The 288,358-nt window shown below is 46.4% G+C and overlaps 2 protein-coding genes across 2 annotated transcripts; one reads left to right on the forward strand and one right to left on the reverse strand.

Annotated features, from left to right (window-relative positions):
* Positions 1-15,866: 15,866 nt before the first annotated feature.
* Grhl2 (grainyhead like transcription factor 2) lies at positions 15,867-131,984 on the forward strand. The gene is made up of 16 exons (XM_038343081.1): positions 15,867-15,935; positions 46,090-46,285; positions 50,647-50,714; positions 54,785-55,178; positions 64,901-64,956; positions 66,454-66,610; positions 69,490-69,601; positions 88,585-88,679; positions 107,601-107,759; positions 110,108-110,195; positions 110,638-110,777; positions 114,566-114,597; positions 120,984-121,078; positions 124,080-124,165; positions 129,776-129,840; positions 131,664-131,984. The coding sequence occupies exons 1-16, from the start codon at positions 15,916-15,918 to the stop codon at positions 131,776-131,778; spliced, it is 1,878 nt and encodes a 625-aa protein (XP_038199009.1). The 5' UTR covers positions 15,867-15,915; the 3' UTR covers positions 131,779-131,984.
* Positions 131,985-139,299: 7,315 nt separating this feature from the next.
* On the reverse strand, positions 139,300-220,029 carry Ncald (neurocalcin delta). The gene is made up of 4 exons (XM_038342720.1): positions 219,905-220,029; positions 157,383-157,779; positions 142,153-142,258; positions 139,300-139,461 (listed from the first exon to the last, which is right to left on the reverse strand). The coding sequence occupies exons 2-4, from the start codon at positions 157,758-157,760 to the stop codon at positions 139,364-139,366; spliced, it is 582 nt and encodes a 193-aa protein (XP_038198648.1). The 5' UTR covers positions 157,761-157,779; positions 219,905-220,029; the 3' UTR covers positions 139,300-139,363.
* Between the last annotated feature and the right edge of the window lie 68,329 nt (positions 220,030-288,358).

Raw genomic sequence — 288,358 nt, forward strand, 5'->3', positions numbered from 1 at the left:
AAAACAAATGCACGTTAAATAAGTAAATAAGAAATAAAAGGAAGAAAAATAAAGGGGAAACAAGATTCAATCCTTAGTCCAAACAAACAAAAAATTGAGCACATGCAGTGTGAATATAATGGATTATTATATTACTTAACTTTAAACAGTAGTCAGTGTGTGAAGGACAGAGCCAAGTGGGGTTGTCAGGGCTGAGGTGGAAGGAGAAACGAGCCGTCATTTAATGGTACAAAACGTTTATTTTAAAAGTAGAAAAGCGTCTCAGAGCTGGAATGGAGATAACTACATGAATAAGCATAACACAACAGAGCTATGTGCCCTTAAAGCATACTGAGATGAGTTATTATGGTACAATTTTTTTGCCACAATAAAAATATTTTTAGGAGAAATATGTCAACAGTATTTTCATATGCCCATTACAATGCGGGTAGAAGGTCCTCTCTGAACGTGGAGCCAGCAATCTGCCAGGTGTAGCTTGACTCATCCATTTTTCTCTGGCCTTTCTAGGCAGGGGACCCCACCTTGGGCTTTGTTAGTTCTGTCAAACCTGGCCCCCTGAAAGCAAGGCCTCAGCACAGAATGCTGAATGCTCACTGGGGTAGAAAACCAGAGCCGCCTGGCTGAACCTGCATCAGCAGCAAAGGTGACAGCAGGGGCAAGCTGGAATGGAGGCAGAGACTGGCCCACTGAGCCCAGCCTCCAGCCTCAGCCTTCTGGGCTGCTGTCTCCCTGAGGACACCCGAGGGTCCTGTACCTGCCTGCTCAGCCAGGGCAGGATCAAAAATATCCAAGAGGGAAAATGCTGCCTCCTGACTGGGTGAGTGTGTAGATATTTTTCTGCCATTTCCTAAACAATACGGCTATTTGCATATTTACATCATAGACTATTAAGTCCCTAGAGTGGACATCACATGAAGTGTACAGGAAGATGTGTGCTGGCTACGTGCAAATACTAGAGTATTTTACCCAAGGGACTGAAGCATCCACGGTCTGCGAACTAGCATGTGTGGGTTGAGGAGTTCTGGAATCATCCTCAGGAGGCTGCAGAGGAATGACCCCAGGTGATTGAATGACCCCATCGCTGATCCCAGCAGAACCTACTCTGCCCAAAAGTAATTTCAATACAATGAGCAGCTCCCAAAACCTGCTCTCTCAGCCCATCCAGTTGATTAGCCAACTTCACAAAGAGCTGTCTCCTAGCACAATTATCTGTCATTATCCGTATATTTCCTTACCCCTTTAATTAGATGATAATGCCCGGCGTAAACAAAGCCTGCCCCCTGACTCCAGATGTGCACAAAGCAAACCCCCCCTTTCTTCTCCTTCCCCTTGGGGGTCTTTGCACCAAATTTACACCACTTCCCAAGGTGCAGAAAAAGTAAACAGTCTTGTTTGGGGTCTATTCTGCAAATAATTTTTTTTTTTTTGGGGAAGAAGCACAACAAAGTGCCAGAGAGTGAACCCCAAAAGTCCTTGTCCCAGGCTACAACAATCTGAGGGAACAAGAATGCTAACAAGCACGAGAAACAATAACCAAGAAAAAGGCCCCCCAGGCTTTTAACTAGAGAGATAAGAAGAGGACAAGTTGGCCCGTTTTCCATTGCTTTCTGTGTCCTTGTGAAGGTAAGGAATTTTAAAATCCATGTTAAATTTTACCTAAGTAGGTATTCAGGTCATCACAAACAGGGTCCCCATGGCAGAGTCAGTTTCCGCAGTTACACTGAATTCCGATGCAGGGACTTTACACCAAATTAAATTCTGAAGTCAAGATGAGATGACACACACACATCAGCGACTAGAAACGCAATTAACAAACAAGCCGGGCAGTGGTGGCGCACGCCTTTAATCCCAGCACTTGGGAGGCAGAGGAAGGTTGATTGTGAGTTCGAGGCCAACCTGGTTTATAAAGTGAGTTCCAGGACAGCCAGCCAAGGCTACACAGAGAAACTGTTTCCACAACCAAAAATAAATAAATAAATAAAAAACAAAACAACAACAACAAAACCCCCCAAAAAACCGCACACCTAAGTGATGCTTAGTGGTGTGTTTGCGATGTGTGTGTTCCTTAGTGAATCATATACAGCCGTCTAGTGAGAGACCACGCATCTCAGCGAAATGTCAATCACTCCTAGGGCACAGTCCCTCACTGGACCTTGCCAGCCTGTCTCTGAACTACCTCTTAGCACACAGGAATTAGAGCGTAAGCATATCCACCTGGGTCTCCAACCCCACTTATTGGAACAAACCCTACCTCCCGTTGATTCCAAATGTTGCTTCAAGGTTAGAATGAGCAGGATTTATTAAGTGGTAATTTAAAGATGGAGAACAGGAAATAATTTGAAATGGAAGTGAGTCAGGAGTAGTTACTGTATTTTTCAACAGTGGTTACTGAAAAGATTCTGTTATTTTTCTTTTTAGTAAGAAAAATTAGGAAATAAGACTTTTTTTTGCAGCATAGATAGCTTCAAAGCATCTACCCCACGGGCCTCCACACACCTGCTGTGGCAAACCTCCACCACCTGAAAATAAGAAACAATAGTAAATGCACACATATTTGAGCTGATTGATAAATATCGCACACATAGATCTCTTAACATTCACGTTTTCATCTGATCCACAGGAAGTTCAGGCTGGGATGAGATTCCTGGGTGGAAGGACCTGGTCACTTCTGATGTGGCAAGAGGGCTGCGGTCAGGCTCTTAGAGGGGACGGAAATTTATTTCAGCCCATGGTTTCAGATGCACAGAGTATCATGGCAGGAACACACACACATTCATAGCATGTAACGAGTCCTTTTCTGTTCCCCCCAGCCAGCTCCGAGATAATGACACAGAGACTTCTCACTAATTATGAATGCTGGGCATACAGCTTAGGCTCGTTCCTAACCAGCTCTTATAACTTAGCTCATTTATAGTAATCCACGCTCTATCGTGCGCATTACCTCTCTTCTATCTTGCACTTCCTGTTTCCTCTCTGTATCTCCTTGTTTCTTCTGCATCCCTCAATCCATCCTCCTCTTTCTATTTCCTGAAATCTTGCGTATCTATTCAGCTTTTTATTACACCAATCAGCAATACATCTTCACACAATGTACAAATATCCCACCACAAGCGCACCTGTGCTAGCTGGCTTTTTGTTGTATTACTCAGTGTTCTCTAGGGAACAAAAACAACAGAATGAATGTATCACAGAGATGACTGGATTGCTTTACACAGCCCAGGCTGTGTTGTTCAACAACGGCCCTCCGTATACCAGAGAGACTGAGCATCAGTAGCCACTCAGTCCCAGAGGCCGAATCCTTCAGCAGTCCCAGTCTGAGACCTGGAGGATTCCTGGAAAGAGGCTGAAGTAGCTGAAGCCCAGGGGGAGTAGCAACAATGGGATAGTAAAAGCAGGCAGGCAAAAGCAGAAACACTTTCCTTCTGGGCAAGTTTTTGTCTGGGCTGCTGCCCACTGTGAGGGTGGGTCTGTCCACCTCAAGAAATCAATCCCTGTAGGAAATAACCCATTAACCCTCCCTGGGGTGTGTCTCTTAGTTGATCCAGATTCAGTCAAGATGACCTGTTGTTGAAGGAGGCCGCTTGTTCTTCCCTGCCGCCCAGAACCGAAATAGTCACACAGAGACCATATTAAAACACTGCTTGGCCCACTAGCTCTAGCTTCTTATTGGCTAACTCTTTTTTTTAGATTTATTTATTTATTATGTATACAACATTCTGCCTCGATGTATGCTCGCACACCAGAGGAGGGCGCCAGATCTCAGTGCAGATGGTTGTGAGCCATCATGTGGTTGCTGGGAATTGAACTCAGGACCTCTGCAAGAGCAGCCAGTGCTCTTAACCTCTGAGCCATCTCTCCAGCCCTTGGCTAACTCTTACATATTAATTTAACCCATTTCTATTAATCTGTGTATCACTATGAGATTGTGGTCTACCAGCAAAGTTTCAGTACGTCTGCCTCTGGCAGCAGCTCCATGGCTTCTCCCTGATTCTGCCTTCTTCCTCCCAGCATTCAGTTTAGCTCTCCCTTCCCCCCCCAGCTAAGTTCTGCCCTTCTACAGGCCTAAAGCAGTTCCTTTTATTAACCAATGGTATTCACAGCACATGGGGGAGGGGGGTCCCATATCAATGACCATCACAATTAACCCTCAAGTCACAAGGTCCGTTTCCAGACACACACTGGGGAAGTTGATTTAAGCGCTGAACAGTAGGCTTCTCTGTATGACAAGGATCTCGTGTCCTTTATTTCTGCAAAGAAATGGGCATTCTTACAGCATACCCAGTTTCCCCTCATTAAGGATTAAAGACACTGAGTAGAAAAAAGATGTTAGAAAACCAACAGATGAGAGCTTAGGGACGGTTTTTTAAGTCTAGCTCGAGGGCTGAGGAGGCACAGTGTGAGCAGAGGTTGACAGGCAAGAACAATTCATCTTTGCTTAGGACCGTTATTGCCCTGTCATTTTGGTATTCATATTCATTATGATTTTGCTTTTGTTTTTACTCAACTCAGGTCTCACTACGTAGCTCTGACTGACCTGGAGCTCACTATGGAGACCAGGCTGGTCTTGCCTCCCACTGCTGGGATTAACAACTTCCATCCCGCCTTTTTTTTTCCAGCTGAAATTTAACTTAAAATACTTGTTTTAACCTTTAAGAAGTCATTAAGTGTGTCCATAACACACACTCCCAGCCACACTCCCCATCTCTGCCTTCCAGCCCCCAAGGACAGCCTATTCGCTACTGGAGAGACAGGGAGTCTGTCACTAGGTTGCAAGGCTGGGCTGCCGGACCGTTCACTTCTCTTCCAAAGGCTGCAGGCAGAGGAGTGTGTTGGGGGCGGGGATGGCTGTCCCTGCTGAAGACAAAATTTGCATATTGCTTGGGGCAATCCAGGTAGCTGGTGACTCACCAATGCTCTCCCAGATTCCCAGCAAAATTCCACTCAAAGACATTTCTTTCATTCCCTTGAATTGTCTTTGATTACTGACCACGCTTCTAGCTCTGTTTGTTTACACACACACACACACCAGTCAGAGCTGGGGCTCAGACTGCCTATGTCAGGGGGTGTCCTCCCACTGGGCTGCAATCCCCCCACTCATTCTAGTCAGGTTTTTAGGTTGATGGGTAAATTCCTAGCCACTGAAGGACACAGTAGAGAGTTGAGACAGAAAATGATGGATAGCTCAGTTAGAAGAGAGGTGAGACACAGAAGAAAGAGAATTTTTATAATAAGATAATTTCCGGGGCTGGAGAGATGGCTCAGAGGTTGAGAGCACAGCTTGCTCATCCAGAGGTCCTGAGTTCAATTCCCAGCAACCACGTGGTGGCTCACAACCATCTGTAGTAAGATCTGGCACCCTCTCCTGACCTGCAGACAGAACATTGTATACATAATAAATAAATCTAAAAAAAAAATTTCCTATAGTAAATTCATTTCTTATAATAGGTAATAAAAGTTATAATCATTAAGGAATTCAGAACAAAATCTTTTCATAAGAAACAGAAGGCCAGTCAGGCTGTGGTGGCCCACGAAAGGGATCCCTGAGTTCAAAGTCAACTTGTTTTGTGTACTGAGTTCAAGGACAGTCAGGTCTATTACACAGAGAAACACTGTCTCAAAAAACATGCAAACAAAAAAGAAAAGAAAGTTTTTAAAAATATATATTTTTCTGGCATTTTTGATTCATCCCCATTTTATAATTTATTCATTTTTTCTTCCTTTTTTTTTTTTTTTTTTGAGACAGGGTCTCCCTATGTAGCCCTGGCTGACCTGAAATTCACTGTGTAGACCAGGTTAACCTGGAACTCGCAGAGATTCACCTGTCTCTGCCTGCTCTAAAGGTGTCCCTCACCGTCCGTTATTTAATTTAAGATTTCTGGCAGCTCACTCATACTTGTGATTTAAAGGTCCCAAACTTGGCCGGGCAGTGGTGGCACACGCCTTTAATCCCAGAACTCAGGAGGCAGAGGCAGGCAGATCTCTGTGAGTTGGAGGCTCAGCCTGGTGGACAAGAGCTTGCTCCAGAACAGGCTCCAAAACCACAGAGAAAGAAAAAGTCCCAAACTTTTCTCTTCGCCTGTGGTCTCCAGACCTCACCCAGACCACACTGGGCCTCTGAAGAGCACGGATGAAATTAGGCAGGGAGGGCTGGGGAAGCAGGCAGGTTGCTGTATCTGTTGGGCATTGCTGAAGGTTCTCAAACAGAGAAGGGCGGTCTTCTACTATCTGGTTGTTTTTCCAGGTTGCGATGTTTTCAAGATTTTGAGACATTAACAAAGCAAAGGGAACATTCTGTTCTATAGCAGCCGCCGTGGTCTCTGGGTCCTTGTGTTGGTATTTTATCTTGGGCAAGTCATCTTTCTTCTGTTTCTTCAAAGCTGATTAGACCATCAAAGCAATGGTGATAATAATAACCTCCCCAGAGACTGGAGAGGTGGCTTAGTGGTTAAGAACACTGACTGCTCTTCCGAAGGACTTGCGTTTAATTCCCAGCAACCGCATGGCAGCCCACAACTGTAACTCTTCTTCCAGGGGACCCAATTCTCCCATACAGACAAACCTGAAGGCAAAACACCAGTGTATATAAAATGAAATTAATTAAAAAATTAATAACCTCCCCGATGGAGAGAGTCACTCTGACCAGCAGGACAAGGACGAGCCTTCACATCAAGGTGGCAGCGAAGAGGGTGAACACGACCTGCCCCTCCCAGGCTGAACTTCTTCCAAGGCCTTACTTAAATTGTGGTTACTCTGAAACTAATTTTTAAAAAGATTTATTTATTATGCATTTCATGTGTATAGGGGTTTTTGTCTGCATGCATGCATGCATGCACACCAGAAGAGGGCATTGGAAACTGCTGGACTATAGTTATAGAAGATTGTGAACCTCTGTGTGAGTGCTGGGAATTGAACTCAGGATGTCTGAAGAGCAGCCACTGCTTTTAACTAATGAACCGTCCCTCCAGCCAACCTCCATGAAACCATCATTTATTTATTTATTTGTTTGTTTGTTTATTTATTTATTTATCTATTTTGAGACAGGGTTTTGCTGTATGTAGCCCTGGCTGTCATGGAATTTTCTGTGTAGATCAGGCTGGCCTCAAGCTCAGATTTGCCTGTTTTTGCCTCCTGAGCTATGGGAGTAAAAGCCTGTGCCACTCACTACACCTGGCCTCAACACATTAATTATGTAATCATTTTGTTGTTGTTTATTTTTTGAGACAGTGTTTCTCTGTGTAGCTCCGGCTGTCCTGGCCCCCTTGCTCTGTAGACCAGGCTGGCCTTGAATGCATAGAGATCAGCCTGCCTCTGCCTCCTGCGTGCTGGCATTAAAGGTGTGCGCCACCACCGCCTAATTATGCAATATTTATCCCTTATCTGCACTGTTTTCCTCAAAGTCTTCTCTCTCTCTTCCCTTCCTCCCTCCTTCCCCCCCCCCCCCCCTCTCTCTCTCTCTCTCTCTCTCTCTCTCTCTCTCTCTCTCTCTCTCTCTCTCTCTCTCTCTCTTTCTCTCTCTCTTTTTCATGCTGGCCTCTATTTACCTAGGCTTAGCACGCAGTGAGGAGGACCCTAAACCTGATCCTCCTGCCTTTGTGTACCCAAGCACTGAAATTACATACTTTTGAAGGCATATTTCTTGCACTAATCTGTAAGATGCTACTCAGGGGTAGGAAGGGGGAGAAAAAGAAAAGGTTCTGATTTGTAATGCTTTTTGTTTCCTTTGGGATAAGAATGCCTTTTCCCTTAGTCCCTCCCCCTCTCTCTCCCTTCTTCCTTCTTCCTCTCTCTCCTTCCTTCAGTCTCTTTCTCTCTGCCTGGGGAACACCCACATGCTAATATTTGCATGTAGATCTTTGTTCTGAGATTTTTAATTTAAGCAAGGAAAAAAAAAATCCTCTGATGTCTTGCCTGGGGGGGGTGAGGCATGGGTGGTTGCAGTATAAACTTGGCTCCAGGCTCTAAAGCTAGGAGGAGGAAGCTAGGAGATGGTATCACCTCCGTGAGCAGGTGACCTTTCCCTTACTCTCCTTGTTATAGATCCAGTGTTTCAGTCCCTGATGTACGCGATCTGGAAGACTTCCTCCTTCAATATGCTTAAAATACACCAGTATCCTGCTGTTGCCACTGAGTGGAGGTGTGCTGAGCTGTACTGAAGGCCGCTCCACTCCTTCCGACTGTGACAGTCTAGAGAATTGAAAACATGTTATGAAGGCGCTGTTGGGAGGGTTCTAGTAGTAAAGACACTAGATGGAAAACCTGGGACAGAGGGAGGGAGGAAGGGAGGGAGGGAGGGAGAGAGAGAAAGAGAGAGAGAGAGAGAGAGAGAGAGAGAGAGAGAGAGAGAGAGAGAGAGAGAGAGAGAGAGAGAGAGGAAGTTAACCTGGATGAGAACAAACCCATAATAGCACAGGATAGATAGATGTCCCTGTGAGAAGCAATTAGGCCACAGCCATGTGCTCACAATGGAAAGACCTCATCAGGTCATAAAGATGGCTCCCTACAAGCCTAGAAAAGAGGCTTTAGAAGACACTCACTCCTCCTGCTGGCACCATGACCAGACACCCACCCTCCGGCCCTGTGAGAAAGTGCATTTCTGCTGTGAGGCTTCTGTGTGGGGTGCCTTGCTGTGGCACCCCTAGAAAACTCATCCAGACAGGAGCCTTCCTGGGACGGAACCTAGAGTCTCATACATGGCAAAGATGGAACTCTGCTGCCATGACTTACACACTTCCAACCAAGCTCTGAAATGGATGTCCCTGGTACCAGTCCTTCCGGTCACTCTGAATGACCCTCAGTGACACAGCTTCTCAGCCCTTCTGAGGTTGTATAGAATAAACAGCCTGGGTCCTCAGTGAGAGTCACACTCATCTTTCTGATGTACAGAATCAATGCCTCTTCCTTTAGTCACCTTCCAGCTTCCAAATTCTGTCATCTTTACTCCCACCCTTCCTGTCTAGTATCAGCAGGTAGTTAAGAAGTAGCAGAGGGGGCTGGAGAGATGGCTCAGCAGTTAAGAGCAGTTGTTGCTCTTGCAGAGGATCTGGGTTCAATTCCCAGCATCCACAAGGTGACTCACAACCATGTAACTCCAGTTCTAGGGCCCCAACACCCTCTTCTTAACTCTGTAGGCACCAGGCACATGTGTGGTGCACATACAGAAATGCAGGCAAAATACCCATACACATAAAATAAAATCTTAAAAAAGACAGAAACAACAAAGAAAAATATATGTGTTTAAAAATATTTTGCTGCTATTCTGTGGGGTGCTGGGGATTAAACCACCCTTGTACATTCTAGACAAATGCACACCTGTGAACGACACCCTTAGCTACACCCTTTCTTTAGGATGAAGGGGTACCAATGGCCAGCTCTAGCAGTTGAAATACTTGTCATCCTGAGAGTAAAACGCAAAACTTATTTCCCTTTTGGCTGAAGAAGTGGCTTCAGATTGCAAGAGACATGCATTTAATATCCATTGGATTGTTGTAAGTCCCGAGGTTAATTTCAAATTCTCGTCTTCCAGGTACATCTTATTCTTTACAATGTTTGTTCTTGCAGATAATAACTGATGGAACAAGTTAATGTTTTGTTTTGTTTAGTTTTTAATTTTACGTTTGTTTATTTAGTGTGTGGGTGTATGTGAGCATGCGTGCATGCATGTGTGTGCTCTATAACATGCAGTGAAGGTCAGAAAACAGCTTTTTCTCTTCTTCTGTGTTGAGGTCCAGTGGCAGTCGCCTTTGCAAGTTGGTGTTTTTAGTGCCAAATGGCTGATACCGCCGTCTCTTGGTGATGCACTGTCAGCATAGATAATAACATACAGCAGGCAGACTTCTTTTTTTTTTTTTTTCAGACTTCTTGATGCAATCTTCAGCCTTTAAAAACTGGACTTTTCTACTGTAACATCTGTTTCTCCAACTTCCCAGTAAGAGATTCACCATTATAAAAGAAAAGGTTGGGCAGGGCAGCGGTGGTGCACGCCTTTGGTACCAGCATTCTGGAGGCAGAGGCAGACAGATGTCTGTGAGTTTGAGACAAGCCTGGTCTACATAGTTTCAGGATAGTCAGGGCTATGTAGATAGAGAGGTCCTATCTCAAAAAAAAAAAAAAAAAAAAAAAAAAAAAAAAAAAAAAAAAAAAAAAAAGAAAGAAAGAGAAAAAAAATACTAAATAATACTAAACTTTTATCTTTACCGGTATTTGCCATTTTAGTAGGTGCTAAAATCATTATTTAAATTATAGTAGTAATCAATGTAATTGCTTCTGTGGGAGATTTACAAAAAACACTTTAATTCTTTTTTCCTCCCCTTTGGTCTGTGCAGTTCTGGTTGTCCTCGTCCTACAACTCACTCTGCAGATCAGGTTGGCCTCGCCTGCCTTGCCTTCAGAATGCTGTGATTAAGGGCACATGCCACCACAGCCTGGCTAGTGTAGGTTTTTTAAGCGACCAAATTCTATGCTGTGCTGAAAATTCTAAAGTAATGACACTGGCAAGTTACAGGTTCACTTTCTATTCATCTGGTTATCTATTCATTCATTCAGTTTTGAGCTAACTATTCTACTCAAGGACAGTGACCTTTTATCAAATAAGCAAGCCTAGGGGCAGGACTGGATTCATCCACACAGGTACAGTGCACACTAACACAAGGCCCCTACTCAGTGGCCTGATGTGGCTCCATTGTCTGAATGCTGCACTTCTGTGCTTCTCAAGACCTGACCCCGGTGAGGGTGAGCATGGCAGGGGCTTTTGAGAAGCATCCTGCTGCTCGCCTACTTGAATTTGGGTGAGTTGGACACTTTACAATCCCAGTATGTACCTTGTGATCCGATTTGATGGTCTACACAGGGACCACATTTGGGAGCCACCGTGTTAATGGAAGCATTTCTGGATAAAGACATATGCAGGAAAGGATTGTTTCATAATCTGTGAGGCAGAAACTTTTAGATTTACTTAACTCACGTGTCAAAGGAATCAAAACAATTGGGTAAAAAGCTAGTCTCAAGCCGGGCGGTGGTGGCGCACGCCTTTAATCCCAGCACTCGGGAGGCAGAGGCAGGCGGATCTCTGAGTTTGAGGCCAGCCTGGTCTACAAGAGCTAGTTCCAGGACAGGCTCTAGAAACTACAGGGAAACCCTGTCTCGAAAAACCAAAAAAAAAAAAAAAAAAAAAAAAAAAAAGCTAGTCTCATGGTTGACAACTTCGATTATTTATTATTATTATTTTTTTCTGTGTATAGGTGTTATGTTTGCATGTGGGTCTGCCCCTTCAGAGGGCACTGGATCCCCTGAAGCTGTGATAGATTGCTGAGAGCCTCCATGGGTGCTGGAAATTGAACCTGGGTCTTCTGCAAGAGCAGCAAGTGCTCTTAAAGGCTGATCCACTGCTCTGGCCCCATGGGGGACCATTTAAAATGATCCAGCTGTGAAACCTCTTGCCTGAGCCTCCTGAATGCTGGGATTGCAGATATGGATCCAACACCAGCCTCAGAGGACCACATCAGGCTCCAACAGTGACTTTGCATAAACCCTTTTGGTGGGATAATGTTGGAAACAGACATGTTTAAAGCTGACATATTGACCCATGCCAATTCTTTGTCATTTCCCCCTGCTCCCACCAAAAAAAAAAAAAAAAAAAAAAAAAAAAAAAAGCAGAGTAAGGGTCATAAAAAGGAACCAAGAATATGAAGGAGGGGCTGGAGAAATAGCTCAGTGGTTAAGAGCACTGCCTGCTCTTCCAAAGGTCCTGAGTTCAATTCCCAGCAACCACATGGTGGCTCACAACCATCTATAATGAGATCTGGTACCCTCTTCTGCCTGCAGACATACATGCAGGTATAACACTATACATAATAAATAAATAAATAATCTTTTAAAAAAGAATATGAAAGAAAGACCATCACCAAAAGAGAGATTTCAACACAATTCTGTCTGTCTGACATGACAGGGCAGGGGTAGGGTGGGGTGGAGTGGCACACTTCTTCATGGCTTCCTCTTCAATTCCTGCCCTGACTCCATCAGTGGTGGCCCGGGGTGTGGAAATGTAAGACACAATCAACTCTTTCCTCTGAAGTTACTTTGGTCACAGTGTTTCTCACAGAAATAGACACCCCAGCTAAGAGTGGTGGAGTACAAAGTGGCTCGAGGGGACAACAGAAGTCACACACGGATGCTCATAGAGGTCAGTGCAGAAAAGGCTCAGTTGTTCTAAAAACACAGGATGATCTGATCTTGGAGACGCCTGAGTTGCCCATGGGGGACACTGGCAAGTAGACTCAGGGCCTTTGTGGGTATGGGAGAGGCAAGCAGCTAAAATCAGGGGTCCAGGTAATGGCAGCTGGAGGTGTTGGATCCTTGTGACCTCTCCCCACTTGTCTGCAGATTGTTTATTCTCCATTCAGAGATGAGAGCAAGGACGTGGAAGCCCAAAGGGGTGGCAGTGGATTTGCCCTGGGTGACCGACCTTGCTGTGCAGTACTTTGGTGGGAGTCATCTCTTCATGGGACTGTACCCCAGAGGTCAGACACTGCACATCTCTTCTTTGGGCGTTTTAGCTTCTTACAAGAAGTATTTTCCGATTCCCTGTCCTGTCTCTGGCCGTCAGCAGGAGAAACACTTGCCCACCATCTATACAAGGACAGGAATCAGAGCCCCGAGAAAAGGAAAGACTGGGAAAGGCTGCAGGGTGGCTCACCCAGGCCCTCCCTAGAATGGCGTCCAGACATCACTTGCTGGTGAATGCTCCAGAGTGCAAGACAGGGTAGACGCCTAATAAGTGAAGAGCTCTGAGGGGAAGACAACAGGTCCACAGGGAGCAAGCCCACTCCCCACCCCCACAGGGTTGCTGAAGAGGTTCTTATGACCTCATCCTTACCTGGGAGCAAGGAGTGAAAGGCCTGCAGACAGCTGTAGGAGGCTCTGCCACAGGGAGCCTCCTCAGAAAAGCAAACTCAGAGGAAGCCAAGGACAGGCAGGAAACTCTCAATAAACTATAGCCTCAAAAGGCGGGAAAAATATTGTAGCCATGGCAATCATAGGATTGTATTTAAAAAGTAACAAGAACTATTGTATTTAAACTGTATTTTAAGAGTAACAATAGTAAAAACTATTTTACTAATTTGAAGGGATCTTAAAATAGCCAAGGGGTGGCCGGACAACCGTAGTGCACCTTTAATCCCAGTACTCAGGAGGCAGAGGCAGGCCAATGTCTGTGAGTTCTAGGCCAGCCTGGTCTACAGAGTGAGTTCCAGGCCAGCCAAAACTACACATGGAAACGTCTCGAAAAACAAAAAGGTCAAGGTGCAGCAATGGACGCCTGGGCCCTGAGCAGGAGGGCAAACACAAATTTGAAACAAGTCTCATATACAGAGCTAGATTCAGGCAGCAAGGACTACATGGAGACTCTCCCTCAAAACAAAAATAAACCAGCCAGGCGGTGGTGGCGCACGCCTTTCATCCCAGCACTCGGGGGACAGAGGCAGGCGGATCTGTATGAGTTCGAGGTCAGCCTGCTCTACAAGAGCTAGTTCCAGGACAGTCTCCAAAGCTACAGAGAAACCTGGTCTTGAAAAACCAAAAAACAGGGGGCTGGAGAGATGGCTCAGTGGTTAAGAGCATTGCCTGCTCTTCCAAAGGTCCTGATTCAATTCCCAGCAACCACATGGTGGCTCACAACCATCTGTAATGAGGCCTGCAGCAAGAATACTGTATACATAATAAAAAAATAAATATTAAAGAAAGAAAAACCAAAAAACAAATATACAAAATAAATAAACCAAAACAAAAAAATACCATGTGCTATGGGAATTGAAAAATAAACCCTCAAAGAAGGCGCATGGTGTAGAGCTTGGTATCCTAGAATGACACCTGAGCTGCAGGTCCATAAAACAGCCCACCTCCCTAGGACTGGGAGGGCAGGAGTTCTGTGGGCACATTTCCTAGGGAGGATGGAATTGGTTGTTTGATTGACCATTTGGAAAATAAATTTTACAGTCACTTGATCGATCCATTATAGAAACATATTAGGATAGGTTCATAATAAGTTAAATAAAAGGTAAAAGAAGTTTATAAGAGAAGAGTCAGAAAACACCAGTGGGTTCTGTTGTCTCTGGTACGCGCACAGACACTCGGCTCTTAATCTCTAAACTGAGAGGGACCAATGCTGAAGATCCAGAACTGGAAGGTGACCAGGCAAAAGGAGCAGTGGTCAGATTGTTTTGTTATTGAAATGCACAGTGCATTTTTGGGAAATAAGAAGGCAACCACAGAACGACCAGCTGACAGTGGACAGTGGTTGTCTCTAAGGGGGACATGGGTACCGTGTTAAAATATATTACTTTTTAAAGTACACGTATGCGTGCTTATAGTATTATTTTTAAAAAGAATACAATTGTGGAAGTCATTTATTAAGAGTGGAAACAAGGAACAACGAAACCTAGTCTTGTGATTTAATTCCCAGGAAATCGGTGGCGGCAAAGTTTAATACAGAAGTAGTATCAAGTCTGTCAGCTCCAGCGTTAACCTGAAAGAACACGTGGCAAAGGTTCCTGCATTTCCACGGTCCGCATGTACGGGCTAGATCCCTACCAGAACTCCCACAAATACTTTCCTCTGGTAGCAGCGGTTATAAATGACACCTGGGCTAATTCGAGTTGTTCCCAACCAGGAGGAGAGAAACCACAGAAAAGTCAGTTTCGCCCAGCTTTGTTCCCCTGGCAACCATGTTAAACTGCAAGGATAAAGCGCCTTTGTAGTAGCTGCTTCTATTGAATTACAATGTAAATGTTGATGCTTGCCTAGAAATGTCAACCGGCGACAGGCTTATGACACAGATGGAGGAGTTCTTCCGCAGCGCAGGAATCCCAGGCTGCAGGGAGATGGAAGAGGTGCGCCGGGCCATCTCAAGAGTCTATCCAAGCAAATCTCTGTTCTCCATCAAAGCCTCGCCGCGCTTCGTAGGTCCAGCTCAGGCAAGGTGGCTCGGCTACTTGAGAACCGAAACGACCTGCTATCTTCTATGCATCAGAGCGCGAGAAGAGTTTCTTGTGGATAAGAATGCTAAAAATGCAATTACGCAACAGGCCCGGCAAGCAAGCCGTTTCTTTTCCACTCTTAGCATAACGTAACTCTCGTCCCTGACTCTTCGGCCCGTCACCCAGGCCGTCCAGCGGGTGTCAAGAGGCAGCTGGTGCACTGCCCATTTGGTTCCGGGTGCCTTGTTGATCTCTGAGTTCAGCCCTCGATCGTCCTTCGGTTTGACCCCCAGCCCGTCTGCAGGTGGTGCTCCCCGCTGCTCCTCTCCCATCACCTCCTCTCCGGCCCCTAGTTAGGGAAGGAAGGCAAAAAAAAAAAAAAAAAAAAAAAAAGTAGGGAGAAGCACTCTCGGCAGCGTTTCCAGCGTGCCACCACCGCTGCACTCCGGGAAACTTCGCAGTGAGTTAGTTACCTGCGCTTGGAGAAGGGCCTTACCTGAGCGTGCCTCTGCCAATGGCAGCTCACCTGAGCGAGCTGCGCAGCCAATCACCGCGCAGCTCGGCCCTCGGGCTTGTACCCTTTAGTGAAAGAATTCAGCGCCGTGCGAGAAAGTTACCTGTGGCCGCCCAAGTCCGCCACTTTCCGCTCTGTGTCTGCCCATTGCCACGATCCGGGAGGACTCCGCGCCGCCGGGCCGCCTCCGAGCGCGGGCCCCATGTGAGGGCCGCCCCCCCCCCATCCCACCTTTCCGGCTAGGTGAGGGCGCGAGCGAGCGAGCGAGCGGGCGAGCGAGAGTGGTGAGGGGGGACGAAAGCAGAATTACCTGTAGCTCTTGTTCTGCCATCTCGGGCGCTCTCACACACCTTCACCTGCACAGACTTGAAAGTCCAGTTTCACCAGAGGCTGAGGCGCCAGGAAAAGGGGAGCGAGTTCATTGGATCAAACATGTCACAAGAGTCGGACAAGTAAGTGGATCGCACGCGCCGGCGGCTGCAGCTGCTGCCACTTTGGGCTGATGGCAACTGGTTTGTTGTGTTTTTTTTTAAGTTGCTATTGTTGGTTTTTGGTTTTTTTTATTTTTTTCTTTTTGCTTTTTTTCCCTTTTTGGTGGATCCAGACCCTCTCGGATTTTATTTCTACCCCGGTTTAGGGGAGAAAACCCTACATGAACGTGAACGTTTAATACCCTTTTTGGGCCTTGCTAGGAAACATGGGTTTTTCTCTGCTTCCTCCCCGACGAACGACCTCAGCTCCCACTGCCCTGACCTGACCAACCCTTGGGCACGGATTGAGATTTTGGTAGATGGTGGCGGGAGGCCTGTAGTTGCCCCCTTGCCTGGAGCTGCTCCCCAGTTTGACTTCCTGGGCCCTTTGGAAGTTCAGTCGACCTCCTTCGTTTAGGCCAAAGGGCCTGCTTTGGAAAAGCGGTCTGGGCCGCTTTTGTGTGCGCTCAACAAAGGGCTTTTATGCGGCTGCAGACACGGCCATCTTCCCCATGGGGCGGCCAGGGGTGCGTGTGTGCTGCGGCGTGGGCCCCCGACGGGAGCGAGGCGCGGGCAGGCCGCAATGGAGGGGCCCGTGGGTGTGCCGCTCCTCGCTCCCTCCCGCCGCCCACGCATTGCTCGGTCACCTCATGCAGGTGCGGGACAGGACCTCTGGGAAATGGGGGAACTGATTTTGAGGCCCGCAACGAAGGGGCACCCACACTTGGACCAGTCTCCTGCGCCCCGACGTCGCAGGCTCGTACGCGTCCTGTGACCGCGCGGCCCACCGCTCGGAGGCCGCCAACTCGGGCTTGGGGCTCGATCGGCCTTCACCGAGGCTTTCGATGGAAATGGGGAGATCGTGGGGCGCAGGGACTCCCGACACTCCGCGTCCTGGATCGTAGCTCTCGACAGGCGGGGAGCTGCGGCGCGAGCCTCGGGGAGCTGGGCCTGGTCCGTCGCGGTCCCCGCCTTGGGGACGGCTTTGTGAGAGCCGGGGGAGGTGGGGCCGAGGGCGGGCGCGGGAGGGGGCCGGAGGTGGGTCCCGCTGTCCTCCTTCCATTTGGTGGCGACACTTCCGTCCCCCTCCTCCCCGGGCGTCCCAGGCCGGGAACTGGCTGCGTCCTATTGGAAGTCCTCAGAGGCCGCCCTTTTGCTGTCCCTGGTAACTTTACCCTGCTCTCGTGGCCCTGCCAAGGGGACCTTTCCGAGAGTCTCCACCGAGAAGTGCACAGGACCAGCCGCATTTTGAGGGACCCGGAAGGGAGGAGGGCGGAGTGGGAAACCTGATTGACCCGCCCTGGGATGGAGAGGAAGGGCCAGCTTCCCTAGGAAAGTCGCGGGTCCGGCCTACGCAGGACGCCTGCTGTCACACTTAGGAACCTACTACGGTCGCCACCCTTTAAGGTTTAACTGCTCAGTCCCTACGGGGATCGAAGAACGAAAGTTTGAAACTCGGCCAGGAACTAGACAGTGGCCTACGGATGGGAAAGAGGTCAGTTGTAGGAGCCAACCCACCCACGTCTCCACCGCCACTTTAGCTTCTTAATGGAAGGAGTCAAACTTACGTAACTCAAATCCAAGGCAATCACAGCGTTTTGGTTTTCGTGTGTGTGTGTGTGTGTTGTTTTGAGTTTAGTGTTTGGGGGAAAAAGGCGGCAGCACGATTCACTTTAATCGCACGATTAACATTTAGCTTGACTGCTTAGTTTCGCGGCACTACATGAGTCAAACGAATTACGAATGAAAGTGCATGGGTATTTATTCTCCCCAGGTTATACTTAGCACCAATAGGGATAATTTATTCACTATTGAGTCTAAGTACCGAGTACTAACAATCTGGTTTGACGAGTACATATTACCTAGTTTTTATGGCTAATGCCTATCTAGGATTACACAAGCATTTAGTGGAAGTAGCTTTTACCTAGTGGTTCACAGGATTTCATTTTGCATCCTGGGAAAACTAACTAACGATGCGGTAAGAAGACCACAGTCAAACTTCCTTTGCTTTCTCTGCTCAAACGGTGGAGAAATGTTTGAGGTCATCTGTGACTTCCGGGTCACTTTTGGGAATCTGAGATATTCTCTCTCTCTCTCTCCCTCTCCCTCTCCCTCTCCTTTTTCTTTCCTTCCTGTCGTCCCCTCCCCCCTTTTTAAGTCAGGGATTTCTTTGTAGCTCTGGTTGTCCTGGAACAACTAACTTTGGAGACCAGGCAGTTTTTGAACTCAAAAACGGCCGTGTCTGCCTCTCAAATGCTGGGATTAAAGGTGGGTCCCACCAGGCCCTGCACACTTCACTTTTTTAATGTTCATATTCTACCGGGCCTCTGCAGGGATGCATTGCCGCTGATGAGGCATTTTATGGGGTTGAGACTCCAAGAGAAAGTGCCTGAATAGGCCATTGAGGCTGCCAGTCACCTGAACAAGGGAGAGGCCCTGAGCAGGAGCTTGCAGTGTTTCCTGGTAAATTGCACCTAGGAGGCCAGCCTGTGTTTTCTGGAAACACTCCCCCAGAGCAAACCTTTAGAGATTAAATTCCAAATCCAAGCGAGATGCAGGTAATCTTTTTACGTTGCCTTAGGAAGGGGTTTCTAAGTTAGAAAGTTTGCCCTGAAGATGGATCATCTTGTTATGATTTATATAAATAATACTGTTTACTTATATATGTATTTTGTGTGTGTGTGTGTGTGTGTGTGTGCGCAGCTATTGAAGCTTGTACACAGCAGTCAGAGGACAACTTGAAAACATTGGTTCTTTTCTTCCATGTGGTTTCTGGGTATCAGACGGGCAGCAAGCGCCTCTACCCGTGAGCCTCGTACAGACAGGCCCACTGTTGTCTTTTCTTTGCTGGTGACTTTTCAGGGTGAAAGGCTCAGTCTTGTGTGACCCTCCTTAAAGAAGAGGGGGAGGGGGCAGACATTTCGTCTCTGTGCGCACTTTAGAACGTCTGCTCGCCCACCTTAAACTTCTATGAGAGTTGATGATCTTTGTCAACAAGGCTGTTGGTAAGGGAGGCTCTTCAGAGAAGAAACTCTTCCCAGAGGGGGTAGCAGGTGTGTCTTTGTGCGTTCAAGGCCAGCCTGGTGTACAAAAAAGAAACTCTTGTTTATTTTACTGTCAAATTACATAAAGGATATCAAGAGGACACACACATGTGCATATGTAATAATCAACTCTATACAGATATTTTAATAAGAGTAAAACATGCTTTCTGTACTGCTTGCAGTGTGTTCTGATAAGCATTATAAGAAGAAACAAAGATCTATGAAGCAGGCCATATCCTTAGGGGAGACACTGCAGTGGAGGGCAAGCCAAAAAAATGGACATGGATTTATGCCAGTACCTGACGAGAGCCTAAAAGTTAAAATAATTTAAAAAACAGTTAAAAATACATTACGACTAATTATTATTATTGTTGTTTTGTGTGTTTTAGCTTAAGGAGTTTTCTAAATACATTTAGTTAAGATTTTATTTTTTATTCATTTGGCTATATTACATATCTTTAACAGTAAAAATGCCAATAATTTATCATATCTCCATGATACCAGTACAAATACATATTCATTTTTTTCACCTCAACTATATCTTGAGGTCCTGTATATTGAACACTGTGATCCAGATGTTGAGATTCACTAGTGCTTACAGGTTTAGCATGTGTCAGGAGAACAAGGTCCACCGATTGAGAAATAAACATAAGAAATTAGGTTAGCACAGACGCTTGCTGAAAAACTGAGCTTCTTATGATTTAGGAGGACATGTTTCACATAGAGCCAGTACGAGAGGAAAGACCAGAAGAGGGCTCAAGTCCTGAAGATAGCTGGAGTAGAAGTTTCCCAGGCAAAGGCCTTGAGGTGTGACTAGGAAGTGAGTGAGTTAAGGGAGATAAGGCAACTAGTAAATCAACAGGGAATCCGTTCCCTATTGATCCAGACGCCCGCCCGCCGCGCACTCAGTCACAGGTTGTGCTTGGATAGAGCACTCAGGAAGCCACAGTCAGTTAGTAAATGGTAAGTCCCAGCTGAGCCCGACAGTCCAGTGTCCTTCCCTGGCCCTCCTGGGATACTACAGAGGGCTAAACCGTGCAGGCTTGCGGCCACAGGGTAAATAAATGTACTCCCAGCAGAGAGGCCCTGGGTTAGAGCTGGAGCAGAGGAAACCAGTGCAGGCGAGGTTTACTAGACACTCCCACCTCTCCCAGCTCTGGATTTAGCCTACCGGGCTCTTGGCACAGCTCAGATCTACCATCTCAGCCGGTGCCCTAGACGGCCTTATCGTACCTTTGCTCTCAGTCAGCTTCTGCAAACCGCACCCATTAGAGCGCTTGGATTTGTCAAATGCCTCTAAAAGAAACTACCACACACTGCTTTGATTGGTGTCCCAGCACCCACCGAATTGACCTACAGGCAAGATTGATTTACCTAAAAAAACAACAAAATGTCGAGTAACACTACCAAAATATAGTCTAAAAAAATCTGGGAATAAATTATGTTTATGCTTAATAACAAATTCCACCCAGGAATTCTTGCTATCCTTCCGTCTGATTGCTCAAACAAACAACAAACAAACCACCCACCTGAGGCAAGCGACAAACCACAGATAGCCCTCAGCCCTTAGAGGTGTGCTATTGTTTTCTCCAGATGGCCCAGGAGTCTGCACAGAAGCTCTGACCCAGGCTTTAACTTGATTTTTGGGTTAATTTTGGAGCTAGCTAATCCTTTCAATGTCCACTTTACACAATAAATGCAAAATCGGGGACTTCAGGTGCTTGCCCGTGCCTCGGTGAAAGAGGCCGCCTCCTACTCTCCCTCGGTTGACGCCGCCGCTGATGTGATTCCAACCGGAAGCAAGAATTCCTAGACCTCCTCCCGAGGTTGTTTGCTCTCATTGTTTTGCTAAACTGTGGCTTAGGGAAGAGTGTGTGTGTGTTGGGGGTCATTTTGACAGCTCACCTGTTTACCGAGCTGCTAAAGACCTGTTTGAAGTCTTTCACGACCTCCTGTCCTGGTCCTCAGTCGACTTGGGTACGAAGCCTGTCTCTAGCTTCACATTGTGGCACTTCCCGAGGGTTCCCCGGTCTTTGAATTGATATTCAGTGTTTCCAGCTCAGAGGTAAAGGTAAAGAGCTCTAGTGAGATGTTGGTCCCTGCTGAAACAACTGGGCCAGGAAAGATCCTACAGGTTTTCTTTCCGGGCTCTTGGGAGTTGTAAGTATATGACCGTGATTAGATAGTGCTGCCTAAACGGGCCCAGGGCCTTTTTAAGGAGGACTGAAATCAAGTCTAAGATGACTAAGCCTCGCTATGTAAATCAGGTTAGTCATGAATCTCGGGTCTCCCTGCTTCAACCTCTACTGTGGCGGTGGGATTAGCAGTGGGTCTCACTACACTGGAGTGAGACTCACCAGTTTCTGCAAAGTAGAAAGGACAGTTTGGGAAAGTAACCAGGAAAGCCAGACGTAAAAGAAACGTTTACACCCCAATAACTGAGCCCAAGAACCCCGAGATGGGCGATGGAAGGTGTGTATTGACAAGGCTGACTTTAGGGTGAGCTGTTAAATTTACTTTTAAAGAATTCTTTGAGCCAGGCAGTCGCTTCGATTCTTTTTTTTGACTCTGGTCTAGCCAGGCACTTATTATTTTTCTCTCTCTCATTCCCTCCTTCCTTCCCTTTCCTTCCATCTCTTCCTCTTCTGTCTTTTTTTTTTTTTTTTTTTTTTTTTTTTGAAGCAAAAGTCTCCCATAGCTCAGGCTAGCGTCAAACTCGCTAGCCAAGGATAAACTTAAGCTCCTGATCCTTCCGCCTGTGGAGTGTTGGGATATCAAGTGAGCATTTCTGATTTGTTTCGCTTCATTTGTTTCTGTTTTTCTTCGAGCTGGGGTTTCTCTCTGTAACCCTGGCTATCCTGGAACTCGCTCTGTAGGCCAGGCTGGCCTCAAACTCTGAGATCTACCTGCCTCTGCCTCTCAAATGCTAGGATTAAAGGCATGTGCCATCATGCCAGGCAAGCAGTTCTGATTTTTTAAATGAATGCTTCGGCTGAATAGTACATTTTCTCTTTTCTTTGCCTCCCCGCTCGCCTGAACCAACATGTTTTTATTCCTCGCTCCTTTTTGATCTGTCTCCCTGATAACTCTCTACTTGTTAGTCCTATAATATCTGGTGAGAACTGAGCGTTGCCCATGAAGATGACTTGAGTCTTACTGTCGGTGTTGCCCGTTCATGGTTTTAAACTTTGCTGCCTGGCTTTAGGCTTCACAGCCCAGCAGCCCATCTTTGTCACCTTGGTCCAAGGGTCAGATAATGACACCAGGTGCTGCCCTGTCTAATTTAATCCCTGGCACCCATATTGGGGGGTCCTCACATCTCTGTCTCCCCAGGTGGTGGTACCCAGGGACTGCTGTTAATGAAACAGCCTATCTAGGCCTGCCCTGAGACCAGAGCCATCAGCTTGGCAAACCTTCCTAGGAAGAATTCCTCAGCGAGCAGCGACAGGCTGAAGTAGGAATTCGCTTTGGCCCAAGAGGACTAGTTGGCAGTGGGTTAGTCACAGGACTAGTTGGCAGTTGGTTAGCCACATCAGCTCATACCTGGGAGTCTACCAACAGCATTCCCTTGGGCCCCCAGAGTCCCACTGAGCTCCCATCTGTACGGCCTGTGTAGTGTTATCTCCTAGACAAATCCAGCTTTCTTGGTATCAGTTTTATTTGTTTATCCATTGCTAGCAAGGTATAATTTATGCTGTTACATTTCCTTTCCTTGGCAATCTAGGGGTCAAAGCCAGCACCTCCCATATGCCAGGCAAACACGGTGGCGGTGGCGTTCCCAGTTCCACCATAAGTTTTGTTTGTTTGTTTTTTGAGACAGGATTTCTCTGGTAGCTCCAGCTGTCAGAACCCAAGATTCACCTGCCTCTGCTTCCTTGAGTACTGGGCTTGATCAAAGACTTGCCGCATAGCAGCCTGCTGTTTATAAATCATCAGCAACACACACACACACACACACACATGTTCATGTTTATGGTTGTTATGCTGTTTTCCTGGGTATATGTCTGTCCACCCTTTGCTTGTCTGGTGCCTGCAGAGGCCAGCTCGGGATTCCCTGGAACTGGAGTCACAGATGGTTGTGAGCCACCTTGTGGTTAATGGGAATTGAACCTAGTTCCTTTGGAAGCAGTCAGAGCTCTTAACTGTTGAGCTTCCCTGCAGCTACTGCTATAGGCTTCTTACCAGTAAATGGCAGGCAGACAGTGCAGGGCTATAACGGCTAAGTGTAACAGAAACAAAGTATCTGCGTGGATCTTAACCCTCCCCCATCCCAACTCTATTGGGAAAAGAGAAATATTTTAACTGGGTGTGCTGGTGAGGAGTAACAATATTACTTATTAAAGACTACACATTCTGAATTGCTACTAGAATAGCCACCAGGTCTCGGTGAGGTTCTGAGGATTTCAGAGTATATTGTTATGAAAATAAGTCTGGGCTGTAGAGACGGAGGGCGCATTTGAATGGGCGGGCGGTCTGTGTAAGCCGGAGCTGCCCCAGGCCTGTGAAGCAGCGAATTTTACTTTGTAATGAATTTGGGTGGCAGTGAACTTGGAGGCAGCGCTTTGCGGTGGTGGTCTGATTTCACTTGGGCTCAGGGCAGGGAAGGAAAGCAACAGTTATCGCCTCTATAAACACCGAAGGGCCCACTTCTCCGTAAAAGGCCTGTGCTCTTGGCTTTTCAGTTTTTGTTTTTTGGTTTCCTTTATTTATTTATTTGTTTGCTCGCTCATTCATTCACTCGTTCATTCAAATCGTTTGTATTTTGCAGCTCGGGAATGGAACCCAGGGCATCCCATGTGCTAGGCTAGCAGTTGGGCAAACACTCTGACCTTGACCCCCTCCCCCCAATCAGGCAGGGATGGGGCTTCCGAGGTGTGGAAAGACTTGGGGAGAGGAAAGGAAGGGGTAAAGCAAGCATGGACAGGACAAAGCTGCTTTAGCAAGGGTGGAGTGGCCCGTGTTTGCTCAGCAGACAGGCAAGAGCAAAGTGGCTAGATTGGATTTCAGATGGGAGATGGGTGGATGGCGTGAAATTAATTATTCCTGGGGAATTGGGTTGGTTTTAATCTGAAGCCTAGGATCCTAAGATGGAACAAATCTTAGGGCCCACGTTGGTCATGTGAGTAACTAAGTGGTCTGGGAAAACTCGCTTCTTTTTCTTTGAAGGAAGTAGGCATAGTAGTATCGTGGTGACAGTCTGTGAATGCTCGCTCTGGCTCTGAGTGCCCTCCCGTGGGTTCCCAGGGGCCTTCCTTCCCACACTCACCCCACACTGTTGCCTGCCTTCTCAGTTCAGTGAGCCCCATAAAATCAGTGCTTTCTGCACTTCTCTGATCTATCTTTTCAAAGAAGCCAGGAACAAAGTAGCATTTACCGCCTTCCTGTATTGCCAATAAGATAATTAACACAAGATGAGAGTATTCATTATTTCTTCCTTTTCCATCTGCAAAATGGAGTTGAGGGAAGTGATCCCCGAGGAGAATCGCCTCCACAATGTCTGGAGAGTCTGCATCTTCCCTTCAAAGGGGTCTGGGCTGGTGGAGGTTCCTAGGGTCCAGAGATAGCAGGCTCTTCATGAGCCCCTCCTGGTGCTCCAGAATCAAAGGTGTTCTGATTAAGATCCAGAATGAGTTGAGGCCTCCAGCAGGGGGCATGGCGAGGGCCGAGAATCCCGAAGGGCAGCTAGGTGGCTTCACTAGAGGGTTCCTGCCCCGCACAGCCTCCCAGGGCTGACGGGTAGATAAGGGGTCCAGGAAATCAGATACGAGCTGGCAGGGACTCTGAGAACTTCACTGACAGGGCCCTGGAATGGTTCTACTAGAAGAGTGAGGTAATCGGGAACCAACCAAACATTCACTAAAACCTTAAGAAGGTTTCCCCTCCCCCTCCCATCTTTTCCTCCTCCCTTCTTCTTGTCTCCTCCCCTCTGCCTCACTCCTGTCCTTCCTTTTCTGCTCCTCCCCTTTCCCTCTCCTCTTGCCTTTTCTCCTCCCCTCCTCCTCTTCTCCCCCCCCCTCCCTGGGGCTCCTTCTTCCTTCCCCCTTCTCCTTTTTCCTATGCCCCCTTTAATAAAACGTAATTCAGGGAACACATTGTCAGGAAGTACTGCCAAGACCACAGCTTAGAGTTCAGAGGAAGTATATACATATAAAATATAAACAATAAGAGTAAGAATAGCAGCTGCTGGGGCTTGGGATGACTCAGCAATTTAGACCAATGCTGATCTTCCCTAGGACCCGGGTTCAATTCCCAGCACCCGCACGCCAGCTCATAACCAATGCTGCTCTTCCCTAGGACCCGGGTTCAATTCCCAGCACCCGCACGCCAGCTCATAAAACTGTCTGTAACTCCATTTCCAGTGCTTCTGATACCCTCACCCAGAGAGATACATGCAGACAAAACAGGCAAATGTACATAGAATAAAATAAAAAAAATAGAAATTATTAAAGAAACAAAGGATAGCAGCTGTAGTCTTACACCAAGTATAGAGTCATATGTTATTGCACATCGGGGTGCACTCATTTAGTCTGGGAATAAAAATCTCCATCTTATGAACTGAGGGATTAAACCCTCTGAAGTGGACACTCTTTGGTCAGTAGCCCTTTGGAAGTTGTGTTGGAAGAATCTTGTTTAAGACACAAAAGCCCTGATAGAGACTACGGTCTCTCTCTCTCCAGGATTTTTCTGTGTACCCCTGGCTGTCCTGGTGCTAGGTCTGTCAACCAGGCTGGCTTTGAACTCACAGAGCTCTGTTTGCCTCTGCCTGAACTACTACCCCCAGCTAGATACTCTTAAAGTATGTAAGCCAGAGACTTGAGGGGCGGTTAAGTGATGAAGAGCTTTTTTTCTCTTCCAACAGACTAGAGTTTGATTCCCAGCACTCATACTGGGTGACTCAACCACTCCAGTAGGGGATCCAACCCTACTGGCTTCCATGGGCACCAACCAGCACACATTTGCATGTATATACATAACATACCCACATGTATATATAGTTAAAAATAATAAAAATAAATCTTAAATATGTATATCACTCATATTGAATAAAAGACAAACATCAGATGCAGATGTAGTTAAATACAAATGGAGAGTTCTCCAGGCGGTGGCGGCACACACCTTTAATTCCAGCACTGAGGAGGCAGAGGCAGGCAGATATAAATAAAACGGTAACACTTGGTCCCCTAGTGCACCAGTAAATAAAACCTCCACTTCCCCTTTCTGGCCCAGGATGCCTGGTTGCTCCATGACTGTGCCCACTGGCCTGCTCTGTTCCTTCACACACCTGGGGACAGCAGGTTTTGTGGCTCAATGACCCTGTCTTTGGGAGTTTTGTGAAGCTCAATTACTGAATACAACTTGAAAAGTAGTTACTTTTCAAAGGAGCAAGAGCAGTGCAGGAACTTCCAATCTTGGTGCAATTTGAAGCTGGAGAATGAGAACACAGAAATCTTTTTACCACCCTCCCCCGCCCCATAACTGCTTGTGTGCCTGTTTGCACATGTTGGAGTTTCTCCTGAAGAAAGCTCTTGGTAGCAGTGGCTTCTGCAAAGTCCCAGACTGCTCTGGAGTGACCTTGGAGAGAGGGGTGGTGTTAGCTCCAAATGTGCTGATTCCTGCGAGGAAGTCCTGGGAGAGTCTGAAATTGGCCCTCTAAAGTTGAGAACCGTGCAGGACTGAGCTAATGGTCCTTTCTCCATCTTGCGGACTGACTTCTGCCCAGGAGATGATCCGCTCAGCTAACTGCTTCTGTAAGACTACTCTGCAGTCTGGTTCTTGAGCAACACGCTCATGGGCTTTACCGAAGCTTCCTCACAAACACTAAGTTACCTGCTTCTTAACGGACCTAGAGAGCATTTACAGCAGAGAACAAAGAGTATGTGACTCGAACTTGGAGAAGCCAACTTTGGGGAATCAGAGATCTTGCCAAAGTTATGTGAGCAAGGATGAAAGCAGCCATTGGCTGTAGAACTCAAGTATGAAAAGGCAGAGTAGGTATGTGCTGGCGTGGTGTGTTCAGAAGTGGGATTTGTCTGGCTCTCTTCTCCCACTCCCCTGCCTCTCCCCTCCTCTGTCCGTTAAGTTTTCAGGCTTGAAACATTATAGTTAAAAAATCATTCGTGGGTACTGGAAGTCTAACCAAAGCTAGGTGTCCTTACAGAGGAGGGTGTAGAAGGAAAGGGTTTGTCTTGGATTGCAGCAAACTGCTTAGGGTAAATTCTCTGCATAGTATCCAGTAACCTGGCCCTGGGTGTGGTGGCACACACCCTTAATCCCAGCCCTTGGAAGGCAGAGGCAGGCGAAACTCTGTGAGTTCAAGGTCAGCCTGGTTACACAGAGAAACCCTGTTTTGAAAACAAATAAACAACAAAAAAAAACCCAAACAAAACAGCAAAACACACAAACCTGCTTATTTTATTTGCCTATGAACTAGGAGACACAATTCATTGATTGACCACTGAAGTTGAAATGAACTAGGCAGAACAGCATATACGCTCTTTCCTTTCCTTCACTAGACAGGCTGACGTGTTCTCCCTCTGTTCCTCCCAAAGAACAAGACACCTCTGCTCAAGCCTGGAACACGTCAAGATCCAAGTGCCCCCACTGCCTCACACCCACTTACTCCTGGCCAGTGAACTAAACTTGCTCTTCAGAGCCTACATGGCCAAAGATTGGATTAGGTGTACAGAATATTCCTGGGGCACGGAAGATGTGTAATAATGTTTCTCTAGGGCTGGAGAGTTGGCACGGTGGTAAAGAGCATTTGATGCTCTTTCTGAGGACCCTTGCTCACTTCCCAGCACCCATGTCAGACTGCTCACCTGTAACTCCAGCTCCAGGGGCCTGACACTCTCTTCTGTCCTCCATGACACCTGCACACGTGTGGCAAACACTCAACCTAGGCATACATATACACACAAATAAAAACAATTCTAGAGAAAGTTTTCTCAATTTTTAGATTTTTTTATTATATGATATCAGTTAGATTTTGATATTTCTGAGGCAGACAGGGTCTGATTAGCTAATAAGTGTACGTACCACCACACCCAGTACCACCACTCCCGACTTAGATTTTATTTATGTGTGATATATGTGTATGTATATGTATATATTGTTGTATGTATATGTATGCGTGTATGTATATATATGTGTGTATGTATGCGTTCGTGTATGTGTACATATGTATATGTGCAAGGCCAAAGGCAGATATTATGTAGCCTCCTCTTCTCTGGCTGTTTCCTCTGAGGCAAGGTACCCCACTGAGTACTGAGCTCACCTGTTTTCAGCTAGGCGGCTTCAGCAAGCTCCAGTGGTCCTCCTGTCTCTACCACCTTCTCCCAGTTCAGGGCTTCTCAAGCTGCTCAGCAAGCATTCTTAGCCACTGAATCGTTTCCACAGCCCCTGGGTTATTTTATAATGCACACTTGTACTTCTGGATGATCTACCTCATGCCTTCCCCCATTGCTATCATAGTGCAGTCTTCTGGTACCCAGGCTGCACTTCATGAAGGATGACCCTTGAGCTTCTAATCCTCCTGCCTCCACATCCCAAGTGCTGGAATTACAGATGTGCAACCACATCTGGCTTCAGGCTGCCCTTAAGTGAAGGTGTTTTATGGTACAGGTTCTCATTTGCACATAATGGGTTTTTGTTTTTGCTTTTTTGAGGCAGGATCTCACTATGTAGCTTTAACCAGCCTGGAACTTGCTATGTAGTTGGCCTCCAACTCACAGAGATCCCCCTGCCTCTGCTGAGGTTAGAGCTGTGCACCATTACATCTGGCAGTTGCTTTTTATCTTTTGATTTTTCACAAGACAGGGTTTCTTTGTGTAACAGTTCTGGCTGTCCTGGAACTCGCTCTGTAGACCAGGCTGGCCTTAAATAAACCAGAGACCCTCCTGCCTCTGCCAGCCTGGCCAGTAACTTATTTTTTAAATTGTTATTTAATTTAGGTTGCTTTCTGTGGTGATAAACACTTTAAAGGCTTCTCAGTTTTACATGGAATGGGGCTCTCCAAGCTAATTCAACCATTTCTCCTTTACTTTTCCTACTGAAGTCAGTACTTTATCCGTCATCCTTACAGCTAAGGTTTTGTGCAGGATTTAAACACATCCCAAGAAAATAGAATTCAAACATTTGGTTCTTATTTCCAAATTGCCGTCCAGGTATTTCATCCTAATTAAAACTCCTGCCCATGGTGGGTGGGTCTGAGCCAGCAGTGACACACTCTTCTGATAAGGCATGCTGATCTCTTCCTAATCTTTGCTAACGAGATTTGTATGCTCATTTCTTTTGATCCGCATTTCTTTGTTTTTTTTTTCCTCCAACTTCCCTTCCTTCCTTCTCTTCCTCTCTCCTTCTCTGCCCCTCCCTCTTCCTTCCTTCCAGCCAGGGCCTTAACCCTGCTAAGGATCCACTCTACCATGGAGCTGTACCCTCAGACCAGCTTCTCACAACCTTCTCCCACTTCACAGAGCAGTGCTTCTGAACCTGTGGGTCTCGACCCATTTGGAAACCCTCTATCTCCAAAAATAGTTACCTTAAGATTCTTTTTTGATTTTTTGAGACAGGGTTTCTCTGTAGCTTTGGAGCCTGCCCTGGACTAGCTCTTGTAGATCAGCTTGGCCTTGAACTCATAGAGATCCTCCTGCCTCTGTCTCCCAAGTGCTGGAATTAAAGGCATGTGCCATACATTAAGATTCTTTTTTTTTCTTTTTCAAAAAAGATATGCATACAGTGTTCTCTCTGCATGCATGAATGCAGGCCAGAAGAGGGCACCAGACCCCATTACAGATGGTTGTGAGCCACTATGTGATTGCTGGGAATTGAACTCAGGACCTCTGGAAGAAGAGTCCGTGCTCTTAACCTCTGAGCCATCTCTCCAGTCCCACATTAAGATTCTTAACAGTAATAAAATTACAGTTATGAAGTAGCAACAAAATAATTTTATGATTGGAGGTCATCACGTTATGAGGAACTGTATTAAAGGGGTACAGCATCAGGAAGATTGAGAGCCGCTGTTGTTGAGCTTTGTATTTGTTTATGTTGTGGTTTGGAATCCAGAGTTCACTCTATAGACTTTCCAGCTAGTAAACACAGTTTATGATAGGCGTTGAGCCACCACCCCTGAGTCTAAGAACGGGTCCTAGTTCTTTGTCATTAAACAACATGACTCAGATCAGCACTTCCGCTGAAGGAAAGGATGGGACCTTCTGCAAGTAGAGTGCCCGTGAACGAGCTCAGGATAAACACCGGCAACACTGAGGACTCGCCCTGATACACATCTCATGGGTGCGCTGAGTGAGGAGAAGCCGGACTCACAGCCGGCACCTGCTGGTTGCCGAGTGAAGGCTTAAGGATGTCATTAGAAGGAAAACAAGCCGTCTTAGAGAAACAGCCATTTCATGTTTGGCTTCCATTCTTCAGATAATCAGCCGAAAGAGGAAGGTGGAGATAGGTGCAGACTGAGGAATGAGCCAGAGTCCTCGGGGCTGGCGCTCTCTCCCGTGAACACGGGACACCACTGTGTTGTCCTTCCACCCCCACCCCACCCTCTGCCTCCCGGGCATATTAACGGTCAGGAAATGATTCAGTGGTTTGTCTAAAAAGTAGGGGTGCAGGTCGGTGAGATGGCTCAGTGGTTAAGGGTGCTTGTCATCAATCCCGGCCGGCCAAGTGCAGTCTCAGAAGCCCATCCGGTACAGAGGCTTGTCTCATAGATCGTCCTCTGACCGCCACACAGACACACTGTGTAATACACCCGTGCCTGGTCTAGTGTTCACACACACCGAGTAAAGGGAAAAGTAACAATCTTAAAAAAATGACGCTGTTTCAAATTGAGGTCAAAGATAAATTTCTGGGACCCTGTGATTAAAGTAAAACGTAACATTAAAATTTGTTGTTGTTGTTATTGCTAGTGGTGGTATTTTTATTTTTTGGTTTTGTTTTTCAAGACAAGGTTTCTCTGTAGCTTTGAAGCCTGTCCTGGAGCTCACAGAGATCCACCTGCTTCTGTGTTGGGATTAAAGGTGTGTGCCACCACCACCCAGCTTAGAACTCATTTTAAAAAATTCTTAGGTTATCTAGGATTTTTGGCTTTCTCTGCCATGAAACCTGTAAAGCAAGGGTCACACTGTGTGGGCCCAGCTTTTGCAAACTATCTAATATCCCAGAAGTCGATTTTTTTCATCAATTTATTTTTTATTTTTATTTGTGTGTGTATGTGTGTGTGTGTGTGAGAGAGAGAGAGAGAGAGAGAGGAAGTTAATGTACTTTATCACTTTTTATTATTGGTCTTTTCTTGTTTTTTAGAAGCTGTTTATATAATGAGGTAGTCATCATTGCTTACCATTGTTGTAGGAGGCCACTTGTTTGTTCCCAGCTTCCCAGACCAGAAATAATCACTCAGAAACTATATTAATTAAATCACTACTTGGCCTATTAGCTCTAGCTTCTTATTGGCTAGGTCTTACATCTTAATTTAACCCATTTCTATTAATCTGTATATCACCATATGGCTGTGGCTTACTGGCAAGGTACTGGCTTGTCTGTCCTTGGTGGTGGCTGCATGGCATCTCCAGACTCTGTCTTTCTCCCTGCATTCAGTTTAGTTTACCCGCCTAGCTCTGTGTTGCCCTGCTATAGGCCCTAGCTAGCTTCTTTATTCATTAACCAATAAAAGCAACACATAGACAGAAGGACCTCCCACACCATTTTCCCTTTTTTGTTTAAATAAAAGGAAGGTTTTAACTTTAACATAGTAAAATTACATATAACAAAACAGGTATCAAGCAAGAATTATAGTTATAACATTTATATCTACTTCATCTTTTATCTAAGGAAAACTATAATTATAACTAATTTTTAATTCCATCAAAGACTCTAGGATATAATGTTACCCAAGTAAACAGAAAGTACGTTTTAAGCAACTTTTAAAACTCTAGAATTGACAGAGACATCTCACTGCCTACACCATGTGTGTGTCTTTGGGCTGTGCTGTGACTTAGTTCCTTAGAGATTTCAAATTCTTACAAATTCATCCTTTTTCATTTTGTTCTCTCTCTCTCTCTCTCTCTCTCTCTCTCTCTCTCTCTCTCTCTCTCTCTCTCTCTCTCCAGGGTTTCTCTGTATCTTTGGAGCCTGTCCTGGAACTAACTCTTATAGACCAGGCTGGTCTTGAACTAACAAAGATCCACCAGCCTATGCCTTCCAAGTGCTGGGATTAAAGGAGTGTGCCACCACTGCCTGGCTGTTTCTCATTTTTAAGATTTGTTTTTTATTATTTTAATTATGTGTGTGGGAGGAGAGGAGTATGTATATCTGAATGCAAATGTCCTCGGACATCAGAGGTGTGAGATCCCCCTGGTACTGGGGTTGCAGCAGTTGTAAGCCACCTTGTATAGGTGCTAGAAACTAAACTTAGGTCCTCAGAAAGAGCAATATGTGCTGTTAACTGCTCATTCTTGTCTTCAGTCCCTTTATCTTTCTCCCTCCTTCCTTTCCTTCCTTCCTCCCTCCCTCTCTCCTTTTCTTCCTTCCTTTTTTTTGTTGCATTTCTCAAGCTGTGGTTTTTCTTAATAAGGTTTCTCTGCCCTAAAATTAAATAGGGACAAACAAAAAGATGGCTTCAAGGTTCTGTTGGAAGCTTTGATCCATGTGGAGGTGATCGATGAAGAATGAGGTTATTTTCATACGTGTTTTCCTAGGTGGCCTACCTGTTGGTAAATAATTCATAGTTCTACCTATTTGAAATTCAATTTTTATCATATATTAAATTTCTGTGGGGATTGGGGACATTTTCATGCCTTTATTTCTGTCCCACTGATGTGTGTTTCAGGGGTAGCCACAGAGAGAGCTTCGCATATGCTGCAGTGTCTGGAATTGTTAGGCTGGTGGGCTGCTCTTTGGAAATTTTGCTGAATTTTGCATTTTTTTTCCATATGAACTTTAGGATCCAATTCTACTTTCATGAAATTCTCTTTTAGAGATGAGGGGGAATGGGGAATACATTATACACTTTCTACAACTTTAATATTCAATTGCTATCTTTTTTGTTGTTGTCTATTGTCCCCAAGAGAAAGATATTCATAACTTACTTTTTTTTTGGTTTTTTGAGACAGGGTTTCTCTGTAGTTTTGGAGCCTGTCCTGGAACTTTCTCTTGTAGACCAGGCTGGCCTTGAACTCACAATGATCCTCCTGCCTCTGCCTCCCAAGTGCTGGCATTAAAGGCATGCGCCACCACTGACCGGCCTTCATAACTTACTTTTGCTTTTAGACAGTTCCTTCAGAGGTCTATCTAAATTTTCACAGGGCAAGCCAAAGTTTAACTCCTTATGTCTGTCACTTCCTTTTGGGCTTACCTTTGTTTATTTTTGCTGTATTAAGAAATGTGCCAAGGCCCAAGAATTATTGTAGGCACGCCCTGTACTCCAAACTATACCTGTACCCCTCTCTCTCGGTCACATTCGCTATGCAATACAGTCAAGTTATTTGTCTTATTTTACAGAAAGGACACTTATATAATCTGTGTTCTGGGATGATCTCTGTGTGAACTTCCCTGCCCCTTCCTGTGTGGCACTGTTAAAGATGGAGGCTGCTTCCAACTGCTGGTCAGAGTATCTGTTATGAATACTATTTTTCCATTTTTTTTTTTTCCGAGATAGGGTTTCTCTGTGTAACGGCCCTAGCTGTCTAGGCACTAGCTCTGTAGACCAGGCTGGCTTTGAATGACAAACGCTTGTGTAACCTGCTGTTCGTGTGTGTCTGCACTTGGCCAGCAGTTAGTTAGTTTCCTTCTTTTTTAAAAAAAAAATTATTATGTATATAGTATTCTGGGTACCAGATCTCATTACATATGGGTGTAAGCCATCATATGGTTGCTGGGAATTGAACTCAGGACCTCCGGAACAACAGCAGTCAGTTCCTGAGCCATCTCTCCAGCCCAGTTTCTTTCTTTTAAGGATTTTTTCTTCCTTCCTTCCTTCCTTCCTTCCTTCCTTCCTTCCTTCCTTCCTTCCTTTCTCTTCTTCTTTTTTCTTTTTTTTTTTTTTTCTTTTTGCTGGCTGGGAAGAGTCCGTCCACTCCAGTGGCATGGACTCTCTGACCTCTAGCGTTAGTGAGTTGGGTTTGGTCCCCAGGAGAGACTCCCTTCCAGGACCCTGTCCTTTTTCTTCATCTGCACTTGTCACATCTGCGATTGCGTGTTCATCTGGGAAAGCTCCATCAGGACAGAGACTGGACCCGCCTTTTGTCGTTGTTGCTTGCTTGCTCCTTGTAGATAACACACTTAAGACTTGCCATGTGAAGGGTGTCTTCACTGTCAAGGTTTTAAAGCGGTATGCTCCGCTGTATCAAAAAAAAAAAAAAATCAAAAATAAAACCAGCAACCCACGTCAGCCATGATGTTCATTATGCCTTTATACCTGGATTTGTGGACCAAGAGGTTAGAGTCTGACATGGAAAAAAGACTTCAAAGCGTGGGCACTGGGATGTCATGGTTGCCATCCAGATGAATCTCTGTGATGAGACCACATGAATGCGTGAGTGAGTGCAGTCAGTAAGATCTTCCTAGTGGTAGGCACTTCGGATGGCTACTTACCCCTCGCACCTAGACCAGCTCTGGAGAAGTTCCGTAAACCTTGTTCAGGGACCGGGTCGACTCAGGGCTGAGACTTTTCCATAAAGCTGTGCATGACCTGCTTTCCACTGTCATGGAGGAGCACTGTGGTGTTTGCTAAGGAGTCAGCCAGCTCTGCACACTGGCTTCTTCCCACAGCCTCTCTAATCATTCCCGTATCGTCAACAACAACAACAACAACAACACACACACACACACACACACACACACACACATGTCTGTGGTCCCAGGAAAATGCTATGATCTCTCCAGACCTCACTGTCTTTCTGTAAGATGAGAGATTTTTAGGCAGGAAGTGGTCACACACGCCTTTAATCCAGCACTCGGGAGGCCTCAGGTGAGTCTTGAGTTTGAGTCCAGCCTGGTCTACAAGAGCAAGTTTCAGGATGGCCAGGGCTACACAAGGAAACCCAGTCTCAAAGAACAAAACAAGCAAACAAACATATAAATTAATATTTTACATTATGCTAGGTGGGCATGGTAGTGCATGTCTTTAATCCCAGAATCTCTGAGCCTGGTTTACACAGGAGAACCCTGCCTTGAAGCCCTCCCCCACAAAGTTAAAATGTTTATTTATTTAATGTGTGCCACAGCACTTGTGTGGAGGGAGGTCTGAGAACAATTTACGGGAGTCAGTTTTCTCCACCCTGTGGGGCTGGGGCATCAAGCTCCAGCACTAGTCTTGACAGCAGTGTCTTCACCTGCAGACCCCCCCTTGCTGGTCTCTAGGAGTCAAGTGGCAGTTTTGCTCGTAGACAAGGGAGGGAGGGATTCATCCTGCCATAGGGGTGATTGTGTGATTCCCCAGGGAGAGACCAGGTTTCAGGGGGATCAAGAATGCTTCCTGCCTTATAAAGGGGTCAGCCCTTCTCTCCCAGGGTGGCCTTTTATTCTATCTATATTCCATTGCATAAGCACCATGACAGATGCTGCACACACAGATCACAGCTCCACCCCAAAGCCACTTGTTTTTATTTTTGTGTTCTTACAGACTTTCCCCTGCTTGTTCTAGCCCTGTGCCGTAGTCACCAGTCACCAGCACGGTCTCCTCACTTGACTGTTTCCCCTTTGTTTTAAGAGTTCTGCCCTCGGCACCTGGTTAAGGCAGTCATTTCGAGCTTTCTCTACTGGAAAGTGACTGTCTCTTCAGGTAAGGGAATCATGGATATTCACATTTCTTCTACAAATGCTTCCTGCTAGAGAGTTCCTCCCTGCTCTCAGTTTGCATAAAGTAACTTGGAATTCTCTTTTTATTAATGTGTGCTGTGTCTAACATTTTCTCTTCTTCTCCTGCTTGACTATTTGGTTATTTTTGTCAACTTGTTCATTTTCTTCTTCTCTCTCCATCTTCTTTTTTCCCTTTTTGTTTTTGAGATCGGGTTTCTCTGTGTAGCCCTGATTGTCCTGGAACTTGCTCTGTAGACCAGGCAGGTCTCAAACTCAGAGATTCTTCTGCCTCTGCACCTGGCTGCTTGGGTTAAAGGTGTGGCCACCACCACCAGCAGCTGGCAACATTCACGGTCTCAATGTTAGTGTTCTTTTAGGTCAGATTCCTTCTCCCTGTCAGTCTGTGTCGAAGGCTGGGTTCTCTGAAGCTGGATACTGACAGAGACTTGGGAATACAACATGCTCCTCCTTCTTTCCCTTCTCTTCCTCTTCCTCCTTCTTCTTCTTGACAAAGTCTTTCACTGTATAACAGCCCTGACTGTCCTAGAGCTCTGTAGACCTGGCTGGTCTCAAGCTCACATAGATTTGCCCGACTCTGCCTCTGGAGTGCTGGGATTATTAAAGCCATGTGGCACCAGGCTTGGCAGTTTGTTAGTTATCTTTGCTACTTCATTAGTCTTAAAACATGATACTGTGTCCTTCCTTCTCCACTGGCTCTAGAATCCTTTTAACTCACCAATGATCGAAGACTGTTGTGTTGGCATTCATGTTTATACGAATTTCATTGATAATCGTCATATTAGAAGATGGGCTGGGATATAGCCTGGCGTAGAATGTAAGCCTAGGATACTCCGCCTCAGTACCCCACAAAAGAGTAACATGTTAGAGAGAAATATAAGACTGTTATGAATGAAGGCATTAAAATAATAACTACAAATCCACTGTGTTTTAAGGGGACATTCTCTAAAATAAAAACAACTAGTTTTTCTGAAACAAATAAATATTAGTGTGGAGAGGAGTGGTTTATGTTTTTCTAATTCTTTTCAACTATGGTTCACCAGACGGCGGCTGGTCTCCTATTTGTGTTCTCATTAAGAGTACTGAAAATGTTGGTTTGCTTAGGTGTCCTGAAAAAGGAAATTTTGTGTGTGTGTGTGTGTGTGTGTGTGTGGCGTGTGTGCACGTACGCCAGCCCGAATTCAGCAGTAGTGTGTGAAAGGTTAATGAGATACAGAGGAGGAATTTCGTGAACTCTGCTCCACTGAGGCCTTCAGTCCTGACCTGTGCCTGGAGCAGCTGGCTCGCCTATCTGGGATTTTGGAGCACTCTTCTCCCGCAGCTTAAAATACCGCCTAATTCAGATCATCCACATGGGAACAGTTCTCCTGGCACAAAAGTGAGAAATCCCATCCATTCCCAGTTTCATAGATCTCACCAGAAAGTATGTGAATATTATAAAGTTTTAATAGTGGTTGAAAGCAAGTTTTAAATTTGCTCAGAAATTCAGATGTGATTGATCATTTTCAACAAACGCTGTCAGTTTGTTTCTTGACGACATGCGAGACTTACATTGGATTTCTATTTTAGAAAATGTTGCCCGAACAGGGAGCTTATCAATTTGTCGTTCTTTCACTTCAGAAATGGAGAGCGTCTGCCTCCAAACCTGACGACTAGAGCTTCGTCCCCGAGACACAGGTGGGACAAGAAACAAGGGGACTGGCTTCTGGAAGTTGTCCTCTGTCCTTCAGATGTCTGCCATGACATAAAAACACACATATACACTGTGTTTCAAAGTGCTTTTACACACACCTACAACTTTGGACGAAACTTTCCCCAAGGTTTGAAATGAACAAAATTAATATGGTATACAGTGTTACCAGGAACAATTTCAAATGCCAACAGCTTGTTTGTTTCTTTGTTTCCATTTTGTATGTGTGGCAAGAGAAACATCTCTCACAGCCAATTTGCTACTGGGCCTGGTTTGTGGGAGGGAGCAGCCTTGGTGAGGGCAGATGTGTTCTAGTGCTGTCATGAAGAGCCGCTTCCTGGATGACCCTTGGGGGGGATCTAAGGGGCTTTCCAGGAGTCTGCACTCCCTGATGTAACTGCTGCTCTACATTTTCTTCCCATTTTTTCTTAAGTATTTAATCATGTGGATGTGTGTCTGTGTAATTGAGTGCCATGTGTGTGGATGTCCATGGAGGCTAGAGGTATTGGCTTTCCTGAAACTACAGGTAGCTTCACCTCCCAGCACGGGCACTGGGAACTGCAGTACATGCTCTTAATCACTGAGTCATCGCTCCAGTCCTGCTCTAACATTTCTTCACCTTTTTTTATCCTAGTAATTGTCACTATTGGGTATTTCTCTACATCTTTATCTACGTATGTATGTATGTATGTATGATCATCATCTATCCATCCGTCTATATCTATTTATCTATCTATCTATCTATCTATCTATCTATCTATCTATCATCTGTCTGTCTATGTGTCTATGTATCTATGTATCTATGTATCTATCTATCATCTATCTATCTATCTACCTACCTACCTACCTACCTATCGTCTGTCTGTCTGTCTTTATGTGTGGGGGAAGAGCTATGTCACTGGAGGTCAGAGGACAAATGCTGGAGCTGGCCCTCTCCTGTCACGTGAGTCCTTGGAATTGAACTCACATCGGGCTTGGTGGCAGGTGCCTTTATCAAGTAAGGCATCTTGAAGGCCATAAATGTGTGGGGTTTTGTTTGTTTGTTTGCTTAGGTTTTTTATTTGTTTGTCTTTGTGGTTCTTTTAAAAAATATTTTTCTCTTCTGTTATTTTGAGACAGGGTTTCTTTTTGTAGTTCTGCCTGTCTTTGGCCTCATTATGTAGAACAAATTGGCTTCCAACTTACAGAGATCTGCCTACTTCTGCCTCCCAAGTTCTGGGACTAAAGGCATATACAACCACACCTGGCTGATTTCTTTTTTTTTCTAAATAACATATTTAAACTTATATTTTCTATCCATATTTGGAATTAATATTAGTATTTTTAAAAATACAATGTAAAAATTTCCATACCTTTAAAAATTACACTTTACTTTTGTTTGATGTTAGGTTTAAGAATCTTTTTTTCATGGCATAAATTATGTTTCCATGGTGAGAAATTAGTTAAATTAATTTCATATTGTACTGGCTCACTTGGTTGTCTCTGATAGCTATATTGACTTTGTTTTCTATACAAATGCATGTCTTTTTTTCCACTTTGAATGAAGAAATTATTCTTTCCCACCCTCTTGAGCAGGCTCTCACATGTAGCTCTGGCTGCCTCAAACTTGGTATGTAGACCAGGCTGGCCTGGAACTCACAGCAGTCCACCTCCCTCTGTCTCCCGAGTTCTAGAAATAAAGATGTGCACACTGTTGTCCTTGAATTATTCTTTCTAAAACAATAGATGGATAGAATAGCTTTTGAGTCCCTTCAAGATGACTTTGGGTCCTTGTTTTTCCATCTAGTTAGCTGGTCTTTTGCTATGTTTACTATTCCATGGCCAAATCCATGTTCTTGTCTTTTCTTTTAGAAAGGCAGCTCCCCTCTCTCCCCTCCCCTTCCTTCCTCTCCCCTCCCCTTCTTTCCTCTCCCCTCCCCTTCTTTCCTCTCCCCTATCCTCCTTTCTTTGCTTTTCTCTTCTTTTTGGGAGATGGTCAATGTCGTACAACACCTGATCTCTATTTTGCACAGAGAAACTGAAGTTTGAGGCCTGTTTTTATGTCCTCTGGACAGGGGTTTTCCCCCCCAAGTTTATGTAGCATTTTTAAATTTGAATTTTGATGTTGAAATTTCACCTAGGTATGGACAGAGGTGTTTGTTTAATGATTCTTTTGAACATGCTGTGACCTTGTTTCTCTCAAGACTTAAGTTTTTCCTTAGCTAAAGGACATTTTCTTCTGTCATTTTAAATGATTTCTTTCTCTCTATGGCTTTCTTCTCAACCTCTTTTAGGTTTGTGTGCATCTTCACATAGTTATGTTATTTGTGTGTGGGAATGGATTCCGTGCCTGTGCACCCACAGCAAGTGTATGGGTTTTAGAGGGCAACCAGTTGTGAGCCGCTTCTCTCTTCCCGCCATGTTGAACTCAGCTTCTCAGGTGTGGTGTTGTGCCTTTATCCACTGAGCCCCACACCATCCCTGTAACTATGTGTATAGAAGGTTTTACAGAAATATTCTGCATCCTTTTAACTGTGACATGATTTTTTTGTTTTGTTTTAAACTAGGAAGGGCTAGGGATGGGGCCCAGTAGTACATGCAGCATGAATGAAGCCCCAAGGTTCAATCCTCAGCAAAAGCCCGGCAAAATTCTTGGATAATTCCCTGCTTTCATCCCCAGTACATAAATTCTTCCCCCCGCCCCGATGTTTTTATTTAGCACTCTTAAAATTTTTATTTTAATTAAAAAAATGAACTTTTCCCCTTATATTTTTGGTGATTCTTCTTTGATTTTTTCCTTTTACTGTTTTTTTGAGACAGGGTTTTTCCATGTAGCCCTGGCCATCCCGGAGCTTGTTCTGTAGACCAGGCTGGCCTCGAACTCACAGAGCCCCATTCTCCTGTCTCAGCCTCCTGAGTGCTGGGATTGAAGGTGTGTGTCAGCACACCGGCCTAAGAAACTGCCTTCCAACAATAGCACTGAGCCAAGTACTGGCAGCTGAGAAAGCTGCTTCAGACGCCTTGAGCAGGCCACAATCCAGGTCCCACAGTGTCTGCTGCTAGATCTCTGGCAAACCCAGTGATTCTTCTGTATGAAGAACATGGGATCTGAGCCTGGCTTCAAGTTTTTGGGGGAGGGACATTTGGGAAATACGTACTTATGTGAAGTGGTTGGAACATTGCAACAGTTGAATAGGAATGGCCCCTATAGGCTCCTGTATTTGAATGCTTGGTCATTAGGGAGTGCAACTTTTTAATAGGATTAGAAGAACTAGGAGGTGTTGCCTTGTGGAGGAAGTGTGTCACTAGGGGGTGGGCATGGAGTTTTTAAAAGCCCAAGGCAGAAGGCTCCTTCTCTCTCTGCCTGTGGGTCAGGAAGTATCTCCCAGCTGCTGACCCAAAGGCTGCAATACCCCCTACCGTGATAATGGATTACCTTCTGAAAGTGTAAGCAATCTCCCAATGAAATGCTTTCCTTTGTAAGCCTTGCTGTGGGCCTGGTGGTCCCTTCCCAGCAGTAGAACAGTGTCTGAGACCCTGCCCTTCATGGGAGGCACTCCAGAAGTCATCTGACACCAATACCCAAACTGTTCTAAAGCTGGAAAAGTAGATAGCCATGAAAGTCCCTTATAACTGTTGTGAGCGCATTAGGTTTCGGTTCACACACACACTTCTCAGGCTAGTGTCCTCACAAATTGCTCCCATTTAAAACATCCTCTCCTGGGCTGGAGAGATGATGGCTCAGAGGTTAAGAGCATTGCCGGCTCTTCCAAAGGTCCTGAGTTCAATTCCCAGCAACCACATGGTGGCTCACAACCATCTGTAATGGGGTCTGGTGCCCTCTTCTGGCCTGCAGGCATACACACAGACAGAATATTCTATACATACTGAATAAATAAATAAATATAAAGTGTCCTCTACTTATCCCCATTGGTCTCTGCGAGGGGCATCACCTTCATTGGTCTCATTTAATCTAAGAACGCCCGCACACACACACAGGAAGCTGACGGGTGGCCAGGTGGCTGCTAGCTAGCGCTGGGGCCAGGGGCTGGATTCACCACCGTCTCCTGCTTCAGTTTTTCACAAGGTCTGTATTAAATGTTTCTTGAGTCTGCCTGGATTTCTAGATATGTTCACCAGGGGGAAACCCATATGGTGGAAATTGGTGTTTCTGGAGGAAGCCAAAGGCAATCCTCCTGAGGGGGAGTTTCCAGATCTTGAAGGTGATGCCACTGAGGTAGGTCGAGGAGAATGGGAGGACCACACAGGGAAGCTGCTAGAGCTTTGTTTAGCGGAGCACCATGTTATTGCTGCCTTCGTGGATCCTCAGTGTTGTTGGCAATCTTTGCGTAATGAGAGTTTAAAAGTAGATCATGTAATAAATAATACACATGTTTTGGGAGCTCTTGGCCAAAGGAAATTCTGAGACAGTAAATAGGGAACTTCTGAAGAGAGAGAGAGGGAGGAAGGATAGGAGGGAGTGAGGGAGAGAGAGATCCAGGGAGGCTGGTAATGTACACCCAGGCCTGGAGGTTAGGATGGGTCTTCAAGGCACGACACAGGAGCTGTTTAATTATCCTTATTAAGCAAGTAGAAGGCACAAATCTTGACAAGTAAACTGGGACTAGAGAATGAGAATAAATATCAGTTGGAGGGGTTTGGGCTTGACTAGGCAATGCAGACTCATACTGCTTCTAGAAAACGGTGTTCCGTGAAGACAATTTCACCAGATTCCCACCAGTTGGAAGGGGGGGGGGGGCTTCTAGAGAGATTAAAGAGAATGACGTTAAAGGCTAAGATAAAAGCTGTCATGGTACAGTAGCTGACTTAAAATCGGCATGTGGTTTTAGAGGGGAAGGCGGCACTGGTTGAGTTTCCTGAGCCTCTCAACAAAAATCTGTTCAGGAAGCTCTCCTAATCCCTCCAAGGCACGGGGAAACCTGCCAAAGACAGGGGGGAGGCTGTCCCTGGCCTGGGGAGGCTGTCCCTAGCCTGGGGAGGCTGTCTCTAGCCTGGGGAGGCTGTCCCTGGCAGAGATCCAGAGCTGGTCGGCTAAGGTCTCCTTGAGGCTGCTCCTTTCACCTCTGCAGCCGCTCCAGCCCTGCTGCCCGCCCTGTGTACACAGAACCAAGAGCGTGCTCTGATGCTCGCCTACATTTGTTTTTTTCTCAAAGAGGAACCCAGAGGTCAAGTTCACATTTGCTCAGAGTTCTGTGCAAGGTGGCCCAGATTGTGAACCCCCGAGGCTTCACAAGACAATTAAGAACTCATTGAAGCAAGCCCAGCAGAGGCCCAGGCTTTAATCCCTGCACTCCAAGGGCAGAGGCAGGCGGCTCTCTGAATTCAAGGCCAGTTCTACCTGTTCAGGGCTACAGAGAGAAGTCCTGTAGGAATTGACTGAAACTGAATTTGAGCTGTCTTTCCTGGTGAATGGCTTTAGGTAAACCTTTAGAAAGCACCTCTTAAAACACATGCACCAAAACAAAGGACATTTCTGGCTGGCAAATGCTGCTCCGTGCCCTTTCATTTTTGTCTAGTGGTAATTAATTACACTTTTCTTCTCAGCATATCAGAGAGATGACTTTGTTTTTATCAGATCAAACTTCATTCTGCAGTGTTCTGTACCAGAAAGACCATGATCTCTGAAGAATAAAGCAAAGACATCACACAGTTAAAGGGGAGAGCACAAAAGGCCCCTGTGTTATCAAAAATAAAGTAAAAAAAAAAAAAGTGGAAAGGAATTGTGATTTCCAGGATTTCCCCCCACTCTTAGCCATGCAAGGATCCCACCAGCAGGCTCCTCCTAGGGGAGATAATGGTTAAGCCCTAAAGTCACCAACAACTGTGCCAGGAAAGAAGCTGCGAGCTAAGAAGGAAGATTCAAGAAAAATCTGTGCAGTGGTGGTGCCACCACTTCCTGCTAAGCCTTTGGGCAGAGAGCCAGTGCGAGCCACACCCTCGGCACGGCCGCCCCGCTCTCCTCAGGCGACGGCTGCGCGGTCTGTTCCTCCCTACAGCGAGCTCTTGCAAGCATGGCTCTCCTAGGATACGATGGTTAAGCCTCAGAGTTTCCAATCTTACAATGACACAATAGCAATCCACACCCGAAACCATGCTTCGAAGTTTAAATTCTGGGATTTTTTTCTAAGTCTCTCTTTCTCACTATTGTGCTGAGTGACTCTCCCGGGAACGGCTGTACTTAAGTTTTCTCTTTCACTTTCTGAGTGAGACACGGATATGGGAGGCCCAAATAAACCACCATCACAGGACCCCAGTTCTCCTGGCTTCTCCCTCAGGCCTCAGTTCTTCTGCTCACAGACACTTCCAGCCTGCACATGAACTTTCCCTTCGACATCATTCATCTTCTACAAAGTGGAAGAACTATGGAATTTTTTTTTTTCAGAAAAAAAGAGTTTTTTCTATTGGACTTTCAAAAATGAGTATAAACATACGTCATTTATAAAAATATTCATCCTGAATATGATGAAACATATTAGTTTAAAAAATATTTCCCACCTCTTCCCCCTGTCATCAAGGATCAGCAAGTGTCTCTTTATCACAGCCCTTGCAGAAAGTGGCTCTCCAGGCGTCTGCTAGGCCCTGTGGGTGACAGTGTTCTGTTCAATAGCACAGGTGCCGCCTATCGGGGCTCCCAACAGAGCCCGTGGGATAGCGAGTGTCAGATGAGCAACTCTGCTTTCCCTTTAATTAGTGATAATAGGTTTACTCTTCATAAATCAGAATCAACTTTAACAAAGCCCGAAAGGCACAGAAACGGAAAGGAACACAGAAGAGTATGACAGTGGCCATGCCATTTAGTCTCAGAGCCCTGCCTCCTCCCCAGGACCCAGTTGTCAATCATTTCCACGCTGTGAGGCAGGCAGGTGGGCATTGCTAACCCTACTTAAGACAGGCGAAGCAAACACAGGTGTTTGCTCACTTCTCGTTCGTTCACCGTGGGCCACTGGGCAAGCACTCACCTCCAGAGCTGTGTCACTCCGTGTCACCACACCGCCTAATCATCCGTAGGCGTTTGTCTCACTCCAAAGAAACAGGACAGTCCACTCTGAATTGTTGTGTGCAGTGTAGCCAGTATTCCTTCTCCCCAGTGTGTTCCATGAAATCACCACAGAGAGCCGCGAGACTGTAGCGCTGAGTCCACCTGATACGAGTTACTTCCCACCTGTGCCACCCCAGCTCAAATATTTTGTAGCAACTCAAATGTGGCTTTTGGACCCCACAGAATGTATCACAGTTGGCCGCACACAAAGGTCCTTTGATGCACTATTCTTGGGGAGTTCACACCGGTCCTCCGTCACAAAATGAGTCAGGGAACACCGACCATCAGGAGATTGTAAGGGCTGTCTTTGGAAACTTCATGACCACCAGAAGGTCTAGGTGGCTGAATTTCCATTGATTGTTGTTGTTTCCGTCACTAACATTGCCAACCACCTATCCATGTCAGGGGACCGTGTGTCAGAGAAGGTGTTGCCTGGACACAGTATCCTTGTTCCGCCTTGGTTCCCTTTCAGTGAACAAGGAGAAAGGGCCAAGAAATGAATGACTCCAGACTCTGTTACTTGACACATTGGGTCCCCCATGGGGATCTTACAGGGAAGTGTCATGGTCTTTGGGTATTTGAGTCTGTCATACTGACCATAAGACGCTGTCTTGTAGATTGCTGCTCTACACAAGGTTGACCTGGTTGGCACTAATTTACTCACGGACTCTTGGGGAAATTCCTTAGGTATGCCATTGGTTTCCTCACTCCTAACCTAATGCTTCCATGTCATTTTAACTTGACAGAATCCTGCAGCAGATGGGATTTACATGGAGAGCACATTTCTTTCGGTCCCTCCACAGCTCCGCTACAGAGCGTTATCTGTCAATGTGTAGCTATGTTATCTCTGTGCCAAGTAGCTATGTCGCTGTTCCCATGAAGACGTTTAGATTGGTCTATAGTGCCTACCAATTTCAAGCAAGATTAAATTATCTGAAAAATCAATTTGAATCATCGACCTATTGATTATTTGTGACTAATAATGTTTTAAATTAGAATTTAGTTTAAGGAAAATTATTCTCTCACAGGCTTTCATTCTAGTGCTCATTAATGAAGAATAATTAAGTTATTCAGGATGATTAGATACAGAAAACTAAGTTTTAAGGAGAGCAGCATAAACTAACTGGATATACTACCCTTAATACTTATTTACGTGTGTGCGTGTTTGTGTTTCTGTGTGTCAGAGAGAGCTTATGTGCTTACGTGTGCTACATGAGTGGAGTTTCCTGTGGAGGCCACAGAATGACTCTCTGGTACTGTAGTTCCGGATGGGTGCTGGAGCTGAACCTGGGTTCTCTGAAGAGCAGTCGGCCCTCTGCAGCCCCAAGCTGTCCCCCACAGCACCTTTGAAAAAGCTGTCACCACGCCTGCGCCCAGGGATGATGGACGCTGGGGCTAAGTGCAGCGTGGTGGTCGTTCCCATCTTAAGCTGCCTTTCTCTAGGGGAATACAAGCCCGGGTAACCCCATGACATGTACAGGGTCAGAGAGAAAATGGAAAAGTTCCCTGATAATGAGCCTTACGTCTTTCTTGTTCTTACAGTAATAAAAGACTAGTGGCCTTAGTGCCCATGCCCAGTGACCCTCCGTTCAATAGCCGAAGAGCCTACACCAGCGAGGATGAAGCCTGGAAGTCTTACCTGGAGAACCCCCTGACCGCGGCCACCAAGGCCATGATGAGCATCAATGGGGATGAGGACAGCGCTGCTGCCCTTGGCCTTCTCTACGACTATTACAAGGTAGGTCCTGGAGCGGCCGCCGCCTCCCCTGACTCCCAGGGTCACATTTTATCCACGGCAAGGTGCGACAGGTGCTTAGCTTTAGGCCAGGGACGTTGGGTGGAATTCTGCTTCTTTTTGTGTTGCCCCTCCTTCATGAAACCCAACTTTATTTCTACTCAGAAATTTAAATTAGGGATACTTACTTCTTTTAAAAAAAAAAATATTTATCTGGGAAGTAGAAAAAGACAAGATCTCCTGAGTAAATTGGGAGCATGGGGACCTTGGGAGGAGAAGGTTGAAGGGGAGGGGAGAGGCAGGAAGGGGAGCAGAGAAAAATGTAGAGCTCAGTAAAAAAAAAAAATCAATAAAAAATTATCTATATATGTATATCTGTGTGTGTGTGTGTGCATGTGTGCCTTCAGAAGTCAGAAGAGTGTGCCAGATCCCCTAGAGCTGGACTGTTACTTATTTCCCTTCTGCCACTTTTACCTTCTGGTTGGGAGCTTCGCTCTACGTGACTGTGCCATGATTAGCCATTTTTCAGCCATCAGCATTTATTTACTCGTCTCTTGGTTTTTCAGTTTTAATGAGAAACATTCAGGCCCCCTAGATGCCTCTTTTCTGGGGACCTTCAGCGAATCCTCCTCCTGACTGTGCCCATTTGTTTTCATTTTGAAAAAGTCTTTAAATCTGAATGTAACATGAGAAGAAATACTGGCCGGACATTTTTTTTTAAAGTAAGTATCGCAGGAAGTTAAACAAGAAACAAGTGGGTTTTAAGTGTGAGGAGCTGTGATCTGCCCTCTGAGAACCGTTGACGTGGAGAAGATCGACACGTGTTTTATTTAGCAAATGAGGAACATTTGTGGCTGCGCTGGCTGGGATGCTTTTAGCTAATGCAGCGTGGTGGGAGTGCCGACTTGCTGGTTGGGAAAGCTGACTGCCATCTCTCATTCACCTTCCATCATGGGGAAATCAGCTTTTGGACGAAAGCACCGAGAACAGCAATTTGACCTTGGGTCTCTGCGTCTGAGTGCTCACCTAAGACAGAGAGCAAGGTGCTGGACAGGCATGGAGGGCACAGGTAGGCCCGTCGGGGCATTTTAGTTGAGCACATCATTCCCCCAAGTAAACGCATCCTTTATTAGAAAGCGCTAGGTTGTCTCATGGGGACTTTTGCTCGTCTAGCTTGGCTTTCTCCTCCTTACCCAGGAAGGATGTGTTCACAGGCACTGATAGCTTTTTCGTGAAGCTTTAAAGATGCCAGCGTGGCTCCTGATACATCAGGAAGGGCCTTGATGCTGGGGGATGTGGGCCCTGGATGGCAGGATGCAGAGAAAGGGCAGACTTTTGTGAGATACAGGGTAGAGAAGGAGCCTGAATCCCACAATGAGTTTTGGTAGCTTTGTTTTCTCCTCTTTTCTGTTTGTGATTTCTCTTCATCTTTTCTGACTGAATAGTTCATTTGTAAAACACAAGAGTAAAGCAGGGCATGGTTGGCAAACCTTTAATCTCAGTGGTGGAGGCAGCAGCAAGCTGATCTGAGTTTAAGGCCCGGGATCCCTGGGCGTTCTTTTGGCTTGTTTTCAGTCTGTGGCTCAGAGAGAAATGGGTAGCATCTTTTCCTTATTGCAGAAAAATAGTCAACATTTGACAGTTTTAGCAATTAAAAAAAAAATCTATTGACACATAATTCAAATGTTCCTGTTTTAAGTGTCCGGGTCAAGATAATTTCTTATGACTTTTATGACCAGTATGACAATTAGTCATTTTAAAAGGCTTTAAAGAAATATATTAAGCCAGGTGGTGGTGGCGTATGCCTTTAATCCCAGCACTCAGGAGGTAGAGACAGGTCAATCTATGTGAGTTTGAGGCCAACCTGGTCTATAAGAGCTAGTTCCAGGATAGGCTCCAAAGCTACAGAGAAATCCTGTCTTGAAAAAACAAAAAAAAAAAAAAGAAATATATTAATATGTTTAATTTTTTAACTTTAGTAAGTTTATTTAGTGTGTGTTTGAGAGATGGAATGTGGGGGGCAGGTCTCTTGTTTGTGCGTCTCTGCAGCTTACTCCAGGATAGCTGGCTTAGGGCTCCTGGCTGCTTGTCCTGTCTCTACCTCTAAATTCATAGCAAGAACGCTGGCATTAGAGATGTGAGCCTTTGGTTCTGGGGGCCCAACTCAGGTCGCAAGGCCCGTGCTCCACTTCACCTTCTATGCTGTCTCCCTTGCCCTGTTCTGTCAGACAGATATAACTTCAAATACCTGTATTTGTGTATTTGTGTTAGTAAAAAAGACTGGCTAACCTTGAGACCAAGTAATTAGTCATTAATTGACAAAGGAGCACACCAGGTTTACTGCTAATCCCACTGGTAGAGAATAAGACCACTGCCCACCTTAAAGCCAAATTTGAAGCAAGCTTTAATTAAATACTTGCCAGGTGGGTGGGCTCTGGCCAGGTCCCTATCTGGTTCCCTGAAATGGCCCTGAGTCAGGATTTGCAGGGCATTTCCCACGAGGTCCAATCAGGGGCAAGTATACATCCTGATGTACTTCCTGCCTGTGCACCTCCTGCCAGCCAATCTGGCAAGCACACATCCTGACATATTTCCTGCCCATATACCTCCCTCACATGTGATCAAGCATATGCGTGCAGATGGGTCCAACAAACTTGTTTAGGGGAATGAGAATGTGGCTAGTTAATCTCCCGTAAACAACAGCCTCCAGCCTTCCAGGAGCTGTCTGTCCTGGGGCAAGGGGCTTCAGATCAGAGGCATTTTTGTTTCATGGATCTCTGAGGCACAGTAATTAAGCCTTATAATGTAACTCTGGCCCTCACAACACCACAGGATCAGGGATTCAGAGACTGAGTATGGGCAGCTGGACGTTGGGAAATGGGAGACTGGCTGTGTTATCTCCTCTTGCATGTGTGCAAACATCATGACTCAAGCTCAAATCTATCGGTGAATATTGTGAGATACAGGGTAGAGAGTTTACACAAAACTTACCAGACACCCACATCACGTCCTTTTCTTTACTGAGTGATGGCCTCCTAAGGACTCCAGTAGCAGTAGTTCCTCCAGAGTTAAGTATGACTTTTCCATGCATTTTAGACATGCCTGAAAAACATAACAGACTGAAGTAGATAAATACCTAAAAGATGGTTTAGCTTATGTCTGAGTCCATTTTCCATTTCTGAATACCCCAGATAATTCATAAAATGTTGAAGTTTGTTTTGCTTTTGATTCTGGAGGATGGAGCATCTAAGCACATAGCACTGGTGACTGGCCAGGGCCTTCTTGCTGCATGGTGACGTGTCAGAGGATGTCACAGGAAGAGATAGACAGCAAGTGTGCTGACCCCGTGTCTCCTGCAGGAAGGATAAACGGAAACCTTATAGTTGGTTTACCTGGATAAAGTACCAGCTACTCCCAAGCACTCGGACACGGAGCTCCAACCCCACCACAGACCTCTGAGTTCAGAATTGTCATGAAGTCCAGTTTACAGACGAGGAACATGGGACTGAGTCTGACCTAGACTGAGTGGTCAAACTTTAGGTTTCCAACTTCCGAATGACTTTTGCCCCTCTCTTAGTTCAGCCAACTCAGCTTGTAAATGTATTTGGCTGAGTGGAAGCCATGGGAATTCCTAGAGGAGCCTATAGTAGGATCCTTCCCATCAGTGTGTTTAATCTCACTGATACTATTGGCTAAGAAGAAACTCTTCAAAGTTACCCACAAACAAACAAGTCCCAAAACAAATGCAAAGACTCTACCAATGCAACCAAATCCAAACCATTTACTATTCATATGTCTGGATTGGGTGGCGTCTTCCTTTATTCAGAGACCTTTTCAGTATTGTGTCTGGTGATATGTTAGTGTCATGCTTAGGAATGAAATGCATTAGAAAGCCTGAAGACGGCTTCCTAGCCAGGGGTTACGTAGTGCTTCTATTAGATGCTCTTTATCTGACTTGCTCAACCGTCAGGCCCCACCCAGGATGCTCCCCACACCCTTGAGCACCTGGTGTCCAGCTCCAGAGAGAAAGCTTACTCCATGTTTCTCAATGGGTTACTTTCTTTCATGCCCGTTTTCACCCCACACACGTGACTCTGTCTCATCCATTGCCAAGACTGGGACACATAGGAGCATCTCTTGGGTCAGCTGACTCACGATTAGCATGGACGAGCACTGGTCACTCCTCTGTCTCCGCTTCCACTTAGGCTACTCATTCATCATTTCTCAACAGTAACCTTCTATTTCTTCAGAAAGTTCCATTTCGCCTCTACTTCTTCAGAAAGTTCCATTTCGCCTCTTTGCCTGCGTTGGTGTCTTCCTCTGCACATGGTCATTGAGCCTGACAGTTCTCTGTTGATTTCCAGGTTCCTCGAGACAAGAGACTTCTGTCTGTGAGCAAAGCAAGTGACAGCCAAGAAGACCAGGATAAAAGGTACGATCCACGTAAGGAAATACGTTTGCCCCTAGAAATGACTCCTTTTCTATGTTTTTGGAGAAAGATAGCCAGGCACAATGTCACACATCTTTGGTCCCAGCATTTGGGAAGCAGAGGAAGGCAGATCTGAGGATGAGGCCATATTGAGTTCCTAGACAGCCAGGAATACATAGAGGACCTTGACTCCAAAAACTGCCCACCTCCCAAATGGCCTGTAGAGAGACGCAGTGAGCAATTGTTTTTCTTGCTCAGGACCTGGGTTTGAGTCCCAGCACCCACATGGTGGTTCACAATCTTCCTAACTCCAGTTTTGGGGGCTCTGCTTCCCTCTTGTGATCTCCATGGGTCCCGGGTGTGCAAGCACAGCCCGTAGGTGCCTGTAGGCAAAACCCTTCATGCACATAAAGTTAGATCACTAGTATAACTTGAGCTGGAAGTTTGTTTTTAAAAGAGGCAGGGTCAAAGCCTCGTTTTCGTCTGTCTTTTGAGAGTCTGGACCAAAACTTGATCTCCCGCTAGGAAAAGGCACATTTTCCTGTGCATCCAGAGGGTCATCAACAAGTTCCCTCAGATGAGGCGCTCACGAGGAGCTCAGGAAGAGGCTGCTGCTGATTGCAGTCTCTGCTTAGTCTCACACTCTCCTGCAGTCCTGCTCTTAGGGAATGAGACCCTCCAAGGATTCTTCTAGGTGAGGGGAACGCAGTACTGAGCCCAGAAAGGCAACTGGTAGAACGCTGAGTGGCTGCCAGCAGCCGCCAGATGTTAGGAGATTGTATGCCATCCGGCAGAGCTAAGGAGCTGGGTGGCAGGAAGGGAAAGAGCCATCACGACTTTATTTCTGATGAAGCCAGGTGGAGGATGTCTCTTGGCATGTGTAACTTGTCACCTTTCAGTTGTGACGTAGAGGGCTTCCCCATCCTGTCTCGGCAGGATTTCATGCCTGCTCTTGCAGTCTGGAGTGACTGCAGGGTCCCTTCTCTTCTTCTGAATAGGATTATGTGAAGAAGGGGACCAGAAAGGACTAAATGCTTTGCTCAGCTGTTGCCTCACAAATCACCCGTCTCGTCTCTGCCCCTCCAGTGGGATGTAGAGGGATTCCTGTTGGAGAGTCTCACTTTGCTCTAATTGCCCCTTTGGGGGAGTTGTATTTTTGAAATTCCGTGGCATTAAGTCTTCCTGAATCTATGAATATTTTTTGAAACTAGAACATTTATGTTATGATGAATTGAATTTCTCAAGATGAGCTGGATACTTTCACGGCTGCCGTCTTGGGATCTTCATGGATCCCTTCATAGGATCCGTGTCCAAATCTTCAATAGATAATTTTTAGGTGCCTTATCTGACCAGTCCCGGAGTGCTTCATCTCTGAGCTTCGGCACTCCAGCTGTGTGTTCTCTTGCACTTGGCGATGTAGCCACATTTGCCACAGGTTGACGAGCCACACCGGCGGCACAAGGTGTGCATCTCATGGCGGTGCTTTCCAATGACACTTTTTTCCTCATTTTGCTGCTGAGGCCAAAGAGGAATCTATGAATTTTTTTATACGAACAGTTCAACTACGTTTGTATAGCTCTGTAATTTGCTTATTTACTTAATAATAAGAACACTGAAAGATATTTTGACTTGTGCCCTTTGCTTACAATTCACGTTCTTGTAATAAGCAGAGAGTGAAGAAATCTGGCCTGAAATAGACTAAAGAGAGATAAGAAGCTTTTGGCAAGCCAGTAGTACCCTGTGTGCCGGGTCTCAGGTGGCTAAGGGGCCATTGCCATGTTACAGTCTGTGTAGAAGAGCCCATTTGCAGCCAGCCTTCAGCGCGTGGTCCACAGACTGATGAGCCCGGATAAAATGGGTTAGTAAGTCCTAGACTACAGCAAAAGAGATGGCGGGATTGCCCAAGGGCGTTCATTGCGTCTTGCTTGGATCCACTAAGGTGGTCTTGTTATGGAAACAGAGTTTGTTCCTGGTTGTTTTCTAACACTGATTTTATAATGGATTCCTTTTTTCACGGAGCATCCATTAACATTCCATGCAGTATTCGGAACGGGGCTTTTATGAAATGCTGATCAAATGGGTGGCCTGAACTTTGACATCGTTTGGCTCATTGGAGTCACTTCAAACGTGTCTAGACCTTCACTGTGTCTTCCATGTGATCACTCTTGTTATTTGATCACGAGAACAGTTTAGTACTTAAAGCCATAGTCTGTAGACCTATAGAGTTTATTCTTCGGGGAGTTAATTTTTAGAGTCACCCCTGCGTATCTGTGATAGCCTCAGCTACTCCAGTGTCTTTCTGCTGGCTTGGTTTATGGAGAGTCCTTCTTTCTGAAGCTTTCCTTTGAAGTTCTCGCTGAAAATTCACAGCTAAAATCACCTCTTGCTTGGTAGGTAAGCACAGAGACTCTTGCATCTCCTTTATGGAGAGAAACCTGGAGAGCTTGATTCTTGAGAAAACCAACTTTATCTAAACAGTCATTTCTTTCAACAAAGTATGCCAATTGACCCCATGAAGGACATGCTAGATAAAAGTAACTCAGTTCACAATGAACAAAGAAGAGGGTCAATAAAACCTCGTACTTTCTCTTCTCTGTGTACTAGAAAGCCATTCCCAAATTCCCTTTTCGCAAGCTTAACTGAGCAGAGGGCCTCTGTTAACAAGACCATTTTTTAATATCCACAGCAGCCTCACATTCCTCTCTCTATCCTGTCTCTACACACATTTTTTAAAACAAATGAAAGTATCTCATTATATCCCGCCAAACCTTACCTTTCTGGACCGCTTTCTTTCTCCGTACTCAGCCGTGGTTCTTACCCTGTAAGCACTTTCTTAAACCCCTAGAGTAATAAATACTGGACTACTCATGAACTGTTATTGCTTAGCTGATGAAAGTATAATGATCATTTTTATTTTGTTTCACAAAATAGTGAAAAATATCCTTCCTGTTAACCCTTCAAATTGCCGTGTCTATCTCCCCCCCTCCACACACACACAAAGTTTCACTCGATGATAGCCCAGGTTGTCCTGGACCTCAGTAGGTAGCCCAGGCTGGCTTCAGACTTAACCTCCCAGTTGCTGGGATTGCATGCTTGAGCCTCCAGGGTGATCTTTTTCCCCTTTGGAGAGTTTGCATCCATCTACAGAGAACGGAGCCATGAGCCCCAGCCATCCCCTGTGCAGTGCAGCAACCACAGGCTTTCTATGTTTCCTGTTGGCCACCGTGCTCTCCTCAAACACCTTAAATTTCACTGTCAAGTCATTTCGTCCTTGCTTCCGATTTGTATCTCTAAAAAGGGCATTTATTATATATAAATGAAGTTTATTATAAATAAAACCTTATCAACAACTAAATTAGCAGTATTAAATATTGCCAAATCCAGTTTCAGTCACTGCCTCAAGTGTCACAATATTTCATACTTCTCCTTTAGATTTGTTTATTTGAACAAATAATATCACAGTTCTACCTATTGTTAGATGTTCAGAGTTTATATTTAATTAAGACAGTTTCACTGAAGCCCTAGCTGGCCTGGAACTTGCTATGTTGACCAGGTTACCTGCCTCTGCCTCCTGGAGTACAGGTGTTAATGGCATGAGTCATCATGCAGGGTTGCTAGTTAGGTTTTCAGAGTTAATTTTACTCTAGACTGGTACTTCCATCCTCCCTCCTCATGTGTCTGACATGTTAATAGATTTCTCTTGCCGATAAGGAAACCTGCTTTCTCGTGTCTTCCTGGCTCCTTGTGATATTCAGTCTCCCAGCTCTTCTGGTTCTGCAGAGCTGAATGTTAGCTGTCAAGCCATGGGCAGATTTAGGGTCACCATTAAACCTTTTTAAAAAGTGGGGTGTATGTTCTATAAAAGGTTGAGACTTCACTGTGTCACTCAGGGGCACACATTCTTGGCTGTCTTAGTTCTAATGACACAAAGATCCACGGCAGCCCATTATGAAGTTTCCACCAGCCCTTCCCCTCATGGTTTAGCAGGATTGCTGCCTGCAAGGGTTGCCCTATCAGGTTTTAAAAGTGGAGGTTTGTTCTAATTCTATCATGTCATGGCTCTGAACACACAGAAACTGCCTCGGCCCCAGCGAAGTCCAGAGCACTCTGAGCGGAGGCGAGAACCGTGTGCAGGTACTGAAGACGGTCCCGGTGAACCTGTGTCTCAGCCAGGACAACGTGGAGAGCTCGAAGCGCGAGCAGTACAGCGTGTCCATCAGCGAGAGCCCGGCTGTCATCCCGGTGTCTGGCATCACCGTGGTGAAAGCCGAGGACTTCACGCCGGTGTTCGTGGCACCTCCGGTGCACTATCCCCGCGCGGACGGCGAGGAGCAGCGCGTGGTCATCTTCGAACAGACGCAGTACGACCTGCCCTCCATAGCCTGCCACAGCTCCTATCTCAAGGACGACCAGCGCAGCACCCCAGACAGCACCTACAGCGAGAGCTTCAAGGACGGGGCGCCTGAGGTGAGTCCCAGAACACACAGCATTCTCTGTTCTCCATTCAAGGGGCTACATGAAACGGTAATTTGGTATGTTTATATACGTGGAGGAATATTTCTGTTTCGTCTCTTAGATTATATTTTGTTTTGGTTTAAATCTTAAAATATTTATGTGGGGTTAGGAGACGCTTATGCTGTGCAGTTCTCACCTTCAGCTCTTTGGAATTTTCCAAATGGTAGACGCTAAGAATGTTGCATGCCATTCTTTTTTTAAAACAGTGTAGCTCTTTGCGGCTTTTGTTTGCCTGAATTGTCAATAATCCAGTGTGTTTATGCGTGTGTACTTTGTAACAAATAGAGAGCTCAGAGGCTTCTGTGGCTCAAACACATCACAGCACAGCCGTTTTTGTTTATCTACATGTTTTAGATTCTCAAGTTCCAAGTGCATAAATGTAGAATTTTAGTAATTATTTACAGTTGGGTCATCAATGTCAGAGCCACGATGTAGAAAGTTTTTACCCTAAAATGAACCACTTTGACCTTGAAACATTCTTCTTTCTCCTGGCTCTTAGCAATTGCTAATCGGCCTCTGTCACTGTAGCGTTCCTTCCTGTAAAAGTCCATGGAAGTTGAATGCACTATATTCTTTTATATTGTCTTCTCGTATAGCATATTTTTGGATTTATTTTTTGCTTGTCTGTAAACAGTCTGTGTTTTTAAATCTCTGATCAGTATTCCTTGGTGAATACATATCACGGTTTATTGACCAGTCCGTTAGTAAGTGGATATTGGTTTCTTCCAGTTTGGGGTTGTCATTATGAATGCTTTGCTGAACAGACAGGTGAATGTTTTAGTGAGTGTGGTCCTTCATTTCTGGTGGGTGTCTAGGGCTGGAGTTGACTGCTGGACTGTGAGGTGGATGTGGGTTTTATCAGGCACATGGATAAAATACAGCGTTTATGAGTTATTTTCACTCCTGCTCTCCACACCACATGCCCATATGAGTAGTCTGCTTAACTGCAGCTGGTTTAGAAATTGCTTGGTGGTGTCCGTTCGTCTGCTGTTTCCAATCGTCTGCATTACTATGCTGCCCCCCGAGTCTGAGTACTGTTTCATCTAATTGTTTGCCTTTTATCTTATGTGGAGTGTGTCTGTTCAAGTCTTTGGTAATTTGTTTCTTTTATTAAACCGTAAAGAGTTCTTTAGGTAAGGGGAATGGATATAAGCCACTATCATCTGTATGCTTTAATCCCAGAGTCTTTGCATCATATCCTTAGATCAAATTTGTCTTATCAAATTTCTCTTATATTGTTTTAAATGTTAAGATGTCTTTTTTTTTTTAAACCAATGTCTTAACATGTTTCTTATGTGCAGCTAAACCAATGTCTCAACAATTTTCTTGTATGTATTTCTGGATAGCTAGTACTTTCCCCTTTTAGATGTTGGTTTCTGATTCACTTAAAAAATAATTCAATAGTTTTTTTTTTCTTCTGATTTTATTTATCTCTCTGGAAGACAGGGTCTATGTAGCGCTGACTGTCCTGGAACTCAATATTTAGACCAAACTGTCTTTAAACTCACAGAGATGTCTGCCCGTCTCTGCCTCTCAAGCGCTGGGCCTAAAAGCATGCACCAACACATCTGGCTCTAAATTTGCATTTTTTATTATTATTATTATTATTATTATTATTATTATTATTATTATTATGTTGTTGTTGTTATTTTTATTAATAGGCTTTTTTGAGACAGGGTTTCTCTGTGTAACTCTGGCCATTCTGTAACTTGCTCTGTAGACCAGGCTGGCTTCAAACCCAGAGGCTGACCTTCCTCAGCCTCCTGAGTGCTGGTATTAAAGGTGTGTGCCATCTCCACCTGGTTTAGTTATTACTAGTTATTAGTTAATTTGTGTGTGCACATGCCAATGGAGGACAGAGGACAGCTTTCCTGCGTCACATTTTCCTTCCGTCACATGGATCTTGGAGACTGAATTCAGCTTGTCAGACCCTCCCTGCTGAGCCATGTCTGGCTCGTTAGACATGGTATGAAGCAAGGCTGGGCTCCTGTGTATATATGGATACTTAGTTGTTCAGCACCGTTTATTAAGTTTGGAAAGATATTCTTGTGTTCATTCACTTGCCATGGAATCTTGGGTTATCCATTGAGGATATTACGGTGGGCGCCGTCTCCAGTTCTTGACCAAGGCTCTGCAATGAACACAGGCTTTGTCATGTCTGAGCGGTGCCTCTGGTGAGAAATGAATGGCATTGGCTTTTTAGTTTTCAGCTTTCCCGGGCCTCTAAAGCAGGGTGTGCAGGGACTTCTGGTTCCCTGAAGAGAAGCAAGTGCATTGGCAGCATGCCAAGTGTCCTCATCTGGCTTCCTGTTCAGTGTTGTTAGGACAGAGACACCTAAGAGCCATGAGCCCCATCTGATGATGATTGTTGTTACATGGCAGAAGGGTAGAAGGGCTACATGCCCGTGACAGATAACAAATTCATTTTCACTACAGCCCTGTCCTTGCCATAATGAGCTCACCCTCCGTACTGGAGGCTAGTTTATATGATCCATCTGTACTGATATTTCATCTGGATTTTAGTAAATAAAGCTTGCCTGAAGGTCAGAAAAGCAAAACAGTCAGCCACTGGCTGTCACCTCTGCCTTAGTCCAAAACGGTGATCCTGCCTCAATCCTCTGAATGAGACTGTCTGAGAGCTATTTCCTCCCGTCTTATATTCCTGTCTAGGGCTGGGATTAAAGGCATACACCACTACCATCCGGTTTCTATGGCAACTAGTGTAGCTACTGGGATTAAAGGTGTGTGTCACCACTGCCTGGCCCGTAAGGCTGACCAGTGGGGCTGTCTTACTCTCTGATCTTCAGGCAAGCTTTATTTATTTGAATACAAGTGAGATATCACTACGGCCTCTTAAGACTCCCGTGTTGGGGCTCAAGTTCTTAGACTTGAGCCTTAAGGGGCACAGCCACATCACAGCAGCAGCATTCTAAGTGACAACCATTTTGGGGCTGCCATCTGTGTTTTCTTAGTGAGGAAGAGTGGTCATTGCAGCAAGCAGGCGAACTGTCTGTTGACCTGTCTACTCAGAGAAGTGTTGCTTTAAGATTCTCATTAATTCTATTGCATAAGACAATGACCCACGCAATGTTTGTTTAAAATCTGAATGTTCCTTATCTATCCCAATAGATATTGCTTATCTTTCAGGTAGGGACCAGAGCACAACAGGTTGGCCAGCAGCAGTTGCTCTCAAAGGGACACTAGCAACCCTGTCACGGCTGGCACCGGATGCTTATGGGTTCCTGTCACAGTGTCTGAACTCGGGAGTGACCTCAGTCAGAGCTAAGCCATTCTTTGCCCTGAAGGGCTATCACATTTCCTTGAATTTGGTAGTTTTACAACTAGACTTTTAATGACCTTGTAATAAAAAGGAAAAAAAAATCTGCAATGCCAATCAGCTTTTGTGACATCACTTAAGGTCAACAACAGCCTTTTGTAGTTTTAATCTGAGTCAGGAATCTTGTAGTCTGATACTGTTGGGTTCTTGCTCCTGGGAGCCCAGGTACCCAGGTACCCAGGAGCGCTTCTGGAGAAAAGCAGGTAGCTGAGGTCATCGCTCAGTCCCCTGGGAAGCCCAGGATTTTTTGTGTGGATTACCATTGGTGTAGAGATGTGTCAGTCACAGAAGAGTGTGTGGATGTGGACCAGGGAACAGCCACACTTTCTGGGAGACATGGTCAGATTTGTGTGTGGTTCAGATGAAGACGGGTGTGAAGGAAGCTGTTGTCCTGGGGCCTCTTGGAGTCCTTGAGTTAGCATATTCCCTGGATGCAAAAGGGAAGCTAGCTCTGCTCCCTCCAGTCAGGTTTTGCTTTGTAGATGTTTTCCCACTGAGGTGAACTGAACTGAATGACCTTCAAATCCATGATCTCTGATACAGACCATAGATCTACGAGTCTGTGGTAGTTAGCCGTCTCCTTGCCAGGTGGCGTAAGCGTGACTGTGAAGTCATTCGCCAGAGAATTTGATTAAGGAAAACTTGTCTAAGACTAGAACTTCTTTCCAGCAAACTCTAGAAGTGTCTGGGGATTCTGAATGAATTAATAACATTTGTTTGCCACTGGAGAAAGTGCGAGGGAACGGAGCATTTTGGGTTGGACTTGCACAACGTAAACCTGGGCACCCCTATAGTCCTTGTTCTGGAGGTGGCGTAAGTCCAACATGGCGGGCCAAGGGTGTCTGCTCAGAAAGCCACAGCTACTCAGCTGGGGCTCACGTTGGTAGCTGTGATACTGTGAATGTGGGGTTCAGCGGAGGATGGTGCCTTCCTTGTCAGCCTTGTCTGTGTTACACTAGGAGCATTGTGGCTGGGAAGTCAGGACAGGGTATGGTTCTCCTGGGTTGTGACATGCTGTGGAACACACTGGCTCTAAATGGTGATAGCACAGTTTGTAATGGGGACTGAACTTGGCCTACAACTACAGAGCCACTACTACCACTGAGTGACATCCTAGCCTTGGATTTTTCTTTTTCTTTTTGCAAGAGTGTGATGCATGCTCTCCCCTTCTAAAAACATTCATGAAGATGGGACCTGCTCTGGTCTTGTTTAATACGGCACCTTTCCCACGTGGCTTACCAGCTGGCGTGAAGAGTCAGGCAAACGATTGAATGAACGAGAAAGTTGAAATCAGCGAGGGAAGACGTAGCTCTGTTTAACTGATGCAGATTTCCCCACAGATAATGCTTGTTTTCTTGTGGTATATATTCTTAGCATATGTCTCCTCTTTGCCTCTCATCTCAAGAACAAAACCAGAATGCTAATAGCTGTTTTAAACATGCTGGTGTGTGAGGACCTAATTTATATTCTCACACTTTTTAGTTGAAAATACATCTTTTTCATCCAGTATGTTCTGATTGTGGTTCCAATCATGGTTCCCTTCCTCATCTCTTCCCAGATCCTCTCCACCTTCCCATTCAAATGGGGAGGAGTGGAGAGACGGCTCAGAGGTTGGGGGCATCGGCTATTCTTCCAGAGGTCCTGAGTTCAGTTCCCGTAACCATGTTGAGGTTCACAACCACATGTAATGAGATGTGGTGCCCTCTTCTGGTGGGCAGGGATGCATGCAGACAGAACACTGTATACATAATAAATAGATCTTTTTAAAAAAAAAAAAAAAGAGGGAAAGAAATGGGCAAATAAAACAATCCAGAATAAAACAAATCAAATAAATAAGAGGGGAAAAAACCAAAGGAAAAGCAAGAGATGCTATCATACACACACACATACACACACACACACACACACACTCACACACACACTCTCTCTCCATAAAAATACCAAATTGGAAACTATACTATATAAGCAAAGGGCTAGTAAGGTTAAAAAAAATGCCCAGATAAACCATTATGTTTTGAGCTGGCTCGGCACGTGGCCTGCCCTTATGTACGGTTTGTATACACAGTATCATAATTTCTTGACCGAGTCCAGATGAGTAAGAAATCTGTAACTGTTTTGCATGAAACTGTGGCGGGGTGCAGCGGTCTGTGTCTGCTGGTCTTTTTATAATGCCGTACACAGTACTGAAAGGTTCTGCGTGGAGTGGAGGCCCCTGACAACCGTGGTCAGAAAGCCCTAATTAAGCATTTGGGCTCTAATTCTCAATCCTAAATCATCTAGGCCCATGCCACTTACCAAGTGAATATCTAAATGATTGTGATGTTTTCTAAGTGAACTGTCTACTTAGTTTAAAAAAGAGATTATAAAGATAATATAATAGAATTAAAGAAAAATTAACATTAAAGAAAGATGATCACATACGTGGCTTCCGCTTACTTACACACAGACATTTAAGAAATGGAGCAGAACTCTGGTTTTGGCCTGCATTTATTGACACTGTTTGAGAGAGTAAGTTCTCACAATATCGTATGTTCCCACACCACCTGGGAGAGTAAAAACATGGGTTTCACAAGTCCGGTGTGTGCAGCCTCCTGTCCCATCCTTAGGCCACCAAGCTCAGAGCGTAGAAAGATTCATACAGCCATGCTGCTTAACGCTGACGCCCTTGGTTCCCGGGATTGTTGCAGCATCCTTGAAGCTCAGACCTTGGAAATTGTCCTTCCTATCCAAAGCCACTTCCTCAAACGCCTTGGAAAGCATCAGGGTATATGCCCATATCACAATTTCCTAATTCTGAGCCATAGACCAGCCCAGCTGAACAGAACTTTTTGTAACAATGAACATTTTTTTCCCGTGCCTTCCAATAGTCTAAGTCAACAGCCAGATTTAACAACTTAGTGTTTGAAATGTGGCTAGCTGGCTGAGTAACGGAGCATTTAAGTGTTTTTTAACTTGGGTTTACACAGCAATATGTCTACTGCAGTGGACTGTGATCATCTAGACCATGACTTTTCCCCTTCTTAGTTTGTTCACAGCTGTTTCCTTGGTTCTATGTATGTTCCATGTTTATACCCCTTGCCTCACCTTGACTCAGGTGGCTCCCTTTTATCTGAATTACCTTCTTAGCTGCTTTTGTCCACCAAAGCCCACAGATGATGGATTCCCTGCAGACTCTGTTTGTCCCTGGTAAGGCTCACTCTATGCTCTTGCTCTAGAACACATGAATGAATGAGAGATTCACCATGGACTTCTTCCTCTAGGACACATGAATGAATGAGAGATTCACTATGGACTTCTTCCTCTAGGACACATGAATGAATGAGAGATTCACCATGGACTTCTTCCTCTAGGACACATGAATGAATGAGAGATTCACCATGGACTTCTTCCTCTAGGACACATGAATGAATGAGCAATTCAACATGGACTTCCATGCACAGTTGGTTGCTGTATTTTAGTTTACTTTGTGGTTGCTTTTTATGTAAATATGTTCTTCTCAACCATTTTTTTTTTCTTGAGGCCAAGATGGTATTTTATATATTTTCTATGTTTCTTCTGGCACCAAGCAGATGGTAAAGCTCTAGAAAATTCTCATGGAAGGGCTTGCAGACTGACGGATGGCAAAAGAAACACAAAGCAGTGCATTCGATTCTCGCCATGATTATTCAGTCGACCAACTCTTGTGCGGTGTGCCCGGGCTCATGTGGGTGGGGAAACTTTGAGAGAAACCCATCTTATGGGGTCTGAGGAATAAGACTAGATAAGAAGGATTATAAGTATGCCAACAGAAACTGCAGAGGAAGATGATGCTGATTCTGGACATGGTGGGTGGGGGCTCTGAAGATCGTTTGGACAAAGAGTGGAAATGAGAGGAAGTTTCCACAAACAGATGACTCACAGGGTCAGAGAGGAAGGACCGTATGTACGTATGTGTGGACAACATGTATGCATGCCCTTTCACACATATTTTATAGGTCAAGTGTGTGTGTGTGTGTGTATGTGTGTGTGTTTTATTGAACTCTACATTTTTCTCTGCTCCCTTCTCTGCCTCTCCCCTTCCCCCTTCAACCCTCCCTCAAGGTCCCCATGCTCCCAATTAACTCAGGAGATCTTGTCTTTTTCTACTTTCTACTTCCCATGTAGATTAGATCTATGTAAGTCTCTCTTAGTGTCCTCGTTGTTGTCTAAGTTCTCTGGGATTGTGGTTTGTAGGCTGGCTTTCTTTGCTTTACATTTAAAAGCCATCTATAAATGAGTACATGTGATAATTGTCTCTCTGTGTCTGGGTTACCTCACTCAAAATAATGTTTTTTAGCTCCATCCATTTTCCTGCAAAATACAAGCTGTCGTTTTTTTTCTGCTGTGTAGTACTCCATTGTGTAAATGTACCACATTTCCCGTATCCATTCTTTGGTTGAGGGGCACTTGGGTTGTTTCCAGGTTCTGGCTATGACAAACAATGCTGCTATGAACATAGTTGAGCACATGTCCTTGTGGCACGATTGAGCATCCTTTGGATATATACCTAAAAGTGGTATTGCTGGGTCTTGAGGAAGGTTGTTCCCTAATTTTCAGAGAAATTGCCACACTGACATCCAAAGGGGTTGTACCAGCTTGCGTTCCCACCAGCAATGCAGGAGTGTTCCCTTTCCCCCACAACCTCTCCAGCATAAGTTGTCATCAGTGTTTTTGATTTTGGCCATTCTTACAGGTGTAAGATGGAATCTCAGAGTTGTTTTGATTTGCATTTCTCTGATAACTAAGGATGTTGAACATTTCCTTAAGTATCTTTCAGCCATTTTAGATTCCTCTGTTAAGAATTCTGTTTAGGTCTGTACTCCATTTTTTTTTTTTTATTGGATTATGTGTTCTTTTGGTGTCCAATTTCTTGAGTTCTTTGTATATTTTGGAGATCAGACTTCTGTGTGATGTGGGGTTAGTGAAGATCTTTTCCCATTCTGTAGGCTGTCATTTTGTCTTGTTGACTGTGTCCTTTGCTTTACAGAAGCTTTTTAGTTTCAGGAGGTCCCACTTATTGTTTCTCTCAGTGTCTGTGCTGCTGGGGTTGTATTTAGGAAGTGGTTCCCTGTGCCAATGCATTCAAGTGTACTTCCCACTTTCTCTTCTATAAGGTTCAGTGTGGCTGGCTTTATGTTGAGGTCTTTGATCCATTTGGACTTGCGTTTTAGGCATGGTGATAGATATGGGTCTATTTTCATTTTTCTACATGTTGATATCCAGTTATGCCAGCACCACTTGTTAAATATGCTTTCTTTTTTCCATTTGATATTTTTTTGCTTCTTTATCAAAGATCAGGTGCTTGAAGATATGTCGATTGATATCTGGGTCTTCTATTTGGTTCCATTGGTCCTCCTGTCTGTCCTTATGCCAATACCGTGTGGGTGTTCTTGTGTGTGATCATGGGCCATGGTGTGTGGGGAGGTCAGAGGAAAACTTACCGATGTTAGTCTTCTCCTTCTGCTATGTGATCTTTGGGTATCAAACTCAGGCCCTCAGGTTTGTGGACAAGACCCTTCACATTCTGAGATGTCTCACTTCTCTTGGCATTAAAATCTGAAACTGTGTCAATGTAGCAGTGTGAATACACACACACACACACACACACACACACACACACACACACCAGGCCGCTGTTAGTATAACACTAACCTTAGAGCCGCCTCTCAAAGTCTCTGAGAACATCTGCCAGGAGAGGTGGTTAGAAGACTGGGTTCAGTCAGCATGTTATTATTTACTAGGATCTGACACACCCAAAATGTTTGTGCTTACCTAGCATGCTTCCAGTGTTTTGCCAGTCTGTTTAATGTGATCACACACCGTGAATAGACTTTTTTTGGGGGCAGGTAAGGGAGCAGGGTTTCTCTGTGTAGTCCTGGTTGTCTTGGAACTGGCTCTGTTATGAGTCACCCTTAACAGAGAAATACTACACACTTTTATATAAGTGTCAGGTAAATTAGCTAAAAATTGATCCTTGATGGTCCTACTCTCGAAACTTGCTTCTAACCACCAATTAGCCAGCCTTGGGCTGTGTCATTTTTGTTTCTGTAATTAGTTTTCCACTGATTTTGTATTTGTAGCATTTGAAATAAAATGTTAGGAAAAACAGAAAATTGAAAAAAAAATGGTTTTTATGTTTGAAAACACAGGACCCCTGCAGATATCTGGGAAACATGCTAATCTTCCCTCCCCAGGAGATGGTGAAATGGGAATAGGATATAGTTGCTTCTACATTATTGTTTACATTTGGTTTTTGTTTTTTAATGTTTACATATATTCCCAGCCTGTTTGTTTTAATTGTACAATTTAAAATTTTCAGAAATTTCGGAGTGCTTCTGTCGGAGCTGAGGATTACATGTATGACCAGGCATCAAGGTAGGACACCAGGAGGCATGTAACTGACAGCCTTTAACGTTTTATTCTATGACTTTATCTGTCAGGCGTTTCCTCGGCATGTATGTCTGCACACCACGTGTGTGCCTGGTTCCCGTAGAGGCCACCAGAGGGATTTCCCATGGCCTCGAGCCGGAGTTACAGATGGTTGTGAGCTGTCATGTGGGTGCTGGGAACCAAACCTGGGATTTCTGGAAAAGCAGTGCTTTTAACCACTGAGCCATCTCTCCAACACCAACCCTCAGATTTTTATCAAATAAGAGGAATTTTTTTAAAACAAAGTTAAATGCTTTCTTACTCTAAAAGTTAAAGTATAAATAAAACATTTCAAAAGTATTTAACACGGAAAGTAGACTTCCCCCCAATCCTGGAAGTGAGTTTGTGTTTGAGTGGCCTTTGCCTTTTGGAGACTGATGAGTGGGGCCGCATAACTGCAGAGGAGAGGGACCCGCGACTCACAAAGCAGAGTTTATTAGTAGACCCTTCTGTGTGTTATCCCACAGTGTAACCAAAACAAGCCTTTCTGGAAGGACAAATCAAACAGAAAAGATATGGTTCAAGCCTATTATATTAATTTTAAACCATTGATATAGTCTTCAGAATTAGAAAAAGTCAGTGTGTTTTGTTTTATAGACAATATCTTAAAAATCAGAAAATCTGTTTGAGCAGAGATCTGCAGCTCTTTCTGCAATGCACACTAGACAGCAAACACCAGACCCTAGTGTTACAATAAAACCTTGTTTGCAAAGGCAGCCAGTGCGCCAGTTTTCGCAAGCCATCATCTGCAAGCCCAGTTTGGCGTAGCCTCACCGTGAATCCCTCGGCAGGTCTGTAAACAAGAAACGGCCAGCTCTTGTGGCAACGTGCCTACGATGCCAGCTGCCCAGAAAGTTTGAGGTAGAAGTTCACAACCAACTTCCAGGGCAGCCTAACCTCCAGCAAGACCTCTTCTCTAAATGAGGATGTAGCGCAGTGACAGGATACTGTCCTGGAATGCGTGAGGTCGTGGGTTCACGTCCCTTTACTGCAAAGCAAACCAAACGAGATGAGAACACCCTCTGTAAGAGAGGGAGAAGAATGCTTAGTAGTGAACGTTTGAATGTGGGGTTTTCATATTCTGGGATGTTTTTGGGTAAGTTGTGGCTAGATATGAAGAAAACTGGGCAAATATAGAAACGCTGATGTCTGACTTCTTCTTAAGCTGAATGTCCCAACATCTGCCCACAGTTCTCTGGCATGAGTTTGCTCAGCACATCCTGGACTTTCTCCCCACTTAAACCATCTGGTTTATGAGCCATGGTTAAAAATGCTGTGGATATAATAGAGCACTGACCCTTGGTCTGGACTCACTTCTGCTGCTATATTGCGTGTTTCGTCTGTAACGTAGAGTAAATGTTTGCTAATATTCGTGTAAAGTTCTGTCGATGTGAAGGCCGGAACGTACATGTGCCTGTGCTGACCGCTCTTCTCTCTTCACAGCGGAACGTTTCAGTACACCCTGGAAGCCACCAAATCTCTCCGTCAGAAGCAGGGGGAGGGCCCCATGACCTACCTCAACAAAGGACAATTCTACGCCATAACCCTCAGTGAGACCGGAGACAACAAATGCTTCCGACACCCCATCAGCAAAGTCAGGGTATGGGCTGCATTTCTCAAAAGTATGGGGTGGCCGGAGGGCTGGAATTACTCCCTCATATCCTTGTGGAATGGCATGGAAAAAAAAAATTCCAAAATAAATAGCTCAGAAAGTTTGGTGCAAGAGAACCTATTGGTTCCCAGTTTATCATTTTAATCAGTAACCAATAAACCCCAGGGGAGCAACTTGGTTGAACATGCTTTTTCATTGTATCCAAGGAATTCCTCTTACCTCATTCACGGCTTGTAGGCTGTGTAGCTGCTTTCAGTTGGCCTGTAAGTCAGGATGTTTGTGGGTGCAGGGTAGCTGAGAATATTTCCTGCTGACTCCTGGACCATTTACAAGTCTCCCAAAGCCTTCTGCAGCCCTCGGCTTACCCAAAATTCACAAGATGAGGTCCCATCCCCACCAGCAGTAGCTTGGAGGGATTTCAGGTTCATGAGTATGAATCTCATTTGTGGGAACCGACACCGGAGTCCTCGCTGTCTGCTTTGGGAGCCTGCCAGTGTCTGGTATTCCCACCACTGCCAACAGGGAGGGGTTAGCTGATCCGTCTCTACTTGAAAGGAAAGTTACTACGGGCTTTAGGAAGGGCTGAAGGACTTTGCTGGTTTCCTGCAGAATAGGTTTTCCTGGTCTGTGATTTACCGCTTCTTGCTGCTGTACCCGCAGTCTCAGCCCACTGCATTCTGTCCGTCGCTAAGTCCTACTAAGCATTTCAGCTTGAGAAGTAGGGAGCCGTTGTGCGTCTAAAGCACACTACTCTGACCGCATGCCTGCTGGGTTCCCACGCACGGTGAGCCCATTGGAGGTCACAAGGTTCCCGGGACACTGGCCGTCGTGAGGAACATTGACATGTTCCAACCCTATGGCAGAGCCAGGGTGGAGGACACACTGCATGAAGAGGTCACATGGTGACAGTGTCTTCCCTGTATGAGGGACTATGTAGATACCACATATCCAATAACTTACTGAAACTAACCATGACCCTTTTTAATAGTAATGAACTCATTGTACTGCTGTAATATTACATGTAAGAAAACTTGGCTTTCAGAAGCTAATAAGTGACGGCAGTTAAGATGGGAAGGGCCTCTGGCGTAGGTGCCAGCTTCCTGACTCTAAGTCTTCTAAGCATGAGGGGGTTGCATTGTGCTGGGGTTGTCTAGCTCTAGTCTGTGGGAGGCTTTGGGCTCCACCCCCAGTGCCATCAAGAAAACCAGCTATGACTAGAAACTGTTCCTTGGAGCTTCCTGAAGGAAAGAAGAACAGAGAAATTCTCCCAGAGTTCTCCATCCAGGCATGGGCGTCTGGGAAGAATACCTGGGATGCATTTGTTTTTCCTTCAGGAAGTCTTAAGTTCCAGGCAAGAATGTAACTGTATATGCATGAGTTCCACACAGTACCGTATAAACACTCTGAAATGGTAGCAGCCATCTAAGAAAGGCACAACAGTTTCCCAGCAGGTACAGTGACCACAGCAGAGACTCATGCAGGCTACCTGTGATAATACGGTTAGTACACATGTCCTTTAATATGGAAATTTTATGCTGGGTATGATGGTGCACACCTTTAATACCAGTACTTGGGAGGCAGATGGATCTCTGAAAGTTCAAGTTTAAGGCCAGCCTGGTCTATAAAGCAAGTTCTAGGACAGACAGGGCTACACAGAAAAATTCTGTCTCAAAAAACCAAAACCAACCAATCAACCAAACACAAACAAACAAAAAAAAATCCCAAATCCAAACAAAACAAAACAAAACAAAACCAAATAAAACAAAAAATTGGTTAATATGCAAATTTTATCTCCTTTTGTTTCATTTTGATTGAAAATGATATATGAACCAGGTTTGGTAACATATAATTCCATCCCTCCGGAGGCTGAGACGGGGCATTGCCGTCTGCATTCCAGAAATGACAGCGAATATATATATATATATATATATATATATATATATATATATATTCAGTTTAATGGGGGCTGTTTGTAATTTAGAACTGAAATGAGGTTTGGATTCTTATTTCTGTGAGATAGAATTAGTTCTCTAGCTCATGTAAGGAATAGCCACATTTTAATGACGTGTATAGCTGCCCTTGTATTTCTGGGTTATAAACTATCTGAGGTTTTAAATCTGTTTATCAGTGTGAGTTGTCTCCTAGCATTTCTGTATTCCCCATGTAGCCCTTTCATTACCTGCTGCACTCCAGCCGGAGGCTCTTCTAGTCGAGAGACGGGTGTCTGCTGCTTTAGAGAGCACCAGTTCCTTCTAAGACAGAAGCTTTCAGACGAGTTGATTCCCAGGGCAAACCAAATGCCCGTTGGTGTTCTAGCGAACCACACAAAATAGCAAAGCTGCCAGATTTTGCTTCGTCTGATTGTTTGTGATGGTGTGGGAAGAATACGGGGTTCTGCTCCTCTGTGCCGTTTGTAGTTTGTATGTGTGTGGGGGGTGTGTGTACATGCGTAAGGCCCACACGGAGGATAACTGTGGGAGTTGGTTCTCTCCTTCCACACTCTGGGTCTGTGAAGTCTAACTCAGGTCGTTAGGCTTGGCAGCAAATGCATTAACTCACTGAGGTATCTCCTTGCCCTATTCTCCGGTCATTTTTGTTTTGTTTTGTTTGTTTTTTGAGACAGGGTTTCTCTTGTGTAGCCTTTGCTGTCCTTGAACTCACTCTGTAGATCAGGCTGACCTCAAACTCAGAAATCTGCCTGCTTTTGCCTCCAGAGTGCTGGGATTAAAGACCAGAGTGCCGCCGTGCCCAGCTCTCTGTACTTTCTTAAATAATAAAAGGTACATTCTAGAAACACACCCATGGTAGCACTGCCACAGTGGGGACTGTGTGACCAAGAGGGTAACGGTGGCTCTTCTCCCCTGCAGAGTGTGGTGATGGTGGTCTTCAGTGAAGACAAGAACAGAGATGAACAGCTGAAATACTGGAAATACTGGCATTCCCGGCAGCACACAGCCAAGCAGAGGGTCCTGGACATTGGTGAGTTGCCTGACTCTCTAGGCTCTGGCAAGCTAGCAGGCTGCCTGTCAGAGCCTAGTACAGTGACCACAGCAGAGACTCATGCAGGGTTTTGCCTGCATGGATCATGCAGGCTACCTGTGATAATACGGTTAGTACACACGTCGGACTGAAAATCAGTCGAGCTGAGAAGAGAACAAGGCATTTCCCTTCCATCAAATTCAACTTATATCCTAAGAGTAAATGCATTTGCAAGAACTATGACAGTTTCCAAAACATTTCCATGCCCGTGTTTGAGCCAAACAGGCAGTGAGCAGGTCAGATTAACCCTTATCCCTCTCCATGATAAAGCTCAGGCCCATAAGGATCAAGACCTCTTGGGGCGGTGTGTGTGTGTGTGTGTGTGTGTGTGTGTGTGTGTGTGTGGTGACTGTAGTGACCTATTATCTGTTCCAAGTTTTTTTCATTCCCACATAAACCCACTGCAAAGAATGGGTGGTCAGGAAAAGATCTGTCTGAGAGACCTGGCCTACCAGGCCGGAAGAAATGAGCCTGCTGAGTTTATTGTCTACTCCTAAATGCAATGTCTGCTCTCTAGAGACCAAGGAGGCTTCCGGACAGCACCATTTACCCAGGGTCCAGACAGAAAGGTAGACACCTCACCAAGTAGTCAAGTAGTTCCTTGCCAAGTTTGGAAGGATGGAGTATTGGGAGGCAGTCCAGATAGTATCTGAGGGGCTGGAGAATCAAAGGGGAGCCACCCAGTGGGAGCGGGGACCACAGAGGAAGCAGGTTTCCATTGGGAGGTGGAACCCAGAGGAACTGCTGCCAGCTGCAAGCTCGGTGCCAACCTGGAGAAGTGCCCAGAGTTTCCTGCTTCTGAGCTCCGCACCTGGGTTTCTCACTGGTGAGATCGAACCCAATGCCAGGGGGCACAGGGCCCCAAGAGATGGAATTTGTGAAGATAAGTTTCCTAGACCAAGAGGAGAGCTGGAGAAATGAAATAGATTTCAAAACAACCGGAAATTTCATGAACGTATAGGCAGTAATACATGGGTTTAGTAATATTATTCACAGAAAAAAATAAAGAAAATCACATTTTCTTGTATTTATGGTCATAACCCTTTCTTTAGACTAAGGCTATGCAGTGAAGGAAGGCAGAAGGCAGATTTTCACTGGGCATCACATAGTATTAAGCCAGTAAAAGGATGCTTGCTTTCATTTCCTAAACAACGGAACAGGGCTTTTGTATAGTTTTTTTCATTGTGGTACCTACCCTTGGTAGCGCCCTGGACCAGATGACCAGATGGTAGAGTGACTAGATTAGAGGGTCACTAGAGGGTATTTTGAAACTAATTTGCATATACCTTGTAGAATGGTTAAGCTCCTCCCATTCCTCATTTCCCTCATCCCCACACACAGAGGGCTTGGGTGGATGGAGAGAGACACACAGGAAACTGAGGCAGGGAGAAGGATCTGCCGTGTGAGGTGACTGTCCTCGAAGTCAGTACGAGTGCTGGGGTAAAAACTGTCTTTCTAATCCAGTGCTCTGGGACAAAGGACCGAGGAACCCGTCCTAACCTGTTCTGTAACTGTCTGTGCAGCGAGCGGAGGAGCAATTTTATTTTATTTGAAAAGTTAGTCTTATAATTATTGCCCAAGAAAATGAGAGAAGCAATTAAATAGAAATATGGGCTCAGTTCAAATAAGACAAGCAATCGAGGCGTCTTGCTGGCTTGCCTGCCCGTTCCACGCTGACATTGGTATAGGGTTAAGTTTTCAGGGACTGCAGTAATTTCCCGCCTCTGGGGCTCTTCAGATAAATCTCTTCTTTATTACCTCCCGTTTGCCTTCAGCCTTTCCTCCCCCAGAGAGCCTCACATGCATGTGAGTGCAGAGTACGTGTGCAAAAAGACGTGCATATGCACACTCCTGCACGTGTAAACACACACACAATCTTTAAGATGACATTTAACAAAAAGCTTCATGGGAGGCTGGGCTGCTTGTTTCCATCCTGAGATCAAGGCATCTGTTCCTGTGCTTTCAGAGCCTAATCTCCCTCCGAGTCTAACTTCAGTCTGAAAATTGCTCAGGGAGAAACTATGCAAACAAACAAACAAACCCACATTCCTGGCTGGAGATGGCTGCTAGCCTCTGCTCTCACAGAACACCTAGGTTCAATTCCTAGCACCCACACGGCAGCTCATAAGCATTTGTAATCTAGTTCCAGCACATCCAAAGCCTCTTCTGTCCTCCCTGGACACCAAGTATGCACATGGTGCACACATAGCCACGCAGGCCAAACACTCAGACACTTAGACACACAGCGTGAGATAAATCTAAAAACAACAAAAAGACAGTTCCCAACTTTCCACCAGTGTTTGTTACCGCTAGTCAGTGACCTTCAGTTACTGAAGGAGGCCTCTTTAAAGTTCACTGTACATTTAAAATAAATGTATGTGTGAATGTGTGTGAGCATGGGTGTGCCACAGCGTTTGTGTGAGGGTCAGAGGACACTGTAGGAATTGGCTTTCTTTTACCATGTGGCTTTCTGGAATTGAACCCAGGTTCTCAGACTTGGAAGTAGGGGCTTCCACTGGCCGTCTTGTTGACCTAAGCTGAGTTCTTCTTTTGATACAGGGTCTTACTATGTAGCAGTGACAGACCTGGGACTCATCTGTAGAGCAGGCTGGTTTCAGATTTACAGAGCTCTGCCTCCCAAGGGCTGGGTTTAAAGGCCTGTGCCACCATGCCCTGCAGTCTTTAGTGTTGGGCATTATAGGACTCACGGTCTCTAAGTTCTGCCTGCCACAGGTCTGAGTATGGGTACGAGTGTGTTTTCACCTCACTTTGTAGGGTGCTGACGTAGCCAGCCCCCATCCCTGTTCTCCACCTCTCTGTTTCCGCTCCTACCCCTGCAGGGAACCAAGTTCTTCCTCCTGCCACGGACTTTCCCCTCCCACCAAGCCTTTCATTTACCCAGCATGCCCCTGCATTCATGCTTAGGGATATTCACCAGCTCTTGCATCAGTTACAATGGGAGGATATTTTTGCTATTCCTTACACAAGCTTATATTTTTTTGGAGGCCGCCCCTCATCACCCATTCCTTATTCTTTGCTCTGGCAAGGTGTTGTATGCTGCCTTGTGACCAGAGGAGCCCCAGGAGTCTGTTCTGTGGCTCCACGAGAAAGAAAGGAACCCAAGCCAGGACCAGATGGAGCCTGTGTTCCCAGAGTCTGCAGTTTTTCAGCCAAGACGTCTCTTCATCAACTACCCCCACTCCCACCCAGGGTGCTCTTTGCACGAACATGCGTCTTATCAATGAGATTTCTGTTGCTGTGTGGTCCCATCACCCTCCGACTCTGTTATCTGTACCTCACATCAGCACCCTTGTCTCCGAGTCACCTGCTGTTTATTCGTGTATGCTTGTGTTTCTTGCTGTTTCCTCTCTTTCTAGGAGGCAAACTCCATGATGAGCGTCTGCTCTGTGTGTGTGTTCTATAAGCACTGAACGAGCATGAGCGGATGAGTGCATGAGGCTCCCAGACTGGCAGACGGTCGGTGTGAGGGAATGAACTGTACCCTAGCAACAGTTATTCCTTGTGCCCCACCTCCTATGCTCTGAGCTCTCTCTATCCATCATGTACTAACTTAACAAAATTCATGCTCTGGAGGGGAGGCTGTGGTCAGGTTGAATAAACAAACAAGTGAAAATTCACCCTCCAAACAATCGTTGTGTTGCCTGAAAACTGGGCGTGAGATGGCAGGGCAAGAACTCCATCCAGGTCCACCCTCCGGGAGTGCAGTGGCTGCTCCCCCTCTCTGTGGTTTCTTTGCTATGTTACAGTGCCTGGCTGGTCTTGGTTCTGGTCACAGAGTGACAGCAGACACCACAACTATCACTCTGATACCCTGCCGCTTTTGTCCTTGCCTTCCAACACTGAAGACTAACAACTAGCTAACTAACTAGCTAACTAACTGCTAACTAACTGGGATTGTTGTGTAGGTCTGGGATATCTGAAAGCTGGTTAGATGTGTGGTTCTTACGCGCTGGTTCCTAGACTGTTTGTGGGTGGGGCGAGGACTCCGAAGAAGTCAGACAAACACAAGTCACACAGCTCTTTCTTGCGAGTGCCTTGACTAATGGCAATTATTCCAGGCTGTAAATAAGTTTACGTTCTGCTCAAGAAGCATTCCCGTGTCAATTATGCCTCCCACATGGAAAAGCCATTTACCATTTAAATGATATTTGTGTTTGATTGTCTTTGCGTTTAAAGGCTCCCCATTGTATTCGGGCATTGAGTCAGCAAGGCCCATGTGTTCTTCCACACCAACTTGAGGGGATTTGCATACATCCATTCAGCTGATGTTTATTGAGCATCTTCTGCAGGCCAGGCCTTTTTCAGCCCTGGAGATTAGAATGTAGCTACGGAAAGGCCTCGCCCTCTGTTGCCACCACACAGAGGCAAGAAGATGAACAACTGGCATTTCAAAAGGATGGTTTCTTGGGGTGGATATTCCGAAGGAACATCAAAGCTCTATGAATTAAAAAGGAACTGAAAGCCAGGAAATGGCACCTGCCTACATAAAATGGTCAAGATTAAAAACATTGATAATGGAAGACTTTTATAGATCTAATAAGAAAGACAGGATGCTAGGAGGTGGTGACACACGCCTTTAATGTCAGCACTAAGGAGGCAGAGGCAGCTGGGTCTCTGAGTTCAAGGCCAGCCTGGTCTACAGAGTGAGTTCCAGGGTAGCCAGGCCTGTTGCATAGAGACAAGATAAGAAAGACTCAAGATCTCATGCATGAGAGAGAGAGAGAGAGAGAGGGAGAGGGAGAGGGAGAAGGAGAGGAAGAGGATAAGATATTGGGGGCAGGGAGCTGATGGAACTAATGCAGGGAAAAGGAATTCATGCATGACCAGTGGAACTTGCTGGTCTCTGGTTCTAAAAGGGTCCCTGGGTCAAGCTGTTTCCATACAGCACATACTGAGGTCCAATGGAATCTGTCTGAGCTGGAGAGGGTGCCCAGGGTTCCACAGACCTGCAAGGCTCCAGTGACTCTGACCAGTTAAGACCTTGTTGGCCACCCCAGAGCTTTGTTGGCTGTTGGTGGCCAGTCCTGGAGCTGTGAGCACAAGACCCACCCTGGAGCTGTGCAGAGCACCAAGGATGTTGTTTTGGTCCTTTGGCCACCTCCTTCCCCAGCATCTTCACGGAGGAGCATCACAGAGTAGATGTCAGAAGGAACTAAGCCAGGAGTCTCATTCCTTTTGCTTTGACGTTGTCTTCCTCTACAAAAGAGTGCTGCAGTTTTGTTGGAGAGTTGGGGTGTGTGCACGCGTGTGTGTGTGCTCGCGCACACACAGGAGCATACGCACACCCATGGGCTCTTTATACATGCTTACCTTGTTCTTATCTAATCTGTGCTTTTCTGTTATTAAACGAAATGGGTTTGTTGAGTCCAGGATACCTTAGAGGAATCCTAGAAACTCTCCGCATAGCATATCTTACCATTTGTCTAAGAGGTCCTGTGAGATTTGCATGTCAGCCCTTCAGAATGCATCTCAGTAGAGACAGTAGAGAATGTGTGGACATAAGAGGCAAACAGAATCTTGGGACACATGACCTTTCTCCAAGATGAGTCCACCTTCACTTTCGAGGTTTAGACAAGCATTTCTGACAACTGTCAGGATTCTAACGGGAGAGCGAATTCTGGGCCCTTTTGTGGGAAAAGGACACGGTGGGAAAGGAACCGGTAATGTGTGGATGAGGGCCATGGAAGGACAGCCAGGCAGTGACTGCCCCTGCTCCTGGGGGAGGGGGTGGCCAGGTCATGGGGGAGCAGAGGTAGGCCAGCTACTGGTGTGTGCTCACTAGGGCAGCTGCCGGCCTAAAGAGCAGCTGGGCAGCATCCTGGGGTCATTTGCATAAGAAAGTTGCTAGTTTTATAAGCATGAGAAATCCTGGAAATGGATCCCAAGTCTGGGTTATGAAGTCTACTCCGTGAATGAGATAATGGTCCACAACCCATCAGCATCATGACAATAGACCCCCAGCCAGCCTGCGGCACGTGCACCCAGAATTCCTCCTGGACACAATCCCCAGCATCTTCACGGAGGAGCATCACAGAGTAGATGTCAGAAGGAACTAAGCCAGGAGTCTCATTCCAGGAGTCTCACTGTGTTATAGCTCAGATGGTCCAAAATAATGCACATCACCATTCTTTCCACGTCCTGGTCAGGGGCGGGGTGGGGGAAGCGGGTTTCGATGCCCAAAGCAGCGCCAGCACTTTACAGTGCCAATGGACAACACTTTAGGGGTCGTGGGGCTACCTTGTGTTCTTACTCAGTCTCTGACTTGGTTTGCAGTCATTATTTCCTGCCTCGGGGTTTACTAGGTGCAGCGTTAATAGTAATCCTGTAATTATACATTTGATTTTCAGTTATTAGCAAGCCATTATAGGATTTGAGTCTGTACGCCTGTGTGTGTGTATCCAATACAAACGTATGTCTTAAAAGTCATTTTAACATTGTGTCCCATTGTAATAGTTTCATGGGAAGGGAGCCCTTTGTATGAAAGCTCAGTTGCAATGGCATGAAAATATTCCTGTAAGTTTAATTCCGTCTGAAGATCAGATGAAACCTCCCAGAAGGTTCTCAAGACCAGAGTCCTGATGCCCATTGTGAATTATTCAGGTTGTAGCTTCCTGTGCGAGGCCCATGCAAATGAGAATTGTATTCAAATGAAATCTTTTTCCTCCGGAGTTTTCTGGAGGAGCCTGGCTCCGCCCTGCTGTGTTGATAGACCTCTCTGCAGTTTTATAAGACATCTCAGGCAATCTGGTGTTCAGTTGGTCAGCGGAGGTGGATTTTGTGGCCCCAAGGAGAAGATGAGCCCCATCAGGGGATCTAGCCACTGACCACTCCTGTCAGCTTAGCTCAGATTCTCCCGCCCACTTTGTGGAAAGTCTGGGGCTTTTCTCCTTAGCAACCAGTGAAGGAAGTTCATCTCAGGACAGTTTTAGGTTGCATCTATATTTCGAAACATACTTAAAAATTAAACTTGATTGCAAAGTAAAACAAAATCTCAAGATCACCCCAGCATTTAAAACAGCCTGTGAAGGCCGCAGGGGGAGAGGCTCTGAGGCCTTTTTCTCTTCAGAACCAGGTGTGAGGGGCCCGTGGGGTGCTCGTCAGGAACCTCCCCCCAGATCCTCCTGCTGGGTAAGAGGCTCTGCTCCGGAGGGCGGTGCTGAAGCTGTGGTTGTTGAAAATTCCTTTTCATCTTCAGCTTTGGTTGGGAAACATTTATGTGATAAAAGCATCATCAGGTGTGAGGTTAGGTGTTTAAAATATCATAAAATGCAAGCACGCTATAAAGCTGAGTATTTGTCCAGGCAGAAACTAATTCGGGTAATAACAGACCCACTTGGGTTTCTGTTTATTGCTTGCATGTCTCAATTTGAAGTTCAGCAGCTCACTCGGTCTGGGTCAGCACCCCGGGAAGACTCATTTTCTCCCTGATATGAGTGGCCCTGGGTTCCCCGTTTCCCTCTATGAGAGAGTCAAGGTGAGGAGCGCTACATGGACAGAGCACCCAAAGGTTGGGGCTCATTCCCTAGCTCCAGCCCTCAACCTCTCTCTCTTCCGTGTCCCTAAGTTTCACCCCAGATCCCAATCTATTCATGTCTCGATACAGCTTGATATCGTCTGTGAAAACTGCCTAATGCTATGTCTGTAGGGATAGTTTTACCTTTTCTACCTCCCCCCCCCCCCTTTATTCTCAAATTCCTCGTTCTCCAGGGCTCTTCTTGCCGTGATATATCCTCCATATCCTCCATCCTCCTGCGAGACAGTTCACTTAAGACTCAGTCTGTTAGCAGCCCGCTCCCCCATTCAGGATTTATCACGTTGCTGTGGCTCTATTTCCTTGGCTGTCCCTTTCATCCTGTCCTTCCACCCAATGACCTGGTTATCTGAACGAACAGAGACTTTCTTTAGAACCTTTACATACCCAGCACCTGGTACAGAATATCATACGTAGTAGGTGTTTGACCAATGTTGAGTGTTTGAACAAGTCTTTTGGGTGCGCTTGAGCACCTAGGGCAGTTTTGGTAAGCATGGATGTTCTTGTCCACTTAACGAGGAAGTGTGTGCTACAGGGGACTCAACTTTGTAGGAACTCATTTTGTGTCATTTGTGTATGTGGAGAGAGAGAGAGAGACACACACACACACACACACAGAGACAGACAGAGAGAGAGAGAGAGAGAGAACATAGGAGAGCCACAGCTCCACCTTGGCTGTCAGTTCTCAGGTGTGCATCGCTCATTGGCCTGGAACTTGAACCAGCAGACTTGGTTTAGCTGACTCTGTCTGTCCTTGTCTCCCTAATGTAGGATCACAAGCATGTCATCACATTCAGATTTAAAAAACAAAACAAAACAAACAAAAAAAAAAAACCCCTGGGTTCTGGGGTTGAATTTGGGCCCCATGCTGGCAAGGCAAGCCTTTGGCTGGCTGAGTTGTCCTCTAGCCCAGCAATGGAATTTCTTGTATTAGCTGCCCTTTTATTGCACACTGGGTTTTTTTGATAAACCTAGGTAACTAAGATCTGATGACTGAGCGTAGAAGCATCGTGCACACCAATAAACTGGGCGTGGGGGGAGGGGAATTCTCCTTTTAAACCTAGTGAGAAAATGTTAGTTTTACTGGATTGAACAAATTGGAAATCGCTTACAGCAAACAAAAACAAAGAGGCAAGATTTGGGAATTCAGAGCTGCGTTTTTTTGTAGCCTTTCGCCCAGTTTTCCTTTCTGCTCTTAGGGGAAGTTTTGTCTTTCTAGGTCCAGAACATTATTGTTTAATGAGTCCTTTCTGATAACAGCTTTTCTTTTCTTGGTAATATTTGAACCTGACTGTCTAATCAGAAGGAGTTCAGGGAGGATTGAGTGTAGTGGATTCTGGAAGACACGCCCCTGTCCTGCTCTCCCCCCCCCCCCCCCCCCCCCCCGCCACATTTTAATGAGAAGGTGGAGCTGCTCCATAAACAGAGACTTTGCCAGATGGTAATGAGAGTTCAGTGTGCTTGCACACAAACACACACAGAAACACACACAGACACATGTACGCATGTGTGCACACACAGACACATACACATGCACACACAGACACACTCGTGCACATGCACGCACACAGACACAAGTGCACACACAGACACATGTATACACACGCATACACATACAGAGACACATACACACGTGCGCATGTGTGCACACAAACACACAGACACACACTGGCACACACAGGCATACACACAGACATATACACGGGTGCATGCGCACAGACACAAGCACAAGTGCGCATGCACACACACAAACACACAGACACAAACACACACAGACACCCAACCCATGTGTCGAGGGCTATAAAATGCTGTATTCCCTCCCTTTCCTTCCCCCTGTTGCCCCTGCTTTTCTGGGCACTGACAACTGCCCTGAAGGCACGTCTTCCATAGGTAGGGTGCAATCTGCTCATTGTGTAATTTATACTTCCCATTTGTTTAATTTTTGTGTTCTGCTTGAAACCTGATGCTGTCTTTATTTGGAGATGTTTTTAATGAGACCTCAAGTAGCTTTTTCCCCTTGTAAAGATGCGTGTTGGAATAAGCAAGGGCTTCTTAATAAATGAGTCTCCTGGAGCTCAGTATCTCTGCTTTGATCTTTCCCCGAGATACTAATTCTCCAGAATAAAAGTTTTGTCATGATTGGTCATAGTCACCCCCGTATGAATGGAGGACCGGCTTAGACAAGCCATCTATCTGTCCAGGCTGTGGGACTCAGATGCCCAGGTGACTGGGGTTACCACTGTTCAGTACCATAGCAATCATTTTTTCCTCTTTGGAGGACAAATCTAATCTAGCTTTACCAAAAGATACATTTAAAAGAATAGCATCTCAATCTTGAAATTTTATCAAACCCTCTAATAATGCTAGAAAATAAGTAAAAGTAAATGGAGACATCAGGAACCATCCTTGTGGTTGGTCACGTTGGTCCCCTAACCACATCCCTCCCTCCCCTCATGGGGCAGACTCATCTTTCCATGACTGCAAGCTAGTCTGATACATTTAACTGGGAGCATGCGGCACTTGGGAAGCTAGAAGGTGGAGGAATTGGGAGCCTTCAATTTAGTGACGATTCCGTGATCGTCCACGCGAGGACTGACAGTGTGTGGCACGCTGGTGATCAGAAGGTCATTTCTCTGTGTGGATCTATTCCATTTAGTGCTCTGGTCCTCTGCTGAATGCTTCCACAGTCATGTCTTGTGCCAACTGATGCTAACCACTACGATGGGTTTTTGAAATGGCCATGAATGCTTCCTAGGAGCTGACTTCTTGAGATTTTTTGCAATAGTGTAAAGTACCATCATTTGAGAAAATTGGTTCTATTTTCTTTTAATTATTTCTTTTAAAAATCAGTTGGTTTTACCACAGGCCACTATTTCTGGAGCTATCTGATGTAGGGTGGGAAAGGTCAGAGTCACCGCTGGAGGGCCTGTCCTCTGAAAGACAGTAACTTCTAGTTTAGGTTTGATAGTCTTTGGGTCCCCGTTTCTGCCCCACAAAGTACCAAGGCATCAAGTGATGAAAGAGACTGGAAAGCTGGAGCAGATAATGAGCACTCTATATTATACAGAAGTCTAAATGATCATCAAAGCACAGTTTGTATTTTTATACATTCAGAAAACTCTCTGAAGGTGCCAGGTGCTTTTGTGTGGTTAACAGATTAATGTTGTGTAGGCCAACAACAAAATAGTTCAAGTTAAAACTCTCTGAGTCACATAGACCAATTAGAAAGGTTTATGTCTAGCCCAGTTGATTAGGTGTGTAGTTTTAAGCCATGGTGTATATATAGGCTCAATATATGTGGCAGTGTTACATGCTACACACGGAATATGAACTATCATTGAGGTTGTTTCACTATTATTGTTTTGAAGTCATTTGTAGGTCAAGACACACTTGTGTGTGCTTCTCTGTCTCTCTCTCTCTCTCTCTCTCTCTCTGTGTGTGTGTGTGTGTGTGTATGTGTGTATGGTCCAAACTAAGTCTTTATGCTTTGCTTGGTAAGCACTTTCTCCACTGAGCCATCTCCCTAGCCCGAGGACAAGCCTTCTTAAAAATGAAGTCAGTGGGGCTGGAGAGGTGGCTCAGAGGTTAAGAACACTGGCTGCTCTTTGGTCCTGAGTTCAATTCCCAGCAACCACATACTAGCTCACAACCATCAATTTTAAGATCTGGTGCCCTCTTCTGGTATGGAGGGAACACTGTACACATAATAAGTAAATAATAAAAAGTGAAATAAACTTGTATAAAAAATGACGTACATGGAACATAATAATACTCTATAACGCAATGTTTTTCTTACTTTCATTTATATTGTTATTATATTGAAATATCTAACATTGCCCTATATAATTCCTTCCCTAGAAATACAATTCCTGCCCTAGAAACCAAACACACATACAAAATCATAGATTTTTAGTGCAAAGAGACTCCTAGGAAGGATGTCATTTTCAATCACACCAAGGAGGCCATTATAAGGAGCCATGGTGAATAGACGGCAAAATGCATTGACTGCTGTAGATTAAGAACATGGAAGACTCACTCAGTGTTGGTCACACATATTCATATCTCGCCTAGAAACATATTGGATTGTGTCTTTAAAAGGCCCACACTTGAAAGATTCTGTGTCACAGAAGCCAAAGGGGTTTGGTTTTGTGTGGAGACAGAGCTTTGTAGGCAATGGTCCTAGCCTAGCCCTCAATAACCAGTGTGGTTGTCGTGTGTTCCCAGAGTTCATGGCTTGGGAGCCCAGCCCTCAGTCTATGTGCTAATGTGTGAGCGGGGAATAATTAGATGGGGTCACGAGAGGAAGCTGTGCTGGTGGGGCTCCTGAGCTGGCGTGTTCCCCCTGTGTCTCCATTTGACTTCCCTACCCCATGATTTTGAAATGAGAAAGCTCTTACTATAGGCCATTTTTTGGACTTCTTATCCTGGAAAGCTACATGCTATTTTTTTTTAATAGCAACTTACTAAAGCTCATGGTTTTCAGTTGTAGTAACAGAAAACAGACTAAGACACAAGCCAAGTAAGAGCAGTGTTGGAGAGGAACTTAACGTGCTTATATGTTCTTTAGTTTTTCTTCTCCCTCCTTCCCTCCCTCCCTCATCTCTCCCTCCCTCCTCTCCCTTCCTTCCTTCCTCCCTCCTTCCCTCCCCTCCTTCCCTCCCTCCCTCCCTCCCTCTCTCCCTCCCATGACCTACTTTCCTCTGTGAGATCATCACTCAGATGGAAGACACAGATGTTTGGGGTCAGGTATGGCCATTGTCCACCATGTCAAGCAGCGGTGCCTTCTTTAGGTAGCTTTTCTGTTCTTCAGAGGTAACTCACTAAGAGTCACAGAAGAGTTCATAGGCCTAGGATTCCGCAGCTAATGCGCTTGCTAGCTGTACCCTGACTCTCACCCTCCAGATGGACCTTTGGAATCGGAGCCCCAAACATATCTATCATGCCATATTTTCAGGAGCAAGAAAAAGCTGCTCTGCAGCTGCCGTGGCTGTGCACAGACCTGGCACGGTTCCCAGACTCGTCTCCAGCATTCCACCTTCATTATTTCACTAGTCCAGGCAGAATCCACGTCTTCCAGGAGAGTGCCATCTTCTGTATTAATTATACCACCCTGTTTAATCTCCAACAATATATATAGAGTAATTAAAAGGCGGTAGTTATAATTCTCCAAGTGCATGAAACTTAATTAAGGCTCAGGAGCTAGCTTTTCCTTTGACTGCCATCCAACATCATGGTGCCCTTACCATCAGTTTGAGGTAGCCTCAGACTGAGTTAAAAGAAAACATGCAATTAACAGACCACTGATTGTATGCAAAAGATAAAAGTAAAAGATAACAGAAGGATTCACTTACCATCCTACATCCTGCGAAATTAAACGCAGTGGCATCCCATAATTTCTATGCAGGAGATAATGTGCCAGAAATGCATGTGGTAAATGTATACACAGGTGTACTCAATACCTTCCAACAGACATACTAAAAAAAATGTCAGCGTCTGTTAGCTGAGGTTTTTGTCCCACCTGGTCCCATAGTCGTTCATTCCCAAAGAAACACACAGAGGTCTACATTAGTTATAAACTGATTGGCGTAGTATCTCAGGCTTCTTATTAGCTCTTATAACTTATATTAGCCCAGAAGTCTTGTCTGTGTTAGCCACATGCATTGGTACCTTTTTCGGTGAGGCAGTCACATCTTGCTTGCTCTGTGTCTGGCTTCCTCTCTGTCTGGGTGATGACTGCAGACTGGAACTTCCCTCTTCCCAGAATTCTCATTGCCTCACCTCTACTTCCTGCCTGGTCACCCTGCCTATACTTCCTGCCTGGCTACTGGCCAATCGGAGTTTATTTAAAATACAAGTGACAGGGTACAGACCAGTGTCCCTCAGCAAGTGTCATTTTCACACCGCACTAGGGCCTTTGGTTTGCACGGATGGGCTTGCTTGAACTTCTTCCTCAGCCTTCTTGTGCTTTGGGTTCTGGAGATTTTTTCTTTTTGTTGGTCCCCTCTCTGTAGAAGTACCCCCCAATTCCCTGGGGCTGGAGAGATGATGACTGGACCTGAGTTTGATTCCCAGCAGCCACATGGTGGCTCACAACCATCTGTAATGAGATCTGGTGCCCTCCTCTGGCCTGCAGCATACACATGCAGACAGAACACTGTATACATAATAAATAAATAAAATTTTTTAAAAGTAGTGCCCTATTCCTGCCCTTCTTTGTTAAGTGACTTCCCACAGTCTCCAAATGCCCCATTTTCTGCCTTCAACATACATTCCCTCAGCACTTCATGAAGTAGTTACCAAAGCATGTGTTATCAATGTCTGCTGATGATTTATGGTTGAAATTGAAGTTGAAAGTGTGGCTGTTGATATCAGGCAGGCCTGAATGCAAACGTAGCTGGTCTGTGGTAGCTCTGTGATTTCCGCAGCTTGATTTCTCTGTAGGAGTGGGCATGCTGATACTGCAGGAGCAGTTGTAAGGACTGGAGGAGGCAAAAGACCTCAGTTTTGGCACAAGGCTTAGAGCACAGTTATCACCCCAAGAGCCTTTGGGTGTGAAGTCCAGAGGATGGCAGTCACTTTATCAGAGGAAACAGTGCTTCTGAGTCTACCCTAGGCACAAGATAGACCTCTTAGATGGGTTGTGTCTGAGTGTCCCTGAGAGATGGCTGGTCCTCCTGTATATGGTGTGTGTCCACCAACATGGAAAGTTTTTTTAGGGGGACAGATAGTCTTATGTAGTGTGTAGCTGCGGGCAGGCCTGCTTTTCATCCTGCCTGGCTCCCGGCCGCCTGACTAGCTTATGCCCCGAAATAACACACAAATTGTATTCTTTTAAATACTGCCTGGCTCATTAGTTCCAGCCTCTTACTCACATCTTGACTAACCCATATTTAATAATCTGTGTAACACCATGAGCGGTATCTTACCGGGAAAGGTTCAGCATGTCTGACCTGGCGGCTGGCTTCATCGCATCTCTCTCTGAGGAGAGGCACGGCTGTCTGCCCCAGAGAGGAGAGGCGGGGCAACTGTCTGAGCCATCTACCTCGTTTCCTATTTCCTGTTCTGTCTACTCCACCTATCTAAATTTTGCCCTATCAAAAAGCCAAGGCAGTTTATTAGCCAATGAGAATCCTCCATCAGTCTTACATGAACTTTATAAGTGAAGACTAAAGTGTTTTCTTAGACCATGTGAGACATGAACCAAAAGTGCCCAAAGGAGCCAACCATCTGCCACAGAACCACGAATCCTTGTGTGGAGAAAGTAGGCAGCAAAGGAGCCATACTGGGAGCTGGCAGAGTTGCTTTCTTGGCCACACTCCATGCTCACGGAATGAAAATCTCTGGCAGTGGCCTGCACCTCACCAAAGGCCTTCGCTGCCTCTGGTGGTCCTACCTACTGAGCAGCACTGGCCAGGAAGTCTCCAGGCCATGGGAATCCATGACTACCCACTCTGACACACCCTGGCACACCCTGACACACCCTGGCACACCCTGAAGGATGTCCATGGCCATGAACCTCCATGCCACTTGCCCTGACTTGTCCAGAACACAGCAAACTTAGCCTGAAGGTTTTGGCTTTATGGCCAGCAGCAGGGCATCACAGAGCTGGGTTTCATCACCATTGCTCCTCCCCGTGATTCCAGGTCTTTCGGAGTTCCTTGCTCAGCCATGTGATTGTCCTTTTGTGTGTCAATTACCATAATTAATAAAAACTGCCTTCATTTTCATTTTCTACTTTTGATGGGCTAGAAACATTAGTAAAAAGAAAAACCAAGACTCATTTGAAAAAGCAGGCAGATTTAGGATAATTGTCTTGTTTATTTATATTACATGTTTACTTGTGTTCTGTTTTCTCTATTGAAAAAGCTATAAGATCATAGACCTAGTGAGGACATTTCTTGGCACACAGTAAACATTTTGGTTATCATGTCTGTTGGATGAGTGCAAGATGAGAAGATTCTGTTGTGTTTGTATATTGCATTTGGTATGACAGCTTTTCCTTTTTTCAGCCTCTTTAGGGGAGAAATTAAAACTGGAAAAATAAAATCTTGTGATGTAGGAATCCATGGTGTTTTAGGTGCTTGATCCAATCCCCTTGGTTTGTCTTCATTTCTGACGTGACATTTGCTTTCTTAGTTACAGCTGACCTTCAAACTATTCTTTGCTCAAACAAATTTCTGAGATTATCTGAAGATAATCTCAGAGGTGCTTCCTGAAGAATCAAGGAATTCAATTTTCAAATTTGGCTTTCTCCTTCTCTCTCAGAAGTATGAAAGTTTGTTGGCTTGCCAAAAGTAAGGGACCAGGTTTTGAATATCAGTTTGGAAAGAGGCAGTCTGAGAAGAAAGGATACAATCACCCTGAGTGTAAATTGTTCTTCCCTAAAACAGTTTGACCAAATTGGTTAGCCTTAAGATTATAGCTGGGCCCGGTGGCACACATCCTTAATGGCCGCACTTGGAAGGCAGAAGCAGGCAGATCTCTGTGAGTTCCAGGCCAGTGAGGGCTACCCAGTGAGAACTTGTCTCAACAAAACAAAACAAAGCAAAATCTTTATTTCTGAGAATACGCTTTTTAGATTTTCTTTTGTGTTGGTGCACAGTGTTGAATCCAACCTCTCCTTTCTCTGGCCCTTGCCGTACCAGCAGGCTACACCTGCCCCTGAGAATTTACTTTAATGGAATATAATTAAATTTATATAACATTTAGCTGTAAAATGAATACTGGTGCAGTTAACTACTGTTAACTGGGTGACCAATCAGAATAAAATCACACCTGGGTGGTGGGGGCACATGTCTTTAATCCCAACACTTGGGAGACTGATACTGGGGGATCTCTGAGTTTGAGGCCAATCTGGTCTACAGAGTGAGTTCTAGGACAGCCAGGGCTATACAGAGAAACCCCGTCTCAAAACTACCTCCCCCTGAAAGAAAACCAAACCAAAATAAAAAACCTACCCCCCAAAAACCCTAAAACAAAATCAAACCAAAATAAAAAACCCCAAACTCCCCCCCCCCCAAAAAAAAACCCAAAAATTAAACAGAAAAGCAAAATCCAAAGACAGAAACAAGAATAAAGTCATGCCACAAGGTTTGACATGGTGGTATTTGGTCCCCAACAATAACCTTACAGAAGGTTTAGGTATGGGAAGATGCTAGAGATGCATCAATTAAAACAATACAGCCAGCAATGAAAAAATATTACATTACTGTGTAAAAATATTTGCATGTTTTGGAGAAAGGGAGCTAGATAAGAAAGAACACACAGATAAAGACTTTTTTATTATGTATACAATGTTCTGCCTGCATGTTCACTTGTATGCCAGAAGAGGGCACCGGATCTCATTCTAGACAGTTATGAACCACCATGTGGTTGCTGAGAATTGAACTCACGATCTCTGGAAGAGCAGCCAGTGCTCTTAACCCCTGAGCCATCTCTCCAGCCTCATAGATAGGTATAAAGGTAGTTAATTGTGGGTCAGTAGACTGTGGTTGCTTTTAAATTATTTTTTTGTCTGACTTCCCTATGTTGAATATACATACTTGCATGTTAAACGTTTCTGTGCTTTGTTTAAAACATAAAGATCTAGGATTGGGCCTAGTGGCTCAGACCTGTAAGCTCAGTATTCAGAGAAGGCATTTTGAGTTTAAGGCCAGTTTGGGTTACAAAAAAAACAAAACTATGCCAAAAAAAAATGGTATTATTTTGGATTGAGGTTTCTTCAGGCAGGAACATAAGAACAGGCACAAAGGAAATGAGCAAGAGCACTCCCTACGAACCCTGGCTGGCTAGATGCAGCAAGGAGATGCTGTCTGTAAACAGAAGAAACATAGACACAGCATCCAGTGATGCCACATTTAGCCCCTCGGGGTGGGTAGAAAGTAGAAGAGATCTGAGAAAGAGGAGGGGAAATAGAATTCAGCCTGAGGCTAGACTAGCAGCCTATCCTAAGGGAGTCTCGAGAGCCATTCTGGAGAGCACAGTCCTAGGTTTTCCTGCAGCCATTCTGATCCTAGCAGTAAGAACTCTTCCTGCAGTGCTATCCGAGGTACCAGGCATTTTAATCATCTAGGAGAGGAAATGGGAAATTATGCCTGCTGGTTACCAAGAGTTTCAGCGTGGTCATAGATGGAAATAAAGTGGTGAGGGCTGCCATATTAAATACAGTACACCCAGTTAAAGCTGAGCTCTGAAAAATAGCCAACATAGCTGTAGTATAAATATATCTTAAGTATTTATTGCACTCACAACCTTGGCTTGAGTACTACACAGCCTATAAACACCTAAGCTGTGTGAGCAGAGATGTCAGCTCACCACGCCCATGACAATACACAGCACATATCTCTTGTTGATTGCTACTGTCTTGGTGAGGGAGTCAAACAGGATGGAAGGGAGTAGATACATATTATACAGGATGGAAGGGGATGGATACATATTATGCAGGATGGAAGGGGATGGATACATAGTATACAGGATAGAAGGAAATGGATACATAGTATTCAGGATGGAGTGGAATGGATACATAGTGTTCAGGATGGAGTGGAATGGATACATAGTATGCAGGATGGAAGGGAATGGATACATAGTATGCAGGATGGAAGGGAATGGATACATAGTATCTAAGGAGTGATAATAGGCCCGAGACTGGAGTGATGACCATCAACCAAGTGTGATCCACTCAACTCTCTAGAGTACAAAAATTAGTTTTATCAATGTCTTTTTTTTGGCATGGGGGGGTACAGTTCAATGGTACAGCATGTGCTTAGTATGTACAGGCCTGTGTTTGATCCCCAACCCTATCTGCACATGAAGACCTTTACTGTCCTGTAGTTTCTTTACCAAAGTCCTAGTGACACCATCTGATTGACAGAATATTTTGTTTTCCAAAAACAAGTCCCTGTGGAGGACCTGTCAAAAAAGCCAGTAGGAAGGTGATGAGAAAAAAAAAAGCAAAATGAACTAATGACCAAATCAGATAAAGACATGGTTTGTAAAGATTTACTCCTTTAATAAAAGAACATGTGTACAGTGTTTCAGCAGTGGAGGGATAGTATCAGCAGAAATCTGTAGTTTATCACAAAAGTAGCCAGAAAAATCAGCAAATTTAAAACTTGTTCATTGACAATGTGTTATCGAGAGACTCCTATTACTGTTGGTAGGTGTGTGTTTGTGTGTGGTGTGTGTGGCATGTATGTGTGTGGTGTGTTTTGAGCTGGGGTCTCATGTATCCCAGGCTGGTCTCACTTGGTCCTAAGGATAACCCTGAACTCCAGAGCCTCGGTCTTTACCTCCCAGTGCAGGGACTATGGGTGGGAGTATGCTTCCCCACCTGGCTATTCTGCTAAGACTTTTTTCTCTTCCAATGTCATAGCCGATTACAAGGAGAGCTTCAACACCATTGGGAACATCGAAGAGATCGCGTACAATGCTGTTTCCTTCACCTGGGATGTGAACGAAGAGGCAAAGGTTAGTGAAACCTGTATTGGCTATTCCCTGAAGACTCTTCCAAAATGCTGTGTATGTAGTTTTCTAGAGTTTGAGTCAGAAAGAAGAAAATCAACTTATTTCATTTTTTAGAAGCCTCACAGCTTTGCCCTTTTGTGGGGACTCCAGGTGGGCAGGCTCTGCTCTGACAAAATAAGGTAAGCCACCACATCACTCCGCAGTGCTTCAGGTCATGTGCTCCATTTTAGAACATGCATCTGTCACTCAGAGTCTCCTTCAGCCCCTAGGCTTCTCTGTGCCACCATCAGACATCTTGTGTCCTGGACTGACAGTCACATTTCAGCACTGTGGCTTTGAAATGCTTTGTCGACTGTTTGACCCTTTCTGTTCCTCTGGGTGCAAGTGTGGTTAAGATGGGAGCTGAATAGCATCCCTGACAGACAAATGTCAAGGACAGATGTCACCACTGCCTGGGTTTGGATAAGAGAGGTTTCCACAGATAACCCTGTTTGCTCTCAGTCACAAGGTTGTGTTTTGAAGGCCCCATGGCCCATTCTCAGCTTCTTCAGGTTCTTCAGCCTCATTTTGCACTTAAAGGAGCCTTTCAGATAAAGGCTAAGCTGGTTTTCTGCTTCAGTTGTGCACCACCTGGGTGAGTGTTGGGAGGCCTTGTCTTCAGTCAGTGTAAACAAGGCTGTCAATGCCTCATTGTCCTCTGCTGGGAGGCTGGGTGAGAGAGGAAACTGGCTTGAGTTTGCAGGCAGGCTTTCCAGAAGAACATGAATTGCTCAGTGTCTCCTTCCACTCAGGGATAAAACAATGCAGGTGAAACTGGCTTTAGGCCCGAGAAAGGTGACCCAAGTGGGCACAAGGTGACAGATCAGCAGTGCAGCCTGGAGAGAAGGGGACAGGCCTTTCTTTCCACAGGATGCAAGATCAAGCTTCACACAGAACTTCAGGCAAAGCATGTCTCTGGCATGCCCGCACTCACCACATGCTCTTGGCTGCCACGACCGTTAGCTCCCTCCTCCCTCCCAACACTGTCACAGCTCACAGGGGTTTGTCTGTGCTGTCCCAAGGCTCCTGCCACCCCTCCCTCCTCACTTCAGCCAGGCCCCTTGTCTTTGTCTTTCTCTTTATGCTCCACTACTACACAAGGGGCCGGCTGTGTAAGGGCACAGCGCTGGGATGTGTTGGAATGTCTCTACCTACCAACCATCCTGCTGGGGCATGGGTGCTGGCCAGCCAGCCAGGATCCAGTAGGGGCCTACTAACCAAACAACAGTGTGACCAGGGAGAGGCTGAACCCACTTCACACTCACTGGGCTCTACCTCAGCTGTCCCACAGTGTTAAAGCTAGCTCTAACCGTGACTTGTCATCTACGTTTTCTGTGGTCGTGGCTGTCAGAGGTGAAGTGTTTCAGTAGGGACCTTTGAAAGAGAATGCAGAAATCAGAAGGGTCGGGCTCCATGGCAACCGATGGGGTAGTTGATCTGGGGCTAAGCTGACCGTCCAGCTAGTTCATTCCATACCACTCGCTTATCATATCCAATTGCTCACTTGCTTGTTTAAATGTGTATGTACACATATGTCTGGGTGTACACATGCGTGCTTGGGTGTTTGTTGGTTTGCACATATATGCGCACATGTACTTGGTGGACATGCTGATTTTCTTATACACACTGACAATATCAATTGCTTTTAGGAAGTATTTCATGCTATTTTCTGTAGCGAGTTTGTTTCATTTCTTAATGTCTGTCTTTAGTGGCTGTCATTCTGTTAACTGAAAGGTAAGTTTTAAAAGCTGCAAATGATTCTACAAACCACAGAAGAGCATTTGGAGACAGGTGCTGAAAGCCAACCCCTCGGCCTGGGGTGCTGAGCAGACTTGACGGAGCTTGCGTTCACGTCCGTAGAGTCTGAGGCCATTCTTTCTCTAAAACGTCACTGAGTTTATAGTAAGCAGACTGCAAAAGGCAACACAGCATAGCAGTTGTGGGGAAGACGTGCAGCAGAGCAGAAAGAACAGTGGCCTCATGAAGCCCGTGCTTGCTGACTTCAGGAGCTGCTCTTCCCTTCACACTGGACCATTCTCTGTAGGCTTCAAGGTGCGGGGCAGGGTCGGCCGTGAGGGGTCTCAGTCTGTAGCACAGGGTTTTTCTTTTTAATGTGGACAGAGAACAGAGACTTGTGGATCACAGAACAACCGATACGCGTGGGAATATTAAAACATTTATGAACCATTGCGAAATTTAATGTTCTTACCCATATTTAAAAATAAGGAGTTTCTGTCTGGTTGGTGTCATTTTCTGAGAGGATCTGGAATTACAGGCAGACACTATAATACCAAATTTAGAAGATTGTTTTGTTGTTACTGCAGGTCTAGGAATTATTTTGGATAATTGAGTTCTAGAAACCTCAGGCAAGGTTGTGTGTGAGTGGGTTCTCACGATGAGGGGACACCCACTACTTTTTCCTAGTTCTCCCTTTCTCTCCAGCCATGGTGTACTTTTGAATTTTTATGCCCAGTAGCATCAACCCTAGGTTCAGGTCTTCTGTGGTTCCCAGGGTCAGGGTGGCAGCCACATAATAAAATTTGAGATGGTTCTCACTCTCATGTATCAAGGACTTTACCCACTGGGCCTTCGCCTTAGCCCCTCTCCTAAAACATTTAATCATTTATTTAGTGTGTGTGCATCCTGTGTGGTACCCAGGGCCTCCCATGTGCTAGACCAGTGCTCATCCTCCGGGTGCCTTCCCTTGTCCCACTCTGTCGCCCCACTGCCTCTGTGGCTGCCTTGCATGCTGTATCTATCTGTCCTCTAGAACAAACGAATGGAGAGGCCAGCAGCACGCAATCATTCAGCTTCCTTTAGTGATGGGAGCAGCTCTCAGAGAGGTTGTTCCCAGACTCCCAGCCACAGCCTGGTGGAGGCGGATCCTGCAAGGCCAGCCCGCCTCTCAGAGCCGGTTTTTCCGGTTGTGCCAGTGTCTTTCTGCTAGGCAGCGGTGGGGTCTGTGCAGTCTGGGCTGAGCATTGTCTCTGGTCCTTGGTGTCTAGATGTCGAGCATTGCCACTGTCACAGTGTGGGAACCGTGGGGACCGGTCAGGGTGGCGTTGGGTCAGTGCAGCCCAAGGTTCCTGCAATGAGCTGCAGACTCAGGGCCTAGTCCTTACGCCAGAGTAGCCAACATATTTGTTCTTCTTTTCTTGGGGCAGGGGTGGTTTTCAAACAGGTCTCTCTGTGAAGCCTAGGCTGCCTGTGAACTCACAGTAATCCTCCTGCCTCACTCTTCCAAATGCTAGTATTACAGGCTCTGCCACAAGTCCAGCTTCCAGCATCTGGCTTCCCATTCCTCAGTTTTAGTTTGGCCAGCTGTGAAATGGTGGGGAGTAGGGGAAGAAGCGTTCCATAGATGCCTAAGGTCCCACCCAGCAGATTATGGCGGGAGAGCTGTACCACCCTCTCACTCACAGGGATAATTCTAAGTTTTGCTTTGTCACCAAATGCTGGCACTTAAAACGCAGGTTTTCCAAGCACGAGTCTCCAAGGGGCTGATTGCCCACATGAGACTATGGAGTTGTTCCCACACAAGAGTGGAGCGGAGAGCTCAGCGTGCTGTGGGGGAGCTCTGACCATCCACAGCAGTGATGTCACCCACACAGTGGCAGCCCTAACTGCAGTCCTTTCCCAGGCTCCCAGAGAGAGTCCTGAAGCCCTTCCTTCCACCTTTTCATTCAGTGCTGTCTCCCCGTTCACGCTGATTCCAAGACTGACCTGCTAGAGAGGTCTCACGGTGACGTATAGGACACGAGTGTTGGGGTGCTGCTGAGTGTCTTGTGACAATGCTGTGGATCACTGTCCTCTTTGGGTCCTTCACCCTATCAGGACACCAACCCCCGCCCCTCACCCCGTCTCTGTGTTTGCCCCTTCCTAATGCTCGGATGAAGGAGGTTCCCCACCCTTTGAATGTTTTTTTTAACAAACAAACAAACAAACAAACAAAAAACCTCGCTGGCAGATCGTGGTGCACACCTTTAATCCTGGCACTCGGTAGACAGAGGCCGGCTGATCGCTGTGAGTTCAAGGCCGCCCTGGTCTACCAGAGCTAGTTTCAGGACAACCATAGCTACAAAAAGAAACCCTTTCACCCTTTCTCAAAGAACAAAACATACACACACACACACACACACACACACACACACACACACACACACACAGAGAGAGAGAGAGAGAGAGAGAGAGAGAGAGAGAGAGAGAGAGAGAGAGAGAGAGAGAGAGAGAGAGAGAATCTCCCTGCAGCCAATGTTTTGGAAGGATCTTGACTCAGTATAAATATTTCTCCCCCACCACCATCAGAGAGATGAGTTTTAATCTCATCTTTCCTTAGAATTTTTTTGTTTATTATCACTGTGTGTCTGTGGTGCAAGCATGGTTGCACAGGAGCCAGGATTCTCTTTGTACCTTGCTTTGAGCCAGGGCCTCTTACCTCTGCCTCCCTTCATACTCTAGACCAGGAGGACTCGAGCTTCCATTCTGTCCTCCTGTCCCCGCCTCCTTTTTCCCAGGCGGCATACTGAGATCACAGATGCACCTAACTTCTTTTGTAGGTTCTGGGGATGGGTCTCAGACTGTCAAGCTCATGAGGCGAGTGCTTTTACCCCCAGGCATTTCTTTGGACAGTTTTTAAAGAAAAACCTAGACTAATTTATTACTATGAAACTGGTACAGTGAGGATTCTCTTTGTCGCATTTGAGCCCAGCATCTCTGCTCACCAGGGTAGAGCAGGACCTTGTTTTATGACGTCTGTCCTGCTTGCCAGACACTGTCCTCTGGCTGCAGTAGAGGACTTGAGGTGTCCCTCCCACCCCATTGTCATCAAGTCACTTGTGAACATTCTTCCAGCTTGCTAGAACTGGGAAAGACCCCCTCAAGAAGGAAGTCATTTTAGGGCTCTTCAAGGACACGTCTGTGTTAACAAGCATTTAGGATGACACTGGAGGCGTATGGCTAGGAGACGTCACATATGACGTGTACGTATCTCAGATTCAGATTTGCATCCCAGAACTGTAAGATTAGGTAAATGGAAGGGCAGATGCTACCCCCAGGCTCCTCTCTTCCCCAGCTTCACAGAAGGAACTAGACATTAAAACAAGAGAATCCTATGATTTCCCTACCTCACAGAATGTAGAATGTAACTTACAGGGGTCGGCTTTACTTCCTCAGGCAAAGCCATTTGAAGACCCCATCCTGCTTGGCCACTCACCTCCTCTTCATCAACGTCCTGGGCCCACACTCACCTAGCAAGGATTCTGTGCTGGTTTAACACTTCCGTGCTCAGAGCTTTCCTTATCCTTGTGCCTGGAACATTCCTTATTTGTATCATGAAAGCCGTTGACTGGAATGGCCACAACCACTGCTACTAAGCTCTTATCAACGGAGTGCTTGTGTGTGCATGTGTGTGCTTATGTTCGTGTGTGTGTATGCAGACTAACTCAATATCAGCATCTCTCTCCTGAGTAGCCTGATATTAGTGAGTTTTCTGTGTGTGTGTGTGTGTGTGTGTGTATGTATGTGTATGTGTGTGTGTATGTGTATACGTGTGTGTGGTGTGTGTGTGTATGTGTATATGTGTGTGTATGTACGTGTGTGTGTGTGAGTTCATGTGCTGACTAGCCCAACAGTGGCTCTTGCACAGCTATGAACTCGCTTGTACCCTCTAAAGGCAGTGCGCCCTAGTACTGCAGTTTCGCGATGTCAGTGGGTTCTTCTACCTTCACACGCTTATTCTCCACCTTCCCATTGCACCAACTCTTTCTCTGGCACTAATTCATCTTTATGGTTTTCTCCATGTGTTTTTCTTATGCTTTTTTTTTCAGTATCTGAATAGCACAGGAGAATTTTTTTCTTCTCTTTCCTTTATCCAAAATCACGCAAGAGGCACAGCATTTAAGAAACAAAGTCAAGGTGGAACACACTCACATGTAAACAAGCTTTAGGAAAAGCATAGAAACTGGAGGACCTGTGAGCTGGCTCAGTGGGTGACTGTTCTTACCACCAATGCTGATGAGATCAGAGTTTTGTCCCTGGAACCCACATGGTAGGAGGAAAGAACTGGTCCCTACAAGTTGTTCTCTGACCTTTATACATATGTTCATGTGTGCACTCAAGTGTATACACACACACACGTATATACACATGCATGCCTGTGTGCACACAAACACACATGCACACACATACATATACACGCATGCCTGTGCTCACACAAACACATGCATACATGTATACACATATGCATGCCTGTGCTCACACAAACACATGCATACATGTATACACATATGCATGCCTGCACGCGCACACACACACAGAACTGGATTTACAATAGAAGCTCACCTGTAAATTTAAACCTGTAGGAGCCAGTAAGGTGGGTATGGGCTCCCTGAGCCATTCCCCTCAATAGTTTAATTAATGACAAGTAACTGATTTTTGCCTTAACACTAAAAAGATGTCATTTAAGAACTGAGGCCATTTCTGAGGAGTGATTGTTGACATGACTGGCTGATGACAAGTAGGGGTAAGAGGCCTTCATGTGCCTGAAGGCCATCCGTAAGGGAGATGGGATGCCGGAGCGGGACTTTGCCTGTTCTGTAGACAAGTTGGCTCAGTCTGTGTGGAGATCTGATGAACAATGTTCTCCAGAGCGACCTCCTTTGCCCCTGTGAAGTCTTGGCATCTTTCCTTTCTCCTTGTGTGGGTGGTGTCCTCCTTCAGGAGTTGCCTTCTCGAGGGGCAGCTAGTGGTGAGCAAGCCCCACCCAACTTCCTGCACACAAGTCAGTAATCTCTCCTCTAGCTTAGGAGACAGCTTGGTGACAGAGCAGGTCTGTGATGGCAGCGACATTTCACACGAGAAAGCAGGGAATTGGGAAGAACAGACTCATGGCAATCTTCTCGTACACTCCCAGCCTTGTGGTTACTTTGAGGTTACACTGAGAGGTCAGCTTATACTCAGTACCCAATCACGGTGGATCTATCATGTCTCAGATTTGTTATTTGTTTTCACGCTTCTTTCTGCTTCTTTCTTCTTTTAATTATGTGTGTGTGTGTGTTTGTGTGTGTATGTGTTGCCCACAAATGCCAAAAGAAGATTTCAGATTTCCCTGGAACTGAAGTTATAGGCGGTTGTGAGCCACCAGATGTGGGTGCTGGAAGCTGAACTTGGGTCCTGTGGAAGAGCATCAAATGCTCTTAATTGCTGAGTTGTTACTCGGCCCCATTTGTCTGTCTCTTTCCCAGCATTTCTGTTCCTCTAAGATGTTTAGTGGATGCTGTTGTTGAGACAATGTCTCAGGTAGTGAGGCTGAGCGTGGACCCTTGATTGCCCTTCTTCCATTTTCTGTGCTGGGATTAAAGGCATGTGCTGTCTCACTGTGCTTTAATTGATGTTGGGTGCCAACCACAGGACTCTGTAAGCTACTCTTGGGGTACTGGAGATGATGCAGCAGTTAAGAGCACTAGTTACTCTTGTAGAGGACCCAGGTTCTATTCCCAGCACCCACCTGGTGTCTCACGACCACCTGGCACTCCTTTTCTGAGGAATCTGTTACCTTCTGAACTCCTAGGGCATGAGCCATACAAGTGGTACACACACACATACGTGTGTATATATATATATATATATATATATATATATATATACACACACACACACACACATATATGTGTATATATATATACACACATATATATATGTATGTATGTATGTATATATATATATGTAGGCAGAGCCCTCCTATACATAGAATAAAATACATCTGAAAAGTAATTTATAAAAAGCTAAAATTGACGGTCATGATGAGCCTTTCCCAGGGCATGCTTCTAAGTGGGCAGTGCTCTCTCCCTTGAACGGCAGAAACCACACTGTAAGAAGAGATAACTGGACCCCAGACATGTGGCAAGGTGTGCAAATATTGGTTTTCCGGATGCACAGAGCAAGAGCCAATGGGCCGTCTAAAGGAGACCATATTTCCGAGTGACCGAGGTTCTAACTTTGCTGATCCCCTAAGTTGATGTCTTTGCCTGGGGGCTTCTACGGTACTTGAGAGACGGCCATTTGCACAGACATTACATCCCAGCGTTGCTTAACTTGGGCCCGATTTTCAGCAGGTTAACTGATAGAGAGTATTATAGAGCATCCCATGGTTTCAAAAGTGGGCATTGGGAGAGGCTCCTGGGAGAGGTCTGGAAAAGATTGAGTTACACACCGCCAAGCAGGGCAAATGGCATTTTTATGTGTTTGCTGGGGTGTGGTGTGGGCGGAGGGAGCTTTAAAAGGGCAAGGCAAACATTTGCTGGAGTCTTTGGTATTGAACTTAAACAAAGCCATGCCTTTGTTCCTCCTTTATAAGGTAAGGGCTGACGGGAAAAGCAAGGAGGCTGGAGCGAGAGCTTGTGAACCGGGAATAATCTCTTCTTACAGTGTGGAGTAGCCACGGTTTCTGCCGTGCATTCTGCTTACGGCTCTTAACAGCTATGAACTATTGTGCTGTGCGGGGAATTGGATTACACACTTTGATTTCATGACCTAATGGTATGTGCTTGTGTGCACAATGACTGATATTTGCTCACCAATCACTCTATCCTAGGCGCCTTGCCATGCCAGGCTTTTTATATATATTATCCAATTATTCATGTTTCTAAGCAGGTGACATTTTTCATCTAGCCAGCAGGTGATTTAAGGTTAGCTAGCTTACCTGGTAACACAGCAGATGCATACACAATGAGGCCACGATTTCACGCCTCGGTGGTGGGTGCCTCCTGTGCTGCTCTCTGCTAGGAGAACCTTGAGGGAACGAACATCCCCACTCCACACTGACAGGGATTTCTCTGAGGAAGCACTTGAGGTACCGGTTAGGAAGATGGGGTTTGTGGCCAGTTAAGACAGGCCTGGGAGTGAGACGGACTTCTAGGACCCCCGCCTCCGTCTCCCAGCCCCGGGATTGCAGGCAGGTACCATTGTGCCTGGCTCTTGATTTTCTTTTCTCTTCTGTCATTTTTCTGTATCTTTTATTTTAAAAGTTTAGGTAAGAAATTATAACAATATGGTTAATGACACACACCCTAAGCCTAGATCAACCCACTACTAAGGCTTTTCCAGGTTTTCTCAGCCCCCAGCCCCCGCCTAACTTGTCCCGCGCTTCATCACTTCTGTACTTTGCCGTGCAGATAGAGGATGCCCTTCCTGTGGGATCAGGGAAGATTGAAGGGAGCTGAGCGATCTGCTGCATCTTAGGGTTAGAAAGATGACGTGCTGGATGGGGAAGGGGAGCTCAGACACTGGAGGCTCGAGAGCAGGGTCCATGGGGCCCAGAAGACAACAGAGTCTTTTGTAAGGATGCTCGATGTGGATCAGCTGTGGTGGACAGGAGACAAACGGGCAAGGCTTTGGAAACGCAGGGAACCAGCAGGCAGGGAAGGAATGGGTGGCAAGTAAGGAGGATGGGGAAAGAGGAGGAAGAGCGGGAGGAAGAGCCAGTCAAGAAGGCCGACCGAGTTGGGGACACTGTTAGAATGCACACTTGGGCCTCACCCCAGGCCTGCTGAGTGTGGAACTTTGGGAGTGGAGCCCCCCCCCCCACCCAAACAGGAGTTGCAATAAGACTTCCTAGCGATTGAGGGGAACTCAGATTTGAAAACTCGTGCCTATAAAGATGCGGCTGAGAAAGCCTGCTCTCAGCTGAAGAAAGCAAACTCGGTGGAGTCCATGTTCCTGTGTACATTTGTGTGCAGATTTGTGTGGTTACACAGAAATATGTAGTTTAAGCAGTGCCGCCATGTCTGAGTTTTATTAATTAAACATTATGGTGGCACTGAACTGTTTTGTGGTATTGCTTATATACTAAAAGTTGAAAACAGCCTAATGGGAGAAATTGCCATTCTATAAGTAAGTACTTTTTTTTTTTGTTTTGTTTTTTTGAGACAGGGTTTCCCTATAGTTTCTAGAGCCTGTCCTGGAACTAGCTCTTGTAGACCAGGCTGGCCTCAAACTCAGAGAAGTAAGTACTTTTTAAACAGCAGAGAATGATCAGATTTCATTGTTCAGTAGAAGTGAGAACCGGGACTGTATGTATTCTCTGCTGCCACCCCTCCCCCCCCAAGGAAAAGCCAGGAATTTGCATATCATGTCGAAATGCTTACCCAGGGAGAAAAGGAATCAGAAAGTGTGAAATTTTCCCTTTTGTACCTTTTACATTTGGATCAAGTTCAAGTACTACAAATGTGAGTTTTAAGAGCTGGGGATATGGCCAAGTTGGAAGGCTGCTTACCTAGCATGCACAAAGCCCTGATTTTGATCTCTGCATCACACAAACAAGGAGTACATGAGGTCCTTCCAGAAAGAGTGAGAGGGAGAGAGAGAGAGAGAGAGAGAGAGAGAGAGAGAGAGAGAACAAAACCACCAAGAAGTTGAATGAGCCATGCCGTGATGATGCACGCCTTTAATCCCAGCACTTGGGAAGCAGAGGACTGTTAGGCAGTGACTCCTAGGTCTTCCTTGCCCCAGTTTGCTGCTGTGCAAGACCTGCTGGGGTGGCAGAGCTCAGCAGGGCAATTTGGAGTCTAGTGGAGGCTTCTGACTTAGATATCTCTCCAGCAAATTTCTGTGGAGAAGTAGATTTGCTGTTTTAAGAATAAGTTTACCTCAGTTTAGTGTTTGTTCGTTAATGAGACTTTTAAACAGATCCATGTTGGAGTCATCTGACTTCCTGAGGAAGAACAGGTGGTGCCCCCTGGGAAAGAGCTTGCACTGGGGCCCTGGTGGTGCAGAGGGGGCTACCTGACCAGTGGACAGGAGGCCTGCTTAACTGTGCCCTTATTCTGAGGATGTGCAGTTGCAGAGATGAGCCCCACAGAGGCTGGCTTGTGGGCAGTGCTGTGTTACCCGGATGATGGGGAAACTCTGTGGATTTTACTGCATAGCCCTTTCCAGTTTAAAAATATGACCTAATTTAAATACCGTAGTACCAAGGTGGGGGTTGTTGGAGCTGCTTAAAAGATAGGGTCTGAAATCAGAAGGGTTGGCTGAGGGAGCCTTTCTTCCTTCCTCCCTCCCTAGATTTCTCCCTCCCTCTTTTCCCTTCCTTCCTTCCTTCCTTCCTTCCTTCTTTCCTTCCTTCCTTCCTCCCTCCCTCCCTCCCTCCCTCTCTCCCTCCCTCCCTCTCTCCCTCACTCTCTCTCTCCCTCCCTCTCTCCCTCCTTCCCTCCCTCCCTCCTTCCTTCCTTCCTCCTTCCCTAGACCCTTCCCTCCCTCCCTCCCTTTCTCTTTTTCTTTCTTTCTTTTTCCTGTTTGTGTTTGTGCATTGCATCTTGCTCTCGGTTATAGAGAAAGTTGGCCTCTGGAAAACCCTGCACTGTAGGTCAGTCCTGCTTTGGAGATTTTTAGCTCGGAAGCCCATTTACTCCAGGCCTCTTGAGTGAACGATTCCTGCTCTTTGCTGGCCCGTGTCTCTCACTGTTGGCTTCCCTGGGGTGTGGGCCCTCCCTTTCCTGAGCCCCATGGCTTTTCCCAGTCTCTCTCCAGGTCTCTAACTTGGTTCTGTCACCTAGATCTACTTGTCCTACGTGGCCCCAGGGCAGCTCCAGTACTGGTTGCATGAGTGCCTCTTCTCAGCCCTGTTCCACTGCAAGTCTTTCCCAAGCTAACTCTTAGGCATCCTGCACACTCCCTCCCCATTTCCCTCTATCTCTCCCTTATCCCGAAGTTCCTACAGGGACGGCTCAGTTAAGTTTCCCTTCTGAATTCTCACAGCAGGTATGGTCTGGGTTGTTGGACTTGGTGTTTCTGGTTATGCTTGTTCCACAGCACTGACTAGACCTGGGAACAAATGCTGCTTTTCTCCCGGAGCAGGGTCTGCTGTTATAGGCACTGTGTACTTCTCATCCATCCAGAGGGTGTGATCGTGCGTGGATAGGGAGGTAGTTAGGTGGATAGAGAGACGATTGTACTGTATATGTAGTTGGTGCTTAGGTGTTTGCTCATCCATAGGTTGGTAGATGGACACACAGACAAGCGGTCAGATAGCTGCAGAGAAGCCGCCAGGTCACAGTGGACCCCACGCTGTGACCTTGAAAATTTTAGTTGTTTATGTCAGCCTTGGCCTCCAGGCATTATTACTTATGAAAGACCGGGCATTAAAAGGAAAAAGCATATTTGGAAAAATAACTTATGTTCCCTTATCTCATTGAGTAAATATTTTCTGAGGAGCCCAAGCCTGGCATAATGCAGCTGATTTGAGGCCAACAAAGAGTCAGTCCTTCTTACGGGCTTTTTGCCAGTGTGGAGCACACAGGTAATTAAACACTAAACAACAAACAACGGATTAAATTGAAATACTAAGTGTATGAAGAAAACAGAAAAGAGAAACTTGGTAGAGCCTGCTTTGGCTCGGAGGGAGAATAGTGGTTCTGGGTGGGGAGGCCAGAGATGGTCTGTCTGAGGAGTGAGCCCTGAGCCAAGAGCTGAAAGAGGAGGAGGTGTCCTGTGCCACTGACAAGGACAGCAGGGGGTGGGGGCAGTGACCCTGAGGTGCTCTGTAAACAACAGCAGGTGGTAGGAAAGCCGTGGTAGAAAGTGTGTATTCAGATGTACCAATGGCACGAGTCTCAATTGTTACTGCATCTGCACTCGTATAATCTTATCAAAGTGGATGAAAAAAACGACAAAATGGACCGAAGTTCCCTAAAGGTGTGTAGTAAGAGGCAAGAATGAATTCTAGCACTTGGGAGGCAGAGGCAGGAGGATCTCTGAGTTCAGGCCAGTTTGGTCTATGTAGTGTGTTCCAGAAGAGCTAGAGCCATATAGTGAGACCCTGTGTAGGTAGGGAAGAAAAAGGGAGGGAGAGGAGGAGGAAGGAAAGGAAGAGGGGAAGGAGGAGGAGAAGGAGGAAGAGAGGTGGGAGGAGGGAGAGGAGGAGGCAGCAAAACAGAACAGAGCAAGGGAATAGGCCACAGCACTCTTGTGTGTTTACATGTCAGTTTTGAAAGAACAGTTTCTGGCCCTAAACCAGCTTCTCAGCGCACGCCTGTGCTGTGACTTTGTGGCTGACGCCTCTGCGGTTCCTTAGATGAATGCTTTAAATTTCAAGCTGCTTTCTAAGTCAATTAAAGGTAGGGTCAGTTGCTTTACTGGGAAATCCCAGAACCACAGTGGTTCTGAAGCCCACGGGAGGGCGTTTGTTTTAATAAACCTCCCCACATGCTTGGCGCATAGCCGAGTTTGAGACCCCTGCAAGTCGCTTGTTTGCTAGAGGTCACAAAGCATGAATTGTCACTCACATGTGGCAATTGTCATTCACATGTAGCAATTGTTACTCACATGTAGCAGTTGTCATTCACATGTAGCAATTGTTACTCACATGTAGCAGTTGTCACTCACATGTAGCAATTGTTACTCACATGTAGCAGTTGTCATTCACATGTAGCAATTGTCATTCACATGTAGCAATTGTCATTCACATTTTTATTTCTAAAACATCACTTTTCTAAAACATGCTTTTTCAGGGAAAGGTGTCTAAGCACATTTAGAAATGATCTAATTCACTCTGAACCTGTGAGGAAATTGGAATGCTCTCTACAATTTGCCCGAGTGCACATGATTTAATTAGTTCTCCCAAAGGCAGGAAAGCGTGCTTGTACAATTAGAACACACCTGAGGTTTGGTAAATGTGGTGTGGAAGGAGAGGCCTCACAACTGTTGCGTGTGTAACTCAAAGGCCTGCGGTTATTTACCTGGTCCCATCTGTTCTCTGCTTGGTCCGAGCTCCTGCCGAAGGTAAAAACAGCTTTCCGTGCTTGGCATCTGGATGAACATTCAGTGGGTGACCTCATCCCTTGCCCTCCTCTCAAACCTAACACGTTTACACCAGGTTCCTTGTAGGTAAATTCTCAGAAAGTTGCTCTTGTGTTTGCACGCTGCCCGTGGAGCTGGGGCATGGTTGGGTTTGCGAGATGAAAGGAACAAGTGAGCGCTCATCAGTTCCTAGCCTTCCATTCCGTGCCTCTCCCCCCTCCCTCCCCCCCACTTCGGTTAAAGTTCAACCATTTGGATTCTGAGTGTGGCACAGCCAGGCTGAGATGGATGCCATTAGGCACTGCCAGGTGCTTTCCGTGGGCTCTGTCTGCAGGAGAAGGAGCCGTGCTGAGCAGAACATTGCACCCTGCCTGCTCCATTCACCGAGGAGATGCCAGCTCAGGGCTGCACAGAAGGCAAACTCCTACGGGTTACCTTTTATGGGATCAGGATGCCTTGAATCTGCGCCACACTGGGCCTTCTGCGGAGACCCTTTCTGTTTGAAGAGCATTGAGTCTAAATGTCTCCCCATGGAACTCAATTGGCCTTTAAGGACCGTGTGTCCCGGGTGACTGACTTTTATAGCTCCTGCAAGGACGATTGAGTCTATTTATCGTGGTACATTGTCAGTGAGCATCCCATTGGCTTTCGATGACTAGGCTACTTAAGTGGTCCTTGTAAGTAGTCATGATCTATTGCTCTAGCTCTCTTAGACTTGCAGCTGAGAGATCGTAATTAGCACCTTCTTCCTACCTAGCATGTAGACCCACAGTGAATGGTGGGCATGTAAGTTAGAGAGCCCGCCATAAATAAAGCCCTGTCATGTAGGAAATGTCCACCAGAACATTAGCTTCTCTTCTACTAGGTAGACCTTTTCATGGGGTGGGAGAAACACACAAACACACACACACACACACAGTACTGAGGTGCCACCATCAGGAAGATCTCTGTGAAACACATGGCCGGAATTAGGGACAACCACATGGTTCAGCAGAGTGAACATTTAATTTGCTGATACAAAGCTGCATTCTGGCCAAGATAGCCGCATTGCCAGCAGTAAAAGAAGTCAAGTGTCCCCAGAAAAGGACACCTCTTTCTGACCTGCAAATCAATGGTCAATGAAGCCATTGTAATCTCTAAGGCACCAACCAGCACGTCGCTTCTCACCCCATCCCACCCGTCTGTTGTGGTTCATGGGCCCGTAGCTTATATGTTTATGCTAGCACAGCCTCAGGAAACTCAAGGCATTTGAAAACTTGCTCCTTTGAATGAGGGTTAAATAGAATTTCTCTGCCACTCAGGAACTGTCCAAGGCTGGAGGTAGCATTCTCCATTACCGGGACTGTTAGGGACAACCAGCTTCTACTCTGGAAGCCTCCTGACGGTCATAGTTTTTCTTAAGAGTCCCCACTACTCAGGCATTTGCATCTTCGTTGATCTCACCCCCAATTCCTTAGAATTTGTAAGCCTCCTGCTCAAGCCTGTGTTCCTGTGGTTATGTATTACTCGTCTCCTCAAGGCTAAGAACTTCGTTCTGCATGCCTGGGGCCTCTGCTCACACCTCTCCTGGGCCACTGTCTGGTGCTCATTGTTGAATACTTGCTCCATCCTCCCCTGAGCTGTTAGCTCTACGAGGTAAACTTGGCATCTGTCTCTATTTCTAATGTCCTAACACTGCTTGATACACTGTGTGCTTCCATGAATACTTTAGACTGAACAAATGAATGAAAAGAATAAATGAATGAAATGAATATATATATATTTAAAAGTATCTTTTAATTGTATATTTAAGATATACAAATGATACTACAGGGTCCACGTAAAGAATAAGGTAAGAAAATTAACATATTTATTGTCTTATACAGTTATCCTTCCCCTTCATGTGTGTGTGTGCGCGTGTCTGCATGTGTACACGTGCTTTGTGTGTAAAGGAGCTAAAATTGATTCATTCTTGCTGGGCATGGTGCCTATAATTCCAGCTCTAGAGAGGCTGAATTGAGAGGATCATATGTTTAACACCCACCAGTTGGTTCTAAAGAGCAAGTCCCAAGTTCCGGTGACCTTGGGCTACAGAGGCCGAGCCTGTCTCAAAACCAAAGAAACAGGGAAAAATTTAGTTCTTAAGCAAAAATCCAATCAACCCCTCAAAGCACCCACACACTAGATCTCTCTAGATCTTTTCTACTGATGAGACAGAAACAGTCTAGAGTAATTCGTTTTTTTAGGTGGAGGCTGGAAAGGCGGGTGCCTGTGGCACAGCAGGCAAAGTTGTGGCGATTGGCACATCATAGAAAACTTGTCAGCTGTCCTGGTGCCTTGCTAATGCACCTGTGATTACAAGGAAGAGGTCACAGAACAAATGATATGGTGTGTAAAGAGGTAAAGCATTAGAAATTAGATGCCTGGTGGTGCAAATTACCCAAGTCTGTGGGGCTTCAAACAGCAGGATGATACTTAGGAAGAAATATAAGGTCTTTGTCATACTGCAGGGCAATCCTGGGCATTCTCGCAGGGGCACAAAAGGTCTGGGTTTTGGCATCCATCAAAAGCTCAGGGGTCAAAACTTTTGAAAAGTTGTGTTATACGTAATAAATACACGCCCTGGTCTTCCCCAGTGACAGTTTTCATTGGTTTTCTGTCATTCTCACCAGAATCTTTCTTTTCCTTTTCCTTTTCTGAGGCAGGGTTTCTATGTGTAGTCCTGGTGGGAATCATCTTGAAATGGTGTATCAGTTCTTTGTGTGTCTGTGACCAGAACACCCGATGGGAACAGCTCGCTAGAAGACAGGTGTTTGGTTTTTCTCTCTTCTCTGAGTTTCAGAAGGCTTCAGTCCATTGTGGCTGGTCTGCATCATGGCAGGAGCATGTGTCAGGGGCTGTCACATCAAGGTAGCCGGGTGGCAGAGAACAAGCCAAGATGCAGGGCTGGCTGTAACCTTCAAAGGCTTAGAGACCTAGTTCCCTGGCAGCTCACCTCCTAAAGGTTACCCAGCCTCAGACAGCACTCACACACTAGTCTCTGGGGAATTACAGGTCCAAACTATGACAAATGGCATCTTTTGACTGTGACCCATCATTGTGTAGAACGAGGGTCATTTTTGCCGATTTAATAGCTCATTTACACCCGTCCCCCATCTCTACATCCTTTACAATGAAACTCGTTTGTATTCTGTTAATCTAACGGAACCTTAAAAACGGGCTAGAGTTTCCACCCTACTGGGCTCATGTCATTTCTATTATAGGGGTTTTGTTTTTTGTTTGAAGGTTTTAAAAGTTTTTATTTTGTATTTCTTGATGCCACATGCCGTGAGGATTTTGTTCTCTCCCTCTGGCAGAACCTTGCTCTATTTCCCAGGTTGCACTGGGCCTCACCATCCCCCCTGACTCAGTCCCCTGATTGCTGGGATGGCTGGTGTGCCGTCACTTCCTGCCAACAGGAGGCAGCTGATGCTGCTGTTACTTCAGCTGATCCCCTTCCCATTTCCTCCTCTTGCCAGCTCCTAATCTTTCCTACTAACATGGAGATTAGTGTTCAGGTTTCTTCTGCAGGCAGAGGCCTTCAGGTGCTTTAATGGGACTGCGGAAAGCTGAGAATGTTGAGTGACCTGTCTGAGGTCCCTTAGGGGTCCAGTGCTTGAGTAGGGGCTGCAGTTGGGGCTTTGACTCTCATCCAGTGGGCTTTCTGCAGGTTAACTCATCTACCTAGTGCTTTGTGAGTCTCTGTTCTTTGCTAGGCATTGCATTAGGTGCCAGCCAGATTAAATAATAATCAGTTATCCCAGCTCCCACACTTCTCAGTCCAGGAAAAGAATTTTATATAAATACAACCAGGTTTCAGTGCTGCTGGATTAAAAAGGAAGTTGTTTTTTCTAGTTCAATCTTCTTTCTTTCTTTCCTTCCTTCCTTCCTTCCTTCCTTCCTTCCTTCCTTCCTTCCTTCCTTCCTTCCTTCCTTTCCTTCTTTCCTTGCAGGTCAGAGGCTAAGGAAAGTCATACTATTAGAAATGAGAACTTTTGCCTGGCAGTTGTGGCGTACACCTTTAATCCCAGCACTTGGGAGGCAGAGGCAGGTGGATCTCTGTGAGTTCGAGGCCAGCCCGGTCTACAAGAGCTAGTTCCAGGACAGGCTCCAAAGCTACAGAGAAATCCTGTCTTGTAAAAATTTTAAGACAGAGAGAGGGGGAAGGGGAGAGGGAGGGAGAGAGAGAACTTCTTTAATTAATTAATTAACTAACTTATTTATGTGTGCCTGAGTGTATGTATGCATACATGCCACGTTCATGCAGAAGACTGGGACTATAGGTGTTTGCCACCACTTCTGCCTAACAAGAGGCCAGAAGATGGTGTCAGATCTCCTAGAACTGGAGTTACAACAATTGTGAGCCACCATGTGGGCCCTGGGACCTAAACCCTGTTCCTCTGAAAGAGCAGCAGGTGCTCTTGCTGCTGCGCTGTCTCTCCAGCTCCAGAAGTGATCACTTTGATATGTGGCGAAAGCAGTGTTTTAATTAACTCATTCATGGTTAAGAGAGTACAGCTTTGCTGATGTACTTTCTGTAAGGCCATTTAAATTGTCTATTTCAAGGTCAAATATGTAAGCATATTGTTCAGAAGTTTCTAGTGAATGTATTTATTTTATTTTCTAAACGAGGTTTCTCTTTGTAGCCCTGGCTGTCCTAGAACTCATTGTGTAGACCAGGCTGGCCTCAAACTCAGAGTTCTACCTGAGTGTGTGCCACCACTGGGCTTTTTTTTGTTCCTTTCTTTCCAGGATGTGGTAGGGCCCGTCTTTAATCCCAGCACTCAGGAGGCAGAGGCAGGTGGCACACTGAGTTTGAGGCCAGCCTGGTCTACAGATTGAGATCTGGGATAGCCAGGACTACACAGAAAAGCCCTGTCTTGAAAAAAAGAGAAGTTTACAGCCATATAATACATACATTTGTACGTTCAGCAGGTGTCTATGGGAAAGTATTGAACATCTGTCGTTGTCCTGAAAGGTTCACGTTGGACTTTCGCTCCACGCCTCTGCTCGCGTCACTCTGGAGATCCTCTGTATGGCACTTCGTGAACTTTCTTCTCTTTCTCCCTCCTCTAGATTTTCATCACCGTGAATTGCTTGAGTACAGATTTCTCCTCCCAAAAGGGCGTGAAAGGGCTTCCTTTGATGATTCAGATCGACACATACAGTTACAACAACCGCAGCAATAAACCCATCCACAGAGCGTACTGCCAGATCAAGGTCTTCTGCGACAAGGTGAGCAAAGACGGCAGCTTGTCAGAAAGGTCCTGTGGTTATGACTGGATGTTGTTTTAATGACATTCCTCCCTTGTCTGCTCGTGTCTAAGGAATCATTTCTCAACCACATGGAAGTGCTAGCCTTTCATTCTCAAGGCCTATTAGATAGTCAAGGCATCCCCAGTCTGCTGCCTTTTGTCTTGGCTGCTGCTATTCTCAGAATGTTTGCCATTCTAACCATTAAATTAGTGGCTGGCATTGGCCTATGGCTTAGTCCTCAGGCTGCTAAAACAAAATACTACAGGCTAGGTGGTGTAAGCAATAAGAACCTATCTTTTCTGGTCTGGGGGTTGGAGCCTAAGACCAAGGAGGGTCAGGTAGCCATAGGTCATGAAGATGGCATGAAAGGTGGCCTTGGCAAAGTTGCCTCAGGTGGCAGTGTCCCTGGCTGATGTGTAGCAGTCATCAACACCAGCCATCATAAGTAGCTTCTTGGGCACGGGACAGGGATGAGACACACCAGCACAGAGGCACTTCAGTCTGTCACCTTGCATGGAACAGTGTGGGGCTGTTCCCTCGGTAGCCTCTCCACACAGGGACAATGGAAAGCTTGGCCAAGATGACCCCTCAGATGGCAGTGACTGCTTCCTTGGACCACTTAACACCAAGGTCAGCATGACCACTGCAGTCCTCAATAGTGACCACAGCCTTGAACCTGGTCCTCATGGCAGTGTCTGTACGGGTGTGGTCTTCAGAACCCAGTCCTTCAGGGATGCATCTAGGAAAAAAGTCAGTAATGTTGGGTCCTTTAAAGGGGTGGGGAGAGCAGGTAGATCTCCAGGGACTCGAGCTTGGTGGTAGGGATCCACTCCAGGTCTTCGCTTTACCTCCACAAGCCCTGAGGCCTCTACTACCTCAGTCCCCAAACCAACCTGATCCCTGCAGAGGCCTCTGTGGCCTCCCAGCCTGCTCTCTGGGTCTTCCCACTGCATCTGCAACGTTCACCATTTGGTATTTTCCAGAAGAGAAGGAAGTCATACATATATATGTATATTTTTCTGAGACAGGATTTCTCTGTATAGCCTGGCTGTCCAGGAACTCACTCTGTAGACCAGGCTGACCTCAAACTCACAGAGATCCGCCTGCCTCTGCTTGCTGAGTGGTGGGATTAAAGGTGTGTGCCACCACTACCCTGTGGCAGGCAATAATTCTTAAAACAATTCCAGACTGCTCTCGTAGAATAGTATAAAAAATACCCTAGTTTAAAAGTAAAATTTCTTGGGCTGTATCCCTCTGTGTTACTTACTTTTCTCTTGCTGCGATAAAACACCATGACCGAAACAATTGTGGAAGAGTTTACTCTGGCTATGGGTGCAGAGGGTTGAGAGTTTATCTTTTTAGCAGTGAACAGCGTCTATCAAAGTCGGAGCAGGTTGAGAGATCATGTCCAGTGCAGACACAAAGCAAAGAGAGAACCTGGAAGTGGGTGAGGCCCTAAACTCTCAACACCCACCCCCATGATGCACTTCTTCCAGAAAACCTACTCCCTTCCCAAACATCACCACCAGCTGGGGACCAAGTCTCCAAATCCCCAAGCTGCGGGAACATTTCTCCTCAGCTCACCCCGCTGTCTGTTGAGTTAGTTTTCTCTACTGTGATAACACGGGCGACCGGAAGCAGCTTATGGAAGAAGAGGGTCATTTCATCCTACACTTCCAGGTTACACTCCGCCACAGCGTGACATCAGAGCAGGAGCAAGACCCAAATCTCTTTGAGTAGAACACTAAATTCACACCGCTAAGCGCCCTGTATGCACCTCACAATGCTCCTTTTCCCATGCCGAGCTTGCATATTTTATAGAGCCTCTTGCAGAAGGGAGGATGTGCACGATTCTTCTACGCAGTAGAATGAGCACTGTCTTTGAGCATATGGGGACATTGATGCTTCCATGTGTAGAGCAATCCTTCCCTCATCTCTTTGTGTGCCCCTTTATTCCTCCTTGATTCTTTCAAGTTCATAACCGTAAGCAGAGGAGAACTTGCAGAGAAGTTATGTTCGTCTGAAAGCTGTCATTCTAGTCATAGACTCAATGGGCTAGGGCCTCGGCCACTCTGTTAGAGCACTGAGTTACTCGGTAGGTGACACCGAGCTAGAAAAGTTAGCCAGCTCTTTCCTAGTGGATTCGAAACGCGACAGGAAGAGGCGGCAAGCTGGGTCAGTTGGCATCGATCCCAGGTCAAGAGTGCAGCCTACAGGTCTGAGGGTTGCACCACAGGGAGGGAGCCAAGGCTTCCCATCTTTGTGTGTGTGTGTGTGTGTGTGTGAATAGCCTTTCATGCTTGGTCTCTCCTTGCTTTCCCTATCAGGGAGCAGAAAGAAAAATCCGAGATGAAGAAAGAAAACAGAACAGGAAGAAAGGGAAGGGCCAGGCCTCCCAAAGCCAGTGCAACAACTGTGAGTCACTCCCGCCCTCACCCCAAGGTTGCCTGTGCTAAGGGGAGATCACAGCCAGCAGGGTTCTTTGGGAAGACAAGGAGAAGGAGGCCGGCTGCCAGGGAAGGTGCAAAGAAGTGCCCAAGAGATGGCCTGCTTTGCCCTTGTAGTAGAGGCAGGAGTTGGGAGAGGCTCGGGATGCCCTTGGTGTTGGGTGGGGGAGATGGAGTCGTTCGTATGGAAAAGTCTTATACCCAGGACTCCAGGGTGAGCAGCAGGAAGTGGAGGAACTTTCAATCCTCCTGCAGTACTTCCTAGAAGCTCGCATTCACTGAGCGCGTAGTCATGTCTAGGGCGCCGAGAAAGCTTGGGGGAGAATCACGGGCTTCGGCTGAAGCCAGCTGATAGCCGAGCGTTCTCAGCCATACGGAACCCTAATGGTGGACTCTGTGGTTGCCCGCAGCCTCTGACGGGAAGCTGGCCGCCATGCCTTTACAGAAGAAGAGTGACATCACCTACTTCAAAACCATGCCCGACCTGCACTCGCAGCCCGTGCTCTTCATCCCGGATGTTCACTTCGCAAACCTGCAGAGGACTGGACAGGTAGGACCGCTGCTCACGCCCTCCTGGAGCCCTTCTCGCGTGGCGCTCTGGCAGAGCAGACCCCAAATAAACACCCTCGTGTCTAGCCGCATAGGAAAGTCGGTATCTTTGCGGACAAAAGTAGATTTCTTTTTTTTTCCCCCAGAAAAGACTATCTTGAGAGAATACTCACATTCTAAGGCAAAGAAAGTGTGAGCTGTTATTAGAAAATTGTTGACAAAGCAACAGGAGAAGGCCGATCCTCTGCCTATAAGTTGTTCTGCTGAGTCTAGCAGCCTCTATCAGGGCACACATCGCCACCTAGTGCTGAAAAGTAAAACTGCATTTAACGCCTACATTAGCGGGGGAGGGGGGATGAAGATCTTGTCAAGAATTTTTTTCTTAACTAATTAATAGTTCTCACTGAATGGATAAATCATCTCTCATCTGAAGGATGAAGAAAGCATATAGTAGCTCTTCCACCAAATACCTAAATTCTATGGTTTCATCTCCAAATGCCATGAAGGATTTAAAACCAAATAAATGTTAGATAAGTCATGACTGCTTAGTTTTGTGGAAGTGTAGGCAGAAGCTGCAAGTTCAGTGATGAATACTATATATCCGCAGGATAACTAATTATGATATTGCTCAGTGAAAACAAAAAGTAGGGTACTAGTATGCCTGCGTCCTGTGCTCCAGGACCACTGAGCTGAGCTGCCCGCCGGCCCCAGCCTTTTCATATGCTGGTGATGGCCGAGCCTTCTGTAAGGGAAGGTTTCTCCCTTTTCTTCATTAAGGGTGCTTAACTATGTGGAGAAGAATAAAAGAGGTTCCTTAGTGTCAGCCAGAGGGGCTTTGGCCATACTAAGTGGGATTTTAATTTTGCATTGATTGGTTCTCTTTTGACTCCAGAGTCCTGCGTGAAAGGACTGTTTTGAGAAATAGAAGCGTAAGGGGAAACTCAAGGCCCCTCCCACTCTGAGTGCTGGGACAGACCTCAGTCTGACCTCAGTCTGAAAGAGAAATATTGCTGGGGTCTCCTCTTTCTGGAGAATGTTTGATGTAGTGATGGGGCAGCTATACAATGAGAGGACTTGTGTGTGTGTGTGTGTGTGTGTGTGTGTGTGCGTGTGTGCGCACGTGCACATGAGTGTCTGTGCATGTGAGTGTGTGCGTGTACCCACATGTGCATGTGTGAGCATCTTTCCCTGTTCATGATATAATGTGGTGATAACTATACCCATACTTTCTGTGTGGAGTGCGTTTCTGCTAAGAACTACTTTACATTTCTATCTTGCCTTATTCCATAGAAAGCAAAACATAGGAAAGGATTAATGCTGTCCAGAGAAGACAGCCAGCAAGAATATGTGTATGTGAGCGTGTGTATGTGTGCGTGTGTGTATGTGAGCGTGTGTATGTGTTTGGTGTGTATGTGTGTGTATGGTGTGTATGTGAGCATGTGTGTGTATGGTGTGTGTATGGTGTTTGTGTGTATGGTGTGTATGTGTGTGTGTGTGTTTTCTGTCCCCTTTTTAAAAAGTTTCCAAGCCTGTAGCTGGGAGTGAGGTCCCTACATCTTGCAGACGAGCAATAGCTAACAGAGTTAAACCCTTCTGCTTCCCGTCACGACTCTGGCTGTGGTGCCACGTCACCCTTGAAAGTCGCCTGATGTGTAGTCTCTTGGCAAGATGTCTCTGAAATACACAAATGAATCTCAAGAGGAATAGAGTCCCAGCCTGGTTGGTCTCATAGCCCCACCCACCCCTCAGTGTCACGCCCAAGGCAGACTCTGAGGAAACAGTGACCTGGAGAGTCTGTTGTCCTCACCAGGTAAAGCAGCCTGGTGGCTTGGTACTGCTTGACCTAAGCCTGCTTCACAGCACCCTGGGGTGCCTGTGACTCTGGATTGGTGGTATTACTTGACCTAAGCCTGCTTCACAGCACTGTGGGGTCCCTGTGACCCTGGATTGGTATTGTTTGACCTAAGCCTACTCCACAGCCTGTGACCCTGGGATCCAGAGTGCGCCTAACTGGAGGTCTGGGCAGCTACTCTTGGCTGTCACTTGTCTGTCCTGTGAATAGCCTGCTGTCAATCACTTTGCAAAGCAGAGGATGGAACAGAGGTTATCTGGAGCTTTTAAACATTGCTTTCTGGGAAGAGCTGGGTGCTGTAGAGGTCCTTGAGGCAGAAGGATGCTGCACTGAAGCTTGGGGTGCTGAACATGGCTTTTACATTTGTGGCTTTCTGTTTAAGAAGAAACAAAATCCAATATAACAATAGTCATAAAAAAATCTAAAAGGACAGAGTTCTTATACACATCCAAGCTGCTCTCTAGAATGACTCAGGAGAATTTCAGGTACCTTTATTCGTTATGTAACTAGGCCTGGGTTTGTTGACACCCCCAGTGCTGCTGGAAGCCCCTGAGAGGGCAAGGGAGGGAGGCTGCCAAGGTCCACGTTGGGCAGGGACAGTGCCAGCTTTAAAAGAGACTACATGAATGTTCAAAACTGATTTGGGTATTCTTGACCACCCAAACACACACACAGATGCAATTCACAAAACGCCCACTGTTAAGCTTTAGAAATAACAGGGGCAAGAGCCCACACTGCCACAAAGGACCCGCTGTACTTTTGCATCATTCGTAAGGGGGCTTCACCTTTTCCTTTCTTTCCTTTCCTTTTCCTTCTCTTTTCAGTTTGGGTTTCTCTATGTTACAGCCCTGGCTGTCCTGGAACTCCCTCTGTAGACCAGGCTGGCCTCGAACTCACAAAGTTCCACCTGCCTCTGTGCATGCCACCACTGCCCTGCAGGAGGCTTCACAGATTCTGACCGTGCTTGCCCCTGAGTTCTCCTAACAACACTCGCCCTTGGAGAGCTACTCTTTGCCACATGACCTTTACAGCCTGAAGGTAGATAATGAATGAAAAATTGAAATAAAGGAGGAGGACATGGCTACTCCTACAGTATGGAGAAGATTTTATCGTAGAGATAAGGGAGAAAGCAGGTAGAGGGAAGAGTCCAGGCCGAACATGGCTGGCAGTCTAAACCATACCATGAGAGGAGAGATGGGGAGGGAGAGCAAGAGAGGAACCACCACCCAAGAGGCTGGAAGAGCAGTGTAGCCCAATGGCTTTTATACAGGGATCAGGCTGATAGAGGGAAGTGGAAGCCCCGCCCCTGGGAGGGAGGGGTTCAGTGTGGGGGCGGGCTGATAAAATGCTGGGAGGAGCCACAGGTACTGAGGGATTCTGAGAGAACTGGCCAGCATCTGCTTTGGTATGTTAAACAGGCACCTCAGTTGGCCATTTGTTTCTTTGAGACCCTGCTTATCTGTGGCTCTGGGAAACCAGGGTAAGGCAGACCCCTTTGGGGAGCACACACAGAGGCCCTGTTACTGCTATCTGGCTATGGCTCTCTTGACTACTCAAGAGCCAGCCCACCTAGGGATCCCCCAACAGCCTGAACACAGTGTGTTTGGATCTCACCAATGGTTTTTCTTAATGTCAGTGCAGAGGGCGGGAGTAATCTGGTTAGGCCAGACTAACTTTCCCTAGAAATAGTCATGTTTCTGAATTTCTTTATAAAATCTAAACATCATTCTGAGTGAGAATACGAGGAGGTTGCATTTCCTTAGACGCATGCACACGCACACAAGTGTGCACACACACATGCAGAGAGAGAGAGAGAGAGAGAGAGAGAGAGAGAGAGAGAGAGAGAGCGCAAACATTGTTTATCAAATGTATCTTTTTCTCCTTAAGAGAAGGTTTGCTCCACTCCCGGTCTACATGTGTCTGTTTTTTCCCCACAGGTGTATTACAACACAGATGATGAACGAGAAGGGTAAGATACAGGCCATTTCGTTCTAAGCACTTAATGTTTATGTGGGTGGCAATGGACCTTCTGACCCTGGGCTACCCTGGGCAAGAGGTGGGACTTCCTGTGTGCTTGTGACTTAGAACTGCCAAGGGGCTGTTGGGTGGCGGTAGCTGGGTGGCTGCCTTTCTTCCACACACCCCTCTTTCTGTCCCCCTTCCTTCTTGTGGTCTCCCTTGAGTAAAAGTGACCCATCTCTTCTAGTGCTCCGTTTGCCAAGATCTTTCTGATAGCTTTCTGATAGCCACAGCATCTAGTTGAGAGTGTGAGAGACTTTCCTAGCTGCATTGTAGGTGAAGTCCTTGACTGGGACCTGACAGGGCAGGCTGAGAACTTCTTCACTGCCCTGTGGGCTTCAGATAAAAGGTTGTCTCTGTGTAACGGGGACAAGATGCTCTCCATCTTTGCCGAGAACATATACCGCTGGAGGTTTGTAGAGACAGCTAACTCTTCAATGTGCTTTCTATCCTTACCTCATTTTCTGCACTTAGAAGTTTGCAGTTATGGAAGGGCTATTCCAAGGCTGGCAACACGATGCTTTTGGCCGTCGTAACGTCTATAGCACATTCTTGGGAGGCAGGTGTTGAGCTGCCTTCACCTTCTACGTGTGTGTGTGTGTGTGTGTGTGTGTGTGTGTGTGTGTGTGTGCAATGCTCTCTGATACGAGGAAGTTCATTGTATTGTTTGTTTGTACGGGCTGGATGGTTTCAGCTTTTAGAATTGTAGAGTTTAGAATTAGGTTTGGGGAAAGGGTACTTTGGCGCCTGGTTTTGGAACCAGCTGTGCTGGCGCCATTACATTTGGGTATGGGGCAGAGGTAGGGGCAGATGTCAACGTTGTTCCCCTTTGTGGCCTAGAAACAAAAGAATGTCTTTGCCAGCTATAGGATGTGCCCTTCTGTGTCATTTAGGCCTCCAGCCTTTGAATGACTCCGCCATGTTTAGTACGGTCTGCTCCAGTTAACGGATTCTTTCTGGACACACCCTCTCAGACACATTCAAAAGTGTGCTTTACAAATCTCCTTGGGGTCCCTCGTTCCTCATGTGTTAACAGTTGAGATTATCATAGCGCGTTCTTTATCTGTTAAGCAGCTTTTAGCCTCTGCCCATTGGTTCTTGCTCTGCTCTCTGGATAAGCCTTTTCCCGCCTCAGCATTCAAACTGCTTTTCCTGCCTGCAACTGACCCTAGTTAAAATACGGTTTTGTCTCCTAACGTCTTAATTTCCCATGTGGGAGACCACTAAATTTAAATTAATAAACAAACAAATAATAAATGTGTATAGGTATTTTGCATGTGTCTGTGTACCAGTTGCATGCCTGGTACCCATGAAGGCCAGAAGAGGGCATCAGGTCCCTGGAACTGAAGTTACAGGTGATTGTCAGCTGCCTTGCAGATGCTGGGACTCAAACCTGGGTCTCTGGAAGAGCAGTCAGTGCCCTTAACCTCCAAGCCAGCTCTCTCCAACTCACCACTAAGTTGTTTTTTGTTTGATTGGTTTTTTTGTCTTTTGAAGCTTGATTTTTTTAGAATAAACATGTTTAGAATCACATGAATTATTATATTGGGAACTCCCTTCTTATAAGCTGAACACTATATTTTTCTCTTAAAGCAAGTTAAAGTTGTATTCATCCCTCAATATCTGTTTTATGTCCATTGCTTTCATTAGTGTGTGTCACTAACACCCCGAGATAATTTCCTCCCCGTGCACAGTCAAACCTAGGCTTCCCCATCCGTCATAAGACACTTCATAGCTGGTGATAGAAGCATAGCAGATATTGTTGACCCCATTGTTGGAGCAGAGGTTGTCACGTGACAGACAGGGCCAGATCTTTTTTGGTGTGTGTGGAGAGGGGGCAGGTGTGTGATGGGCACGGTCTCACCATGGATCTCTGGCTCTCCTGGAATACACTCTGTAGACCAGGCTGGCCTCAGACTCACAGAGATATGCTTGCATCTTCCTCCTGAGTGTTGGAATTAAAGGAGTGTGCTACCACACCCAGCCCCAGTTGCCTGGTTTTGGATAGTCTACAGTCTTATAGAATGATATCCGTGACATGTGAGATGAAGTGCCCTTGAGCCTCTGCAGGGTGTTTCCTGGGACACATCTGTATTAGTTCCCTTATGTGCCATCTTTAATGTCATTTGTAAAACAGCAGCAGGATTGAGTGGTTACAGCAGGAGGCTGAAACATCCATAGATCTATTGTTGGGCCCTCATCAGAGAAAGTTTGCCCCCTTCCATCTCAAAGGGAGGAATCTCAAAGGAACTAATTAAATGATTCTCAAGCTGCTGAGGTCTGGAACCTTGACCAGGACCAAACCTAAAATCAGTTGTAAATGCTCTGAGTATTGATTAGAAAGGCAAGCATCGTGGCACACGCCTGTGATCCCAGAAATCAGGCAGGCAGCCGAGGCACAAAAGTTTGAGGCCGTCCCAGCGTACACAGTAAAACTCCCATCTCAAAAACAAAAACAATTAAGTTTGTTCTTTTTATCTTGAGACAGAAATAATCAAATTTCAGTGGTTGGAACAAACAGAAATGATTAGAGTTCTAATCTTTAAATCACATATTTTATAAGAGACAGCATGGCGTCATGAAAAGAATGTTGGCTTTGAGCTCAGGAGGTCCGGGTCCATCCCCCGGACTGCTGTTTATCCTCATGAAGCCTGGTGCCAGCCGCTCGGGCCCGGCTTTGGTTTTCTCTAGTCTGCACTGAGGATGCTGTGGAAGGCTGTCTCTTCAATCCCTCTGCCCTTAGCATTTCACCTAGTAAAATGCCTGATATTAGCTCATGGGGAGACTCTGGGGAATGTGAGGGGACTGTGCCCGCTGTACAGACCCCTGCCTCCCATTTCTTCCCGCCCTTTGCACATGGACTATTAAGTTAAGTAGCCAGTGGCCCGCCTGTAACTCCATTGGCCCAGTCTCTCTGTGTTGGTGCTCACACATCCATTCTGAGACCCATGTCCTGCCCTTTTTTTTTTTACACATCTTCTGATTGAGCAACTTCAGGGTCAGTGCATGGCAGGAGCTTGGCCATTGCTGAATGTGGATTCCTTGGCTATGGACTGACTTCTATACACATGTTATTTTCATAATTTACCCAGATTTCCCACTGTGAGAAGGGCTGTGAGAAGCTGGGAAGCTTCTTCCAAGTCATCTAGTTGGAACATGATTGAAGCAGGGGTCAAACCAACACCTACCCATGATTCCCACCACTCACTCACCTTTAGCCATTGTGTCTCTGTTGCCCAATCTCCTCAATTCTTGACCTGTGGCTGTGGAGCACGCAGGGGTTGGGAGTGGGTGACAGATCCTACTGCATAGCTTTCTGACCTTGGCCAAGAGAGCCCTGTTTTGTCTCATGCCTGTCAGGGTCTCTGAGGCCACCATGTGTGTTCATGTAGCTCAGAGAAGGTACCATCTTCAGTGGCGTTGTCCCAGCCGCCATCAGGACTAGGATCAGGCCAAACTCCTTACTCCTCTGTGACTTAGCTCCCTGTACCACCGCGTGTGGCCCTTACGAAGCTGCCAAATACTCCAGGACTGCTGCCGAGGATCGGGCTCACCTCTCTTTGCTCTCTTGGCACCATACGTTTTCGCCGAACGTCCTGGGTTTTCCTTGTGATCGTCCTGGGTTTTCCTTGTGATCGAGCCCATGAGCCCAAGGCTAAATATGTTGCTGGCCCCGAGTTTTTCTACCCTGATGGTCAGAGGGATGGCAATGGCACCAGAGAAACACCATTCCATGGTTCCCTGATCTTTGAAAAGATTCACGTAGCGTCACGAGGTACCACAAGCCCTGCACCCTGTGTTCTTTTCATTAGAGAGTAGGCAAATCATAACTGCCTGTTTGGCCTTGCTTTGAAAATACACGAAACTGTTGAATTCAGAACAAGAAAAATTTATTGACTCCTACTGGGTTTATACATCTATAGTGTGGAGAAGCCTGTTTGGTCCCCCAAAAGAAATGTGGTTTAGGAGAGTGCTCGGAGCCTAACTCCAGTCCTCTGCACGAGCCGTATACACTCTTTACTGCTGAGCCACCTCTCCAGCCTCCTTTTAAATTTTATTAATTTTATTTTGATACATAATTTTCACATTTTGATGAAAAAGTCTGTGACTTGGAATAAGGTGTTTTCAAGGTAGCTGGACTGGAGAAATAAAGATGAATCTTGCATGGTGAAGTAGCTTGACTCTCGCAGTCTGAGACAAGGGCTGGAACAATTTCAGGCCACTTAGTGATTATGAGTTTAATGGCCCCTGGCCGCTGTTTGCTCCTCCCCCACTTCTAAAAATAATCTTCTAGCCCTAAGTTCATGGTCACTCCGGTTCCAAGACAAGAGAGTACCATGACCCGCTGTTATGGCAAAGCAGCCGGGACAAGCCAGAGGGGGCAGTACCCTAAACATGGTCCCCAGCTAGGACTTGAGTTTTAGAGTTTTTTTTTTTTTTTTTTTCCTTTGCTGTTTTCATCGTTTGAAGTAGAGGGGAATAAAATAAGACTGCTGGCTCTTGACTTCATTCCCTGTCCTCATCTTATCTCAGGTTCTTGTAACTTTCATGAGGTGGTCCCCTCGAAGGTGGCATCTGCTATCGGCTGGATCACCAGTGTAAGGACATGGACACGTTTGAGCCTTCTGTCTCTGTGGTCAGAAGCTGGCCCACAGAGGGCTCCTGAGACTTAAGAGGGCAAGGGCAATGGAGTGTGCTTTGTGAAGGCTGAACTTGTGTGAAGGAATATGATTGGCCGATACACCCTTTGGCATAGGAGAAGGGAAGTTAAGTACCATTGGTTTTATGATGTAAGTTACTAGCGTGAACAGAAATGGTTTGGGACCAGAACCGTCCACGGGTAGTGTGCCATGACCTCTGCGTTTCCACTAACCTGCTCGGGAAGTGATGGATGGCTCTCTGATGGCAGGAAAGCCACTCAGGAGTTGCATGATTTTGTGCTATCTGTAAGATTGGACTTACTATGTATCTATCGCCCATGAAAAACCAAGTGGTAGTTGAACTGTTGGCTCTGGATAGAAAATCTGGTCTTCTCCATACTTTTTACCCAGAAGCCTCTGCAGTCTGTGATCATTAGCATCTTCTGTCTTTGTCTGGCTCTTCACTGATACTAACCCTGAGTCCAGGGCCTTGTGAGTCCCCAACACTCATTAGATCCCTTCTTGACCTGCCTCTAAAATTTTTAATTTTTCTTCTTTTAAATTATGTGTGTAAGTTGCATGTGGGTATGTGCACATATGTGCAGACATTCACAGAGGCAGATGGGTTGGATCCTTTGGACCTGGAGTTACAGAAGCCTGATCCACCTGACATGGGTGCTCGAAACCTAAGTCCAGTCCTCTGCATGAGTGGCATGCAATCCTTACTGATGAGCCCCCTCTCCAGCCTCCTTTAAATTTTTAATAAGTTAATTAATTTTTATTTGATACCTAATATTTGTACTCATTTACAGGGCATGGGATGATCATTTGACATGTACATAGCGTGTAATGATCAACTCAGTGTAATTAATATTTCCAGTTCCTCAAATATTGTCATTTCTGCATCAACAGTCTCCTTTCAAAGATAAGGAGACTGAGGCCCAAGGAAGTTGGGAAACATGTCCGAATCTGTACAGTAATAAACTGTGAAGCAGGGATTTTATATCAGTCAAGATGGCCTGACCTCAGAGCTTCTGTCCTAAGAATTCTAAGTGATGGGCCAGATAATCCCCCAGAGAAGTTAATGTTTTCCACAGACCCGCATCTGTGGGCCTGAGACTAATAGCTAATCTTACTTCTCTAATGTCTTTTCCTCTCACGCGGTCTTTCCCTTTCCTTCGTGTGCCTGCAATGCTCAGGGACTTGGGAAGCAAATGCACAGCTCTCAGACAAGGCTCAGGGCTCAGCCCCACCTCCTCCTGTGGCAACTAGGGAAGGGAGAACTGTGGGTAGTCAGGACAATCCCCAGCAGAGCTCTGCTGAGGTGGCCTGTCTTGTCCCCTACTGTGCTCCAAGGGACCGTCAGGAGTCCCAGGAAGCCAGGCCTCGGATGGATGTGAGGGGCTGCTGTGACGTGGGTGTCACGTAGCCACTGGTATTAACCAGCTTCTCTGTGGCCCTGATCTTGTGAACAGAAGAGGGGAGATGGGCCCAGCACCCCCACATTGTGGGTCCATTTTCAGCATGGAGCCTTAGGTCTTCCCTCTAAAGATGGTGTGTGATTTATCCCTCGGTGGGGATGACTAGGGACCTGCAGGGGGAAGAGAGGTGTGAACGGAGAAAGGACAGGCGCTCGCAGAGCCCAGAGCGTGTGACACTCTTCTCTGTATTTACCGTTTCTGCCTGTCTTCTCCAGCAGCAGCGTCCTCGTTAAACGGATGTTCCGGCCCATGGAAGAGGAGTTTGGTCCGACGCCATCCAAGCATATTAAGGAGGAAAACATAAAACGAGGTATCTCTCCATGGCACGCCACACCGGCAGGGCCGAGGGCACAGCCGTCCCTGTGTAAAGGCTGGGTTGTGTCTTGTCAGGAAGAACTCACCCCGAGACAGAATCAGTGCCACCCATGGTGGGTCTTCCTCACACGGGAGTAACAGGCCTCTCCTTTGGCTTGGGAGAATGGTAGTGTCTCCCGAGTCATTCAGCAGTGATGTACAGTTCAGAAGAGGCGGCACGTGTGCGTGTGTGTATGTGCATGTGTGTATGTATGTGCGTGTGTGATGTGTGCATGTGTGTGCGCTGTGTGCATATGTGTATGTATGTGCGTGTGTGTGTGTGTCAGTGCCCCATCTCCATGAACCAATAGGTGGAAATGGTCAACAACAGGCTGGACATGCCCACAAAGCCTCTGGCTCCCAGCTCTCTGTCACATAGTCTCGCCTCCATTCCTTAGTATCCTTTCCTCCATAACTTTACTGGGTTAGGGAAGAGTCACAGGGAAACCAAGAGTCACTCTGGTATGTGGAATTGTACCTCAGCTCCACATTTACAATCTGGTAGCTGGCCCAGCTACTGTTTTTCAGAGCTTGTGAAACTGGCACCAGGATTACCACCAGAAAGTGTACTGGACGTTAATTCAAAGTTAAGGCATGCTTTCTGATGCTTCCAAGTCAGAGAGACATAGAGGATACCCTAACCTACCAGTGGAAAGAAAACCGCACCCATCCCACACCCCCACCCCCCCACCCCCGCTTTGGGGAAGGATGGAGAAGTCCCTGGGCTTCTTGCCTTGGCTCAGGGATTCAGGGTCAATGGCGGCTCCTACCGGTTATCTGTAGGAAGTTTCCCAAGAAGGAGGTGGTCACAGTTAGCACCAAAGCCGTCGCTATTGGTTGTTATTTATTTATTTATTTTGTGGGGTGCCTGGGTCAGAATCTGGCTCCATAAGAGGTTGGCTGTCTGCCTTTGGCTATACAATGTCTGAGGTGTACAGTGATCGCTACGGTGGAATGATCCCTACCATAGCCACACCACAGAGTGCAGCTATGAGAACTCCCTGGGCAAGCCCTCTAGTGGTCTGTAGCCCAGTATACACTCTGGCCGCTGCCCCTCCCTGGCACAGATGGAGAACACTGGCACCTTCCAGCCACCTCCGAGCAACAAGGACAATCATGCTTGAAAGGCAATGGTTTGAGTAGAGGTTATTTGTATGCTCATTTTAATAGAATGTAATTCCAGGTTTCCCTAGGGTCAGCCTGGTGGAAATGCCCCCACCCACCCCCCTTTTTGGTGTTGAGAGCTTCAGGATTTCCATCAAGTAAATAATAGCCACCAGTTGGGGCTTCCCCTTGAATTTAACTTTCCTTATCTGGATACAATTAGGGTCTGTGTTCTAGGTGTTTTTCTGTGTTTTTCTCACATTGCCTCCTCTTTTGATAACCTTCTGGTTACTAGGCAGTTTTAGCCGGCATGTAAGCTATATAGTATCGCTTCAAGGGACTAAATTTGTAAATTTTTGGTGACATAGTCAGTCTGCTTATTTAATTGGAACTCCATTTTTATGTCTGATGAAGAGAAGGCACTGTAGTGCCTAAGTCTCTCCTCCTCCCTCTCTTCCCTATCTTCCCTTCATCCTATTCTGACCAAACGTTCCCTGGCCACGGAAGGGGCCTTGGGCAGAGTCCCTGGCCACGGAAGGGGCCTTTATAAGCAGCAGCTTCAAGGAACCTTTGAGACGGAGGATTGGGGGTGCGGAGGTTTGGATTTACCACATTTCGTGTTCCAGATCTTGTTCTTCTGCGGGCGGTGATGGCAGCTAGGAGGATTTTCGACTGTAGTTGAGATCTAGGCTCACTGGGTTTTTTTTTTTTTTTTTTTTTTTTTGAGCTGGGCTGTGGACAGATGCAGGGTTCAGCTTTGGCCCCTTGGAAGAGCAGTTATGCTTCTGCAGGACAAAGAGAACAGTCAGCCTTCTGGGGTGCGGGATCGCACCCAAGAGATGGTGGCCAGCTTTTGTTTTTCCTGAGAACTGATCTGCAGCATGGTTGCCAGAGCGGTGGGCACAGTTGGAGGGCATGGAGATGAGGAGAAGCAGCAGCAAGGGTGGCCGTGTCTGTGCAGGTGCATTAGCCTCTCTGAGGGCCATTTCCAGTGCTAAGGATCTGCAGTCCCTGCCCCTTCTATCTTAGTCAGTAGTCTCTAATTCAGAAGTTCTACAGAGGAGTGAGAAGAACCACAACAGCTGCCCGACAGCTTCTGTAGCTTGAGCACTAGACTAAGCTCACCACATGGCCTTACTTCACAGAACCTGCAGGTGACCCTACGTGGTAGATCCTAGTGTTCTGTCCAGGTGATGCAGGCGTGGGGAGATCGAGCCGTTATGGCCACGGCAGGGCCCGAGCTGAACTTATATTCACCTCTGTGATTCTCCTGGACTGTCCCAGGCAGTACTCCATCGCCCTTGCAGCCCTGTGCACCCGTAGGTTGTCTGCCCATCCCCCTCATCCTTCCCATGTCACCCCTTCCTAGACTTGATGCTCCCGTGATCTCCACAACTCGGAGATCCTTGAACCCCCACTTCCTGGCTCTCACCCTCACCATGGCAAGAGCTGCCTGGAAAGCACTGACTCATGGTTTTCCCTTCATGATTCTCACAGTGGTGTCTGAATTGTCTGAAGCTTTTCCTCTCCAAGTGGACAGCAAACTCCCTAAAGGCAGGGCTGGATGAACTAACTCTCTGCTATAACCCCAACTCTTGGTGTAGACAGCCTGTGGTACCCAGAAGCCTTCAGTGGTGTTGACTAAGTGAGCAAAGATGCAAATGGAAGTAGTCATAGAAACCTCGTGCCTGCCCAACTTGAGAAACTCAAGCATGGGTACAGGCAGCAGAGCAGAGCGCTTACATCCAATAGGAGTTAGCCTGCTGTCGGAGCAGGTGATGTCTTGAGATGCCCATGTGACAGAAAGCAGTCCCCTGGGTTGCCAGTCACACTGGTCTTCCCTTCTCTTGCAGTGCTTTTGTACGTGAGGAAGGAGAATGATGACGTGTTCGACGCGCTGATGCTGAAGTCACCCACGGTGAAGGGCCTGATGGAAGCGGTAAGCCACGAGCCCCTTCAGCCCCCAGGAGCCCTGCCCAGCTATCAGGGTGGCTCCAGAAGGAGCTTTAGAAAGAAAACAAAGTGCTGAGATGTATGGAAATGTCTGTGTCATCAGCATGTTAGGACTGACTCTTAAGAATAACTGCCCAGTTCCTGTTGGTGTCCGACGAATCATCCCCGGTCAGATGCTGAGGAGGAGGGATAACATGGGTTTTCATCATCTTGTTAGCACGAAACTGAATTAGGCGCACACGGCTTCCAAGTATATTTCCAAGCCGAAATCTCTGTGGTGCCTTGCTGGCTACAGGAGCATATTCCAAAGCGGAGCGAGGACGGGTTGGTGCAGGGGAAAGATGAGGAGTGATTCTCTCCTCACTGCTGACCCGCGCAGGCTCAGTCAACACGGCCGAGGGAAAACTCAAGTTTCTGCCCGAGTCGCATGCACAGACGCACACATGCCTCACCCAGGTTCGCCGGTGCCATGAGCATGTGCTGTGTGCTCACGCTCTCCTCTTCTATAGTGTGGTAGAAGATCAGGGGTGTTAGGGTCATGGGGGCACCAACAGTGAGTGTCTCTTGTCTCTCCTGGTTGCCTGGTGGCCTGAGCAGCTGTTCTGGTGGACAATAGTTGGGGGCTTATGGCCGAACGTTGCCATGTGTGAGGAAGTTCCTATGCGTAAGACCACGCAATGCGGTTGCCTGCCCGTCCCTTTTGTTTCTGTTTCCCCTTGGTGTCCAGCATGGTAGAATGTGTTACAGACCAGTATCTCATTCTGTTTTGCGGCTAGCAGAGTCATCGTCTGTATGGACAACAGAGTTCATTTCCTCATTTATTCAGCCGACAGACCAACGTCTCTCCTTTTGGGGTGCGATTGCATATGCGCTGCCGGGAATGTTCATGGGCTCGTTTCTGTTTTAGACATCTGTTTCCGATTCTTTGGGAGTATATGTAGAGTAAAGTTGGTCAGGGAGACACAAAAATACCTTCCATTGCATGTTTTGATTCATCGGTAATATCCAGAATCAATGACTTCTTGAAGAGAGAAAGCAGACGCGTGGCTGCTGGGGACTTAGGAGCAGGAGGTGGCACGGTGCTTGATGTACAATGTACTTTAGAAATGATGGGGGTGTTTTAGAATTCAGACAAACCATTGTGTAATATTGTGAAGGTGTGATGATTGTCCTTCATATTTTGTTTTGAAATACCCCCCTCATTATACATTATGGGGCGCCAAATCCCTACAAATATATATTTAAGTCAAGGAATGGCCCCATAAGCTATATCCTAGTGTGTCCCCCTGTGATGTAGAATTGGCCTGGCCTGGGGCACCTCCTCTCTTGGTCACTGACAGTTTGGGAAGACCAGCTACATCCTGTTGACAAAGGAGCCCAGTCTTCCAGAACCAGCAGACTCACAACTACGAGAGCATGCCCTCTTCAGGTCCCTGTGTGTCCTGCAGGGCCATCTGCCTGACGGAGTTCCCACTGCTTATCACATTAAGGATGGCCTTGGCATCACCTATAAAGTGGAGCCACCAAAGGCATTAAAATGGCAGCACAAACATTCCTCGGGAGCAGGTGGTGGACGCTGTCGGCGATGTGGCTTCTCCACAGCTGAAGACCGGGCTGCCCTCCCTAGAGAGTGCGCTCCCATTTCCCTGTCCAGAGCCCCTGTCTTCAGCCGTAAATTACTTGGATGTATGTTTAGAAAGAATGTATACTGGAGTACAAAGGGCCTTGAAAGTGCCTTCCACTTACTTTACTGCGGTTTTTGGCCTTAGAATACAAGGCTTTAGATGTCACTGTAACGATTTTGAACAAAGCAAATTTTAGCAGACTTTCCTCCCTCATCCTCTCCCCCCACTTCCTGTCCCCATCCTCCCTGGCAACCTCCATAGTCTTTGCCTCTTTCATGTCATGTGCCCCCCCCCCCTTTGCAGTCTTTTTAAGATTTCCTTTTCTTTAAAATACCAATTATTGACAGTGCTGAGGTGTGCTCTTGTCATCTAGATAGAACAGTGTTCCCATCCTTCCCTCAGGTGTGTCTTGACATTTGAGTCAGAAGGCGCCGGTACCCGTCAGGTTTATGGACAGTTTGGGGTGGTGGCTGTTTGTATAGCCCGTGAGCCAGGCCACGTGACAGGGTGGGGTAGCTCTGTTATCTAGAAAATGGTTTGCTCGTTCAAAAAAAAAAAATCTGTGTGTTTGTATGTGCACAAGAGTGTATTTTCAGGTGTGAGCATGGCTGTAGCAGGTGTGGAGGTCAGGACCTTGAGGTCACTTCCTGCCCACCCCCCTTGAGAACCTGTAAACCTCAGGGTAGAAAGCTGCGGCCTTGGCCACTCATGCTAAGGAAATAGCTTACTCATGTGGCAGCAGGCTGCCCTCAAGCAGTTCCTGTGGGCGCTGTTCGCTGAGTCGTTCTAGAAGCCCAGGGAATGAGTAAGGAAGTTAAGTCACACGAGGATGTCATTGCTTCAGCAAAAGCTCAATTCAGATCAGAGCCCAAGGGACAGAACAAGTTCACCTTTCTGGGTTCCTTCCTCCCTCCTTCCCTGGGTCTCCTGGCTTCAAAACTTGCTGTATAGAAAGAATGACCTAGAGCCCTGAGATTACAAGTGTGGCCACCACACCCAGTCTGTGGGCCTAGGTTGCTGGCAAGCACTTTTCCAACTTAGCCAAAACCAGAGAGGCTCCCTTTTGATTTGCATATGTGAATATGGACACCAGGAGGACTGACTGACAGTAGGGGCCTCCATGGGAGGCAGAGAGAAAAGGGTGGAAGCCATGTAAGAGAATACTTCTGAAAGGCAAAACATTTTTGATGAATTTCTCAGGCTTTCTTTTTCACTGTATTGAGTATGGCCCACCGTGGCCTGCTTTTTTTCACCCACTACATGACAGCATCTCTTTGAGAGATGTAGTACACAGGTGTGTGCGTGCATTTTATCATATAAACTGGATCAGTCAAATCGTTCTGACTTATCTGCCAGATTTCTCCAATCCTGAAATAAGTCAGTCTCCCACGGTACTTGCACGCTTCCTGGTGTCTGATATTTACCCCGGTGCTGCTGGGGATGCGGTTTTGTGACTGTTCCCTTCCCCTTAACTTTGGCTTCTTATGACGCCACGCTCCTGCTCATCCTCTTTGCCTTTTATCTGCGCATCCATCCGTCTACATTCTCTTCAAAGGGGACCTTCCGGCACAGGCTCTGCAGTCTGCATTGCCGCCTCTATGCTCCTGACAGAAAGGTTTCTCTTTCTGTCCATTGTCACGGTGTGCGTGGGAGTCAGTGAACACCTGGCTAGAGTCAGAGTTCTTGCCTTCCATCTTGCAGTTTCTGGGGGTTGGACTCGGGTTGTCAGGCTTGGTAGCAAGAGCCTTTTGCCCATGAGCTATCTCACTGGCCAAGAAGTACGCTGCTTTTGTTCTTTTTCAAAGCATTTGTTCATTGGGGCTTATTGTGGCTGTGGGGAGCCTCATCAGGACCACGGGTGGCCTGTCCCACGTGGCAGGTGGCTGCTTGTCCAGTCTCTTTGCCACCCTCCCTCTCTGTCCTCAGCCCAGATGTCTTGCCTTCTGGGTATGGAGGGGGAAGAGTTCTTTCTGTCCTGTGGTGGGAATGGGAGGGTAGGAACCTAGAGTTCTCTGGAACAGACTCTTCCTGGGATGTCTGCTCTCCCCTGGGGCTCTTCAGACCCCTTTCTAGCCTCTGAGAGCCACCAATGATTTCGTGGAAAGGGCGTGGCACTTATTTGGAAGCAGGTCTTTCCAGAGTGTATCTGTTAGCTCTTGCCACTTCGTTCTTAAAAAATGACACAATCATAAAATGAAGGGCTGGAGAATTACACAAAATAAAGGAAGCTTGGCTTGGACTATTTATCAACCGGAGCCACCATTCATAGATTGACATGCCATTTCAATATTTTCTGTCCATTTAAACATACGTAAAGGTTAAAAATGAAGAAAATATTATACTATATAGACAGATTTTCACTTATTTGCCCCCACCTAATATGCTAAGAATCTAAAACAAATGTAAACAATATAAGCTTCTGATATTTTTAAATGAGGTCTGTGAAGAAAGTATTAAGATGAATATTTGTTAAGTTTTCTCTATAATGAAGAGTGATCTTCAGAACATCTCTGAGTGTGAGAGTGCCCTGTAAGATCACTAGACAAGGGGTCTGTGGCCCAGACACTTAGGCTTTTAGAAACTTTGCCTCTGCCCAACTTGTTTCCCGGAAGGCTGTGCTTCGTCGTCTCATCTCCAGAGCCCGAGCCCTGCTGACCTCATGCTGCGACCAATGCTAGATTGTCACTTCACTTTGGCTGTTTTAGATGTGTCTGCCCTGTGTGCGCAGGTCCTCGTGGACGCCAGCAGAGGGCACCAGACCGTCAGAAATGCTTTTCCCTGCCAAGCTGCCTCTCTGGCTCCTTGTTCGCCCGCTTTGATAGTTTGAAAAACTGAAAGTGTTATCCCACTCTTCATTTGGAAGGTTTAAACAAGAGTGCAGGGCAGTTCCCAGAGGCTCATTACGCAATATTTTATTCTATGAAATGCTGTTTGTTGTGTCTGTCTTCTCCCTCCCCGAGCCTGCTCCCCATCCAGCCCTTGTCAACTTACCGCAGTTTGCGCCACGTCTGTTGTTTGCATTTTAAAAATGCTTTTTGGCATGTTATTTTTTTTTTTTTTTGCGGCCGGTTTTGATCTACTGATATTTTGACATTCTACACTGTTACTAATTTTTAACCTTGTTTTGCAGGTTTCATGTCTCCCTAGGAAACTGTACTTTAAGATGATAGTTATAGGAACAGTTAGCTCATGTTTACTTCTTCCTGTACTTTCAGGGTCTCTTCTTTCAGATTAAAAAAAAAATCATATAAATTTTATATAAAAAATTCATATAAATCTTTTATCTACCCGAACTTTTCTTCTCACTCCCTATTGAGGCTGGTCCGGAGCGCACTGTGCGGCTCACTTGACCTCAGACGCTCACGTCTCTGGCCTTAGTGCTGGGGTCACAGATGTGTGTGTGCGCTACTGCACCTGACTCACCTGAAGCCTGTTCTGAGGTATGGCTACCTGTTTAATCCAACACTGTGATTAGACATTTTTTTTTAAATAAACCAGTCGGAAATTTCACTTTTATCAAGATTGTTTTGCTGATTGCTTTAAGAAAGTCAAAATCGGGGTGGTACTAGGTCAAAATCGGGGTGGTACTAGATACAAACCCTGAGCCTGCACAGGAGAGGTGCTCATATCGGGAACTGCAGTTTGTGTTTCTTTTTCTCTTCACTAAGGGCAGAGGAAAGGCAGCGTGATGAGAACAGCTGGGGGCATAGTTAGGTTGAGACCCTACCAGTTGCTAACTGGGATTTGTTCACTTCTCAGAACCTTATTTTACTGATCTACAGAGCCAGAGACTTGGGTAGTTCAGGGAAACTGAGGTTTTTCGTTCCTTATAAATGAGGTTTTCCAGCTTGTCTTGTTAGGGGAGCCCGTGCTGTGCTCAGTGCAATGTGAGCTGAGTTGGAATGTTCTACGTTGCTTTCTCCTGTGCCCCTGTCCCCTGCTGACCAGCTTGCCTGTTATTCATGTTTCAGCTGTCTGAGAAGTATGGACTACCCGTGGAGAAAATTACAAAACTTTATAAGAAGAGCAAAAAGGGGTAAGAGAGATGCTAACCTCACTAGCTTCCATGTCTAGAAGGTGCATTTTTAAAATGGTACCCTTTTTTTTTTTTTTTTTTAAAAAAATCTCTTGTTCTATCTGTGGCCCATGACGCCGTTTAAAGATCTTTAGTGACTGAGGCAGGGAGACCCACAGTGCACTGCCAAGGTGTCCCCTGAGATGCTTTCCTCTACAGACAGCGTTAAAAGGGTCGAGGGATAGACAGGCGGAGGGACAGAGAGGTGGTGGGGGACATTGGGAAAAATGAAGAGGTCAGCACTCTTGGTGTTGGCTCCTGAGCAACACGGTAGGAACAAATTTGTTGAGGATGTAGGGGATCCTTCCCAGGTAATCATTAATGAAGCCTTCTTGAATGGCCCTCGGACCTGCTTGCCCATGCTGTTAAGAACAATTTGTCCTTCCTGGCTGGGTGGTCAGGAGTGCTGTTGGAGTGCTTCCTTGGTATTCCTGTTTTCTCATCGCTAATGTATGAGCTTACCCATGAGGAAAGGAAGCCCAGGGCTGGTTTAATCATTTTGCTCCAGGTCTCACAGATTGGGGATGGAGGTGTCTGTGGCCTTAGGGCTCAGGACCTCCACTCACCTCTGCCCCTTTTGAGGCCCTCCTAGGGCTTCCTCTGAGAGTAGTATTTGAACTCTTCTCTGAGCCCTCTTCATGAAGGAAACATGACCTGGGATTTCTGGGCTCTGAAATCGGATCCTTGGCTGACTGTGAGCATCCTACTTAAGCTCTTGTTGGAAACTCAGTTCCAACTGAGTGGATGCTGTGGGCTGGGGGCAACTCCTCAAGTCCCGCTGGCCACAGAGCCTCCATGTCTGTGTGAAGTCTCGTGCACGGGCCTGCATTCTTCCAGCGACCCACAAAGCATGGGTAGCTCTGCCTGTAAAGGAGCATGCTGACCCTGTCACAGGCCAGCATCAAATGATCCAGCCAGTCATTCCCTCTCAGACTTTGACGAACAGGAATGAGATCATCTCGGGTACCTCTCAGTCACAGGTAGAGGTGCCGGAGGGATGGCTTACTGGTTAAGACCATGTGGGGCTCTTCACAGGACCCCCATGGTGACTTAGAACCATCTGCCATTCTAGTCCCAGGTGATTAATGTCCTCTTCTGAACCCCAAGGGCACCAGGCACACATATGGTACACATGCATATATTCAGGCAAAACACTCATGTATAAGACAAAATAAAATTTTAAAAAAAATCACAGCTAGACTCTGGAAGGTAGTTTTCCTGAAACCAAACCACCATGGAGTAGGCAGTGGAGGTGAGATGGTGGGGCAGCTTGGGTGTGAGGTAAAGCCGGCTTCAGACATAGGTTCATCCTCACTGGCTGGCTGAGCTTGGGGAACTGCAGACCTTTTCGAGTTGTTTCTTACCTGCGAATTACCGATGATAGAACCTGCCTTTCAAGTTGCTGTGAAGCTGTGTGTACTGTCGTTTACCGTACATGTGTGTTCAGCCAAGGGCAGCTGAGGTTCATAATGAAAATCCTTTGTTGCCGAACTATTTGGGCTGTGACTCTGTCAATAGTCAACGATTGTTTGGAACTCGGCTAACTTCTGAGGCCCCGTTGACTAATGTGTAAAGACATAAGGGTTGGGCCAAATGGTTGAAGAGACCCTTTTAATAAGAAATCATGAAGGTAGTTCAGGGAAACTCAGGCTCCGCTTTCTTTAAACCCGGTTTTGGGGGAAGGAATTAGAAGGCGAGGGAGCAGTCAGCCTGAAGGGTGCTCTTGCCCTGGCTCCTCTGGCTCCTCTATTCACTGGCTTTGTTTCTCACCCCGACCGTGACAGCATCCTGGTGAACATGGATGACAACATCATTGAGCACTATTCAAACGAGGACACCTTCATCCTCAACATGGAGAGCATGGTGGAAGGCTTCAAGATCACACTTATGGAGATATGAGCCCTGGGCACAAGTCCCCTCCACAGGAGCTTTCTTCAGTGCACTCCTCCCCGGGATGGATGGGATCCTCGCGGCCCCGGAACCTGGAGATCCATCTCACCCATCTCACAAGGCTGTTACAAAGACTGCTGGAAGGGGGCGGGGCCCAAGGCCCGGTGACTGCCAATGTTCAGCTCCTCCACTTGCTCCCCGTGGAGCTAAAGCCTGAGCCCCTCAGCAAATTTCTTTAGGCCTGCCAGGCCCTTATTTATTGCCCATTTCTCCCCCAAGAGCCTGGAGTCCAGGCCCTCCAGGACTCCAGTTACTGATGGCTTCGTGTAAGACACCCAGAGTGCCTCCTTCAAGGGAAACACAGCCGGTCCACCCATCTCGAAGAGCCCGGGAAGCTGCTGTATTTCTCTTAGCTCTCCACATCTCTTGAGTGAATGGTCAAGATGAGCTGCTTCTTGGTGCGGTCCTCATGGATGGGGTAAGAAGGACACACCCATTTACTGGCCCCAAACTTTCAGATAGCTCTGAGGAAGGTTATTTTACTAAATACCTCCAGGGGATCTCTCAGCAAGTAGCCACTGGGCCATGTACAGGAAGACATTCCACAACCATGTCGGTAACAAGGAACACAACGTATGCCTGGTGACCGTGTACATATTTTGTACATAATATTGTGATAATATATTTTATCTGTGGTGTATGGGCATGTTTACTGCCACTGGCCTGGAGGAGACACATACCCAGAGACGAGGAGCATTCTGCTCTATCCAAGAGGAGGCTAGGAAAGTGGTCTTTGGGGTGTTGTGTGACTGTGGTAAAGTGCCAGGATGGACTCTTCATTGGGCCATGCCTGAGGACTTGATTCCTGTCCCAGATGCAGCCCTTTCTCCTCAAACTTCCTTGAGCCCATTGTATTTTATCTCATGGCAATATGTCTGGGCAAGGCCATACCGACAGTGCCTTGTTTAGCTTGGTATGGGGGCATCTTAAGCCTTTTGCAAAGTTTCTGCAGGGGTTTACTCTGTCTCCCCCCCCCCCCCCCCCCCGGGTCGCTGGGACCTGCTGCAGAACTGCTTGGCTGACACTGGGATCCCGGACACAGAAGTGCCTCACGGTTTACAAGCATCTCCTTCATCTCGAGTGTCCCCTTTGAAAACCCAACTGCAGTTTTGTGAAGCGAGCCAGTAGCTCAGCTGGGCTGTGAATAGCAAGTGTTGCTTTTCCTTTCTTCTGGAGACTGGAAGAGACGAGGTTTATCCACGCAGGCTGTGGAAAACCATGGGAGCCCTGGCACTTCTAAAACCAACTTTGGGAGGCACACACGAGGCTGTTCTCTCCTTACCCTTGGGAGGTCAAGAGAAAACTGCTTCCCTGAACAGTCACGAAAGCATGCCCCACCATGGGCTGCTGATCTCTTTGATTTGAGAGGACAGGTCAGTACTTAGGGACTTGGATGTGCCCCCACGGGCTGAGCACTAGTTTGGGTAGCCACGCAGTCCCCCCCCCAAGGCCTGGATGATGGACAGCTTCCACGGAAAGGCCAGATTTGTGCAGCACTTTGACGTCTGAACCCGGAGGCTCTGCTCTCGGCTCCTGCCTTCTTGCCCCATGTGCCCCTGAAGCCCGGAGCAGCTAAGGCTGATTTTAGTCTGAAGAGAGGTGGAATGGAGTGGACAGTAGGTGCCTCAGTGAAGAGGATCCCAAGGGGTAGCAGGGCCGCCTTTCTGAGAGTCCCAGCGCAGCCCTGTGCTCAGCTCTGTTCCTCATCTTCGTTCCTCATCTTCACTCCTAACGCCATTCCTTGAACCAGCAGCTTGGGGACCCTCCAGGGCACTAGTGGGTCTCTGACCTAGGACACAGTAACTCTGTCGGAAATATATGTTCTACACTGCTTGGGGTTAACTCAAAACATGATTGGCAGACCTTCCGGGTGCGTGCGGGATCCAGAGGAGGGAGAAGACAGGTATGTAGTCGCCTGACTGGCTACTAGCTCTTCTCTTCAGTCTCTCTGGAAAACTGCCGGTCTGATGTAAGGCCGAAGACAGGCCAGAGATGGCTTGGCTTTGCCTTTGTCCCGAACCCCTAAACAGTCCTTGTGAAAGCCATTGCCAGAACAAGGGATAGAAGCCAGCACCACAAAAGAGTGTTACAGTGTCAGGTTCCGGAGTGCCCGCTGGGGCTTCCATGTCTGAGCTTCGCTGAGCGTCATTGCCTGAACAGAAACACTCCAGCGGGATGGGAACGCTTGCCTTGACATTGCCCCTGAATTAATCTCACCCATATAAAGAAGCTTTTGTTGTTATTGTTTTTGATCCATAAAAGATGAGGGATGCATGAAGCAAGAAAGTGTTTTCGTCCCGCGTCCTCACACTGTTGAAACTTCCCTGGCGTTTAGAGATTGGAACAGCAGAAGAACGCACAGTGGGCTGTCGTCATATTGAAATCAGCTCCTGAAAGACTAAGGCCTGGGCAGAAGCCCGTGATGCCTGAAATGAGTTGACATTGGTTTTCCTTTGTATTTAACAGTCATGAAAATGCAACAGGACCAGAGGGTTTGTGCCAAATTCTAAGAATGGCCCTTTCTGAACGATGAGTTAAGGGGAGATCTGTGTGTACAATCGGCTCCCACGTTAAAAAAAAAAAGAAAATGTAACTTAACAATTTTGTAAAGGGGAAAGGGGGAATCTATGAACTATAAATGTTATTTTATTTTTTGTACATTTTTAAGAAGAAATAAATATTCACACGAGTCAAACCACAGCGTCTGATTTCTGTGGTGACTACTGGTGCTCTTTGCCTTCTAGGAAGAAGATCTGTGACTTCAGTTCCATAGCCACACTTTCTGACCCTCAAGAGTACAGCCTGTCCTGTAGTAAACCACATTACAGAACCATCCCCGCTGCCCCAGCTGGTGTCTTCAATGATCTCCCAAGAGCCTCCACCCCAACAGCATTCCTAGCATTCTTTACAGCGCCCCCTCTCTCCAGGCACAGCGCTAAAACCTTGCCTCCAAAAAACCTTCCCTGGTTGACGTCAACACATCAGGGGCAGGGAAGAGCAGGCCTAGGGTAAGGGGTGTTTATTTTGTAAACTTCTGGGATGAAATAGGCCAGAAGCTTTTGTTATCACTATCCACATCCTCCTCTTCCTCATGCTCATCTTCACACTCGCCTGAAGCCTGAACGGGGAGTTTGGGGGGTGTGGTCACTCACCACATCTTCCCCTTTCTTGTGGCTGTCACAGAGAGCTGGAATTGTCAACCCCCTGGTGCTCCATTCCACTTGTTCCCACCGGTCCTTCAGCTCTGTACTTCTCCAGGTTCCTCTCCATCTGTGGATAGCTAACACTAGGAAACAGTAGAGGGAAGGTGGTGGGGGCCTTGGATAAGCCCGAAGCAGAAGAGGGGAGCCATGTGGAGAAAGGACGCTCCAGGTGGCACACCGCTCTGGTTCACTGGGCGTCAAATATCCATTACGTACCACTTGGGAGAGAACATTTCCGACTTGCCATTGGGTGAGAGCTAAGGTATTTAGAGTGGTGTTTGAGGCAGGACAGAAATTCACAACTGATCTTGAGTCAAGTACTCCTCGTCTGGCAACTTCTTTGCTAACCATGCCTCCCCAACTCACATACTCTTCCAAGCTTTCCACACTTGCACTGACTGGGATAACTCAGCATGAGCCCAGCCCAGAGACACTGCTATTGAAGACCTTCAGCCTGGTAAGGGCTGACTGGCCATTTGTCTGTCTTCGTGGGTGCAACGTGTGTACTGGTGAGTATTTTATTAGTATGTGTTAATTACATCTTATTTGCATGCGTGTAGAATTTGGTCATGTTCATCACTCACTGCCTTCTTCTCTTGTGCCCCTCCTACCCCTTTGATTTTTCCCTTCCCCAGCAACTGTTAACTGCAAAGGGCTCCTCAGGAGGGGTGGAGGTATCTTGTCGCCCCCCCTTCCCACCCTCCACTCCCACCCATGACAACATGTTGATGGGTCCAATCTTGTGCATAATGGCGAATTTTTAAAGATTTATCTATTAATTATGCAGTGTTCTGCCTGCATGTATCCCTGCTCACCAGAAGAGGGCGCCAGATCTCATTACAGATGGTTGTGAGCCACCACGTGGTTGCTGGGAATTGAACTCAGAACCTCTGAAAGAACAGCCAGTGCTCTTAACCTCTTAGCCATCTCTCCAGCCCCATAATGGTGAATATTTAGCTAAGGGTAGGGGCTAGCAAGTCCAGCTGCCTTGCACTTTTAAGGGTCCTCACCATTTCTCCCAGAGAAACATGAAAATGTCAGTTACTCCAGGTCAATGCATGTAGTTAGCCTTCCCAAGGCCTGGGTGCTCCGAGTCGCCTAGTGGTTAGCTCCTTATTGGCAATGTCTTCACATCCCTAGGGATTTCTGGGACCGTGTGCCACACAACAACGCTGCCCAGTACGGGAGACTCCCAGACAACAGGCACCTCCAGGGGAGAAATGTGTGGAAATCGCTGGGCTGTAAGTATGCAGGCTCCTTAGGGCCTCGGTCCACCTTCCCACCGTCACTGCCATGTATGACTGTGTGTAGTAGGGAACGATTTCTCCACATTGCTCTCCCAGGGGCTGTTGGCGTTCGGGGAGCCCCTGTTCATACAGCATTAGCCTTTTGGGCTGCAGTCCAGGCCAGTGAGCACCAGAATGTGACTGCCTTTCTTTCTATCCTGTCACCTCTTCACAGAATCTTCCCTGACAGACTGGGAAGGCAGATGATTATATTGCTTTCTTCACACTTTCCCAGATCTTACTGAGGAGGAGTTTGCCAGGGTTTTTGCTTTTGTACCTCATGTTTGGGAAAGGAGAGGAAATGGGAGGGAGTGAAGGCCAACCTGGGAAAGAAGGAAGGAAGTCATACAAGGATCGACAATGCCTCAAAACTCTTCTCCCACCCCCCCAAGACACAGTCAGCTGGGGTAGTTTTAGTGAGGAAAATCTCATGTTCCAGACAACGATATTAAATAATTAACATGCTTTAATGCCAGGCAAGAGCTATACAATCAACTGATAACGGGACCACACCACATAGTATGACATATATATTATTAAATTCACTTGTAGAAAGTCCCCCTGGGTGTGTTCTGGGGTGCAAGAGCACCCACTGCATCCCTTCTCCATCTTCAGCGAGGTATGAACAGTCAACTTTGAAGCGTCCTTCAAGTCATAAGCCATTTAGTCCCGTCCTGTGGACAGCATAGGCTGCCTCTACTGGGAACAAATCAGACTGCACTTCCTCCAGCTACCCCGGACGCAGCCGGAGCAATGCCTCACCGGAGCGATGTCTCTTCAGGCACCCAGCCGTCTGGTTCTTATGAAGTCCCTTGGTCAAAATGCATGAAGTTAGGGATGCCCATACCTGCATGAGGAGAGGTGGGGAAGAGGGGAGAAAACGGCCTTGGTGTGTTGTGTGTCTGTGTGGTTAGCTGTTTCCGGCACTCTGCATGCCTTCTGGGGACCGCAGGGCTCTCACAACCTATGCCTTAGGCTCTTTGTTTCCCTATAGCTGGAAGTCACTTTTCTAGTTCCCACACTGGCTCTAAGTTCTAGGAAACCCGATTCTGGCTCAGCTGGAGGCAGCCCCTCGAGGATTCTCTAACACTGACAGCACTCATCAGACGAGACCAGACAGAGGAATCAAGTCCTCAGTTCAGAGAGGGCTGTGTGAGTCCACTTCCCAGTGACCGGTGTGCTGGGTCCCTGATCTGTTTCTTTTCTACAACTTGGGTTCATTCTGCTGCTCAAAAGCAGACTTTGCCATTTGGCCCACAGGATTTGGCAAGCCTTGGTATAAAATGTAAGGAAACAACACTAGGAAAAATTAAGATTACAAAATCTAGGTCTCAAAATTTCAATCCATGAAGTGATTGATTTTAATCCACCATTCAAGTTTGAACTTCTGCCAGGTACGAGGTCACTGGGGGAGGGGCTACAGGCTGGCAGGAACCTCTCTGCACACTGTCCCTGTGGTCGGGCTTATCTTTATGCGGTTCTTGTTCTACAGGAAGTGGCTTGGCAGCAGACAGAGACCTTCCTGCCTCCTCTCAAGCAGGTTCTGCACAGACACCCTTGAGTATTTGGGCCTTCTGGTGCCCGCTGTTTGTGGGGCTTTGTCTTGCCTGGGGCCAGAAGTTCCTATTCCCAGCCCTCATTCCAAAGCAGTGTGTGTGAGCTGACCAGCCCAAGCAGCAGCTCTACTTTGCTGCATTCAAAGGACGTAGTGAGGGCCAGAGCTGAAGGGATCCCCATAGGCCTTGGATACTGCAGGCCCCCTTGCTGGCTCTTGGAGCAGGTGAATTGCCTAGCTGCCCCACAACTGACTCTTCGAAGGGCACCTGTGGGCAGGAAAAATGGACATTCTAGATCTGGCTCTCCCACCAAGGATGTGGGTTAAACTGTTAGGAAGTCCTGTTTGTTTCTCCAGTCTATTGAACATTCATCTGCTTAGAAACACGTCACGCCTGCATTCGCCGCCGGTGCATTGCTGGGCCTTGGGCCTTGGCCCCTGTCTGTGTGGAGCCTGTGGGTGCCAGAAAAGACGCTTGGAAAACTGCTTTCCTCATGTCTTCCAGCCTCCTTGACTCCGGAAAACCATTCAAACATCAAAACTGGGCCCTTGTCATCCGTCATTCCTTTGTAATTTTACAGAGTATATAAAATATACTTGTTGACTGGTACATTTGTGCAAAGACAGGTAAGACTTTAAAACAAGACATTGACATTCATTGTAGCTGGCTTCACGATGAGCTACTAAGAACAGTCTTCGGGAGTAAGATTGTATCAGCACTCACTAGACATGCATTTACAAGGCAAAACACTTGATTTGGTCTGCAATACCCAATGTTTTATATACAGCAGTCTTTTTATAAATCACAAGTAGGCAGTTAGATGGGTCTGGTTTTAGAATGTTACCATCTGTGTCCGATTTTTCAAAGAAACTCGTATTAGCTCAACTCGTGTAAACCTGTGTGGGGGGAAAAAGCTGAGCCGTCTTCCCGCATCTCCTCTGTTAATTTACCTTGAAATGTTCACAGCTTAGAAACTACAGCCTGCTGGGGTAGAGAGGGGAGTGAGCCTCTTGGGGGAATGTCCCAGCTCCCTGTAATAACCTCTTCTTCGGAAATCCAGCCCCAGGTCCTCACTATAGCCCGGAGGGCATGTGTTACTACAGATCCCGGTTCGGAGTTTTGTCTTTCAAACAGAGCCCCTATGCGCTGGGTGGAATTCCCTTCTCTTGCCCCCAAGTCTTGGGTTTAAGACAGAGACGTTAGAATCAGGGGGTGGGGGGTGGAGATAATGGTAAGATAAAAAGTCCTGTGGCGGGGACACCGCGAAGTGTGCTCATGCTCTCCACAGCACACGGGGCTCTGGGCGTCCCCACAAAGCGTCCACGACAAAAGAAGCAAGAGGCAAAGGTGTCACAGGAGGGCACACCTGACCCAAGAGGGGACAGCGTCACCATCAATATTGTTTGGCCAAAAAAAAAAAAAAAAAAAAAAAAAGTTTCAACGCTAATCAGGAGACACAAGCAGCTGTAGCGTCCTTGGGGTGCAGGGCTCAGAACTGGCCAGCACTGCTGGGGTCGCATTGCAGGAGACGCACGATGGATGGGTCGCTCTTGGCCCCTCGGATGAATTCTTCCAGGGAGAGCTTTCCTAGGAAGCAAGAGGACCAGTGAGTGCAGTCCACAGCCCTTGGCGCTGCACGGGAGCAGCAGGAGCTCATGGCTTCCCTCCCTAGAAGCCAGGAGACCATGAGGAAGGGACCCCACTTCTCTGCTCGTCATGACATCAGCTACCATGACCAGGCTTGGAGAGGGTGTTGGCTCACCCTGATCTGAATCTCTGCTCTTCTGCCTCTGCCTACCTGGAGGGTCCCACTCAGTGTCTGAAGAATGAATATCCCCCCTCATTTGAGTTGCAGGCTCTTGAGATGCAGGGCTGTGGCCATGGGGTCTTTGGTTGCTGTGCTCAGGTGTGCGTGGGCAGAGCAGGAATGTAGGTTCTTCTGAACAAGTGTGTTTGTAGGCAATAGCGTCTTCATCCAAAGTCAGGAGAATAAAGGAATGTGTTCTAGATAGAGGGTGACCCACTGGTCCCTCGACCCACGTGGCTTGAGATGGAAGCCAGGGACCTGTTCTCTCCCCACTCCTTTGGGACTCTCACTATAGCCCGGGCTTCCTTTATACTCTAGATCTCTTGCCTCTACCGCCTCAGGAATCCCTCCTTTTCCTCAACTTTCTTCCAGTCGAGGTCCTCTATCATTGTCAGCATGGAGAAGTGGTCAGGGGCTGCGTTCCCCATTCCTGGCACATCCACAGTGGCCCTTTGAATGAAGGGACTCATTCACTAGTAAATTGGGAACAGAATGCCTGGGCACCTTTGCCCAGTTTGGTCCTTTCTTTCCTGGAGACTTAGCCCTATCCACACTTCCAGAGATGGGCCCCAGGCCTGTGCACTTCAGGGCCTCCTCAGCTGCTCTCCCCAGCTCAGGGACTGCAGGATGAGCCTGAGGTGATGGGAGCAGATGTACTATTTGAATGCCTTCAAGTCTCAGGCGCCGGCACTGGGAACCACAAGCTCTAGAACGCTTGGTACCCAACATAAATTCTCTGCCCTTTTGCGCAGACGCCCATGTTGACTTGCTTGTAGCTGCAGAGGCCAGAAGTGAAATTCAAAGACTTAACTAAGAAAATTTAGGATGGTGGCAGGCTTTATATGAAGTCTGCTCTCCTGGTGAGAAGGGACAGCAGACTCAGCCCCATGCCCTGAAGCCAAGCCCTGAGCTAAAGCAGTGCATCTTCCTGGTGCTCAGCAATCCCTACTCCTCCTTCCCTTCTGCTTCCATCCCTATAGCTTTATTTAAGCAAAGTTGGGGCAGTGTTGTCAGCTGCGTTGGGAACAGTAACCCAGCCAGGGCCCCATTGCCTGTGAGCCACACATTAGAGGTGGTTTGTCTCTCATCCTTTAATCTTTCTCTCAGGAGAAGGCTGGATTTTAAAGCCACCATGCTCCCCAGATTGGTTCAACATCAGCAAGTTCATTAGCTGTTAAAACAACCCCATGTTTGCTTGAACTCTGCAAAACAAGCGATGTGCTGTGAATCGGGGCGCGTGAGGGAAACAGGAGGTCAGTCCACTCTGTTGAGAAGACAGCAAACAGACAGGCTTGCACCTCGCAACCCAGGATTCTCTGGGGGCTGGTGCCCCACGCGGTGAGTGGGATAAAAAGAGGCTTGCTATATGCGGAGCCTTCTCTTGGGCACAGCAGCGTCAAGCTGGGCCAATATCAAGAGCTATATAGATCTGGGGCCAGAGAGATGGCTCACTGGGTAAACGTGTCTGCTGCACAAACCTGAAGACCCAAATGTGACCCCTGAAACCTATGTAAAGGTGAAGGGAGAGAAACTGACCCCGTGAACCTTGCTCTGACCTCCATGCGTGCACCACGGCACACATATACAGGTCATGTAATAAGATGTCTAATTTCACACACAGCAAAATAAAGAAAATAAAGTTTACGTTTTAAAAATGAGGGGCTGGAGAGATGGCTCAGCAGTCAAGAGCACTTACTGCTCTTGCAGAGGATCGGGGTTTGATTCCCAGCACCCATGTTGGGCAGATCACACCAACCTGTAGCTCCAGTTCCCGGGGGCCGTATGCCCTTTTCTGACCACTGTGGTACACACACACTCACATGGGCATGCTTCTACATACAACATACACATAAATAATGAATGGATAGAAATTTTTTAAAGAGCTGTGAAGCTTTTGACACTGTGGGTCAGCCTTGACTTGGCACCATAAACTCAGGTACTTCTGGATAGCATTTCAAGATTCGGCACGAAAAGTAAGAATGCCAAATTAGTTTTGAACTTCAGTTGAATAACAAGCAAGCCCTTAGCGGAAGCCATGTCCCAGAGAAAGCATACAGGCATAGTTAGCCAAAAAGGAGCCACTGTTTCTCAGTTGTTTGGGTCTCTTGCTTTCTATGTGGCAGCCGCATGTGCAGAAATCATTTTTATATTTACTTATTTTACAGATAGGGTTTCCTTACGGAACCCAGGCTGTCCTCAAACATGTGGTCTGCCTGTCACCACCATACCAGACTTGTCTATTTTGTTTAAAATCAGCTTTCCTGTCTGCTTTGGTTTGTGAATTCATTTATCACTGCGCCCTCCACCCAGCTCCGGGGTCCACCCAGCTCTATTCCTTCCGCCCAGGACAGGTGGCTCTCACAGAGCACCTTGTGTTGGGTCCCTCAGGCTGACTTTCTGTCCTCTAGTGGAGATGTCCTGCCTGGACTCCACCATCAGCCCGGCCCAAGCAAAGCCCTCCAGCCTCCTACCATCTCTATTGGTGTCCATCTGGCGGAAGATCTTTTCTGTCCTTTTCTCTGGGGTTGATTCATCTTCAGGCATTTTCATGACAGAGGACACCATTTTGTAGATTGCCTAGGGACAGAAGCGACAGGGTGGTGATGTGGCAGCATGGTTTGATCCCACGGTGGCTTTACCAACAGAACCCATAGTCACCAGTGATGCTCTTGCTCTCGGCAGTGCTAACTGGCAAAAAGCCCACAACTGCTACCTGCGCTGTGGTAAATGTGTCAGGGCGTTCCCGACGGTTAGGTTAAAATCTGAGTGGTGCTTGTGAGAGGGGCATGACCCTTCCCTGCACCCAGTCGGCCGTCTCTCTCAGGCCTCCATCTCTGTCACTACTACGGTTGTAGCACTTTATCCGAACTGCTGGCCACAGAGGGAGTGATTGTTTAAAGTGGGGAAGCCGAGACCTGAGATCTCCACGCTTTCTGGTTAACTCCAGACTAATGCAAGATGGAACCATTGGCAAAACACCCCCCCCCACACACACACACACTAAGCATCTTTATGAGCTCATAAGCTCCAATCTCACAGCAGCAACAGTAGTGCCATATCTGACCTCAGCAGTAACAATGTCGTATCTGGACCTCAGCCCCCTCTCCCATCAGTTTATAGCAGCACAGCTTCTTCCCAGGGCAGGCCTTGGCCACCTTAGGACTTGCAGAGGTGTCAGCTGAGGACTATTTTATAGACAAAGGAGGGGCTTAGTTTTTCCAGAAGCTATGATCTCTTTCAGAGCTGCTTGTACCTCTGCTGAGTCTGCTTTACCTGTGGAAGCTTCCTTCCTGGCCTGTGTTCCTGACTGCTCCCAGGAGCATCTTGGGAGATGCTCTCCCGAGGTCACTGTCAGTTCCCACCAGCTTGGTCAATATGCACGCATTTGGGTTTCCTGGGCCAGGGGCTTCATTCACGCACCTTTCTCATCTGAGAGTTCGACTGCCTGCCCCCAAGCCCTACTCAAGTACTAGGATAGATGGAAATGTGACCGTCCTGCTGGAAGCCACGCATGCTCTCCTTCCCTTCCATCTCAGGGGGTGATCAATCGCCTTCCTCTGCACAAAAGGCTCCACTGTAGCCTATTTGGGATCGGTTCATCCCACTTACGCTAAAGTGTGGTTGGCCAGGACACCCTCCTTCTGTGACTGTGGCAGTCATAACTGGCCACTCAACAGGCCACCGCTGGTGCTATTGGAAGGTCTTGCATAGCATCGGTTTAGAGATTTTGTTCCAGAGTGGCTGTCTCCACCCAGCTGCCTTCTCTCTCTTCCCCCCTAGCCTGCTTCTCTGTGCAACATCCCTCTGTCCCAGAGCCTCTGTTGCCTTCCTTTTCGTTCCACTTATCTCTGCCTTTGTAAACGCACATTTGTACATAAAGTTTAACATTCTGCAAAAACTCACTAAAGGTTCTGAACCTGCCAACAGCTGCCAATAGCCTCTCCCCCCTGACACAATGCTTATTTGCCACCACTGCAGACAAATGCAGGGATTTGGAAGGTCTTGCACAGACACCTGCCCCTCCCCTCACACAGCCCCTGCCCTTAGTTGATCTCCTCCCTCCCCCCCCCCCCCCCCGTTCTCAGTTCCGTTCATTTACCCAGCTCACTCACCAGAAGGTTTCTGTGTGAGTACGCCACACCAGGAGCTGGGTCTGGCTCTGCCTTCATCCTCTGGGGTTTTTACTATGAGCTAAAGCAGGCAGACACCCTTACGTGCAGGATCTTGCACATCTGGCACATGGGATGAGTGCAAGAGCGCCGAGGGGCGTGCAAAAGTGACTGTGGCATGATGGGATGTTAGGATTGCAATGATGAGGGGTTGGGGCAGGTCTCCCAAGGGGCCCACGATGGAGGCAAACGTGGAAAAAGCATAAGGCCTTAAAAAGAGAAGCATCTGATCGGCTTGGTCCTCCCGCAGCTTACCTGTCCCCTTCAGAAAGGAGCTTGGAGGATACCACACTGCATCCCAAAAGTGCCCCACCTTTCAAGGATCACTGTTTAGATGGGAACAGGCACCCCAGCAATGTCTTAATAGTTGTCTTGAAAGCCTCATCTCCATTCCTCTCAGTGCCCTGGTGATCTGTTAGAACCCATTGATCTTTCAAGAACTCTGGGCCTCAAAGGCCTGGGCTAATGAAATTCCCCTTCTTGGGACTTTGATGGCTAACACTCCCACTTGAGCGGAGACATGAAAGGCAGGATGGAGAGGAAGCCTGCACCCTGGCTGTTAGGATAAAGGAGTAGAACTGGTTTCTGAGAAGTGCCGCCAACCTACAAACAGCTCCCTTTCCAGGGTACCAGCCCAGCCTCCTAAGACCCTAACCAGCGCCGGAGACTGGGCTGGGGATGTGCAGACTTGGGAAGGTAAGGTTTCGGTTAGAAGACGGACCTTTCCATCTTTGTTACAGCGATCAGGTTAGATTCGTTCTCTGGGCAACAATTAGCCAATAGGATTCGTGGACTGTTTCCCAGACCTGGCTACTAGAACATAGAGAAGCTGGTTCTAGAGAAGACTTGATCCCAGGCAGTGCTCAGAGCCACACCGTGCCTTTTATTAGCACCTTCTTCCCCAAATGTAATGGGATTAAATCATTGAGGAACCAGGCTACTTTCCCATCTTACGTTTAGCAGTGCCAGTAAGAGGCCTGGCAGAGGTGGCCTGTTTTTAATTAAGCTAGAAGGGTCCCTTTGGGACACACTCAGAAGCCCAGCTGGGGCTGTTCCCTGGTAGGCTCTGGGTAGCTCCTCACCTTGGCTTGATGTTTCCTGCTTCTTTGAGGTACTTTTTCACTTTCTACCTTCCTCCCTTCCTCCCTCCCTCCTTTTTCTCTCTGAAGGAACAAGCTCTTAGGATCAGTGTAAAGAAAGACACACTGGAATGACAGGCTTGTGGACCGACCAAGACCAGGCATAATTCTAAGAATCAGGCTTTTTTTTTTTTTTTTTTTTCCTGAAGGAAACCAAACCCCTTCAAGAGAAAATTTAAGATCTTCCCTCAGAGAACCAGACCTTCAGGACTCTCTAGTGCAGACTAAGACCAAAGAAACTGAGCAGCGCGACAGTTTGTAGATTATAGATAAAGTACTTGGAAAGATTTATACGCCAGGATAAAAGACCATGAACCCCCCCCCCCCTTTTTTTTCGGAAATAGTTTAGAAATACAATCAGTGTCTAGATGTCTGGAATGGTACTAATCATTTCTCATGTCTGCCTGGAAAGGTAACTAAATCAGCATCCTTCACAGAATTCTCTTGAGGATTTCAGGTACTGTGAAGGACAGAGACCAGCATTCCAATCCCCCTTTGTATTTGGTTATTTAAAGCATTTTAATCTTATGTGTATGAATGTTTGCCTGGAGGCCAGGCAAATATTTGATCATGGAGGCCAGAGGAGGGTGTCAGATTCTGTGGTGGTGTGAATGAAACTGGCTCCCATAATCTCATAGAGAGTGGCACTACGGGGGGAGGGGGGTGTGGGCTTTGAGGTATGTAGCCAGCACCACATCCGCCTGCACGCTGCCATGCTCCCCAGCATGGTGATAATGGACTGAACCTCCGAAATGTAAAGGAGCCACCCCAATTAAATGTTTTCTTTAAAAGAGTTGCAGTAGTCATGGTGTCTCTTCACAGCAATGAAAACCTAGCTAAGACAATCCCTGGAACCAGAGTCAAAGGCTGCTGTGGGCAGCATGCGGGTGCTAGGAATCCACGTCCTCTGGAGGAGCAGCCAGCATTCAGAACCAGTGAGCCCTCTCAATAAAGACATCTCATCGCATAGGACTATAGAAGTTGTACTTGGGAAAGAATAACCTGGAAGTTTTTCTGCTAAAGGTAGGGTCTGAATCCACTTTGCGAGCCTGAGAGCCTCAAAGATCATAAGCCACAGATTCATACACTGCCTCTAGTCCTACACCAGCCTCACAGGATACTCCAATCAGGACTTGATCATAATTCTAAATTTTCTTTAGGTCCCCATAAGATTATCAGTGCCCCCAACCAGCAGAAAGTAGTCTGGAAAACTGTACCCACATTACCCCCCAAAATGGACTATGAATATTTTCCTTTGTTTAGAATGTTGGTTACAAGTTGTTATGGCTAATGGTCAGGAGAAAAGCTAAACAAAAGATATTAGATTCAGAGTTCTTTTTTTTTTTTAAAGAGGGGGTAAGTGGTGTGGGACAATGCTCTGTAGCCAGGCAGGAAGTATAGGCGGGACAACCAGACAGGAAGTAGAGGCTGGTCAATGAGAACAGGAGAATTCTGGGAAGAAGAAAGTCCTAGGCTGCAGTCCTGATCCAGTCACAGAGCAAGCAAGATGTGACTGTCTTGACGAGAAAGGTACCAAGCTATTAACATAGACAAGAATAATGGGCTAATATAAGTTATAAGAGTTAATAAGAAGCCTGAGCTAATGGGCCAATCAGTTTATAACTAATGTAGACCTCTGTGTGATTTCTACGGGGCTTAACAACTACAGAAACCAGGCAGGACAAGGACTGGGTGGGACAGAAAACTCAAACAACAGGCCTAAATGACAAGAACTTCAAGTCTTTGAAGAAAGAAGTTGAAAACATATTAGAAGATGAAAAGACCCCCCATGTTCATGGATTGGTAGGATTAACATAGTAAAAATGGTCATTTTGCCAAAACAATAAATTTAACACAATTCTTTACGGACCTTAAAAGAACAATACTCAATTTCATATGAAAAAAAAAAAAGCTAGCTAAAGCAATCTTGTACAATATAAGAACTTCCAGAGATATCACCATCCCTGATTTCAAACTGTGCCATGGAGAAATAGTAGTAAAAACCACATGGTATTGGGAAAAAAAAAAGACAGGTTGATCAATGGAATCAAATTGAAGACCAAATGTAAATCCATATACCTATGGACTCTCAATTTTTGACAAAGAGTAAAAAAAAATCATACAATGGAAAAAAGGAAGCATCTTCAACAAATGGTGCTGGTCTGACTGGATGTCAGCATGTCGAAGAACACAAATAGAACTGTATCTATCATCCTGCCCAAAACTCAAGTCCAAGTGGATCAAAGACCTCAACACAAAACTAGATGCGCTGAACCTTACAGAAGAGAAAGTGGGGAATAGCTTTGAATGCCTTGGCTCAGGAGATAACTTCCTGAACTAAACACTAATAGAGCAGGCATTAAGACCAACAATTAATAAATAGGACCTCAAGAAACTGCAAAGCTTCTGTAAGACAAAGGAGAAAAGGGCAGTCTACAGAATGGGAAAAGATCTTTACCAGCTTCACATCTGACAGAGGGCTGATATCCAAAATATATAAAGAATTCAAGAATCTAGACATCAGCAAACTAAATAATCCAATTAAAAAATGGGACACAGATCCAAACAGAGAATTCACAACAGAAGAATCTCAAATGGCCGAGAATCACTTAAAGAAATGTTTAACATTCTTAGCCATCAGGGAAATGCAAAATCAAAATGACTCTGAGATTCCATCTTGCATCTGTCAAGAAGACTAAGATCAAAACCACGAGTGACAGCTTATGCTGGCAAAGATAGAGCTCAAGGGGAACACTTCTTTGCTGACGGGAGTGCAAACTTCTACAGCCACTTTGAAAATCAATATGTCAGTTTCTCAGAAAACTGGGAATCGATCTACCTCAAGACCCAGCTATGCCACTCCTGGGCGTATACCCAAAGGATGCTCCACCATACCACAAGGATACTTGACCAACTATGTCCATAGTGGCATTATTCTAAATAGCCAAAAGCTGAAAACAACCTAGATGTCCCTCAACAGAGGAATGGAGAAAGAAAATATGGTACATTTATGCAATGGCTATTACTTAGCTGTTAAAAATAATGACATCATGAAATTTGCTGGCAAATGCATGGAACTAGAAAAATCATCCTGAGTGAAGTAACCCAGACCCAGAAAGACAAACATGGTATGCACTCACTCATAAGTGGATATTAGCCGTAAAGGAAAACCATGCTAAAATCTACAGACCCAGAGGGGCTAAGTAACAAGGAAGGATCAAGGGGTAATTATAATTACACTGTGAAGGGGAAATAGCATAGACGTAACTGGTGGAATGTGGGGAGGGTTCTGGAAGGGGGGATAAGAATGGAAACAGGAGGGATCAGGTGAGACCCATAACGCAAGAGGGAACTCACCCTGACACTGTCTGGAGGGCCAGAGGCAGGACAGCCCAGAGACCCAGGACAGAACCAAATACGACAAGCCAAAAGAAAAAAGTCAATGAAATGATGCCTAGTGATATTCGGCTATACTCAAATTGTTGCCTATCACAACTGTCATCCAAAAGGCTTCACCCAGCAAGTGGTGGAAGCAGATGAAGAGGCCCACAGTGGAACATTTAGTGGAGCCCAGGGAATCCTGCAGAGTCAGAGGGGCCAAGGACAGCTCACAGAATCCGCTAGTCTTGATTCATAGGGGCTCACTGAACCAACAACCAGGGAGCCTGCATGGGACTGAACTAGGCCCTCTGCATATGCGTTACAGTAATGTAGCCTGGTCTTCTTGTGGGGCTCCTAACAGTTGAGATCAGGAATGTCTCTGACTATGTTGCCTGCTTTGGGGACCCTCTCCTCTTACCAGATTGCCTCATCCATTCTTAATAGAAGAGGAGGTGCCCAGTCTCACTGCAACTTGATCTGCCATAGCTGATTAATGTCTAAGGGAGGCCTGCTCTTTTCCGAAGAGAAACAGAGGATGAGAATTGGATAGGAGGAGAGAGGCTGTGGGGGGGGGGGCGGTGATGTGGGATTCCCCTCTATAATCTGTGAATACCATTGGTTGATAAAGAAACTGTCTTAGGCCTGTGCAGGGCAGAACAGGGTAGGCCGGGAAATCTTAACTGAATGCTGGGAGAAAGAAGGCAGAGTCAGAGAGAAGCCATATAGCCCTGCCAGAGACAGATGTAGGAACTTTACCCAGTAAGCCACAGCCACATGGCAATATTCAGATTACTAGAAATGGGTTAAATTAAGATATAATAAGATATAAGAGTTAGTCTGTTCTTCCTCCTCTTCTACCTGGTGGAACTAACTATACACGATCCATGATGCGTCTTCATGAAATTTCTCTTCCCGGTGGTATCTACATTGCTTCCATGCAGGATGCTTATTTATCTCTGTATGCTTTGGAGCCTAATGCTTGCTTCATTTGACAAATGAATGTTGGTTTACGGTAAGCACAGGGACGACACAATGTCCTTAGATTTAGAAGAGGAAAACACTGTCTAGGTTGGGGAACTCACAGCACAGGTGGCGCGGAGACAGGTGATCAGAATGGATGTTACGATGAGAACAGAGTGTGCTGCTTACAGCCAGGATGCTTAGGGACCGGATTACCCGCCTGTCTAAATGCATCAACAACAAAACCCCAAAGACAATGCCTGTCATACGATGGCACTGGTTAAACTCCTCGGGTCACAAAACAAAAGGAAAAGACATTAATGTGGGAAAGTAACTTGCATGGTGCATGAGAATGGAAAGGAGGTAGGAGAAAGTGACGGGTGAGAGTAATCAGGATGGATTACACACACTCATGACATGGTTGCAGAGTACATTTACTCTCAAAAAGACAGTGCACGCAGAACCACAGTTACACGGACCTGTAAATTAGGCAGCCAAGGACAGTGATTCCTGAGAAACTAGAAACAGAAGAGGTAAGCAAGTCCTAGGCAGCCACTGGGATGCCAGGGCAGTGTCTGAGTGACAGCTGCAGGACGGGACCTACATGGAGCTTGATAGACTCGCTGGTAGGTGAACAGAATGAAACGTGCTGGGCAGACCAAAGTGCTTAGTGTTTCAGGACAGGTTACAGTAAAGGAGAGAGCCACACAGAGAGAACCCCAGAGAGCGGCCGTCAGTCCCTTTGGGTGTCCAGCCACACAGAGAGAACCCCAGAGAGCGGCCGTCAGTCCCTTTGGGTGTCCAGCCACACAGAGAGAACCCCAGAGAGCGGCCGTCAGTCCCTTTGGGTGTCCAGCTGAGTCCTGTGCAGACAGATGAGAGCTACCAAAGACCGGGTGGAAAGAACCAGATGGAAGGGTGAGTGGGGAGAGCGCCTGGTCCGAGGTCAAGAAGAAAGTCTGTTTTTCCCATCCATGGAAAACCTCCTGATTTGTGTGGTCCTGCCTGCTTTGAAAGGCCTTACCTCAGTAGTGGGGAATTAGTCACAGATGACCCTGCTCTGTGTCACCTATCAAATTTTAAAAGCAAGGTCTGGAAAGGTGAAGCCGTTTCCAAGCAACTTAGCCACATCTCAGAACAAAGCATAGGGATATTTATATTTAAAAAAAAATACTCAAAAAAAAAAAATCTCACAATGTCTCATGCCCAATAAAAGCGTAGCAGGCGCGTGAGGAAACGCCACCGCAGCACTCGGGAGGAGGAAGGGATCCGTCACGTGGCCTAGAACCGACATGGATGTTATAATTAGCAGAGGCCATGGAGTCGGTTACAGAAACCGTGCTGCCTGCCGTGTCCCCAGAATAGACAGGGGAAGACACAAAGGAGCCCTAGATCAAACTTCTGGAAACGAAAGCTACAGCGCTGGAGGTGGAAAATACACAAAGTGAGATTGATGGCAAACTAGACCTTCCAGGAGAAAAAACACTGGTGCAGACACGAGGGGAAGCTACCCAAGGCAGAAAGGGACGCTGGTGGGTTGTATGTGGCCTCTGGGCTGTGGAGTCCATACACAGAGCCTGAATGAGCCAAAAGAGAGCGGAACTCAGAAAGAGATTCGAAAGCATAATTACTAAAATAATATCCCAATGCTGGGGAAAAAAAAAAATCACAGGTCGACAGACCAAAGCTTTGATAAACAAAAAGCATCCCACACTCACTCCAGAAGACGCTAGATGGTTTGTTCATCCCACCATCGGCCCGCTTGGCTCAGGATTCCTATTCCGCATCTTTGCTTTGGGCACAAGTGACTTTTTGCCTAAGCTTGTCACTCGCATTCAGTTGTAAGGCTGATGCGGTGTAGCTGATATGGTGTAGTGTTCCTGTGACAGCCTGCTGCTGTTGTCCTTGCAAGAGTCTTGCTCTGTGACTTCCTGAGAACAGAAGGGAGGCGGAGGGTAGCCCCATCTCTTATACTGAATGATGCATGCCTATTCCCCAGGGGTTGCTTCTGTCTCCCACCGCTCCCAGAAGTTCTAGGCACCCACGGGAGATTTGCTGGTGCCTCTCAACTTGGTCCCTTCCTTAGACTCAGCCTGTGCTATGACAGGTGTGTGAGCATTCGGACTGTCCCCAGCAGGGTAGGGAGCTGGAACTATGAAGGGCAGAAAAGAGTCTTCTTCCTCATAAAGTCATGGGCAGACTGTGTTCCCATCAAGAGGAGAGAATCTACTGTACGATGGAAAAAAGGTCAAAGTTGAAACATGCCTCGAGACTTCGAGACAGAGCTTCAGCGCAATAATAAAAACCAGTCTAAAATCAAAAGGAAATCAGAGCATAAATGTAAAAAGTTCATTTAATGCTCTAACCAAATTCACAGATGGTTTTGCTTGTTTATCCCAATGATGGTACACCAAAAATAGTGAGAACTAATATTTTTCTTTAAAAGAGAGCCACAGTTATACCCAGCATATGTGGTAGACGGAACAATAATCCCCCACGTATGTCCACGTCCTAACCCTTGGAACCTGGAGCCATCTGACCTTAGATAGTAAGGCGATTTCACAAAACGGGTTGAATCCCATTGAAGCAGTGTGCCTCTAGACCCCAGCAAGACATAAGGAACTGGTGATTAATATTCATAGCTGCATGAATGAGTGCATGCATGGGAGAGAGAAGTGGAGTCACCGTTCCAGCAGCGTGAGTCTGCTGCAGCTGGCTCTGATGGTGAATGAACAGGGGCACACACCTGGGAATGTAAGCATCTTCTAAAAACTGGGGAAGAGAAGAAATCTCCCCTCCAAATGGCTCTGGAAGGGGAGGCAGCCATCAGGACACCTTAATTTTAGTGCAGCGAAGCTGAGGCCAGACTTTCAGAAGCCATGAGGTTGGATGCTGCTTGTGGTAGCCGCCGTAGGAGGCTAATTCACCCTGCTTCAGCAGCACACCGAATCTAGGGCGGTGTGGTGCATCTAGCCTTTCCCACCAATATCAGGAAATACAAATGAATTCTACTTTGTTTGTTTTTTTTTCTTTTGTCACAAACGCTGTGCTGTGACTGCCGAAACCAAGTCACAGGCGATACTGAGTACAACGAATGGAGGATTGATTTCTGAATGGCTTCTCTCCCTCCCGTCCATGCAAAGCCCAAGCACAGACTCATTTTCCTCCTGGTCTAGTGTTTTCAGCTGATCCTAAATCTGTGCCTCCCCCCACTAAATGGCTTGCATTGCAGAAGCCTTGAAGGGACGAGGGAGGACTCAGCTAGGAAGCTGCTGTCAGAGCGTGTGACTTTCAAACTCAGAGCCTGAGCTTGTTTAGGGTGCTCCCGGGCCACAGCTGGTCCTGCCTTCCTGCTTCCTAACAGCTGTTTAGCCAAGCTTGGCCCTGAGCAGCAGCAGTGAGTAAGCAAATGAGTGTTTTCCTAAATGGTGCAGACTAGCTAGGGCAAAGCCAAGAACATCCCCACAAGGGGCTTCCTGTGACAGCGCCAGGGCCTTCAAAAGGGGAGGGAACAAAAGATTTTTTAAAAAAAAAAAAAAAAAAAGAATGTAACGCTCGGTGAGATCCAACACCGGATTCTAATTCATCCCGATTAATTGAAAGTGGGGATTAGCATAAGAATGAGGTGGATATGTGAATTCTTAGCTGGCAAAGCAGCCCCTGGTATGAAAACAGTTTGACATCAATTTAATCTCTTTGATGATCTGAAGTCACTTCAGGGTGCCTGTGGTATTTGCAATCATGAATATTAACCATTAGGATGGGGGACTCATATAAAATGGTTGAGGACATCTGAGTCTTCCATTGGCAGGCTTCTTAAGACCCTCACATAGTCACGTAGGCATGTTTGAAGGCCGTGCGTATTCTTAGAGTTTAGATCTGGACACTCAGGAAGGCCTGGCAGTGGCTTGGGGGCACTCTACAATGAGGAGCACGCCTGTGGAAGCACACCTTCATGGCTTACCAGGCTTTGTGTTCCCTAGGAAACATGGAACCCCCCAACTCTCACCCCCTGGGTCCAGGTGTCTGCTGGCGTCCTCTGCTTGTCCTGCAGTTTTTTCACTTTCTCTTCCAAACTGCTTCCCAAGACACAGGGACAATGTCCCTTCCTGAACACTGCTCCCCTTGCCAGGGTCCTTCCCAGGCTGTGATCGACAGAGGAGCTCAGCTGAGTCTCCATTTCCAACAGATCACATCTTTGACGGTTCCTACTCGTCTTGGAAGTTCAGCAGCAGCAGCCACAAAACCCAGGAAAACTGGTCAAACAATGTCAGGGACAACGCTAACTCATGGGCATTTCTAGTTCAGACTCCACTTAGGAAGAAATTTTGTCCAAAATGAGGACCGGCTCAGCCCTCTGCGCTCTTCCAGGGGTGGAGCCCAGCCCTCCAAGCCGGGAAAGGCGGAACCCAGTGAAGTAAGAGCTAAGGTGCAGTTTACTGAGTGTGGTTGCCTCGTGCTCACGAAGCACCTTGCCCTTGTCTCAGCACCAAATAAGAAAACAAATCACAACAGCCAAAAACCCCAATAAGGATGCAAGCTACAGCTGGATCCTACGTGCCCAGAGCCCAGTGTACAAAGGGTTTGGTCCTGTGTCTGTGGCCATACAGGAAGGAGGCAGAATCTTCATGAGATGGGGCCTGTTTGTGATGTCTTCAGGTAACTGGGGGTGAGTTCCTCTCTTCATAAGTCGATAGGTTGAGGCATTTGTTGCAGTAAGAGAAATCTAGCACGATGAATAGCTTTGGAAAATCCAAAATGTAAAATAATATGGAGATGTTCTATATATGCTTGTGGGGACATTAGGAAAAATACCTTGACAGAATGTATCAAGACATCTTAGAAATGTTCATTCCCTTTGACCCAGTTATTGGGATTCTGGTGTAGGAGGTCCTTCTGTATTTGTGTTGCTTTCATTGGTTGAATAAGGAAACTGCCTTGGCCTTTTGATAGGGCAGAAACTGGATAGGTGGGAAGACAGAACTGAATGCTGGGAGGAGGAAGGCAGACAGGGAGAGCCGCCATGAAGTCGCCAGGTCAGGGATGCTGAATCTTTCCCGGTAAGCCACGACCTCGTGGTGATACACAGATTAACAGAAATGGGTTAGATCAAAATGTGAGAGTTAGCCAAGAAGAGGCTAGATATAATGGGCCAGGCAGTAATTAAATTAATACAATTTCTTTGTTGTTATTTTGGGGTTAAGCAGGCTGGGCGGCAGGACACGGCCTGTGCCCTCCTACTATGGGTGTAAACTGGCTGGGTGGGATGGAACAAAAGGGGCCTCGCTCCTCATTCTACAGGATTCCAGGCCAAGAAAATTATCCTATAAATAAAAAACTTTATAAAAAATTATTGATTTATTTTATTTTTAAAAGATAAACTATTTTGTCTAATAGTGAAAACTGGAAGTAGCCTAAATATCCAGCAGCAAAAAATAATTATAATATACTGTTGGATTATTATGTAGTCATTGCCTATCTTTATTAAACATTTTTATGACTTTTTTAAAAAAAAAGTTATTTATTATGTATACAGTGTTCTACCTGCATGTATGACTGCACACACACCAGATCTCATTATAGATGGTTGTGACCCACCATATGGGTGTTGGAATTGAACTCTGGACCTTTGAAAGATCAGGCAGTGCTCTTAACCTCTGAGCCATCTCTCCAACCCCTTTTTTTTTTTTTTTTTTTTTTAAAATTATTTTTATTTATTTATTTATTTCTTATGTATGCAATATTCTGTCTGTGTGTATGCCTGAAGGCCAGAAGTGGGCACCAGACCTCACTACAGATGGTTGTGAGCCACCATGTGGTTGCTGGGAATTGAACTCAGGACCTCTGGAAGAGCTGTCAGTGCTCTTAACCCCTGAGCCATCTCTCCAGCCCCCTCTCCAACCCCTTTTTATGACATTTTTATAAACACAGCAATACTTGTGTTTTTTGGTTGGTGAAAATGGCAAGATAGAAAATTACATATACTTTGTAGAATTAATTGAATTTTTAAAGCAGCATAAGAGGGTCAGGAAATACGTCATTTACAAATTTTCAGTAGTGAGTAGGATGGAATAATGAATAACTTTCTCTTAATATTTTTATTTTTTTGTACGGGTATGGGTGTTTGCTTGCATGTATGTCCTGTGGAGGCCAGAAGAGGGCATTGTGTCTTCTGAGACTGGAGTTACAGATGGTTGTCAACTACCGTGTGTGCTGGGAATTGAACCCCGGGTCTTCTAACTGCTGAACTATCTCTCAAGCCCTTTATCTGCCCATCTTTACTTTTGATGTCCACCCTCACAGGGGAGGGAGGCAGCCTTTATCTCCGCTAAGATCTACAACACTAAGGGATTATTTTGATGTGACCTTTTAATATCATTACTCTCTGGGGAAGGGACAGTTACTAGTGAACTAGTGAGAAGTGCCTAGCAGAGCTCAGAGATATTCCTGGGGAGACAGTGTCCTGGAGACCCCTGGTCCCGCATCTTCCCAATGCTTGTGCTGTCCTTTTAAGGCCCCTGCAGGCTCCACCCTCCGTCCTTGCTGCCAGGTTTAGTGACAGCTCTCTACAGCTCTACAGTAGTCTTTCAGCTCTGTCCGGTTTCCACCGTCATGGTCCCTGAGGTTCTCCGCCAGCTAGCTGCACTCTCCCCTAACCCCATTCCCACCAGCACTTGAGTTCTTTCAGCTCGTTACACCCCTTCCCATTCAGTGCCCCACCACTTTCCCAGGGCAGCCACTCTATCTAAGTAGGACATCTGTCCAGATGTCTCCAGGTGAATGGGACCTCTGAACTGAGCCCTCTAAGAAACCCAACCTACTCTCTTGACCCTGCTCTCTGCTGCTGTATGCTACCCTACTGCGCTCCTCTCACCTGCCTGGACCGCAATGGCAGCCAGTTGTCCTTGGCTTGGTCATCTACCTAGTCCTTAATAATGCCTGCTGCTGAAGCCCTCCTGACCTCCTCCTTAGGTTTGTCTCTGGGTCCCACCCACTGCTTAGCGCTCTGCCACAGCCACTGTCCTACCAGCAAGTCTCCTGAGGCCACATGTACTGTCTCCTAGGAAAGTGACAATATATTTGTATCTCTGATGGAACAGAGCTTCGAGTCCAGACCCTGCTCTCATTTAAGAGTCTACAAAGCTGTAAATTAATGACAACTGTCTTTTCTATGTGGCTGGCCCTGGGCTAGGCAGGGGTGGTGGTTTGGATGACAATAGCATCCATAGGTTCATGTTTGAAAGCTTGGTCTACTGATAGTGGAGCTGTTTAGAAAGGTTGAGGAGGTGTGGCCTTGTTGGAGTAGGTGTGTCACTGGGGATGAGGGATGAGGTTTCAAAAGACCACCCCAGGCCCTGTCTCCCTTTCTCTCTGCCTTTGGATCAGGATGTAAGGTTTTCAGCTACTGTTCCGTGCCTGCCTGTCTGCTTCCTGTCATAATGACTATGAATTAACCTTCCAAAATGGTAATCAAGCCCCCAACTAAATGCTTTCTTTTTTAAGAGGTGCCTTGGTCATGACATCTCTTCACAGCAACAGAACAGTAACATGGAAAATTATCTCCAATCCTAACCCCGTGACACGACAGTTCTGTTTTACAGGTGAAGACGCTCCTTCTGGCCAAGAGATCAAAGCCACAGAGTTAGTCCCTGAAAAAATGCAGGTGGGCACCCAACTCAGGGCTTTATTAAGGACACAGCTTTGGAAGACAAGACCCCAAACTCCAAGTCTGAGCAGGCTGTTGTTGCTGATCAATGGGAGGATTGTAACACGGGTGGCCAACAGAAGAGCCCCGTCCCTCTGCAGTGTGGTGAGCACTGACAGGTAAGAATGTGTAGGGGGTGTAGCTGGAGCTCCTAAGTTTTCAAGAGATTCCAGCCAACGTAGATTTTTACGTAATTTCTGTTGCATGCAAATTTAAAATTTTCAAAAAACACTGAGTGAACCATATTAACTGTCTTGGCAACACACCATCTTATAAACGCAGACCGACGCTCTCCCGGGGCCCATCTGGGTCTTGTGACCTTATCTCTGCCAGGTCAGGGGCCTTACCTGTACAATCTCCAGCATCTCTGCCTTGCTGATGTAGCCGTTGCCATCCAGGTCGTACATGCTGAAGGCCCACTTGAGCTTCTGCTCAAGCTTGCCCCTCGATGTTACGCTCAGGGCGATGATGAACTCCCTAAAGTCTATTGTCCCATCTCCGTTTGCATCGAAGGTGCGGAAGACGTGCTCTGCAAATTTGGAAGCATCCCCATAAGGGAAAAAGTTCCCGTATATTTTCTTAAACTCTTCCATTGATAAGTGTCCGCTGGGGCAGTCTCTCAAGAAGCCCTTGTACCACTCCTGGATCTCGTGCTCAGTGAAGTCCGTGCTTTCCAGCAAGTCCTGCATGACTTCAGGGCGCAGCTTGCTGTTCTGTTTCCCCATCCTGGTGGCAAGAATTCAACTGCAGAGAGAAAAGAAAATGCATATCATAGTTTTTAGAGCTATCTTTTAGGGTCATATGATCATCTGGGGTTGTTCCCTGGGAAGAGGGGAAAAACAAACAAACTATACTAGCCCGATAGCTAAAGAAAATGATGGAAAACAGGTCAGTCAAAGATGCAAAAAAGTCATGTTAGCCAGAACCAACCAGAAAGGAAACGATGGATGGATGGATGGATGGACGGACGGACAGACAGATGGATGTACGGTTGGTCAGATGGGTGAATAAATGATCAGATAGGCACGTAGAAGGAAGGTAGACAATTCATTCTTGGTTTATCAATTTGCAACAGTTCTAACTTCAAATCCTTTAAGTAGAACTAAAGGAACAGAAGAGGGAGAGGGAGAAGGAGGGAGGGAGAAAGGGAGAGAGGGAGAGAGGCAGGAGAAAGGAAGAGAGGGAGAGAGGCAGGGAGAAAGGAAGAGAGGGAGAGAGGCAGGGAGAAAGGAAGAGAGGGAGAGAGGAAAAAAGGGAGAGGGAGAGAGGAGAAGGAGAGGGAGAGATCTTGGCATGTTTCATTCTCAGTGTGCTTCCATGTAAAGTGTGACTCGTGTACTTCTGTAAGCCATAGTGCAAGAAGAAGAAAAACGGAAACCCAGTGTGAACCTCCGCTGCTCCAGTTAGACCCAGGGAGAGTCACAGGCCACTTGGTGTGTAGATGGTGAGGATGGTGCTTCAGAAAGCTGTTCCTGCCCTGTGATTGTGGCCTAGGGAACAGGCCAAAACCTTGTATCGTCTTGTCCTAACAGTGGCACGTGCCCACAACCAAACAGAGCAAAACAGCAGCATCTTCAAACCCGAGTCACTGGGACAATCACAGCTGTGTTTTGGTGTGAGTGCTTCTCCACTGTGTGTGTGTGTGTAAATTTAAATATTTAAATATTTAAATATTTTATTAAACCTAGTTCCCAGATTAACTATTTTTTCAACTTGACAATGGTACGAAAGTGATACATATCCAGCAGAATTGTACTTTTGTGAATTTTGAGTTTTGGGCATCGCCCAGACCAGCGGTATCTGGTTCTGCACTCCCCCAGCTGCATGGCATGGTTGCACCTCAGCTCCGTGGGTGGTATTATCCATGAGGAGGCTGCAGACACTCTCCAGCAGGCCTTCTACCGTGACTCTTCTTGCCCAAAACAGTTTTACATGACTATGGGTCACAAGTGTGTAACACAGATAGGCAGATGAAACACTTACTTACAATAAAGCAGACATTTGAAAACAATTCTTTTATAGACATTTTCCAGTTGCTAAAGGTAACAACAGAATTAGCTACTAATGAGATGGGTGTGTTTGTTTGGCCAGCACAGTGCAACCCAGAGATACACCGATTCCAGACAAATTCGAGGAAGGCAGGCAGAAGGAAGATATGAAACACCTTTGTTGTCTGTGATTAAACCTGTCTGCTTTCACCAGAATAAAAGCCTTTGTCTACAGAAAAGACACGCTGGAGACTCACATGAAGGAGACTTGAATCCAGCTGCGCTGTTTCAGGCCGACATCATTGGCCTTGTGTGGTGTGGCAGCAGGCTGTGTGGTGCAAAGTGTGCACATTGAGCCTCCGGAGCCAATGCTGCGGTGACGTCCCACAAAGCAACTCACGCAAGCTCCGCCAGAAACATCTAGGATTCACTGTGTGTTTGACTTTGATCTAAAAATTGTTAGATTTATTTGTGTGTTTGAAAAATTTGCCTGCACAATGTGTATCTGTGTGGGCCTGGTGCCTTAGGAGGTCAGAAGAGGGTATTGGACCCTCTGGAACTGGAATTACGGACAACTGTGAGCTGACTTGTGGGAGCTGGGAACTGAACTGTGATCCTCTGCAAGAGCAGCCGGTGCTCTTAAGCCCTGAGCCATCGCTCCAGTCCTTGAATTAATCTTTGGTATGAGAAGCCTTTTACCTGACGCCAAGTGTTCTCACGCTACATGTTCCCTTGAGGGATCTCATGTGCAGTCCTGACCTACAGCTGAGAGCTTTGTTCTACAGTGGGCTGGGGCCTCCTATATCAACTAACAATTGAGACAATCCTCCACAGATACACCCACAGGCCAATCTGATCTAGGCAATTCCTCTCAAAATTGACTAGAGACTGTGTCATGTTGACCATCAACACTAGCTAGGACTATAGTCAGTATACACCCCTTGTCATAGAAGAGGCTGTGCCCTTACATTTACAGGCGACCTGAGGACAATACAGCCCAATCTTAATCCTGACTGATTTCCCACATTGGAATATCTATCACTTCCTCCCCCCCCCCCACACACACACTGTCTGCCCTGCAGACAGATCGTATTGGGAGACGCTGGCTTTACTTCACTAAGGCTCATCCCACTGGGCCTATTGTGAACTAAGGCCAAAGAACGAGTGGGAAAAACATTGCTGGTAGACAGAAAGATGACTAATTACCAGATGGACACGCAGGGTCGTCCTGGAAGAGGAGGCATTGCCAGGAGGCAGACTGGCTTTCCCATGCTCTTGGTCACACTAGAAACCACCAGGCGGTTAGAGCGGCAGCTTGGTCTCAGGGCCTCTGGTACTGAACTGTCTGAGGCTACAGGGCAGTGTTTGTGGCTCCCAGGGCTCAAACCTTTGTAACATGGGGAAACCTTAGGATCCTTAGGAATCGCCCAACTGGTTGGTTTTGACTTTCTCAAGTTTTATTGTCTCTGTAATTGACTCATAGTAATTATATATGTGGCTTACAACGCGTTGCTTTTATAGACCTGTGCCCAGTGTGATGGTCAGATCATGCTAATTAGCATATGTATCATCTCAAACATCTTCAAAGCTTCTTCGCTAGTTATTTTGAAACACAGGATACACCATTGTTAACGGTGCCCTACTGTGCGGGAGAACAATGAAGCCTGTCCCCTCATCTAGCTCTGGCACTCAGTCTCACTCCTTTGTAGACTCTGAGTTCTGCGCTGCAGCTGGAACCTGGCTCGGCTTCAACTCCCATGAGGCAACCTCTGAGGGGTTGAGGCGATGAGGTGGACTTTCCTTCTATTAGCGTGAGCGACAGCTGCAGGAAGACCTCATTTAGAGGTCCCTGTGAATGTGAGGTTGAGTAAAACCCACTTATACAGAGGAAAGAAATTAACTTACAAATGAAGCACAGATTGGATTTATAAACTGAACATCCCAATAATGTTCACTTCCCTCTCCTGGAAGTAAGAATCCTCCCAAAGATAGAGGCTCGCTTGTATTAGAATTTTAAAACCCTCATTTAGTTGTTACATTGGCAATTTGCCTGTGGCCAGAATTCAGAAACAGGAGTTGATACATAATGCATAGGTTTGCAGAGAGCCAACACATTTGATGGGATTTGGAATTTGCAAGTGATTTCAAGTTCTCCTTTCAGGAGCTCTGTGGACTTCAGCTCTTTGGTATGGTATCCATCCAATCAGATTGCTGCCATGTTTCCAATCAGATCGCCACCATTACAGTTCTGTCATATGCAAATCATCTGGTGCCTGAGGAAGTGGGGGGATTGCTATTTTAATATTTAAATCTACCTGTTTAAGGAGTGACTTCTTGCCGGGCGGTGGTGGCGCACGCCTTTAATCCCAGCACTCGGGAGGCAGAGGCAGGCGGATCTCTGTGAGTTCGAGGCCAGCCTGGTCTACAAGAGCTAGTTCCAGGCCAGGCTCCAAAGCTACAGAGAAACCCTGTCTCGAAAAACCAAAAAAAAAAAAAAAAAAAAAAAAAAAAAAAAGGAGTGACTTCTTTTCCTGTAGAAACAAAGCTCTGCTTCTTCAAAGCCAACTTCCGGTCCTTTCCCAGCCTTTGTAAAGTACTTCTCACTTATTAGCTGTTTCGTACAGGGAACAACATTGCCTCAACATCTTGACTAACTCTCTCGGAAGGCTGATCTGTGTGCAGCTATTTTTCAGTAAACACTAATTAGACCACATTCACAATCTCATTGGCACAGAAAGACCGTAACACAAACAGAGAGAGGAGCATAAACTAAGTCATCTGGGAAGCCGGCGTTTGCAGCTCAGTCCAGGGTTTGTTTCTGGAGCTGTCAACAATTCCTCGACTGAGTACTGATGTCTGAACTCGATGACGCCATCTTCACTTGCTTGGCCAGAAAGAAACCAGAAGCCTTGACTTGGGATAGGCTTTCATTCATGGGTAGACTTGTGTTAGACTTTCATTCATGGGTAGACCTGTGAGACTTTCATTCATGGGTAGACCTGGGATAGGCTTTCATTCATGGGTAGACCTGTGATAGGCTTTCATACATGGGTAGACCTGTGATAGGCTTTCATACATGGGTACACCTGGAGACCTGTGATAGGATTTCAATCGTGAGTAGACCTGTGATAGACTTTCATTCATGAGTAGACCTGTGATAAACTTTCATTCTTTGGGTAGAGGGGAGGAAGGTCTGGGAGTTTTCTTTTGGAAAACAGGAGTGTGTGCCTATTTGAATAGATGAAGGACATGGAGAATAACTCCAGGAAAATACTGCATTAGTTAATGGTCAGGAAGAAACTAGTACAGAGACAGTAGTTGAGCCCTGGGTCAAATCCTCTTCATTGCTTCACACAGTCATTAGCTGATTTTGTGCTATTGGACCTAACGGGACAGAGGAGAGTGCAGGGGTTCAGGAGCTGGGGAGAGTTCATTGGGAAGGAGTATGCACTGCCCTTGCAGAGGACCTGAGTTCAGTCCCCATCACCTACATTCCCACATTGGGAGACTCACAGTCCCTGTAATTCCCATCCTCAGGAGATCTGCCATGCACACCTGCCCATGTATTAACATGCACACACACATAAATAAGATTTTTTTTTAAAAAAAGAAAACGCTTGAGTTCAAAGGCTAGCTCTGTTGTTTAATTGTTGAGGAAATGATTTAATTTGGGAGTGCGCTTCGGTGAAATGAGTTTAACATTGCAGGTCCACATTTCGCTCTCTTGACGTGAGGATGCAGTGAGGCATTGCGTGTAGAAAGGTCTGGTGATGAGTTGGGAATGGTTTTGTGGTAACGCCACAGCCTGGTGTGCTGCAGGTTGGTTCCCAGTGGTGCTGAGACAGCAGAGCCACTAAGAGGCGAGGCCTGGTGGAAGGTAGGTAGGTTGTGGGGTTCCTCCATCACAACGGTGTAATGCTGCCTTGCAGGGAGGTATAAGTCCCTTGCATCAGCTCCCAAGAAAATGGGTTATTACAGAAGGGCCAGGCTTGCCCCCTTCCCAGCTTCCTGCTTTCTATTTTGCCATGTGACCTCTCTGTGTCATACGTGCCCCTGACATGATGACACCTGCCATGCTGTGACATGACTCAAAGGCCCTTACCAGAGGTCAACAGACAGAACCACCTAACCATAGCCTTTCTACCTCCAAAACTGTGAAATAAATAAACTGACCTTCGTGTGAATACAGCCCCAGGTATTTTGTCTCAGGAAAATAAAAGAGTAAGACAATGGTCCTTCATACGCTATTTTACAGAACGTTCATGTTAACCCTGTATGACCAGCAGGGTAGACTTTCTCCATTTTATTAGCAAAGAGATTAAAACTCAGAAATACTAATCGACATAATCTAAGTCACACAGCTCTCTGAGAAGCCAGCAATGGGTGGCTGTCTGTTGGCTTCTTCATTCTGCCCTTTATTATATTATGAACAAAGCACATGTAGAGATTATCACCATTTCATAAGACATTAGAAGGAAGTGGACGAGAAGAGTGGTCTCCTACTCTGACCCCTTTATGTCACAAATAGGCACCAAGTGTCTGTCAGAGAGAGTTCTGAGGACCCACGGGGGCCAGGCAGGTGGAGGCCTCCCTAAATGGTGTTTCTAACCAGTGGCAAGAGACATACAGGAAACAAGAACAGTAATATAGGCAATAAGAACAGTAAGTGAAATGTTAAGTAGGCGTGTGCCATGGAGAAGGTAAAGAGGACGGGTGGTGAGTGCCAGATGTGCCAGAGTTCTAAGAAGTCAGAGAAGGCCCCATCGAGAAAGTACCATGGACCAGAGCAGAGCCACAAAGAGGTCAGAGAACGGCTAGCTAAACTGAACTAGGGGCACACTTAGCGTGACACAGAATGTGGCAGAGCAGAGGGCATGAGAGGATGAGAAGATGAGGCCAGCAGGGCCACGAGGGATCAGATCATCTGTGCAAGGACTTGGCCTCAAGCTAGAGAAGTGAAGGACTGGGTTGTTTCCACTGCTGTGGCTTCGGGGCTAAGACACGCTCACGACCGAGAACCCTGAGGGAGACCCGTGAGGAAGGCCTTGCGGTGGCCCAACCACAGGCTGTGCTGGCTGGAAGAGGGGCATTCACAGCAGCAATGGTGGGACAGGTTGCTGGATTCCAGGTACAGCTCGATGCTAGGGTTCCCGGTTTGTAAGGTGCGGGGGCACGGAGGGGAGGGGGTTCGTGTCTATTACACACACGGCTGCAGAAATCTGCAGTCTGGAGTCGGGAGGGGTCCACACAGCCAATATGAATGTGGGAGGCTTCAGCATGTATAGAACTTGCAGTCAAAGACTCGTTCCAAGTCTCCAAAGCCATTGCGCCTTACGCTCTGACATTCGGACCATAGGCAATGGATGGAACCAACGAAGGAGAATGAGAAGGCAGAACTGGCAGGTTCTGTGTAGGATCACACACAGAGGCAGAGCCCATGTTCCTTTCAGTGGGCGTCCCGCGTGCCCAGTTCAAGGCTGCACACTGGAAGTGCTCAGAACAAACAGACGCTGGAAACTCCCGGGTTCCTGTCTGATCCCAGCTGACCCCATCTCAGTAAGACTCCCAGTTCTACCTTCCGGTTGCTCGTTCCAAGAGACAAGGGTCACCTGTGACTTTGTTTTAATTCCTTTGGCACAGGACATTGATTCTCTCACCGAAATTTCCAATCCATCTTGCCCGCCATCTTTATCACCACCCCAGCGAGGACACCAGTGGTCCTTCCTGGTCCTGTAAGGTCTTTCCTTCCTGAGCCCCACTTTCCATCCCCAATCTGTTCACTCAGCCCCTGGAGTGACTTTTCAGAGCCACAAGCCAGACGATGTCACCCGCTGCTTAGCGACAGGGCATAGGAGCAGAAGTTGGTTCCAATCTGAAATACTCGGTGTACCCCACATCTACCCAGAATCCTACGGGGCCCTCAGAACATGGTCTGTGCTTCCTCTGCTTGCCCAAGAGTTGTGCAGACCCCAAGTCAATGCCAGTGTACCCGCAATCTCTTTCCATTCCAGACACCTTGCCCGTTTCTCAAGGACCTTTGCTTTAGTGCCATGTTTCCTCGGGTGAGACACACCTGCTTCTCAAACACTGGCATTCTGTCTCAACGGTTTACTCCAAGAAGGGCAGTGTGGGATTTCTTAGTTTATTTTGGGCCACACGCAATCTTCCAGGGAAGTGGAGAAGGAAAGGGAAAGGAAGGGAAGAGGGATAGGGAGGGGAGGGGAGGAGTATAGATTTTGGTATAGATGGAAAAGAACAAACACATGAGAAGGCACCAAATCATCAGTAGAGAACCAAGAACTTGACAGGTGAAACCATCCAAGAAGAAAAGAAATCACAGCTCAGCACAAACAAACCCACCACACCTCCACTAAAGACAGCGGTGCCCGGCCAAGGGCACGGCCCCCTTCTTCCTGTTCTGCATCTGTGAGGAGAGGAGGAGCGTGTGGCCTTGCACCTCTGTGATTCCCCAAAAGGTTCTGTAAACTCCCTGTCTTCACTCCTCGGCTCCCAGAATTAGATTTTCCAGGGAAAAGCCCATAACTTACTCTCGACAGCCTGGCTAACTTTGGAGGAGAAGTCTCCGTGCAAACTGCACCAAGCTCTCCTAAAATGGAATTTACAAGGTGCTAGCGGCCAAACTCACATTTGCTGTAATGAAGGACCCAGAACTCTCCCTCAGCAGTCCCCGGAAGAGAGCAGGGCAGTTGAAACGCCTGCCTCTTATGGGGAGCTCAACCCTCCCACTAAGCGATCTCTTTGCCTCTTCTGTTTCAATTATGAACACACAGCTAGAGAAACGGTTCCTAAAATCTCAGGAAGATTATACATGCTACGAACAACAGGAAAAGCGTGTCCTTTACCATGGCTTGCTTCAGATGTCTACATCTGACTGATGGTTCAAATCTACAAATTCGTGCCTTCGTTGTCTGCTTATGATTCTTACCGGGGAAAAGCATGGCTCAGCAAGAACTGGAGGGGCTTGAGAAAGTCCCTTCTACAAAACTAGCGGAGGGTGATGGGAGGCCACCCAAAGCAGCTGGCTGCACACTCTGGCAGCTCAGGACGTTAAACCATAACGCATCAAGGGAGGAGTTAGGTATGGAGGAGAGGACTTGGGAGGCGTGTAACATCCCAACATCATTGTTTTCTGAGCCAGAGTATTGTCTCCTCTATCTGGGGTAAGGGCCTAGGACTCACAGCCCCACGCAGACAACAAAATAGCTTGCTGAAGAGGTTGGAGAGATGGCGCAGTGGCTAAAAGAGCTTGCAGCTCTTGTCTTGCACTGAGGTTCAGCGCCAAGCGCTCACAGGGCAGTTCACAACTGTTCGTGACTGCAGGTCCAGGAGATCGGATGCCCTCTCCTGACCTTCGTGGACTCCTGCACACACAGGTAGTACACGTAAATTCACATAGGCGCACACATAAATCAGGAAGAAAGGAAAGAAGGAAGTTTAAGTGGCTCGTTGAGGTCATTTAACAATTCCACTGCTTGTAGTGAAGTCTCTTTTCCAAGAGATGACTCATGCTTCCTGGGTGACGGTCACACACCTACGACCACTTTCCCTGCAGGAGATGACTCTTGCTTCCTGGGCGACGGTCACACACCTACGACCGCTTTCCCTGCGGGAGGTGACGGGGTTAGGGCGTAAGCTGACCTGGCACAGAGGCTGCTGCTGGGCTGCGGACTTGATACACTGTTCTTTCTGTCGTCTCCCCTACGTCAGGAGATGAAGCCCCGCTTTCTCTGGGCGAGCTCAGGGCTGCAGGTTCTAAGCATATGTATTTTAGACTGGGGAAGGACTGGCCTTGGGCTCTTTTCAAAGTTTTATTTTTTTACATTGATATTAATAAAACATATTTTTGATAGAAAAATCTCAACTGAGTATTGTCTAACAATATTCTTTCCCTCCTTAAAATATGGAAATATCACTTTTTTGCTGTCTCATCACCAGAAGAATGCATCATTTTGGTAGTTCCCTGTTATCTGAATGGGATCTGTTCTGAGACCCTGTGTGGATGTCTGGATCCACAGAGAGAAGTGGGTATATAACTATGTAACTATGCTATTTTTCATATATATATATATATATATATATATATATATATATATATATATCCATGAAAAAGTTTAATTTATAAATCGGACACAAGAGATTAACAAAAACTTACAAGAAAATAAGGCCATCATTGAACTGCAATAAAGGTCATTGAATTGTTTGTTGCTAGAATTTCCGTGAAGCATTTTTGGGTGGAGTGGGGCACGGGTAACTGCCGCTGTAAGCGGGGGAAACCAAGGTAAGGTGGGGGAAACAGTGTGACTGGCTGTAAAACACTTAAGAAGCTAAGCTTGGTGGTAGAGGCCTTGAGCCAGCACTCAGGAAGCAGAGGCAGGAGGATCACAGTGAGTTCAGACCAGCTTGGTCTACTAGTGAACTCTTGGTCAGCCAGAATCACATGGTCAAAAACTGTCTTTGAATTAAAAAAAAAATCTAGGAAATAAGGGGCTGTAAAGATGAGAGATGACCCTTGTGACTCTGCTGCCACTCTAGAGAGCACAGCCAACTCTTTGTGGCACCCCTTCTCCTGCATCTGCTAGTCCAGCTTACTCCCTAACACACAGCCAGCGTTTGGAGGTGCACTTATCTTGCCCATTCAAAGGACCCATGAGCTAGCCGACAGGCCTCAGACGAGATGGTCACCCCCAGGCCTTTATTACACAGCCGACCCAGCAAAGAGACCATGTGAGTGTTGAGAGCTTCAGATAAAGTCTCTATGTCCATTGCCACTGGACTGCTGAGGTAGGGTGGACGGCACCACAGCAGGGGCCAGTGCTGGAGAAGCGTGGGGCGCTCCTGGGCCTCAGTGGTCCCCAAGGTTGGCCACAGCTGCACCAGCGGAGTTGCTGGACTTCTGATCCCGACGGATGTCTGCTCAGCTCAAGACACTAGACATTCTTATTTTAAACCACGAACTATCATGTAACAGTGATCACTGTGACAGCAGGACAGGGCACTGATCTTCCTGGACTGGGGCAGCAAACAGGTCAGCTTCAGCATCCCGGCCACGTCTCTTACCAGAGGCTCAAATCCCCACTTTTAGACTTCCTCTGGGGGCCACAGATGTGTTTAGCAAATGGTTCCAGGCCCCACGGAGTCCAAGCAGAGTTCATAACGTTTACTTGGCATACTGCTTCCGGGCTTAGTGGGTATAGTTCTACAAAAGTCATCCTATGTGGGGTAAGGAAGCAGCGAGAGTCTAGGGTTTGGGATGCACATCTCGGCAGATTCATTGGTGCGTTCACCCTTCTGCTTTGAGAGGTTTTGATTTCAGCACAAGAATGAGAACTATGAAGAAATGAGCAGTTCTGACAAGTTCACACAGCCGTGTCCCCAGGGGCTGGTGACCCAATCTGCCCCTCCCACCTCTGCTGAACCCCTAGCTGGGCTGTGTTCGAGTGGTGTCCCCAGGGGAGGGCCACCCAATCTACCTCTCCCACCCCTGCTGTGCCCCTAGCTGGACCGTGTTCGAGTGATATCCCCAGGGGAGGGTGACCCAATCTGCCCCTCCCACTCCCACCCCTGCAGTACCCCTTGCTGGGCTGTGTTTGAGTGGCTGTTGATGCTAAAATGCATCCTGGAACTCCTCCCCATCCTGGCCAGTGGCAGGACAGACTGTACATCTACGAAATGTCTGAAATACTTGTTCATGAGATGCAGACTGAGTGAGAAGCCCATTGGCTAGCGTGGAAGTGCCTTCTGTGACCTTCCTGCATTGAACAACTAAATCAGAGTCGCTATTACAGTACTATGCCGTGTGACCTTGGAGGCATCTTTGATGTCTTTGGTCATTATACAGTAAATAGGCACCATTAGGACTTACATCCTCATGCTGTCGAGAGCACTAAAGGAAGAGAAAGAGGAGCCCCCTTCCTGCTGAGTGAATGGAAAGGATGCCAACATCATGCCTGGCACCAGTAATTGCTCAATAAACACCATTAATCTGATTGAGAAGGGTGTACTTGCATTGGCGTTTTTATAGAAACGAGCCCCTCCCACCCCGAGCTGAGAGTGTACTCCCAATTGCCGAATGACCATGAAGAATTAGAAAGAAGAGCAAGAAGGTGACCCACAGAGAAAGAAGGAACAGGAGCCATTACCACTGTCTAGCCTGACTCCCCTGTTTGGGTCACTAGCCAGATAGGAAAGATCTTTGTGGGCTTGTACTCCAGGAGGTCCCTGCCAGCACTAGGTCAATGTTTTCAACATGGTGGTCTTTACGACAGCCAACCATGAGAGGCACATGGGTCCCCTGGGGGACACAGCTGATGATACGTGTTTTCATTTTGCTCCATCCTTCTCTCCTGGTTCTGGGAAGCTGTGGCTCTGTAGCTAGAAGCCATGAATGATGGGTGAGTGCCATCAGTGACTTCAGTCATGTGACTCTGGAGGTGCTGGAGCAGAAAGTGATGGTGAATACCTTCTGTAGGAGGAGCCTTCAGTTCCCTGACACCAATGGCGCCCCTTACTGTTCCCCCAGATCTCTTTTGTGCACCGTAGTCCCAAAGATCATCCTTTCTACCTAGGTGCTCGCATTCTCCAACATCCTCCCTTCTCCAGAGACCTCTGAGCATGGAGACCTAACCGGGCTCCATCTACACACCCCGTCACAGCTTCTGTTTAACCGCATCAGGAATTGGATATTTACACAATTTGCTCAAGGTCAGCATCTCTATCCAGATGTTGAACCAGTTGAGGAGAGCCTGTCTTGATTTGTATTTTATCTCTGATTCTATGAAAGGAGGTGACGAGGCAGACGTGATGGGGGAGGTGGGTGTCATGTCCATCTGTTCTCTCTGACTGGACAGGCAGGGCGTGATGGATGGGGTAACCCAGGAAACCACCGCTGGAGTGTCGCCTGGGGGTTAAAATGCCGCTTTGTGGCTTGGCATCTTGAGGTGAAGTAGGTTCTTGCCACCATCTCAGAAATGAAATGTCAGGACGCTTTCTTTGTAACCCCACCAGAAAACACCCCAGTACCCAGGGAAGGAAATACCCAGAGCCAGCAGGGCACAGAGGGGTGAAATAAAGGTGGCCTCCTGGGGGAGGAGCTTAGCAATGACATCACAGGAGGGAGAGGCCCATAAGAAACTTCTTAGAAATCCACACTGTAGAACCCAATGGGCTGCCGCACTCACCTGGGCTGAGTTCATATTAGATGGCACTTTGCCTTGCTAAGTAAGCTTTTTACTTAAACCATCTGTGTCTCTCTAGGTGGAATTCGTTCTCTGAGGAGACGAGGACCCAAGCTAGGACTTCACCCAGGGCCTGTGCTGTGCTTGCGGACTGAGCACGCCCCTACTGTCACTATTATCTCTGACAAACTGCCGCCCGCTGGCATGGGCGGCCATTTCTTCTGCTGCGGCCCCCCCCATTCCACTCCTTTCCTACACAGCTGTTCCTTGAAGAACCCAGTCCGCACTCACAAGGTGCTCTGCTTCAAGAACCAACACTACAGACCACCTCCCGTGGAGAGAAAACATCCCCATCCTTTATGGTGGTCTCCAAGGAGACGGTGCATCGGTTGTATTCCTGCTGTGAGTTTGCTCTGTATAGTTTCAAGGCAGCTAGAATAGCACCCACCTGCATCACCCGCTCACCTCCTTCAAGGTAACCCCAACGTCAACTTTCCAGGGTGCCCTCTCTCACATCTCTGGTTACAGTTTTAATGTCTGACACTCCTTGGGCACATTCCTGTCCGCCTTAATTAACACTGAAGACTTCAACACTAACAGTTTTATGAGGTTTACTGTATGTCTTCCCCTACTGAGAAGGCTTTGTGAAGTCACAGTTTTGGTTCTCTTGCTCACAGTCCCCACAACCCCAGCGTCTAGAACAGGACTCAGCACATACCGGCTTCTCGATAAAAATCTACTTATGGACAGAGTTACAACTCGGTTCAGTCAGTTTTTGTTTGGCCCGTTCTCTTTTGCCCCTTAGCATTCTGCTCAGCTTTTAGTAAAACAAGATATAATTGTTCTTAATAAAACAGAGGATGCGCCTTTTATGATCAAATCAGTTTATCTTTTAAATATACTCGTTCTCACCACCGACACCGACTGACTCAAAGTCCATGCCCAACAGTACCCAGTGTTACAAACGCAAGTGAAACACAGTACCTTCCTGGATGAATTTATGGGATGCTCACAGTATTTTTCTTTCTGTAGATCCTTCAAATGTTGTGCGAAAGAGTATCTACATATTAAAGAATCGGAGAGTCAAGATTTAAATATTCATCTAAGGGGTTAGATGGCAAAGTTCAGAGGTAGGGGCAGAAAACTTTGTATTTTCCTCAGTCAGCACAGGGACTTGGAAGAAAGCACAGCAGAGGCTTAGGGAGGATGGTGTGTGTATGTGTGCATACGCGTGTGTGTGCATACACGTGTGTATGTATGTGTACATATGTGTGTGCACGCACATGCACGTGTGTGTGCATTTAGGGCAAAACCTTCCTCCCTGCCTATGTGATCTACTATTTTCATCCCATATCCATAGAAGGTAAGAACGAAAGCTTATTCTACAGGAAGCCACGGTGACTATATAGCCACAAAGCGATCAGAATGAATCCAACAAAGGCTCCACTAAAGGACAAGCGTGGGCACCACCAGGACAGACCAGCTTTATTCCTAGGGCACCTCTGGCATGCCTGGGTGTGTTTACTCACAGATCACCCTGTAAGCCCGCCTCATCCCTCACACACCAGAGACCACCGACAATATTTCCTGCTCTTCTTGATGCTAGTAAGAGTGGCTCAGTCTCTAGCCCTCACATCACAGCAAATCCCAGGAGATAAAGGATGGCACTAGAATAAATGCAGAAGATAAAATCTTTCCAAATGTCCGTAAATAGGTCAAACACTCTGAGCTTCTCTTGGCCTTCACACCTGAGCTGGGACAACTGAGCGGCATCAGATAGACTTACATTTCACGATCCGGTGATCAAAAAGTGGCTAAACACATGAGCATGTGTGTGCACTCACATACAAACCTTAACACTTGCCCCTCTGCTAACCAGGCCAGGCCAAGCGGAAACATCCTGCCACCTGTGTCCTTCATAAACAGATAATCACATACTTAAAATTGCCCACATCGCTGGAGCTGGGAATGTACTGACCTCACTAATGGCAAGTGCGAAGAAAACGACCTTCTGCCTTTTCTACACGAATGTAACTTCTGGTCATTCAAGCTTAACCGCGATTGCAGTTTATTAGCAGGAGCCGCTTAGCGGACACGGGGCCAGCAAGCACAGCTTCTGCGGCGAGCTGCAGAGATGAGCTAGGCAGAGGTGACATTAGAGCTAAGCATTCACCATGCATAACCAGTAAACACCTTAGATTTATGAGGCAGGCACAGCACATTCCGAAGCACAAATAAAACCATGATGCAAATGACTGGAACTGAGGCCTCATTCTTCTGCCTTGAGGCGACGTCTGAGGACTCCAATATGTTTACTCTCAAAGTCTCACAAATCCAGACTTTGAGCATGGGCCGGAACAGTGATTATAGCTAAACAATGCCAGAGGAGAAATATGAAATTCATGTGAACAATTTTGTCAAAGGAGAGAGCTATACAGGCAAGGGTGTGGTGTGGGGGATAGTGACTCTATTTGAATAATGGGGCGTGAATTTGCCAATATTCTCGTGCCTCTGGGGATATGTGACAGTATATGAAATGATAGAGAACATTATTCTAAGTTTCCAAGCCAATTGCTTTCTTTTTTTTTTTTTAAAGGGTAGCATGATCCATCATGATGAAATTAAGCAAAAGGAAGATTTGATTGTGTTCGCAGAGAAACCAATGATAATAAAAGGATCGGATACAGAAGCCCAGCACCAAATAGGAGTGAGCATGTGTCGTAGATTAAAAATGAGTTGGATCATTTTTCAAAATCTTAAAACCTGTATTTTAAGTGTGATATTTACACTCAAACACAACATCCCGATACTTGCTATATTCCTTATTAGTTTACAAATATTCTGGTGTGTTTAAAGAATGCTTTTGTAAATGAGACTTATCCTTAGTAACTGGAGTGACTGGTAGGGAATTATGAGCCCCCACCCTTAGGTGAGGCACTGTCGGCAGTTGCTGGCTTCTGAGGAAGGAAAGTTGGTTTTCTTTAAGGGTGTGGTCCCTGGGAGGTCAACCATGTTCTATTAGATGGCCCCACACCTGCATGTTTACAGACAGCATAAACTGGACCGGTGAGCTTTTTAAATAGGTGTGTGTGTGTGTGCGCGCGTGCGCGTGTGTGCGTGTGTGCATGTGTGTGTGTTTCAAAGGATGTTTGAATGGTGGTGGAAGCTGGACCTGGAAGAACAGTTAGGGGGTAAATGTGATCAAACTATATTGCATACATGCTTGAAATCCTCAAAGGATTCATAGAAATATTTTATTTTAAAAAGTCAGAATGAACATTATTCCTAGACTAAAAGTGTAAACAAACCATGCCCCGTAATACACCTAAGAATCATGTTTTTGTTTTCCCCTAAGAGATGCTCTGTTGAATTCCTTCACCAGCATTCCTTAAAAGCTGTGTATCGTGTGCCTGGTTAACAAGGTAGACTAAACACCAGGTGGGATGGAAGGCTGAGGGTGTCTGTCAGCTGGTAGACCAGAAAGACAACTGCTTACCTCAGAAACCACACTCTTTACGTCCAAAAGGCACAGGCTAGAAAAGGTTCTAGCAGGAAAACATTTAAATCTACAAGAAGGGTAGGAGCTGTCTTCATGACAAGGTTAGCTTCAGAGGCGGTTATCATGGTGGTTTGGGCCTATCACCCAAACGACTCAGGAATGTGAAGGGGGCTGTATGATCACTGGAGAGAGCACAGGTGTTCACGTGGATGTTGCTGGCTAGTTTTATGTCAACTTGACACAAGCTAGAGTCATCTGAAAGGAGGGACCCTCAACTGAGAAAATTCCCCCATGAGATCTGACTGTGGGGCATTTTCTTAATTAGTGGTTGATGGGGGAGGGTCCATCCCCTTGTGAGTGGTGCCATCCCTGGGCTGGTGTTCAATAAGAAAGCAGGCTGGGTTCTATAAGAAAGCAGGCTGGGTTCTATAAGAAAGCAGGCTGGGTTCTATAAGAAAGCAGGCTGGGCAAGCCATGAGGAACAAGCCAGTAAGCAGCACCAGTCCATGACCTCTGCATCAGCTCCTGCCTCCAGGTCCGTGCCCTGTTTGAGTTCTTGTCCTGACTTCCTTCAATGATCGAAGTGTAAGCTGAATAAACCCTTTCTTTCCAGGCTGCTTTTGGTCGTGGTGTTTCATCCCAACCATAACAAGCGTAACCAGGACACCAGGAAAATACAAAGAGAAAGTGAAGATTTCCCTCCCAACTCTCCAAAGCCCTCCTTCCTTAGACTTCCCCGCAAGACATAGCCCTGACATCTAGATATGGGGGCAATTTTTATCAGTCAGAATGATAATAAACCAGTTTCTTCACAGATTGAGGAGACGGAGTTATAAAATGCCCAAGGGATGAAGCATGCAGGAGCTCTCTGAATGCAGCCGCTCCTGACTAAGTGTGAAGCTGACTCCTAGGCAGGGAACATCAGGAAAAGAGGTCTCACCTAACACCAGGAAGGGACAGTGGGGTTCCTTCAGGCCAGCAGGCAGGATGGAAAAACTCTGAAGTGTGTCCTCATGTAGCCCTTAGGAGAAGATGGCAAAACACCCAAATGCAAAATGCGTGTGGGCACTGATTTGAGGGAAGGCCCGTAAAACTTGGGAACATAAGACAGAGTCGCTGGCCCTCACTCCTCTGAGGGCTCCTTTCTCTTTTCCCTCAGCTTCCGTCATTCACGACAAATCTCCAGGCTGTGCCTCTCACACAGGCTCACCTGGGAAGTCAGGGCTGAGAGCTGAGGTTCGGTTTATCTGCTGGTCCTGGATCAGAACCCGCTCCAGCTTTGGAGCAGCGAATCCCCTCCCACATCACTCCTGAGCAAAACATTTTAAATAACTCTGCCTTCAAAGGAAATCACAGCATCATATAAGTCAAAGTTCACTTGGGTAATGTTCATGGCCCAAGGAATAAATAACCTTGGCATAAACAAGAAGTCTATCCAGAGCTAACAGGAGAGACTGTAGGCAGAACTTTGAATGGGTTTCCTTTCTCCATGGGTGCTGGGACTGAGCCCTGAGCTCGGGCATGCTGAATGGGTACTGGGACTGAGCCCTGGGCCTGGCGCTAAACACAAGGTCACCCCATCCCATTCCTAAGCCCCACATCCACACCCACATCCTCAGCCTGGTGCTGTGTTCAAAGCTCTTCCTGCTGGGGCCTGAGAACATCTGGAGAATCAGGTCCTTCTGTAGGTAGGGGAGCCTGTTTTGGTGTCTGTTCATCTGCCATATCTTCAGTGTCGAGGTCAAACGCGACCAGGAAATGGCCTATGGGAATCTCTGCTAACTCGTGTCCCCACAGCGGGAGCAGGAAGCGATCACAGTGGCCCAGCGGCCACAGCCCGGCGTCCGGGCTTTTTAGAGAAGGGAAAAGGATTGTTTATGCAGTGCCTCGGGGTAAGTGGAGGAGGGCGCTAAAGGCTTGACCAAGCCACGTCCCTCTGGCTGCCACCGAGAAAGCCTGCCGCACAGCCCATTCCCAGCTCACCAAGAGCCCTCATAGGCGCATGAGAAGGAGCCACCAGAAGAATATGCAGGACAGTTAGGAGTGAACGCGGCTCCTGGGAGGATTCTATTTCATGTCAGGCGCCCACACTGGTTGGCTTCATAACCCCCTGTGACTCAGACCAGGGGGCGGGGTATGACACCTGTGGCCCTGGAGGGCCGCTGCACGCATGTACACACACCCACACACAGACACAGAATTTTAAAAAAAAAAAATCTTAAAAAGGAAAGTCTAGTAATTATAAAAAGAGAAAAAATTTCAAATTTATTACTCATGCTCCTGTTGATTCAGAATAATTTCCTGTTTCTCTTTGGATAACAGGTGCACTTGGCTATTCTAACGTGCCATCTTGTAATGGCTGATCCTGGTGTGGGCCACATCCGGAATCAACTAAGACCCAAGCGACTGGGCGCCAGCGAGGGATTTTCTGGGTCACACAGTTTCATCTATCCTGTTGCTGAGGTTTCCCTCCATTATGTGAGAACCCACTTCATCTGGATTCCTACACGGAATCAGCAACTCTTGAGAAACACTCCAGGACTCCAGCACCTGACTGGGAAATGCTGAGACAGACAGCCACGAGGACAAACCACCAGTGTGTTCTTGGCTCTTGAAAGGGGTTCAGAGCAGAGCGAGGGGGTGAGGGGTGATGGAGAGCGGAAACAACCTCTTCTTCCCCAGCTGTTGCCACCACAGCCACTTGCTCTGCCATGAGTCTCTGCGACCGAGGTCCAACAGCCTCTTTACATCATCACCGTTCACAATCCTGGCACCTGCTACATCTGTACAATACGTCACTTAATTCCCATTGGCTACCCCGTAAGGATCAAAGAGCTCACCTCACCCTCCGGATGAGGGCACTAAGGCCTAGGGATATTAGATACCTTCTCCAAGACCGGACAGGGAACACGAACTGGGAACAGATTTGAATTCTAGCCACAGAGGAGTCTAAGTTCCTACTCTGTTCTTGGAGTACCATGCCCTATAAATGAAATGAATGAAAATACAAGCCCCTATCATGATCCTGTACGATTTAGCAAGCATCCTCATGCCCACGAGTCTGTGAACTTGTTATCACACGCTGCAGCAAAGGGATTGGAGCTCAGAAAGGGGACATCATTTGATAAGGCTTCTGGTCTCCTGTGAAAACAGACCCCAGGAATACCAAGAGGCAGGCAGGTTGCTCGGTGACGAACAAGGGATATGGGATTTGAGGTGTCAGGAAGGTCATTGCTAACCCTATACCCCATTGTTCAGAGTGACTTCACCATGAAAGACAGCTAGACACCAGTGCCTCTGAAAATTCAACACTGCACGCCAGATGCCTTCCCAACAGCTCTTGCCCTGTTTAAGTCGACATCAGCAGCAGAACTCTGATGCTTTGATCTTCTCCCATGGTGCAAAGATATAACGGGGCTAAGCCAGTGCTGGTGGCGGTGTCTCCCTTGCAAGGATTGGGAAAGGCAGGAGCCACAGTTCTGGCCACTGAGTCACAAAAAGACCGCTACAGTAAGTCTAAGAGAGATTCTCAGTGCTAATAAAAATGGGCAACCAGGGATTGCACTTTTAGCTATGCAGGAGACCATGGGGGGCACAGGGTGCCACAGGGTGGGGTGCAGAATGAGCTCACTGCCAGCAGCATGGGCATCTTAGTGAGACTCTGCGTCCAGGGAAAAAAGGAAGAAAAGAAAAAGAAGAAAAGAAGCCTGGAGATAGAGCTTTGTGGAAAGGTAATCACCTAGTGGGTGAAGAGTCCCTGCATTTGATCCCAAGAACTAGGAAACAGAGAGAGAGGGGAGAGAAGGGAGGGAGGGAGGGAGGGAGAGAGGGGAGGGAGGGAGGGAGGGAGAGAGGGAGGGAGGGAGGGAGGGAAGGAGGGAGGGAGGGAGGGAGGGGGAGCCTAGTGTGGGTGCAGAGTCCCTGCATTTGATCCCAAGAACTAGGAAACAGAGAAGGGAGGGAGGGAGAGAGAGGTGGGGAGGGAGAGCCTAGTGTGAGAGTCCCTGCATTTGATCCCTAGTAGTAGGAAACAGAGAGAGAGAGAGAGAGAGAGAGAGAGAGAGAGAGAGAGAGAGAGAGAGAGAGAGAGAGAGAGGGAGGGAGGGAGGGAAGGAGGGGGGGGAGGGAGGGAGGGGGGGAGGGAGGGGGATCCTAGTGTGAGAGTCCCTACATTTGATCCCTAGCACTAGAAAAAAAGAATAAATAAAAATGGGATATAATGAAAAACAAGAGAGAGAGAGAAAGATTCACATTTCTTCAGTCTTTCTCTTTCCTCCCAAAAGAACTATTCAAGGACCCGTGCCTCCAAAAGAGCTCTTTCATTTAAATCTCATTTTTCTCAACAAACTACCATTTTGTCTCTTCCTTTTGTCACATTTAAAATTTTCAAAAGAAAATACTTGGTGCTGCCTACAGTTACCTTTTACTCATAAACGACTGAACTGAATTCTTCAAGGTCCTAGTAGTTTCCAGATTGTCATCCAAGAGAAATGAACAGTGCCCACAGCCGGACACGATCTCCCGGTGGCCACAAGGTCTCGGGATGAAGTTGCCACTGAGGGACGTGAGAAGGGACGGGAGAATGACCGCTGAGGACACTAAGCTGTCAGCTGGGGTTTCCACGGTGTCAGTGGTGTGAGAGAACCCTCTGCTGCTGGCCAGAGGTGCAGGTTTTGAGATGCACACCTGAAAACATTCCAGCGAGGGACACCACATCAGCCACCATGGTCCGCCAGCCCTGCAACCTGCCTCTTCCTTCTGTTGGCCGGGGTTGCCTTCCTGTGCAGAGCCTGGGGAAGTGGTGGTTCCACAGGAACCACAATGCAAGGCCAGAGCCTATATGAACCACTTGCTACCATCTGTAGGGGCATTTCATCTGTATTTTAATAATAAATAAAGCTTGCCTGAGGATCAGGAAAGTAAAAAACAGCCACACTGGCCAGCCTTACAGACCAGGCAGCGGTGACACACACCTTTAATCCCAGTAGCCACACTAGTTTGCCATAGAAACCAAGCTGTAGTGGTCCACGCCTTTAATCCCAGCACTAGAGAGGAATATAAGAGGAGAGGAGACGGCCCTCAGACACAGTCTCCTAAGAGATTCCTGGAGGCAGGATGACCATTTTCAGACTGAGGTCGAGGTAAGAGCTCAGTGCTTTGCTTTTTCTGGTCTTCAGGTTGAGCCCCAGTTTCTGTCTCTGAGTTTTTATTAATCATGCTTCAACCCTCGACTCGGCCCTCCCCACCTGTGATGAAACAGGCCGGGCTGTTTTAGAAAATACCCCAACGGCTTGAGCTTAAGCCTAGAGTGCAAGGGAAGCAACAAGCTACTGCCTTGTTGGTTCATAAAAAAGAAAATCAGATTCATAATTTATACTTAAAATTGTAATTTTACGTATTTCATATGTTCATGAATTTAATGATTTGATGCACCATGATTATAGTATTGGCTAGCAGACTACAGGATTCATAGAGAATATTAGTTCATACCTTACCACAGGTGACATAGCCAGGGTCCCATGGGTAAGTGGCATAAGAGGAGTCCCCAGAGTAACTGAATTGATCTATCAACTTACATGGAGATACTGATGTAAGTATCGGTGTGGCCTTTTGTGAATGTGAGGTCACAGTTATGAAACAATCACTCACACCTTTCTCTGACCCCCACCCCCACTCCACTTGGTGGGCTCTGTTTGGCTACCTGACTTCACTACTGACCAGACCCCTACAGAGCACCGGTTTGGAAACAGTGGTGCACACACGCTAATTTACTTAATCCTCATGAACACCCCTGAAGCTGGCAGTACAATCAAAGCGGAAGCACAGAGATCCAGTGGGCTATCCAAGATCGCCCAGCTCCTAACACTGGCAGTCAGGACGAAAGTGCAGGGGCAACAGCAGCAGAACGCTCACTCCCACAAGCGCATCACGGTGCATGCTGACAGAGGCATGCAACACAGGCCAAGAAGTGTGCATGGAGGGCAGAGCTGGGCTCTCTGAAGGCTGGCCAGCCTATGGCATCTGCTGGCTCCACAAAGAAGCACCATGTAACAAGAGGTGTCATCTGCTCCTCTCTCCCTACAATGTGTGTATGTGTGTGTGCGTGCATGTGTGTGTGTGAGTGTGCGCGTGAGTGCGTGCATGCGTATGTGTTTTCTACACTGAAGTCAACCTGGGTCCAGCTCGACAGGCTTTCACGGCCCTTCAGTCAAGCCTTTTGAAGCTCTGCTTCGCTCTCTAGTGCCTATGTTTTAATCATGGTTCCGTGGTTGACTAGCTTGCAGCTCCTGGACTAACTACATTATCCTGAATGAGGCCATTGGTCTTTCTCCTCTAAAGTATTTATGCTATAATCAGTTCAATTGTTTCTAGATTAAGCCTCATCGCTAGCTGGGTGCATGGTCTCCACGGGCCGATGAGCTTCCTCAAAGGACCCATTCTTTCAGGAAACCATTCAGAGGCAGAAGTTCAGTTCAATGCTAGTGCTTTCTCACGTACAAGGCCCCAGATTTGGTCTCTAAATTCAGAAAACCAACAGCACCAAAAGAGCAAAAATTATGCATAGCCAAAAGGTGGAAACAATTAAAATACTCAGTGGAAAAATGTGGCGACCAAACGCAGGTTCTATATACCGTGGAATGTAGTCCTAAAAAGAGCAAAGGCCAGACAGACGCTTCAGCACGGAAAGGCCTTGAGGACGTCACCGCACCCAACAAGAGCCCGTCAGAAGGGTCAGTGTGGCACGGTCCTGTCACTGCAGTGACAGTGGGCGAATTCTTAGCGAAGAAGAGAGTTTATCAACAGCTTGTAGAGCAGGGATGAGTGGAACTCCAGATGTTACGAGCAGAGATTCTGTTTGGGGTGACGAAAAACCTTTGGAACCAGAAAGCACTGATGAGTGCTGTGAATGGCACTGGAGCTATTTTTTTTTAAAGATTTATTTATTATGGGGGGCTGGAGAGATGGCTCAGAGGTTAAGACATTGCCTGCTCTTTCAAAGGTCCTGAGTTCAATTCCCAGCAACCACATGGTGGCTCACAACCATCTGTAACAGGGTCTGGTGCCCTCTTCTGGCCTGCAGGCATACACACAAACATAATATTGTATACATAATAAATAAATAAATATTAAAAAAGATTTATTTATTATGTATACAGTGTTCTTTCTGCATGTATGACTCCAGGCCAGAAGAGGGCACCAGATCTCATTACAGATGGTTGTGAGCCACCATGTGGTTGCTGGGAATTGAACTCGGGACCTCTGGAAGAGCAGCCAGTGCTCTTAGCCTCTGAGGCATTTCTCCAGCCCCTGAAGTCATTTTTTGTTTTGTTTTTCATGACAGGGTTTCTCTGCCTAGCTTTGGAGTCTGTCTTGGAACTCACTCTGTAGACCAGACTGGCCTCGAACTCACAGACATGGGCTGCCTCATGCCTCCTGAGCGCTGGGATTAAAATGTGTGCCACTACCACCCAGCAACAGAAGCCATTTTTCACACATAAAAATGTCATGTTATACATATGAAACAAAGGAGGGAGGGAACCCAGCACTCCGGGGGAGGACTCAGAATTCTACCAGTCTTCCCAGGATCCACATGACATTGGGGCAGACCTCCTCCCCGTGACGGAGATGTCATCAAAGCCAACAGAAACCAGGCTCTCCCCAAGATCTGGCAGAGAACACGCCTGCAAGCTGTCACTCGGACATGAGCACCATGACAGCTTTTGTTCATTCAGAAAGATGGGGAGCCTGTGTGTGTGTGTGTGTGTGTGTGTGTATGTATGTATATATTTCATCTGTGAAAAACTGCAGCTGCCAGCTTGAATGAGACTGGCCTGAAAGAGCAGAATTTAAATGTCTTCTTTATACCTAATAACGACTACAAAAATAACTAAAATATTCTGGAGGTTGTAGCTATGGAGACCCTACTACCTCTAAAATGGAAAACTGAATTTGTGGGGGGGATGTAGAGCTAGACAGGATGAAGACTGAGATGAGCAGCCTTAGCTAGAATGTAGAAATTCCAGTGTTTATCTTTTTCTCATTCAGATGAACTTGTAACAACAGGTTGGCGGCACAGGGTCCCTGCTGCAGAGGTGTTTCCAGTCTAGCAAGTCAAGAAGAAAGCGTCAATCCTCAGAACACAACAGACAGAAGCCCCGACTCAGAGGCGTCACATGATGCAAACTTTCATCCCCAAATCCAGAATTCTTTTTCGCTTGTATTTTTGAGACAGGGCCTCTCTACGTAGCTTGCACATTTTATGGTCGCAATCTACTTTGGGCTAAGCCACATTTCAGGTGCCATATGTGGCCAACTTGAACCGAGAAAATAGTGAGAGGCGCGACTTAACCAATCCTAGAAATATGTCCCCCCCCCCTTGAAAGTCTGTGACAGTGGTTCTCAACCTGGGGGTCATGACCCCTAAACAACCTCTCTCTCCAAATACATTTAGATTACGATTCACAACAGTAGCAAATTACAGTCATGAAGTATCAACAACAGGAGGAACCATATTAAAGGGCTGCAGCATTAGGAAGGTTGAGAACCATGGCTCTGTGATAATATACGTTGGGGCTATCTCTTCTTTTCAGTTGGCAGAATCCTACAGGTGGAGAAAAAGAAGAATCTAGACAATGCTTCAAACACTGGCAGTAACTGTAAGTCTTTCTTTTGTGAGGTTAGTTACAGCAGAGGGAACGTTAGCACCCCGTGTCCCTGCTGGATTCTCCCAGGCTGGTTCTCTTCTGTGGTCCTCCCCCAGTTCTCTGTGGCGTGTCTAGTAGGGTCCCTAAAACAGGAGCCACAGCTACTATCCCGCACCCCTTCCTATGTCAGGAATCAAAGAACGTTCTATAGACGACATCTTGTTTAATTTCCACATTCACAATAGCACAAGATAGTCAGCCCTATAGGAAGTATTTCGGTCTGTTTGTGCAGCTACAACAACAGCAACAAACATTATCATAACCTTGGTAGCTTACAAACAGCAAACTCTTTCCTCACAGTCCCAGAAGCTGAGAAGTCGGAGACTCGGGTATTAGCAGAGCTCGGCGTGAGGAAGCAGGCCTGGTTTTCCAGCACTCGGGAGGCTGATGTTGGTACAATAAGGGTTCAAAGTCTCAAAGCAAGTGACAGAGCAACGACTTGAACCGGGGCTGTCTCTCTGTAGAGAGGGGAGTCCTTATGGCCATGCCAGTAGCTTGAACAGAGGAAGCCCGTGGGGTTCACCCACTGGGTGAATTGTCAATCAGTCAATCAACCAGCCAACCCAACTGAGTGGATGTGCAGCCAGAGGCTAAGCACCTTGCCCAAGGTCATTGCCTGGACATAACGGCTCTGGGGCTTCACCCAGGCTTTCCTGCCACATTCTGTGACTACCGTTTGGTTGGCACTTGCTAAGCACCCATTGAATGGTTACTGGCAGTTGCCTTGTGTATGACTCTTCTCTCTCCAACCATGTTGCCTCCTTTGGGTGGCAAAACTTGCCTTCCCCCTCCCAAGCTTCCTTAGTAACAGGAATAATTTATTATTCACAGTTATTGGCTCGGTTTGAAAGTATCTACAGAACGTATCGATTCCAGCCCCCGGTTGCCCTTTCTGGCTCACACCTGCGCCCTGCTTTCATTTTCACAGTGCTCCCTTTGTTCTAAGTGTCTCCCATTTGGATGATAAATTCTACATCGTGTTTATCACATAGACAGGCCCTCAGCTTGGCCTGCACAGCTATGCTCTGTTAGCTACACCAGAGCAGCTGCCGTTGGGCAACAATGGCCCTGGCAGCCATCAGTACTGATGCCCAGAGCTGGAACACAGAGAACTTTCTCATGAAGCACACTACCCATGATACCTCTCTCCAGGCTCTTGGCTCTACCACCCCCCAGGCTCTGCCCTTCTGTCAGAATCTTGCTCTCCCCAGCTGCATCCCACAGCCTCAGGCCCACTGGCAGAAATGGGGTCGGGAAAAGATTTTGTACAAGCCAGAGAACTAGATGACAACATCGCTCCTTCTGTCCTGATGTTATTCTAGGCCCGAGTCCTTTTCAATGAAAGATGAACACCCTCTGTACAGAGGAGAATAGGGGGAAAAACCAACCTTTTGGGGCTAGGCACTTCTGACCTTTATAGTGTTTGTGAATTTGCATGTACGATGACTCCGCACCTGAGCTAAAACATAGCTTTGCCGGTGAAAATGTGCGGTAGTTACAATTCTCTAAGGTCACACCCCACTGTGAGCTCAGGAAGAACCATCTCAAGTCTTGAATCAGGATGGATAAGGTGGGAAGCAGCAGCAGCAACAACAGCATCAGCAACAACAAAAACAACTGCCAAACACACTGGTGTCTAATGGTAGGGCTCTACCAGACATTAAATATCTGAAAATTCAGTTTCTCCATCCTTTATTTTAAGGAGTTCATAGAAAAGCTGGCCCAATGTCTGAACGGATGAGCTTGGGAGGAAAGAGCCTCTCAGGTGGTCACCTGTAAGAGGCCTTGAATCAGCACAGCTGGGCCTGCCTTGGGCCACCGCAGGACTGCACAGCGTTCTTGTTCAGTAGCGCCACTGTGTGGCACGAGGAGCGAATGCAGCCTGGATGTGTAAAATCTGAGATGAGGGAACTGGAAAAGCCCTTCCCGAATAAGAGAGTGACAGGTACTTGCCCAGTTGGGCGGCTCAGGCCTTTAACCCCAGCACTCCGCCATGGGCACTTTACTGGTGAGGCAGTTGTGCGGCTGGGGGCTAACTTACTGAGCTAAGAGATAACTCACATATAAGGGGGCTGGCTATCTCTTCCAGACAGAGACACTGGCTTGCCTGCTAATACCGTGCATGGGATTTCTTTTTTTTTTTTTTTTTGTTTTGTTTTGTTTTTCGAGACAGGGTTTCTCTGCAGCTTTTTTAGAGCCTGTCTTGGAACTAGCTCTTGTAGACCAGGCTGGCCTCGAACTCACAGAGATCCGCCTGCCTCTGCCTCCCGAGTGCTGGGATTAAAGGCGTGCGCCACCACCGCCCGGCTCGTGCATGGGATTTCTGAGGAATTAACTGAAACAAGAAGAATGCGGCTTTCTTTGTGCCCAGCATGCGGCATGCCTCCTCAACACGCGTGCGCGCACGCGCGCCCCCGACAAGAGTTTCACAGGAGGTTTCCTATTAAGAATCTAGCTCAATATCCTTGCGGTGTTTTGCTTCAGGATTATTACATTTATTCTATTAGAATCTCTACTATGCAGCAAAGCACTGGTGCTGATTCACCCTGTAATAAATTAGCCCGCAGTCCACAGCCATTTTTCCAATAAAGGTGCCCGAGATAACAGAAAGCCCAGCGCTATCAGAGGCAACAGCGGCTCCATCTCTTTTGTCTGTCTTTTCCTTAGGATTTTATTGCACCCATCATAAACGGCGTGTTTCCAGTAAAGCCAGAGCCATTTCATGCCACAGCCCCCGTCTCCTGTCCCCGTTCCCTGCCGGTTCCATGTCAATATTTACGCATCACCACGCACACCTGCTGGTTACCTGAGATGGCCTTCGGAGCCCGTCTGTCCTCAAGCTCTCGTCAAACGCGGCTCCGGCTCGGCATCGTAGTTCCCTCTTTCCCATGATTCATGCCGCCTCTGATAACGTTTCCATTTCAACAGGAAAAGCTACTTTCCAAAGTCAAAACGCCAGTCTCTGTTTTAAAAAGAGAACCGACTGACCACTAAGGTGCCACGCGGAGCCATGAGAATACTGACCAAAGTTGCTGGTTCCTTTGCTGTCCGTTGCTTGACCTTCAGGATCTCTCGAGCCAGAGAGAGGCCACCCACCACCTGCTATGCAGCTCCCCTTCCAGAGAATGAGGAAGCTCAGAGAATGGGCAAGGAGAAGCTGGCGTCTTCCCAAGTCTGACGATGCCTGAGTCCCTGTCCCCCCAGTGCTTCCCCGGCCCCCCGCGGCAGGCTATTACCTTTGTCTTTTTTCTTTATCACTCCACAGCTAAGTGACCCCCAAGTTTAATTTTTTTATTACTACAGGGAAACCCTGTCTCGAAAAACCAAAAAAAAAAAAAATAAATAAAAATATGTATTTTTGAGATTATAATTACATCATTTCCTTCCTTCCCCTTTCTTCCCTCAGCTTCTGCTCTCATCCAGTCTCATGGCCGCTTGTTCTTTCATTACTGATATATATCAATATATGTATTTCTAATATATAGAAAGTACGTACATGCTTTCAGGGCTCACTCTTAATTTTTAAGACAGGGTCTCAGTGTAGCCCTGACTGGCCTGGACCTTTCTGTATAAACCAAGCTGGCTTCAAACCCAGAGCTATCCACCTACCTGTCTCTTGTCGCCTGAGTGCTGGGATTGAAGGTGTGTGCCGCCAAAGCTGCCCTGCCACCGCCACCACCCCTTTTAAAATAAATATGACATCAGGAAATATTTATTATACTGTTTTCTTTATTTATTATATTTTATACAATAAATATATATTTATTATATTTTATTTATTTATTATACTTTTTTTTCTCACCAGAGTAATTGGCCCCGCCTTCACTTATAGGCAGCTCCAACAAGTGAATGCACCTGGGCCTCCCCTCCACTAGTTTACTCTTCCCCAAACCAGCCCCCTCCAGCCCCCAGGGCAGTCATCAATATCTCACCACGGTTCTAAAGGTCAGGCAGACCTGTCAGTGGCTTTCCGACCTGGCCCAGCTGCCTTTTCTAAAGCACTTGCCCCAGCCATAGAGGGCCAGACTCCCCTAGGTAGCCATAGAGGGACAGACAGACTCCCCTTGTAGGCCCTGAGTCCTCCTCCCAGCCCTCACCAAGTCTCCACTGATGCCTCAATCCCCATGTCCCTACACAACCCTCAAGGAAGCCCGAAACAATGGCAGATGTCACTGAGCATGCTCTGGGTGTCAAATACTGCCTCGAGCCCTTTTCCTGACTCTCTCTCTCTCTGACTCACTCACTCTCTCTCTCTCTCTCTCTCTCTCTCCCTCTCCCCCTCCCCCTCCCCCTCTCCCTGAATACCAGGAACAACGAAAGGCTTTAAGGAGCCCTGTGACTTGCTCACCTACAAGACCCATTTAGCCCCAGGCCTGCACTCAGCACCCTGTGCTCTTCGGCACCTGGAGCACAGCATCCGTTCCCCTCCAGTTCTCCCTCCCTCTGTGCAGCCCCTGCTGTGCCTCCAACGGCTACACCAATGCTCACAGACCCACTGCAGGGCTACCTGCGCAGGGGCCTTCATGGAATCGTGAACCCCACAGCAGGGGTGGTTGGTGTGCATCTGTGTCCAGCACGATGCTGACATGCAGGGTTTGCAACTGTTATTTTGCTATTTAATCTGAATTTACACATCTGAGAGATGCAACAGAAAGAGTTCCATCCAGCTCTGACCCAGAGAGTTGAACCCCATGGAGATCTTAGGGCTCCTTTCCTAGAAAGAGCAACCCCATCTTGTCCACTGGGTCTCGGGGAAGCTATATCTCCATTTGGGCTTCCAGCCTGCTTCACAAATTAATATTTGCAATATAGGAGCCTGGTGCTATAATATTTATGGCAACCATCTGCAAATCAATCAGCCAAACACAAAAGCAGAAACCGCCTACGTCCTTGACATCATTGCTTAATCTGAAATGCTTCTTGGAAGACAAGAAAGCATTCATAAAAGGAAACAGTAGTGAATGTCCATAGTGAGAAAGGCTTACAGCAAAGTGTCCAGCTGATTCACACGGTGCTCCCATGCCAGGGCCAGGAGCAGTGTCTACCAAGATCCTCTCTGAAGTCCGTATATGCAGCAAGCCAGAGCGGTTCTCAGGGTCTTTAAAGACAAGGGTACCAAGGGAGAGAGGAGGGTCCAAGAGGAGGAGGTGGGAGAGTGGGAGGATAAAGGAGAGGGAGAAAAGGAGGAGGAGGGGAAGAGGGAAGAGGAGGGGAAGAGGGAAGAGGAGAGGGAAGAGGGGGAGGAGGAGGACAGAGAGGGAAGAGGAAGGAAAAGGAGGGAGGAGGGAGGAGGACATAGGCTGGGAAGAGGGATAAGGGTTACCCCGAATCTCTTGATATCTAGAAGAGGGGAGTCATCAACAATGCAAGAGAGAAGCAACATTACTATTTTCTGGAAACTTTCATCTGAACTGAAGGAAGCGCTCAAGAGCACCCGGAGACTCGCTGCCTTTGTGGGGAGAAACGTGATGTTTTCTTCATGTCTCTTGCGTCAACTCAACCAAACATTAAAGGGTTCAGGAACCAGAAGTGCTGAAACTTTTAGACATTCCCGAGCAAGGACCCCCCCCCCCCCTCCAAATAGATAAGTAAATAAACAGCACCTGGATTTCAGGTGTCCACACGCAATTTCCAGAGCTTCAGTCATTCCAGGTGGCAAATATCAACTGAAGCTGATGTCAGAGCTTAACCAAGGGAGAGAAGTGTACCATAGCAGTGGGACACACTGCTATGAGCTGGGCTGCGTCCCAGGGCTTGCTCTCCCTTGGAGTTCAGCTAAGGGCAATCACACCAGATTTCCCAGGGTCGCTCAAATCAAGAAGGTGGCCCAATAACAGGGCCACTCTGTGGCTATAGCTCCAGCCCCGAGTCTGGTCCTGAGGAGACGGCCCAAGGACTATGGAGTGGTATCTCTCACACAGCTCAGGCCTTGATACAGCTCATCCCAGCTCGCCACACAGAACACCTCAGCTACCGACAATCTGTCACATCAAGAACACATAGCCCGAATTTTCCACTCCTCCCACACAGTTTGGCTGGCCTGGCTAGCAACGGGTTTTATTTTTACAAAGATTATCATTCTGCAGCATTACCTCCTGGCCAGGGGGCTCAGAGGCAGCTGGAAATGAGAGCCAGCTGGGAGCTAGGCAGAGCAGTGGCCAGAACCTCCCGCACTGGGAAGGAGGAAAGCACTGGCCAAAGGCCATGCTGCTGCTGCTGACTATTCTGGGAAAGACAGATGACAACAGGAGTGGGAGGAACCCCATTCATCCCAGGGGCAATGCAAACTGACCTCTGGCTGGGGAGCGCCTGAGGTTCCTAGTACAGCTGGCTATCCTAAGCAACAAACGACTTGCTCGGTTGGATACATGGAAAAAGAGCCCGAAACATCGGTGAAATCCCAATATCCAGAGAACCGTCTGTTTCTCTCAAGTCCACAGAGCGTGAGCTTTATGCTGAGCCTAAGTTCTCACACAGGGGGTGGGGCTGGGCTCCGTCCTGGAACGGCACCTCCCTTGCCTCAGCAGCACGTCTGGTCAAATGGGTCGTGATAGCCTGCAAAGCTTTTTCTCGCGAATATGAAAACCATCGCTCTTTCTCCTCCTGCTTGACTTATTCCTTGACCAGGTTGGCACTTTTTTCAAAGGTACTGCAGAGATAAGCCCGGGGTTAGGTCAGGGCTCATCACCGTAAAGCTCAGTTAGCAGGTCCCTTTATTGCTGGAGGCCTGGTGCTGGCTCTCCTTCCTCCTGGGAGCTGCGAAAAGTTTGAACAGATGTTCAGATTCAGGGGAGGGATGCGTTACTGTTGCTCTATTTACTTCCTGCAGCAGGATCCGTTCTCATTGCCTTCTGAGCGGGATGGAACAAATCTCCCAGACTTACTGCTACCTGGGGGAGGGGAGGCCCGAGATCCCGGCTCTCACGGAGCGTGCCCAGTTAGGAACAGAATGTGGGGTGCCCCGAATGCACACTTAGCACTGCCTTCTAGTTCCCAAAATTAGGTCGGCGAGTTTGCTACAGCAGTAGCCTTGTCTCGGGGTCATCAATGAGGCAGACAGGTGGTCAGCTGGCACAGGCAGCCGTTAGTCCTGTCCTTCAGGTGCCCCTGGCTTAGAACAAGGGGATGTGGAAACCACCGTAGAGGACCTTTCTCTGACACTGGGCTCCTGTGACATCGATTCTCCAGTATTTACACTAGGGATTGAATGGTGTTTGTTTTGGGCGTTATAATAAAAACTCCCCCCACAAAATCACCTGGATGAAAATACATTAAACAAATCTCCCAATCACAAATATTGATTGAGAACTTAAAGTGATCCAATAGACTATAAAACACACCTTGCTCTTTAGACTTTATGGTTTAGTCAGAAGTGACAGAGATATTTACAGATATTGACTGAGTAGGGACTTACCTAAGTTGTTCCACAGTGGTCAAGTGCTCACCTCTCTCTCTTTCTCTCTCTCTCTCTCTCTCTCTCTCTCTCTCTCTCGTGTGTGTGTGTGTGTGTGTGCATGTGTGCACATGTGTGTATACAAGGCAGATGATAATCCCAGACATCATTCTTCAGGAGTCTTGTTTAATGATAGTCTCTCACTGCTTGGTCCCTGGCACCTGCCTATCTCTGCTTTTTCAGGGCTGGGATCATGGTGTGTACCACCACAGTCTGTTTGCCACCTGGGTGCCCGGGTCAAACTTGGGTCCTCACATCTGCACAGCTAAAGCTTTAGTGGCTGCCATTTCTCTAGCTCCCCTTTTAAAATTTGCAACCTGATCTCCCCAGCTGGCTTGTGACCCCACTCAACATAGTGGTTCCTGGCTCGTGGAAAGAATGGTCATGTGACTAGCTGTGAGCGGTCATTTATGAATAGAATTGAGATGTACAGTATCTGAGTCATGTCCTTAATAGGAAGCCACGTCTTCTCCTCCTCTGCCTTGCACCCCGGGCTACAGAATGTCTATGTAGGAGCACGAGCCAGATTCTACTGTACGATAAGCATAACCCAGTAAGAACAAAACAAAGAGTAACACAGGGAAGGAGTGGGGAGCTGGATGACCGGGGTGCCCCATTTCTTCTCTCTCAGTTGCCAGCTGAGACGAGGGGAGAGCTCATCTATCTTGTCTCTGCTGCTGTTCCTCAGGGTGTGGTCAGGCAACTGAACCCTATCTTAACTGACATATATATGCTTCCCCAAATAGCATGGATATTCTGGGTGTTTCTCTATCTCTCCAGCCCTCTTGGGAACTCCAAAAGAGTACCACTTACTTTTTTTGGATCAAACCATAAAGGCCATAAAAATTCTATTTATTCTCATAAGAAAATATGATTATAAATATTAGAACAAGATAAAAAATTAACTTGAAAGGAAGGCACCACTGTGACGTGTGGCTCAGCTTTTTGAGTGCTTAAAAAAAGGCGCAAGTTTGTTTGTGCCTGCAAGGCGAAAACATCCAAGATGAAGACTCCTCAAAAGGAACACAAAGAGCATTCGGGTCCAAAGGACCAGGAGTCCGGTGTTTGGACTTCCTGTACGACAGCTATTTTACCCGTCAGCTTGTCTGGGCCACGGTATCTGGTGGGACAACACCCTGGGTGTTTCTGCGTATGTGTCTGGAGGAGACTAACATTCACACTGGTAGACTGAGTAAGGCCCATGGCTCCTGACTGCTTTCAAACGTCTTCGCTTTGCTCATCCCTGCAAATGTAAATGAAAACGTCTTCTTTGAAGCTGGTCTCTGGGCTGGAACTTACGCCTCGTCCCTCTCTGGTTTCTGGTTTCGTCACTTGCCCTGCAGATCATGAAATGTAGGCCGCCACCGTGGCCCATCCAGTTCCTTATGACTGCATCCCCCACCCATGCAGTCTCAACGCCACAGTTTCAATATGAAATGTCCCCCCTCTTCCCTCTCCCCCCTCCCACGGCCTGGGTTTACTGAAAACCGAGGTTGCCAGTGGATGGTGCTAATTTGGGAGGTGCTAGAAGTTTTAAGAGGTGGGATTTAGGAAGGAGTCACTAGAGACGGGGTGTTTTGGTGCTATCTCGTCCTTGGCCCCATCCTGTCTTGCCTTGTGCTTCCCTCCCTGGTGAGGTGAAGCAGCATTTTCAAGACCTAACTCCTGCCCCATACTCTGCCCAAGTGTATGGGACCAAGCAACATGGGTTGAACCCCGATGCCATGAGCCAAATTAGTATTTTTTCCCATAGGCTGTTGTGTCAGGTGTTTTGTGACAATAACAAAAGTCACCAACCCCAGAAATGCATGTGTACGTACACACACAAACACACGCACATGCACACACGCGCTGAGTTGTGGGCCATTAGGTAGGTGTTCTAGGACAGGACTGGCTGACTCTGGAACTGGGGTTGGGTTTAAGGCACCTGGTAAGTACCGTTAGAAGCTGCATAACTGGGTTGGACTCACTGGGGGAATAAATGTAACCAAAAGAGACGACACATTATGTTCCGTGTCCCCCAGATATTTTAAGAACAAGAGCCTTGTTAGGGGAAAAGTGAAGAAGATGGCACCGTGACATCAAGGGGACAGTCATTAGAAGGAGGTGTGACCTCTACAAGTGTTGCCCTTGGGTGTTGGTCACAGGTAAACGCCACTGTGTAGTAGTATGGTGGCCACAGCGACCCTAACAATAAACTACCACTGGAGCGGTGTATTTGGGAGCAAGCGTGAGAGGCAGGAGCCAGCGGGTCTGGGCCCGTGGCCTACTGTCTTTCCTCTTGCTGCCGTAAGACACTGTGACCAAAAGTGGCTTGCAGAGGGAAGGGCTTGTTTGACTTGTTCACCCCCATCACAGTCCATCATTGGGAGAAACAGAGGCAAGAACTCAAGGAAGGGCAGGGATGAGGGGCAGAGGCCATGGGAGAACACCACTCACTGACTTGCTCAGCCTTATACAGCCTAGGGCTACCTGGCATGGGGCGGTACCACCTACAGCGGGCTGGGTCCATCCACCCAATCATCAATCAGAAGAAGACCCCACTGGCTTTCCAATAGGCCAACCAGATGTTGGCATTTTCTCAAGTTGAGGCCCCCTCTTCCCCATGGATTTGGGGTGCTGTGCTGTGTGCATGAGGTGTCAAATTGACAAAACCTAAACCCAGTCTGAAAGACCTTCACTCTGAAGGGGTGCAGGATAGGGGTGCTCCTAGCTGGGAAGGGGGCTCGGGAGAAGGGCTTTGGGCCTGACTTTGAAAGGATCGCTTCAGGCATGTTAATATCATCAGCCGCCACATATGGAGCACTCTGCCCTGGTGGCAGGTGGTTCCTATGTGACATTCTATCCAGTTCCCATGGTTTTCCAGTGTAGATGTTCATCTCACTGTGCGAGGAGACAGATGTTAAGAGAAACTGAGAAATGTCACAAAGCCAGCCAGTAAGTGGCCGCACCATGATTTAAGGCCAACTTGTTTTGATCAGTGAATCACCCCATGACAGAGCCTGCCTCCTGCAGCAAAGACTGGTTTGTGGTGGGAGGGGCCGAGCATTGGCAAGTGAGAACCATGAAGACTGGCCTGTGTAGAGAAGTGAGCAAGGTTGTATCCTGTATCCTGGTCGGGTTCCCGTGTTAAAGAACAAGGCAGCAAATGCAATCTCTTAACACAGTCTTCTATGTACAGCTCCGAGTACACAAAATGTACATGCCACCCCCAGAGGAGAGCCACAGCAAATCCTAGTTCCAGGCTGGGCAAGAGAGAAGATACATTTCTGCCATTTCCCATTAGGACAATGGTGGGGATCCAAGGAGCCCCAGAAATGTTTGCTGCTCCCACAGTTGCTACATTGTACTGAAGGGGACAACATTCTGGAAGTGGGTCACTGCAAAAGGTCAGCGGCTATCCTTGGCAGTGTAAGCTACGGGACCTGCAGCTCTTCTCAACCCCCGACGTGGACAACAATCCAGAGGGCACCAAGAACTGGTGGAGCTTTAAGATTACCGATACCTGTAAAGGGTATGCTCGGGTAAACATTTATTTTTCTAGTAAAAAGTAAGATACTTCTAGAATCTTCATTTTATGTCCAGAATGAAATTTGATTAGAGCGCTCGCCGGGGCTGTTGTCATGAAGAGAGAGAAAGGGTGTGGATGTAAGTGTGTGGGGAAGCACGTGACAAGGAACTGGGCACAAGGAGAAAGTTTTTCTAAATCCAACTTACTACATAGGATAAAATACCAGCTCAGAGCTCCTGAGGCTCAACACAGAGCAGGTTAGGAATACAGGGAACTCTTACCCAGAAGTACCCGGGGAACCCTGGAAACACCCTCTTCCCTCAGTGCCAGACTGAACCACACTGAAGCTTGTGGGCCATTTCAGCTCCAGCCCGATGCTAATGTCTGACAGAGATCTCTGCTGCAGTCCCCCATACCCCCGAGGCTAATGTCTGACAGATCTCTGCTGTGATCTCCCACGCCCCCGAGGCCCCTCATCCCTGCAGCACACACGAACCTCATTTTCCGAGCGGCTCCCACAGAGTTCATACACTCAGTTGCCCAAGTCACCTGATTCTCACCCAAGGAGCTACTCCGACGCCTCATGCACACAGCACAGCACCCCAAAGATTCCACCCCAAGTACTCTTTCTGGTCTCCCCGACCCCATCGAATATCTTCTGATTTTCAGTTATTTTGAATTTTGGGAAAAGCTGCTTTTCAGACAAATTATAATATATTCTCAAAGATGTTCTTCAGTTTCTTTGTAGGAGAATTGGTCATTTCTGTTTACAACACAAGAGAAGCCTTAGAAGTATGTCTGTCAGGAAGAAAATAAGCTATGGTTGGATCCCTAACCCAAACTTCCAAATTGTGAGTAAAATTTTCTATGTGTATAAACTTACACTTTTTTTAAAATTGAAAATAGACTTTTTTCATGTAATATATTCTGATAAAGGTTTTCCCTCCCTCAATTCCTCCCCTCCCATGTTCTCCTCACTTACCCACCCACCCATATCCACACCCTTTCTTTCTCTCCCTCTCTCTCTCTCTCGGATATAAATGGGCATATATATGATGATGTTGAAGAAGATAAAATAAGATAAAAATAAAAACAGACTTTTGCAGCTTCCTAGAGTCCATCCTGGATGCCCAACAGATGGCCCTTATTGATCTCCCTCTGCATAAAGAAAGCTACACACAACACCTGACCTATATGATTTTGCGAGAACAGTGTCTTGGTTATTTTCAGAACAGTGGAAGGTCTTCTTTCTTCCCTTGGAAAGTCACCCAGGCAAACTCTGTTGGAATTGTCGCCATTCATTCTGACTACACTTCACAAAGCTAAACCAACCAGCCAGGTTAGCAGGGGATGCCCGGGCCCCGCCCCGCCCCCTCTCTATTTGTTGAGATATTTTGAACACCATCTGCGCTGAACTCTTTCATCTGCTCGGTTGTATGAAGGACGGAAAACTGCTTCCTAATTTGAATTCTAACAAAAGACTTGAAGAAAAGTGTGTCCCTGTTTGTTTACATATATAAATTTAGAAGCACTGTGAAATCTCAGACAAAATTAGCCAGGGTGGGTGGCAGAAGAGGATTCAGATAACCCAGTTAAGAAAGCCTGAGCCACCTCCATCCCCAGGGCTTTGCAGAGTGCGGGCTGAAGAAAGCTGCCACCATGGACAGGGACCCACTGGTCCAGGACAGCCCTCAACCAGGAGCAAAGGCCACCAACAGATTCACTCTGTCCTTGTCAATGAGCACGAAGGACAGAGTCCTGTAGTTCTGGAAGGTTCTAACATCACTATTGCTATTCAAACCCAGAAAATGCATCCCTTGCAGCCACAGACTTCGAGAGAACAGTCCTGGGCTTGAAGACCCCGCTGTGTGCTCCTGTGCCCTCCCACAGGGCAGCACCTACCAACTCTCTCCTTCAGATACTAGACTTTGGAAGAGTCAAAGGCGTGGCAGTTGGTTCCTCTCTGGAGATGCTCTGTTCACCACCTCGAAACAGATGAATGTTGTTTGGGGTCAAGAATAATGCCGGGCACTGGGAGATCACCTCCTCAAAGACCTGAAGTTGACATTATCATCTGTAGCCCAGGTCAGTGGAAATACCATTTTCATTTCTGCATGTTTTCCCATTATCCAAGGTTTCCTAGCAAACATGCTTTTATTCCCTGACAACAACATGTTACACAGAGCAGTGATTAAAAATGACAGATCCTGTGTGCAAACCCTCTGTTGGCTTCCCGCAAACGAGCGGGCTGGCAAGAAGCTGCTATTTCTTATAAAGTCAGAGCGAGTGACTTGCCTGTGTGTGCCAACTGCCATCAGGGACAACCGGGACTCTTGACACACTTGGCAAACAGTACAAACTTCCAAGGCTTCTCTTTTTTCCTCTCAAGGCACAGGGCATGTTCTCGAAAGTCAGACTTCCAAACGATTTTCAATATTGATGTGTTTAATCTAAAACAAATTGTGACTTCTTATATGGGTTGGAGACAGTTTAGACTACATTGTATTTCAGGTTTAAAAGCTTACACACTGAGGTTTTAAACAATATGTATAGTAATAGGGCTTCTGATGTGGGATGTCTCTCTGTATGCTGTGAATATGTTTTATTATCATTGATTAATAAAGGAGCTGACTTGGCCAAATAGCCAGGAAGAATAGAGCCAGGTGGGAAATCAAAATAGGGACACAGAGAGAAAAAGGGGCGGAGTCAGGGAGAAGCCAGCAGCCACTGGGGAAGCAATATGTGAGGTAACAAGTCATGCACCTTGTGGTAAAATACAGAATAATAGAAATGGATGAATTTAGCTATACGAGCTAGTTAATAATAAGCCTGAGCTAATAGGCCAAACAGTTTATAATTAATATTAAGCCTCTGGGTGGTTCTTCGGGAACTGGCAGGTGGGAAAGAAACCTCCAGTTATAGGCTTCCATGTAACTCTCTCTCGTGGGTTCTGTGTTTGAACATTTAGTCAGCAGTGGTGATGTCTAGGAAGGCCTGAAGGAGGGAAAACCTTGCTGGAAGAGGTGGATTACTGAGGCAAGTCTAATGCACACTCTATTTCCATTTTAGGGGCACACGTGTGGGGTGGGGTGGGTGGTGGAGGGGATTGAGACAGGGTCTCATTATGTAGCCCTAGTTGGCCTGGAACTTAGTTTGTAAAACAGGTTGGCCTTGAACTCAGAGACCTGCCTGCCTCTGCCTCCCGAGTGCTGGGATTTAAGATGGACCAAACCTGGCTGCTGCTCTTAACTGCAGCTGCAATGTGACCAGCTGCCTCCCATAATAGATATTATCCTCTTAAAACGTGAGTGTGAATACATCCTTCCTACCTTAAGTTGCTTTTTGAAGGTCCTGGGTCCCAGAAATGGGAAACACATGCCCCAAACTAAACACTGCTTTGATTCAGTTCAGACAAAGCAGCTGCTCGCCTGGCACTCTGTGGCTCTGATGCGAGGTCCCACTTCCTCCTGAGAGAATTGTTTGTTTCTCCTGCCACACACCCTTCAAAGGAGAAGTGAGCTGTTTCAGGCCATGTGCAGACGGACAAAATCCACCACAAGACACAGCTCCCACATGTGGCCGTGCTTTGGTGAGGTCCGTGTCTGACAGGGCCTTCCGAAGAGGGGTTTGCGTGTTTCCTTGTGTGTTTAGACAGGGTCTCACTTTGTAGCCCAGGCCGGCTTTAACCCCATGATCTACGGTGAGCGCTGGGGTGGCAGGGTGTTTCCCCTCTTGGCAACTCTAAACTTTTTGGCAGCGTCTACTCTAGCATCACGATACCTACAGATGAGGGAGTACACACAGGAGGCGAGGCTGCCAGAAGTCCTCACAACAGTGTATCATTCTTGGGACACAGATGCCAGAAGAATTAAAATAAAAGCTTTATTTGTTTGGGAATTTGCTTAAAATCAACACTGCCCGCCATAGAACAGTAAAGAAAAGCAGCTCATTCTTGCCTCGGCTCCCTTCTTCGCTTACATCAGGAAAGCCCGTGGTATAAAACGGACATGGGGAGAACCTCGCTTGCATGTGTCTACAATTGCACCGAGAATCATGCTGAATATGGGGCCTGGCAGGATACCAACAGTCAAGGCTATTCCCTAAAGGAATCATTAGATTATATTTAATAGTTGTGGAGAGCTTAATTATTTTAAAACTATTTCCACGACTGCTTTGAAATGAGATGGGCAGGGTTATAGTGAGGGATTTTGGATAGAAGAGAAAAGAAAGCTATCAAGTTAGCAGAGCTAAAGCCTCTTGTTTCTAGGTTCCATTCAGAACACCCTCAGAAAATACCAACAAGTGTGGGTGAACCATTCCCAGCTATATCCAAGAAGCCATCTATGGCAGCCACTGGAGGGTCTCAGTCATTCCACAGATAGACACACTGCGTGCCAGAGAGTATGAGTGAACAAGGCCTTACCCTCTTTGCAAAAACTTCATTCTTTGCCTCTATTTGAATGTAGAGAATCCGGAATGAGGCTATGCCCCGTTGAATGAGGCTATGTCCCGTTGAGAGTTGCATATACCCCTGGGGGGAAAGGGACCTACAGGCAGAGGGTCCAGGTGTTGAGACTGTGAAAAACCTACAGGAGCTACAGATTCTAATTCCAGGAGTAATGCCACAGTCAACTTTGGGAAACATATTTTTCAATTAATTAATTGATAATTAGTTACTGTATATGGGTGTTTTGTCTGCATGTATGTCTGTGCACTACATGTATGCCTGATGCCCAAGGAGGCCAGAAAAGAGGGCACTGAATTCCCTGGAACTGAAATTAGACATGGTTGTGAGCCACCATGTGGGTGCTGGGAATAGAACCAGGGTCCTATGGAAGAGCAGCCATCTCTCCAGCCCCAGAAAACATCTTACCATACTCTCCACTAAGAGCTCTATAGCAAATTAAAAGCAACAAAAAGTCTCACGGACAAGAGGCCCGCTAAGTTTCCTTCCTTCCTCACGTGCATTTACTATAGGAGAGCCTGCAGAGCCTGCCTGCTGTGGATACGGGTGGGAAGAGCTGATGGGTCTGTGGTGTTTGAGAGAGAATGGAGAAATAGCATTTTCTAAGTAGCGCTTACATTCGTCAAAACAACTCACTTCCTTAGCTCAAGCCCCCTTTAAGAGAGATAGAGCACACTCACAACAACAAGCCCTGTTGGTCACCTAGCATGCTACTCCTGAGCCCACCTCCCGCCTCCTGAAGCATTTTCTCTGGACTCTGAGCCCTGGACTTTCTTGGGACTTGGCCCCATAGCGTCTGCTTTTGGTAGTTTTCTGTTCTATGACTCAAGGTAATTCACTGTCCCATTTATTCTCCTGGTGCCTCAGGAGAGGGCCTGAACTTGGATCCACAGACCTACCCTACTATCAGAGCCCTGGGGGCTCTCTTTCAAAGCTATCCCGTGAAACATCTTGCTGGCCAGTTCTTCTCATTAAAGTAAGGGTGGATGAATATTCTCTTTCCTTCAGTTCCCACAGGGAATCACAAAGTGCCAACATCAATGAGAGAATTAAGTGGTGGACCAGTGACCCTGGGGAAGGGCAGGGGTGGACACGGCAGGTTGTCCATGGATTATGAATAATTGAAATTTCTATTTCTGTTTTCCAAAATTAGGAAACTGATTATTTGAGGGGTGCTGGTTAGTATCCCACACCCAGAAGACTTGCGATCACCATCTTATGGATTTTAGACTCTCTTTTTCAGATTTTGAAACATCTGTATATACACCATGATGTTTCTGGAGGATAAAACCCAAATCTACACAATCCATTTCTGCTTCATGGATGCCTTGTATAAAATAACCTTCAGGGAAAACTGAAGACAATTTCACCCAATATTTTAGATCATTTTGTTCATGAAACAATGTTTCTTGGTGCATGAATTTCAACTTGTAACGTCATCTTGGTGCTTGAGGGGTGTGGACTCCAGACATTTGTGGTCCTAACGGTTCAGATTAGGGTGCTCAACTTGCAGTAACTGGCCTGAGGCCACAGACTTTGAGTGGCAGGGTCCAGGCTGAAACCCAGTCAACTTAAAGGGCTTGCCACCGTGAACCAACGAGCCTTCTGTAGCTGAACACCCCCTCAGGATCCAGCAACTCGTCTGCCGAGGCCTCTGCCCAGGAGTATGGTGCCCTGCCTGGAAGGGGCAGGTTCTCAGTAGCTTCCCGCTCTTGGTTTGAAAAGCACCTTTCTCCTGGCTTGGCTTCTGTCTCCCCCTCCCACTGCCAGAGCCATCTATTGCCACTTAAGTTGAACTGCGGAACAGCTCTTGTGCAAACATTCCCACGCTGGTCACAAAATGTTTGGACTCAAGCTAAATGTTCACGTCTCCAGAAGGTTCCATAGGCAGGCCTCCTACAGCAAGAGAGTAGTGACCTAGGAGAGACACTGCTGGATTAAGTTTGGAACTTGGGTGATCCAGGAGCACCCACTGCCTGGACTGGCATTCTCAGCAAACGAACATTACCTTGTTAAGTCTTTTTTTTTTTTTTAAGTATAGGATCCACATTCGAATATTCAGTGAGACCTAGCAGTGATATTTTATTTAAAGCTCTCTCATTATTATGTGAGACCAATGTTCCCGAACACAGATGTCCACAGAACACTTTTTCTAAGTTCCTTCTCCACACACTCCTCCCAAGGCTGATGGGAGTGGGCAAAGGGTTATGGACTGTGTGTCTGACTCTCATTACTGTGTGTTTTGGGGCTTCAGTTCCCTCTTCTGGTAATGGGGTTTAATACTGATTTACCTCAGTGGTGGCGAGGCACAAGTGGCTTTGATGGTCATGGGGTATCGCTTGGACACAGTGGAAACGCAAGGACAAATAAAAGGATTTGAGCAATTTGCCTCTCAATTGCCAAGGAAGCCCCAGTCACTGCCAACAGTGAGCTGGAGTGGAGTCAAGTAAGACACAGGACACCAACTCACTCATCACCAGGGATCAAGCCTTGTGCTAATATCTTCCTGCTAAGTAACGATATAAAGAAAAAGAAAATCATAACACCTTAAAAAACCAAATCAAACCAAACAATAGACTCTAGATTTTTTTTTTAAAAAATCTATTTCTTATGTGTGTGGGGGAGGAGGGGCACACACTTTGGTCTGCATGAAGAAGTCGGAGAACAGCTTGCAGGAGTTGTTTTTCTATATGTACCACAGAGGTCCATGAAGTTAGGCTTGGTAGCAAGCTCCCTTTCCTGCTGGACTATCTTATCAGCCCCTACGTAATATTTTAAATTTTCTGGGGCACACTCCTATGCAGCCAAAACTGTCTTGTTAACAAACCATTCCCTAGAGACAGGTGTACCCCATCTTAAAGGAATTGGGTGTCTGCAGTTAAAAAAAAAAACAAAACGGGACAAAGTATACTTTTACTTTATGAGGTTTGGAAATAAAAACTCCATGTTCCTTAGCTTACTCTTGGAGAAGGAGGGAAATTAATGTAAGACGGAGATGTCACTCTGAAAAGGTCAGTAGGGAAATGTGAATTAAGATATGAAATTCTCACAGGAAATCATGCATTGCTGGACCAGCGCCTCGCTGTCATGACCCCTGTGGTAGCCTGAATGTCATTGGCCCCCATAATCTTGTAGGGAGTGTGGAGCAGAATTTCTTTTGGCTGCCAACCAGCTCCCAAATAGAGACATGGAGACTTATTGTTAGTTATGAATGCTCAGCCGTATCTTATGCTTGTCCCACGAGCTCTTATAACCTATTTAACCTTTCCCTCTTCGTCTACACCTTGCCTTGGGGGCTTTTTAACCTTTCATTCTGTGTGTACTACTTTCCTGCTTCCTCTGTATCTGTCTGTCTGTCTGTCTGTCTGTCTGTCTGTCTGTCTCCCTCCCTCCCTTTCTCTCTTTTCCCCTTGTTCTCTCCTCTCTTAGCTTAGATTCCTCCTCCTACTTATTCTCTCTGCCTGCCAGCACCACCACCCCATCCCTCCTTTGTCTGGTTATTGACCATTCAGCTTTTTATTACACCAATCAGGTGCCTTGGGCAGCAACATACCTTTACATAATTAAAAAAAATCGCCACACCTTTATTAAAGTAATAAGCCACAACACAAACAAATGTAACACATGCTTACACAGTTAACGTAACTTTCCACAACAGGAGTGACACTATTAGGAGGTGTGGCTTTGTTGGCAATCGATCTCGGAGGAAGTGTGCCTCTGTGGGGGTGGGCTTTGAGGCTTCTCATGCTCAGCATACTGCCTTAGTCAACTTCCTGTTGCCTGCAAGACGTAGGACTCTCTGCTACCATGAGGTAATGGCTTCCCACCATGAGGTAATGGGCTGAACCTCTGAAACTGTAAGAGAACTGCACCAATTGAACGTTTTCCTTTTTAAGAGTTGCCGTGGTCATGGTGTCTCTTTATAGCAATAGAAAACCTTTACTAAGACTACTCTATCCTCCATTGCCACATGGCCAGCCTCCAACTCAACTCGGACTCACTGTGTATCTATTATAAGCTGGATGCTCTCCTAGGCTTTAAGGAAGACAAAGACAGCATGCTCCCTGCCCATTATGGCCCACTTAGGTAGCCAGATCCTGAAATCTGACAGCCCTGATCTTTGGCTAGCTATATTGAGGGATTTCTAGGGATGCTACCTGGTCCACCATATGGGGTTGGTGTTGGGACTGTGACTTCATCATTTACCCTCTCCTGAAGGCAAGGCCTTGATACTTAAAGCAGATGGCATAGGACCTGCCTCCCATTGTGCGCGGAGCTGCTGTGAGGTTTTGAAGCTCCTGGTGCTTGTGATATCTGTGCTATCTCAAATCCTTATAGACTGAGGTCTTGGGGAAGTGCGAGTGAATCTCCAGGCTTCCTTGGTGTGAGTTAGGAACCACCAAGGGAGTTTTAGAAAGAGGTAAATCTCACACCCTCATCTAAAGGTTCTGGGCCTAAAATTCTGAATTCAGCTTAGGCATCTGCACTTCTCAACCATTCCATAAGATCTGGCTCCAGCCCAGAGAGAGACATGTCCATAGATGTTGTAACGGGAAGATTCCACCAAGGACTCAGAGTCAGCTCAGCGAGGTGCTCCTCATGGGCCCAGCAGTTCAGATTCAGCTGAGACTCAGCAATTTGAGGACCTCTGCATCCCTAGGGCATCTTTCTTTTCTCAAGACTTCAACCCTAACTGCTGCACGGACTTCTGGGAGTGCATCCCTGGATGCTGGCATTTTATACTGTGGCATCCCTAGACCTCATTTTCTGATTAAGGTAGCCTGGTACTTCACCAAGATTGCTTCTGAGTCACAGAACTGGGGACATCCCGTTCTCTAGTGTCACAGAGCTAACCTCACAATGTTGATAGGTTGTATAGCTTCCTTCTTAAGAAGCTGGGAAGCCATAGATGGCCCCTTGGAGTAACCCAGGCAATCCTGTGCATGGGCAAAAAAAAAAAAAAAAAAAAGGATTCTACTTGTCCATTGAGACCTTCAAAATCCTAGAGTAAATTAGCCTCAGACAGAAGTGAGAACAGTCGATACAGAGACTGGACGACATAGCCAATAGTAGAGCCCGCCTCTACCTGAATAACCTCTAGAGAAAGTGCTCCATGACTCTATTTCAGGAAAGGCAGACTCACGCTGTCCTTGAATCTTTTTTTCACTCACTACTCCCATATTTACTGAGCACCTACTTTGTGGATCAAATAACACACATCTCAAAATTAAAAGACTAATTTTGATTAACCAGGAATTGAGAGCCTACTTGTTCCCAACAACTAGTAGAGTAGGTTTTGTTTTGAATGAAATTATTGGAAATTGTAGGCAAAGCCCTCTGAGGAGACTTTCCAACCCAGCACAGGGCATTTCTGAGATAGGAAGCCAAGCAGTTCCGTGAGCAAGCAGCACACCACACTTGAGGGTCTTCACCCTCCACCTGTTTCCTGCAGGCAACAGAAACCAAGCCTGGCTTGCAAGCACCATTCCAACCTACATGCGGCTTTGGAACGCTCCCGGGAAGAGACGGCTCACAGTCCCTGACGCTGCAAGCATATCCTTTGATAGAGATTTGCAAACAAGATGGGCACAGACTTTAAATCATGATCGTATTCAACCACGAAGAAGGCTTTCCTGATGCCCATTGAACTGAAGCAATGACAATAGTTCTACTGAGACCTGCGCTCCCAGGCTGGAAATAATTAAAGAGCTTCTCAGAACACATGGGCACAACAGAGATAAGAGGTTTGGCTTAGAAGAAGTCGTGATTGGTAGCTCTCTGTGAACAAGTTCCGTTATCCCCCCGCCCCAAGGGTGTGCTCCGTCTTGACCAAATTATCCCCTTTGCCTGGACCACCCTTCTCCAGAGCCTCTCCAGACTACCAAGGATGCCAGGGCCCGTTTTAGCAAGGAAAGACAGTGCACCTCCTCCTAAGGCCAACATCAAGCATGTTCATTTTTTTTTTTGTTCTTTCATTTGGCCTTTCGTCTGTGTTACGCGCCTCGCCACAGCCCTATGGAGGCACCATGTTTGCCATTGGGGAACGTTCAGTCTTAACGGGAGAAGACAGACTGGAAACTGCACAACTGTGGGATCAGTGATGTAACTAGGATTTGTATTCTACGTCTTTATACAGTGCTGAGGCAGGGGAATGGGCCTGAGCCTGAGGCTGGACTCATATCATCCACTGGTTTCTCATTTTGTTCACTTTATAAAATGATCACATTTATCATATGAGTCTATTCACAATATACACTGGTTTATATTACTATACCAGGGCTAGAAGTGTTGTCGGTAACAGTGAAGGAAAGAATAGCTCCATAGAAAGTAAGTAAGACATGTGCCATGGCCCCATGCCAGTCATGAGCCAACACCCTGGGCCAACCATCCTAAGATGTTCACAGAATCTAACTTAAAAACCCACGTACTTATGTCTCCCAGGAAATGTGTGGGAAGGAAGACATCTAGAAGAGGGTGGGATCAGTAGAAATACATTTGAAGGATCTTCTGGGATTTTGTGAAAAACATCACAGATGTGGTTCAATCAGGCCAATAAAAATTAGGATATAAAACAGATTTCAGAGTGAACAGCTAAGAGGTGAGTGCTGCTCCTTCCCACAGAACCCTGTGGAATGTAAGTCTCCATTTACAAGGAGGAGGTGGCTTAAGTTTAAGAAGGCTCTGCAGAACGCTGGAACCTTTTTCTCCCCGGCTCCACGCTGCCCAGAAGGGTGCATGTCAGAAAGTGTCAGAAGGTTCACTCCTGGAAGCAAAGCATTCTTCATGTTGGCAGCCGGGATAGGCATGAGCTTCTTGTCTGCCTCTCACACGTGTGCCTTCCATGAGCAGCTCCCAGCTCCTGCTTCCATGACGAGAAGCAGAACACTATTCTTCCATAACTACCCAGGGAATCCCCTGGCTACCTCCGCCTGTCCGCTCAGCTCTTTATTAATTTGGCAGAGCAAGTCAACCACTGACAGTCGCTGAGGAAAAACAAAGGACCTAAGGGGATGGACCCTGGGTGCTGGAGCTATCGCTCAGTGGCTGCTCCTGCAGAGGTCTCAGGTTTGATTCCCAGCATCCATAGGGTGACTCATAGCCATCTAACACTCCAGTTAGTCCCAGGGGATCTGACGCTTTCTTCTGGCTTCTGTGGGAATCAGCAGGCATACACATACGTTTTAGGCAAAACACTCATAAAATGATGAAACCAAACTAACTAGACTCCGCGGGAGGCTGAATAATTGCAATAAAGCAACACAAAAACTGTGACGCAAAGGACAAAGTTGGGGGAAATCTTCGAATTCGTGTAAAAACAAGTGGAGAAACAAATATGAGAGAAAAGCGAGAACACAGAAGAGAGTCAGGATGTTAAAGAAGAGAAAGACGAAGAGAGATCACTTCAGGAATGCTTTCCCAAAGAACACTTGAGTCAACTGGGATTTCAAAATCCTGGAACGCAATCATGAAAATAAATCAAACCAAACCAAACAAACAAACAAAACCCGAAAGACATAGTTGGACCCTTTCTGGTGAAATTTATAATCAGCAAGATAAGGAGGAAGATACTAGAAGCCCACAACAGAGGTGGGAAAAGCCCCCTTCCAAAGGCATCAAAATAAAAATGGCAACTAGCTTCCCTTTGGCTTTTTGTGCTTCTTGAAGACAATGGAACGAAGGTCACAAATTCATGGTGGCAAGTTATCTTGATTATATTTTCAATTATAGGGGAAATTGAAGATCACAGTACTTTTACCATTAAAAAAACCTTTATAAATAACTATTCCACAGGAAGACTGAAAATGACTGTATGAGAGAGGTGAGCCTGGAGACAATGGAAAACCTCCATTTGTCATGGGAAAAACAGCCCAGTGCACTGGCTGGGACTGAAAACAATCAAAGGAGCTCAGTAAAGAGAAGTTTTAACAAGACACAGATTTGAGCCAGGGATTCAAACCCCCCAGTTTAATTCGCCTTTTCTCCTATTAAAGTAAAGTTAAATACAACACAGTTTCTAACCTTAAAATAGCAGTGGCTAGCCTGAAGCCACAAGATACCAACAGTGATATTTCTTCTGTATTTTCTAAATGATCTACCACAGTCTCCTATATTCTACATAAACATGTCTTTTCCAAACATCCTACCAGAAGCACATGCAGATTTTATATTCCTTCCCTAAATGAACCTTCAGTTTATCATGACTGAATAATTAAGAATTGAAAAGGAACCTGGGGCATGTCACACATGCCGTAGACTTGATTCTCCATGTCAACTGGAGAAGACAAAGATCCCGAGAAATGTCAGAAGACAAGTGGATAGCAATAAGAAACAGATAGCACAGTGGGCGTTTAAGCAATAATGGAGCACACAAAACTCAGAAGCTGAGCTGCCAAGGAGAGACAGGTCAAGAGCTCCACCGAGTGCCTGTGGATTCCCTGTGGGTCTGTCCACTTGTGTGAGGGGTGGTGGCGTCCCTGTGGGTGGTCTACTGTTCTTTCTGGAAGGGACACCCTGGACTCTGCTTTCTTTCTGTGTTAAATCTCCTTTTTGCCAGGAGAGCAGTCCTGTAGGTGCGGTTAGCTTTTGTTTTCTCCCCCAGTGGTGCTTCTCTTTGATTATGCACGTCTTTCTCTAGTCTCCATGAGAGAGGGAATTAAGCTTTGATAACTGAAAATTTAAGCCTATATCTACTAAGAAACAAGTCCCCTTCAGAGTAAAACCCTAATCTCTCAGTGCTTGATTGATTTTTAACTTTTAATTAGAAATATAATTTAGTTGGAAATCAGAAATTCCTGCTTTACAGATGTTATCTGACCTCCAAATCCTCATTTCCATTTTCGAGCCCTCTTTCTTCTACGAGAGTAAAATTATATACAATGTTTTCCCTTAAAAACATCCGCAGTGGGGCTGGAGAGATGGCTCAGAGGTTAAGAGCATTGCCTGCTCTTCCAAAGGTCCTGAGTTTAATTCCCAGCAACCACATGGTGGCTCACAACCATCTGTAATGAGGTCTGGTGCCCTCTTCTGGCCTGCAGGCACACACATAGACAGAATATTGTACACAAAATAAATAAATAAATAAACAAATAAATAAAAAAAAACATCCGCAGTGGCTAATTTTAGGCAGCAGGTAATATAGTGGTATTTCATTTTTTCATTTTCTTCTGTTTTACCAAATGCTCTACTCTATCATCAATTGATTTAGTCTGTTACTTAAGATGACTATTAATTAAAGACTGCCCTAGTTTCCCTTCTTGTTGCTCTGACAGAACACTTTGACAGAGCAACTGAAAGAAGACTGATTCAGCTGACAATTCCAAGTCACAGCCCAACACTGTGGGGCTGGCGAGGCTGGAGCTTGAAGCACCTGGTCGGATCCACAGCCAGGCCGGGAGGGAGCAGGAAGGCATGCCTTGTTCAGCTCACTTCCTCTTTTTTAACCCTGTAGACCCAAAACTAGGGAATGTTGTTGCTCACTCTTAAGCCGGTTCTCCCTACATCAATTAATCTACTTAAGAAAATCTTAAGACATGGCCCGGCCCCCAACAATCCTGATGTAGCTGGCCCCTCACTGACTCTGTCTTCCCAGGTGATTCCGGGCTGTGTGAAGTCGGCAATTTAAAGTCACCATTACAAGAACCAACACAAGACTGAGACTCACAATGGGGTCGACAACTTCCCAGGTCCAAGGGTTTTCTTTAGGGGACTCAGGATGGCATGGTAAATTATTTCATGAAAACGGTACCCACCGCGCTGCAGAGATGGCTCAGGGTGATCTCAGCAGGTAAAAACACCTGCTGCTCAGACCTGATGATCTGACTTCTACCCCAGAACCCACAGTGGAAGGAGGGAACCTACTCCCAAATTGGCCCTCTGCCATGTGTGCGTACACACACAAAAGCACACACACACAGACAGGCACACTCAAATTGAAAATAAAAGAAAATGAAAATGAAGGTGACTAGTAGAATATTATTTTAAAGTGTGTTACTTTTGTTTATGCTCTGGAACATGTTTAATGATGCAAAGATGTGTTTGATGAAATAAAATTCACCTGTAGTCTGCAGGCTGCAGCAACTACCTGACAGGAAGTAGTAGGGAGGAGCCAGGTGCAGAAGGGCAAGGCAAGGGGTGGGGACGCGAGGACTTCTTGGGAGACGCGGAGGCAAATTGCTTGCTATTCAGCCTCCCAGGGAAACAGGATTCTACCTCAACCTTTGAGTCTTGAATTCTTTGGCAGGACAGAGATTTAGAGAAGTTCCCTTAGTAGTTTTGAAGGAGTCGGTGCCCAAGAGAACAAAGTTTCTTCAGGCTGCGACCCTTGCAGCTTAGCCGCTAGGCGGAGTTGGAGTTGCTGACTAGGGTAGCTATAGTTTAAAAGGCAATTTAAAAAGAGGACAACGGTGGCCGTTATCTCCTCCTTCAACCTCAAGAACATAAACCCACTTTTGTACATCTGAAATCTGTATGTCAAGAAATACTATATACGTTTTCCCACTTGTAAATGCCTAAGGACGGTTCTAATCGTTTCAGGTATTTTAATGTAGACCTTATTACTTGAGAGCATGCACAATAGATAAAAGACAGGTCCTACTTAAAAATGTTCCTGTTTAAAAATTGTCAAGTTTCTGCCTGGAAGTTGGTGGGAAGGGAGGCGGCTGTAGTCATTTAATGTAGCGGTTCATAACCTGTGGGTCACAACCCCTTTGAGGGGTTCAACAACCGTTTCCCAGGGGTTGTGTATCAGACACCCTGCATACCAGATATTTATATTACAATTCGTAACAGTAGCAAAATTGCGGTTATCAAGTAGCAACAAAAATAATGTAACGGCTGGGGTCACCACAACGTGAACTGTGTGTATGAAGGGGTCCCAAAGTTAGGAAGGTTGAGGACCACTGCTGTAATGGGTCTGAAGCTTCACCTTGGGGAGACTGGAAAGTTCTGGAGATGAGGTAACATTGTGACACAGGTGAATGCCATTACCACCGCTGAACTGTGCACTCAAAATCAGAGAAACTACAAAACTGACGTGTAGATCTGACCTCAGTGGGGAAAAGTTTTCTACTGGATTTAAGTCTGGGCATAATATACCATGAGGCCTGCTGTTTTTATAATACACTCAGTCTCTTTCAGCCAACCGGGAACAGAGCCAGGCTGGTACTTTTGGGGACTAAGCAGCTGATCTTCCTGGCAGGGTGGGAATGGGGCAGGGGGGGGACACCTCTCAGTCAGTCACTGACATTCATTCACGGGTTCCTTGGAGGGTCAGGGGAAGAGAAGGTCTTCTAAATTGCGATGGTTGACTTTAGGTTGAAGCATTCTGAGGATGAGCCTAGAGGATTTTAAGTTTCTTTCAAACAGTGGCTTTTGACTGCATCATTCTTAAGTGGCTTCCATTTCATGGGAAATATCGGACTATAGCGGCAAGAGTACTTGGAAGATAACTTTAACTTGCACTTACATTTTGGTCAAGGTCTCTGGAAAGGAATGGCCCTGAGGGTGCATGACCATCTGCTGTCACTGCTGGCAGATGAACTTATTACAGGGGCTCCCAGCTTGGCAAGGTTCCCAGGCCACTCCTTGGGAGGGAGCTAGGAGCCGCAGAGGGCCATGGCCCTGGGATGTGGAAGTTATGTCCACCTCGAAGCGTGACTCTGGCCAGCAGCTTTCGCCAGCGACTGTTTGCAAGGGTAAGGCCTACTTTTCCTTATCACCAGAGCCGCAGTGACTGTCCCCAACTGTTCTGGGACAGTAGGTAACTGGAGAGCTGAAACAATGTTGCTAATTCAGTTTCCTCCTGCCAGGACTCTAGATGATAACATGGATCTCCAACATGCTGGGCTAAGCCACTGTCAATACAGAATCTGACCTTGCTCTCCAACAGAACGGTTAGCAAGTGCTTTTGTTGGCCACTTGAGGGCTTGTCTTCCACTGTGCTTTACGTTACATATGCCATGCATACTTTTTTCTCTGTATGAGTTAAAATATTTTTCTTAAGAATTCTGGCTAAGAACATTCTCGCCATTGCCTAATACAAGCTTGGTGACTGTAGTCAAAAATGTCAGATGTCATGAAAGGTACAAAGGTTTACTACTAATACTTCCCCGAACAGTTCAGGTTTTCACTGGTGAATCGAGCTGAAGATTTTCCAGAGTAATGAAGTAGCTTAGTTACTGTTCTATGGCTGTGAAGAGACACCCTTACCAGGGCAACTTATAAAAGGAAGCGTTTAATTGGAGCCTTGCTTACAGTTTCAGAGGGTGAACCAGTGGCCATCACCATGGAGAGCGTGCTGGCAGACAAGTGGACATAGCTCTGGAGCAGGAGCTGAGAGCTTCCACCTGGATCCAGAGGCAGCAGGCAGAGAGCACCTGAGACTGGGCCTGGTGTGGGCTTTTGAAACTGTAAAACCCACCCCTGGTGACACACCTCTTCCAACAAGACCACAGCCCACCAACTGAGAACCAAACTTTCAAATACATGTGAGCACAAGAGGCAATCCAGGGTTTTCATTAGGGATAGTAATTATATATATATATATTTCAAGACAGGGTTTCTCTGTAGCTTTGGAGCCTGTCTTGGAACTAGCTCTTGTAGACCAGGATGGCCTTGAACTCACAGAGATCAGCCTGCCTCTGCCTCCTGAGCGCTGGGATTTAAAGGTGTGCACCACCACCGCTCGGCTAATTATAATTTTTATGAAGGCTTGAAGTGTTCACTTAGTTTGGGGATTTATAGGATGGTGAGTAATGCCTTTAAAACAGTGCTTCAGAGCTCCAAACCCCACAGTTAAACTGGAAAGAGCACCACAGCTCACACAGCAGGGGGCAAATGAAGCCGCATTGCATTTTTAGCTTAGAAATTAGAGATTTCCTATGAGCAAAATGGAGAAAAACAAGACAGCTCCTTAACGTATCTATCCAGACCTTTTAACAAACCTGGATGTGGCAAAGGGAAGAGACCATTGACACATCGCATCCCTGTGACCGCATTTGCTGCCTCCGCGCCTCTGACCTCCGCTAGCTCCCCACTGTCTGCGCTGACCAAGGCAGCTTAAACAAAAGCATTTCAGGTCCTCTGCAGACTTCCCTTATGGATTACAGGGTTTTAGGATTCCTAACCACTTTCTTGATTCCAAATGGGTAGATATTCTTTGGGGTCATAATATTAAATATATAATGTCACCCATGGATCTTTGCTTGATATCCATTGTTCAAGTCAAACTTTCCATTCAAGCCCACTTCCTATCCAAAGTCATCTCAGTCTGAGAGAATCAGTGAGTACTTCCATGAGACCAGGATCCAGACATTTCATCAGGATGGAGGACAGAGCTCTCTCCTCAGCCAGGTGTAAGTATTGCCCCAGCCTCCCTAACCAGAGTGTATGCTTTGCAAAGAGAGCCTGGTGCTAGAAGCATCCCACTTAGAGACACCTTTTGTATCTTTAGTAAAGAAAGCCCATTGACAGGTCACTGACAGGACAGATAACAGCCTCTTGTCACCAATGGACACATTCTAACTGCTGAAAATGGGTGGTTGGAGCCCAGCAGCCCAGTCTCTCTCACTGAGTAGTCCTCAGGCAGAAGGAAGACATTCACAGGTGCCCAGCTGCATGAGTTAACAATCAGTGAGCACATATAGGAATGGGCGCCTCTTAGGGGAACACAGGAGCCCAGAAGGACCAGAGCAGCTCAAGCATGCATATGATTTGGAGGCACAGATCTCTCTGCAGCAGAAGGCACGTAGATGCCTCTTCAAGCAAATGCAAAGGGACAGCGTTTCTGAGGATTCTAGTGTTCTGTTTGCTTGGCATGAGTAGCCACAGGCCAGCAGGACATTTGCCATTTTGGCAGCTTGGCTAAAAGGAGAAAGGGCTGCTGGATGAGCTAAATATTACCCCACCAAGGGATTTCCCTAGTTTTACCATTAGAATGAAAAATAGTCCCTAAAGCACTGGGAATGGCAAAGAGTGCCAAGGAGAGAACAAGGCTAACAATAGCACAGTAGGCAGCCAATTAGATAGAGGACGTGTGTGTGTGTGTGTGTGTGTGTGTGTGTGTGTGTGTGAGTGAGAGAGAGAGAGAGAGAGAGAGAGAGAGAGAGAGAGAGAGAGAGAGAGAGAGAGAGAGAGAGAGAGAGAGAGAGAGAGAGAGAGAAAGGCAGGACAAGGACAAGGCAGAAAGTACAAACGTTGCTGTGCACACAGACCCCCACAGGGAAGGATGGCGGGCAGGAGGATGTGGGTGAGATTTCACTAGGGTGCACAGCTGATCACTGTAAACCCACAGCGTGGAATATAGGCTGCTTTTCCGAATTTACGGGTGGGGTGTGTCCTCAGCTCACTCATGCTTGTGTGGGAATGTGGGTATGTGGTATAGGCAAAGGCAGTGTGTGTGTGTGCATGGTGTGTGTATTGTGTGCATATGAGTATTATATATATATATATATATATATATATGGACAGTGTGTGTGTGCATGTGGGTATGTAGTATATGTATGGGCTCTGTGTGTATGTATGTGGGTATGTAATCTATGGATGGACAGTATGTGTATGTGGTGTGTTTGTGTGCATGTGTGTACACATGTGTATGTGTGTATGTAGTATATATGTGAGCAGTATGTGTGGTATGGTGTGTGTATGTTTATGCGTGTGCATTTGTGCATATGCATGGGCTCGGTATGTGTGTGTACACACACATGTGTGTGGTATGCACTTGTCTGAACAGGTACACATGGAGGCCAGAGATTGATACCAGAATTTTTTCGATTGCTTTTCAATCTTGTTTTTGAGATAAGGTCTCTCACTTGGACCTAGAGCCCTCCATGTCAGCTAGACTGGCTGGCCAGTGAGCCCTCAACCTTGCCCACCCCACCTTACCCAGTAGAGGTGTACCCACTATGCCTGGGAACCTGAACTCAGGGCCTCACGCTGGCATGTTGAGCATCTCGCAGACCGAGCTATCGTCATTGATAAGTTGATTAGTAACAAAAAGACATTTTCCCTCAAATTATTTTAGGCTAGGTTAGACACTTACATGAGAGCACAGAAGCCTTTTTAACCTTTATGTTTCTAAAGTCGAGGCCTCCATGATAGTATTGCGACATTACCTTTGACATGTTTCTTACCCCAACGACCTAAAACATTAGCTCAAAGCTTTCGGGCTTAAGACAGCTGTGAGTGGGGGGGCTCAGAAAGAAAACGTATCTGGGGTTAACCTGGCAGAGAGAGAGGCCGAGAGACCACAGCTGGGGGCTGGAGCCATCTGTAGATTCCTCATTCACAGATTCAGCTGTGGACAATGGGCATTGACGGGGACCATCAGCCAAAACAACAATATGGCCTCTCCATATTATCTGGGCTTCTTCACTCATGGAGGCAGGGATGAATATCGCACATGAGATAAACACAGAGGAAGGGAAATTTTTAATGCTCTCCCCTTGAAATTCATGTCACCTCATTTTACTGTAGTCTCTCAGTTGGGCCAATCACAAGCCCATTGAGGTAGGAGGGACAGTATAATATTCCACCTCTTGATGAATACTGACAATATTTCACAAACACCCATGGGAGTAATTAGGATTTTTTTTTGACCAGTTTTTTTGGGGTTATAATCTGCCCCAAGCTGTAACTGCACTTCTGGGGTGCGGGAAACACACTGTGCTAACCTGGAAGAGCCACGCTGCAGGGGGAACGCAGAGCCACGCTGCAGGGGGAACGCAGAGCCACGCTGCAGGGGGAACGCAGAGCCCCCTTATCTGTGTCAGTGTCACTGGGAAGTTTATTTTGCCCTTTGTATCTCTGCTTCCTCATTAAAATAAAATCTGGGATATTGTGGGGGAAATAGCTGTTATGAGAAGAACTTAGAAATCTATATACCTTCCTTAGAGTTGTCTATATCGTAACACCAGGGATACACCTTCTCTAACCTTGGAAATGCTTTTGCCCGGCCTCTGGATGGTGCTGGCATCATTGATAGAGGCTGAGAATAACCGATAGAAAGTCAAATTATTGGGTGCTTAATATCTGTCAGTTACTATGGAAGGAGGTTGACAGGTACTGGTGTTATCCAGGTGGGAAAACCATGCCTGTTTAGAAAATGCTAACAGGAAATGCTAAAGACAGGATTTGTACTTGGGCAGCTCAGGAGGAGCCTAAGTCCCTGGGAGACTTTGTGAAACAGCAATCTTTCTCAAACCAGATTTGTAAGCGAGGGAAGACAGGCAGCATTGTATTATACCCTGGAACACGGGTCTGTTTGTTGAAGCCGAGAGCCTATTCTTAACTGGGTTAACACAGGAAACATGGTAGCTACTTGGCCACTAATATAAAGATGGCTTTAAAGTGGATCCTATCGCTTGAATAATCCTGAGTATTGGCATAAGAGTAAATCATTCTCCTGGTCACTTATCTCCTGAATGAGGGGACAGATAACCCTTGGTCCACTGGGAACAGGCTTGACATCCCTGGAATCTCAGAATCTGCGAGGGGAAGAGATCGCTCACCCGTGAGGCTGGCTGTACAGCTACCTGTTGGGAAGTTTGATTCTGGAGTAGACTTTCATGGTTTCCATGTTCTTTGTCTTGCTTCCTTTGATGCATTTTAGTGAGGACATTCTTTACTGACCACAGTAAACAGTGTGGCTGTCAGGGAGGGATCCTGGTTGCGGGCACACACAGGTTTCTGATTCCCTACCCAGTTAGAGTGTAAGCGTCCCTTAGAGTTCCTTTATAGTTGACCATAAGCGTCCCAACAGCGGGGCCCTGCCTTGTTTTGTTTCTCAAAGCAGATCTCATGATCAATATTGGCACACAGTAGGTGTTCAGAACTTACTGAGTGTATCAAAGCCCAAAAGTCAAAAGCTTGGTCAAGAAGCCAGAGTCTATGAAATCAAGCCACCAGCAATCTCCACTCCAGTGGTAGACACTCAAAATGCCTAAAATAATGTGATGGCCACAGAAGCCAGCTAATAATGATTGATCATTGGCTGATCCTGCTGCAATTGATCCATGGTAAGAGATGGGAGGGTAGAGGATGCTTTCGCTGTTACGGAATTGCTATTTGTTATTGCATCTTCAGACTCCACTGTGGTCTGTGGAAGTCCCCTTAGCATGCAGTCATTCCGTTTGGTGTATGTTACCAGTAGGGGGGCATACAGTAACAGAAATAAAGACATTTCAAAATCATCATTTAAACCGTTGTTACCTTGATGCAGTGATTAGTATTGACTGTCAGCTGGACAGGATCTAGGATCACCTAATAGATAAATCTAGGCACATTTGTGAGGGAGTCTCTAGACTGGGTAACCGGAGATGAGGAAACCCATCCTACCTGCGGGAGGTGCTATCCCATGAGCCGGGGCCCTGAACCAAATAAAAAAGGGGACGACAAACAACATCTCATCCTGCTTCCTGAAAGTAATGTGACCAGCCACTTCATGGTCCTGCTGCCATGCTGCCCCTGCCACGATGGACCACATACATCCCTTTAGTTGTGAGCCAGATCAATGCCATCCATTGTTAGTTTGCCTTTGTTGGTGTTTCTGTCACAGCCACAAGAAAAGTAACCAGTACACCTGCGCACAGGCCTCTACTGCACTGGAGTGACTGAGCAGAACTCAGACGTCGCAAAGAAGCTTCCTAGTGAGCAAGGCAACAACAGGAAGATCTTTTAGATCAGTGACTTCTTGCCTGCAAACTAATTATAGAACTTTATTGTGATAGGAGTATGTTCCATTTAAATTGATTAAATTATCATTATTATGAGCAGTAGTAGGAGCCCATGTGTGCCTGTGTGAGGGTATTGCTGCATGTATGCAGGTGCCTGTGGAGGCCAGAAGAGGGCGCCAGATCTCCTGTAGCTGGAAGTAGAAGCAGTTGTGAGCCACTTGGCATGGTTTCTGGGGGCTGAACTCAGGTCCTTTGGAAGAGCAGGAAGTGCTCTTAAGCACTGAGCCATTCTAGCATGACATCAATGGCATCTATAGATATATACTTCAAAAATAAATTTAAGCACAGAGATTTAAAAACAGAAATGGATTGATATTGGTTTGGAGACCGTGGCACCAGGGATCTTAAATATTTGTCATACAATTTCTGTATACAGGTCTTAATGAGCACTGAATTTTATGTCCTCCCTTCTGGAAACAATTTAAAAAATGTCAAATTTTGTAATGCTGTTCCTAATTGGCATTCCACCACAAGGCAGCACTTTATAAAAAAAAAAAAAAAAAAAGTTGATTTTGTAAAAAAAAATAGTGACACATTCCTTTCTGTGCTGAAATTTCCAATACTACCATCAAGAGGCAAAGGGCAGTTGGAGATGTTAGACTTTTCCAAGTTTCCCTGCAGGTTTCCACAGAGACTCAGTCTCCACGCAGGTGTTTTTCCTAATCCAAAGAGCAAGAACTATTCGAGAACATCCTCTTTGGTAATCCCTCTGAGAATGCACTAAGAAAAATCTCTCAGCTTCCATTTCAGATGCAAGGGATTTGGATTTGGTTTAAACAACAGCTTGTGCAAAACATCTTAGCTCCATTCTTTCACGCTGGGGCGGTAGGTGATGATGTAATCGAAAGGCTGGCTTAGGACTTTCTAAACACAGGGCTGTGGCAGCTGCCAACTGACGGCAGGGCTCCCCAGTGGCACACACAGAAGCCAGCACTAGTTCCTTCTCATTCAAAGCAATGTGGGGAGGGGGAGCTTTTCTGGTATGTCGAGGTAAACAGTACCATTTGCACCTCCTGCTTCAGCATAAATATGTTGTGCATCCAGTTCAGTTTTCTCGGGAAGTGTCTCCTTTCCCCACTTCCTGTTGAATGCATACCACCCTGGAGGCTCCTGACAAGTCAGCCTTATGCGGCTGGAAATAGCGTTGCATGTTGTTGGTTTGCATCTACGTATGGTTTGCTTTAAGCTAGAAAGTCTTTAATGCTTGCTCTAAAGGTTGTTAGCGCACGGAGCACTTTCTCAAAAGATCTCTTCACTGGATCTCATATAGCGCCCGACATGCTCATCTGAGCGCCGCTCTACCATCTTCTCTGTGCAGATAAAGGTCTCCATAAACAGCCACAGCCCTCCGTGGTGCGTGGTTTGAACTTACATAACGTGTCAACACTGTTTCCCTCGTTACCCATACTGAACCGGGTGAGACTCCCTCCGTCCAGGTCACAGAAGACAGTATGACAAAGGCAGGAGAGAATAAAGACAGGTCAAGCAGCTGAGGGACCACACCACCCATCTCTGCACCAGGTATTTAGAGACTACTGTGAAGCTCTCATAGTCCAAGAATAAAATCAGATGCTGTGGGACCAAAACGAGGCTATGGACTTTGTCCAGTGGGTTCTGAGAGCTTTGGGCTACACAAACTCACATATTAGTTAACTCTAGGGCAGACAGAATTCAGAAGAACCCTGTGAACTTGGGTGGTTAAAAACATGACATCTTCCATTTCCACAACCCCAAACTGAAATTCAGTATTTCCTTCCTTTACAATGTGGGTCACAAACCAAGATGTTTGTGATATTGTTGCCAAGAGAAATCACAGATATTTGCATTTCATATGGCGGTTGTTAGACGAGCTCAATCTCAAAACAGCATTCATGGATAACGCCACTCCAAAATTATGATAGCCACTGCAGCTGCTGCTGCTTTGTATGATTTAAGGACATATTAACAGACTACATATACTATCCTAATTAAAGAAATAGTTCATTTTATTTTTTTATTTTTGAGATTATAATTACTCACCTCTCCCCTTCCCTTTTCTTCCTCCAACCTCATCCATACAACCCCCCCCAATCTTTTTCAAATTCATGGCCTCTTGTTATTTTGAACACATTTTAACAGAAAGTGGCTTCCTTTGCAACGGGCATGATTTGTTTTATGTTGTTCAGATATTCTGAAAAGAGTCCGTAGGCTTTACCAAGATTGCCAAACATGCTCACGGCCCCGAAAGGGTTAAGGTTCCCTGAAACTCTACACAGAGCACTTAATAATGCAGCAGCCGGGGTCTGGAGGAAATCCTTCCACACTGGCATCTTTTGGGGCTGAAACAAACTTGACCTTGAAAGCAGCACAGTCACACTGCTGCAGGTAAATGCTGTTCACAAGTCCATTTTCCTTATTTTGCTATAAAAGAAAAGGACCTGTGGCTTTTAAAGCAGCACCTTTCATCTTGGAGGCGGCTTTCCAACTTTCTCAGTGACATTTTGCCCCTAGCGCCGACTCTCTTTCCTCTCTTTCCTCTCTCTCCATCTCTCCATCTCTCCCTCTCTCCCTCTTTCCCTCCCTTTCTCTCTCTCTCTCTCTCTCTCTCTCTCTCTCTCTCTCTCTCTCTCTCTCTCTCTCTCTCTCTCTCTCCCTCCTCTCTCATTTTTATTATTGAAATCTAGTCTCATGGATAAGGGCTTTGCACACAATCCTCTTGTGATTTCAAAACCCAGGGAGAGAACCAAGAGAAAGAATTATGACATTGGAGTTGGAGCCCAAAAAGTTAATCACCGAGTGTATGCCAAACGACAGCAATGACTGACCTCACCATGCACAAATGAAATGTCACACGCCAGTTAGCATGTTAAAGAGGTAGCCTCTGGGTTACTGGAATCACGAGGGGAGGTAAAGGATGGGAAGCTGTGTTAATAGGTATGTGGTCCATACAAGCACTTCAGACACTGGACAGTCTTCATGGAAGCGCTGCTCAAATTAGGTCTGCTCATTGAAAGCTACTTAGGAAATAATTGATACAAGCAGTTAGTCAGTGACCACTATAGCTGAGAGCTGTTCAAGATTCCCACCCACAAGTGTAAAATGAGTAACTCAAAATTCTGCACCTGGTAGTATGATTAAAAACAATGCATTCTTCCACTGAGCTGAAACACAACGAACATCTCATCAACATACAGCCATCATGTATGGAGTTGAGCTGGTCTCTGCTCAACTCTACATATGCTGGTTCTTTTCCATATGGTACTCTAAAATATGCCTCGATTCTGTTAAATCTGCAGGATTTAGAATCCTGTTTATACATCTAGGCTTGCTGCAGAGCCAGCATTTTCCTTGAAACTACAAGCTACAGAGGAGCTAGCAGAACCATAGTAATGTCCCCACAACAACCTCAAGCCCAGGGTATCAGAGAACTGGAGAGGCAAGAACCCTTGCTTGGCAGAGCTACCAAATTATTCACACAAGACCTGGAGCAAAATTTTTGTGAGCATTTTAAATCTGTGCTGCAATTAAGGTAGACCTCACAACAATGAACATTTGGTTTCAGGCTCTTGTTTTCTTCTATAGAATATTATTTTAATTAAGAATAAAGATCAGAACCAGCCCACAGGGCTCCTTAGAAAAGGCCACCCGGTCCCTCCTCTTCACTACCGGATTTTCAGAGAAAGCCACAGAAAGACTTTACAGTAACACCCAAAACGCAACCGCACACACATGTATAGGTCCCACCCCAACTTCCTTGGCACATTGGAGATTCTTTCTCTCTAAACAGGAAGTTGTTGACAGTGTCCCCGGTTGTTTAGAGGGTGCTGAAAGCCCTTTTGTACACTAAGAATTACAACTTTCAAAGTCTAGCGTCTTATCTCACTGTTCTCATTGACGCTAAGCGTACACGCTGCAGCTGAGAGAGAAACCAAACCCAAACGGCCCTGGGCTGATGCAGAATCAGCAGCTGCAACAAGGAAAAGTTAGCTGCACCCTGCCAGGCAGCGCTGGAGCTATTAGACTCAGAACAATACCGAACGAGGATTCCTGGAATTCGAGGGAGCACGTTTGGCTCAGAATGCACAATGTGAATCTCTAAATAATGTATGTTAGCAAGTGTTTCGCAAGAAGATTACATTTTAACCTACTTCACGGAACATTAATCCAAATCTAACCACATTCCAGAGACTGCCTGAAATGCATGACTAGAAGTCACTTCACATTCTTTTCCTGGGTCCATCAGTAACCGCTCCTGCAGACAAAGTTGTAGGAGGTTAAGAGGGGAGGGAAAACCACCACAGGCTGGGAAAACACATAACTCCAGTGTATAAAGCAAGCTGGTTACCTCACGCAGCAATGTGGGGTTTAGTAGTCCATGCTCCTGTAGCCCCTGGGAAGTAACAACCGCAGTGAAAGCAACGGCAGCAGCAACAGCGTCAGCAGCGAGGTCCAGCATCCACCAGATTCTCACAAGCCTTTGACTATGCGGACAGACTCAGCCACAGACTCTGCCTCTGGCTGACGTCAAAGTCCCTGTCACATGGCCAGATAAAAGCCAAGAGAGCATTGGTTGTCGTAGCAACCACAGACCGGCTTTGAAATTATTTCAATAGGTCATCTGTCACTGATGTGTGGCTTCTGTGTGTGCATCTGTGTGTGTGCAATGCGTGCATACACACGGAGTGCAAAGCCATCGTGAACGGTGCCTGATAACCACAACCCTCAAAGTTGTGACTCACTAGTGCCTGCAACTTTCATCGTTAAAGCTTGTCTGTCCTTTCCCCAGTTGCCAGGAAATACATGCTGTGACCCACAGTCTTGCTATCGCAGCACGAAGCCCCTCCCCCTCCACTCAAGGAAAGAAACTGAAAACATGCATGACGTGGTTTTCTTAGTGAATTAAATTACCCTGTAAATAAACCAAGGGGAAACAGCTTTCAAAGGGGGTATTGATAGGAAAGCTATTCTTAAAACTGAATTCACATCAGGGTACTGAGAGCGCACTGACGGAAGGATCCAGACAGGAAACGCGACATAGCAAGCAGGTAAGATTCTTTGGAGAAATGAAGGCTGGAAAACTTCCACAATGGCACAACTTCGAATGACTCGGAGATTAGAAGAAAAAGGCAAAAGCCCCACTGCAGGCACCAACTTCTACAGCCCATGATTCTCTGGCCCACAAGGGCTCGCTGCGTTTTCTCGTCGCGTGAATGAATCTGCAGCCCACAAACACCAAGTTCAGCGGAATTACCCAGACCAGAGTAGAAGAAGGCCAGGCCCACCTGTTCCCAAATTACAGCCCCATTTCCTTTTGGGCCACTTTAGCTTACCTCTAGCTCTGCGAGCATGCTTAGGACCCAGCTAATTCTCATTCTTAATTAACAGGAAACCAATTAAACAAAAGTAAATGAACCCCAGAGGATGGTAGTAAGAAAAAGCTTTTAGAAAATGTGGACTTTTTTCAAAAGACAAGGGAGCTAAAAGGGGAGAAGAGATTGTTCCAAAAAGACCCTCATGAGCCAGGGTTACAAGACTTCACACACACACACACACACACACACACACACACACATGCTCATGCACACTCACACTCACAAACACGTATGTACACACTCTCACATATAAACATGCACACACATGCACTCACACATCCATGCACACATATATACACATGCACACAACACACATGTGCACACTCATGCACATATGTATGCCTACACACTCATGCTCGTACACATGCACACACACATGTATGTATGCACACATACACACACATATAAGCTATGAGTAGCTCTGGGACTCAACAGGTAAAATTACACTTGTGTCACAGGATAAAACATCTTCAAGAAAGTAAGACCTGCCTCTTTCACCAGACTAGTGCCCAATCTGCTTGGCCTTGGAAGCTTCCCATCCCATTTTCTTCTTGATTTCCACGCTAGCCCCAATTAAAGATAAGATGGATTTTTATTGGAATAATTATTTTTCTGATGCTGTTGGTGGTAGCCCGCCTCACGTAAAGGTAAACTATAAAGAAAGATCCTCTGATTTCAGACTGGTAACAGTTGGGGGCGGACCCACTTGTTTGGCTGACAACAGTTGAAGCCAGTGTCTATGTAAGTTGGTTTGGATGCCTTATAAGGGGCAGATGTAAGCAATGGTTCTTAATGCCCAAATTCACGTTCTATTTATAGTGCTGGCTTTCTGTTTAGAGTGTGGGTCCTAGCGATGCAGTGGGAGGGGAGAAGGCAGAGACAGAGAAGGCCAGGGATCAAGTTCTCCCCGCTGGCTGCCTGCCCTGTCTTAGCCCAGGCTGGGAAGCCTCAGCCGCTGCTCCTTTACCCGCAGCTTAACATCAGGAGCGGGAAGCTGCAATGCCAGCTTCCGCCAGTAGGTGATGTCTTCAGAAGCAAGTTCTTAGAAACCTCTACACTTCAGTACTGCATTTAAAGACTGGCAAAAGCTAGTCCCTCTTCCTTCTGAGTTTCCTATAAGTATGCTCCACTCTATCCTGACTTGGGCTTAAATGTCTGGCAGGTTAAGCTGACCAGGGACTGTATTCCCCATGAGAAAATGGGGACCTGTTTCCTACAGCAAGCACCCAACTTCCCATCATCCATTCTCCTCTGTAAACAACATGGGATTGAGAATTTGCCTACAGATAACGAAGCTAGCCGTCACCTGCAGGGTTAAAACCATCACACGGACCTCCTTGGAGCTCAGATGACTACCAGTTCTGCTAATTGATGCAGGACATCGTAAGCAACTCATGGTGCCTTCTCCCACGGCACCGTATCACACTTCAGAGAATACATGCCATCTCATTTTCTGAAGGTCAGGTCATTTTAAAAGTGAAAATGATTCACCTGATTTTAAAATATCCACTCAAACACAGGTCTTCCCAATAATTTCTACTTACCGAAAGTAGGGCTGGTCGCCTATTATTAGTTGGCCTGCTTTGCCAGGAATATGTGGTAAATACAGGGCTTGCATGCCTCAACTAACAGGTGCTTTCGACTGTGAGCAGACAATTCTAATCAGCCGTAAAAACCCTCACTATTTCTAGGCAGCTGACTGTCTCTACTGTCTTCACATCCGTGGGAGGCTCTGTGCCTATTCTTGGGACTATCTGATTCAAATCTTATGTCTTTGCTTGGACCTCGGGCAAGTCACAAAAGTGCCCTAAGATACGGCGCCTACATGCTGACTTCATCGCAAGGATTGCAAGAGGACGAGATCATAAAATTCTGACCCTTGCCACAGGGCAGGGGAACCAGCGTGTGTTCACCAGCTCTTGGTCATCCCTCCAGCTCTGGTCTATGAAGACCTCCAGGGCAGGGATCCTATCTGTCATGTTGCCTGTGGTTAGGACAGAGCCCAGGCACAGCAAGGGCTCCCTGAGCACGGAATGACTTACGGATTAGGGAGAGAATGCAGAACAATAGGAAGACAGAAAGCTGGTCTATTTCTTCTACCAGAGAAGAGAGAGGCTTCCCCTGAGCCACCTACAAGCCCCAAAGAGGCAGGAGGAAGAAAAATAGTAGACAAAAATGTTGAGTTCTCACAAAAGCTTCTGACAAGGGATGGTTCTAAGCAAGTCAATCTCATCCTAGTTAAGTCACGAGTAAGTTATACGCTGATCTAATTTATAGTTATTGTTATTGATGTCTGATCATTTACGTTAACAGGCATTGATGCTCACTGTGTGTGGCATGATCCTGCAGGTTCTACACATTTCCACATTTCACAGCTTAAGAGGCCAAGTATCCGTTAAGTCACTTGCCTCCCTAGCACACGGCAGGGCCAACGCTGATATCTAGGAAGCCTAGCTTCATAAATTTTTAGAAATGTATTTGGTAAATATTTGTAGGCAAAATTAAATTATTTCTTACTTTTTATTTTACAGACTAGGATTATTTTATCTTTATTCTTTTATTTTTAAAATTATGCGTATGTTTTGTACCTTTGTGAATGTGTGCATTGTGAGTGCAGGAGCCCACAGAGGCCAGAGGCACCGGGTTTGAGTCCTCCTGGATCTGGAGTTATAGGCAATTTACAACGTGGGTGCTTAGAACAGAACTCAGGGTCCTCTGCAAGAGCAGTGAGTGCTCTTAACCACTGAACCATCTCCCTAGCACCCAACATTGATCGACTGGTTGACTGATGATGGTGTTGAGATCAAACCCAGGTTCTTGTGTTTGCTTTCCACATCTCTACCAAATGAATCACATCCCATGTCCCTATTTTTATTTATTTATTCTTTATAGGGGGGAAGAAAGACAGATTTTTCAGCATCTGGGAATTCTAAAGTCTTTAATCAGGCTTTGGTCGAGGAGAAATCAGATATAGGGGAAAACTGAGCTGAAGGAGATTTGAGCTGAGGGAAGTGGGCAAAGGGAAACCACGACATCACTAACAGGAAACACGGCCTAAGTCAAGCAGCCCTTGTGGGAGCACATATGCAGTCGTGAGTACAGTTGCTTGTTTCTTAGCGTGAGGACGGGTGAGCCTTCAGCAATAGAGATAGCAGTACTATCTGTTATTTTTAAAAAGTAACTGGAAGACCTTGGAGAATAGTGTGGGGCTTGAATAGGTACAGCCCACACAGACTCATGTGTTTGAATGGTTGGCCCGTAGTTGAGTGGCAGTATTAGGAGGTGTGGTCTTATGGGAGGAAGTGTGTCACTGTGGGAATCTGACATCTCACATGCTCATCCTACACCCAGTGTGGCACAAAGTCTCCCTCTGCTGCCTGAGGATCAAGACGTAGAACTCTCTGCTCCTTCTCCAGCATGGTGTCTGCCTGCATGCTGCCATGTTTCCCGCCATGATGTTAACAGACTAAACCTTTGAAACAGTGAGCCGTCCCAATTAAATGTGTTTCTCTATGAGAGCAGCCGTGGTCATGGAGTCTCTCACAGCAATAGAAACCCTAAGACAAGTTGCAATAGCAGCGATAACTATCAGGACAAAAATCAATGATGAAAGAAAACCAGAGTGTCTGGGTCTCCTTGTGCTATCAGAACCAAGTATCAGTGGCCAGATGGTTTACAAATAACAACGGGTGACTGCTGTATTGTTCTGGAGGCCGGAAGTCTAAGCCCAAGGTGCCTGACCATTCAGTGTCTGATGGGAGACTGCCTCCTGGTCCATCAAGCACCGTGATGGTGTCCTCTCATGGTGGCAGCAGCCCACTAGTCCAGTCCAGAAGGGCTCTGTGTTCAGGGCTCAGGCAGCCTCTAAAATGCTCACACCATGAGACATTCACCTCAGGGTGAGGAGTTTAACACAGGAACTTTGGGGAGACACAAATATTTAATTTATGACATTGAGGAAATCCCAACATTATCTGCTATTTTCTCCTCGAGTAGTTTGGCGTGTATGTATGTGTGTGTGCATGTGAGCATGTGTGTGTGTGTGTGTGTGTGTGTGTGTGTGTGTGTGTTATGGATGTTTGGACATAAATACTTGCAGGTGCAGGTGTCCATGTGTCCATGGGGAGGGCCAGAGGAAGACAAGGCATCTTCTATGGCTCATGCTTGAGGCAGGGTGTCTTACCAGAACCCTGGAGCTTGCTGGTTTCCAGTTAGGCTGGTAGCTGGCAAGCCCCAGCCAACTTCCCCTTTCCCCTGCCTTCTCTCCCAGGCACTGGGCTACAGACACATGCCATTCTCTTTGTGTGTATACACATGTGCTGAGACGTGTATTGGGAGTACTCCGACCCGCTGAGCCATTTCACAGACCCAGTAATCAGAATTCTGAAGTGATGTGGGGCTCTGAAAACCCTCAGAAACCGAAGAGACAAACACGGAAAAACAGCACAAAAGAGAAGGAACCCCAACCCCTGTCCTCCCTGCCTGCGTTTGCTAGTTCCCCAGTGGCCTATGGGAAAGCCTGAAGGAGGGCAGGAGGTGGCAAGGCAGACGGGAACTCCTGGTTCTGGTGGACCCAGAGGACAAAGTGAAGTTTTGGATCCTCCAAGATGCCTGCGCATGGTGAGCTGCTTAAGTTTTCAGTTCCCATAAATGAAATATTAAATCCTATAATTATTAGAAAACAAATACATGGGGCCTCACAGAGCCAACAACTACCGCAAAGTCACTACAATACCTAAAATAAGGAAATTTCCTGTATTCTTGCTTCCTTCTAGAGTATACAAACCCTCTTCTTATTATAACACAGGAAGATGCCATCCAGGGCCTCTGAAGATTTTCACACATCATTTCCAAATTAATTAAAAAAGAAAAAAGAAAAAGAAAACCCTAGGAGTCAAGGCTGTCAACTAACCAGTCAAAGTCTAATGTTGCCATTTAAAAAGCGAGAGAAAGACACCATGCAACAGAGCTCACATGGAGGGGTGTTTATTGGGGGAAAGGGAATGTTAAAAAGGGGAAGGGGATGGGGGAGACTGGCCTCTGGGGACAGGAGCAGCAGAAGAGAAGAGAGAGGCACAGAGAGATGGAGAGAGAGAGAGAGAGAGAGAGAGAGAGAGAGAGAGAGAGAGAGAGAGAGAGAGAGAGAGAGAGAGATGGAAAGTAGGCAGGTCCCATTTAATAGGGAACACAGTGAATGTGCACAGGAGGTGCTCTCAGTGGCTGCAGCTGAGGGCAGATCCTGTCAGGACCCCAAGGGCAGGCCAGTACAGATGCCTGAATACTAACGTCTAAAACGGAAACAACAGACAGTAGAAACAGACCCACATGCTACTTCTCTGTAGTCAAACAGGGACCTGAGCACACTTAATATGAAGAAGGAAATAAATAAATAAAAACACAGGGAGTTCTACATATCAAAGCAAGACCGGGAGCTGGCTCAGCAGCTAAGAGGTTAACTGCTCTCAACAGACCCAGGCTCAGTTCCCAGCACCTGTGTAGGTGGCTTACAACCACCAGCAACTCCAGCTCTGGCCACTGTCACCGTACACACATGGAGAATGCCCCCCCCCCCCCAACACAATTAAAAGTCCTCTAAAACAAAACCTGAGAACGCTAACGTGCTAGGGTTAAATAATTGAAGAACGAGTTCTTTCATAGTTAAGGAGAAGGGCAAGACCGTGTTAGACACGGAAGGATGGTACTAAAAGGACGGAAATAGAGATAACCAAAACCAGAAAAGGTAGCAGAACTGAGAACCAGCCAGCTGTTTAAAACAACAAAGTTGACCAGGCTCTATCCAGACTGAAGGGTAAAATGAAATCAACGCTATCACCGTGAAAGGGAGGGGTGTCGCTCCAGGGTTATTATTGTGATAAAGATACTGTGACAAATGCTACCTCTATAAAATTGGTAATTGAGGAAAAAACTAACTCATTAAAAATAAAAGCCACCAAAACTCATCCAACATAAAATACATAATTTGAACAATTGTACAAACTATTAAGCTAATCCTGGAAGTACAGGCATGGCCACTATGCATGACTCAGGCCAACTGATTTTTTTTTAACAAGCTGGGCACACTTTTTTTTAAAAAAAAATTTTATTTATTATGTATACAACATTCTGCCTCCATGTATGCCCACATGCCAGAAGAGGGTACCAGATTTCATTACAGATGGTTATGAGCCACCATGTGGTTGCTGGGAATTGAACTCAGAACCTCTGGAAGAGCAGCCAGTGCTCTTAGCCACTGAGCATCTCTCCTGCCTGATTTTTGATCAATAGAGATAATTAATTATACGGAGGAAAGAAATTCTTTTCAGCATGATGTAATGGGGGCAATTAGTTATCTCTAGGGGGCAGAAACCCTCAACCTGAACCCCTCGCCACACACACAGACCCATCAGGTGGGTGCAAGAAGTCACATCTTGAAAAAGAAGCCTCAGAGAAAATTTGAGAGGTCTACACCAAAGCCAAGACTGACAAAGGAAGGGAGCTACAGAAGGAACAAGCGTTCTGAGAAGAGGCTAATGTCCAGGGCAAACCAGAGGAAGGATACTTGCTAGTGGAAGGACAAATGACTCATATTGAGGCTCCCAGAGAACCCCAAGATCCAATAATAAACAGTCCAACCAGAAAAGGGCAAAAGACATGAAAAATAAACGTTATAAAAAGCACAGCAAATAGGCACACAAAACATTTTTAATGTCTCTAGTTGTGAGAATTATATTTTTATTGTCAGCTTGACTGGATTTAGGCACCTAGGGGACACACCCAAGCAGGTGTAAGGGCATTTACAGAGAGCCTTCACTGAAGAGGGAGGAGGTAGCACTGTTCACAGATGAGGGGCTCAGACTGAATAAAAGAATAAAAAGGCTTAGAGACATTTTTCCTAGGAAAACCAGTATGATTGATTTAAAATATCTATTTAAAATCATATTGCACACACATACACAGAAATATTTAATTTTTTATTGTATCTGTATGTGTGAGTGCATGTATGAATGTGTGTGCTGTGTGTGGCCAGTGCCTGCAGGGGACAGGAGATGTCAGAGGCCCTGGAGCTGGAGTTACAGGTGACTGAGACACTATATGGGTGTTGGGAACTGAACCTTGGTCCTGTGCAAGACCTGCAACTGCTCTTAAACTGAGCCATCTTCTCCATAAACCCCTACACACACACACACACACACACCATGCGAACACACATGCACGCACACACATGCACAAACACATGCATACACACGCGCACACACATGTGCACAATCATGCACACACGTGCACACACATGTGCACAATCACACATATGCACACATGCAGACATGTGCACACATGTCCAAACACAATGCATGCATATACGCACACATGCACATACCCATATCATGAATGAAGATGGGAAGGGAGGAAAGGGAATGAGGTGGTGGTCAGGGGCTGGAGGGAGGGCTGAGCAGGCAGAACACAGAAGAGTCTGTGCTTGTACAACTGTGTGGTGATGAAGGGTGGGAGAATAGGCACCCCAAATGCATCCCTTTGATAGCAGGATTACATCGAGCTAAGGGCACTGGAAGACAGCAAGAGAGAAGGCATTCCAATCTCACCCCTCTCTTTTGAAAGCAGGAGATAAAAGTCCCATGCAGCAGAGACCCCTCCCCGTTCAGGAAGAAAAGATTCGTTCTTTGAGCTTAGAGAATTTCGTATGGATCTGAAAATAATTGCTTTCCTTTTTCCTCCCCACATGATTTACTTTCCGCCAGCCCTTGACGGTGGATCAAAGAGGCATTCAGACCATTGCTGGGCTCTTAATTTCCTTCCTCGGCACCTGGGCCATGTAAGGCTTCCATGACGTTTGATGCTTTTCTTCCCTTAGGGCAGTCTAGGCCTACCTGCACCAGCCATCAGAGGTGAAGGAAACTTTCCTCCCCTGAAACGCTGCAGGGTAGACACATGCTCCTACATATAGGAGCCCAAAGAATGGGCAATACCCAGAGTGACCCTGATCCTGCTGCACACAACACCCAGAATGAACCCTAGTCCTACTATGTACAATACCCAGAGTGAACCTGATCTGCTGCACACAACACCCAGAGTGACCCTGATCCTGCTGCACACAACACCCAGAGTGACCCTGATCCTGCTGCACACAATACCCAGAACGAACCCTAGTCCTACTATATACAACACCCAGAGTGAACCTGTTTCTGCTGCATATAATACCCAGAGTGAACCCGATCCTGTCCTGTCACAGGACCCATGAGCCAGAATAGAAGCCCCTTGTTCTTCCCGGGAAGGTGCTCGTGGGTCTGCATGCTCCCCAGCAGCGCAGCAGGACAGCCTCAGGAGACTCGAGTAGAGCCATCCTCTGCACAGCTAATCTGCAGGCAGTCCGCTGTAAGAGCTTACACCTTGGGATGTGTTCTTTCCGGACCATCATTTTATTTCCTTGCCACCCCCATTAAGACAACGCCTCTCTTCGCCGTTCTCACAGGTCCCAGGCCTGCTGGGAACCCACTCCAGCCTCTTGCCTTGTGAGTCGCTCACAGTTTGAAGGCAGGTGCACAGAAAGGCAGGGTCCAGGCAGGGTTTTCCTTCTTTAGGCAAGCAGCCACCAAAATAAAACGAACTATAAAACAGAGAGAAGAGATCGAGCTGACAGAACCACACATTGCACTGTCCAGCTGCCGAGAAGGCCTTGTGGACAGGACAGATTTTCAGAATAATCGCCTTAGAGAGAAGAGCTGAGAGCCACCCATTCAGGGCCCCACGGCCTGAAAGATGCATTATTCGGGGCGGGTCAGGTGGAAGCGACCTCCCGTGAATGCAGCCTTCTGAAGCAGTGTTAGGCCATCCTGTTCTAAAGGGCCCTCTGACATCAGAGATTTCAAACAAGATTTGGCTCTCAAGGAGCGACACTCTTCACAGGTGTGGAATGATCAGACATCTACAAAGGCAGATTCTCTAAGCTGGACCCGCAGATGATCAGGATACAAGGGGACCATTTTGTTCGGCCCCTGAACTGTCTAGTTCAAGGTGGGCATTCTGAACTGGTGTGGTGGGCTTGTGAAATCATCTCAGCTGCCTTAAAGGAAACCCTGGGGGTATTTCCACCCTGAGAGATAGTTAAGCTGAGCAATATATCCTTGAAAATGCTAACATTTAAAAAGTATAAGATACTATAAAACAATAATCCTAATGTAAACACTTCACCCCCTCTATTATCACAAACAAGAAAGAACTTTCCTCCATTCCTCGTGCTTTGTCTTTCTGTTTGTTTTTGTTTTTCGAGACAGGGTTTCTCTGTAGCCTTGGAGCCTGTCCTGGAACTAGCTCTTGTAGACCAGGCTGGCCTTGAACTCAGAGATTTGCCTGCCTCTGCCTCCCGAGTGCTGGGATTAAAGGCGTGCGCCACCACCGCCCGGCTTGTTTTGTTTTTTGTTGTTTTGTTTCATTTTCCCAACCTTCAATTGGATAAACAGCACCAACACAAGTAAGAGCCACAGCCCTGTTTCTAGGCAAGTTTCCCACGGCTGTCTCTCAGTACAAGTCTGTCGCCAGGATTCTCTCACTCAGCTTTCATAGCAGTCCTATGTAGCGCGAACCACAGTTCCAGACTGGACAAACGGGAGTGTAGGGAGGGCGTCTGTGCTGCATGAAGTGCCTGGTGCCAGAAGGCTCTGGCAAGGGTTGCCACTCAATTCCAGAACTTCGAGAAACCAAACACGGCTCGTCTCCTTTTTGTTCTCTGTAGGCTAATGGAGACCTCCAAGCAGCTTTTTCTGTCTTTTCCAATTGCAGACCAGATTCCAATAATTCTTCCACGTTGATAGTCAAGCGTTTTCTGGCAGCAGCCAGTTCCTTTGCTTCTGAGTTTCTCTATCATAAATAGCAACATGTAAACATCCTTGGTTACTGCACTTTCTTCCTGACAGAATGATTCCTAGGAGTTGTGGCTCTGAAGATGAGTCAGCTTGCCACTAGACTTTCTCTTCAGATGCTGGAATGAGCTGGAGTCATCTCGTCGTCAGTAACAAGAACTAGACACATTATTTCTCTGCAGGTTTCTTGGCACTAAGCACAACGTGTGTGTGTGTGTGTGTGTGTGTGTGTGTATACATGCTTGTATTTCCTTGTCTATAAATTGTACTTGATGGCTCTTCCTATTGTGGCCCAGAATTTTGTCCTTCATAAACAGCTTTACACAATTAGTTTTCCAAAACTAATCTCATTTTCGCCCCAGTTCCTAATTTGCCCTGGTGAGGTCATCCTTGCTGTCATTGCGTTAGCTCCTTGTTAATCTCTGGTGCGGCCCCTTCCCAGCTATTGGGTCTCTCGGGAAAAATTTGTTACACTGTCTGGCCATTTGTGACACCCCTATCATGCATACATGTCCAATTAGATACTCTTTAAAGCATTTTGGATCAGAAGGAAGCAATGAGCTCATCTTTAGATACACTTCTAATGTCCATGTCACTCCGGCTTGGTGAGCCAGGACCCCACAGCACCCGTGCCATGAGTGAAGACGGACCAAGAGAATCCATTATCCATGCATGGAGATGACCCACCGACAACCCAGACGACCAGCCCTGGACAGCAACAAAGGAACAACAGCCAACCAGCATATCACAACCAGCCGTTGGCTCCAATGTCTCACTGTGTGCCAGAACATGGCTAGTTTATCAGAACATGAAATTCCAAAGCAGACCCATGCCAAAATCTGCCTCATGCACACGTAAGTACACACATGATTGGGTTTACCCATGCCTGCGTGGGAAAATTCAGACATTTCAAGTTCATTCAGTTGTTTTCTGCCTCACAAGACTTGCAGATGATTCCGATGATTCATGCCGAAAGCAGATCCTGTTCATGTACAGATGGCTTCTTATTTATAAATCCTTAAAATTCATTTACTGCATTATTTATCGAGGTCCTGATCAGATGGATTTTTACATACGCTATTGTCAACAAGAAACGGAATGTCAGTAAGCTGGCATGTATTAAGTATTCAGGATATTCCAGCTGTGACACTGGGAGCGTCATAGACAGGGATACAAAGGGAGGATGGCATCTCCCCTTGATTTTATGGAAACATTAATAACATTCCTAAGCTTGTATAGTTAATAAGAGACAGTAACTGGATTTGAATCAAGTTGTTTTGAGACTGTGAATCATGTGACTGATACCACGTGACCCGCAAACAGACAGCTTTCCAATACCCACAGCTGGATAGCCAAATGTTTGTTGAGCCTCTAAGTGCCAGCTCACAACCAGACCCTGTATGGGGGGCATTGGCAGGAAGGGATATAGACACAGGCAAATGGATACTAGAAAGAACCTGGAACCCCATGTTATGGGGGAGATTCAGGCAACAAGCTTCACAAATTGAGGTGTCTTTTCCCTATCTGCCAGGCTGCAGTTTGGGTCTTTGAGACATAGAATTGTTGTTACCAAGTAGAGAGGAAGAACACTGGCAAGTTACTAAGAAAGTCATTCTGCCCATAGTGGGGAAACCCTCAAATTATAAATCAAAAGACTTTCACCAGGAGTATGAGGCTACTGAGTTGGCTAGAAAGGGAGGCAGAGCCTAGAAAGTACAAAGGAGCAAAACCTGCATGGATCTTATATGTACAGCAGCTGACACTACCACTAGATATATAATCAAGTTAACAATAATGTAAGGGGAAACATGTGAGATCATATGCAAAACATACACAAGCATATCTGAGATGGTTTAAATAAAAATGTCCTCTATAGACAGAAGAAGAAGAGGAAGAGGAGGAAGAAGAGGAGGAGGAGGAAGAGGAAGAAGGAAAAGGAGAAGGAGAAGGAGAAGAAGAAGAAGAAGAGGCAAAAAGTCTTCATCCAGCTCTGAGAAAAAGAGCACTGAAGTCTTCCCTGAGACACACCTTTCCAGAAGATAAAGGCAGCCTTTCCCTCACCGAGCTCCTAGCAGTTGCCAGTGGGACGTATCTGTGAGGCAGCTGTTCCTTTAGGAAGGGTTTTTCCATATTAGTTGCCTTGACTCCAAAACTTGCAAAATCAAAATGGATCATAAAAGATCAACTAGAGAATATACAGATGGATTATTTCAGCCAGAATCTTTCCTTAAATATGAAACAAATGGAAACTATTCAAAATTTAAAATGTAGCCTGGAGAGATGGCTCAGGGGCAGAAGTGTTTGGCCATGTATGTACAGAGATCTGAACTTGGATCCCCAGAACCTCTGTAAGAGCTGGTTGTGGTAACTCATATCTGTGACCCCAGCAGTCAGTCCTCTAGAGAGATAGGTAGGAGGACTGACAGGGGATGCCCAAATTCAAGGGCCAGCTAGTCTGGGATGTCCAAAGACAGACACAGAGACCCCAGTTCAAACAAGGTGGGAGAGGACTCACAGCCATGCTCTCTCTCTCTCTCTCTCTCTCTCTCTCTCTCTCTCTCTCTCTCTCTCTGTCTTGTGCGTGTGCGCACGTAAGCACACATGTACCTTTCAGGCAATTGCAGCTTGGTTACAATTGCAAAGGTACTTACAGCCAGGCCTGACAACTGGATTTGATGCCCAGAATCCACATGGCAGAACAGAAGTCCTGAAACTTGTCCTCTGACTTCTACATGCCATGTAGGGAAGAGCCATATGAATAATAAATAAAAGCAAATAACTGCTTTAGTATTGTGGGAAGCAAACAGAAAAATGCCAAACATTTCCTCATGGTTGGAGACGGGTGGGAGACTCTAACTCATCCACCGCACAGTCCATGACCTGTGCATCTAGAATGTTCTGCCTCCATATGAAAGAGTTGGTGGCCTCTTCTGCCTGCTTGCTCCCAATCCCTCCTCCCCTCCGTGCTTAACTCTGTTGCAGGATGCTGGACACTGCTAACTACATCCCCCAGAATCCTGATGTTGAGCAGTGATCAGCACCTCGAGCATCTGTGACAGCCGCGCTGGTTCCAGCAAGACACTTAGGAGATTACAAAACCGAACCTGGACAGCTCATTAAGCTCTACTTGGGTACCGAGCACCTTCTCCGCTGTCCTGTCCTTCCAGCGGTGGGGGCATTACACTCTCCGCCCTGTCCTAGCTCCCATTTTGCAGGTACCAATTAAACCTCCTTTGTTTGACATACCTAATATGGTTTCTTCTTTCCTCATTTAATTTTATGACGATTATTAATCAAGACAAAACAAAGGCCGGACTGGAAGAGAAACCCCTTTCTAATGACTGGAATCACAGCCAACCCAAACAAAGCCCATACATAACAAACAGCCTGCTTGTTTTACAAGCCTTTCCAGGGTGTTCACATTCCCCGCGATACTTTGCATTTACATAGAGTTCACAAGTTTTCTGATGATAAATGATGTCTCCACACAGAATGTCAACATAATGCTGCAAGTTGCTAGAAGTTTAGGAAATTAGAATATAGTGGATTGTGTACAGCATTATTAACCCCCCACCCCCAACCCAGCGGAGGGAAGAGAGACCTGGGGACTGGATGATAAACCCCTTCCTGGGGCAAGCTTCCAAAGCTGCAGTTTGAAGAGTCCTCAACATGGATGACCATGAGGGCCTTGCTGAGTTGTTCTTCCAAGCCTTGGTTTCTGAAGCTGGGCTCACTAGCCCCCCAGTGGCCACTCTGAAGCTGCGCTCACTATCCCCCCCTCCCCCGCAGTGGCCACCCTGAAGCTGCACTCACTATACCCCCCCCCCCCCCAGGTGGCCACCCTGAAGCTGCACTCACTAGCTCCCTCCTCCAGTGGCCAGCATTTCAAGCTTGGCCCTTCCATTTCCAAGCATTCTTCATGGCAAAGTTTTTGAACAGCATTTTCGAACCATCTTGGCAAGACCTCCAGGAAATAAATATGCAAAACTTTCTAGGCTTCGGGCTTCTTCATGGGATGGAAAGGAAAGATGTTTTCTAGAGAGAAGGAGGAGAGCTGGGCAGATGGCTCAGTTGGCAAAATGCTTGCTGTTCTGACGTGTTGCTTGTTGCTGTGGTTAAAATACTGACCAAAGCATCGTGGAAAGGAAAGGGTTTATTTCGTCTTCTACCTCACAGTTCATCATGAATGGAAATCAAGGCAGCAACCTGGAGGCAGGAACTGAAGCAGAGACCACGGACCACTGCTACTTAGCCACTTACTCACCAAGGCCTGCTCAGCTTGCTTCCTTATATAGCCCAAGACCACCCAGCTGAGGGTGGCGCTGCCCACAGTGGGTCAGCAATCATTAATTAAGACACTGGCTCACAGACACGCCTACAGTCCGATCTGGTGGGGGCAGTTCCTCAGCTGATGTTCCCTCTTCGCGAAAGTCTCTAGTTTGTGTCAAGTTGACAAAACTATTCTGCACGCTTGCTGTGCCAGCATGAGGACATGAATCTAGATCCCCAGCACACACATGAGGACATGAATCTAGATCCCCAGCACACACATGAGGACATGAATCTAGATCCCCAGCACACACATGAGGACATGAATCTAGATCCCCAGCACACACATGAGGACATGAATCTAGATCCCCAGCACACACATGAAAAGCCAGGCACAGCATCTCACACGTATAATTACAATGCTAGTGAAGTAGAGACACAAGATCTCTGGACCTCACTGGCCAACCAGTCTTGCCAAACGGGTGAGCTTCAGATGCAGTGAGAGACCTTGCCTCAAAGAGGAATGCAGAACATCAACTTGGAAAGGCACCAGGCATCAATCTCTGGCCTCCACATACATGCACACACATGCACCTACATGCATATGTACATCCACAGGTGTGGTAGTCTGAATGTAATTGGCCCCCGTAATCTCATAGGGAGTGGCACTATTATGAGGTATGGCTTTGTTGGAATAGGTATGGTCTTGTTGGAGAAAGTGTATCATTGTGAGGCTTTCAGGTCTCCTATGCTCAGGATACCACCCAGTGTCTCAGTCAACTTCCTGTTGCCAGCAAGAGGTAGGACTCTCAGCTACTCCAGTACCATGTCTGCCTGCGTGCCACCATGCTCCCTGCCATGATGATAATGGACTGAACCTCTGGGATATAAATGAGCCATCCCAATGAAATGTTTTCTTCATAAGAGTTGCCACGGTCATGGTGTCTCTTCATAGCAATGAAGGGAAAGAAAATAAGGGAAAGAACCATTGGCCATCTATAGGGTTCCTGAAATGCTGGAAAATTCAAGATTATACCCAGAAAGCGCTGTCCTTCAAGGAAGGCTTAGGGCCGGGGGGGTCACAAAATTCTCCAAGTGGATTGGAAGATGACAACCACCCGGGGGGCAAGGCCAGGGAACCAAGCATACAGGGGAGTACCAACTGAGTTCAACAAGGGGAAAATTCTGGAAATACCTGTCCGTTCACCTTCCAGAACCCTAGAAGAAAATTGAATTCAGTGGCTTATTTGTTGATCTTCCTGGGGGCAGTTTGCCTAGCAGATTTTAATTTCCTTTTTGATCAACTGACAAAGAAACAATGTGAACCCTACAATTATCCAGAACAAAGTGTCATTTACTTGTCATGAGACTTCTACATCCAATCAATTGTCTCTTTGTTCTCAGCTCAATAATAAGGGAAGAGAAACCACCTCCTGTGCCCAGAACTGGAGCTGTGTGTGCTCCGTGCTAACTGCCACCCTGGCCTTTTCCCAACCTTTATATAGAAGCTGGCCTTTGTTACGCCATTGGCAGCATCTGCGCCAGCCTTCCTATCTATTTGAGCCCTCCTGGCTTTTTGTACCATAGACCTGATGGGGCCCAAAGCTGTACCCACACAAAAAACATTAGCATTGCTGTTCTCAAGCTGACAACGGCTTCCAGGATTAAAAATAAACTCACCAGTGTGGGGTAGCAGCTCACACACCCCTGCCTTCTTTTAATAATGCCAGGCAAATCTATCATCATCTCTTTTATAAACCCCTTCGCTTCTTCAGAATTAGCTCAATCGATTCACTATTCCTCTTGTTTACCTCAGTACTAAGACACACTGGAAAGGGTAAACAATTGATAAACTCCCTTTGCCTAACAGTGTGGGAGTCTTTTTTTTTTTTTCCTATTAACCTTGACTTGTACATAATAGGAACACTGTGAGTCGAGTAATCCTCTCACAAGGGTCACTGAAAGGTCTTGTTAGATGGGTCCACTTTAGAATGCACATAAGGGATAAACAAGTCACTCTCTGGGCTTCCATATCACTGTGTCAGCTCTGCAGCTAATGGGGTCTGTGTTCTAGAGACTCCACAGGTCCCCAAATAACACCACTAGCTGGGGACCAAGTGCCTAAACTCAACCCCCAACACAGCTCCCTTTTTAATCCTTAGACAAATTACTGTTTCTCTCCAGGCGGCTTCTCACCTGTAACATAGACAATGCATTCAACACCATCCCCATAATAGCATAGTTCTCTTGTGGCTTTATAAACATGGCATTGTGGTAGAAACTGAGACTGTCCTGTGCAGGCCTCCACCTCAGCCCAGGTGACTTTGATGGCTTCTCATGGCTTTCTGCAGCACTGTTCCCATTCAGATTGCCCTGTAACACGGCTCAAACACTCCAGCAATAGCAGGAGACAGAGCACAGCCCTCCTTCAGCTTGGAGCCTTGCAGGGGCTTCACTTGGACAAAATCCAAGTCCCCCAAGCCCATCTGGGCTTCTACTAGGTCTGGGGACACCTTCCGTCTTCCCTCTTTCCTGGTGGCAGCTTCCTCCCCACTGAAACCATAAGCACAAACCCTCCTCAGGTCTGAGCACTTCTGCTTCCTCTCAGGAAGTGCTCACTCTGGGCCTCTAATCATCTGTCATGGGCATCCTTTGGTACTTCATGCAGCGCCATCTTCTCAAGGACGGCTCCTTTGATTGCTGAAGTTAAAATCACAGTGTATCCCCGGCACTCCTTAATCCCTTCTGCCTTTTTTATTTTCCTTCAACACTTATCCTATGTATATATCTCACTCATATTTTAAAGGTGCTTCTCCCACTTGCCGTCATGAACTCTGATACCCAATCCACGATCAACATGCATTTCTTGCATGGATAGAGGGAGAGAGAGAGATTCATGTGGTGTCTCTGAGGGATGCAGAGAGGAGGCAGGCATTTGGTCTAGGTGATGCATTTGGGGGAATGAAGCATTCAGTTATTTAAGGCACGCCTTCTGAGAAGCATTCTTCATGAAAATGCCACAGTGATTATTTTATAAACTATTTACTAGATGGCTAGAATAATTTTTATCCCAGAAAAGGTCAACATATTTGAATCTTCTCCTTAAAGAAAAAAAAAATACATAATTCATCCTAAGTTTAATAATCCCCCTGACAGTCTGACAGGAAGTGACTTTGGAACTCAGTCTATACGTAACTAAAGATGTTTGCGGCTACAACCTATTTCAGAGTTATACAGTCTCCCTCTGAGAGGCTGAGCCCGTAAGACCACATTCCGTATCTGTTTGTGCACTCCTAGCATTAGTGAGTCTGGTTCCAACGCTTTTCCACGAGTGGCTCACATCTGGTCTCAGTGGGTACACACCCCAAAGTTCCCACAAAGCACTCTGGAAGTAGAGAAGTGATCTATTTTGGGGGAAGCTATCTTTCTTAGTGTTCTTTACCCATGTGCAACAGGAATGCACATGTATGTACACACACACACACACACACACACACACACACCAGAGAGAGAGGGAGGCAGGCAGGCAGGCAGGCAGACAGACAGACAGACAGACAGACAGACAGAGAGTGCACTGAGGCCCCTCTAGGTTATGAGTTACTAAAACAGACTGCAGCCAACAGCCCGCACTGAGGCAGACTGACAACATACGTGCCTGCAAACAACTAAAGGGCAAACGTCCCACTCCGCATCATCTGTTGTCATCCTTGCTTCTTCACAGTTAGTAATATTTCCTATTCCCATTCTGACAGTATTAGTTGACAAGCAAGCATTTGGCATGATATAGATATAGATGGCATAGATAAAGATGATATAGATCTAGATGATATATACATATACATGACATAGATATAAATGTATATGTGTGGTGTGCCCATGCATTTGTGTGTGTGCATGTGTTTTTGTGTGCCCATGTGTGTGTGACCGTTTTAAAAGAAAACAGTTTTCTTTCCCCCTTCTTTTTGCATGTGCCTCTGTGTGTACACTAGTGTTTGCTTGTGTGTGGGCACACACATGTCTAGTGTGAGTGTGTGGAGGTCCAAAGCTGATGTCAGATGTTTTCCTCCACAGTCTTGTATCTTATTAACCGAGGCAGGACATCTTGATCAAACCTAGAGCTCACTAAGACAACTAGTCTAGCTAGCCGACTTGCTTGGGACCTCCTGTTTCCACACTTCGAAGAACTGCAGGTGGGCTGCTATGCCTACCTGGCATTTACATGGGTCCCAAAGATCTTAACCCCAGAGTCTGAACATGCCTGGCATTGCAAGGGCTCTACCTGCCAACTCCCTAGCCCTTGGACCATTTTTAAACTCCATTTAGAAGAACAAGAATCTCCCTGGTTACAGGCAGCTTTTTTTTTTTTTTTCTTTTGCATTAAAAAAAATTCTCATAGGAATCTTCTCAATTTTTATCAACAAGTCTGGTTAAGTTCTGCTGTGGCTCTCATGTCTACAGGAGGGGGTCAGGTGACCATAGTCTCTGTCTCTGTTGTCTGTCCTCAATGGCCCAATTATTTGCTAATCACCATGCTTCCCGGTGTCCTTGTGCTTTTATTATAAGGTTGGAGGGATACTGAGTGACTGCAGCATCAAGGTCAGTGAAACAAACCACACTGCAAATCCTCTTCTGGAAAATGTTTCGGCAATTCCTTATCTCGGAGCCATTCCCACTGTCCCCAGGCTCCTATAGTCTGAGCGTTTGCCCTCCTGTTTCCTGGGCTTGCTGCTTCACGTCAGCCTTCCTCCCCCTCTCTCCATTTCTCTCTCTCTCTCTCTCTCTCTCTCTCTCTCTCTGCATGAATCATTTTAATTTGTGTATCTATTCTATCAGAGTGGAGGAGATATAAACTGATGAAATCTATAAATTGATTCCACTGCAGCTAAATAAACTGAGATAGAATCAGATATCACACTCAGTATAATGTAACTGATGGGATATGCTAGGCTCAAACCGTGTGTCGATATCAGTAAAGCTTGGTTTCTTCTATTTTTTTTAACTTAAAAATGTACTATTGTATTTCATGTGCATGAGTGTTTTCCTTGTTTGTATATCTGAGCATCATGGTGTGTCTGATGCTCACGGAGCCCAGAAGAGGATGCCAGACATGCTGGAATTGGAGTGCCACATGGTTGCTGGGGATCAAACCAGGGCTCTCTGAAGAACCGGGGACCTTAGTCCCTGAGCCCTCTCTCCAGGCCCTCTGTCTTCAGTTTTAGGAAAGTATTTCTACATAGTTTGTTTTCACAGCATAGGTTCAGGGGCCCCTGGTGTAGTGGGAAGCACACTCAGCTTTCGGCTCAAGGATAATATGGCTGGTAAGGAGGACCACCTCGTAAGATTGTCACCAGATGAAACGAGGAGGTATACAGTGCAAAGCCTTTCGCCACAGTGTGGTTGGCACTGCTTGGACACTGCCTTTCCGTCAGGTTACCCAAACCCATCACCTTCCATGGATTCACTCTCAAGTTCATCTCCAGTTCCCCGGTGAGTCACCCTGGCAGCCATCCGAGAGATGGCACTGATTAGAATGTTTGAAATTCTAAGCTCTGCAGGCCACTGCCAATCTTCCCCATATAGCTTTAAATATTTTAATTGCGTTTATTTATTTGTGCATGCGCGCACCCCCCCCCCACACACACACACATGTGCACGCTGCAGCTTGCATGTGGAAATTAAAGACCAGCAATTGTGGAAATCAGTTCTCTCCTTCTACCACGTGGGACCCTGGGATTAAATTTGGGTCATCAGGCTTGGCGACAAGCACCTTTCTCTAAGAACCATTTCACCAGCCCTTCATAGCTACGTCTTACTGATGCAAAACGCAGTCCTCACCTCAAAGGGAATAAGAGGTGATTGACTCTGCAGCCACGTATGAATGACCATGGCCTGGGAATATGGATTCGGGTTATCCCCAATACAATTTCCCAACGTGGTAATGAGTTCATGACGGTGTTATAGTTGTCCAGCAAAAATCAGTCAGCGAATGAAGTCAGCCAAATTCCACATTGGTGGAAATACCAGGTGAAAGGTTACAGGACATTTTAACTCTGAGTTTCAGATGCAATCCAATGATATTATCAGCTTTTCATTTTTGGAAGCTATTGTCTGTTAATACATCTCCCAAGAGCTTCAAACGATAGTCACAAGGATATTGGTCAGAGAGGTCGGCAATAAACGGCCGTTAAGAGGACTGCGAATGGCCCAAGATGACGTGGCTCCGGATGTGCCGCATGTCAGCACTCTACAATCAGGAAGTTCTACAGTCAAATGGCCTCTCACAACATCACAGTAGCAGCCATGGCCCAGGAAGGGAAACTTAACTGGGGTCCAGAGAACGGAGTCTCTGGACTGGGTAGAGACCTAGCATCCTGACTGGGCAGGTCAATGACCATGATGCCCAGAGTTGCTTTTATTGGAAACATTTGGAACATTCTCTTGTGATGAGCAATATACACGGAGGGCTCTTTAGCCAAAGCCGTCTCCTGGGCTTACCTGGACTGTGCCATCAGTCCGACAGGCAGAAAAAAAATAGAGAGGGGAGGGTTGTTTCCTGAGGGTCCCCATCTGCTCAACTTCCAGCATCTTGACTGGTGCGGCATCTTGGTTATAAAAAATCATCCTCATTAACTAAAGAATGTCTGTCACTGCCTCCTCCAGGGTGAAGGGTTTCTGCTTTTTCAAGCCCAGGAACGTGTGGAATTCCTGTTTCAGGCTCTACCAGTCTGGCCCTCTGCCTGAGCCAGGGACTTCAGACCTGGACACGGGACAGGGAGTTTCTCCCTCTCTGTCAGAAACATTCAACATTTGACTTCCCAGCTTGGCTTCTCTGTACCCAGCAAGGTTGGACAGTCAAGCTTGGACATCTCTGTAATGACAGATGTTAGGACGTGAACACGGGGGTGGGGGTGGGGGTGGGGGTGGGACGCAGGCTATTCTATGGATAGTCCTGTTTGCAGTGGAAATAAAAGCTAAGCCAGTCCAAGGAGATGGCCTGTATTAACTACAACAAACCTGAAACTGGAGAAACAGGCTCTGTTTATTGTCTTAAGAGAACACCTGACTTCAGGAGCCAGTCAATAATAGATGTGTTTGGGTTGATGGATGTATTTCCTTACATAAACAGTGAAAACTCCAACATCAATATTGTGGGTTTGGACCTGTTTCCCTGTGGCCCTGCCACCCCCAGAAGTTATCCAGAAGCCCATGCAGAGGGTGGCATGCTCCTTATCTGTCAGTGTTGAAATGATCACGTCATTTCTGTGTGTAGATTTCTCAGCGATTTTTGGGAACGCGTACACCATGGTAGGTAAAGTGTGGTGTGAAACAGTTGTGGAGCCTTCAGCGACACCGCAAGCCTAGATCCAGGGAGGCTACGGAGCCTACTGCCAAGATGTGGCCCTTTATCTTGGCTCGTGGTTTCACCTTGAACTCTGAGAACCTGCCTGCTCCTCTGCTTTTCTCAGGTGACAAATAAAAGTCTCAGTCTAGCCTAGCATGTACTCGAGTCACCTGGTAACCCGACTGAAATGCAGGTTCTTGCTAGTGGCTAGAAACACAGAGTCAAATCATCTGCATTTCTGGAAAGTTCTCAGGTGGTGCCAATGCTGGTAGCCCTCTGCCATCCTGAGCGTGGATGGATGTCATCTAAAGACTGACAGTGGGGACAATTTCCTTTTATTATCACTCAAAAGATTAAGTAGCCAATGTTACAACATAGTACCCAAACCAAAAAAACCTGAATATCTAGTTCGAGGCATCTTAACAATAATATAATTCAGTAGATTTAGGGAACTGTCTTGGCCGAAGGCTGTTTATGATTTAGTTGGTAAACTAAACAAAACACAGAGGACCCCAAGTGTCTGCAATTTCCTCTCTCCCTCTCATTAGCAATGAAGATGAACTTTTGAAATTGATTCTGTTCATTCAATACCACTGATCGAATAACCCACAGTGCTGACATCTTGTGCCTAAGGTTTAATTCCAAAAATTTATTATTCAAACTCAATGAAAAAGAGTCAAATATTTAAAACCAGAGACTATCCAAGTTTAAAAGAAAATTTGCAATTTCCAAAGAATAAGCATAGCTGTTCCTCCTCCCTGGAACAGAGTTCTGGCTCGGGGAAGAACTCGCAGAGTGATGGACCCTCTGGCACGGGGCGATGTCAGGCAGCTCTCAGCCTTTCCCTGGGTGGAAACCTGGCTTCAGCTACTGCTGAGAATTTATAGGAACTCAATCCCCTGGAAAAGATCCCCATTGTTCAAGAATAATTCTGCAGAAGGTAAATCCAAATCTATTCTTCTCCCCTTAACTGACAAAAGGAAAGGAGAAAGGACTGGGTAATGGGTGCTTTTGGGGGAGAATGTATGAATCCAGGTGCTGCCCCCGGCTGAGTCAGTGGTGGCAGGGGCACAGGAAAGGGAAGAGATGGGAGCCAGGACCAGAGCTGATGACTTTGCGCCACAGGTCGCTTCTCTAACAAATGAAGAAGTGCTAGGTTAGTGACCTGTCCAGTTAGCACTGCCCAAAGAAAGCCTCTGCCACAGAAAGCCAGGCTTCGGGTTTAGTTGGAGGTGCCTTTTCCGCACTCAGAGACTCACCAGGCATGGGGAGGTCACTCACTTTTCCTGGTCTCCTGCTTCTCTGTTCCTCCCCTTATCCCAATCAGAGATCTTATGCCGGCTTTTCTCTGGGGACTGGCCTGCTCAGGGCCCCGTTTTAAGGTGCTTCCCATTTGAAGATAACTTATCGAATAAAGTGTTCTAGTCTAAAAACACATTCCAAGTGGCATTCCCTCTGCCATAGCCTGCAGCTCAACAACCTGAGGAATTCTGTTCAGCATTTGTGGGACTGTGCGACTCATAGCCCGTGAAGGCCAGGTAAAGCTGCATAAATGTTGTTCTATGTGCTGTTCTAGGATCTCACTGTGTAGCTCTGGCTGTCCTGGAACTCACTCGGTAGACCAGGCTGGCCTCACAGAAATCTGCCTGCCTCTGTTTCCCAAGTGCTGGAATTAAAGGTGTTCCCCACTACCGCCTGGCTGTTTGTTTTGATGGGCTGGGATTGAACTCAGAGCCTTGCTCCACTAGGGGAACTCTACCACTGAGCTGTGTCCTAAGACCCTATACTACAGGTTTTTATTTTAAGTGTAGGGGGTGATGGGTATGAAGGGCAGAGGACAATTTTCAGAACTCCATTCTCTCCTCCCACCATGTGGATCCAGAGGGGATTAAAATCAGTTTACAGACATGGCAGCAAGCTCCTTTATGTATTGAGACATATGGTAGGCCCCATACCAAAGGCTTTGAGACAGTATTACTTTCAAATGTGGCTCACAAAGAACATGCACTGCAACCCCTCATCTCTATGGACTGCATTTCCCGCTGAAGAGAAGGCGTTGTGTGTGGGGTTCATGGAGAGGCCTCCCTAGCAAGGATGAACTCAGTCAAATCCAGTAGAGACAAGAATAAAGGTGCAGGGAGATGGTCTCTGCCGAGGCAACACACATCCTTCTCCTCTCTTCCTCTAATCCGACAGGCGCTGCAGGCATTTGTAAACAAGAAGGAAAGATATGCAAATCATGTAGCTTCTCAAACTCAAGGAAAGAAGCCAAAGTCAGTAAAACAAACCAGGCAACAAAACAAAACGAAGCCCAGACTTGCTTCTGCCTCTGCCAAGCAGGGCTCTGGGGAGACAACACTCATTTCTGCTTCCTGGACCCTCGAACTTTCCTTAGTGAACTGTGGACAGTGGACCTGGAACCCTTTAGACTGTGTGCTGGGTACCTCGGTGGGTGGGGCTCGAAGAGGAAGTCTTCAATAGGGGGAAGGTGCTAAAGATCACAGCTCCCTCCACCTCCAACCTTGGAGGCTTGATGGGTCCAGCCTCATTGGAAAACTGTCTAGACAAAGGAGTCTACGGCTAAAGGACACTTGAAAACTCCCCATAAACCCCACGTTCTGATTAATTCACCAGACTACGCCTCCGTTTGTCCACTCTAAGATCATTGCTCATCTCTAAGCTTTAAATTACCATCGAGTCAGAGAAAGCTAGACTGGCCCAAACCGTCCAATTCTCTGCATGTGCTTGACAGGTATTCAGGTATCATTCATGTGCCCTGTACTAAAATCTCTCTCGTGGCCTAAAAAGAGAATCTTGGAAGGTTCTAAAAGATGGACATGTTGAGCATAGATAATCCTGATCTAAAGTATTTGTAATAAATTTGATTTTTTTTCTTTTAGTGTGACCTTTGACACTGTGGTCACTTTGACATTTAAGCCTGCCTGCCCCGTGTTCCTGTCCCTACTCTGAGCTGTAAAACCACTGACATCAGAACAGAAGCCCTTACCAGGCATGGTGGTGCTGCCTGGGATCCCCATGCTCGGGGCTGGACCGGGGATGGACCGGGGATGGGAGAGAGTCCAAGGCCAGCCTGACCTACTTCATGAGAACCTGTTTCAAAACTAAGAACTCCTAGTATAATAAAACAAATAACAGCAAATGTTGGTGTGGACTTGGGGAAAGTGGGATTCTTACTCATTCTTGGTAGGGGTATAAACTGGTAAGGCCACTATGGAAGGTAGTATGGGGGTTCCTCACAAAACTAAATAAAGAACTTCCATATGACTCAGTTGTATCACTCCTGGGCATACACCTCAAAGACTGTACCCCCTTATAGCAACACTTGAATATCCATGCTCATGGCTGCTCTAGTCACAACAGCCAGGAAAGGGAGCCAGCCTAGACGTCCATTAGCCGATAAATGAATTGTGAAAATATGGTATATATGCACAATGGAATTTTATTCAGCTATAAAGAAAAACTCTTCTATGAAAATTGCAGGGAAATTATACTGAACAAGGTAACCCAGGCCTGGAAAGACAAATGTCAAATGTCCTCTTCTCAGAGGTAGACCCTGTCTATGAACTCTTGGACTTTTGTACCTAGCTTGTGGTGCCTTTAGAGGCCCGAAGATCAACAGGGCCCATCAGGGGAGGAAGGAAGAAACAAAGAGGCCTCTGGGAGAGGGAACAGAACACAGGTGACAGAGTTTCAGAAAGCAGGACAGAGGGTGGGAAGGTTTAACTAGGGCTGGATGGGGAGGACAACCAACAGATGCAGGAAAAGGCCACACGGAAGCCTATTTTGTAAGCTTTTTAAAATGTAATTTTAAAAAAGGAATTTGTACAGAGGTGCCCTGCATGAATCAATGCTCCTCTATGAAGTTAAAGACTACTAAATCAAAGCCTAGTTCCAGGAGCAGGCCACCTCCCTATGAGTGTCCTCCAGACAGTACGAGTGATCACTATGGTTCTGGGTTGACCACCAGGATTCCTGGGTAAGACCTTACTGCTGAAGACACCACACACTTTGGCTACAAGAGGAACCATGCTGAAACGCAGCTGGAAGATTGCTCCCTGCTACCTGTTTCTCACAGTTCCGTGCTATGAAGATTGCTGGAATTACAAACTCATCAACGGTCCTGAGCCCAGCCATGAACCCTGAAAACGACAACCCTGACCTTCCAGGCAAGGTGTGCCCACAGATGTCTTAGTGTCATGATTATGACGGAGGTAACCAACCACTTGCTGACTGGATGTGAGGCCCGCTCTTCAGGAGGGAATTCAAGCCTGTTACTGTAAGCTTGACCAAGAACTGGTGGCAGGGCAGGTCCTAGACCCTAGTGAGGGACTTAATACTCTTTTGCTAATCAGACAACTTTAATCAGAACTGCCTTCTAAATATTGCCCTGCGCCAGTAAACAAGTTGTTTGATGTGATTTTAGTTCTGTATGTCTTCCCTAACATTTAGTGGGAGAGGGACTGACTGGGAAGAAAGATCTCAGCAGGAGAGAGAAGAGGGGAGGGGAATAAGAGAGGACAACGGGGGAATACCAATGACTAAAATTCACTTAATGTGTGTATGAAATTGTCAAAGAATAAAAAAAGATCACTGAGAACCCTGTCTTAGGGCTTTTATTGCTGCGACAAAACACCATGGCCAAAAGCAACCTGGAGAGGAGAGGGCTTGTTTCCTCCTATAACTCTCAGGTCACACTTGGTCACCGAGGGTGGTCAGGACCAGAACTCAAGGCAGGAAGCTGCCGGCAGGGGCTGTGCAGATCCCATGGAGGAGCGCTGCTTACTGGCCTGCTGCTCATGGCTCGCTCAACCTGCTTTCTTATGCTATCAAGACCACCTGCCCAGGGGTGTTGCTGGGTTGGACCCTCTCACATCAACCATCAATCAAAAACAAGCCCTAGAGACTAGCTTCCAGGCAATTTTGTGGAGGTATTTTCTTAATTAAGACTCCCCCCTCCCAAAGAGGTCTAGGTTTGTGCCAAGTGTACAAAAACCCAAACAGCACAAGTCCCTTGGTCCCTGATGTGGTTATTTACAGACATCAGATACCCCACAAATGAACTCAGCTTAGTTAAGTAAGACACACACGACACAAACCACAACAAACAGTTTAGTTCTTTTCTAACATCTGGACAGCTATGCCAGTCAATCATATTTTGATGTATGAACAAAATCTACCTCCGATCTCTTCCCCAAGATGAGAGCTCCCATGGCAACTCCAGCTGCAGTTGCTTCCCGTGTTCTCTCCTTAGGCACCGAGGTTCCCAGGAGCGACTTCCACCCACTGCTGACAGGCACCATCATTCTGCAAACTACCTAGATTATACATGTAAACCCTGACCGCAGCCGGTTCTCCAGGTCTACCACAAAACATCACGATGGTGCCCTTTGCCACCAGGGCATCTCCACAGGCCCTCGCCTGCCTGGGCTGGGCTCTGATCACAGCAATGACGATGCTGCAAGAGTTTTGAGGGACTCTCTTAAAGGTGGCTGATGCCTTATAGGTTAATGGAAGCTTCAAAATAGAAACATACCCCCTATTACAACTCCATATGCTGGTCTGTGTAATCTCTAACCCTGAAGACCCCAAAACAGGAATCATACCTGTCAGGTTCACTTTGAACCCAAATATAAGGCCAAGCATCTGGCAGCCACTGAATGACTGAGCACATAAAAGACGCAGCATCATTGGGTGTACCATAATTAATACAGTGGCCAAGCATTTTTGCTGCGATAACAACCAGGTTCTCTAAAATAGAGGAGAAAAGTGCCCTAGACTTCAAGACCCTGTGAGAAAGGTCACACAGCCCAAGGTCCACAGTCACTGAACATTTGAAGCTTTTCCTTCTGAGAATTAATAATTTTTAAAATAAGAGAAATTTTGGTGCTGTTCATGCTCAGTCATCCTGGAAAAGAGAAGTATATTTTAGATGTTTAATAAGCCAAGTCAATCTACAGGCGTTCATTGAAATCAAACTGTAACAAACAAAAAACAGCGTTTGGTTGTATTGGAAGGTCATGGATAAACCAGGGCTCTGTTTTGTCAATATGTACACTGTATTTACAGATGTACTGACAGGACCATATCAGGGCACCTTGGAGCTTGCTGTGGAACGTGGCTAATAGGAGGACTCATGATGACAGCCAGTGATCACTTCCCGATTCCTAATTCTTGAAGTAAAGGGGTATGTCAACCTTTACCAAGGCAGGGACACAGTGTCCATTTTAATCATCCAAACAAGCTCGTATCCACAGAGTTGTGCTTTGCTACCCACCCTTCCACTGTGCAGGCCTTCGGTACTGATGCTGGTGCCATGGTAGCAGAAAGAGATTCACACAACACACATCAAATGCCAGCCAAGTCCAGAGACCATCTGAACACTTAGAGTGTCAGGGTAAAACCTCGCTCCCCTCCGAGAACCCTTAGCCCAGGAAAACTGCATTGATAAGACAACTAGAGTTTCCTGTCTATCCTGTAGGGACCAGGACTGTGGAAGAAGAGACAACGGGGAGACGGGGAAGAATCCAGTCAGGAACACCCCCAACTAAGGAAGAGAAGAAAAAGAAAAAGCCATGCATCCTATGTTTGGCATGGTCGCGGTGTGGCTGGGGGAGAGACTGGGGTGGACAGGAAAGCAGTAAGCTCCCAGAGGCAGCTGATACCACACACTGAAAGGCTGCATTAGGCAGCATGCCCTTCAGTGGTGGCAGCAGAAGAGACATTCTGTGAGAAGGGACAAAGGCTTGCCAGAGGATGATAAGGGACTTTTTACCCTTCTCCCAACCAAATACCCCTCACTTTTCTCACAGCTTCCTAAAAACAATTTAAACAAAACAAAAATGCTTGTCACACAGACATACATCCAAAACAAGCCCTCTAACCCCCTTCTGTGTCTACAACCCTAGCTCTTACACGGAAATTCAGAAGCTGCCCTCAGGGCTCCCATCTTCCCAGAGTCTGAACATAGATAAAATTGCATCTAGGAGGTGATCAGCCTCCCTGATTCCAGTCATAGCACCAAACTGATGAGACCTGGGGTCCTGACGGATCCGGAGAGAGGAGAGAGTGTCTATACTGATGGATCCGGAGACAAGGAGAGAATGTCTATACTGACGGATCCAGAGAGAGGAGAGAGTGCCTTAGACTTAGTCCTGAAGTGCAGAGACTTCATCAATTAGCTCAGAGCTCCCTGTGGCGTGAGCTGCACATATTGGCAGTAAAGTAACTGAGAACCAATTGTGTCACCACAGGCAGCACCAAATTAGATGTACAGTGCATCTTCAGCAGCTATTAATAGCAAGGAGCCCAGAGCCAGCGCCAGCTATGCCTGCATAATAAGGAAATGAAGGCTCTTAGACGTGAAACATCATTAGCTGTCATCCGTAAGCAACTAACAGAAAAACTCCGCGGAAGAACATTTTCAGGCTGAAAGGAAATTCCTAAGAGAATGCTAGGTTTATACTCAACTGGAGACTGAATTCAAGAGAATGGCTCCAGCTTATACTTCTGGTTAAGTATAAGAAATTGCCGTGAACATATAGGAACTCTAGGCTGTGCAACGATGACATTAAGAAACATCTCCATCTACAGACTGAAGTAAACTACAGGATACAGCAACGGTGCTTGAGATCCCTCGGCCATGTTATGAGAATGAATGACGGAAGATACACAAAGATTGCACGGGATAAGAGGAAGAGGAAGGCCAACAAAACGCTGGATAGACAGCATAAAGGAAGACTGTGGAACCTTGTGTGTGACAGTAACACAAGCATCTACTGCCCAGGAGAGAAACAACTGGAGAACTGCCATAAACGGGCTGCCCATGCATGCTTCAGCATTGCTGGGGCATAAATGATGATGCCATAGGAACTCACGTGTGAGTTCATATGACCACATATGAGAAAACACATATAAGTATATAGGAACATGTGTTAGGGAATACATCCTTGGCAATTCTTTGAAAATGAAGCCCAATGCAGAGGATCTGTCAATCGATTAAGGAGCAGTTAAGCAGATGTGCTGTTTAGCGGGTCTTATGAAGCGCAGCCTGGGAAATAGCCTAGACAACGTCCTGCACTGCGCATGAAAAGTTGACTCACCATACTATCCATCTGTGTTTGGGGGCCTTGGTTCCAGAACCCACACTATTCTAGCTGCAGGTCTGTGGTTGTGACAGACACTCCAACCAAGCCGACTTAGGGGAGCACAGTGTTTATCAGCACCGTTAAGGACGGTCAGGAAAAAACTCAAAGTGCGAACCTGAAGGCAAGGCCTGCTTGCTATGCACACAAGACATTCACTTCACAGCCAAAGAAGTGTGGCAGGAACCATGGGGAATGCTGATTACCACCTAGCTCCAAAGGACAGTGTATATTCCTCAGCTAGCTATATATATATATATATATATATATATATATATATATGGATGTGGATAGATAGATAGATAGATAGATAGATAGATATAGATATCGATATAGATAGATAGTTTGGGACTACTTGCTTAGGGATGGAGCCACCCACAGTGGACCAGGCACTCCTGAAATAATTAACAGTCAAGATGATCCCCTTCCCACAGCTATGCCCACAGGCCAATCTGATCCAGGCTATCAGCAACTGCAACTGATACTCCCTGCTCGGATGGCTGTGTCAGCTTGACAATTCAAGCTATCTAGGATACACATACATGTGTACACCTAAATGAATGTTCAAGCCATGTACACAGAGTGCCAAAATAGTTTCATAAAACATATGAATAAGCTCTCATATACCTTAAGTCCTCTCTAGACTTCTTATAAAACCCAATGCAATGTAAATTATACACACATAACTCATTGTTGCACTGCCTTATGTGGGGATTAAAGGCAAGAAAAACAAAGTCTGCATGTTTTCAGGACATGGGCTTTTTTAATCTTGCAAACATTGTCAGTCTGCAGTTGTTGGAATCCACACTAGCTAGGTCCGTATGTAAGTATTACCAACTACTTGTAAGAAGAGTAAGTGTACACTGACTTTGGACAAACCCAAGCACCGTGTCTGTAATGATTAGTCTTAGCTGTCAGCTTGACTGGATATGAAGTCAGCTAAGAGAAGACAAACCTGTAGGCACACCCAGGAGGGGCTTTCTTGATCGGGTTAGCTGAAATGGGGAGGTGCACCCTAAACATGGGCAACACTTTTGGGTGGTGTCCCAGTCTAAGGAGGTCTAAGGGAAAAGGCTTTTTGCCTGCTTGCCCTCTGGTTTCACTGGGGAGTTCATCTACTCTGTGGCTGCTGCCACTGACGTCCTCCACAAACACCAGAACCCAGTCTTCTGCTTTCTACATGGGCCAACAACCAGCAGCTCTTCAGGAACACCCCAGGCGTTTAGTACCAGAGCGGGAGTGCTGAGATATCCAGCTCATGGCTGAGCAGCCACGGGGCTCTCAGCCTCCCGAGTGTGAGGCAGCCTCTGTGGTCTATCCTGAGTGCATGCTGTAGAAGTGTGATGTTATAGACAACAGCCGTCACCCAGACAAGAAAATAAACGACGGCGTCCACACAGGAAGTGACGGGTCCCCACGCTGGCTTATTTTTAATCTTGCTGCCTTTGTGGAAACAAACCTGCCTGTCATTCACTCGTCTAAACCATATTTAAATGGCCTGGCAGAGAACTTTAAAAACTGCTGAGCTGTAATCAAAACCACAAACACATTTCACTGCACCATTTATGACTTATGACAAATGTCACCGCGGACAGATATTAAAAAAAAAAAACAGTCCTTGAGTTTAACACTTAAAGAGCTACTTTTTGAAATAACGAATGTATTTTAAGCATATACAGACAATATACCAAAGCACAGTTATTAATATCTTTTCAATGTGAAGGCACAAAGCATCTACACAGCAACTGAGATCCTACTCTATTTAGAGCTGGCTGGAATCTAGTGATTAGAGTGACAATTACCATATTTTCATATTTTTAGTCCTGCTTATGTGTCAGACTACAGTCTCAGGGGACCTATGTCGGCATCTAAGTTTATTTCCAAATAATCATTTCTCATCTCCTTTTCTACTTTTAGTCTGCACAGATGCTCTTCCTGTTTCTGAGCGTTATAGACTGGGGAAGGGGGTCTCTGAGAGTTATAGACTGGGGAAGGGGGCACTGGCAGGCAGTGTGATCAGGTCAGCTCCTGCTGTTGGGATGCTGGAGGCCACAAGGAGTCTGCACATCGTGGTTCTGACCACAGCAGACACGATCTCCCTCCCAACCCCTGACTAACACAACGCTGTTGATATGTTTGACCATTGTTTTTTCTATCTTTCTTTTGGGTGTAAAATGTGATGCTGTGGACAGCAGCCATATCCAAACAAGAACAGCCATGGCCTCTTCCCCCCTCCTCTGGGGGCTTCTCAGCCTCGGCTCTGGGACAGAAGGGCCGGATGCTTCACTTCGGGAGGGGAAGGGGAGGAACTTTTCTGTGTGTCTGAGCCTACCTGGAAGCAATGCTTGTGGTGCCTCACCAACTGGATGCCAAGAGCAACTCTACCAAGTTGTAACGATAGAAAATGTCTCCAGCAGAACCAGTGTGTGTCCTGAGTTGGGACCATGGGGTGGGAGAGCAAAGCTGTTCCTGGTTTATGAGGTCCATTTTTAGCAGACTGGTATTTATGGTCTTATTCCCGCCATTCTCAAACTGTGAACTGCAAGACAGGCAGGTTCTACTCCAGCCAAACAGAGGGAGCGTTGACTATTCCAGACAACTGTGGTGACCGCACAGGAGCGTGCGATGCAATTGTGGCCAAGGAGACCCAAGGGAGGTCCTTGTATTGGTCAGCATCCTGTCACTGACCGCAATGAAACATAATGCCTGCAGTTATTAGCTGGTAAAGAGAAAAGGTTGGTTTGGGCTCAGTTTTGGAGGTTACAGACCAGGATTCGGTAGACCCTGGTAGACAGGCTGGATGGTGGGAACATCATGGCGGGAAAAGCTGCTGACCTCATCAGATAGGAAAACAACAGAGGAAGAGGAGGAAAGCAGAGGCTCACAGCCCTTTTCTAGGGACCTCACTAAGCTCCGCCCCCAAAAGGCTCTGTGACTTCCCAGCAATCCTACTGTTTTTAACAAAGAGACCTGTGGGGGAAATAGTCATCATGTGGAGATTCCACTGAAAATATCCTTGCTCTTAAATTCCACTTAAACCAAGCAGGAGTGAGTGTATATTTATCTGATAAGGTTTGCTTGCACAGGGAATGGAGCCACCCACAGTGAGGTAGACCCTCCCCCAGCACTCTCTGGCTGTACAAGAAAGCTATGTGAACGTGAGTTTGTTGATAAGCCAGCAAGCATTTTTTCCTTCATGATTGATGCATCAAGATCTTGATTGAGTTTCTGCCCTGTCTTCACCCAATGATGGGTTTAAATTTAAATTTAAATACTGTCCCTGCCCCCACTCCACCAAAGACTTCTGTCACCTAAACAGAAGAATTTTAGTCATATAGTCCTGGAAGCTGCAAGTACAAGATCAAGGAAGGTTGCCAGCAAGGCTGTTTCACCTGAGGCCTCCTCTTTGGCATGGAGATGGCCATCCCTCTGGGGGTGTGCACTCAAACATCCTCTTCTTTTGAGGATGCCAATCATACTGGAATGGACCAATCCTAACAATCTGATTTGAACAGAATTACCTCTGTAAGATTTTATTTTTGAACAGCGGTCATACTCAAGGGTCTGGAAATTAGGAATACAACAGATGACTGGGGGACATAGTGCAGTACTAACTAGGGAGAAAAAAAGGGGAAATCAAGGCAGAAGAGAAAACTATGAGGAAAGTATTAAGAGTGGATCTCTTTGTGATGGGAACAAACAGGTGTTGGCATAAAATGGTGCTCTAGTGCTATCATGGTCTGAATGTAAGCATTTGCTAATGGGTTGAGAGGACAGAAAATGCCATCCAAGACCAGATGCTTTCAACTCCTTGTGTGTGCCCACTTTCAGAGTTTCCAGCCTCATCCTGGTTGCTTCATGGTCACACGATGGCTCTTCAACCCAAGGCAGGAGAAGAGGGAGGTGAACCCCCCCAAAGATTTTTCTTTTCTGTTCATTTCATAGAGCAGCGGCATCTTTTTCTAAAGGCCCCTGAATACTATCACTTGTATTTAGGGATCTCAAAAAGGACATGTGGCCATCCCTGGAGGAGCTCAGGGAACCTGGCAGAGTAATTGGTGCTCTTCTAGAACCTCCATTAATGGGCATCAAGCAGAAAGGGGTTAAGGTGTTGCGTTCGTCAACTGACTATGTTAGTGCAGGAGGGAAGGACAGAGGGGAGGAGATGAAGGGGGCGGGATCTGGAGGAGATAAGAATTTAAGGGAAAATTATCTCTATAACTACATAGTGTATACAAAATAGTTTTCATACATAACTATCCCAGCATGTTCTCACATCCCACAGCTTGCTCTGTGTCAAGATGGTTGCTCATCTTTTAGCATAAACATACAATCTGTACTTATCAACTGTGTGCAGACTGGGAGCTGTATGTGTACCATGAAGAGACCACGGAACACATAGCCTAGTATCTGGCCTATAGTAGATGATTACTAAATTTGTACTCAATAAATGAGTCAAAATAATCCAGAGAATTATGTGAGAACATTTTATATTTACTTGACAAGAAAAAATGATTAAGATTTCTTTTTATATCATCCAGGACCACTGCCCAGGGGTGACCCCCCTTCAGTAGGCTGGACCCTTACACATCAATCATCAGTCAAGAAAATGCCCCACAGACTAATCTGACTGAGGGAATTCCTCAGCTGAGATGCCCTCTTCCTACATATGTGTAATGATATTTTAAAAAATAAAGTTTGCCTGAAGATGAGAGTACAGAGCTAAGCCACTAGACGATAGGGAGTGGTGGCTTTAGTCCCAGGGCTCTGGAGACAGAGGTAGAGGGAGCTTTGTTAGTTCAAGGCCACCCTGGGCTACACAAGATTGAATCTGTGTAGAAAAGAGAAACAGCTCACATAAAGGTGATACCAGCACTTGGGATCACAAACCTTTAATCCTAGGGAGGTAGAGTCAGGAGTGATATGACTGGGTGGGGAGGGGAATATAAGGTGGAAGGAGACAGGAGCTCAGGGCAGTCTGAGGTTTGGTGGAGACAGTTGCTGTCTGAGGATGAAGTCTGAGGAGGCAGTATGAGGACACGATCACCCTTCGATGTGAGCATTGGTAGAGGTAAAAGAGTTCTCTAGTGACTGGCTGCTTTGCTTCTCTGATCTTCAGCATTAACTCCTATACCTGACTTTGAGTTTTTATTATTAAGACCAACTAGAATTCATGCTATGGTATGTCTATGCTTGTGTCCACTTGATAAAAATTAACATAACACACTAACCTAAAAGAGCCCAGATCGCTGGTCCTACACCCGTCCTGCACAGGAAAAGGCTCATGGCCCATGGTGTCCTGCCTTCTCTGGTACAAACCCTGAAGCACTCCTTCAAAGGTACACAGCGGAGATGGCCCAAGTCCAGGATTTCCACGGTCCTGGGAAATGGTTGTCTGTACCATTGCAGACTGCTCACCACAGACCAGACTGTACTCTGAAAGATTATATTATTCATAATACAACAAGAGAAAAAGAGGACAGAACAATCTCATCTTGAACAGTAGTCTTGTGCTTGTCTCAAAGACCTTTTGTGAGGTTAATATTCTCTCAGCGAGAGGCCACTTGGAGAAGAAAGGATGGCAGAAAAGCTCAGCTGTTGAAGGCTCTTAGAGAATCTGACAAATGAAGACCAGCACAAACTGGAACAAAAGAGCTCTATCTGAAGCCATTAGAAAATCAGAGATGAAAGTTTGAAAAACTCGGGCCAATTTTATACATAAGAGATTTCTCATTTCCATTCTTATGTCTTCAAACACGTGACATCAAGAGTAGAAAACACAAAGCTCACTCTCTGGGAGTTAGATAAATCTATGAATCTAAAATATGACGCTTTCAATGAGAGCAGCCACAATAATAAGCAGCCAGTGCCAAGCTTAGAAAGCCATGTACTACCTGAATGGAGATCAGTATTTTCTTAGGAGATCCAGCATGCTGCTAACAGAGTTTATGGAAGAAAGGAATCATTCCAAGGTGACTTCCACTGCCTTCAGCCTTGCCCATAAGGATGCCCATCCCAGCTTGCGAGAAACACTGGATTCAAAGTGTTTGGCTTGTGTTTTTCTTCACTTCAAGGCAATTCAAAGTCTTGACTATGCATTTTTAATTAAAAATATTATATTCTAATTGTGTATGTGTGTGTGGTTTACTTGTGTACACATGAGTGCACTCCCCACAGAGGAGTGCACTCTATTTCATTTATTTTTACTTTTATTTTTTGAGACAGGTTCTCTGTATATCTTTGTCCTGGAATAACTCTTTCCAACCAGGCTGTCCTTGAACTCACAGAGATCCACTCTCTCTGCTTCCCAAGTGCTAGGATTAAAGGTGTGTGCTACAACACCTTGAACTCGCAGAGGTTAAAATAAAGTCGTATAAGACGGAAAATACACAGAGAATCTTGATACTGTATGCTATTATGCCCTCTTTGAATTGTTTGAATGCTGAGGAAGAAGCAACAGCTGCTAAAAGATATTTGTTTATAAATGCTGCTGAACTAATCCAAGAAAGATATCTTGAAAATACCTTGACTTCAGAATTTGGATCTAAGGATGTGATACTTTGGAAAAGAGATTCTTCTTTTGTTTTTACAGAAAATGAGACCTGTTGGATCGCTTCTATCCCAATATGGTATGATAGACCACGCCCTCCTGAAAGATTGCTATGAATACCCTCAAAAAATTACTTCACTCAACTGATGACTGAGATGACCCTGGCACACAGGTTATACCATGATAGACCTAAATAACAGTGCCCCCATTTAGCAGGAAGAAGTTTGGAGAGAAATAACTGTGCCCATGTTCCCAGATATTGTTTATAAATGTTCTTTTACATTTAAAGGGGGAAATGATATAGATATGAATAATTTACAGTGGTATAAATTTTGCTCTATTGATATAAATTTAAGGTCAAATTTGTTATATGTATATGTATTTCTGATCTTGATTAAGGTATTGTGATTGTGTAGTTCATTTTAAAAATGTAATGTATAATTAGGAAATACAGGTTGTTAAGGAATAATCATCAATAATAGTCAAGCTTGTAGTCATGTTAGATTTTCTAGATATACAGAGATATATTTCAGTTAGATAGGCATTCCTAATATCTTTCAAAGACTACAGAATATGGCATTTAAATGTTTTAATAACTTAGAGCTTTTTATGAAAACGAGACACATCTGCTCCTGGCAGCACCAATCTACTTCAAGAGGAAGATGGGCATCGAAGAGGCTCCTTATGGAGTATGAAAGCCATTTGGGCAAGAAACTGCTCTTGCCTGGACTGTTGCATAAACTGGACACAAAGAACCCACAGAAAGGGGACTGCTGAACTTGCCTAAAGATGAGCTGGTCTTTCGGGGTTCCTGACTCATGAAAGAGTCTGCGAGACATTCTGCAGGACACAGCAGATAGTGACTGAGCTGCCTTTGAAATTTCCTGCTTCATGGAAAAGTCTGCTGGATACTATGGGCCTGTAGGCCAAAGATGGATGCCCCAACAGTACAAAAGAACTTTGGGTGACTGTCCAGGCAGCAAGATGTCTCTGTGATTTCTAGAGTTTTGGAAGTAGCTTACTTCTTGTTCACCTAGGTAATATTATATCCTTCTGGAGTCTTTGATGGAGTTGAAGAATAGATAGATAGTTATAGTTGTTTTCCTTTGTTACGATAAAAGGTAAAACATCTATAAATATTGTAACTAATTCTTACTTGATAACTGTTTTGTTATATGTAATTTTGCTATGTTAAAGTTAAAGCCTTCTTTTTTGTTTAAACAGAAAAAGGGGAGATGATGTGGGAGGGTCTTCTGTTTGAGTTGATTTCATTGGTTAATAAAGAAACTGCCTGGCCCATTTGATTGACCAGCCCTTAGGTGGGCGGAGTAGACAGAACAGAATGCTGGGAAGGGAAGTTAATAAATTGCCATGCCTCTGCTCTCTGGGTCAGATGTGATGAAGCTCTGGCCCAAGATGGATGTATGCTAGAATCTTCCCGGTAAGGCACCACTTTGTGGTGCTACACAGATTATTAGATATGGGTTAATCAAGATGTGAGGAAGAGGCTGGATTCCTGTCTGTAGTCTGCCTTGATGGATGCCTGTCCAAACAGCTGCCTGCCTCTCAGCCACTGTCACTGGGCAGGCAACGAAAGCTAATGAGGCCTACCATTCCCAGTTTCAAACAGCCAAAAAAAAAAAAAAAATTCCCACATTTCTGTATACATTTTCTGAATTTTCAGATGGTCTGTGCTCCCTACAAAAATCAATCAACGTCTTGTGAGCTAGAGCACTAATTAAGAAGAGCTGCTTCTCCAGAGACGAGGATGCGCAGCTCAGGATATCCACTGGGTTCCGCTTTGCCTGTGTTTAGAATTCGGTTCTATGGCTCACCATCTCTTTTATCTCCTCTTTGCCTCAGTTTCCTCACGTAAGATGAAGATAACTTTAGTATCCTTGTCGGTAGGGTTAATATACCCACATGCATACATTCTGCTTAGTGGCTAAGAGAATCAACTTCTCTGGTAAACAGGTGGTTGAAACACATTTGAAACAATACCCCAGGCAGTCTTAGAACTTCCTGGAAGCAGACACAGTCATATTCCTCCTGTGGGGCTTAGCCACACTGGGATGGGAGGATAACTAGGAATAAAAGATTCCCCAAGAATCAACGAGGAAATAAGCGAAACCCCACTTTGGCATTTATGGTAGCAGAGCCAGGAAGACAGAGATCAAAGTCTCCCTGCATTACACTCTGACGGTTTTATGTGGCTGAGAGATGCAAGCTGATTAGAATGTATTTCTTTCTGACGTTAATAACCTTCCCTACAAGACCCTGGTAGCTTGACCGGCGGCAGCAGCTGGTGCCTTCTATACACCAGAAGAAGAAAGCAGCTGCTCAAGTTCCTCACTGTGGCAGAGCAGACAAGACCTATTGGGTCGCTGGTGAGGAGGAAGTGGAAGCTGGACAAGGCTAAGGAGCTGTTTGCTCTCTGCCGACAGGCAGAAGAATTGCTAAGGACGGGTTGTGAGCTCAGAAGCTTCTCCCTGAAACATTAGCGTCTGTCTGTTTAAACCTTTCAGGGAACCCCCTCCCCACCCTCACCCCATATAACCCCCTTCTACCACCAACCCAAGGCCCTTAGACACCAACAGTCATGGTAGAGGTCTGGCTGACCTCTAGGTCACTGCAGGAGACAGCAGCAAACAGGGGCTTTGCGGAGCAACTGTTGCTTCAAGGATTTTAAGTCAGAGATGGAGGGTCAGGGTGAAACCAAGAGTCGCGTAAGCCCCATAAAATGAGAGATTAAAAAGTATTCCAAAAATAAAACCCTATTTTAACTTAGTGATTACCCAGAAAGTTGAAAGCCGCCCTTTGTGGTAAGGCGGCCCCCTACAAGTTGTTTGAAACATGGTAGCAGGTTCTGCCTGCCATTGCTTGCGGGGATGGATGTGGCATGAACACCAGCTTTTGGCCCAGAGATCTTGTTTCTCCCAGGTCTGAGCAGCTGCCTTTAAACACACTGACCGACTCACTTAAGGACAACTGTCTCAAGCTACTTCCGGTCTGGTTTTAAACGCTTTGGTCCCCTAGAAGTGTAAACTCAACAGCCGTTAGGAGACCCTTGCGTTACAGAAGTCTGTGTGCCAGAAAGGCCACACACCCTCTGCCCCTCCACCGCTTTCTCCGCCAGTCTTTGTCTTTCTACTTTCACGCAACCCTGCTTTATTACTTTCTTTTCTTGCTTTCCATGGTCTCCCTTATGTGTGATGCATTTTTCTCTCTAGTATGAGATTGCAAATGTAAACAATCTGCTTAAATTCAAGGCTGTATTGTGATCTTCAATAAGCAGACAGCCTGTTGCTCCTCACTGCATCTTCCGAGAGTTTAGGGGAAATCATGATAACCAGAGAAATGAATGCAAGCAGGAAGGTGGCTGGCTTGCTTGGCTCACCCAGGATTCTCCTAGCTTTGCAACAGACAGCTCACATCCGGGCAAATCCCTCACGGAGCCATCATCTCCCCACCCACCATGAGGTGGCAAATACGTTGGTATTAACTATAATGGCCTATGTTCATCATCAGCTTGACTGGATTTAGAATGGCCAAGTAGACACACCGCTATGTGTGTGTGAGAGTGTTTCCCGAGATGTTTGTCTCGGGTGGGAAGGCCCACTTGGAATACAACATGCAGGCTGCACTCTTGGGTGGGAGGGGGCAATTTGGCAAAACTGTTAAATCCATGCATATGAATGAAGCCCATATTAAATATGACAAATTGAACATAACCATTAGCCTCTTTCCCCAAATAAAACCTGTACACAATATTAGAGAGTATGAAATTTACTTCTATAGTCCAATCAACATCCAAATGAGACCTTAGCTGCGTGATGGCACTAAGCTGTAGATGAGCACTCGGGTGGCAGGGCCCAGAGGATCATGTGAGCTCTAGGCCAGCTAGTGCTACACAGTGAGCCCCAGCTCTCAGGCCTGAACAGCAAGTCTCTGTACCAAAAACTTAAAAAAAAGATAATATCACATTTTTAGAATGCCAATAGCAGAGAATATCCAAACCATTTTAGAAAGAAATAATAGGTTATAAAAAGATATTTAGAAACCAGAATGGAAAACTTTCAGATGCAGCAAAGGAACCCTGCCTCCACAAGGGGAAATGAGCCTCCATAAGAAATTAGAGCTATGGGGCTGGAGAGATGGCTCAGAGGTTAAGAACAGTGACTGCTCTTCCGGAGGTCCTGAGTTCAATTCCCAGCAACCACATGGTGGCTCACAGCCATCTGTAATGAGATCCGGTGCCCTCTTCTGGCCAACAAGGATACAGACAGACAGAACACTGTATACATAGTAAATAAACAAATCTTTCTTTAAAAAAAAAAAGAAATTAGAGCTATGAAGCTAATCTCTAAGTCATGAATTAGATTATGGTATGTCTTCATGCGTGTTCACAATAATTACCTCCGATGTGTCCTGTCTCAAGATGCTTTCCCAGGAAGGCTGGACCTTATTTGTGTTCTCAAAAACAACCAAAGAAATCAGGAAAGATGAAAATGAGGTTTACAGAGAACACCCAAGCCAAGAAAGGCAGGGAGCACCCTCCAGATGATGGGGAAGTAAGCCAGAACAACATTAGGCTGTGGGTCAAGGGAACAATACGTCCTGGCTGGAGCAGAGTTTGGTTATTTTAGCTTCAAGAAACACAGAAAGAAGAGACTGCCAGGACACCTGACAAGTCGGGTCCCCTGAGAAGAACGCTAAGCTCTCCCAGAGGTGGGATGATGGTCCTGTAAGACCCCAAGACTGAAACATTTTATAAAAAAGGAAATTCAATCACATGTGGCTGAGATACAACATATATAACATAGCTGTGAAACTGGTGTGCGCGCAGGTGTGTGCATGTACATCTATGCCCACATGGAGCTCAGAAGCCAGAAGACAAATTTGTGCATCCCATTCTGTCCCTCCCCACATTATCCCTGAGACAGGGACTCTCACTGAACTTGGCTCTAGGCTGGCAACCAACAAGCCAGAGTAATCTTCCTGTCTCCATCCCATAGTGTGTGGTTACAGGCACATGCAAGACCATGCCTGACTTTAATTAAATGGGCTGTGGGGATTTGAACTCACATCTTTATGCTTGTACAGCAGGCTCTATTACCCCCTGAGCCCTCTCTTTAGCCTGGGAGCTGTGTTCACAGCTGTGACACTGTTGTACTGAGAAGAGAAACTTACTGATAAGGGATGTTTCCACCAGGGTTAGAGTAGGGTACTTAAGGAGCGAAGTCTCCGCCTACCTCTTTAGAGAAACCAAAACAGAGAAACCTGAAGCCAGCAGTAGGGACACAGTGCCTAGAAGTGTGGAGATGCTGGTAGCTGTAACATCAATATCCCTGATAATTGATTTTGTTTTTAGCTATAAACTGGTTGTAAAACAAAGACATTGTTAAAAAATGAACTGGATTACTCTTCTGTAATCCCAGCACTGGGTAGGCAAAGGCGGGAGGATCAGTTCAAGTCCAGTCTTGCTATATACAGAGTTCAAGGTCAGCCTGATCTAGAGGGGACTAAGCTCAAGAAACAAATAAACAAAATCCCAAAATCAAAAAAAAAAAAAAAAGAAACCAAACAGATAAATAAATTGAACCACATAAATTTTAAGATAAATAAATTCTATTAGCAGCAGTGTTAATAAAACTCATAGCTCAGCACTCTTAATGGTGGGAAAGCAAGGACCAAGTTCTAGCCCCACAGTGTCTGCGCTGATTTCATTGTGGACTCTCTCGGTGTAGGTCTCTGGCTTCCAGAACTGTGAGGTAGGATCAATAGCATTTGAAGTTAGTCAATTTGTCATAATGTGATATAGAAGCCGGGGGAACAGATCGGGTAGCCTTTGATCTCTGGCTTGAGTTCTTGTTAATAGTTGGGAGGTAAGAGAAGGGGTCCCTGGCCTCAGGAAACAGTCTGGGGGGAGGAATTAAATTCTTGCCACTCTCTGGGCCATTGGGGTTTCCCAACCCATGTTGGGGTAGTCCCACCGGGAAGGACTGTTAAAGTACAACATAAAGAGATGCTAACACAGGGGTCGGACGTATACCTGGGAGGAGCAGAGGGAACAAAGACCTCATGGCAAACCTGGAAGACACAGCCTGAGCAAAGTAAAGCAGGGATGTCAAGGCCATTGTGTTGTCTCTCAGACCCCCACAGTGGGATGACTTGCCATGGACGACGAGCAGACAGCCTCGCTGAGTGCTGTGCACAAAAGCCCGGAACTCGGCGCTCTCCCTCAGTTCTCCGCGTGTCACCCTGTGCCTTCACGTGGTAGGAAGACAGGTGGGGACACCGGTGTTTGTCTATCAGTGCTTTCAGTAGCAGGGCACTGGTCAAGGCTGGCCTTATGGCCAGGCATCTATTCTGTTTGGGTTTCATGTCACTGTGTTATGTTTCTATGGTAGACAGAAGACATATTCCTTCCTCTCAAAGACTTGGTCACCTCGTTACCCTCACACAACGATGCAACTGTCATCGCAGAAGACAGCCTTGCCGGATTATTTTAAACAGCGAATGAGGCTATTTCCCTAAAGCCGCCAGTTTGCTTGTACCGCAGAAGTTACATGAATTATCATCAACCAGAAACAAAGACTTTTTTTTTTTTTTTTTTTTTTGTAGATATCACCATATAAGTTCATGGGGAGATAAATCAAATAATAAAGCTCAGAATTAGGCAATTTTATCAGGAAGGTGGTTGTTACACAAAGCTTATCTCTATGTGACAATGAACTGCTCATGTGATTCTGTTGTTTCTAGGACTTAGTGGGTTTGTGCTCTCCAGCCTAGCCCTCTGGAGTCACAGGCACTAAGACTACAAATTGGACGCCATGTCCCAACAAACGATGCTTTCTTCATTGTGACCTGTTAACTTTGCTTTGGCCTTGGCCTTCCCAGCTCCATAAAAGTTAGAAAATATGAAGAATGTTCTTTATTATGCTTTGTCTAAAGCAAGCTACTCATGCTTCAAGTCAGTATCAACCAGCGATCTCCTCTTGTTAGCACAGTTAAACAGCGTTCTGATTAGACATTTAGAATGGAGAGATACCCTCGCTCAGCTCTGTACGGATCTCACCGACTTGGCTCAATGTTTCATTGTATCAACATCAGTTTCCCCCAACAGGGACCATCCTGTCCCCCAACAATCCTCCCGGTACCTGGGGCTGACGACCACGGGACTGCAGGGGACCTTTCCCTAGTGCTCTCTAGCAGGCTAGACTTTTAAACTGCATTATTAATAACAAACGTTTGCCAAGAGCTTGCTATTTCCTAAGAACTGCACCTACACACTTTGTTGTTTGTTGTTCTTTTCCATGACGACCAACGAGGCAGAGGCTCCCCTCGCTGTCATCTCACAGAGAAGGGCGAGGTAAGAGCACCCAGCGCCCACAGCTGCTGCACCTCAGCGCTGATCCACAGGCTGCAGTAGGAGTCTCTCTCCATACTGCCCGGGTGACTGTCTCCCAGGTGACTCTGCAAATTGCACCCTGTTCACTTCTAGTTTCCTTTCATGGGACAGAAGACAGAGCGATGTTGCCCATGGCCACACCCCCTCCGCAAGAGGCTTTTCTGTTATCAGGTTGACTTACTGATATTGGAGTGGTAACTACAGGCATGGGGTTTCTCACCACTTGGCCTCTGCCAAAGACTAGACTTCCATTTTAGAAAGCGTGGATCCTCTCTTCTTTATTATAAAAAAAACAAGAAACAAGAAAAGGCCCCCCCCTTCGTTACTGTCTGCCCCCCACTTCAGTCTTCCCCCTTCAGCCAGGTCGGCTCAGGGAGCATTCCATTCTCTGCCTGGGATTCTTAAAATAACAGGGAAGCTAAAATTTAGGCATGAGGCCTTGGGGCAAGACTGCATCCCCACTGAACGCAATTCACTTCCTCGTCTTGGCGGCTGTGGTGACATCGTGTCATGAAATGCTTTGAAAGAAGCAAAAACTCTGAGAGGAGAGAGTGGCACAGGCCAGCCTGGGGAGGATGGTTAGGCAGAGGGTAAAAGGACTCTTAGAGACAGTTACATGTGACAGAGACCCAGAGGAGGTACTGAAGTGAGCATGAGCATTCCAAGATGGGGAAGAGCCAAGTAGGGTGGTGGGTGGTTCAAGTACCCAGGGAGAGAGGGCTCTGAAAAATGCTGGGGCCCAGACTCCCCTCAGCAGTGAGGTCAGAATCTGGTGGATGCTGGGGCTTTTTTTTTTTTTTTTTTAAGCTCCTCATCTGACTCTGGCACTCAGCAGGGCAGAGAACTGAACCACACTAATGAGCAATCAGAACACCCTCTTGCACTCAGACACTTCCCCAGGCTGAGAGCATACACTCTGTCATTTGCATTGGCCCCAATCAACCTTCTGTAGCTTCGGGAAGGAGCTAGGCTACTTACTGCCTTACAGTGGGTGACTTAGGGACACAGCTTTTCACGGGTTGCTGGCAGAGCGGCCCCTCACTCCAGGCTTTTCCAGAGAGGCTGTTAGGGCTGGGAATGAGTCTCTTGACTACACAAGGAACTCCATGGCCAACAAGAAAGCAGGACCCTGACCAGGGTATGCCACCAGCCTCTGAGGGTGCTGGAATCCCAGGCTGACTGAATGAGGAGATTAATTATGGGTGCTTTTATGTAGATTATTTTATATTTTGAGCCGCCAGGGTCTTACCACGTGATTTTACATTGTTATTTTCCTCAGCACGTACAATACTTAAATAAAAGAAAAATAGATTTCTAGGGGTTTATATTTCTGAAACCCCTAATGCAGCCATGCTAGATTTTTTTTGGGGGGGGGACTCTGCATTTCTACTGTCTCATTTAGAGTGGGTGTCTCTTCTAGCTACAGCCCATCTACAGGAGTGGGTGCATCCTCTAACCACAGCCCATCTACAGGAGTGGGTGCCTCCTCTAACCACAGCCCATCTACAGGAGTGGGTGCCTCCTCTAACTACAGGAGTGGGTGCCTCCTCTAACCACAGCCCATCTACAGGAGTGGGTGCCTCCTCTAACTACAGGAGTGGGTGCCTCCTCTAACTACAGGAGTGGGTGCCTCCTCTAACTACAGGAGTGGGTGCCTCCTCTAACTACAGCCCATCTACAGGAGTGGGTGTCTCCTCTAACCACGCCATCTACAGGTCTCCACCTCTGTTGCCTGTCTTGAAACCATCAGCATGGCCTCCATCAAGAGGCCCCAGCTTCAGAGAACCCCCCTGTACTCAGCTTTCATTTGTAATCCTTCTTAGTGTCAAAGGGTCCCTGTTGGTGGAGGCTGCTTGTTCGTTCCCAGCTGTCCAAAACCAAGATAATCACAGAAAAATGATATTATTTACAATACTGTTTGGCCAATAGCTTAAGCATATTTTTTGCTAGCTACTATATTCTAAACTAACTCGTGTCCATTAATCTGTGCATCACCATGAGGTTGTGGCCTACTGGTAAAGTTTCGGCAGGTTCTGGTGGAGGTGTTTGTCTTCTGATGCGGCTACATGGCTTCTCCCTGATTCACCTACTCTCTCTCTATAATCTCTTTCAGCCTGGCTTTACTGTTAAGCCATTGGCTGAAAGCAGCTTCTTTATTAACCAATAAAACATATTCACAGCATACATCACCTCCCACATCACGTCCCAGCCTCCAAACTATGTGCCCTTCTTAAGCTCAGACTGACCTTCTAAAGCCTCACTCTCTAGGTAGCTGGCATCCCAGAATTCCCTGACCATTTGGTATGAGCCACTTTTAGGACCAGTGACAGCCTTTGCTTGGACAGTTTTATGTGAGTGTGTCTGTCTGTGTGTATATGTATGTGTATGTCTTAGTGTGTGTGTCTGTGTGTCATGTCAGTTGGCATGTGTCTTTGTGTATATGTGTCTCTGTGTGTGTATGTATATTTGTATGTGTAGGGGTGTGTGTGGGTGTCTGTGTTTATATGTGTGTGTGTGTTTGCATGTGTCTCTGTGTGTGTATGTATATGTGTGTGTGTAGGGGTCTGCATGTGTGTGTAAGGGGAGAGAATAGGGTGGAAGGGGGATCCTATGAGAAGCTGTAGGGTCCTGTGTGAGAACGGCTTCCCAAAGACGCTCATCCCCTAGCTGGGAGCCTGTACAAACTTTCCTTTCCTTTTGGCTTCAGAAACAGGGCTCTGTCAAGCCTCTCAAGAGGGAAGACCATCCTGGATTCCCTGGGTGGGCCTTTGTGGTTACAAAAGTCTGCTGAAGAGACAGCTCAAAAGTGGATGTGGACTGTGGGAGCCAATGGTTGAGAGAAAGAATCTGTGAGCCTCTAGAAGATGAGAAAAACCAAGGATGGCTATTCCCCTCTAGGCTTCTAGAAGAGTTAAGCTCTGCCCAGACCTTGAATTTAGACTCTGACTTTCAGAACAGTGACTCTAAGCTGGCATTGTTTAGACCCTAATTTGCTGGATCACATTACAGAAGCTAATCCAGAATGCTTGCAAGAGAACCAGAAGTGGGAAAGGAAGAGAAGGCACTGGGATGCCAGAGAACAAGCTGGAATTCTTGCCTTGGGCACCGTCATGGACTATGCAATAACACGGGCTCAAAGAGAAATATACTGCTGTACTGAAGGCTCAAGCTGAAGTCTGCACACATATTCTAGATTTTAAATGTCATGCTGTGCACCACACAGTTGGCATGGTGCTATTTATCTGTCCACATACACAATAACCTATGGGGCTTCTTGGGCTTTGTGTAGGAAGACTAATATCTTCCAATCCCAACAAACCAGAAGCAAGGATGAACAGCATTTACTGGGACTTAAATTCATGCATCTTTTTGAGAAGCTTCAAACCCACTTTCTCTATATCAAATTTCTCAAATATTTACTTGTGTTTTCTGTTTCCAGGAAACAGGCAACGTATTTTGTTATTCTACAGTTTGAAAATTGAGGAAATTAAAAACAGAAAACACATCAGGCCATCAGCATGAGTGCAGTGCTAATTCACCAGAAGCAGCAGAGACTGGGAGTTTTGTCCCTCAGCCTTCTCCGGCCCCTCTCATGCCATAAGCTTACAATGTCATCCCATGCCAGAGACATGGCTGCTCCAGTGGCTTAGACTCGTGGGAAAGCGGTGTTGTCCACTGGTCAGAGCCATGCTAGAGGCGTGTTTCCAGGGTAATCAGACCAAATGCCAAACAAGAAAATACCTTCCCAAGCTGCTTGTTTTATCTTAGGGGATTCTGTTCAGTTTTGACTTGGTTGTGTAGATAGTCCCCAGAGTTGGTTTGTTCACACAAAATTCTTAAGAAACAAACAAGAATAAAAAAATTCACACAAAACGAAGTACATGCTGGAATCCAAGAGCTTTTTGTTTTATTTTGGTTTTGATTTGTTTTGTTCTGTTTTTTCTCTGTTCCCTTCCTGAATTATCCTAAGATTATTTAAAAGCAGTGAGGCGTGTGTGTAACTGAAGTGACGTACAGCATGATCTGAATTCTTCTCTGGATGTGGCCAGTCCGTCACTGCTGCCTCTGAGATTCACAGACCGTACACGAGCGCTTAGTTTGGTCAAGGCTTTGACATGGTCTTGAGAAGTTTGAAAAGCAAAAGAACTCCATTATTATGAGAAGAAAGTTTGTAGAAATGAGATTTTGGTCAAGAGACCTCTTTAGAAGTGTTTTGATCTATGAACAAAACGAAGAAATAAGGAGGGTGGATAGAGATATGACTCAGTGGTAAAGAGTACTTGGTGCTCTTACTGAGGACCCTCGTTCAGTTCCCAACAGCCACATGGTGGCTCACAGCCATCTGTAACTCAGTTTCAGGGGATCTGATGCCCTCTTCCAAATTCCACAGGCACCATGCATGAGTGTAGTACACACATATGCTTAAATGCAGGTGAGATATTCATACACACAAAGTGATATAAATAATTAAAATTGTTTAATGAAGAAGGGGAGATACATAAGGAAATAGGACAAGAGACCTTAAGTGGGAATGACCTGATCAAAAAGGTACAAGGAAAGAAGAAAATGTTCATAATTTATCTAATGAACAGCAGGCACACACCAACCTAATGTCAAAGGAGTATCCCTGCAAGTCTGGAAAGAAACCAAGATGGTTTTGTAAATACACTAGCTTTGTGTTGTAATTGTACTGTAGGGGTTTTGTAAATACACTAGCTGGTGTTGTAATTGTATTGTAAATACACTAGCTGGTGTTGCAATTGTACTGTAGGGGTTTTGTAAATACACTAGTTTTGTGTTGTAATTGTACTGTAGATGGTATTGTAAATACACTAGCTGGTGTTGTAATTGTACTGTAGATGGTATTGTAAATACACTAGCTGGTGTTGTAATTGTATTATAGATGGTATTGTAAATGCACTAGCTGGTGTAATTGTATTATAGATAGTATTGTAAATGCACTAGCTGGTGTTTGGGCAGAATGGAATATGAGACTGTGTTTCATGTACTTTAAGTGCAACTTATTTCTTGAGGTTTCCCTATTATTCATCCCGGAAAGGGTAATCACCAGCGTGTTGGCCGATAACAAAGAGCGCTAGTGTTCTCTGAGGCAGGACCCACAGTCAACCTCCTCATAAGTTCCTGTGCCCTTTTGGAAAGCCCAGAAACCCTATCAACGTTCTGTTTTAGTGGACATTCTTTGAATAGAAAAATCTGGGGAGTCGAAAACAACAGAGGTTGGCCAAGACCACTCTCTCGGTGGTTAATCTGGATCTGTACTATACTTCCCTCCCCATAACCAAAATTCTCCCAGAGTCTACTACAGAGGCCTAGAGGATTGCAGTGAGACCCAACACAGCTCTTCCTAAGCAGGCTGTGCTCATCTGCAGGCTTTGACTTCAGCTACGTGCCAGAGAAGACATCCCTAGATAGTTTAATTCCTCTGTAATTCGGAGAATGCACAGTTTTAAAGGAGTATTTACTCTTTAACTAACTCTTGAGACTGTGTGGGCCTGAATCCATCAGATCTGAATTATGATAATGCCCATGATCTGTCTCTTTCTTAAGTGTAAAGTATGCTGGGAGAAGAATCTAGTTCATTGTTAACTCTTATAGTCTGGTGCATTGAATTTACCTTTCACACCAACGCTGTATGTCAGGATGACGTGCCCAGCGGATGCAGGAAGATGTCGTGGGAATCCCATCTTCTCAGTCCTCATGTCACCCCTTTGCTGTGTCTAATCAGGCCCTGGCTGATCACAAGTGACACTGTAGAATTGCACATTCTCATAGTGGAAGTCTAAAGGGAGAAATTGAGGACCCCTGGGATGTGTCCTGCCTTCCATGTAATCTTCCACTTCTAGAATGAGTACTCACAAGTGTTCTGTCTGCAATCCTTTTCTTTTGCTATCGCTCTCCCTCGATTGGATTAATCGCTCTTGCTCTAGCTCTTTCCATGGTTACTGACTTTTAAAATGCATGTTATGTTCTCTCTCTCTCTCTCTTTCTCTCTCTCTCTCTCTCTCTGTGTGTGTGTGTGTGTGTGTGTGTGTGCGCACAGCAGAAGGAACTTGCAGGAGTCAGTCTCTCCTTCCACCATGTAGGTTCTGAAAACCAAATTCAGGTCATCGGGCCGCCCACTGAGCCATCTTCACTGGCCCCCATTGACATTTATTTATTTGTTTCTTTATTTATTTTTACCCAGAAAAAATACTTTTCATGGTTCACAGTCCCTGTCTTCTCCCTCGAAGAGAATGTTTAGTCACATCTGTGCCTCACCAGAAGATAAGTGTGTAATCCCCAATGCCTTGGAATGAAATACCTAATATTTTGGTAGAGATCTGAGCCCTTACTTTCTCCTTAAGCTCTGTGATCACCAAAAGAAAGAAGAACCTTCCAGGCAGGACAATACCTCAGGGTTCTGAGCCTTGGCTTTGTGGAAGTATCTCTCAAAGTGTGGTTTACACACTGTGAATATTACCTGAAGCCACTTAAATGGGACATTGCTACGGTGAAGGATAGTAATGTATTTGTTTTAACATACTAGAGCAAAAGTAGAATTGGGACATGAAACTGGTGATTTCCCAGGTATTGCTATGTGGGACTCATGTCAAGTCAGTGTGGAAAGAGGAAGTGGGTCTTTAAAAAGCGTTAAGTTTAGCCGGGCAGTGGTGGCGCACGCTTTTAATCCCAGCACTTGGGAGACAGAGGCAGGCGGATCTCTGTGAGTTCATGGCCAGCCTGGTCTACAAGAGCTAGTTCCAGGACAGGCTCCAAAGCTACAGAGAAACCCAGTCTTGAAACCCCCCCCTTCCCAAAATATTAAGTTTAAAAATAGCATAGATAGATTGTGAAATCTTGGAGCTGGGACTCAAGTGGCTAAGGCTTGGGAAACAGCGATTATGGGAACAACTGGGATCCTGGAAGGATAGCCTGATGTCAGCCTCTGGCTTTCTCTCCTTCTCTCTCAAAGCCCTGAGTGCAGGACAGAGGGTGGAAAGGAAGCTGCTTCCCTGTGATTCACTAGGTGAGAATTCAGTTTCATGGGGACCAAAGAGCTGTGCAATCACCTCTGAATGAAGAGCCAACTATTCAAGGGTGGCCTTGCCATTAAGTCCCCCATCTGAAGCATCCATTCTTTTCTGTTTGGAGGCTGAACCCCCATCTTGGTTTGTCCTGGTATCACCCCTGCGAAGAGAAGTAGGAACTAAAGTTTAAAGAAAACCTTTATCCATGCTAGGTCCCTCCCATCTCTATGGCTAAATGAGTCTTCCTGGTGCCCAGCAAGGCTGGCGTCTAGCTTGATTTAAGAGAAATCCAATCAGAGAAATGACTCAGGGTGGGTGAGATTGGCCCATGAACCAGATGGAGGACTCTCATGGCTGCAGTCTAGACGCGAGAGCATTAGCAGGAGACAAAAGGACACACAAATCCTTGCCGTTGGGAAGGCTGACATTTTAACAGTGGCGGGCGATCTGGAGTCTGGTGTGATTGTAAATCACCTGTGTCTCAACGCTGAATCAGTAGCCGCTCAGGATGATGGAATACACGGGAAAGGTTTCCAGGGCTTATGTGGCCAGCTGGAGTCTGGTGGCCCTCATTCAATATTTCCCACACATCTGTTTCAGTCCAGCAACTGAAGGTTTCCGCTGGACATCTGTTCTCTGCTTACCCAATTTTTAAATTCTCATGTCCCTGAGTAGAAGCTGAAAGGTAGCAGTGCAAGAAAACAAAGTGGTCAGCAAATGGTAGAAAGGAAGAAATGGAGAGACTGGCTTTCCTCGGGGGGTATTAAATCCCGCTTTGTGCCAGGCTAAGCACATTCCCATGTTAATGTTTTATTATTATTGCATCATGGCATGAATAGCCTAACTTCACATTAATAACAGGAAGCAGTCTGGGCACTCTACCCAACTTGATCTCACTTACTCCTACCGCAACTTTATGACACATGGACTATGTTGTTTTTACCCACGGATGAAAAATGGGATGTTCAGAGAAGGTCAGTCATCGGCTCCGAGCCCCGGTTAGAAAATGGAAGAATCCAGTACAGACATCAGACTCTAAATTCATTCATTTCTTCACCCTGCTTGGGGAAACCTTCTTAGTAGGAGGCACCGGCTATGGAGGATTGCCCAGCCAAGATGCCCAAAGCTGTCCCTCCTTGCAAACGTTCAACTTAAGAACAGACCCACCCACAGGCCTTGGGGTGAACGTGTTACTACTATTCTGCTAAGTGGACAGACTATTAAACTACCCTCTGAATCCACATCTCTGTGACCACAGACTAGTGTGACTCTCGGTCCTCACCTGAGTGCAGTGGACGGCAAATAATTCAGCAATTTATAGCTGATCAAAGTACAGAGAACAAATGCCATTGAATGGGGTGTGCATACTGGCTCTTGCCACAGCTTCCGGGACCATCCGGAAGAAGAGGCAGAAAGACTCTAAAAGCCAGCGATCAGAGAAGATCATAATGCAACTGTCCTCTGGGCACGACAGGATTGTACACACGCACAACAGCTGTGATCACCTGTACAAGATGAAGCCAGTGGACAGCCTGTCACGGAAGACAGATGAAGCCAGTGGACAGCCTGTCTGTCACAGAAGACAAAGGAGCTCATGAGACCCCAGCCTTAGGAGCTATGGACAGATGATGGCTTCTGGGGCAAAGAGTCAGCTTTCCATAAGACTGTGGCTCCTGGTGGGTCAACCATGCTCCGATGGATGGCCTCACACTCATGTGTAAACGGGCAGCACGCATTGGACTCAGTGGCTTTTCAACCATGTTCCAGTGAATGGCTGCACACTTACGAGTATTCGGGCAGCACACACTGGACTCAGTGGGTTTTTAAAAAGACACAAAGTGGGGGATGGGTTGGGTATTTGGAGGGTGGGTCTGGGAGGAGTTAAGGTGAGAAGTGGAGGATGAATATAAGAAAAAAAATACATTGTCTGCATATCTGAAACTCTCAAAGAATTAACAAAATATTATATCTTAAGAAGAATAGTCCCTCCAGATGATTCTGTCCCCTCCATCACTTCTCCATGAGTATATTTTCTAACCCCTCTGCTCGGTATTCCCTCTCTATTGCTTCCTGGGGTAATAACAGCTACTTTGGGTGATTTTTGCTGGATTTCCATGACCATTGTGGTCTATCTTGCTCAGCTCCCCTCAGTCTTTTAATTCTGTACCAATTATTTGAGCCAGCATGGAGCAATTGTTCAAAGCATCCAATTAGCAAGTGCACAGAGGAAACTGGGTGCATAATTAATTAGCGACTCTAGGATACAACAAAGGAAAAACAAAGGCAGGGACGCAGAAAGTGGGAAGACCGAAAACACGTGAGAAAGATCCAGGTCCTTCCTTTAAAAGGACATGGAATTGATCCACGTGCACACAGACTCTGACCCCTAAAGTTCCTCTGCAGGTCTTAGAATTGAACAGATGTCAATCACAGAGTGGCAGTTCCTCTCTTCCTACCTGTCATCTGCTAGCAAACCTAGTCTTACCTGATTGTTTTTAGAAAAGGCTTGTGGTCCTTCTTTCTTTTCAAAGTTGTTCAACTTTCCTTTCTTATGAGACCCTAGGATATCCTAGTCCCGGGAACTCCTGATCTTCCCAGTGCAGATCAGGAATTGAGAACATCCCGCTAGGCTCACATGTTTGAATACTTGGTCCCTGGTTGGTGGAACTCTTTGGGAAGGATTAGGAGGTGTGGCCATGTTGAAGAAGGCGTGTCCCTAGGGGTAGACTTTGAGGCTTTAAAACCTCACTGTCATTCCCACAGTACTTTGTGAGTGCTAAGCTCTTCCTGCTGCCCTGCCTTCCCTCCGTCATTGAGTTAGCTACTTTTCAATTGCTATAAGACATCATGACCAAGGCAACTTATAAAAGCAAGCATTTAATTTGGGACTCATATCACAGAGGGTTAGAGTCCATGGCAGGGAGCATGGTGACAGGGCACAGGCACAGTGCTCGAGCAGCGGCTGGGAGCTCACATCTCAATCTACAGGCATGAGGCAGAGAGAATCAAGCAGGAATGGCAAGAGGTTTTGAACTCTCCATGCCCACCTTACTGACACAGCTCTTCATACTTCTCACTCTTTCCTAAACAGTACACCAAGTGGGAACCAACCACACAAATACAGGAATCTGGGGGTCACACAGGGGCCATAGATGGAAGCCATTCCCATTCAAGCCGCCACAACCAACATGGACTCTAATCCTCTGGAATTAAGTACTAGTTAAGTACTTATTTTTAATTAGTCATTGGTCATGATATTTTATCACAGCAATAGAGAAACAGTTAATAGGAGAACTTAAGACAGCTATGATGCAGAAAATGGGAAGATAGTAGAGGATGCTGGGATTCTCTAATGTAAAACTGCTATTCTGATTCTGAGGAGAGCAGCACTACTTCAAGACAGGACCTGGGGCCAACCTCATTGGTCCACAGGACGACAAGCACATTACCACTCACTGTGACCAAGTTGTCAGATGTTAACGTGATATCCAAGGGTGTGATCAAGCAGAGTCCTGTCAGCCAACAGGATACAGACCATGTGGCCACTGCTGCAGTTGCCTTTGGGTTTCCTGAGGGTCTGAGTCTTGGTCCTGCACAGGAAGGCACATCCTTTCCACATAACGTTTAAGAAGCACTAGCCCTGAACCTTCTAGGAGAGAGATCCTCAAACAGCCCTGAACATGACAGCAACACAGAGACAGCTCCATCTTGTAACAGTCTGACTTCATGTGAGCCATGTGTAATACTTGGAGGCAGGAGGAAAATAGCAGGAAAATGAATTTTAAAAAACCACGTCCTGTATGGTACCATATACTAGCCATATGTCTGAATAAATGTATATATTCTGAAGTGTTCTCTGAGCTCCATGGCATGGTGAAATACCTCTCTAGAAGGAGATCTAGCCATGTACTAGTAAAGCGATTTTAAAATGCCACTTCTAAGCTTTACAATGACAGAACACAGTGTTCCCATTGCCAGAAGTTCTGATTAAACTACAAGATATCAGCACCTCGTTACAATAACTTACATGAAAAGGCCAAGTATCGGCACCAGGAGACAGGGTGGCCTCATCCCCCCCCCCCAACCCCGTGCTGTTTCTGAGTTCCTATAAGGTCAGAATTTACTTAATTCAATGGGTTTGTAAATGTTACTCAAGTGTGAGAATTGGAGTCAGAGTCAGGCACTGAAGTTCTCATTAGGGATCTTTTAAGACAATTCAAGCGCCATGTAAATTCAGCAAATAAAATAAGACTCTCAAGTGCACACATGATCCTGTCCCTTAGGATTGTGCAACCTGGATGTGCAAATCCCCAATTATTTAGTCTTCCGATTCTAGTTCTGTGATACTGTGTGTGTGTGTGTGTGTGTGTGTGTGTGTGTGTGTGTGTGCTGTAAGAAGCACAGAACTGTAAATATACTACTAGCTGAACAGGCAAGTTTGCTGTGTAACTGGGACACAAAGTTAAAATCTACCCTCTGAGTCACCGATTATGACGGCCAAAGCAGTGACTCTTAGCTGAGGGTTGTTGTCCCTCCCAGGAGACATTGACAATGTCTAGAGATAGCCGTCATGACTGAGGTCATCTTCTACTGCCCCCAGATTGTTGCTCAGCAGCCTTCATGCTCAGGAAAGCTCTTACAATGGAGTCGTTACATCAATTCAAAATTACCAGAGCCATATGTTAAAATCCTAGTCTCCTGGTGATGAGGTTAGGAGAAAATGATTAGACTACAAAGGCAAAGACCTCATCAGGGAGATCTAGTGTTTATATAAAAGACCACACACACACACACACACACACACACACACACACTTGGTGTGCTGGCTTGAATAGGAGTGGCCCCCCATAGACTCATGGGTTTGAATGCTGCACCTAGGGAGTGGCACTATTAGGAGGTGTGGCTTTGTTGGAAGAAGTGTGTCACTGGGGAGGCAGACATTGAGGTCTATAAAGCTCAGATCTGGCCAGTGCAGTTCAGTTTCTTCCTGCTGTCTGCGGATCAAGATGGAGAACTTACAGCTCCTTCTCCAGCGTGCCACCATCACATTATCAAGCTAAACCTCTCAAAGTGTCAGTCAGCCTCAATTAAGTGTTTCCTTTATAAGAGTTGCCATGGTCACGGTGTCTCTTCATAGCTAAGACACTTGGGAGATGGCTTAGTGGGTGAAGTATCTGGCATGAAGCATGAGGACCCGAGTATCTTCCTCAGAGCACACATTTAAAAACCTGGACACAGCGGCACACACATGCAATCCTAACACTGAAGAAGTCGAGATGGGCTGATTCCTGGGGTTTGTCGGTCAGCCAGTCGGTCTGGCCTGCGTGGTGAGTTCCCGGTCAGTGACTGACATTGTTTCACAAAAGGGTGGCAGTGTCTAAGAAATGACAATGAGGTTGTTCTCTGTTCTCTATGTACAATGCGCGCGCGCACACACACCCTCTTCTCCCCATTCCATCCCCCATCTATTCTGAGAACGTTAGAAAAGGCAGTCTCTGGACTATGAAACAGACCCTCCCCAGACAGAGAATCTGCCAATACCTTAGAGACTTGCAGCCTCCAGAACTATAAGATACAAACGCTGTTATAATCTGCAGCGTTTATGACATTTTGTTCTAGCACCCTGGACCAAGACAGCAGACACTACAGAAGCACCCTTTCAAAAGCCTGAAAGTCCAACGTTCCTGAAGATTCAGAGGCCTCATCCTTATGTTTCCCGCCACTTAGAGCAAACCGGACTTCTGCGTCCCAGACTTGACAGAGACATCTGTAGGTGCCCTGGATCAATTCCATCTACTTTCTATGTCTATATGTATGCATGGCCATGAGGAATTCTTTTCTGCAGGCCAAGAAAGCCTTGTGCTTGCAATCCTCCAGCCTCAGCCTCCTGGACAGGTGGGATTACAGGCCTGTGCCAACAGGCTTAACTGTCATGGGAAACAATTTAAGCAGAGCTCCAGAGAAGACAGGCCCAACTGCAAACCTATAAAACAGGAATTGATCTCATTAAGTGTGCCTTATTTACGTACCCGTGTGTCACCAGAATCAGGGCTCAAACAGGGCTCCAGGGAAGCATTGTTCTGGGCTGTGAGTCATAGATAATATTTTAAGGTACACCATCAAATAACAGCTTCAGCGAACACGGGGATGAAATAATCCTCCTTGGATGTGTCCACTGACTGTGAGACACGAATCTTGCCTAGAGGTGATAAATGTGGAAAGTCTATGAACTACATTAAATCTCTAATAAGCTCTACTCTACCTGTATAAGAAGACACAGGAAGACTCTGGAGAGTTCTGCCCCTCAGGGCCTTTTTTGGCCGCCCAGGGTTCACTGTTTTCCCATAGAGACTTACACTGTCCCCTCTTGTCCATCCCCTGCCCATCCAGAGAGAAGCGGTGAGGTAGAAGAAGAACAGCAGAACCGTTCAGTCTGCAGATTCAGGAATAAGCTAGTACTCGTCTCTCTGGAAGTTCTCGGCAGTCTTTGGCTGACCCGTGCTGTAGAACACCATCTCATGGCATCTAGGACATGAACCTTCAGCTCATTCAACAGAGGATTCACCATACCTCAAAGCCATATTGTACATATCTAAGTCTTATCTAAACACCACTTATATCACACACTCATAAATAACAACCCCGTGGAACCCATACATTTGTTTATTGGTGGACCATCGGCCCATTCCACTAAAATTTCAATATCTATGCTATCAGTGAATTCAGCCTTGGTCGTTTGGTCGGACAGATGAAAGAACAAAGAGACAGATTCTCACAAGGGCAGAGTTGTTGGACCACTGTGAGCTCCTTTTATTTTCGCACCAAGGAGAGGAAATTACAAACCACGCTCCTTGTTACAGATGATTCGCTCTCTCCTAGTCCCTTTCTTTATGTCATGGCCCCTTGCTTCACAGCATCACTGGCCATGGCTCAGGGTGGACGGAGCTCTGGGCTCCACCTCTCCTTCCATCTCAGGTCCTTGCCAGAACCTTCGGAATTCTCATGGGACACCCATCTCCCCTTACCCCGGGGAAGCTAGAGGTGATGTATGAGAAGTACGCAGGCTCACAGTTCTGTTACTCCCCCTTCCCCATTGCAACCGTCCACACACGTGTGAACTACGCATACATGGCTATTTGGTTATCACCTCCCACAGTTATCCATCCATGTTGGCTTTGGTCACGGTGATAAACACCTGAGATAAATCATCAGACTAAAAAGAAGGTTTGGTTTTGTCTCACATTTTCCAGGTGTCAGCTGAGCCCATTGCTTTTAGGCTCATGGGGAGATAGTTCCACATGGCAAGGGTGAATAGTGGGAGAAGCTGTTTGCCTCATGGTGTCTGGAAATCAAGAAGAGATGGGCAGCCAGCATGCCCTCGGTGCTGTAACTTCCTCTGGCTAGATCCACCTCTTGAAAAACATCACCTCTCAATAGTTCCATGGAATGGGAACTAAGTCTTCATTTCATGGGCCTTTGGGGAGAGATCCAAGGGTCAAATTAAAGTACCACCCTACTAAGTGGTAGGCAGAAATCATACCTTCCTGGTCCCTAACACCTGGCACAGTGCCTGACACGTGGATAAATAAAACATACTTCTAGGAACATGGGCTGCTACGGAAAGGGTGGTACAACCCTTTCATTCCTCTTGAGGTCGCCAGTCAACACACAACTGTTACTGAAATGGCCATTTATCTGCTCCAGACACATGCTCCTGCCTCTGTAGAATACCAGGAGGACTTGTTTATAAAACTGCTAGGAAATTAGTTGCCCTTCTTCCATGCTTTTTGTGTCCCAATGAAAAGGCTGTTTTGTTTTTGTTTTTCATGGAATGCATTAGCTGTTCTGGGACTGAATGCATGATGGGCAGAAAACGGCTGACCTAGACTCAATTATGGGGATGATCAACACTAGGCACCATGTGAGTGTTTGTAAACATCGAGGTTCAAACTTGAATTGTCCTCTGAATATTTGGCATCCTGCACTCTGCGTCTCAAAAGACAATCTCTCTCCATTATTATTCCAGAATGACGAGTAGTCAGTTGAAAAAAAATAGGCACTTTGTGACAGGGGCATTTATGGGACATTGGAAGCAATACTTAGCGAGCTCTCAGGCTGAAAGCTGTTATTTGATGGCGCACCTTAAAATCACCGGTGATTTACTGTGCAGGAAACAATGCATCCCCTAAGGGCTTTCCTTCCTCGTTTTAAGAGAATGAGGGAAGTGGTCATTAATGACACAGAAGAAAAGAAAGAAAAACCCACATCAGAAAATAAAAAAGTAAATCTTCATAACACTCTTTAGTGGAGAAGCTGGTCACCTAGGGAGTCTTGGGGGAAAGTAACAATTTCTTGAGGGCCCAGAAAAAATTAATCCTTGCGTAAAGGAACTAAAAACCAGCCATTCATCATCAGAACATTCATTCTCTTTTAGTTTAATTATTTTTTATTGAAAATAGATTCTTCTCTCAAACAATACATCCAACCACTCCACTCCTCCCAGACCTCCCCCCATCTCCCCTCTCACCTAGATCCACTCTCCTGCCATTTCCTCTTCAGGAAAAGAGCAGGCCTCCAAGAGAAGATGACAAACAGGACCAAACAAGATACAATAAGGCAAAAACCCTCCTATCAAAGTCTGAACAAGTCAACTCAGTAAGAGGAAAAGAGTCCCAAGAGCAGGCAAAAGAGCCAGAGACATACCCACTCCCACTGTTAGGAGTCCCACAGAAACACCCAGCTAACGGCCACACACATGTGCAGAGGATCCGGTGCAGACCCATGCAGGCCCTGCGCTTGCTGCCTCAGTCTCTGTGAGGCCATGTGAAGGAGCCCTGCTTAGCTGATTCAGTGGGCCATGGTCTCCTGGTGGCTTCCGCCCCCTGCTCCACAGGGTTCCCCATCTGAGGGAAGGACCTAGTGGAGATCTCCAATTTGAACTCTTTCTCTGAATAATCTAATATCCTTACACATAGCCTTACTGCCCAATGCTATTGGGATCTGCCACGAGCCAATTCTTCCTCGTGTCTAAGTTTTCATACAGAATTTCCCACAACCCACAAAATTCAGGGGGATTTGGTGACTTCTTTCTCTTTTGGAAACACTGAGTTAAGAGGTCTTAACTCGTATGGAAGAGTCACCTTCCCCAGATTGTCCCCTGCTCTCTTCAGCCAAGAGCTGTCAACCTAAGAATGGCTTCTTTACTCCCTGAGAGCTTGTCTGTCAATCTCTCATTTAACTAGTCTTTTCCTGGGTATGGCAAATGCTCCATGTGTGAACCTGGGGTTCTGGGAGCTCCCCACATGAACCAGAGGGAAAGCTAAATCTCTGGAATAGATCCACACCACAGACTCTGCTGAGACCGCAGACATAAGGGGGGTGAGGATGCAGGGGCGGGGCGGGAACAACCAGATGCCTAGCCAGGCACAGACGCCTAGCCAGGCACAGACGCCTAGTCCTCAGGAGGCTGAGGCAGGAGTCTGATCAAGGCTACTCAGGGCTCCATAGTGAGACCCCGTCACAAAGAACAAAGATGACACCCTAGAAGCCAAAAGTGTTATTGTGACTCCTGCCCACGTTCCCACATTAAGGAGAGGAATTCCCATGTTGACTCTCACGCATGCTCTGCTGTCTTTAGACAACACCCATGTTCTATGATGGTTTAGACCCATGTCTAGAGTTATGACATCCACGAGCAGCTCACACGTCGCAGGAAGAAAGCATTCCTCCAGCTTCCACACTGTTAATGCGCAGTTTTGTTTCGGCCTCCAGGAGACACACCATGGGTTGAGACTCAGCTCCAGTGCCAGCATGGGGAAACCCATTAAATTCAAACACGACTTCACACTGGCCTACGGGTTTCCTTAAAGGAATCAGCCCAGTGAATCTGGAACATAGAATTTTACTTTCACTTTCTCAGTTCACCCAGATGAGGTAGTGAGCTGTGTGGCCATGACAAAGCTTAACTCAAAGCGATCTGAGAGGGGCTAGAAGTTCATTTCATAAACTTGGTATCCTTCCCTCTAAGGCCAACTGCTTTTTTTTATTAAACCCTTTTAGTCTTGCCTTTATTTATTTTAATTTTTGCCATTTTCTGCTCACACAAAACTGTTTGGCCAAGAACATGTGAGATTCACAAGCATGCTTTGATTGCAGCATATACGCAATGCACACATAGACACGCACACAGTTGCCAACACCTACGCCATATTAGCCTGCCTCCAAATATCAGCTGGTTCTCGTCTGGGTCCATTAGCTTACTCTGAACATTTTCCAAGAAACTCACATATGAGTAGAGTTCCCTTCCTGAAGAGCCAGCTGGTTTCCTACATAACCAATGAGATGGCTGAAACGCATGTCAACAAACTAGGAAATGACCCTGCTTCCATCTCAGCAGGAAGCTCGCTATTGCCGTTGGCCCCACTCACTGCACTGTAGGAGATCCTCAGCAGATTCATTCCGAATCAGAAAAAAATCCCAACACAGTACGGTAGACTCAATTCTCCATGACAGACAGGAGAGTTGAGAGGTACGAAGGGAAGGGTCGGATGCATTTGTCTTTCTCTAGGAAGCAACAGCCAGTCTTTCTCTCCACTGCTCAATCTGTTTTGCTTTTTGATTTGCTTTGTTTCCATAAATGCGATACCTAACTAAGGCTCCCATCCAGTCAGCTGCATAGACAAGAACAGGTTTTCTTGTCTTCTCGGAGAGCTAGAATAAATGCTCAGCTTTGCCTATAGTGCTGTCTGAATTCCTCATGCCAACCGTGGCAAGGGCCCCTCGGCAAAGCTCTGGAGACAGACATAAGCCAGTTTATCAGATGCAAACGGGAAGACTCAGCCATCTTACCAGCACAAACATCTGTGTGCTTTAAATCAGAATTTACCCAGTCTAAAAATCCAGGCCTCTCGAGAGCTTAGGAAGAACTCACATGGCTCGGTCCCAGCACATCAGGTTGGCCTCCACGCTCGCTCTCCAGGCTGCTTTTCGCAGCAGCAGCAGCAGCAGCAGCAGGTGCGGCTCTGCAGTTGCAATCCCTGACAGCCAGCGACCGTGTTACCAGAACGGCTTGGCAGCAGCAAGAAAGTTGAAGTGACTTTTATGTCTTCTTTGCAAACAGGAAGCAGGAAATACACCTATGAGAACCATCACAGCTCAGCCTTCCTGGCCACAGGATCAAAGTGCTCAGGGTGAGTGTCGTAGGCACAGTCCCCTCAAAGAGCGGTGCTTGGCGTTTCGTGGTCTCAGGCATGCTGGACAGATGCTGCTCAGGCCATGCAACTCTGGGGGGGCATGTGCACTCAGCGATAGCCAAAGACTATCAGCTTCAAAGCAAATGGATTTATGTATCAGTGTACACACGCACAGACATAGAAATACATAAAATAATACGTTATCAAACCACAGGGTTTATTTAAAATAATAAAAGTATAGGAATCCTGTGTAGGCAATGAAGTGCACAACTCAAATTCACTTACATAAAAGAACACAACAAGGAAATATTTTGGAACATTCATCTGGAAAAAGAAACAAATTCAGACCGGAGTCAGGCTGATTTGGGGAAAACAGAAGTGTGCTGTACAGTTTGCTCCCTGGCGGCTCTCTCTTGGCACAGCTGTTCCCTGTAGGCTGGCTTTATTCTCAGGCCGTGGCTCTGATTTCAGTCACCTGAGAGGATATCAGCCTCATCGTCCTCCCCCAACACCCAGTGTCACTCAGGCTGAACCTGTCGGTCACCGTTTGGTGACGTCTAACACACAGAATGACTTCGGCTAACCCGGAGTTATCCCAAGAGGTGAAATTAGGGTCAACATAAACAAAAACAGCACGGGGGGGGGGGGCATTCGGGGTTCTTCGAGAGAGCAAGGGAGGAATGGATAGACAATGTGGAAAGAAGCCAGACATCTCTACCACAATAAGTCTCGACAATGAGCTGGAGGTTGACAGCTAAGCACGAGTGTCCACAAAAACACTAGACTAGGCCTTGGATTGTTAGCTGCCCAAGCCAGGAAGAGCAAGGCTGTATTGTATGGCTCTGGATTTCCCAGGCCTTGCTTTACTAGAAGTCTCTATCAGCACAGGCTTTAATCCCCGAGGAAATGACTCAGAACTCCTTCGCGGTTACGAAATGCATTCTATGGCGTGCGAAACTCCTTTGCTTTCCGTCTTTCATTTTGCCATCCAGACAGCTCTGCCAGAGTGGGCAGACATCAGCGCTGGAAGCAGAGACCACGACAGATGCTGCCGGCTGCCTCCCCAATGTCAGCCTGCCTCTCTCCCTCCAGAACACTAGTTTTGTTCAAAGGAGGGACTTTCAGCTGAGGAGGAGGGGCGAGTGAGCCAGCGTGGGTCCTGGACGTGTGAATGGAAGTGCTGTGGATGGAGGTTACAAGGCAAAAACCACACAGTGTAAGACCTAAAGCAAAAGCTTGTGGTGACACTGGCCTGCCCCGCCTGATCCTGGACTGGCATTTGAGAATAAGAAAGCTATGTTTGTGTAAGCCATTCTAGAAGGCCACAGAACATAGTCCTGCACCAAGAAATTTTCACAACCACCTCGATCGTGAGATAGTGAGAATCCATGGCTTGCAGTCATGTCTCCTGAGTTCCCAGCCACTGAGAACGACCGTACTGGGCACTGCCTGTGCAAAGCTGAGCCCATCCTCTGAACGCCACACAGGAAAACCTTTCACATGCTCATCCATTGTTGAGTCCGATTATGGTAGAAATGTGGGTCCTTCCCCCAAGTCTCTAAGCCAGGCTGGCAATCCGTACCTGTAACCCCAGTACTTGAAGATCAGAGGTTCTAGGTAAGCCTCGACTACAAAGCCAAATTCAGGGCCAGCCTGGGCTACATGAGATCCTGGCATTAAAAAGTAAAACCAAGCAACAAGTAGGTTATTTAAATGACTTGATATACTCTTCAAATTATAGTTCAAATGCTGGTAGAGGATTCACCTCCCACCCTCCTTTCCTTCTCTCTCTCTCTCTCTTTCTCTCTCTCTCTCTCTCTCTCTCTCTCTCTCTCTCTCTCTCTCTCTCTCTCTCTCTCTCTCTCTGGCTAAAGCAAACCTTCCTTTGCTGAAGCAAAAGACACTTGTTTTATTTCAATACAATTTCTCTCCAGAGTGTCTAGGGCAGAGGAGGCCCTCTTCCCAAACCCTGTGGTGGAAGAGGTTTCTTCTTTGATTTTCTCATTCACTGAGCTATTAAAAGCTATCAGAGCTCCCATGAAAGTTGAAATAACTTACCCAGCCAAAAAGAAACCATACCAAAGATTGATTCCATGGGGGATTAAGGTTTTAGCTGTGAAAAGCAAAAAGGCTTAAATGTTTAGAGGGAGATTAAAAAAAACAACATTTTTTCTGACCTCAAAAATGGGAAAGGACTCTTTAAGACATGTAAGTGCTAACAATAGAAAGAAAAACTGCCGTATTTGCAAAGTGAATGTTAAGGTAAGATGAAGATGTTTACAAGAAGGGGCTTGTGGGGGGCTCAGCAGATAAAGCTATCTGCCTCCAAGGCTGGGGGCCTGCCTTTATCCCCAGGAAGGAGAGCATCAACTTCAGAAAATTATCCTCTGACCTCCAGAAGTGTGCTGTGTGTGTCAGGTGCATGAGCCCCACCCATACCACCCCCAAAATAAATGAAATATTCTAAAGTTCAAAAAAAGCTATATAGGCCAAACACCACTATCGAAATTATATAAGAAGATGCTACGAATCAGCCATAAAAAAAAAAAAAAAACAAAAAAACATGATACCAAAGCAAGCAATAGATCCAACAGGCATGCCATAGAGGAGAAAGGGAGGCATGGCACATGGGTAGATGAAAAACAGAAACTGTGCATGCGTCATCATGAAAATGCAAATTAGACTTTAGTGTGGGTATGAATTGATAGCAACATCACAAAAGCGCCTTCATCCTAGAAAACTGAAGGCTCACACACCCTTCTGAGCAAGTCTGCTTCTCCCGACACTGTCCGGGGCTGGGGCAGGCCCGATATGTGCCCCCCACGATTCAGGCTGAAGCATCATTCCCAGTGTGACACTATTAAGGGCTGTGGGTCTTGCTCCCTGTGCAAAGGCTCCATGTGCAAACTGTCCTGTCCTTCTGCCTGGCTACTCTTTGGCTGCAGGATCCAGCATCTGTCCCCTCCTGAGGATGCTGTGTCGATGATCCACTGTGGAAGCAAAGATGGGACCGCCAGACACTGAACCTTCTAGCACCTTTGTCTTGTACTTTCTGGTCTCCAGAACTGTGGGAAATTCATCTTGTTATTTGTAAATGACCCAGTCTTGGACATTTTGTTACAGTAATACAAACAGACCGATACAACAGGATGAGCATTTTTGAATATTTGCACCCACCCCCACATGTTCATATATATATGTATATATATACACACACACACACACACACACATATATATATATATGGTATTTTAACACTTTTATTCAAAATGGCAAGAAGCTAGACTTAACAACAATATCCATCAACAGAACAAAACAATGCCATATTTAACTGGTGAAATACTAGACAACACAAAACAACTGTATGCAACATCCCGAGGGGATTTTAGAAGCGTAGGGAATGAGAGAAAGAGAATCAGATGATTATAAAGTAAATAAAACACAAGAACAGCAAAATTGAACAGCGCTTTGCTTAGGCAAATGCTTATGCTGTCAATTTTTGTAGCTTGGCATGCCTTTGTTATATGTATGTATACGTTCTTGTAACCATCTATGTACCCAAGACACAGAAGGGCCCCACAAAGGCACAGGACTCCACTGTCCACCATTTTAGAGTCCTGTCCATTCCTGGAGACCTCTCTAGCTTCTCCCTTTCTATCTTTGTCCCATACAGAATGTCAATAAACACAGCCATGCAGCTGTATTACATATAAACATATATATTTATAAACAGTGATACTGTTTACTTACACACACACACACACACACACACACCCAGCGGAGCGTTTTTGAAATTCACCCAAGTTGTTGCAGGTATCAACCATTTAATCCTTTTCCCACCTGAGTGACATTCCACGGAGTGAGAGTCCCACAGTTGGCTTGCCCACTTACCTACATAGAACACTCTATTTGTTTTGAATTTGGGGCTTTTACAAAAGCCACTACGAACAGCTATGTACAATAGCTCATCTGTATCTGTTCCAATGGCTTTAGGGTGACTGCTCCAAGGCAGTGACCTCCAGGTCATATTGTAAGTGCATGCTTACATTTAAGACGTGGTCGCAGTATTTCCCAGAGGACCTCGCAGGGGAGGAAAACTGCGTGGAGTGTTACATCCTCATCAGCATTTCGCGGTGTTACTGTTGTTTACTTTGCTGTTCTGATGGGAGTGTAGCGCTGTCCCAGGGCAGTCTTCAGTTCATTTCCCCAGTACGGGAGGGTGCGCTCGTTATCACCGATTTCTGTACGGTGAAATGTCTCCAGTCTCCCGCCGTTCCCCACAGGGTCCTTCAGCTCCATGAGCACCTGCTCTGCGCCAAGTCCTCTGCCTACTTCAGAGGCGTCTCTTGTCAGGTTCACGTTCAGCCAGTTTCTCCCGTCTCCTCACCTTCCAGTCTTGCATCTTAATTTGGATGCAGTCAGATTTTTTTTTTTTTTTTTTTTTTACTTTTGTGGATCATGTTTGGACTCGGCAGCAACCCATGGGTCCTGAAGGTTTCCTCCCGAAAGTTTTGTTTTATGTTCAAATTTAAGATCCACGTGGGGCGATATAAAGTGCTGGGTTTTGGAGCTTTTGTTTTCGTTTGATATTTAAATCTTTGTTGATCAATTTTTTAAACTACACTGTATGCGTGGGTGCAAGAGAGAATGTGTGCACATGTGTGTACGCAGGTGTGTAAGTGTGTGTTCATGCGTGTGAAACACAGACGTGAGTGGAGTCAGAAGATAACTGAGGAGAGTTGGGTCTCTTCTTTCCACATGTGGGTCCTGCAGATAATGCTCAGGTCGTCAGTCTTGGGGACAAACATCTTTGCCTACTGACCCGGCTCACCAGCCTAAAACCTCTAGAGATATTTAGCTACTCCACCACTACTCCTCTGAGAGAGTATTTCTTCACTGAATTACTTTGACACACCCAACCACAAAGCACTGGGCTAGTACATCCGACAGCTTCCAGGTCTTCTGAGTGGCTCTGCTGTCAATGTGTCTACTGCCCCGTGCTGGTGTTATGTAGTCCTGACTACGGCAATTAATCGATTGCTGTATATAAATCTTAAAGTGGGGTTTACATTGTTCTTTTGACACATTGCTTTGGGCATTCTAATTTTAAGTTAAATAGTAGGAAAATATGGCTTATACTTCCACATCACTGTCCATCCTTGAAGGAGGTCAGGATGGGAGCTCAAGACAGAAACTGGAGCAGAGGCCATGGGGGAAGTGTCGCTTACTGGCTTGCCCCTTGTAGCTGGCTCGGTCTGCTTTTTTATACAACTTAGGACCACCTCTCTGGTGGTGGCACCTTCTTTGGAGGGCTGGGCCTTGCCATACCAATCATTTATGGAGAAAATGCCCTACCGACTTGCCTATGGGCCAATCTGACAGAGACATCCTCTAGCTTGTGTTGAGTTGATAGAAAATTAAGCAGGACACAGCTACCATGTGTCCCCAAGGCTGTTACACCACAGCGATACCTTAAGTTACCAGACAAAACCACTCCTGCCTGCTTCCTGGGAGCTAAAGACATTGGATGGGCAGGAAAGAGGCCCAAGAGCCAAGTGTCTTGTATTCAGAAAATGTCCCATGGCTCTCTGTTAGAAGGCT

Source organism: Arvicola amphibius, chromosome 9 (assembly GCF_903992535.2).
Source record: "Arvicola amphibius chromosome 9, mArvAmp1.2, whole genome shotgun sequence".
NCBI lineage: Eukaryota > Metazoa > Chordata > Mammalia > Rodentia > Cricetidae > Arvicola > Arvicola amphibius.

What these genes read in the sequence shown, in the direction of transcription:
- Grhl2 (XM_038343081.1), top strand. Translation starts at nt 15,916, where the DNA reads ATGTCACAAGAGTCGGACAA. An exon ending in ACCCCATCAGCAAAGTCAGG is followed by an intron (nt 66,611 to 69,489) that starts GTATGGGCTGCA and finishes TCTCCCCTGCAG; the next exon opens with AGTGTGGTGATGGTGGTCTT. An exon ending in CCAAAGCCAGTGCAACAACT is followed by an intron (nt 110,196 to 110,637) that starts GTGAGTCACTCC and finishes GGTTGCCCGCAG; the next exon opens with CCTCTGACGGGAAGCTGGCC.
- Ncald (XM_038342720.1), bottom strand. Translation starts at nt 157,760, where the DNA reads ATGGGGAAACAGAACAGCAAGCTGCGCCCTGAAGTCATGCAGGACTTG. An exon ending in AGATGCTGGAGATTGTACAG is followed by an intron (nt 142,259 to 157,382) that starts GTAAGGCCCCTG and finishes TTCTGTCCCTAG; the next exon opens with GCAATCTACAAAATGGTGTC. An exon ending in GATGGACACCAATAGAGATG is followed by an intron (nt 139,462 to 142,152) that starts GTAGGAGGCTGG and finishes CTTGCTTCCTAG; the next exon opens with GAAAGCTCTCCCTGGAAGAA.